Source organism: Rhinolophus ferrumequinum, chromosome 12 (assembly GCF_004115265.2).
Source record: "Rhinolophus ferrumequinum isolate MPI-CBG mRhiFer1 chromosome 12, mRhiFer1_v1.p, whole genome shotgun sequence".
Lineage (NCBI taxonomy): Eukaryota > Metazoa > Chordata > Mammalia > Chiroptera > Rhinolophidae > Rhinolophus > Rhinolophus ferrumequinum.
The window spans coordinates 30,942,288-31,161,802 of NC_046295.1; the positions used below are offsets into that span (position 1 = coordinate 30,942,288).

General features: G+C 38.2%; 2 protein-coding genes and 1 non-coding gene across 5 annotated transcripts; 1 reads left to right on the forward strand and 2 right to left on the reverse strand.

Annotated features, from left to right (window-relative positions):
* Nucleotides 1-37,415: 37,415 nt before the first annotated feature.
* ERMP1 (endoplasmic reticulum metallopeptidase 1) lies at nt 37,416-82,605 on the forward strand. Its single transcript, XM_033123701.1, has 15 exons — nt 37,416-37,833; nt 39,232-39,533; nt 43,776-43,903; nt 44,551-44,656; nt 54,854-55,000; nt 55,607-55,699; nt 57,925-58,137; nt 58,980-59,200; nt 62,733-62,907; nt 63,266-63,456; nt 66,561-66,713; nt 69,300-69,502; nt 70,001-70,116; nt 78,583-78,746; nt 78,873-82,605. Exons 1-15 carry the CDS (start codon nt 37,493-37,495, stop codon nt 79,035-79,037), a joined length of 2,718 nt encoding a protein of 905 aa, XP_032979592.1. The 5' UTR covers nt 37,416-37,492; the 3' UTR covers nt 79,038-82,605.
* Nucleotides 82,606-84,698: 2,093 nt separating this feature from the next.
* Nucleotides 84,699-180,750, reverse strand: RIC1 (RIC1 homolog, RAB6A GEF complex partner 1). 3 transcript variants are annotated; one of them, XM_033122619.1, is made up of 26 exons: nt 180,371-180,750; nt 160,371-160,478; nt 141,196-141,275; nt 132,780-132,887; nt 129,560-129,702; nt 129,107-129,243; nt 124,860-124,951; nt 120,707-120,795; nt 116,825-116,969; nt 115,863-115,911; nt 114,496-114,648; nt 112,594-112,797; nt 104,826-104,864; nt 104,381-104,491; nt 103,605-103,694; nt 102,827-102,987; nt 101,707-101,845; nt 97,264-97,380; nt 96,088-96,816; nt 94,402-94,560; nt 94,178-94,314; nt 92,349-92,635; nt 91,335-91,469; nt 88,863-89,040; nt 88,510-88,698; nt 84,699-87,666 (listed from the first exon to the last, which is right to left on the reverse strand). In XM_033122619.1, the coding sequence occupies exons 1-26, from the start codon at nt 180,512-180,514 to the stop codon at nt 87,378-87,380; spliced, it is 4,212 nt and encodes a 1,403-aa protein (XP_032978510.1). In that variant the 5' UTR covers nt 180,515-180,750; the 3' UTR covers nt 84,699-87,377. The 3 variants fall into 3 exon arrangements, with proteins under 3 accessions (XP_032978510.1, XP_032978509.1, XP_032978511.1); XM_033122618.1 differs by having other exon boundaries at nt 84,700-87,666; nt 91,335-91,526; nt 180,371-180,749; XM_033122620.1 differs by lacking the exons at nt 141,196-141,275; nt 180,371-180,750 and having other exon boundaries at nt 84,700-87,666; nt 91,335-91,526.
* Nucleotides 180,751-213,626: 32,876 nt separating this feature from the next.
* LOC117032586 (U6 spliceosomal RNA) lies at nt 213,627-213,734 on the reverse strand. The gene has a single exon (XR_004424768.1). It is a non-coding gene; the product is annotated as a U6 spliceosomal RNA (small nuclear RNA).
* Nucleotides 213,735-219,515: the final 5,781 nt, after the last annotated feature.

Here is a 219,515-nt window from a genome sequence, read left to right on the forward strand (position 1 = left end):
GAAGGAGTCAACCATCTGAAGATAGAGGAACAGCATGTCAGAAAGAAGAACCAGTGCAAAGGTCCTGAAGCAGAGTAATAGAACATAAGTTAGTCTGGGTTCCCAGAACTGAGGCTGATTCAGGACTTTTTTTTTCAAAAATCAGGGACAATACAAGCCTTTGGTGTCCATGGATTTGGGGAGAACAACTTCAAGCTGAACCTTGAGGTTATGTCTGGTAACTCCCAGAAAGGCCCCATGGAGGTCTAAAAGAAGGATGAAGTTCTGAGCCAAGAAGCCAAAGGTTTGCACTAAGGGGGACTCTACAATTAAATGGGTCCCTGGATGACTGGCAGCAAGATCAGAGAGGAGGAAAGTACTGACCTGGATCTCAGGGAAAGGGGAAGCTCCCAGATGTAGCTAAAGTCTTCCGGGGATGGGTGCTAATTCAGGGGCCTTGTGGGTGCCTGGGCATTGTTCCAGGATGGAGATCACAAGGCAGATGGCATCATCCCCTCCCCCAGAGGGGGGCTACAGGACTAGATCCAGCACCCTGGGGACACTAAGACCTGTCTGGGGAAATACTCTCTAGCTCTTCTGCTTTTTGGAGCTCAGCAAGGGAGTACTGATCAGATCTTACAAGGGCATCTCTTTGGGTCTTTGAGTACTTTGCAGCTTCAGAGGTGCCCAGTCCTGTCAGGGTAAAGTACCCAGGATGGGCTGGGGTGGTTTCTTCAAATAAGTGTTCCCAGGGAACCTCAACCTGAAAATTCAACCACTTCCTGTTTCCTGGAAGTGTCCCCAGAAGTTCTCTTTCACTACCTCCTAGTCACCGTTCTTAGACTGGCCTAGGCTTCAGGCTTTAACCCAGAGCCAGCCCAGGCCCTACCTGCCCTCACCCTCTATGCTTCTGAGTGACTTCTGACAGTGTAACCCCCACTCCCACCCCCAGGCTAACAGCGGGAGCTGTAGAGTCCAAACTGCCTGCACTTCAATCTGTGTGACTTCGTGCAAGTCATAAACCTCTTGGAGCCTCACTGCCTGCATCTAAGAAAGTAGGGCTAATAAATTTATCTACTTCCTAAATTACAGTGAGAGTTACAAGGGACTGCTTACCATGTGCTTGACATAGTACCTGGCACAGAATAAGTTTAGCAACATAGTGTAAGCTGTTACTGCCAAGCTGCCTGACCCATTAGCCTTTGGCCCTGCTCAAATATGCCTCGCGTTTGGATGTGGCGCTGCCACTTCCCCTGTCCCAGCCCCAGGGTTAGAGCTTGAACCAAGCCACTCCTTCCGGGCTACTGACTAGTTCTCTGCTGCCACCTGGTGGACCTGGCCTTGCATCACAGGCCCACCGGACGAAGCAGTGCGGGACTGATTGCAGAGATGCTTCTTGATCTTTACAGAACTCTCCCACTCATCGTGCTCAGAGGCCGGAATCCTTTTCACTCATCCTCCTTGGGGCTTAGAACCTTCTTCAGCGCAAGTCACTGTTCTTGGACTGGCATAGCCTCTGACTCTGCCCCAGAGCAGCTCAGGCCAGGCCCTGCCTGCCCTGGTTCTCCATACTTCCTAGCGACTTCCTTTCTTCTCTGGGAGTGCAGTGCCCCACCCCATTCCCTCACCCCCTATGTCATCACGTCCCCCTCCCCCAGGTTAACAGCAAGGGCTCTAGAGTCCAAACCGCCTGCACTCTATCTTTTCAATCTGCGTGACTTTGGACTGTGAGTTTTGCTCTTTCACACACACAACAACAGAAAATGCTAGAATGTTATAAAGACATTGCTTTAAATGAGATGGATGCTGCTGCCCTTTTGTAGGAGAAGCTAGTAAAAGAGAACTGGCTTTTCAGAAGGCATAGAAGACAAGTAGGCACATCTGCAGTGTTTGAGGCAGGCTGCAGACAATAATTCCTCCCAATGGGATCCTGGACTCAGACAGAAGGGCCTTCAATCCCAGCTCCTATTATACCTGTGTGACCTTGGACAAGTTACTTAATGTCTCTGAGCTTCAACAGTCTCATCTACAAAATGAGAATAAATAATCATTATAAAATTTCTGTGAGAATTAAATGAGAATTATGTAAAATCATCTAGTGTAGTGCCTGGCAAGTTGCTGAAACCTGAGGAAAGCTAGTACCTCTGGAATCTCCTGTAAATGTGCAAATAGCCTTGAGAAGAAAGGATAATTGGAAAAGCCTATGAACTCGGGGTCAGCTGTGACCTGATAGCTGCTAAGTGCTAATCAGCTAACAAGTTATTGCCTGTGGCATAAAAGGACATGGGATGGATGGAGAAGTTCTGAAGATGCAGAGGCAGTGGTGAGGTACAGAAGGAACAGAATGAAAGTGTGTCTACGTGGGGACCTAACGGGGAAGCCCTGGCAGCCTGGGGGCAACTGGAGGACAGCAGAAGAACAAGAGTCTGGACTCCAGAGAAGGAGGCGGCAGGACTCTGTCAGCTCCCGTTCCAGTAGGAAAGTTGTTCCAGGAGAAATAGTGTCAGCTCCCACGTGTGCACAGAAGTTGACTTAACAATGGCCCAGGTCCCAAGACTGTTCCAGTGGGCAGAGAAGAGCCCCAATCAGTCAGAAATGGGATTTAATAATCCCATAGTCACTGCTGACCAGTCACTACCAAAAAGGACAGGATTGCAGGACTGGGTTCTAATGAGTTTGGGGGTGGACAATATTGAGGGATCAACTTCCATGTCCTCTCTGGTGTCAGATAATGCCAGAGCTATCTCCAGATTCCAGCCCAACGTACAGCGGGGTATTGGTTCTTCTTGGAGGCAGCAGGAACAAGAGAGGTTTCCCAGAGGAAGAAGAGCTCCGTTTGAGTCTGGAAAGGTAAGCAGGGGTTCACCAGGCACAAGATGGGATGGGGGACATTCCACGTGGAGGATAAGTAGAGTTCACTAGTCACGACATGGGTGAGAGTGAGAAGGTGACAGTCAGGTGGAGGGTGGGCTCAGAGGTGGGGAGCAGCCTAGCAGGTTTGGGGCATGGCACATCGTTCTAGCGGCCGGAACTCGAAGTACCAAGAAGAAAGTGCAGACTGAGGCCGGTGGCCTGCATCTCAAAGCACCTGGAACACCGTGCAGAGGCTTTTGGACTTACTTTGCAGGCTGCATTGAGTCATAGAAAGGTCTTAAACGGGGGGGAAAATCAGGGCTGATCAGACTTGGGGTCACCGTACTTTCCAGTGTCATGGAAATATCTTCCTCCCAGGTGGCTGTGAGGATTACGTGCATTACTGGGTGAAAACATTTTGTAAACCGTAGATCATATTGGCATGAGATTCAGAAGCAGCAGCTAGTCTTTAACTGACAGGGCGTTAGATTTGGTGACGTGGAGGGATGAATAGGAGAAAGCCTGGGCTTGAGATTCTGATTCAAATGCTGGCTCCAGCATAGGCTGGTTGGGTGTCCTAAGATACACAAGACTCTCGGGTTCAGTATCTTCATCTGCAGAATGGGAACACAGTATCTGTCTCTTGGGGAGGCTATTAGGTGAGGGTTCATGTGCCTGGTGTGGAATGAACTCTTGTATCAGAGTTCTTTGGTTGCTAGCAACAGAAACTCAACCTTGGCTACTTAACAGTATAAGGAAATTAATGGGAGGTCATGAAGATATTCTACTGTGTGAACAGAGTCCCAGAGAGCAGTTTCCAAGCTCTCAGCCTCACGTGGAAAGGTGCCAGCTCGGGTAGCAGATGGCCATCCGCTGTGGCTGGATGACCATCAGCTATTACTGGTTAGCCACTGGCCAACTGCCGTGGTTACACTGGCAAGGTGGGTTGGTTGGCAGAGAAGTGGATGGCAGATTGCGGATCGTGTAGCTCCTGCTTCCTGTGTCTCCAACCCGGCCGCCAGCGAGACTATAGTGGTATGACTCCCCTATCTATGGCTCCATTGTTGTTCCTTTTTGGCCTCACCATATCCTGCATTCTTGTGTGGGGAGCGGGAGCTGAGTCCCTGCATGACACCCACAGAACTAAAAAGAAAAAAATGTCTGAGCAAAGTAGGCCTTAAGAAGGAATAGAACTGAACAGTTCTGTGGATAGAGGTAGAAGGAATTTTAGTATATGTGCTGCCGAAGCGAGCACAAGGTAGAAGGAATTAATGGATGATCTTTCAGGTTGTTGCCGTCAGAAAGCAATCAGCTCTAACCACGTCCATCCATGTTTTCATACAAGAAATAGGTTCCTTAGAGAATCTTGTCTGGGTGGCTTGCGTCTCGTGCCTGCTACAACATTTGGCAAATGGTGGCCAGTGCAGTTATGTAGGGCTCGTTAAGCTAGGATTTATCCCTGAGAAGTCTCCCTAGCCTCTGCTGTTTCCTAATGCGCCCTGTGAGAGGAAATCCTGCAAGTGACTATGGAAGGCTGCCAGGCACTTCCTGTTTGTACTCCCCCCCCTACCACTTACTGGGTGATGTTCACTATGTACTTGCTCATCTCTGACGTATCCGTGGGTTCTGAGCTCCCAGGAGAGAGGGTTTACATAGCTCTGTGTCTCCATGGCCTGGCACAGAGCCTGGCACATGGTAGAAACTCAGAGAACTGAACCTTTGCTCAGATCTCATTTCCAATGAGGTTTTTAAGAAGTAGCACCATCAAAGAAAATGACATTTCAACACTAAGGACAACAATTGTCTGTGTCCGTATACTTTTGTCTTTTTAAGTTTGAAAGAAATCCTCCTTTCCGTAGCCAACTACCATCACCCAAAGCCAGGTACCCTTTTTGATCAGTATTGCTCGGAAGAATTGGCAGAGGTTTAATGATGGGACAGGACTTAGTCACTGTTCATAGCTCTAATGGTCCCTGCCCGGCACAGCGTTCAGAGAGAGAACGGCCCCAGAGGGCAGCCCTGAGGATTCCCTGGGTCCCGGCACCCCTGGGGAGACAGCAGTGCTCTCCAAGCTTCCCACTTTGCCTTTAGTATCAAAATGTTAAAGGTGTTCGGGAAGTTTTTGTAAGTGGTAAACATTTTAAGTATTGGGCTGCCATCTTCCGCTCTGGAAGCACTTTTTCCCAACCTTCCTTCCGTGGCCACCAAATTTACAGTCTCGTGAAAAATTCTGGCTTCTAAGGGCTGACATTTTCAAGTTCCCATTATTTTTGTAGTTTGGGTGAGCGACTGAGGCTTTTGAGTCTGTTGCAGAAAGAGAGATGATATAGTGTCTACCAGGGTGACACATGAAATAAAATTGGTTTCCTGTGGTTAAGTGGTTCGCAAAGTGTAGTCTCAACAAGCCGCAGCTCCAGCCCCTGGGACTGCTTACAGAAGCATTTCAGGGCCCCTCCACACCTGCTGAATCAGAAACTCTGCGGGTGGGGCCAGCCATCTGTTTTAACAAGTCTTCCTGGTGATTCTAACACAAGCTCACGTTTAAGAACTGTTGGCTTTATTCAGTTCCCTGGCATGGGCAGAAGTGCAGGCTGATGAAGAAAAGCCCTGGAAAACCCCATCCCAAGGAGTGAGTCCACCCACAGCTTCCCAGGAAAGCTGTCTGAACAGCCCCCGGCCTGGGCATCCTGTTCCTTAGAGGCCAAGGGTGTCCTGTAAGCCGTCCCTTGCTGGCCTCACACCCATCCCTCCCAGCAAGTTAACACCCTCAGTGTTGGGCCAGATGTCTGCTAAGACTAGGCCTTTGTGGGAACATTCTCGACCTCACGATCTGAGCATAGTAGCTGTAAGGACAAGGGTACCCTGCCCTTCCACCAGACACCCAGACTAGCGCCGCCTTCTGTCTTTCACAGAAAGAACGGGCTGGTCTCAATGAATTGAAGGCGATGAACGTCTCTTCCTCTGGCAGAGGCAGAGACACAGAGAAGTGAGATGACCTGCTCAGGTCACACAAAGTCAATGGCACAGCCAGGCCTAGAAGCCAGTGCCCCTGGCACCTACCAAGACTTACGTCCATTAGCATTGCAAGTCCCATCCCTGGTAATACCTTGGTGGTCCTGTGACATAATGAGGCAAATACCTAAACCAGCATATTGGTTCTGAACGAAGCAGTCTCATCATCTTTGACAGAAGATGACTGAACAGAGGGAGACAGTCCCCGGCAGGAGGGACTCAGCCTGTCTTTGTTTCTGCCAGCACGTTCAGCTCTGAGGGCAGGACGGTCTCCGAGAGGTGAACCCAGCAGGGCTTTCCTGGCTCCATTTCCCAACTTTCCCCTCTTCCTTCCAACTGGTGTCCTGTGCCCTTTGGTTCCATTTCAGCTTTGAAGTTCAAATCTCCAGCCTGGGAATTTCCCTGTCTGTAGCTAACAAGGCACAAAAAACAGGGAGGAAAGCTATGAATCAAAAAAATGTATACAAGTGGACACTTTGGTCAATGTTGCTCAAGCAGTAGTTTGCTGTAATCACAAGTGTCTAGACGCTGACGGTAACCACTTGGAGCACCTCTTGTAATCGCAGATGTCAAACGTGACTTGTATTCATCTTTTGTTATCAGTATATACTATTATAATTTTAATAGTTTTTTCCACTCTTAAAATGTGTGTACATTTTTTGGCACCCCTCCAGCCAATGTATTTTCCCCTCCGGCCACTTCAAGCTACAGGGACAGGAAAGGACAACATGGTGGCAAGCTCAGGTGGATTTCTGGGTCCACAGCACCCATCCCATTGCTCTGAAGCAGAGCCACGTCTGGGGTGTCTGAGACTTTCACCACCCCCAGCCCTCACGTGGCCACTGGGTAGTGCCTTGGAGTTGCTGCTTCCAATGGCCAGAGGCCTCCCTCACATGGCCTCTCTTGCTTTTTTCTTTCCTCCAGCCTCCCTGAGAGCTAAACATCCAGCTTCTGGTGGGACAAGATCTTTTGATGGGCAGGTTTAAACCTTCCTCTTGAGCTCTCCCCACCCAGGGGAGTGCCAGGCCCCCAGCCCAGGCAGAAGCAAGTACCCCTCATGCAAGCCTGAGCCAAGTCACAGTTCCAGGCTCTTAGCTCTGGAAAATTCCCTCCTTCCATTTTCCTGGAGGAAGTCTTCCCCCAAAGACTGCTAGTCATTGAGTCATGTTTCCTTCCCCTCTCCAGCCATAATACTCACAAATCACATGACATGGGGAATGTGCGTGCGTGCGTGTGTGTGTGTGTGTGTGTGTGTGTGTGTGTGTTTTACCTCAGGAATGTGAAATTTTACCTTCATTTATTCCTTTTCTAACATCTTCCTTTCTTTAGATCTAAATTTCTTACCCATATCATTTTCCTTGTCTCTGAAGAATTTAACGTTTCTTGCAAGGTGGGTCTAACAGCAACAAATTCAACTTGTCTTTGTCTGAGAAAACCTTTATTTCTCCTTCACCCTTTGAAGGATAATTTCACAGGATACAGAATTCTAAGTTGGTGGCCTTTTGATCTCAACACTTTAAATATGTCACTCCACTCTCTTCTTGCTTGCATGATTTCCAAGACGTTGGATGTAATTCTTAGTTTTGCTCCTTTATAGGTAAGGTGTTTTTCCCCTCTGGCTTCTCTCTGGATTTTTTCTTTATATTTTATTTTCTGCAATTTGAATATGATATGCCTACGTGTAATTTTTTTATGTTGTTTTTATTTGGTTTGGGTTTTTTGTTTGTTTGTTTGTTTTGCATTCATCCTGCTGTGCTTCAGGATGAGAACCATTCATCCTGGTTCTCTGAGCTTCCTGTGGTTTAGGATCTGTGGTTTAGTGTCTGACATTAATTTGGTGAAATTCTCAGTCATTATTTCTTCAAATATCTCTTCTGTCCTTTCTCTTTCTTCTCCTTCTGCTGATATCTTAAAAAATTAAAAACGTTAAAATTTTGCACTGATAGATGTGCTTACTGTGTGTCCACCATAGGAATGAGCTTATAAGCATCATTCCACCCCCATCTGCCCACACACAGATCACAGGACCCTTGGCCTTTGCAGTGCAGACATCAGGTGGAATCCCCACTGCCCCCGGGAGACATGGTTGAACTTATCTCCAAATCCAATTCCTGGCCTTGTGGGAAACCAGCCCCTGCCCAGATTTCAGTGCCCTCACTGGCATTACTTCTTCATGCTTCTGCCTGTGCTCTTATGTCTGTATCTGCTGCCTTGGTTCTTCCTTGTATCAGTTCAGAAGCAAAGACAAACACCTTCTGTGGTTCTCACCACAACATCGACTCAAACCGCTCCAACAAAGATGTGCGCACTAAAGGGTTTAGGGGCGAAGGATGCTGATGTCTGCACCTTAGAAATGCATCAAAGATCAGCTGGATTGTTGGATGAATGGGAAGGACGCATACATAAATGACTACTGTGTTTCCCCAAAAATAAGACCTAGATGGACAATCAGCTCGAATGCGTCTTTTGGAGCAAAAATTAATATAAGACCCAGTCTTATTTTACAATATAATATAATATATAATATAATATAAATATATAAGATTTACTATCTAATCTAATCTAATAATATGGTATAATACGGAGTCTTATATTAATTTTTGCTCCAAAAGACGCATTAGAGCTGATTGTCAGGCTAGGTCTTATTTTGGGGGAAACCCGGTAGTTATGGAACAAATATAGTAAGATGTTAATTGGGAAATCTAAGTCGTGGATATATGAGTTTAATGATGGGAAAGGACTTTAATTGTATGTGGTCACATCCACAGGTTCCAGGGATTAGGAAAAAATTAATTGAAAAAATGAATTTTTTCAATTTCTCCGTATATTTGAAAATTTTCATAGTCAAATCCAGGGGGTGGAATCCATTACACAAAGCATTTCATGATTTTTGTGACAAAAACGAAGATGGAAGTGGTTGAAAGAGGCATCACAGGCAATCAGCCTTCTGGCAACTAGCTCATTCTGTTCCCTTTCTTCTCTCTGCCCCTCAGTCACAGCAAAACCAACAGAAAGTTTGCCCCTCTTCTAGCAGGACAGTTCCACCCACCCCATAAGGCCCTTTGGAGACTCACTTTCTTCCTTTTGTAGCGTCACCAAAGAAACACAGTGCTTTGCCTGAGAGGCATATGAGAGCAGTCTTCTCCATCTCCTGTGAAGAACTGTGTCAAGCCCCAGGAAAGCCACCTCAATTTTGAACTTGACCCTCCTGCCCTCAGCGCTGAACCATATTTCTCCTAAATCTTGCCTCTGTTTCTCTCTAGCAAACTGGCTAGCGTAGGAGCATGGGGATTTACATTTTTCTCATTTTCAGGGAACTGTTGGACTTTGGGGAAGTCAAAGACATCACTGGACCTCTAATTCAAACAATCTCTTATATTTCAATGGGCTCTATTTCAGTTTCCGAGGGCTGCTGTAACAAATTACCAAAAGTCCGAAGTTAGTTTCACTGGGTTGAAATGGAGGTGTGGCAGGGCTGCCCTCCGTCTGGAGGCTCCAGAGGAGAATCTCCCCCATCACGTCCTCCAGCCTCTGGTGGCTGCCAGCGTCCCTTGGTTTGTGGCTTCATCCCTGCCTCTGTGATCACACTGCCTTCTATCTTCTGTGTATAGTCAAATTTCCCTCTGCCTTCCTCTTATACAAACATTTCTGATTGTATTTAGGGCCTCGCTAGATAATCCAGGATAATCTACCCATCTCAAAATCCTTCCTTGAATCAGATCTATAAATACGCTTTTCCCATATATGGTAACATCCACAGGTTCCAGGGATTAGCACCAGGATATTTTGGGGGCATTACTTAGCCTACCACTAGGCTGTATACATTCATTATTTTTTAACCTACGAGGCAAGGATTATTTTCCCCACTTTAAACATGAGAAAACTAAGTCTCAGAGAGGTCATTATCTAAGGGCCCATAGTTAAAGAAATAGAGCTTGATGTCTGGAGAAGTAGAGTTTGAGGTCACTTAGTCTTGTGACCTCAAACTAGCATCCTTGATTTATACAGGATGAATCTGAGCCCATCGCAACTAACAATGGATAAATCATTAACAAATACTATAAGCAGAGATGTCTTTACGCACTTGTACGGTTACCACTGGTCTGTAGTGAAACCTCCTGCAAGCTGCATTTCTCCCCACTAAGACTTGGCATCCTGGAATTGCAAAGTATTTGCACACAGGGGCTATATGGGCCCTGACTTACTGACCATTCTTCGTGTGTGTTAAAATCTTGGTACATAAGCAACACAACTTAAATTCTTATCTAAATACATATTTAACTTTTGACAGAGCTCTGGTCTGGGGGTAAAGAGACCCAGACCTTATTTTTGCCTGATTGTTTTGTATGTATAATCATGGACAAGCCATTTCCACTCCCTCTTTCAGTTCCTTCATCTGTAAGGTGCATAGATTCTGGTGGAGAGGGTTGGACTAGGTGGTGTCCAAGTGTCCTTCCAGCTCTGCCACTCTCTGATTCCATCATGCAACTACAGACAGGGCTGGATGTACCACTACCAGTCTGTGGTTACTGGCATGGACCCCTCACATGCTCGCAAAGCCCACTGCCAGTGCCATCATGTTTGCTTAGGAAAGTCATGGCAGGCAGCTCTTGCAATGAGGCGTCCATCCACATTTGCCCAGTCTTCAGAAAATGGATCTCAACCCCTGAAAAAGCAGAAAGGCCACACCCCAAGTGCTAATGCCTGGGCTCATGATAGAAACCTTCCGTGGGAGAAAAAAGCACAGCAAAACAAAGTTCCCAAAGAAACCCTTCTGAATGCTACACTATCTGAAGATACACAAGCCCCCTAACAATTTCTTATTAAAAAAAAAAACACTAAGAAAAAGGAACCAGCACAATATTTTGTCAGGTGACGTTGTATGGTTGTGATCATCATATTTGACGGATTGATTCTGAGGAAAACGCCCAACCGTGTAGAACACGGATGTGCTATTTGTAGCCAGTTGAGATGGTGCTGAGTCCAGGACTGGCAAGAGGAGCCTGGGTTGGACTCTCTCGTTGGCTACCAGACAGGGTGTAAAATTGGTGCAATTCTTGGTGATATCTCAAAAGCTTTAAAATGTGCTTCCCTTTTTGATAGCCATGAAGACACAGGCTCCTAGTCCTCCTCAGCATTCTGCCATCCCAGGTGCAGGAGGGAGATATGCACGAGGGGTGGGGGGGCATTTGCTATTGACTAGTTTTTGAGCCCAACCCCCTGTGTGTGGAACCCCCACCCCCAGGAGTGCTGGGCTGGCTGAAGCTCATGAGAACCAGAAGCACTAATTTTATACCTTTGAGTTAAGGCGTAGCCCCTCTACTGACTGTCTTGCCCTCTGTCCCAAGGCCCATGCCCTAATCTTGGTTCTAGAGGACTCGCCACCTGACAGCAGGAAGAAACAGGGAAAGACAACCCCAATGAAAAGAGAATGTTCCTCCCTGAGGCCTCGAGCAAAACTAGACTCAACACTCCCAGCACTCCCAGATGTCCCAGGCCTGGCCCAGGTTCACCGTGCCACCTCAACTTCTTGGAAAAAGAGACCCCACAAGCCATTACCCTTCCCTTTCTCCATACAACAGCATGCCCCTATTCTGAGAACACCCCTATCCCAACGCCACGAGGCATATGCGGGAGTTTTCATGTTCTCATAGAACCTGTCCTCCTGGCTTGGTTGGTTTGTCCAGGATCGAGATGTGCTGACATCACTCAGCTCCTTGGTACCTATTTCCCTGGAGGCCTGGCTGTGTCTGTGCCTTCCCATGGTTTGGCTACACACCCTACTTTTGATTGCATAAGATACTCTAGTATTCTTCCAATTAATTCCCCTTTAGCTTGAGGTAATTTGACGGGGGTGTCTGATGTAACAAGCTAGGAGCCTAGAGAACAGAATCCCAAAGTGAGACCCTCAACAAAGAAGCCCTCGTGTGGACATGTGGGTTTCAACCTGTCATCACTGAGACCCTCGCCTTTTAGCACTGTGTCCTGAAATGATTTTGCGTGGATCTGTGTCAGCTGTCCACCTCCTTTTCCTCATTCTCAAGGTGCCCTGGAAGGGGAAGTTTGTTTGCTCCCTCTCTACTGGCAAGAGAACGGAGGACCTTGGCGAGTCGTGTCTAGAATTTCAACCCCAGGATATAATGGGAGATATGCACATGTATTTAAACAGAAGGTTTAGGGCTACGTTGCTCACAGCTGTGTAAAAAAAAAAAAAGAACTATCCTAAATGTCTAATAATGGTTAAAAGAATTATAGTCCAGCCATGCAATAGGATGCTTTGCAGCTATTAAAACTATTTTGAAGAATATACTTAATGGTGCGGAAAAGTAATTGATATGTGAAAATAAGGATATAAAATTTAATGTACTTTATAATGTTAATCGTGTCCAATTATATAATATTATGTATACATAATCATACGGCCAAAAAGAACCACACAAAAATAATTTTATTTTCTTCATTACACATTCTAAATTGTTTAAGATGAGTGCGTTTTACTTTTTAATTCTGGTATTCTGTTTTAGCATATTATTTTGTATTAAATTAGAACAATTTTTCCTATAGAAAAATCCGATTTTCTTTCTCTGCTGCTTGCTCTTGGCCTTTACCAAACAGTGAGTGACATGCCCAGCAAGAAACGTGAGGCCCCATCTTCTCCATGGGATCCCCTCCAGAGCGCCTGTTACCAGGTGGCCTGGGTCCCTGTACCCAGCCTTCCACATGAGCCTATTTGCACTCCCAAAACTGCCCGAGGTAACTCAGCTGACCCATAGTCCCAACACTAATGCAAACTGATGTAAAAGGAAGGGTTCACCCACAATCAACCCCCTAACTGGAGGGCTTTCCTTTCCCTGAGTTTACTTTGAATCTTTTACAAGGGTAATGACTATGCATAATAGCATGACTAAGTTTTTGAAACCTGCTTTTTTTCATTTATATTCTACCATATACACCATCACATAGTGATAAAAATGTTTATAGTTTCTTTGATAAAGAAACATTATTATTCTAAAAGTAATACGTACTTATTGCCAAAAATTGGAAAGTGCAAAAAGAGTAAGGAAGAAAATTTAAATCAATATTAATTTCAGAACCCAGACGTAACCTCTGATATCTTTGTTTTATTACCTTCTAGACTCATTTGCATTTAGATTATAAAGTATAATTGGTCATCATACTATATATACTGTTTTGCATATATAATTTTTTCATTTTCCTTTATATAAAGGAGTATTTTCCCATGTCCTGATGATGATTTTTAATGGTTACATAAATTTACCCAGCTTTATTGAGATACTACTGACATATAACATGTAAATTTAAGGAATACAGTGTCATGGTTAGATACATGTATATATTATTGCAAAATGATTACTATAATAAGGTTAGTTGACATCTCTATCCCTTCACATAATTATGATTTGTATGTGTGTGTGGTGATAATGTTTAAGATCTAGTCTTTTAAAAACTTTCAAGTATATAAAACAATATTGATAATTATAGTCACCTTGCTGTGCTTTAGATCCCCTGATCCTATTTATCTTGTAAGTGGGAATTTGTACCCTTTGACCAACATCTCCTCATTTCCCAACCCTTGGCAACCACCAATTCTGCTCTCTATTTCTGAGTTTGGCTTTTTTTAGGGTCTGCTTATCAGCAAGAACATAGCAGTATTTGTCTTTCTCTGTCTGACTTATTTCATATAGCATAATGTCCTCGAGGTCCATCTATATTGTCATAAAAGGCAGATTTCCTCCTCTTTTATGACTGAATAATATTCATGCGTGGGTGTGTGTGTGTGTGTGTGTGTGTGTGTGTGTGTGAGAGAGAGAGAGAGAGAGAGAGAGAGAGATCACAGTGGTTGCATAACTTTTAATCCAGCAGTTTTACACCATAATTTACTATCCCATTTCTGAGTGGTTGGCCAGTTGTGTTGCAATAAACATCTTCATGAATACGGGGTTTTTTTTCCCTCCATAGTAATGTTTCCCTTGAAACAACTCCCAGGAGAAATATTATTGGGTCAAAGGTTAGATCCCCTCTTCTATCTGAAGCAGCCTGACATCTTTTAGCTTATTCATTTTCACATCACGTCACTGCACTGGAACTCAGCATCAACACATACACTTTAGGCACCAATAGTCCCAAGGAACTCTGCAGGGCACCTGCTACCGAAGTTCAGACCTCAGTGTCTGGGGGTCCAGGTGTTAATATTGAAACACAAACCTTCTGTCCAGTGATCACCCTCTTCTAGCAGACCAGCCCACCTCCTTGTAAGGAGGGTGCTAAAATTCTCATAGATCTGGAAAGGCTGGTTTCTTCCCCCACAAATGTCTCTACCATCTGGTGGTGAAGGCCTATCATTTTGACAGCTTTGATCATTTAGCTTAAAGTTTTTAGATATATTAAATGTAAATAGCCCTGGGCAGGGTAGCTCAGCAAAACTGCTATCAATCTCTTCTACTCTATTATCAATGAGCTTTCTTTTTTTTTTTTTTTTTTTTTTTTTTGACAGTGGGTTTTGATGGGTGAGGGAGGGGGCGATGGAATCTGATGTGGGAGAATGTTTTGTCTTGTAGAGAGTTTTGTCTGCTTTACAAAGTTTCTCCAGTTAGTCCCCTTTCTTGGCCTGAGTAAACATTGATACTGAGTGTTAGCAGAGGCTAGAAGAACATAACAATTCTCACTCGGAGATACTGTTTCCTTTTTAAAATGGCCTCAGATAACAAATCTATGAGGAAACTTCAATCTCATTGGCCAAAGAAATAAATATTAAATCAACAATAGGGCAATAATTTCTAATAATTGGCCAATATCCTTTATTGCTAGTAAAAATGTACAGTACTAGAAGTATATATTCTGGCAGTCAATTTGACAATATCTATCATAAGTTTGTTTTTTTAAATGGGCATAGACAACAGAAATGTATTTTACAATGCTATACACTGCTGTGTTATTTATAAAAGTGAAAAATTGGAATGATCGAAATACCTGATAAAAGATTTCAAGTATAATAGATCTATATCACTGGACTATTAGTCACAAAAATGATGTAGATAAATATTTGTTGATACAAGAAAAATGCCCATACTGTATTGTTAGGTAAAAGGTAAAGTTATAGAATTAGAATGACCCCATTTTTGTAATTAAAAAAAAAGGCACATATATGTCTGGAAAGATATAACTAATGTGCTCATTTTAATGATGAGTAAGTATGACTTCTGTGATATGAAAATTATATTTTCAAATTGTTTTTTGAAGGCTGTGAGAGTCTCTGCTTGGCTTCCAAAGGCCAGGTATGCCCTTGAACTTCCCCTGGTCCTTCCAGACTGTGTCAGCAATGAGACTTGGTATGCTGCTGTGCCCAGCCGGGGACGGGCACATGTGCCAGACCCGAAGCAGGTCATCAGGGCACTCTGCCCTCTCTACAGCTCAACATAGCTTCATATTTTCACCACTGGGTGGAGTAGGCTCTGCCCCACAGTTCTTATCACTTTCATTGTCTTAGCTCAGTAAAAACTTATCTTGAAGGTGAAAATGGGCAATTGGCTTTTCTGTAGTTTGGTCATAAATATGTGGTGGTGATGGAAAGGCAATCCTTGAAATTTGCTGGACCCAAGATTATGGCACATGTATTTTTTTTTTCTTCTCATATTCTTTGGGGATTATATCTTTTTTTTTTTTTAATTTATTGGGGTGACAATTGTTAGTAAAATTACATAGATTTCAGTTGTACAATTCTGTATTACATCATTTATAAATCCCATTGTGTGTTCACCATCCAGAGTCAGTTCTCCTTCCATCACCATATATTTGATCCCCCTTACCCTCGTCTCCCACCCCCGACCCCGGCATATGCATTTTTAAGTCATTGGATAGCAACATTTGCAGTGACTCCTACCTTTACACTCCAATGCAGCTGCAGTACAAATGCGCCTCAGAAATGCGACATTTCTAACACTGTATGTCTAATGGGGTGTTTCAACTGACATTAGTCTAAGACAAGCAGGATCTTCGTCCTCTCCCTAAGGGCACTGAATATCTCCCTCCCATAATTATGGGATACTAGTGGAATTTCCATTGCCCCAGGTGATATTTCCAAACTCACAGCAGAAACTGTCTCAAAAGAATCTTTCTCTGAGTCCCTGTGCTGCCAGAAATAGATGTTTCGGTCTCTTTCTCTTGTTTCAGTCTCTTCCTCTTATTTCAGTCTGTCCTCTTGTACACAAACATTTGCTCCATTAACTGCCACATTTAAGGGAGACATACACATTCTGGCTTTCCTATTGTATTTCACTGGATTGTCACACATTGTCTTGGTTGAGATCCCTGGGACGAGTCCCTTTATAGGGCCTGAGATCCATCCCATAGTCCCAAAAGTAAATACCCATTTGTAATGAGAACTTGCTTTGGTGATTGGCCTGTGTCCTGAAAAAGTGAAAGCTGTTGGCCTTAAAGATTAAGCCGGCTGATGACCCTTGACTTTAATACAAGAGTTTGGCTTAGGTGCCAATGCTGTATGTAAAATGAAAAGGGTGATTGTCTTTTAGCTCCACTTTTTTTTGGTGGTCGGCTTGTGTTGTCACACAGCAGCATACCTGTCCCCTCATACCTACCCCTAAAAAGAAAGAAGAGTCTGTGAGACTCTTCCTTTCAGGGACATTGCTTCACCTTTAAGCCATCTCCTTGTTTGGCCCCAAAGAATGGCTGGCTAGCCAATGACGGGTAAGATTCCTCAAGAAAGGAACGACCTAAGACAGGCACAGTAGTGTGGGGACCACCAGACTGATTTTTTACTTGAGAATTCACGGGGTTGATAGAGGTGGGCGCAGCCCCCCTCTTCCACTGTCTAAGGAGAGCTTCTGCCTCTGTGGCTGTATTCCTTCCCACAACCTGCTTGGGAAGTGATTCTAGATGTGATAACATCAGTTCTCCATCTCAGTAAGTTTTCAACATAAAGGTTTTGTCCCCGGGGGAGGTACAAACAATAATTATTTATACATCATGGGACTTTCGACAGGCAAGGGTGAGTGGTTTGAACCAGTTTTCTGGTATGGTGCATGAGACTCACAGACCGTAGAAAAAACAATGCTACTTCCCTGTATGTGCATCAATAAAAGCCACATGGTGGCCGGATTCGGGGTTCTCAGTCCTTTGAGGCTGTGAGACCCTTGGCCCCTGTTTCAAAACTTTCTTGATTTCTGTTTCTTTCTTAACCCTTCGCCACCCCTTCTTGTTCTCTCACTGCCCATGTTGCGCTGGATGCGACCGGCTTGTGTCTGTGTGGGTAGCCCTTCTGTGGGTAACAGGAAGGGCTACACCCAATTGGCTCCGTGAGCCATCTTCCCAGGGTGGCCTGGGCAAATGGAAGGAGCAGTGTCCCACCTGACGCTGCTGTTGCATCTACTCAGATCCTTGGACCTTGGAGCTTTGTCCCTTCTCCAGGATTAATACTCATGAGCTCTGTCTACACTGGGGGGATAGTGTCCCCTTGCCCCTCCACCCCCACTGGTTTGGGACCTTCCATCTCCTTTTCTTGCCAGGTCTCCAGAGGCCCAACCTTGTGCCTCTGAGTTCCTGCCTCTTAGAGGGAAATGAAACTGCTTTTAGTACCATCTCTGGAATTAGACATATAGGTCTTGAGTCAAGACTGATTCACATGGCTCCTGCTTCCTCCTTAAATGCCTCAAAAAAAGAAGTAAAAAATCAGCAAGTACAATTGTGAAAACTCAGTCGTGTACCCTGAGTAAAACGAGGCTAGAATATGTTTTCCTAAATGTCCCTTTTTTACTCAAATTCAGCACAGCCTAAGGCCAGTAATGACATCCTGGGATAAAACTTTGAGTTCTTTTCTGATTTTTCTCTTGGATTTTACACACACCACCACCACCCCCACAACCACCTCCACCCCCAGGCTATTGTGTGTTCATTGTCTCTCAACATCCCAACAGAGAACATAGCTTCTTACCCCCATCTTCACCCAGACTAGAATAGATTTTCTGACCTAAAATGGGGGCAAAACCACAGCAGTGAAAGGACAGAGTTGGTGGGTTCCAGGCAGGGCCCTGGCCTCTGCCTCCCTGGCAAGACCTCAGAGAAAGGACCACTGCAGAGGTAGCTCAGGGTCTTCCATGACTTTCTAGCCACACAGGAAAACCAAATGACTCCCGTGTCCCCCAGCTGGCAGACTGGGAGCAGAAATATCCCCCAGTTGAAGGTGCCAGGAAGGCGAGAACCCAAATGTCTCAGCAGGGATTGGCAAAGACTAATCACAGTGGGCCCCCGATGGAGCCCCTGTGTAATGAGATTTATTTCCAGTACTGTTGGGAATTGGGCACTTGACAAAGGAATTAAGAAACTGAAAAATAAAGCAAATGCCATTCCTTGCTTTCCGAATCTGGTCTGGGCCTGACACGCCCTCCAGCACGCCATCTCTTCTCCCATGTGACCAGGGTGTCCCAGGGTCACAGGCAGTCCCGCAGACGCTGAGGGAAGAGTGGTGTTGGAATGAAGAGCAAGTTCCAGTTGCTCAGGCTTCCCATGAACATGATTTGGGATGTTCCTCTAATGTAAATGATGTTGGATCTGTTGATAGTTTCTGGGTGTGGGCCGGATTTGTGTCTCATGAAGCCGAAGAATGGACCCACGGACCACGGAGAGGCAAAAAGTTGTAAAGGAAGATAGTTTATTAGAGGGGTAGGAAATGCTGGGTAGTTCCCAGAATTCACAAAAACAGCACCTTCGCTGTTGACAAGCTCCATTACGGCCTGTTTAGAACAGAGAAGATACTGTTTTCAAACGACATCCTTCTTACTAGTAAGGGAAAGAAAGAGAGAAGAGGAAACGAGATGAAAAGGAAACAAGGAAAGAGAGAGAGCAGAACTTGGAGGCAGAGGCTTAGATTCAAGTGCCAGACCTGCCTCTTGTCAGGGGTGGAGTTGGAATTGGTTAGTAAGTTTCTCCGGGCCTCATAGTCCTTACCCCTTAAGGGGAGGAAACAATGTCCACCCCTCAGGGTGATTGGACGTATGAAATCAGTTCATGTCTGTGAGAGAGCTTAACACACAGTAGGGACTCAGTGAACTCCCAGCCTTGGTGACTAGAAGGAACCACAGCTTGGAGCCAGCCCTGTCCCATACAGTGTAAAGAACGTAGGTTTTGCTATGTTCCCTCCCTTCCTCCCTCCCTTCCTTCCACGTTTTACTGAGTGTGCCCCTTGATGTGGAGCAGGGAGAATCTGTGCACCGTTGTTGAATATTTCTGATCTCAAGGCCACCATGAGGACACAGACGGCCATTCTGCGTGATGTGATTTGAGCAGTTCCCCGGTATCCCCATTGCCCCCAAATGTTACCCCTTTTAAGCTTTTGAGGGTCTCTTTGGGGGACTTTGCTTACAACTGTGACTCTAGAGCTCAAGACCTGGAGGTGGGCCTCCCTGGGGGATTCAAGGCAGCTGTGGGCTAGAAGAAGGAGTGCCCCTGAGTGGTGATACATCCGCAGGCATGGTGTGGAGCAAGCACAGGGGATAGGGAGTGATGAGGGAGTCCCAGTCTCTCAGGTATTCCAGGACACCTGAAAGATCCTGTCTGGTTCTTCTCTACGCACCTGAGTCCTTTCCATCCTTTTAGGGCCAGTTCACTGTGGTCCTCCTGGGAGCTCCTGTAGCGCTTTATCTGTTTCTCTCACTGGCACGTCTCAGCATTTGCATGTGCAATGCATTTACATTTGCAATGCATTTACATTTGTGCACAAATGTGGCTTCATCTCTTGCCATTTTTACTTCCCCTTTTCTGGGTGTCAGGCATTTATTCGGAGTCCTTCAAACCACACTCTTTCCTGCCTCTAGAAAGCTCTCCCTGACCACCCATGGTCACCGTCCCTGCCCTAATCAGATCCGCGACCCCCTCATTGATCCCCTAAGGAGTTCCACTTACTGTCCTAGGGCAAGGTTCTTCACTCACTTGTCTTTCCTCCTGCTCCGGTCCATGAGTTCTGTCAGGGCAGAGACTTGTCTTGGGCCCTGCTGTTTCTTGGACACCCAAACCAGAGCCTGGCATGTAGGAGGTACTCAAATATCTCAAGGGGACTATATCTTCTAACTTTTTAACCCTCTACTACACAGATCATAATTCATAACCTAGTGTTATGTGCGCAATAAATGCTTGGTGAATGAATGAATGAGGGAATGAATGAATTAATGGCTTGTAAAATGGGTAGGGATCTCAATCAAGGCTACAAATAACAAGGGATAATGTGCTGAATATTTCCTAGATCCTCTCCAGATTTCCCCATCCTTCTTGATGCCCTAGGAAGTGGACCCTTATAAGACTGTATCAGCAGGTTTCTTTGCCCTCTGGTTGGGTTCAGTCAATGGGAAGCACCAGTAGATTGGAGGCAGGGAGAGGAGTAATGAGAATAAATTGTATTTCTCCCCCAGGCAGGCTCTGTCCTGCTGGGTTGACATGAAGTTGACTCCATCCATCTGCCAGAAGACATAGCTCCCAGGAGGAAGCTTCTTTGGAGCTACAGCTCTTGCCTCAGCTACATGGTAGTGGCTCCCTTTCCTTGTCCCTTTAGGTGACTGGGGTGGTAACAGGTCCCACTGACGCTAGCCTGGAAGTGCTTCACCATCTCTTGCTGTTTCCCTGCATCCTGCCATGCCTTTGCAGATAGTCCTTTATTAAACTCTCTTCTTCCCCCATTTAAGTGTGCCATCTGTTTCCTGCCAGAATCCTGCCGAATCCTGACAGTTTATGGAAAACCCCAGCTGTTTTCTTTCTAGCACCTAGATGCCAACATGAGCTCCTCTCCTCCCTCCAAGCCTGAGTGGCTCTTCACCCATAGCAGCTACTTCTCAGCCCGACTGGAGGGTGGATAGTCCTATCTCTAGGGCAGTGCAACTCAGTGTGGTCCCCTGACTAGCAGCAGGGGAGCTTGTCACAAATGCAAATTGCTAGGCATCCTAGATCTACTGAATTGAAACTCTGGGGCAGAGCCCCGGAAGCTGTGTTTTAATAAGCCTTCCAGGTAATTCTTATGCACACGAAGTTTGAGAATCACTTCCTGGAGAACTGGGGGGTTGGGGTTTGGGTGGTAGACGGCAGACCCTCTTTGCCAGGGCCTCTAACTCCCATCTGCCTGACTTTCCATGGCTTTCTGGCCCTTGTTTCTCAGGCTGAAAAGTACCTTTCGGAACACATACAAGCTGGAGAGCAGAATCCCTTGAACCCCATATAGGTGACTGTTTCTTAACTAGCAGAGTGTGATTCCTTACAGAATGAATAGAACTTTCCTGGGAGTTCAGCACAGAAACCCCAGGCATCCCTGGGCATGGCCACAAAGCAAGAGGGAAGACAAATGAAGTGGTGAGGGGCATCAGGAGCTGCTACCCCACATTTTGGCACACAGATTATTTTGAGCTGAAAGCCATTGAGAAACAGCAGATGTAAAGAGCGTGCTCTGCCCTTCCTCTTTCTTAAAGCAGGGCATAAATTTCCCCTGGTGAAGGTGGCATGAATCCCCCCCGCCCCAGTACCAGGATGGGGAGAGTGCTCCTTACACCACAGATGGAAAGCAGGCTCCAGGATGAACCTGCATAAACAGCCCTTACTAACATAACCCTGATCTTCTGTTTCCCATTAGATCCCCCCTATGTTTATTTCCTATTTACTCTCACACAATTTATTGCCCCTAAGAGCCCAAATCCCCTTTCCTTTGTTTATTCCCTTCTCCACTGTCACCCTTTGTTAAAATGATACATCAGCTCCCAAGTCTAACTGCTTCTTTGGGTATTCACTCCTTTTTTTGTGCAGCCTCTGTGCATGCAAAAATATTAACATCAATAAAATCTGCATGCCTTTTCTCCGTCACTCTTTCTTTTGTCAGTGTAATTCATAGGTCCCAGTGACTAAATCTAAGAGATTAGAGGAAAAGTATCCTGTTTCCCTCCTACAATGACAGGTGGGATGGCCCTGTGGCTTTGAAAGAGGAAAAGATTTCCATTCCACTTATAAAAGAAAACTTGTCTTAATGTGGCGAATAGAATCTCTTCTGTTGTTGCTATTGATTTTTCTATAATGTTCCTGATTTCAAAATGCAGATTTAAGGCAGCTCATTAAGATACAGATACTACAAGGTTAAAAAATAAACAGATATTCTTTGGTTTGGAATGTGTTCATTTAAGCATTCTTAAAATGGTTGGCTTCTTTGCTGATACAGTAGCAACCGAAGATCCCAGGGGCTGAGACTGTAAGACTGCTGCTTACCCGTGCTAGAAATAACAACATCTAAAGTGAAGACAAGAAAAACTCAGTGACCACTACGTTATGCTTAGATCCCACATTCTCTATAATGTGCTTGGTTATTAAAAAAAAAAAAAAAACACACACACACAAACAAACAAACAAAACCCAATATTTATTCCAGAAATTTAGTTAACATCTTAAAACTGAATATGTGTTGTTTAGAGAAATGTCATTGCTGGAAATGTCTATGTGATCTGGAATTTCCTTTTTATTTTGAAATGGGAATGTTTTTGGTTAAAAGATCATAAAAATCTAAAATGTGTTTCTGTAAGGAAATGAGATTTAAAAAACAAAAACAAGAAACAAAAATGCCTCCCTGACTCACTGTGAAATCAAAATCTCCCAAATTTGTAAATAGACTACTTCAAGCCTTTTGTTAAGCCATATTCCTTTTCAAATCATTTTAGATGTAGTGTTAATAACTTTTCCTCAATTTTTTTTTGTGAAATAAATTTTGTAGTGTGTGCGTGTGTGTGAGTGAGTATGTGTGAGTGAGTGTGTGTGAAGAGGAAAGGAATTCTTTCATTTTCTTTTTTTAATGACTAGTAGTCAGAATACCTAATACCCTAGTGCCCAGCCTTGATATTTTAACTCCTGCTGCCCCTGACTTAAAACTGGCACTGATTCTGAATAAGAATAAAAGTGTTAAAGGCTTTGACTACAAAAGGCAGCTTTTAAAAATCCTCTTTTGTTTGGAAAACATTCCACTGTGTAAGGTTCACTGACCTTGACCCTCTCTCACCCTGCTCCCTTCTGCAGGTTTTCTGTGTACGTACACTTCTCTCAATCTTAGTTGCATGCCCTTTTCTTTCTCTCTCTCTGACCCATGAGAAAGAAAAATGTATTGACAATAACTATTTAAATAGTGTAATTTATTCATTTCTAGCATGCCAGAAAAAATTAAGAGAACATTTGTCTGGAAAAAAAAAATTGATAAGCACAGAAACAAGGGAAGGAAAAACTATGGAAGGAAAATGAGATGTGGCCCCGGGCTAAGATCATACAAAATGCATGCCATAGGTGCTGCATGATTGCTAAAGGGGAGCCTCCAATTTGGTGCTTACTTAATCCAAAGATTTTTTTTTTCCCCTCCAGGTTTCAACACAGTTTTATTGGGAGGTTTTGTTTTCTGTGAAATACACTTGAGCGGAGCCCGTTGGGGCCCTTCAGGAGACATCTCAGCGTGCTGGTACCAAGCAAAGCCAGAAGGATAGGGTTGATTTACTGAGGCTGTTACCTGGACTCTGGGTGTATGCAGTATTTGTTATCACTATTCGCACGACTGTGGGCTTCCAAATCAGCACATTCGAATCATTTGAGCAACTTTCCAACATGATATAATTGCCTGGGCACGACCCAGATTAACTGAATGTAGACCTCTGGGATCAGGCTCAGAACTGGTATATTTTTTTAAATGTTCCTGCTAATTCTTACAGCTGAGTAGAGACCCACTGACAACTGGATCTATTTTGAGTCTTACCAACCCAAGTGTCACCTGAAGAGCCTGTGAACCGTTCAGAATACCCAGACACACACTTCCTCCTAACCCCCAACTTCCTCAGATGGCCAGGAGATTCCATATTTTAAACAAGAACCCCCCAAAATTCTGACACAGCCCATCCACGGATTCAACTAGTGCACAAAGCTTAAAAGGGGAAAGGGCTGGGGCGTAGTCTCCTCAGACAACAGCAGGCTGTGTGACCTTGGGCCTATTACTTAAGCACTCTGGTTTTGCTTCCTTGTTGGTAAAATTCCCAACCAACTCACAAATAGCATGGGAGCTCCACCAAGCCAGGAACTGGGTCTTATTAATTTTTGTATTCCCAGTACCTAGGTCAATGCCCGGGACCTTGTACAAACTCAACTCAATTGAAAATGAGCTCATATCTGGGAAAGTAGATTAGAAAGGATTAAGTATATCTTTTTTTTTGGGGGGGTGGCATTTTTATTTGGTGCGTGTGTGTATGAGAGAGAGAGAGAGAGAAAGAGAGAGAGGGTGCCTTGAAATCCACATCAGGTGTGTCTGGGTTCATTCATTTTAAGCGTCTGTGTGTTTGTGGCACGGATGGAGGAGTGACCTTTGGCCTGGTTTCATCTATTTTATGTCAAAATGTGGGTGGATTGATATATGTTCCAACAGGCAAATGATTATGTTTGCCACTGTCAACATAGGTACTTCTGTAAGAACTTAACATGCCAAAGATGTACTACGACAGAATATTTATTTTTATAACAGATGTTGCTCTAAACAAACTTACGACGGCATGGATTTTCTTTGCCAAGTATGATAGGACAACTTCTCTGAAGTGTGGACATTTCTTGGTGCTCGGAGAGAGTGTCTACAAATATCAGCCTCAGTGATCAAACCAGGACCTTGTTTATGTAGAACGCCTAATTAGTGTACACAAAATGCACCAAGTGCCAAGACGACGGGCATCAGGGTTTGGGTCTGGGCTCTGGTTCTCGCCCAGGATTCACTGGGTGCTTTGGGCAGGGCAGTGCTCCCTGGGACCGAGTTCCTCATTTATACAATGAAGGGGCTGAATGATTATCTTGAGGGTCCCTTCTGTCCCCCACAGGCGGTGACTATCTGATTGTCAGATTAAAGCTCAGAAGGGCTTCTCCATTCATTTTCCCTGCTAGGTCAGAATAACCCATCTGAGCATGGTAAGCCGTGTGGGTCCCTCCTTCTCTTTCCGGCATCTACCTGCACTCACACTGACACCCCTGTAAACCAGTCCACACTATTGCACTTTTAGACAGGTGATATTCAAGTAGTTTCACCAATAATTTCCAATACAAGTAAATTTTATAGGCTTTATGTAGCAATCCCTATCAAATCAGAATTCTAGCCACAAACAACAACCTTCAAACAACAAGGGCCTTTTTGGGGGTGGACCCAAGGAGAGGCCATTCGGCTCAGTGGTTAAGAGTTCAGGCACTGAGCATTAAAAAAATAATTACAATTTCCTAAATCTACATGGAATACCAGAAATCTCTACCAGCAAAATATTTATGACTCATAGACAAAACCAGATTCTTTTCTTTCCACTACTCATATCAGTAGGCATATTAGTTTCCTATGCCGCTGTAAGAAATTAACCACAAATTTACTGGCCTAAAACTCTAATTTATTACCTACAGTTTTGGAGGTCAGAATTCCAAAATGGCTCAGCTGAGCTGTGTTCCTTCTGGAGGTCCTAGGAGAGAATCCATTTCCTTGACTTTTCCAGCTCCGAGAGGCCCTGTATCACTCTGACCTGTGCTTCTCTCATTACTTTTCTAATTCTCTTGCCTTCCATGTTTTCTTATAAGGACCCTTGTATTTATATTGGGCACATCCAGACAATCCACGATAAACTTCCTATCTCAAGGTTTTTAATTTACGCATATCTGCCAAGTCCCTCTTGACAAGTAAGGCAACATATTTACAGGTTAGGGTGTGGACATGGTTGGGGGCTATTATTCTACCTACCATACATACTTATCTTTAAATCCCACCTCAGCCTCTTAATGTGTATATGACCTTTGGTAAATTACATCCCTTCTCTGAGCTTCAGTTTCTTCTTCAATAAAAGTGGGTTAATAACTAATCTACTTGATAGGTTTTTCTGTTTTGATTTTTTTTTTTTTGAGGATTAAATAAGGCAATGCTTGTTAAGCATGTGGCATACTGTCTGCCTGCTATGTGTTATTCATAAGAGGAGATAAATTTGGGTTTTAGTTAAAAAAGAAAATCAATCTGGAGTCTGTCTACAGTCATCTATATCTTAGCCTCACTGTGTAATCATGTAATGATGACGAAGATGTTACAAATCCTAAGCTTCAAAAAACTAATTGTCAGGATAGTCTCCTAATTAAGATGATAAATTAGAAGTGATGTTTTAGAGAGATTTTTAATTGTAAGAATGTGGGGGGACGTATTTTCTAGATATAACAGCGAGTTAAACAGAAAATTCCATTTGCTGGCGTCCCCTCCTCCTCTCCCCTAAGCATTCTGGGTAATGGAGCCCTGGGGTGCCTGTGTGTTGGTGCTGAGGGGACGCAGTAGCAAATATACTGAGTCTGGTGGGATGGGTGCCATCATAGTCTGCCAAAGTTGAAGAAAGCTTCTGCAACCCATCTTTGTAGCTTACCCACTGGAGTTTCCTAAAGAAAAGGCCTCTAAGTTCCATGTCAAACAGGAAAATCAACTATTCTGCCCAGGAGTGTAGGTGAAATGTGAGATAGCCCAAAAATAGAAGAGGAGTTTCCATCAACGCAAATAGGTTCTTCATTCTTTCAGAGAGGAATGATCATCCCAAAAAAAAAACAAGTGAAATGATTGATGTTGAACCAGAGAGAGAGCAGAGGCCTGGGGCAGGGACCAGTGCACGGTGTTGGTTGCAAAGCCTTTGAAGGATGATGAAACCAATATGAGCTCCTCCTCTACACACTCATGAAACTCTCACCCAGTCCTCTGAGAAATGTAGTTAGAGATGGTTATTACTCATATGTGGGTGAAACTTTGCGATGCTACGACATAATCATAGATTACATTTGCAACGTACTTGGCATCTATGAAAAGCTTTCTCTTACTTATTTCATTTAATCCTTAGAATAATCCTGTGAAGTGGCCGAGGGAGGTTTTATGATCCTTGTTTTTACAAGATGAGGAAACTAAGGCTCGGAGTTCCCTAAAGTCACACAGTAAATTATTGGCAGCGTCAGAATTTGAACCCAGATCTACCCTCCACTGGGGATCTTGTTCTACGCTTGGCTGCCTTCCTGTAAGACTGTCCATCCATGGCTTAATGGTGAGTGGATGCAGACTGCTTTGTCTGCTCTCTCCCACCCATCACCTCACCTTTATGTTGTCTCTAGTTCCCCAAATGCTCTACCATTTTGCTTCACAAAGCAGGGTTAACTAGGGTGGTAAGGTAGCAGAACCCGCATTATCAGGGAACCTGCTACAAATGTAGACTCTCTCCTACCCTAGGTCTTCAGACTCAGATCCCAGGTAGTTCCTATGCAGTCAAGTTCAGGAAACCCTGCGCTGCCACATCTGCCCACCCAGACCTGCCTGACAACCCAAAGTGGCTTCTTCTCTTCCCTTCTTCCTGTCCCAAACAATGGAGTTTCACTAATTGCCTCTCTCCCTTGGAACATCCCCCACATACAGACATTGGCTTTATGGCCTCAAAAGAACTCCTCAGGCCCTCTCATTCTCCCACCTTGGAGTCCTGGTTCACTCTAGCAAGTTCACTCAAGATGTGCTATCCTGAGAGGAGGGGGCTGACCCCATTGTTTGTTCTAAGAAGGGCCCCGTAGGAATTGGACCCCACTATCCCCTCTGGTATAATCAAAGATAACTAATTTGAGTTTTTCATTCCCTCCCCTATGGGAGAAATAACAAAGACACTTGTCAGCAAAGGGAGGAGAAAAAGATAAGGAGGGAGGAGTGATTAACCCACAGGCAGGAAGAGTCCAAATGATCAATAAATTGGGAGTTAGTTTTGTGAGAAGGAAAAAAGAAGATAAATATCTTGAACATGTTTTTCTCTCACTTTGTGATCTCTCTCTCTCTCCTCCTCACTTCCCCAAACTTTAAGAAAATTCTGTTTTAAGAGCACATATAGTTGTTAAATCCTCTCAGGGTCACAGGTAGAGGCATTACAAGTTTAAAAATAAACAATATATATATTTTAAAAGCCAACATAGAGAAGAACACTGAAGATTGCCTGATGAAAACAGAAACAAGGAAAACACCATGACACAGGTTTTAGGCTCAGCAAGTGTGAGTTTTAAGTTTCAAAGGCCCAGCACTCTTCCCAGGGAGGGGCCAGACAACCTGGAGGGGGCATTTCCCCCCTGTTCTTGTTGGCAGGAAACCCAGCGAAACCACCAGTGAGGCCAGGGTACGTCTTGCACTCTGGAGAGAACCAGAAGGCTGACGTGCTCAAACCACCCATAATTTATTGTAGACCAATAAAGAATGTGTAAAGAATGTGGTATTTGTTGATTTTTATCTCTATAGCCAGGCCAGCATTTCTGGAAGGAAGAACTGAGGTGGAAACAACCAGAAAGCATGAGTGTCAACTAGAAATCTATTTATGGTTTCCTGCAAGGCTGAAAAAATCAGCCCACATATAAACAAAATGGTTGTGGGAAAGGATGCAGGTAGGATAGCATGCCTCGGTTTCTTCTAAAGGATCTCCTTTTAGTCTGAACCAAGAGGCTCCTTGTCAGGTCTCAACAGGGTGGGCTGTAGAGGTTTCTTTTTAGTTTCCCAAGAATTAAATTTAATCTCCTATGCTGGGTGACTGTGGCTACTTGGCCACTTATGTCTGAGCCTGGGCGGAAAGAGCTAGAAGACTATAGGAAGAAAGTCTCAGGATTTAGGATACCAGTGTTTTCCAAGACAGGGTATCTAATTTTAAGAAATAAGTGTTTTCCTTTATATCAGAACCAATTTGTAGGTTTGATTGAGTCTCAACTGCTAGAAATGCTGTTACAGTTTACGGAACATTACATTTCAAATTAAGAATCTGTGCTGCTAGGGTTGGCCACTTTGTGGAGGAATGCTTTTTATTTTCCATAGCTGTGGGCTTCATTCTGGGCCCACTCACTCTCTGCTCTTCCCTTCCTTCCTCCCCACAGGGCACACAGGAAAAGTAAATACAGCTGCATAGCCCCATGGTTGGTCCAAAATCCAGAAGGGGGGACAGGCCTGTAAATACTCGTATGCATTTCAGTTTCACACTTCAGTGTGTCAAAACTGTACCGTGTGACTGGGTGGGGGTGGGAGGGAAGAATCCAGTTCAGGACCTTCGGCTCTGTATCAGCAAGAATTTCAGAAAGGGTTATCCTACTTTTTCCTTGTTTAATGCAAAATAAACAAAGCAGTGGTTAGAAATGAGGAGAGGGGAAGCATTTGACAAGACTCACCTTTTATCAGAGAGAGAGAGAGAGAGAGAGAGAGAGAGAGAGGGAGAGAGAGAGAGAGACGAAAAGGGCTTGGTTACCTATATCTGATCCACTCTAGCATTGTACACTTTCCCCTAAATCAAAGCAGAAGAATTCCATGCATAACCCGATTTTCAGGGAAATATTTTATCTTTAGCAAGTGTTTCCTTGAGGGCTTGAAGGTGAGGGCTCAGAGGTTCCTAACTGACAGCTGCGGGGAGGGATCCAGTTTGCAGATCGGCTCTGTTTGACCCATGCAATGGTCTTCTTTTTTTAAATTTAGTGTCCAGCATTAATAGAGCAGAAAATTTCACATAAATAACTGAATTTCTGCTATTTCTTGAAAATTAGAAGATCTAGCTATGTTGAGCCCCAAATTCCGCAGAGCAATAGTCACAGTTATGATTTACGTAAGGCTCGGGGCTGCAATTCACTCCAGTCCCTACAACCCTAAATCTGATCTGTTTTATTCTTACCTTCATATCAGGAAATAGTGATGTAAATGCTCTGATCCTCACCCCAAATATGTCACAGCACCTTGCTGACACAATAGCACATGCGGATACCCAAAGTCTGTGGTCACTTGGGTTTTAATCCCTGAATCTCTCAATTTGGGCTCTAGCCTTGCAAGAGACCTTTCAAGTTAGCTTTACCTCTGGCTAGCATGTTTGGGTAGCTCTTTGTGTTAAGAGAAATTAGAACCTTGGAGGAATCAGGAGGAAATGGTTTTAAAAACTTGAACCTATGAATGAAACTCCTTCCTTTGCCTTCTCTAAAGAAACGGTGTCTCTACCACAGTATTGATTTTCTTGAAACGAAACAAAACAAATAAACTGAGTGCAGAAATCCTAATTTGAGTTGCTTAGAAGAGGCTATTGAAACCCAAGGTCTTTATTATTATCATCACAATTTATAACAATAGCAATGGAACAGCAAATCCCTTTAACTCTGAACTCGGGCAGGCGTCTGTCTCTGGAGTTAAGAATTCTTTTTAAATTCTACTTACTATTGTCAGCTGTGAATAATTTATATTCAATAAAATTTTAAATTATTGTTATTGAGGTGAAATTCACATAAAAATTAACCATTTTAAAAGTGAACAATTTAGGACGTTCACAATTTTATGCAAGCTGGCATTTCTATCTAGTTCCAAAATATTTTCATCTCTCCAAAAGGATAACATCACCCTGTACCCATTAAGCAATTGATCCTGTTCTCCCCTCCTTCCTGTCCCTGGTAACCGCCAATCTCCGTTTGTGTGTATGGATTTACCTATTCTGGATATTTTATATGAACAGAATCAGACAATACGTAACCTTTTGTGTCCGGCTTCTTTCACTTAGCATAGTATTTTCAAGGTTCATCCATATTGTAGCACATATCAGTACTCCATTCCTTTTTAATGTCCGAATAATATTGTGAATGAGTTTTTATTTTAAAAACTAGAGTACCTAGTCTTGGTACTTCTGGTTTTTGCTCATTGATTGTTTATGTACCAAGGGCGATTTGAGATGAGAGAGGAAAACAGGTTTTTTATAAGCCCTTGCAGCAAGAAGGTAGGAATAAAGAGATATGCACCTATAGGGGTGTGGATGTGAGTATTTCGAGGGGTGGGCAGAGCAGAGCGGTACCAAACACTTAACTAAATAGTTGCCCTTTAAGTAAAGTTAGAAATCAAGTTTCCCTCAGACTTATGTAACAAATTGCCTTTCACACTTTAGGTTGCTATAATACGAACACGTTTGGCCACGAATTCTCTAATTTGCTTTCACCCACATAGCCAACAGAGGAGTGATTGGAGAATTTGGAAACTGAATCAGAGACTGAGATGTCATCTTTCTATTTTCTGAATGTCGTGCACATAAGGCCGAAACTACATAATAGGAGATACAGCTAATACATCTTGAACTCTTACCAGGTCTCTTGATCTAGGGTCTCAAAACAGCCCTATTAGCCCTACTTCTCAGATGGGGAGACTGAGGCACAACAAGGTTAAGGTAGTCACTGGAGATCTACCACACAGCAGGTTGGTGGTAGAATGGCACTTCCAAAGTGATGTGAGTGCAGAGCCCATGCTCTTAACCACTGCACTGTTCTGCCTCTGGTGTCCCTGTTTTCTGATGTGGTGTAGCAAGGTGCTACAGAATTCTGGCCATTGTGGGTGGGACGTGGGCATAGCAGGGAGGGCGAAGGTGGTGATGCTGACGTGATCTTCATAAAGGTGAAGGCGGGTGACCTGGCCCGGGCCCCACTCACAGGAGTCCTACGTGCCGTCTTGGACATGTGGACCAGGCACTGAAGACCCTCTGCGCCATAATGACCATTTCGGCCTAAGTAGGAGTCACAGATTCCAGGGCCCTATCTTCAGAGTCAGATGCGGTAGGTGAGTAGGGAACAGGAAGATGATTTTAGTAGGTGCCCAGGTGGTTCTCATGCTACCAGACCACACTTTGAGAAACATTTGTCATTCTCATCCAAGATCCATTGTTGTCCCTATTCTCCTTTGAGTATCTCGAAAAGCATTTGTGACAGAGGCTATTATTGGACAGTAAAGACCAAATGGAGGTCACTGGCTCATAGACCACGTGAAACACGTCCAGGACAGAGCCTGTAAGAGTTCTGTCAGAGGCTGCAGGAGGAGATTACCTAGAGGGGGGCTTGGGCAGACATGGAGTCTCTGGGTGTGCACTTCTAAATGCACTGAGACCTGGCAGAGCACAGGCTCATTAGATTTTTTTTTTTTTTTTTTTTTTTTTTTTAATAGCCTGAAATGACCTGACTTCAGCGTGGAGTTATCTTCCCCAGCCCCCAAACTGCTGAGTCACCCTCTCCTGTCCTGGCTCACCTGCCTTGCAGCCCAGGGAGAAATGCAAAGCCCTGGGTATGTGACTCTCAGATAAATCCCTAGAGACTTTTGGCTTCCTCTAATACAAGGGATGTGCTATAAAGGAGGGAAAAGAAAATTCAGAATCCAAAGCCATGTAAAAGTATATGCATCCAATCTTCTGTGTCCCCGGCTGAACTGAAGGAATAATTATGTGAAAATTCTCTCAAAAATTGTTTAATGCTTCAGCAATTGATTTATTGCTGAATCTTTACCCTGAACTTTTAGTCTAGAAATGTGCTTGAAGAGCACGGGCCAGAGATGAGCATTTTGACATTGTGTTCCCTTGTTGGATCACATCCCTGTTGGAATCAATTTATAAATTCCTAAGGATCAAAATGCAGTAGATTTTAAATGTCTTCCTGGGCACAGGGCTGAGGAGCCTGACCTATGCCTGAGACTCTTAAAGGGAACACTGAGCTCATGGTAGAAAAAGTGGCAAATAGAAAAATGAATAAGGAAGAAAAAAAGAAATCACCCACAGATAACCACTGTCATTGCTGCCATCATGCTGTATATTCTTTATTCAATTCTGTATCTTTATTTTTTCTTTTTATTAATATTTATAACATGAACATCTCCTCCACATTATTGAATAGACTTTGGTAATGTTGATTTACTACTACATGACATTCCATACTCTAGATATAATTTATTTTACTTTTAGTTTTATATGCTAAAGGAGTTTCCACATATTTGCTTTTTATAGATGAGCGTTCTTTTGCATTTTCCTTTTTTTTCTTATCACATCTTCAGTAGGTTCCTATATATGAAAATACTACATGAAAAACTGTGAATTCTCTTCAGGCTCCTGGTACATCTTGTCAAATTGCTTTCCAGAAAGGTCCTTTCAATACATAACTCACCTGCATCATATAAAAGTGCTTATCAATTAAATGTGTCAGCAGAGCTTATTATAATTTAAAACAAAACACAAAAACGTTTTTAATGTGATAAGTTAAAGTGGCCCATATTTTCACATGCTCCTTTGACATAGAGGGTAATTGGTTTCCATATTTTTCTATTGAGACATTGGTATTTTTCTTACCGATTTTTAATATATATTAAATGTATCTATTAAGTTATATAATATAAAATAATATATAAATATACAAATTAAATCTATATTTAGAGACAGATAAAGAGAGAAACAGAGAGAGAGTATAAATATATTATTCCACTTTTTAAATTTGTTGAAAATAATGTTCCAAGTTTGTCCAATTGACTTTTCATTTTTTTGGTGATTGTTTCTGACCTATAGAAGTTTTCAGTTTTGTGTAGTCAACATGTGATCTTTCCCTTTACAATTTCTTCTACTTCTTTTTTGATTAGAGCTCTTGTCCATTTCGAGTCTTACATAATTATTATAATTATTTAGTTATGTTTACCTTATTTCTTATCAGTTAAAAAAAGTTGTTTAATTCTGAATTCTACTTGAGGTTCCAATTCAATTTTCCTTCTCCAAAAGAGCCAATTTTCTCAACCCCATTTGTTTCCAAGAGCTTTTTTTTTTTTTCCCTAGATACAAGTTCTTTCAAAAATCAGAGCATCTTCTTTCTAAGTAGCCATGTGAAGGAGTAGTCTGACATGAGGCTTTCAGCTAGTAGTGCAGCTGGACTGGTTGTCTTAACTCCTGTGTGGCCACCAGCTACAGGGAATGAGGCAACAGGACGGACCAACCTGAAGACTGAAGGGTAGTTAACAGTGGGGCACCATCTCTCTCTCATGTTGTGGGGGTAGAAAAGCTCTGAAGAAAGGGCATTTACAGATCTGGCCTATATACCTTTTTAAATGCCCTTGTCTGCCAGCACTGCAGTTTCTAGGCTACCCGGCTCGTTGGGGATGCTCCCTGTAGTTGACCATTGTCACCAGCTCTTGAATGTTCCATTGCAGAGCTTTGTATTTAGGAAGCCCCAGCTTCAGCCTGAAGGAATCTAAACCGACCAACCAAACAAACCAAAACCTGGTGGCCCTATCCTGGACATGAGCATTCATTACTGACCCTTGAAACAAAGCTGGCCCATCCTTATACCACCTCGGCAAGCACAGTAAGACCAAACGAAGGTCTCAGAGTGGTAGGCAAACCTGTCTACAGTGTTTACCCAAGATTTCTTTTGCCTTTGGAATCTTTGTTCTTGATTTCTCAATCTTGAGCTAGTTCTGTCTATCAGCTTTGGACATCTATTTCTGTCTTTGGCAACTAGTTTGGATTCCCTTCTTATCTCTCGGTGCGGCACCTCCTTTGACTATAATGTCACTGTAACATCAGGTAAAGTCATCCTGCCAGCCTCAGTCCCAGACGACTTTCACCAAACGCCATAGTAGCCCCTCTTCCAAGGAAAGATGCAGATAGGCTATGAGACGACCTCTGTGGAAGACAGAGACTGGCAATTCACCTGAATCCTATCTGCTTAAATGCCCTTCTACTCACCTTAGCCAGGTTACTAGGAAATACGGGAGAGATGGCAAAACAGAAGGGACTTGGGACATCTCTGTGCCTGTTGGTAGGTCTAGCTTTCCTAAATGGGCAAATAAGAAAGACATAATTATCTGCCAAGTCAGATGAATTGAGTCAACCCCAGTTATCAATAGCTCACAAAACGGGGCGGCCGAAGCCTTTCACATTTCACTCCATCCTCATCAGCAGTATGATATCTGGGAACTAGAATGTTTCAATTCACTGTGATCTACTTATTTTATAGTAGTTTTATTTAAAATCTATATAGTTTTATTTAAAATAAAACCATACCTCAACATCCTCAAATACTTCAAAGGCCTGATATTAGCAAAGACTTTTATTAGCCTCTATAATCTAGGCGCGGTCCTTGTGCTGCTCTTCCAGGCACTGAGACTCCGAGCAATGTCATAAAACATAACTTAGAGTATGACCTTTCACTGCTCAAAACCACCCCAGAGTCCAGGAGGCCTTGTTTGCACTGGGCCTTGCCTACTTCTCTGACCTTGTCTCTGTCCCTGCCTGTCCTGCTCAGTCTGCTTTAGCCACATGCCCTACTTAGTGTTGTTTCTGAACATCCCAGTTCATTTTTGTCTGCCTGGAACATTCTCTCCTCAGGCTTTTATGGCGCCCTTCCTCATTTCATTCATGTCATCTCTAATGTCCTCTCTTCAGAGGACCTTGATCACCCCACCTAAAACAGCAGCCTCACTCACTCTCCATTCCCTGCTTCATTTTTCTTTATACAGTAGCACTTTATCTGATGTTTTATTTACCTACAAATACACACACACACACACACACACACACACACACACACACACGTTTATTGTCTTCCCACTAGAATGTAAGCTCCATGAAGGCAGAAACATTGACTTGTTCTTCTCTGTGTTTCCATGCCTTGATCACTATCTGACACAAAGTAGATATCTAACAACTGGTAGCTTGAAAATATTCAAGTGTGAATACTATCGTTTACACATGCCTAGAGAAAAACTGCTGGAATTCCAAGACCCAAACTATAACAAGGCGATTTCTACCACCTAGGGCTCTATGATTATTACAATAGGAAAATGGCTTTTAATCCGATTTGCAAAGGATTGTATAAGGAGAAAATTCTGGAAAATAGTATTTAATGAGACTTGTATGTGAGGTTCTTTTACATGTATTAGCTGATTAACCGTCACTGAAGCCCTTTAAGGCAGGCATTATGTCCATTATCACAGATAAGGACACTGAGACTAACTTGCATAATGCCATGTGTATTGAAGGTTCCTGATGCAGGAACTCAGATCTGACTACAACAGCCAGGCTTTTCTTCTACTATGGTACACTGTCTCCCATGGAATATTGTCAGAAATGCTTAACTTATTCATTCAGAAAAAGAGCACTCAAATGATTTAACTAGTAACACAGCTCCTAGTAGGTGCACCTTATCCTAGGTTTTCTGACACCCACCCAGTCCAGCAAATGACAGCATAAAATAGGTAAGGCTTAAAAGACCATGAGACATTTGTGCCCTTGGTCTCCGAACCAGAGACCTCCACATTTTGTGATGCCACAGTGGACAGAGTCGTTTCTGAGGTGTTATCTTCCAAAGATGGTGGAGGCACTAGAGTTTTGGGGAAGACAATAACGGGACAGTTGGTTCTTATTAAAGACAATACATATTCATTTTCTCATTCAATAAATATGGGGTAGGTACAGAGCTAAGCACTGGGGTCATAGTGATGAATAAATAACATAATCATTGTCTTTGGTCTCATGGACCTTATGGACTAAAAAGGATCTTATCAAGCTAAACTTATGCTGATGTCATAAAATTATGTGTTCATTTATTCACTCAATCAACAAATATTTATAGACTACATATTATATGTCATGCTTTGTGTTAAGAGGAGGGAATAAAATGGTGAGCAAAACCAGCCATAATTCCTGCCTTCATGGAGCTTACAGTCTAATGGGGAAGACATTAAATAATTATGTGCATACATGGTGCTATGAGATCCTACAAATAGGGGAAACTGGCTTCATTAGATTAGGAGATTTTTGCTTAAGGACGTACCACTTGAACTGACATTTGAAGGTTAAACAGGAGTTAACTAGGCAATGAGGGGAGGGAAGAACGTTCCAGGCAACACAAACAACATATGAGAAGATCCTGTTGGAGAAAGAAAGATGGTGAGCAGGAAGGACTTTGAAAGAGGCCAGCTGAAGAGCTGCGAATAAGGAGCATCCTGGTGTCTGGTGGACCTGAGTGGTAGGCTGGAGCAGAATGGGAGGCGAGCGCACCTTCTCCATTGGTCTCTGGGTTAATGGTCATGGCACTGCAGTAAATCCATGCTGGAGACACAGAGCTTTGACGCAGGGAAGGTCACGGCATCATCAGGCAGGAAGACTAGATTAAAGCTTTTCAGAGTGCCATATTCCGTAGTGGACCAGAATGCTGTTTTGGTAGCCCACCAATTTAGATTTAAGTTCTTCAACTGTTACCTGTAAGCTACTCAGCTTATTAAGTGGGAATAAAAATATTTCCCTTTCAGGGTTCTCATGAGAATCAAATGAGATGACGTATTAAAGCACTTAGCGCAGTGTTTGGCCCATGACAGGCATTCAATAAATAAGACCTATTACTTATCTTTATCTGTTAAATGGAGACACTAATAGTATCGTTAGGAAGATCTGTGCTTAGATTACATATGTGGAAGCATGAGGCAGCCTGGTGCATCATGTGCATTCTTTTAAAAGCGACCTCACTTTTCGTATGTTTCTAGGTTTATGGGTATCTTTCCATTTGGAAATCTCTGTCCCACACCAGGCAGGGAAGCCCCGCAGAAGAAGGCACACCCACTATGGCCAGCCTGGGCTCGCCCTGCCGCGGTGCCCACCGCTGATCTGCCCGAAGAGGCTGGGTCTGTGCTCGGAAGGACCGGCCAATCAGAAGAAGTTTGGCCCTCTGCAGTTTCCGTCCTCTCACTAGGAGGCGCTGCGGCGGCCACGGCTACTCTTGGGGTTGTCTCGGGCTGTGGCTGTTGGGCCGGCATCTAAGGCTCGTGATCATGGAATGGGGTTCGGAGTCGGCGGCCGTGAGGCGGCACCGTGTTGGAGTGGAGCGCCGGGACGGCCGAGCGGCCACCCCGCTATGGGAGAGGGAGGCCGCGGCGGCGCAGGAGCCCTGGGTGGACGCATGCGGCGGGGGCGCGAGGACGCGGAAGCGCAGCGCGGCGGGCAGTGGCGGCGCGAGTCGGGCTGCAGGGACCGGACTGTCTGAGGCGCGCGCTGCGCTGGGGCTAGCACTCTACCTGCTAGTGCTGCGGACGGTCGTGCAGCTTTCGCTGCAGCAGCTGGTGCTGCGTGGGGCCGGTGGGCACCACGGGGAGTTTGACGCACGCCAAGCAAGGTACTGGCTGCTCCCGCCCGGCCCGCGCATCCCCGTGGGTCACCTGCCAGAGCCGGGGCAGCGCACCTGTGTGTCCCCGCCTCTGCGAGACCGCTCAGGCTCGCTGGCTCCGCTCCACGTGGAGTGGGGTGGCCGCGTTTGTCTCCAATTTACAGGACGCGGGGCTCGCGTCCCATGGCCCCCAACATGGGTAACATGGCCCCCAATTAGGCTGGTGGTACAGATGAGGGTGGCCGGGCAATTGCTTCTGCTTTTCCACCTCCTTTCTGCCACGCCTGCACAGGGTTTGGTTGTTAGTCTTTCCTTATCTCCTGGAGCAACTTCCACTTTTTACTAGCCTTTCTGTTTTCCAAGTGAAATGAAGGAGAGTGAAATTTGTGTACCTAGCCAGCTTTATAAATTCGGTTCCTGGGGAGATGTCGGAAGGGGATAATGAAGTCTAACTAACTTTTTGAGGTCAGGTCAAACCTGAAAGTTAGGGAAGCTCAACCTGAAAGTTAGGGAAGCTCAACCTGAAAGTTAGGGAAGCTCAACCTGAAAGTTAGGGAAGCTCAACCTGGAAGGGTGCACTTCAAAATTTTACAGTTTCAGAAGTTTTCAGATTCCTGGAGCATGCCGTTGAGCCCCTGGTGTGTAAGGTTTAACTTTTTTTTTTTAATTAAAAAAAATAACCACTATTAAGTGTGCTAAAAATGGTGATTGGATCAAAGGTATTGCAACCTGTGTCAAAGCTCATAAAATCATAAGCCAGCAGAGTTTTCAACAGCCTCTGTGTTTTAAAAACTTTCTTTTGAATACAAAAGGAGTTTGTGGAACACATCTCCCCACTCCGTTCTCCCCACTTGGAATGCAGTGAAAAGACAAAATATTTTTTTGTTTGTTTTAGGGGTAGGGTTGGTTTGGACCTGAATTGAAGTTATTAGGCCTTGTGTGCACACTAGGAGGGCTGAGTCCATTCTTCACAATCAAAAGTTTGTTTTTGTTTGTTTATTTAACCTCTTGACTTAATTGTCTTTGCTCACTGGTTTCATTAGCCCAGCATCAGTAACCCTCCAGAGTGCGGCGCAGTGAAGTTGCATGCTGTCCTGCCTCGTTTTTAGAAGTTTGAATAGAATATCTAGTCTTTACATTGATTTCATATGAGGATTGGGAGAATTTGGAAGTGGGGTGGGTAGAGATAACTCTGAAGGGATGAACTCATGGGAGATGAAATGATGGAACTTTACAAGTGATTTTTTTCCACGGGGTACCTGAAATAATAACAGGCAGCCTTTTGATGTGAAAGGTCAAAGAACTTGTTTTGGTGGGTGAAGGGAAGTTTAGAGGAAAAGTTCTGAGGTACGCGTTAGTCTTAAGCCGAGCACACCCTGTCATCATCATTCTTTTGGTCACTTCCAGGGATTATCTTGAACACATAACATCTGTTGGTCCCAGGACTACAGGAAGTCCAGAAAATGAAATTCTGACAGTGCATTACCTTTTGGAACAGATTAAACTGATTGAAGTCCAAAGCAACAGCCTTCACAAGATTACAGTAGATGTACAACGGCCTACAGGTTCCTTTAGCATTGACTTCTTGGGAGGTTTTACGAGCTACTATGACAACATCACCAACGTGGTGGTGAAGCTGGAACCCAGAGATGGAGCCCAGCATGCGGTCCTGGCTAACTGTCATTTTGACTCAGTGGCCAACTCACCAGGTATGTGCCTGTTCTTTAGTCCTTTTGGAGTTGTCACATCCCAGAGCTTGTTAACGCCAAGCTCTTGGGCAAAGGTGGGACACCATTTTCATGGACAAACCTTATTTGTGATAGCAGACTGGATAATGAGAAGAGTGTGTAGTTTAGGATCTACCCCTCACTATTCACTCCAGTGCTTTCTTTATTTGTTTATTTATTTGTTAAACATTAGTGCCAGCAGCCCAGTGACGGGACAGGAATGTTGTTGCTGGTAGACTGAGGCAGCTTCATCAGTGTTACCAGTATGCGCCCTGAGTCCTGGAATTAGGTTCTGCCACTTGCACTGTTTACTCAGCCAGGTGTTGTAGTCGGCTTTTGGAATACGGAATAAAGAAACAGTCCTTGCCTTCACGGAAAACAGGGTTTGGAGGACATCTCTCCTAGCAGTTTTGGTTGACCAGTAAAGTGGGAATTTTACTGGGGATGCCATACTGTTATAGTACCTCTTTCATCCATAAAGCTTCTTCTGAAAATACTCTGTCAAAATAGAATACTTGATGTTAGGACAGCGCCTGACATAATAAATATTTTGAATGAATGAGAATCCTTTAAATTGAACTTCCATTAAGAAAAAATAAGATTCATTAGACAAAGGCTTTCAGTAATTAAATAAATTATAAGTAGGGAAGAGTAGAAAGTAGTAGCAATTTGAGGTAGCCAAGACCTGAGATGGCATCTGGTTCGATCCCCCTCATTTGACACAGAAATAAACTTAGCTGATCACCACTGATCATAGACAGAGGTGGGACCAGATGCTGTATTTCCTGGCCAGTCAGTTCTTTTCAGCTACATTTGAAAGGAAGGAGAGTTAATACTCCCTTTAGCTAACTACTTAACCTCTTCCTTCCTCAGTTTCTCATCTGTAAAGTGGACATAATAATAGTACTTTACTGTTTGCATTGCTTAGAGGATTAAATACAAGTAAAACACTAGAATAGTGCCTGACATGAAAAATGCTTTTTTTTTTTGCTATTACTTGTTATTTAATATTAATATTTCCGAATTGCTTGAACTTATAGCAGGCCCAATATGATACTCTAGATGTTATACAAAATATAAAATAAAATTTGCTGGATAAAATGATTCATCCCAAGATATCTTTAATCGGAAAGCTTGCCAATTGCATTTAGAATGTAACATGCTTTTAAAAAAAAACCAGCATACACATATTTCCAAGAAGATTATATGATAAACATGACTAGGTTTGAAAAAAAAGAACTTTGAGTTTTCAACAATACAGTGGATTGAGCACATGGAGTGCAGAATGATTTGGTGAAAAAGGTGAGTTATTGCTTGTCAATAGAGAGGTCAGCAGGACCAATGTGAATTGTTTAGGGTAGGAGAGATTCATATGCATTTGTAGCATGAGAAGAAAATGAGACTGTCCCTTACTTCAGTATTGCACAATATCCCAATGACAAGTTTATTATGAAATAGTCTTACTGCTATTAAATATTTTTTGAAGATATTAAAAAATATCAGTATACGCTTTTTTTTTTTTTTTTTTTTAATAAAGTCAGAAATACCTTTGTGTGTGCCAGGGACCCAGGGATCGGCAGAATGCTGTGGAGTGATCTGCAGCTTTTTTGCCTATTTCAAAGCAGTGATAAAATAAGTGTCACCCTATGCCTGATTCTAAATTCTAGGAAGGGACAAATTATTACCATGGTTATTTAAGAGCATTATATAAGAAAGATGTCTATAAAAATATCAGAAACATTGTGCCAAATCATATATATAAATCATATATAAGTATAGAATCCAGTAATGAAAGGATGGCATTTTTGTGGGTCGTTGGAACTCAGTTTAAAATAAAATTTTCTAATATCTATACCAACAATCTCAGTGACATTTCTATCGATAATAAATTGTTAAAAAGTTAAAAAACACAATCATGAAATAGACTATTACCTGAATTCTTTCAGTGGATGAACTCATTGAAACATGGGTATTTTTTTTTTAAAGTTCTTAACAGTCCTGGACCTTAGGAACTGATACCAATTAGGGGTAATGTTACCCAGAGAAAAGCTTTAAATATCTTCTTGGGTTTGCTGCATGGTTCCAGGTTGTTGGTAGAAGAGACACTGAGTTATTTTCGGGGTGGCTTCAATTTCAGGGTTAATTCTAAATGGAAAGAGATGTTGGTTAACCACCCAGTCCTTATAGATCCTGTCCTCTAACTTTCCTTCACTTTCTTCAAGATATTTGACCCTCGCTAGTTCTGTTCTTAGACAACAGAACCATTAAAATGAAGGAAGATAAATGGACAGTTTAACTTTTTAATCTGCCCTATATAGTATGTCTCTTTCAATTTCCCTTGGAATAAAAAATTTTGTGGTTTGCTTTTTTATTTTAAAGTAACTCATAGTCTCAAAGTTAAAAACCATTAATTTCATTTGGTTCTTGGAAGGTGGCACTTTTTACTGGCAGCTAGATGTACTTCTGGCTTGATAGTAATTAGATGGTTATTACTTTGTTTCACTTTGATTACAATACAATCCAATAACACCATCAAGACAAGTAATAGGTAATAAGTAGTTTTTCTTGACTAGGAATGCAGCTTGGAATTTAACAGTACCGAAACAAGCGTTTTAGCTAGCTGCAAAGCCTTAAGTTTACAAAGAGAAGAAGGAAAAACTAATACTGAATGCAGACCACGTTATCTTGTAATCCCCACAACACACCTGTGAGGTAGATATCATGAGCCTGCTCTCTGTACCAGGAAATGGTAGGGTAAATGCCAGCTAGAATTTGCTTCTAAGTCTTTCTTACCTGAAAGCTCGTGATAATAACCCTGTAGCACCCTGCCTCCCAAAGTACAAATCCAGAAATGCTATTTCCTGCGTTATTACTCTGCCTATTTACTTAGATCACTCTTTAAACTTTTTATTATGGAAAATTTCAAATGTGTACAAAAACAGAATCGTTTAATGAACGTGAGTGTACCTATTGTGTTTCCCCGAAAATAAGACTTAGCCAGACAATCAGCTCTAATGCGTCTTTTGGAGCAAAAATTAATATAAGACCCGGTCTTATATAAGACTTCGTCTAATATTATAGTAAAATAAGACCGGGTCTTATATTAATTTTTGCCCCAAAAGACGCATTAGAGCTGATTGTCCGGTTAGGTCTTATTTTCGAGGAAACACAGTATATTAAGTTTTTCTCCAAAAGACGAATTAAGGCTTATGTTCGGGGGATGTCCTCCTGAAAAATCATGCTAGGGCTTATTTTCCGGTTAGGTCTTATTTTTGGGGAAACATGGTATTACCCAGCTTGGACATTCTGATCTTGTTTCTTTATCTGACCCCTACAACCCTTAATCATGTTGAAGCAGATCTCAGCTGTATCCGTTCTGCTGTATTTCTGTCTATATCACTGAAAGATAAGTAATCTTTTTTGACATGCTTATAACACCATGAATTATCTCACTTAAAAAGTAATAATTCTTTAATATCATCAAATATCCAATCAGTTCCTTTAACTACCTCTTACAGTACTTTTAAAAAAATCAAGGCACTAAAATCATCTGTATAATCATCTTTAATTAATATATGAAGTTTCTGAATCAAGAAGTTACGTGATTTGATGAGTATTGGTACATATACCAATACTCTGCTTCATCAGTATTGGTACAAAGGATAACACTTAGGTTATCAGTCTCCTTTCCTGTGTCTAAGGTTCCTTAGAGAAACCTTCAAAAATGCTGCACCATCCAAACTGACTCCTCTGTAAATGCGGAGTGATCTGCAGCTTTTATGATTTTGGCAGGAAAACAAGCAGGAAAGGAGTGGGTGGCAGAGGGAGATGATCTAGGAAGCTGTAAACACCAGAAGTGAGAATATTATAGAGGATGTGGAATAAAGATAAAGAAGGGAACAAATTGCTTTGGGTTGATGAGAATACCAGTTTTCAGTGTTAATTTGGTCCCATCTGGTTGATGATTCAACAAATACTAATTGAGTGACTCCTCTTGGCTAAGCATGGTTCTAGACATTGAAAGCGAACAAGTGAAGAGCCCTGTCCTCATGGAGTTTACTGCTGGTGGGTGTAATTGTCACCTAATGGTGACAGACATTATGCTTCTCATCTTGCAGCTCCGTGATGCTTCCTCAATGAGAACACCCCATTCCTAGACCTAATGGTTCATACTGTAAAGGTTTTACAAAGTCTGAGCAGCAAATCTGTTTTTCTGATTTGAAGGTGCCAGTGATGACGCGGTTAGCTGTTCAGTGATGCTGGAAGTCCTTCGCGTCTTGTCAATGTCTTCAGAAGCCTTACATCATGCTGTCATATTTCTCTTCAATGGTGCTGAGGAAAATGTCTTGCAGGTGCGATTTTACTGTTTTAGATACTAGGCTTGAATAATAATGATAATAATAGTAGCTAACCCTTGTCCATTTTGATAATTTATTTGAGTAGTATCATAAGATCATATGCAAAGAAATACTGTACCTGGCAGTACTTTAAAAATTCTACAGTCACTTATGTACACATGTTCAACATTTGAAAACTCAGCTTACAACAGATCATCTTGTCAGTGTTTGATTCATAAAATTAGGGGCTCTGTGATGGCACAATTATTCAGCTCAGGTTTGCTTTGACACTGGAGTTTTAGAGATGTTTTGAGGCAGACACACAGCATGAATACCCAACCATGAGGGTTGTCCCTTCTCTTCTCCTATTTGTTGCCCTTTTTTTTTGTGTGCAGCCTCACACTTACCAAGGATGTTGTTTGGCATCACTGATGGAAATCAGGCTGCCGTCTGGGATGGTGACTTTCCACTCAGCAAACTATACACAGCAGTTATGCAGAGAGAGAAACAGATAGAGGTCTTTAAATAGTGTCTGAAAAAAATGATTATTTTCCTATTCTTCCTTTTATCCACATAGATGTTCTGTCTTTACAATAAGTGAAATAGAAACATGGATAATTTCAGATTGTTTAACCTATATTTGTTTTTTCCTTCTCATTCAGGCCAGTCATGGTTTCATTACTCAGCACCCCTGGGCCAGCTCGATTCGTGCATTTATTAACCTGGAGGCAGCAGGTGTAGGAGGGAAAGAACTTGTATTCCAAACAGGTATGCGAGGCTATATTTTGTATTTTAAGTCACTTGCATTGTGTACTTTACTTCTTGTTTTTATAAAACTGGAAAGTTTTTGAACATAAGTAATTACTCTAATGAAATGAACATTCTTTTAATAGCATCTAAAACTTGTATGGTGCTTATTATATAACAAATGTTCAAAGCATTTTATATATGTATATGTCACTAATCTTCAAAACAACATGAGGGATAAGTACTGTCATTGCCCTCATTTTATAGATGAGGAAACTGAGTCAAGAGAGATTATAAGTTGCCTAAAGTTTCACTGTTTGTAAATGGCACAGTGGGATTGGAACCTAGGCAGTCCAGCTTCTGAGCTCTTGTTCTTAACTACTAACGAGATTATCACATAGGTGGTGAACTTTCTTTTATCCATTATGGGTGATTATGATATAAATAATATTACATGACAATCATTTCATGAATTAAAATGAGAAAATTTATCTGTAGTTAAAGAACTTTGTTATTGAATTCATTTGAGTGTCATAAAAATTCAGTACTGTGTAATCAGCTAGAGAAATATTTTTAGTTTTATGGTTAAACTTTTCTAAGGATAACAAAATTATAAGTTATAAAGATAACTTGTCAATTAAGTTGTTAGGTATTAATTGTCATCTTTCTTAACAGAATTCCAAGCTGATATTTTGCAACCAGGGCATACTAAAACCTGATGTTAGAAGTTCCATGCCATTTCCCACTCTGTTACCGTGGGAATAAGACCGGTCTTATATTAAGGTTTGCTCCAAAAGATGCATTAGGGCTTATGTTCAGGGGATGTCATCCTGAAAAACCATGCTAGGGCTTATTTTCCGGTTAGGTCTTATTTTCGGGGAAAGATGGTAGTAATTTGGATAATGCATTGTAGCCAGAGATGTAGCATTTGCTGGAAATTTTATAATGAGGAGTGTTTTGGGGCATGAGATGGGCTAGGAGTGGGGAGGAAGGTGATGTAGGACCTTGTTTTTTAGCACCCTTTACAGGTGTGGTATTGTTTATGTTACAAAGATCTGCTAAGTATGTCTTTATAACCTAAACAAAAAAAATTACCATATTTTAATATTCTCCATCCAACTTAATTTAAACTTTTATCCTTCAAAACGGATGTATATGTTACTTCAGCTAAACCTTTGAGAATCTCAAGGTCATGAAGGGAGAAGCAAGGTTCTGCTTTCTTTTTCAACTCTCAGAGCTTTCTGCTCACTCTTACTCTTCATCTGACTAAGGAGAAGAGGCTGGTGTCTGACGTCCATAGGAGTAAATAGCTGCTGCACTGTTATCCATTCCCTCTAATTCTTGGATTCAGTCAGGACAGGTGAAACACTTGATACAACCACCACCAGATCAAAAAGCAGCAAGAGAAAATTCCGTAAGAAGAGACGACATGGAGTCTTTCTTTCCTCAGGTGAAAATGTCAGGGCTTCACATGGGCAGGAGTGTGTCTTTGTGGATTTCCCCTCCTGGAAGTGTACTGCATGTAAAATGCCTACAGATGTATGCTTTTAATGTATCATCGCAGTGACCCAAAGAAAAGCCAGTCCTAAGGTTTAGTCTGTACCTGTCCTGAATTTTTTCTGTGCATATATATCAATGCATATATATCCTATGCATATAAATATTTGGGTTAGTGAGGTCTAGACCCAAGTCAATTCCTTTATGTACGTTTATTAAGTACTCACTTTTGCTAGGCCTGACTAGCTTATAGTCTGCACTCTTTTTTACTAAGTGTAGCTAGTGTTGCATAAAAAGCCTATAATTGTATACATTTTAGGTATAATTGCATTGTGTGGAAGGATATAAACGAACTGTCTTAACAGTCACTGCTGGGTGGTGGAGCTGTGGTGGGTGTGGCTGGAGTGGGGGGTGAAGCAAAATGTCAATCAACAGTTTGCAGTCGCCATTGCTTCATGAATTTATACCCGGAACTGTCTTAACTGCTTTACTTAGACTCTATAGTTTTATGTAGTCTTTAAATTTTTGCATTGCATTATGATTAATAATAAGGCAATAACAGACTTGTTACTAGCTAGCAACATATATACAATTTAAATGTTTTACTCATTCTAAAATAAAATCCTCCCATTTCAAAATTAATATTTTTCTGGAGGGGCATCTTACAGAAGATTTGGAGAGAATGTTCCCCCCTTTCTCTGAGTTTTTATACATTGTTTTCCCTCTAGGTTGCAGTAGCTTATTCTTAAACGCCATCCCCAGAAGCTTTCCGGGTGCTTTCTGACATTCCAGTACCTCTCCCCGTACTTCTCTCACTTCCGGCAGCCACTGCCTACGAAAGACGAGCTTTCCTGTGGGAATGGCTTTCAGAGAGCTAGTTATTGTTGCTTCCACGTTTGACTAAAAGAGGATAAAGGCCTCCTGGATTTGGAGTTCTGCTTGAGAATGTATGCTAGATTGCTCTGTCCTCAGATTCTTGAACAGGCCCTTTTCTTTCCTGTGCAATAGCACTAATCCTTGTCCTGTAAACTTTTCGGTTAAAACAGTTTGTACTGTCTAGTGCTCCATTGTCACTTCAGAGAGAGACATTCATTTGGGGAGATTTTAGTGACTAGAATAATCATTACTACCTAATTTTTCAAAAGGGCCAGAATGCATTAAAGAATGACTTGACTTAATCAGGCTAGTGATTTATATCATGAGTCTAAAAGTCTTGATTTAATAATTTTGAAGGTATTGTAAAATCCATTATTTTAAAATTGAAACAGATTAAACCAGTAATACATGTTCCTTATAAAAAATTCAAATAATACCAACCCTGAGTAGAAAAGAGCCCATAAGCAAAGGAGTCATGGATTCCTTTTTTCCTCCTGTGAAGAAATATCCATGCCCCTGTAATCCTACCACCCAGGGCAAAATGGTGTTATAGTTTAGTCTCTACCTTTCTGCAATTTTTTCTATATGTACACATTAATATATTTTATATATTACCTATTTTGTATATAGATCTCTCTCAAAAAAACTGGGATAATACTCTTATCTGCTATTTTATAACCTGCTTGAGATTGTTTTCTTTTAAGAAAAATTACAGCTTTATTGATATATAATCCACATATTATACAGTTCATCCATTTAAAGTATAAAATTTGGTGGGTTTTAGATATTCACAGAGTTGTGCTGTCATCACCACAATCGATTTTAGAATCTTTTTATCACCCCCCATTAGCAGCCTGGCTTCTTTCACTTTGTATAGCATTTTTTGAGATCCATCCATATTGTAGCATGTATCAGGACTTTATTCTTTTTTATGGCTGAATTATAGATTCCATAGAATGTATATACCTCATTTCATTGATCATCAGTTGATTTGGTTGTTTTCTACTTTTAGGCTATTTTGAATGATGCTGCTATGAACATTTGTGTGTCTTTGTGTGGACATATATTTTCATTTCTTTTGGCTGGATACCTATGAATGAAATTCATAGGGTTATATGGTAAATTTATGTTTAACTTTTTAAGCTGCCGCCAAACTAGACAATTAAGTCTTATTTTAGAAGAAATGTACATTCAAACAACAGTAAGAATTTTTTATATTAGATTTGCAAAAAGTAGGTAGAATGATAATGCCCTGTGTTGCCGAATATAGAGGGCAGGCATTTTCATACACTTTGGTGGGAACGTAGACGGATGCAGTTTGGGGGCAGTTTGGCAATATGTGCCACTTTATAAAATGTGCAGATCCTTCTGGCCAGTAGGTCCACTTATAGGAATTTATCCTATAGAAATAGTTGTACATAGACATGTAGAACTAAGTACTGCATAGTCTTCTTGGCTTTTTTATGAGTAAAAAATTGAAAACACCTTCCAGGTCCATGCATAGAGACTGGTTATGTTAATGGTGACTTAAACGTTCTTTCCTCTCTTCAATCATTACTTTTTCCCTCCCTGTGAGATCATTTCCATCAGCACACGAACATGCTTTTTCTCTCTTCTTAAAGAGAGTGGAATTCCTTTGCAACTGTTTTTGAACTAATTGTACTTAGCTTTAAATCTGCTCTTGTAAAAGTCACATTGCTCAATTCAGTGGTCAGTTCTCAAGCCTCATCATACTTGGCTTCTGTAACAGCATTCGTTGCTGTCAGTCTCCTTTATTAATTCTTTTTTTTCTTTGTTTCTTCGTGTTGATGCCACCAAGTAAAGTTAGAAAGTAGAGGAAGTAGATATCATGCTGTTTGATTAAGTTGGGTCTGCTTTTTCTGGACTTTCAGGGAACTTTGGTTTTTCATTCTTTTTTTTTTAATTTTTTTTTTCAAAGGAGGAATGACTATTTATTTATTTATTTTTTAATTGGGGAAGGGGAACAGGACTTTACTGGGGAACAGTGTGTACTTCCAGGACTTTTTTCCAAGTCAAGTTGTTGTCCTTTCAATCTTAGTTGTAGATGGGCACTGCCGTTCAGCTTCAAGTTGTTGTCCTTTCAGTCTTAGTTGTGGAGGGTGCAGCTCAGCTCTAGGTCCAGTTGCCTTTGCTAGTTGCAGGGGGCGCAGCCTACCATCCCTTGCCGTGGTCGAAGCCCGCAACCTTGTGGTTGAGAGGATGCGCTCCAACCAACTGAGCCATCCGGGAGGCAGCTCAGCTCAAGGTGCCGTGTTCAACCTTAGTCGCAGGGGGCGCTGCCCACTATCCCTTGCGGGACTGGAGGAATTGAACAGGCAACCTTGTGGTTGAGAGCCCACTGGGCCATGTGGGAATCGAACCGGCAGCCTTTGGAGTTAGGAGCATGGAGCTCCAACCGCCTGAGCCACCGGGCCAGCCCTGACTTTTCATTCTTGATAGGAGATATACCTCCTCTAAACAACCCACACGCCCCTACCCTTTGCATTAAGAAAGACGGGCCTCATTGTTTAAGAAGAAATCGATGCACAAGAAACTGGATGCATCGTAGGATTTAGATCATGGCAGGAGAAAGAATGTAAAGTGAAAATATTTCTGTATCTGCCTTCCACCTTTCTCTAGGAGATAATTAAGGTAAGAGCTTTCTGGGGAATTCAAGATAGGGTAAGAAGAGCACAGGCTCTGAAGTCAGATGACCCAAGTTCAAATCTCAGCTGTAGCACACGCAAGGCGTGCAACCTTGGACAAGTCACATAACTGCTCCATGCTTTGGTTCCTCATCTGAAAAATTGGAATGGGATTAATACCTCCCTCTTAAGACTGATGACCACTGAGTTAAATCCTCAAATCTAATTTCTCGTCTGAGGGCTCCCTTTGCCTTGTTTATATCATGGAGAGTATCTTATGCAGGAGCGGATCTACCTTCCCCAGCTCAGTCTCCCCAGCCTGCCTTTTTACACCAAAATTTGACTGTAGGCCCTGCGGGGCAGTGGGTGAGAGGCTGGCATAGGGCTGGGCACTGGCAGGCAGCAGTGGGTCTGTACTGGCTTAAAGGCCAGGTAGCCGATATTCAAAACTGGAAAGCCCTTTCCTGCTGATGGGTCTTATGTTTTTCTCAAGTAATTTTTATAGTACAATGCATAAAACGAACTTAAACTTTTATGTTTAGGTGCCCTCATTTCATCTTTTATTGTAATGAAAGAAAACCGCACAGCTCTTGAGTGTTGAGCTTAATGAATTTTTACAAACTGAATATAACCATGTGACCAGAACCCAGATCAGGATTAAGAGTACCACGGGCACTCCAGAAGCCTCCCTCGTGTCTCTTCCTTGTCACTCCTCCCTGAAAAGATTGCCACTATTCTGACTCGCATCTTGATATATTTAATTTTGCCTGTATATGAACTTTCTATAAATTGACTTGTATGCTATGGGGTTTTTTTTGTAGATAGCTTTTTTCTTTTTAAATTTATATTGGGGAACAGTGTGTTTTTCCAGGACCCATCAGCTCCAGGTGAAGTCATTTTCAATCTAATCGTGGGGAGGGGGGTGCAGCTCACTGGTCCATGTGGGAATCGAGCCGGCGACCGTGGTGTTACGAGCACTGTGCTCTAACCACTGAGAAAACCGGCCGCCCTAGATAGCTTTTTTTTTTTTTACTCACCATTATGTAAGATTCATCTACGTTGTGTTTGCAGTAGTTTATTCTCTTTCATTGATGAATAGTATCACACTGACAAGAATATCCATTCTACTGATGTTAGAGTGTTTCTAAATCTTGGCTCTTATGAATGGTGCTATTACGAACATTCTCGTGAATGTCTTTTGGTACACGTGTATGTGCATGCACATTTCTGAGTGGAATTACTGAGGCATAAGGTATACATATTCAACTTTGGTAGATACTTTTGATAGATAAGAGCCATACTTAGATGCAAAAATCCTAAGTAAAATATTAGCAAACTGAATCCAGCAATGTATGTATATGTGTATATATATACATACAAAAAGGATAATGCTTACCAACCAAGTTGAGCTTATTTCAGGGATAAAATATATATGTTTTTAAGTTTCAGGTATTACAATGATTCAATATTTGTATATATTGCAAAATGATCACCATAATAAGTCTAGTTAACATCCATCACTGCACAGTTAACAATTTTATTTTCTTTTGATGAGAACTTTCAAGATCTATTCTCTTAGCAACTTCAAATATACATTACAGTACTGTTAACTATGGTCACTATACTGTACATTACATCCCCAGGACTTAGTTTGTACCTTTTGACCACCTTCACCCATTTCAGCCACCCCCATCTCTGGCAGCCACCAATCTGTTCTCTGTATCTATGAGTTTGGGCTTTTTTTAAAAAAAAGATTTTATACATAAGTGAGATCATACAGTATTTGTCTTTCTCTGTCTGACTTACTTCATTTACCATAATACCCTCACGTTGCGTCCATGTTGCAGATGACAAGATTTCTTCTATTTTATGGCTAAATATAGCCCATTGTATATACATACTGTATTTTCTTTATTCATCTATCAGTGGACACTTAGGTTGTTTCTGTATCTTGGCTATTGTAAATATGAAGTGAATATAGGGGTGCATATATCTTTTCAAGTTAGTATTTTTGTTTCCTTTGTATAGGTACCCAGAAGTAGAATTGCTGGGTCATATGGTTGTTCCATTTTCAAGTTTTTGAGCAAGCTCCATATTGTTTTCCATAGTGTCTGCACCAATTTACGTTACCAATTTATGTTCCCATCAACAGTGCACAGGGAACAGTGGAACCTTTTCTCCACATCCTACCAACGTTTGTTATCTCTAATCTTTTTTTTGTTTGTTATCTCTAATCTTTTTGATGATAGCCATTCCGACAGGTGGGAGGTGATACCTCATTGTGGTTCTTCTTTTTTTTATTTTTTTATTGGGGAATATTGGGGAACAGTGTGTTTTTCCAGGGCCCGTCAGCTCCAAGTCGTTGTCCTTCATTCTAGTTGTGGAGAGCGCAGCTCAGTTCCAAGTCCAGTTGCCATTTTCAATCTTTAGTTGCAGGGGGTGCAGCCCACCATCCCATGCAGGAATTGAACCGGCAACCTTGTTGAGAGCTCGTGCTCTAACCAACTGAGCCATCCGGCCATCCCTCTGGAAGCTCAGCAGCAGCTTGTTGTCTGCAATCTAGTTGTGGAGGGCGCAGCTCATTGACCCATGTGGGAATCGAACCGGCAACCTTGTTGTTCAGAGCTCGCACTCTAACCAATTGAGCCATCCAGCCGCCTCCTCATTGTGGTTGTTATTTGCATTTTCCTGATGATTAGTGATGTGGAACACCTTTTCATGTACCTGTTGGCCATCTGTATGTCTTCGTTAAAAAAAAAGTGTTTATTCAGATCCTCTTCCCATATTTCAATCGGATTGTTTTTTGGTTGTTATTTTTTTTGCTATTGAATTATATGAATTTTTAAAATATATTTTGGATGTTAACCTCTTATCAGATATATAATTTGTAAATAGTTTTTCCCATTTAGTGGCCTGTCTTTTCACTTTGTTGATGGTGTCCTTTGCTGTGGAGAAGCTTTTTAGTTTAATATATTCCCACTTACTTATTTTGCTTTTGTTGCTTTTGCCTGTTGTGTCATATCCAAAAAGTCATCACCAATAAATGGATAAAGAAGTTGTGATATATATACACAATGGAATACTATTCAGTAATAAGAAAAGATGAAATAGGACCATTTGTGACATCATGGAGGGATCTTGAGATTATAATGATAAACGAAATAAGTCAGACAGAAAAAGTGGAGAACCATATGATTTCACTGATATGTGGTATATAAACCAAAAACAACAGAACAAGACAAACAAATGAGAAACAAAAACTCATAGACACAGATAATAATTTAGAGGTTACCAAAAGGTAAGGGGGAGGGGGTGGTAGATGAGGGTGAAGGGGATCAAATATATGGTGATGGAAGGAGAACTGACTGGGTGGTGAACACACAATGTGATTTATCGATGGTGTAATACAGAATTGTACACCTGAAATCTATGTAACTTTACTAATAATTGTCACCCCAATAAACTTTAATTGAAAAAAAAAAGCATAAATATTGAAACAAAACAAAACAAAACAAAAAGTCATCACCAAGAACTATGTCAAGGAGCCTTTCGGCTATGTTTTCTTCTAGGAGTTTTATGGTTTCAGGTCTTATATTCAAATCTTTAATCAACTTTGAGTTAATTTTTGTGTATGGTATAAGATAGTGGTCCAGTTTCATTCTTTTGGTTATGGCTGTGCAGTTTTCCCAACACTATTTATTGAAGAGGCTGTCTTTTTTCCATTGTACATTCTTGGCTCCTTTGTCATAAATTTATTGACCATATATACTTGGGTTTATTTCTGGGCTCTCTGTTCCAGTGATCTTTGTATCTGTTTTTATGCCAATACCATACTGTTTTGATTACTATAGCTTTGTAATACAGTTTGAAATCAGCAAATGTGATGCCTCCAGGTTTGTTCTTCTTTCTCAAGATTGTTTTGGCTATTCGGGGTCTTTTGGTCCATACAAATTTTAGGATTGTTTGTTCTATATCTTTGAAAAATACCATTGGAATTTTGATAGGGATTGTATTGCATCTATAGATTGCTTTAGGTAGTTATGGCCATTTAAACATTATTAATTCTTTCAATTCATGAGTATGAAGTCTTTTCATTTATTTGTGTCTTTTTTAGGATTCCTCTCATCAGTGTCTTATAGTTTTTAGTGTACAGATCTTTCAACTTCTTTATTCTTAGTTGTTTTTTTTTTATTCTTTTTGATGCAGTTATAAATGGGATTGTTTTCTTAATTTCTCTATCTGACAGTTCATTATTAGTGTATAAAATGCAACTGAGTTTTATATATTGATTTTACAACTATATCCTGCAATTTTACTGAATGGTGAATGAAGATGGTTTACCATTTGAAAAATCAATCTATGTAATTCACCACTATTAGAATAAAGGAGGAAAACCATCTTAAGAGATAATCTCAATGTAATTACTCAGAAGATAAAAGGATATGTTCCTTCATAACAGTACATTTATCACACTCAAAAATATGACATTAATATAAAACTATTATCTAATGAACAGTGCATATTCAAATTTCTCCAGTTGTTTTGTTTTTTAATGTGAGCGCCAATTTAGGAGCAAACATAGCATTTAATTGCCATGTTTTATTAGATATATTATAATCATTATATGAAACACATGAAAATATGAAAGTGTAAACTTAATTATTGTAAGGTGAGTATCCCCTAACCTCCAGTCATGAAAGAGAATAGACTTTTGCTCTCCCCTCCCAGAAGTTTTCACTTGCCTTTTTTCAAATATAACTCCCTACCTCTCATCTAAGAGTAACCATTATCCTGATTTTTATGACACTTTTCTTTATAGTTTAGCTCTGTTTTATATGGCTTTAATATTTTAACAGCAATATTTTAATAGTATTTTAACATGATATGGTTTGATAACCAGTTTCCCCATCATCATTTTTCTTTCTCTGTTTTATGTTTGTATTCTTCTCAGTGCATCACACTGGGAGGCCTGTAATGTCTGATTACTGATGATGTTTAACTTTCTGAAAGGTTATTTTTCATTCTAAAAGTCATACACATTGATACAAGAAATGTTGGAAAGTAAAGAAAAAAATGATTGAAAAAACCCCAAACACTGGATCTTTCTCTCCAAACCACCACAGTAACTGTTTTAAGCTTATTAAAAATTTGGTATGTTTAAAAAAAAACCAGAAACTTATATTGTCATGTTCCATTTCAGGTCCTGAAAATCCCTGGTTGGTCCAAGCTTATGTTTCAGCAGCTAAACACCCTTTCGCTTCTGTGGTCGCTCAGGAGGTTTTCCAGAGTGGAATTATTCCTTCAGATACTGACTTTCGCATCTACAGGGATTTTGGGAATATTCCAGGTATTTTGTAAGTTGTTATGGGCTGTAGTGTGACTGCTTAATCAAAGGCAAATTTATTTTACTTTTTGGAAGTTTGTGAGTAAACAGCATTTTCTCAGAGCAAATTATCTTAGAGCTGTGTATTCTGACTCCCTGAAACTAAGTCCCTGATATTTTGCTTTTCATTTAAACTCCAGTATAGTTTAAATGCTTGCCTTTTCTAGAACATATCATCTTGCCCCACAGTGTGACAGAAGAACTGAGAACTGTTTAGCAGGTCATTCCCAAAAGGTGGTAATAGATCCTTGAGGGGTCTTTGACTTGCATTGTTATTTTGCTTTGTCAACACCCTTGGTGGCTTCTTCAGCTTATTTGAAGTTAAAATTTGGCTCTGGCCTGGCACGTATGTAGATGGCAGATGTATTAAGTTAGGTACCGTAGCTGTAGATTCTGTAAGAACTAGGAAAAGAATTTACATTATTCAGCCATAAATGTGACAAAGCCACATGCCACTGCTTTGATATTTTGTCTTCTAAGAATTAAATACATTAAGTAAATAAGCCTAAAGCAAAGTTGATTTTTAGAGCAAAATGACCTTTTTTCTTTTTTTTTCCCTGTATGTCTTAGGAATAGACTTAGCTTTTATTGAGAACGGATACATTTATCACACCAAGTATGACACAGCGGACAGAATTCTAACAGATTCCATTCAGAGAGCAGGTCAGTATTCTACTTTAGACTTTTCATATATGGTGAGATGGAATATTAGGGATGATCTATAAACCTATAAATATTCTGTGCCTTCTGTTTAGGGAGCCAATGTATGGTGTGAATCAGCTGGGGCTCTGGAGTTAGAGACGTGAGGGCATGAATTGTAGCCTTGAAGTCTAGTTTAGCAATTAAGAACATAAGGCTTCATTATGAGGAATTGGAAAGGGAGTTGACCCAGGGTTATGGTAGGATTGCTGAGCGATGAGAGTGTAGTCAAAATGGAAGCTATACATTGGAGGTGGCACCAACACATTTGGGCAGCTTGCCCAGGTATAGAAAAGTTACATCGACCCAAGGTTTGTTCCTGAGGGTGGTTGAGAGGGTTATAGGACAGGTGTCAGGACTACATAGGAGCAGGTGCTTTCCAGAGAGATCTGGAGTAATCAGGGGAGGTGAGTCTGATGCTAAGCCTTAAAGAGTGGGTAGGATTTGGCCCAGTGGACAGGACATTCCAAGTAAGAGCACACCTTGAGTAGGGTGTGTGTGTGTGTGGTTGTTGGTGAATAGATTGTCAGCCTACGATCTACGTTGGAAGTCATATTTTCAGAAATAGAAGGAAATGAGATAGAAGTGTATGGGGAAGAGAAAATTGTAGAAGACTTTAAAAATCAGCAAGAAGATGCTGTAGAAATAAGGAATCATTGAAGAACTGAGTACATGAGCGAATGAGGGTATAAAATGCTGTTAGCCTGGTGTTGTGAGGAGTGGGTGGTAGGGCTGGGAGAGAGCCCGGAGCTGGTCATTGAAGCCAGGAGACAGCAATGTAAGTGTGGAATAATGAGGACCTGGGCTGCGGTGCTGAGAAAAGCTAGAAAGGAAAGGGGAGGGATAACAAATTAGGTACATTTGGATGTAAATTGAACAAGACTTGACAGGTTAAATAGAAGGGATGCGTCAGATGGATGGCGGCAAAGATGACTGCGAAGTATAAAGCCTAGCTAGAAAGGAAAAGGTGATGGCACTGCTCAGACAGGGGGGCGGGAGGGTGACTCTCACCCAGAGCAGTAATGGAGAGGGGAAGGAGACTGAGAACTCCATCAGACATACAACATGGATGGGGTCTGTGAACCCATCAGGGGAAAACACAGATACAGTGTAGAGCTCTTGGCAGAACTTGGTATATGGGTTTGGGAATTAAAGCCATAGAGAATACCACAAAAGTATAGAGAATGGAAATGCTTTTTGGAAGAGTGAAGCAAAGGTAGAGGACTAAACCTGAGCTTTGGGGAAAACGCGTTTTAAGGCAGACAGAGAAGCCCATGAAAGAAATCCCATGGTAAGACCGTGTGGTGTCTTCAGTGAAAAGAAGAGAAGGTCAAGGATGGGATGAGCAGCAGGAAGAAATGGCAATCATTCAAGTCTTCTTACTGCCCCTACGGTAAAGGTCAAACTCATCCACTCATTGATTGATTGAACAAATATCCATTATAAACCTCTGATGTGCCAGGTTCTTCCTGATAATGACTCTCCCTGATCTCCAGTTTCTTTGCTGAATCACTCTGTCCTCATTCATGACTTTTATTTCTGTATTTGGAACTTTCCCTCAGGGCCTTCATCTGCACAGTTCTCTCCGGCTGGACAATCTCCCCCTTTGTAGCTAGCTTCTATTCATCCTTCAGCTAAAAATATCGCTTCCTCACGGTCGCTTCCCTGACTTCTCAAACTCATTAGTCTCCTATGACACGTTCCCAGGGGACTTTAATACCTCTCTTTATTCTTTTTTTTTATTGAGATATAATTGGCATTCCTTATTAATTCTAAACACACATGTCATAACTTGTTTAATGTCTGTGAGCTTCATGAGAGGCCTTTTTGTCTGTTGGGTCAGCACAGAATTTCTGGTGTCTAGAGCAGGGTCTGCTACATTAAATAGATAGTAAATGAACAGGGACTAAGAAACAGCCATTGGATTTTTCAACAGCGAGCGAGGATGCAGTTGATCACAGAATGGTTCAAATAGAAGGGAAAGGAGGAAGGCCAGTTGGCTGAACCTCTAAGTGGAAAGGAAACAAGAATAGGGCCATGGACTTAATTTGAGAAATTTGGTAAGAAACGTCAGGGAGAGCAGCAGGATGGTGGAAAGCTATTTCTGTTCACATTCTTTCTAGGTATTTCTTTACTCAAATAGTGGATGGTTCATTCAACTTTGTTATCCTTCTTTTCTTTACTGCTAGGTGACAACATTTTAGCAGTTCTTAAGTATCTAGCCACATCTGATACGTTGGTTTCTTCCTCTGAGTATCGACATGGGAACATGGTCTTCTTTGATGTACTCGGCCTGTTTGTTGTTGCCTACCCATCTCGTGTTGGCTCGATAATTAACTGCATGGTGGTAATGGTGGTGGTTCTGTACCTGGGCAAAAAATTGTTGCAGCCCAAACGTAAGAGTAAGTATTTTCCCCTAAAACAGCAATACTGGCATAAATAAAGGATTTGCCTGAAGATTTTTAGTTAGTTTGCTTATATCTTTCCAAGAAGTTGAAAGTCTGAAGAAAAATAATATATGATATATGAGTAATTTCTAAAAGTATCAGATTAATATGCTCATTATGCTTTTGGTTGTGGTGAAGCAGGCAATTTTTATGTACTTAGTGCACTACATAGAAGTACCCCATAGGAGCTACTGAAAAATGGTTTGTACAGATTGACTTTTAGTGAAAAACCCCATTAAAACATCTTGTCCACACTGCAGACCAATAACACACGGTTTTGAAGTATGAGTGAATTGCTTCTGGTTAAATTGGTCTTCTAGTTGAAATGTTTTACAGCCTAAATTGGTGCATGCTATACCAGATAAAATATTTAGTAGCAATTTAAATAATCCTTTATCCAGTTATTTTCCTGTGCACCTCTTTTCGCGTGTTAGCTTCTTTTAGCAAGATTTTATGTGGAACTTTGCCTTCCATTCTTGCTGATATTTCAGTACACAAAGCATCCCAAAGGTGATGAAGATTACGACTACCCACTTGCCTAGTCAGGAATATGTCTGAACTATGCCTGGAAGACTTGTCTCTTTGAGTCACAGACTCTCAGTAAATGTTAACTTGAATAGTATTCATTGATACCTTCCTTGTTCTAGTATTTAACAAACCTAACCCCTAAGACATTTTGATATGTTTTAACTGTGGTGAATTTTCTGTTTTAACATTTGCCCCTTTAACTCTACTTACTGGTTATGAAATTGTTTGATAAAGATGGTGGTCTCCACGTTGTGTTTTCTCTTCATTAGTGGCTAACTACACGAAGGACTTCTTCTGTGGAGTGGGCATCACTCTGATAAGCTGGTTCACTAGCTTGGTGACCGTTCTCATTATAGCAGTGTTCATCTCTCTGATTGGACAGTCTCTCTCATGGTATAACCACTTCTATGTCTCCGTTTGTCTTTATGGAACTGCAGCGGTAGCCAAAATAATACTCATACATACCCTCGCAAAAAGATTTTATTTTGTGGTAAGTGTTAGGCATATTTATTGATTTCTCTTTGCTGCCTTCAAGGATTAAAGACAAACTCAAGTGGGATTCATCGTACAGTCACGCATCACTTAGCTGTGGTTATCCGTTCTGAGAAATGTGTCAGTAGGCAACGTTGTCATTGTGCGAATGTCACAGAGGGCACTTACACAAACCCAGCGGGGAGATCCTTCCCCTGTAACTGCACGTGCTGCACTTTTATATACTGGCCATGCAGGGTGTTTGTTTACACCAGCATCACCACAAGCATGAGTCATGCATTGTGACTTTGTGATGGCTACAGTGTCACTAGGCAACAGGAATTTTCCAGCTTCATTATAATGTTATGGGACCACTGTCATATATGTGGTCTGTCCTTGACTAAAATGTCATTATGTGGTATATGCCTGTATTGGCCTGGCCTATCAAAAACTGTTGGGCGTGGTTATAGGAAATGGGCTCCCAGAACTGTGGTCAATTTCTGAAAGGCTTCTTATTCTGAGGGCTTTCTGGAAGATTTCAGATGAGGTTATAAAGCTGTCAACGGTATTTGGGGTGATGGTGACAGCAAGGCTTGTTAGCACAGCCTTCTGGCGTCTGCCGAATCAGCCTAAGTTTTTGTAACCATGCTCTTGAATCTACCAGCCCTCCCTGGGCTCCCCCAGTTATTTAAGTCTGAATAACTCTGTCCTCCCCTGGACTGTAAACTCCATGAGGGCAGGGATTGTTTTGTTCATTATCCCTGTGTCTGACACACAGCACTAACACACAGCAAGTATTTGCTGTCTGAAAGACTGTTACACTTAAAGCTACACTTAAAGTTTTCTCTTCAGTTCCCTTTACTTTTTTTTTTAACCTATGCTGATGTAAATTTGGACAGCATGCATATGGGAAGAGAGATAGGGTCCCAGGATGATTTATGCTGATTTAGATAACGTCATATTGTTATGGTTCCAACTCTATACAGTTATTTGATAAAGATAAAATTAGGAATTAGGGTTGAGATAATAGGACTAAAAATAAATGACAGTGAGAGAGTGAGCCATGGTTTTTGACAGATTCTAAGTGAGTTAAAGGGAAAAATATTTTTTAGCTCCATTATTTTGAGAAAGGCAATGTCCACCTGTTTTGTTTCAGTTTGTCCTTGGAGGGATCGGAAGGGACACATGGAAGCCTGAAATCCAGCATCCTTCAGCTTATTGTTAATGTTGGGATATGGTCTGAGGAGCTGTTCTTGTTAGCAGCCCTCATTGAAGAAAGATTCTTTGAGGTTAGCCATCCATGGATGGTTAAGCTAATACTTGTATCTTAGTGGCTTCAGTTTCCAAAAGAATTACACCATGGGGATCAATTTCACATGCTTATTCTTAGTGCAATGGTATGGAACCAGAGTGTGGCTATTGTTGATACAGCACGTAGGTGGGAGGGATCAGGGGAGCGGGTGGCCACAGGAATGCTTAGTAAAATTCCATTGACTTTGACCAACTTCAGTTGTCCAATCATAAAACTTCAGGCTGAAAGCTCAATGGAAAGAGTAATGTGTTTCATTTTCATTTTACAAATATTCTTTGAGCACCATACTAAGGCCTGGTGAAACAGAGATGCATAAGGATGTGATCTCTTTCTTTGAGGAGCTCACAGTTTCCTTTGGGAAGATGGGAAAACCACAGTGATTACAGTCCATTGGGAGGAAATGAAATAGAGTGACACATGGATAGGAATACAGGGCCAGGAGAGATGAATTTTGTTTATAGAAGTCAAGAAGGCTTCGTGCAAAGGGTGGTAACATTTGAACTGGGTTTTTGAAGCATGAGTAGAAGTGTGCCAGATAGAGAACAGGTTGATGGACAGTCAAAGGTGGTAATATACAAGATGTATTTGGGTCATAGTCCATAAATAGTTCAGTGTGGTGAAGACAAGGTGATAGCACAGAAACTGGAAAAGCAGGCCAGGGTGAAGTTGCACCCTAAAAATCATTGGGGCCACCATTAAAATTTCCTAAGCAGGATAGTGAGTGAGACAATTTGTGATTTAGTACAAAAACTCTGATAACAGTGTGTAGAATGGATTGGAACAGGCAGAGCAGGGAGGGATCAACAGAGATGGGGAGAAGGGAACTAGATTTGAGGGATGTTTGATCTTTGGGTATAATCTGGGAACTTAATGTAAAACATTTTCAGTTATTACAGTCTTCATTACTGAAATCTTTTGTTTTTAAATATCTGAGTGGTATTTAAATTGAATCCCAAGGATTATTTTCCTCTTTTTTAAAGACCATGCCTCTTGATGAACACTATGTTGAACATCTAAGTATTTAACAACAATAGCCAAGGGAGTTTGTCAAATGAACTTTGATTTATTTTGAAAACGTGATTGAAACGCATGAGCCCTGGAAGTAGGAGGGTCTTTTAAAACAAACTTGCCCGGGACTGTACACAGAAGTAAGAAGGCAGAAAAGAGGACAACTTAAGGATATCTGTTCCATGTTGGTATTTCAGCACTGAAATGATAACTTTCATGTTTACATTACTAGAACCACTAGTACAGATGTTAAAATGGAGTAAGTTCGTATGGCAGCTTTCTTCTAAAGAACTCAAGGTGTTGCACAGGAATGCTCAGACTTCAAAGCCCAAAAGTATTGATCAAATTTTATAGTGTGGAAGTACCAGGAAACCAGTACAGGGGCAAAAAGCTTCACTACAAGACCTGTTGGAGATAGGAAAGACTCAGGAATCAAGCCAAAACTCCCAGATGGCGTTATGCTCTAAAGGCCCTGCAGTTTTCCAGGTGTACTGTTGGTGGCGCTGCAGCAGCCTATACGGTCGTTCCTCGGTGTCCTTGGACACTCCTCTGGTGTTTACCGTAAGTCCCTTATATACGATGGCATAGTATTTGCACATGACCCACTTCCATCCTCCCATATACTTAAATCATCTCTAGATTACTTAGACCTAATGCAATATAAATGGTATGTAAATAGTGGTTATACTGTATTGTTTAGGGAATAATGACAAGAAAAAAGTCTGCACTTGCAGTACAGAGACAACCTTTGTAGGCTTAACTATATGTAGTATACGTCATCAACAGTGTAACATTAAAAAAGAACGATGTTCCGTTCCGCAGATATGGAGGGTCAATTGTACTGTTATTCCAGGCCCTTTCTCTAGTGTGCCTGAAATTCTTTGGAAGTTTCATAAAAAGAATAGCTTACAGAGGTGAATGTTTTTAGGAGACTGCTTCTATTTTGGAACATTTCCAAAGGTTACTTAGAGCCCCGTGGAGGAAAAGCACAGATTATATACAAGTAATGATATTTTTACCCCCTCTTGTTAAATTCTTCTTTCCTGTGCAGCAGTTTGAATTTATTGCTTCATGATAGGAGGTAGCTTTGTCAGTGTTGACTTTAAAGTTTAAAGGATAGACCCTGCTTAAAACAAAATGTCACCCTTCTGAGCAGTGGAACTTAGATTATAATTGAATATTTATGAATGGCCCATAAATGAGACTACTTGTGTGTTTTCCTTTCTTTCAGAATGCCAGTGACCAGTATCTGGGAGAAGTCTTTTTTGACATCTCGCTGTTTGTGCACTGTGGTTCCCTTATAGCTCTCACTTACGGAGGATTTTGCTCGGCATTTCTTAGTACTGTCTGGGTGGCGTTTCCGTTGCTCACAAAGCTTTGTGTGTACAAGGACTTGAAGCAGCATGGTAGGATATTTTTGGTTTCGATACAAATGGGAAAATACCTTAAAATACGTACGATAAAGCTTCCAGGAACTATTGTATTTTTTTTTAATTTTCAGACCACTGATTTTTATCTCATACTTTATACCCTATTCCATTCTCACGTTTATGAACATATGCTAATATAGTCTTTATGGATTTTGTTTAGTTCTTATTTGTACTTTAGCTTCTCTGAGTAAAAGTGTTTTATCTTACTAGATAACATGTACCAAAAGGGCAACAGTCACCTTTAACCTAATTTCTGTTAGGTGCCACAGTACACCAGTACCATAAAAATCTCACTGTAGAATTTCAGTGGTGTTTTCTTTCTCTTTTTCTCTAGGTGCCCAAGGAAAATTTATTGCCTTTTACCTTCTGGGGATGTTTATTCCTTATCTTTATGCATTGTACCTCATCTGGGCTGTATTTGAGATGTTTACCCCCATCCTTGGGAGGAGTGGTTCGGAAATTCCACCTGATGTTGTGCTGGCTTCCATTTTGGCTGGTTGTACGATGATTCTCTCTTCCTATTTTGTAAGGAAAAAAATGTTTAATTTTCTTCTTTCTTCAGTTTTTTATATAAATATGTGATGAGTGTAGCCATACTATTCTGTTACATAGTGTTCCTTATTTATTATTGAGCCATTCTTAAACAAAAGAAATGGTGCATGACAGTGCATATTGTGGGTTTGGTATGGTAAGAAAATGTAGAATGGGGTTTTTGTTGTTATTTTTGCCTCCTCATCCTCCCCAATCCTCTGATGATTATACATAACTTTTCAAATTACTTGAATGTGAATTTGTAGAATGCATACCAAGTGAGAATTGGTAGAGAGGGCTTGGTGGTGAATTTTTAGAATGAATCCTAATAGTGTGTTTTGAACCTACTAATTAGAGGCCAATGTTAATACCTACATAGTAGTTCTATTACAGCTGTTAAAGCTGGTGAAGGAAGACTAATTCCGATGAGGCTTTTCCATTATCACTCTACTACCTTGCTGCTAGCACAGCAAAGTCCATTAATTGAGTGTGTGTCTTTGAGTGATATACACTTAATGACACCCCAAATGCTTTTATTTAGCAAATGAAAGAGGGTCACAGGGTTGTCATTGTTCTTTATCAGTGTTCTGCCCTCAGAGGGAGAGTCCCACCTTTGCAACCCCTGCCTCTCTTCCCTGGGACTCTCTAGAGGGAGGGAAGGACATGCTGCAGGGTTGACAACCAGAACCCCTTTGTTCGAGGAAGCTCCAGGCAGAGGTCTGCCCTTGGCAGTGTGTCCACATTCCCCAGGACTCAGGGCTCTGGCTCCCTAGGGGAGGCTGGTGTCTGTTGTGTGGCTCTTTTCACTGGACTTCCTAAGAGTAAGAAGTACTTCCTGAATACCTACAGGTACGCGCGGAGGTTTGAAGTTAGGCACGTACCTGTAGGTATAGAAAAAGCAGTTACGACTTTATTGTAGTTTCCTCTAGGGAGAAAGTGAGCTTTTCCATATTGATCCAGTAAAGGGCATCTTGTGTGGAGATTTGGATCTAGAGACAGCAGGTTAAGAATACTACATGCATGGTCAGCATTAGCCAATAAATAACTATATATATGCACCTGCGTATATAGCCCTAGAGAGTGATTCTTACACACACTATTGTTTGAGGTCAGCTGGACTAGTCCTAAAAGATACCTGAGCATTCCAGCCAGTTTACCTTTAACATAATGATTAAGTCCTTATTGGTATTTGCAGGGATGGATGGAGAATTCTAAAATGTTTTTTGTTGCTTTTAGGGTTCACTTACTTTGGTTTTAATACTAAGCCTTTAAATCCCCTGTACATGTTAGGATAGGTTTGCTGTCGTGAGAATTAGAGATGGTGGAGTTTCGTCATATGTAGATCAGGCCCTCATCTGGAGTCAGCTGACTTATGCACGGGACACCCCCAGTGTATTTAAATCGGTCAGTGAATGAAAGTTATTGAAGCTCATAAAAGATGAGATCAAAATGTGGGGCATTTCATGCTGTTCCATATGGAAGAATTAAAATGAACTCTGAAAAACTCACTGTGGAAGTTGAAAATGACCCCAAAGCATGGATATCTTGGAAACCATAAAAAAGAGGATTAAAGTATATTTCCCTCTAAATTATTTGCTAAATTCAGTAGGAGAGCTTTTGGAGAGTGCCTCTTGAAATACTTAAAAACCTCATTTAGTTTTCATTCTGGGAAACAGCTCTGCTGCTCTTTGATGGTGTGGGTTATCCTTCTCCTTATTTCCTCGTGTGTCGCGGTGTTAAGGAGAGTGTGGCTTGTTCACCCTGAGCCCATACTCCTCGGGTGATGGGGAACTGGACCACTGCGCAGTTCAGACAGCTTTTCTTGCAGTCCTAGGGGATTTTTAAAATATATTTGCTAGACAGCAATTAGATTCCTGTCAAGTGATCAGTTAACAGGTTTCCTGGGGTTATCCCATGCTGGGGCTCTCATGGTTATGTTGATTAAATGAAGGTAGCAAATTCTGTTTTGCTAACTCATGGTCTTGGGTCCTTGGGAACTTTGTCTTATTTCTGTGCTCCCACTATAAAAACCTCACATCTTTCACATCAGACCAGGACTGTTTTGCTGGCAATTACACTGGATGGGATACTGTTACACTGTGGATCTAAAATTCTTTAATTTATATAATAGAGTCGATGGTAAGTTATGACTACTGGCTTAATTCTTTATTTTCATTGCAGTAAAAATTTTCATATTCATGTTCTTTTTTACTTACCCTAGAGGGTGTGTGATAAGGGGGATGAGGCAAAAGGGGGAGCAGGCAAAAGGGGGAGCTGGGACTATATCATTGTTTCTCCAAGTGACTCCTTCAGAACCCACTAAGGGATCGGAGTCATGTATGTTCCCTACAGCTTTTAATTCAGTGATTTCATCACAAGTAAAAGGCTAACGTAAGCATATTGAGGATTTTCTGGATGCTTGTCCTCCTTGAGACTGAGTCACTTGCTTTGTCTGCCCAAGTTCAGATTTGTTGGTTTGATTGTATTGACTTCGGTTAACTTGGCATTGAAAGGGACAGTATTACTTTGTTTTGCAGTTTTTCCTGATATGCAGGTCCACGGGCAAAGGTACATCTAAATGCTAGTTCAGGTGAATCCAGTACCTGGCACATTACAGAAGCATTGAGTGAAAATTTGAATTTTACTGAACCAGGCCTTCTTCCGCTTAAAAGCTTACCTGTTTCTTTAATAAAAGCCTGATGTCATGATGTTTTGGTTAAATAGTCTGTCATGCACCGTTAACAGGGCATTGATAGAATAGGAAGTAAAATAAGGTCGTGGTTTGACTGGTGGTGGATTTACATCCTCTAGTTTCTGCGCCAACCGAGTAAACACTGTCTCACTTTCCCTTTTCCTCTCGCTGCCTGGCTGCCTGTCAGAAAGCCACCATCATGGCAGATGAGGCATCTCTCACTTACCTGGGCTCTGATTTGTGATATGGGGAAATCCCATATAACTAGTGCTTTTTTACTGGTGGAGTATGTTGGCACATGCTGATAAATTGTCTTCATTATCTGTTGGGTAACACCTGTTATAAAATAGTTAAAAGCACCTTGCTGCCAGTGGTAACTTCTTTATTTTTGTGTTTTGTGTTTTAGATTAACTTCATCTACCTTGCCAAAAGCACAAAAAAAACCATGCTGACTTTAACTTTGGTATGTACAGTTACATTCCTCCTCGTTTGCAGTGGAACTTTTTTCCCGTATAGCTCCAATCCTGCCAGTCCGAAGCCAAAGAGAGTGTTTCTTCAGGTAAGAGCAATTTTGCGTGAGCTATTTGAGATTCTGGAGAGGAAAGCCTTTTGTGTTTTTGAGCTTCACTAGTCAACAGGAAAACCAACTGACTTTTCTACTGTTGACCTATTTAGTTTTACTCAACTATTTTATGTAAAGCAGTGAGGAAAAGACTGACCAGCAAGAGGCATTCTTATCAGCTAAACACACTTTTCTCCCAAAAGACCAAATCGGAAATATCTGCTTGTTGTTTTTATTACTGTTCAAATTGTAAAAATGCAGCTACTTGGAAAAACAAGAATAAACATATATCTTGGAATAATGAGTTTTTAGAAGTGGATATTATAAAAATGTCTGCAGGATGAGTAAAAATCCAAACTCCTGTCAACTGGCAAAATAAAATAGATGTTTTAAAATGCTAGTAAAACTGATCTTAGGTAACACTCAAAGTAATATGTGACAATGAAAATAAAATAGAAAGTAATAAAATGAGTTTTAGAACTTTCTTAGGTTTCAAGTTTTTCTTCACACTTTTTAGAGCTTGTACTATAAAGAAGGGAAAAGGACTGAGTTGCCTCATTGCCAGTCATCTCTGTCAGAAGTTGTGGAGTGACCAGACAGAAAAGCCAAGAGTCATAACCTAGATAATTATTCAAAGGTTTGAATAAGTAATCATATCTGAACTTAAATGTCAGAGGGGAAATTTTGAAAAAGGGCCAGCTTCTCTTTGTTTATTGTTCTGAAGGACACAGTGACACATTTTATGTGACAAATCTTACTATTTGTGAAACCTTTAGAGAAGAAAAGCTAGTTTTTTAGGAAATTTAATGTTTTTCAGTGACTTACTACTTTTCTAAAACTTTATTTTTTTATTATTTTTTAAAATAAGTTTTTTTTTTTTTCACTTTTATTGGGGAATATCGGGAAACAGTGTGTTTCTCCAGGACCTATCAGCTCCAAGTCGTTGTCCTTCAATCTAGTTGTGAGGGCGCAGCTCAGCTCCAAATTGCGCTCTAACCAACTGAGCCATCGGCCGCCCCCCTGGCAGCTCAGCAGAAGCTCGTTGTCCTTCAGTCTAGTTGTGGAGGGCACAGCTCACTGGCCCATGTGGGAATCGAACCGGCAACCCTGACGTTCAGAGCTCATGCTCTAACCAACTGAGCCATCCGGCCTCTGCTTAAAACTTAATTTTAAATTGCAGTTGATGTACAGTATTCTGATGTACAGGTGTACAACATAGTGTCTTGCTAATTTTTATAATTACATCAGAGGTATTTAGGAAGAGTTAGACTTTTATTTTTAAAAACTGTGCTGATTTGATTTTGGAGTTCACGTCTTCCTCGGTGCCAGAAGTTGGTGAATTTTTTCTGTAAAGGGCCAGATAATAAATATTTTAAGATCTGTCAGCCATATGGTCTCTGTCACACCTGTTTTTACAGAGTGAAAGCAGCCATAAGGCAAGACCTAAACAAATGAGTGTGGCCATGTTCCATAAAGCTTTATTTATAAAAATGGTAGTGGGCCATTTGGCTTGCGGGCTGTAGTTTGCTGACCCCCTGCCCTATGTAGTCCTTTTTCTTTTCCTGTTTGATATTCTTTAGGCTGCTTTCTGCTGTTAATAAAACTATTCCAGATGGAAAATGGTGCCCTTTCATAGAATTCTGTTAAGCACACGTCTGTCATCTAGTGGTGAGCTGTGATTCCTGTTTTTCTCTGCACGAGAATTAGCTTCATGTAACACAATGAAAGGGACATGCGTGTGTATGTATATTTATCTTAGGATGTATGTGTTTTAAGTCCTTATTTAAAAGGAATTCTAGTGTTCATGTGTTTTAAATCTGAAATTAGGTTTTCAAAATTTTTATATGAAATTTAAATATGTAAATATATTCCTAAGAAATAATAAAGCCATCATCTGGACATCCATCAGCAAGTTTAAAAGAAAGAGCATTAGCAGTACCTAAGACAAACCCAAGTGTCCTTTCCTGATCCCAGCTCTTTCCCCTTCTCCATCTCCCTGGCCTCCAAAGAAGTGCTCACCCACTGCCTTGACGTTGGGAGTTACTCATTACCTTATTTTACTACATATGTATATATCCCTAAACAACATATAGTTTAGCCTGTTTTTGAACTTACAGGTAAAGCCATACCATAAATATTCTTTTGCCCAAAAGTCTGTGAGAATCTTCCCTGTTGATTTGTGTCACTGCAGTGCGTTAGTTTTCGTTGCTGAATGGACTTCTGTGGTAGGATGATGCTCCAGTTTGTTTGCCCATTCTACTGTTAATGAACATTCGGGTGTCCAGTTTTTTGCTAATATGGACAATGTTGAATCAACACTCAGGTACCTCGCAAGAGTTTCTCTAAGGTATATATTCAGGAGTGGAATTGCTGGCTTGAAGGGTATGTACATCTTCACTCTATGAGGTAACGCTAGACAGGTTCCTAGCGTGGTCGTGCCAGCCTACACTCCTGCCTCACTGTTGCCCTATAGCCACAGCATTTCTGGGTATCGTCAGACTTACCCATTTTTATTAATCTGGGGTGGGGATGTAGCTGACGGAGTTCAAACAGTAGTTTTCTCATTAGCCTTGTTCTTTCCAGCATATGACTAGAACATTTCATGACTTGGATGGAAACATAGTTAAGCGGGACTCTGGAATATGGATCAATGGGTTTGATTACACCGGAATGTCTCACGTAACCCCTCACGTTCCGGAGATCAACGACACCATCCGGGCTCACTGCGAGGAGAGTGCGCCCCTGTGTGGTTTCCCGTGGTACCTTCCAGTGCACTTTCTGATCAGGTTGGTTCCCTACTGTTCTGCTGTCGCTGGAGGTTAGTTTGTTCTCCAGTCCTGTCACTGTATCAGGACTTCCTTATTTAAACTGGTTCACCCCAAAGGCAAGTGCTATTTATACTGTTTTTTTCTATCACTGCAAAAGTTCTGTTTGTTTCTTTGCTGTTTGCAAATTCAAGAAGTATTTCCTGTAGAAATCTGAGTCGCTAGAAAGGGTGGCCCCCTTCACTGATCTGGGAAGTTTTTATGGTTTGGCAGTGAAGGATTAGATGAGAAGAAATAGGATGAGTAGCGGAATCAAGGTCACCTAGGACCCTTTATTCTCGACTTTGAGGTTTGATTATGCAGTAACCTGGGCTTCAGAGGATTTGGCATTGTTTATTATGCCCATCAGAGTTTATTTTCATACCCCAAAATGTGTTTCATATATTCTGAACACTTCCATGAGTTATAGATAGCTAGCATCCTAAATATTATTGAAATATTGAATTCCATCCCAAATAGGAAAAACTGGTATCTTCCTGCCCCAGAGGTTTCCCCGAGAGATCCTGTTCATTTCAGACTCGTCTCCAAAGAACAGACACCCTGGGATTCTATAAAGCTGACCTTTGAAGCAACAGGTAAGTCATGAGTTTTTTCTTGCTGCCTTTAGTTCTTCAAATGTTTAATAAGAATGTATTTTTTTTCCTCAAATTTTTAATAGTGGCCAGCAACTTAGTGTTTCTAAAAACAATTGAAGCTGGTTATGATTTTTTAAAGACAATTTAACAGCCTTTGTATTTTATTTATTTTATTGGGGGACAGTTGTGTTTCTCCAGGGCCCATCAGCTCCAAGTCGTCGTCCTTCAATCTAGTTGTGGAGGGCGCAGCTCAGCTCCAAGTCCAGTTGCCATTTTCAACCTTTAGTTGCAGGGGTCGCAGCCCACCATCCCATGCAGGAATTGAACCGGCAACCTTGTTGTTGAGAGCCTGTACTCTAACCAACTGAGCCATCTGGCCGCCCCAGCCTTTGTATTTTCGAGCAGTTTTAGATTTTCACAAAAATTGAGCAAAAGTACAGAGTTTCCATATGACCCCATCCTCCAGCTTCCTCTGTTAACATCTTGCATTAGTATGGTACATTTCTTATAATGATTAGCCAGTATTGATACATTATTATTATTATTAGGTTGGTGCAAAAGTAACTGTGGTTTAAAAGGTTAAAAATAATTGCAAAAACTGCAATTACTTTTGCACCAACCTAATAGCTAATGTCCTTAGTTTAGACTGAGGTTCAGTTCACTCTGTGTTGTGTAATACTGGGAGGCTTGACAAATGTATCGTACAGTGTCATGCAGAATAGACTCAGTGCCCTGAAAACCACTGCGTTCCACTTATTCTCATCCTTCTCTCCTCTTCACTCCCCCGTAACCACTGATCTTTTTGTCTCTCTGTTTTGCCTTTTTCAGAATACCGTATAGCCAGGATCAAACCGATTGTAGCCTTCTTAGATTGGCTTCTTTCATTTAGCAACATGCATGTAAGGTGCCTTCATGTCTTTTAGTGGCTTGATAGCTCATTTCTTTTTATTGCTGAATAACACTATGAATGCACGACAGTTTGTTTATCCATTCACCTACTGAAAAACTCGGTTGCCTCCAGTTTTGGGCAATTACGAATAAAGCTGCTATAAACGTGTGTGTAGGTTTTTGTGTGGACATAAGTTTTCAGCTCATTTGGATAAATACCAAGGAGCACAACTGCTGGCTTGTATGGTAAGCTTATATTTACCTTTGTAAGAAACTGCCAAACTGTCTTCCAAAGGGGCTACACTGTTTTGCTTTCCTCAGCAGTGAATGCGAGTTCCTGTTGCTCTGAGTCCTCATCAGCTTTTGGTGCTGTAGCGTTTTGGGTTTTAGCCTTTCTGGTAGATACGCAGTGGTCGTTTTAATTTGCAGTTCCCTAATGGTACATGTTTAGCATCTTTTCATTATGCTTATTTGCCATTTGTGTATCTTCTCTGGTGAGGTGTCTATTTAGATCTATTGTCTATTAATTGGGTTGTTAGCTTATTGTTGAGATTTATGAGTTCTATGTATATATGGATATAAATCCTTTGTTAGGTAAGTGCTTTGCAAATATTTTCTCTCAGTCTGGCTTGTCCTTTCATTCTTTTGATAGTGTTTTTTTTTTTTTTTTTTTTTTTTTTTTTTTTTACAGAGCATAAATTTTTAAATTTAATGAAGTCCAGCTTAATTAAATGTTGTTTTGTGGATCTTGCTTTTGGTATTGGATCTAAAAATCATTGCCACACCCAAGGGCTCTAGCTTTTCTCCAATGTTATCTCCTAGAAGTTTTTAATTTTGTGTTTTATATTTAGGTCTACATTTTAAGTTAATTGTTACGAAAGATGTAAGGTCTGTGTCTAGATTCATTTCTTTTGCAGGTGGATTTCCACTTGTTCCAGTACCGTTTGTTGAAGACCATCCTGTTTTCACTGACTTGCCTATTTCTTTGTCAAACATCAGTTGATTATATTTGCATGGGTCTATTTCTGGGCTCTCTGTTCTGTTCTGCTTATCTAGCTAGTGCTCTGTTGTTTTGCCATTACTGTATTGTTTTGACCACTGCAGCTATACAGTGAGTCTTGAAGTTGGGTAGTGATACTCCTCCAACTTTATTCTTGAGTATATTGCTTGTCTTTTGTCTTTCCACATGTCAGTTAGTTAATATCCACAAAATAACTTTCTGGCATTTTGAGTGGAATTGCATTGAATCTATAGATCAAGTTGGGGGCAAATGATACCTTAACAATATTTACTCTTCCTAAATGACATGGAATACCTATATCTTGCTTAATTTTTTAAAATTTATTGGGGTGACAATTGTTAGTAAAATTACATAGATTTCAGGTGTACAATTCTGTAATACATCATCTATAAATCCCATTGTGTGTTCACCACCCGGTGTCAGTTCTCCTTCCATCACCATATATTTGATCCCCCTTTTGTTTAATTTCTTTCATTAGAGTTTTGTAGTTTTCCTGACAATAGATTTGTGCATCTCTTCTTAGATTTATACCTAAGTATTTCATTGGGGGTGTGTGTGCTAATGTAACTAGTACTGTTCATTGATGGTATATAGGAAAGCAATTGACTTTTGTATATTAATCTTGTATCCTGTAGCCTTGCTATATTGTATATTAGAGTTTTTTTGTTGTTGCTTCTTTTGAATTTCCTACATATGAGTACATGATCATGTCATCTGCAAACAAAGAAAAAAATTTCTTTCTTCCCAATCATTATACCTTTTATTTCCTTTTCTCTTACTGCATTAGCTAGGACTTCCTAGTATGATTTTGAAAAGGAGTGGTAAGAGTGGATGTCCTTGCTTTGTTCCGCATTTTAGTGGGAAAGTTTCTAGTTTCTTAACCAACTGGATGTGATGTTACTGTAGATTTTCCGTAGATGTTCTTTATCAGGAAGTTCCCCTCTATTTGAAGTGTGCTGAGAGTGTTTACTGCAAATGGAGGTTGGGTTTTGTCAAATGCTTTTCTATTAATATGATCATATGATTTCTATTTGGCCTGTTGATGTGATAGATTACATTAATTGATTTTCAAATATTGAACTACTTACTAATCTAGCATAATTGTAATAAAGCCCACTTAGTCATAGTATATGATTCTTTTTTTACAAAATATATTGCTGGATTTGATTTGCTCATATTATGTTGAGAATTTTTACATCTATGTTCATAAGAGATACTAGTCTGTAAGTTTTCTTATAATGTCTTTGTGTGGTCTTGGTATTAGGGTGATGCTGGCCTCATAGAATTAGCTAGGAAGTGTTTTCTCTGCTTCTATCTTAAGAGGTTGCAGAGAACTGGTATAATTTTTCCTTAAATATTTGGTAGAATTCACCAGTGAACCCAGCTGGGCCTGGTTTTTTGTTTTGGAAGGTCATTAATTATTGATTCAATTTCTTTAATAAATATAGGACTATTCAGATTGTGTATTTCTTCTTGGGTGGCTTTTGGTAGATTATGCCTTTGAAGGAATTGGTCCTTTTTATCTGGGTTATTCAATTTGTGAGCACAGAGTTGTTCATAATATTCTTTTATGATCCTTTTACTGTCCATTGGATCTGTAATAATGTCCTCTCTTTCATTTCTGAGATTAGTAATTTATGTTTTTTTTCTCTCTCTCTCCTTTTTCTCTTAGTTTGCCTGGGTAGAGGCTTATCAATTTTTTTGATCTTTTCAGAGAACCAGTTTTCTATTTCATTGATTTTTCTCTGTTGATTTGCTGCTTTAATTTCATTGATTTCTGCTCTAAATCCTCACTAACATTGTCTATAGGTTCTTGGAAACTGTGACTTTAAACAAAAAGACGTGTAACAAAACCAGTTTTACCATAGGGTAACGAGTTAAGTTCTTGTGGCATGTTTCTGGTCACAAAAACATCACCAAACGTCTAAATAAAGACCCAAAACACTTAGGATTCAAATATTGAAATACATGTGAGCTATACACACACTTAAGAAAGATTGATAAAAACAAGTAAGATAATTATTTTCCAAACAGCTCATTCCAGTTCAGGGTCGGGTCATGGGGGGCCCGTCTCTCCTGGCAGCTCAGGGAGCCAGGCTCCCAGGAACCCACCCTGGACAGGATGCCCTTCCATCACAGGGCGCACTCACACACACACACCCAATACTCACTCAGACTGGGACAATTTAGACAAATCAAGTTAGTTTAGCTAATGTGCACGTCTTTGGGATGTAGGAGGACACCAGAGGACCCAGAGAAATCTGACGCAGACATGGGGGAGAACATGCAAACTCCATATAGACAATGGCCCCCAGCCAGGAATCCATTTTTTATTTTCTCATCAGTGTTATAATGAAACACTGAACAATATGTTATTTGAGGACCTGCTGTATTTCTTTTTCTTTTTCTTTTTTCAATTGGGGAATATTGGGAAACTGTGTGTTTCTCCAGGGCCCATCAGCTCCAAGTCAATCTAGCTGTGGAGGGTGCAGCTCAGCTGTGAGTCCAGTCACCGTTTTCAATCTTAGTTGCAGGGGGCGCAGCCCACCATCCCATGGGGAAATTGAACCCGCAACCTTGTTGTTGAGAGCTCGCGCTCTAACCAACTGAGCCATCTGGCCGCCCCTTGAATTAACTTTTGTGTATAGCGTGAGGTAGACATCAAGGTTCTTTTTGGTAGTTAACCAATAGAATGAAGAATTATGGGAATTAAATGCCTTAGCTGACACTATTGAAGCTGAATACTTTTGTTCTCTAGGCTTTTTAAATTTAATAAGAAACAAATTTATTTTGCACCTGGTTTTCCTCTTCATGCCAGTAAGTTTTCTAATTTTATTTAATCACCAGCCTGTAAAAAGGAAGCACAGACCTTTCTCTATCCTTTATGCACAATTTGGAGAATTCCACCAAAATTCAGGTTCCTGCCAGGCAAGTTGCACGTCTACCACACCTGGTTTGTGATTACAAATGTCAAGAAATCAGGAAAAAAAATTTTTTAACTGTGTGTGTGTGTGTGTAGGTGTGTTTGTGCACCAGTTACCGCACTTTCAATTGTAGAAGCTTTCTAGTTTGGTGGTTGGGAGTATTACGATCCTTTGCAGCTTTTTTCAGTATTTATCTTGATATTTTTGCGTATTTGTTTTCCCATGTGAACTTTAGTATTAACTCTAATATTAAGCTTATTGCTATTTTGAGGTCTATAATAATAAATTTATAAATTAGGGAGAAGTTGACATTATAATGTTGAGTCAGCCTATTCATGACCTGGGAATGTCTTTCATGCATTAAAATCTATTTTTGTGTCTTTCAGGAGTGTTATAAAATTTTCCTCATCTAGGTTTTGTTGCTATTATAATTGGGGTTTTCTCTACCAGTATGTCTTCTAACTGGTTTTATTTTGTATTTATGAAGGCAATTGACTTCTGTATGTCAATTTTATATCTTGCTACCTCAACCTTTTATTTTTTGAATTAATCATGATACTCCAGGGTTCTCCAGGTACATATACCAGGAATTGCCAAACTTTAAAGAGCCAGATAGTAAATATTTTGGGCTTTGCTATATGAGTATGTCTCTGTTGTAGATTTTTTAAACCACACTACACTTTCAAAACATACAAGCTATTGTTAGCCTGAAAGCCATACCAAAACAGACCTCAGGTATAGCTTGGTAATTACTGCATATCATCTGCAAATAGTTTCATTTCTTCTTTACCAATTCTTTTTTTTTTTCTCTTTACCAATTCTTATGCCTCTAATTGATTTGTCTAAATGGCTAATGTTTCTAGCCTAGTGTAGAACAGTTCAGATAATAGCATTCTTGCCTCGTCTTGCCTCGTTCTTGGTATCAGTACAAAGGTCTCTAGTGTTTTCCCATTATGTAAGATACTAGCTTCAGGACTAAGGTATAATATTTTTTGTCATGTTAAGCAAGCATTCATCAGTTGTGATTTCATGAATTTTTTGGTTTTTTAAAAAGGAATGAAAAAAAGGAATGGTTTTTAATTTTGTGAAAGGCTCTTTTTAGTTTTCTATAATCAGAGGATTTTTCTTCCTTGGATATTTTAATATGGTATATTCCATCAGTCATGGCTTATTATTAATGTGCTGTTGGATGTTTGCTAATATTTTATTTAGAAGTTTTGTATCAATACTCAGTGAATAATATTGGACCATGTGTGTTTTTCTTGTTTATTTTTTTGGGTACTGTATCAGATTTGTTATACATTATATATATAAAAACATCATAAATGTTATACACATCATGAAAATGGGTAAGTTTTCCTTAATTTTCAATGCTTTGGAACAGTTTATGGAGCACTGGAACTATTTGGTTGAAAAGTTGGCTTGAATTCCTCTCTGAAGCCACCTGGGACTGGTGCTTTATTGGTTGGGTAGTTTAACTTTTTCTAGGGAAATTGCTCTGCTTAAGTCTTATAGCTGTTTTCAGTTTTGGTCACCTGTATTTTCCTAGAAAAGCATCCATTTCATCCGGGTTTTCAAATTTGTGAGTGTAGAGGTCTGCAAAGTAGCTGTGTGTGATTTACACATTTCTTCTGTTTATTTTTATTTCTTTTTGCATACTTGTGTTTGCTCCACTCCCCTTCCCTCCCTGCCTTTTTCTTAACCAAGTTAGCTAGTGGGGTCTTGTTCATTTAAAAAAAAAGACTCGATTGTTTAAGGTAGGTCTGTTTTGTTCTATTGTTTCATTGGTTTCAGCTTCTATCTGTATTTCCTAACTTGTGCTTTCTTTTTGTTTACTTTGTTGTTCATTTTAATTTGTTATTTTGTTTTTACTGAAACAAATGTTTATTGCTGTGGATTTGCCTCTTATCACTGCTTTACATGTGTCTCATAGTTTGATATGTAGTATTTGCTGTTTAAAAAATTTCCATAATTTTTGTTTTTATTTCGTCATTCATCCATGAGTCGTAAATAGAAGACCTTTTATGCCCAGGTAGAATGCTGTTTTGTTGTTGATTTCAAGTTTTATTGAATTATGATCAGTGTTATTTGTAATATTTCAATTTTATAGGATTTTCTTATGTTTCCTTTGTGACCTAGTATTTTATTTTTATGAATGTTTCATGCCCACTTGAGAAGATATATCCTGTATTATCAGCATGTAAAGTTTGATAGGGGTCTACTTCACTGATCATTTTTAGATCCTTTTTTTCATTGTTTTTTGTTCAATTTACATGCCTTGTACTAAGAGTGGAATTTTAGTCTCTTATTTGTGGGTGTGCTTCTTACATCTCCTGTAGTTTTGCTTCATAAGTGGTTGCTATTTTATTTGGTGCACAGAATTCTAATTATTATTGTGAATTAGAGCTTTTAGTATTAAAGTGTCTTCTTACTTTTGAAGTCTGTTTTTCTTGAATTCTATTTTTTTCTGATATCAGAGGTTTTTTTTAAAATTGTGTCTATTTGCCTGAAATACCTTTGTTCATACCTTTATTTTTACCCTTTCTGAATCTGTTTAAATATGTTTCTTGAATCTAGTATATCATTAGGTCTGGCTTTGTGAACCAAGTTGAAGACTTTTTTTATTTCAGTTGCTGAGTTAGGTCTGTTCACATTTATTTTTTCAATTCATTTGTTTATATTTAGGAACTTGTTTTTTGGTATTATAAGGGAATTTTAGCATTTATTTATTTTATTTTTACTGGGGAAGATTAGGGAACAGTGTTTTTTTCCAGGACCCATCAGCTCCAAGTCAAGTCGTTGTTTTCAGTCTAGTTGTGGTGCGCGCAGCTCACTGGCCCATGTGGGAATCGAACCAGCGATCTTGGTGTTATCACTGCGCTCTAACCGCCTGAGCCAACTGTCTGCCCTGTTCACATTTATTTTTATGACTGATGCATTTGGTCTAAACTTTGTCAGGGTGTTTTATAATTGTGTTTTATTTGTTCTGCTCCTTTTTCTGTGAAGTGTCTTCTTTGTTCTTTAATTAAAAAGTATTTTCTGGTACTTAAGGTTTCTACTTTTGCTTGGATCACCTGTTTTTAACCTCTTACTATCCGTGTGGCAGGTTTTAACGGCATTCTTTAACTGTTAGCCTATACAACAGTTTGCTAATACTTTCCTCTTTCCCTCTCTCAGTGTTAATTACATGCAACATTTGCACATTAGTGTTACACCCTCACCTCAATATGTGTCTTAGTAGTATTCGTATTTGGATATTTTAAAATCCCCACTATCTTCTTTTGCTGTAGTTTCTGCAGTTCTCTCTTGGTTAGATGAAGCTTATTCTCTAGATTTCTGAAGAAAGGCTCTCGTGAGTGCCAGGTTCTTCTGTGTTTAAATGACAGGGTCAAGGCATAAACCCAGGTTTTCTCACTGTAGACTCTGTGCCTTTCAGCTGCACCTCAGTACTTACTTGTTTACAACCCACTGAAAGTCCAAACTGGCCAACTCCCATGAGGTTTGCGGTGAGCGTCTTTAAAGTGATAAAAGGCATGAACTTCATAGTCTGGTTGGGTTGTAGGTTGATTGCTTTTCTATTGATGCTTTTCTAAAAAATTGTTTTAAATGATTGTCTTTCCTCTTACGTTACAGGACCAAGCCATATGTCATTCTATGTTCGAACTCACAAAGGGTCAACACTTTCTCAGTGGTCTCTTGGCAATGGCACCCCAGTCACAAGTAAAGGAGGAGACTACTTTGTATTTTACTCCCATGGACTCCATGCCTCTGCCTGGCAGTTCTGGATAGAAGTCCAGGTGGGCATTTCCCAGCATTGCTGTATCATTGATCAGGTTCCCAGGTGTTATTTGGCAAGAATCAAATACGTGGACTCAGTATTCTGCCGTCTTAGCACTACAGCACTAACTTATTTTCTCTCCCAGGTCTCGGAAGAACAGCCCGAGGGAATAGTCACCGTGGCCCTCGCTGCTCACTATCTTTCCGGGGAAGACAAGAGATCCTCCCAGCTGGATACTCTGAAGGACAAGTTCCCAGACTGGACGTTTCCCTCGGCCTGGGTGTGCACCTACGATCTCTTTGTGTTTTAATCTTGTGGATGAGCTCTGAGTACATGTCTGGGGGAGACTTCCTGTGCCACGGTTTCTCCCTCTGCTACATGGACGTTTGTCACTTAAGTCGGTGGATTTTAATGAGCAGACTGTCAAGAGAGAGCTTTGTGGGCCACCACCACTCTCCAGGCCGAGCACCGTCACGGTTACACGGGGGGCAGTGAGGCATGGCCTTTTTGACACTTGAAAATGCCAGTTTTCTGGCACATAAGCACATGTGGGTACTGCCACTACACTAACATGTCACTTTATAAGCCCTTAAGGACAAAAGCCAAGAAACCACTTCAATAGTTGTCCCCTTAGGATCACAAAAGATGCTGAAGATAATGTAAGACCACTGTTAATGAGACAAATGACATTTCCAGTTAAAGCCCAAGACCATTTATTGTGTCAGTGGATGGTGGGGAGAAACCACATCCACTCGAGTGATAGTCTCTAGAAAGCTCTTCATCAGCAAGCTATTACCATAAGCACCGGGGAAGATCCACTGGGCTTTCGAGGGCCCAGCCTGTGCTGGGAGCTGTGCTTCTTCAGGCTGCATCTCTGGTGGAGCCCAGGACCCCTCATGGGCAAAACTGTGCTGATTGGTGACGCCTGGCCTTGTGATAGCTGGTCACCAAGATGCATCATGGTGATGTCTTGCTCAGGTTTGCAAAGCCCATTTCCCTCTGAAACCTGTCTGTCCCCCCTCTCTACCAGTTTGAGGAGAGGAGCATTTGTCCAGCTATATTCTCCTGTGGGTTTTCACAGGTTCTTTTGGTTCAGATTGTACAAGTATACAACCTTCCTTCCAGCACTGAGGTCCCATGGTGGCTATTCTGGGGCAGGGGGCTTGGGAGTGGCTGAGCATTTTATATTTATACTGTTTGTTTTGCAGGAGTTTTCTGTTATCCACGGTTAATCTTTTAGGGCATAATTTTATTGATGCATAGGGTCCTTGTTTTTTAGCCACTTGAACAGATTGGTTTCTCAGTAACTTAGCTCTAGTAGGGCTGGCTTTTCTGAGACTTGAGGTGTGGCTTGTAGTGGAATGAGATCCCTGTACGTACAGCTGGTGGGATTCAGATCCTGCATAATGGCAGTCCTGGGACTTAAAGGTGCTTTTCATTTTGAAGAAGATGGCTGTTTAGCTTGTGAGGCCTATCACAGCAGTGGAAGGGTTTGGTGAGATTAGTGGTAAATTTTCCTTTTTTTTCCCATTAAGAAATGTAAAAAAACACAAAATTTTAAAAAATTTTTTGGACAAACTTTGAGTTTAGTAAACATAGACCAAAAAGAACATTTTAAAGAAAAGCCATAGTAAAAATTAAAAAATTGGCACTTGGATCCATCTTAGGAAGAACAAAGTAAGCACACCACAGGAGGAAATTCTTGAAGCTGCTTGTGTGACACGTACAATGATTTCTTAGTCATGCTCCTCATTGCCTGCCTGATTTGTGACTCTCTAAAAGACTGACTGGGCCCCCACACACAGCAGGGCTACCACCAGAGCTGAATGGTAATGAGCTGGCTGTGACACGCATGGACACTGGAACCATTCCTTTTTTCTTGACTTTGTAGAAACCATGTATTACTCATCTCAAGTAATTCAGGTTTCTGGCTCCTACCATTTATCTGTGAGGCCAGAGGATTTCTGAATGTGTCAGGTGGTATATAAAGTTTGCAGTGTTTATAGCTTGTATAGAATCCTAATTGTGGTGGTGAAACAGTAATATCTCAGTGAATTTCAAAATGTAGTCAGTTCTCCTTATCTCCAGGTTCGTATCCACAGATTCAACTAACCACGGATAGAAAATACTTGGAAAAAATGTTACATTGTTGCTGACATGTACTATGTAGGTGGCTATAATGGTTGCATCTGTACTAAACATGTACAAACTTTTCTCCTAGTCATTCCCTAAGCAATACAGTATTAACAACTATTTACATAGCATTTACATTGAATTATGTATTATAACTAATCTAGAGATGATTTAAAGTAATACAGGAAGATGGACATAGGTTATATGCAAATACTACTACACCATTTTATATAAGGGATCTGAACAGCCAGGATTTGGGTATTCCAGGGAGGTCCTGGAACCAACCCCCTGTGGATTTTGAGGGATGACTGTACAGGCATAGTTCTGTCCCTGTGGTTAATCTGAAATTGATTACTAGAAATTTTTTAAGAAGCAAAATCCAAGTGTTGAGGAAGAGACTTTGTATGAAACACAAATAGTTCTGTGACTTTTTTTTTTTTTTTTTACTATGGGACGGATGTTGTTATTCCTTTCCAGTAATAATCATGTTTTTCTTTCTACCTTTGGGTTATATCTTTATACATAAACAATTCTCTTTTGTCTTTGGGTTTCTTTAGCATTATAAAGCTTTGATGTTATGCAGGGTAACAAGATGCTCACTAGTCTCTAGGCGTGGATAAGATCCTGGGAGATTGTTTTAATGCTGGAAATGGTTAAGGAATTACAATATTCAAAGCTTTGTTACTAAGTAGTCACTGAGGTTAAAGAACTTACAGGTTTTTGTTTTTTTCTTTCAGTATCTGATCATTTGAATAACATTTCTAAAAAGGTTATTTCCTACAGAATTTAAATGTAAGTAGCAGAGTACTGCACATTCAGGGAAAGTGTAAAGAATTGTGATTTTGAATAAGTTCTTTCTTAAAATTTAGTGTCAGACCTATGAATGATTGTTGCATGAAGCATTTGTTTCCACAGTTTAGCAGATATTAATAATAATCATGATAGGATTCCTAAAATGTTGTCACTGAGGGGGGCCATAAACCAGTCTCTCCTGACTCACGAAGCTTTGGGAAGAATGATTATGTCTGTCCATTTCTTTTCACTGGTTTGCTGACGATTAATTGTTGCCTTACAATGTTACTGAAATAAACTTTTTAATGTCTTAGTATCTTTAACAGAAAAACAGATCTTTATTAATTGTCCTGTAGCTTTATATTTGAAGGGTTATTTCAAGTCTACAGAGCCTTTTAAAGCCTTCTTTTAAAAGAATTGCTGTTAAAAGACCTAGCAGGCTCATGTGAGTAAAGAACTCATCATGGAAATGTTATTTTACTTCAACTGGAATCCTTTTTGCTGTGTAATGAGATTGTGCATGTGAATTACACAGAAATTAATGACCTTTTATTGGGTAAATGTTGAGCTTCAGCATATATAAGAGTTTTAAATCACTGAAGCACTAACAAAGATGGATGTTCTTTTGTTGGTAGCTAAGGGTAGGAGGGAGGGAAGAAGAAATTATCTTTCAGCTGGAGAGTGACCACCGCTCACTCTAATCTCCACCAGCAACCCCATAAAGAGCACCCACATCCCTGTGCAAATTATTTCACTTTCTGAGTGAATTCTCTCAAAACAGTTCAGAACAAGGTGAAACAGCTGAAAACAACTACTTCTAATACACCTCGCCACCTTTTAGGGCCAATAAAGCCAAAATGCACTTATGCCTCTTTGTCTGTTTTTATTTAAAAAGTATCCTAGCCAATTTTGAAGTACATCAGTATATTTTTTTTGACACTACTACTGCCTTATTTGATTTGTAAAAATATATATAACATGTTGCTAATTTCTTTTCTCCAAGTTTGGTTCTACACTATGATCAAGTGAGATTTACGCCAGGAATGCAACGTTGGTCTAACACCTGACAAATCAATGAATGCAATACACCATATTAACAAAATAAAGGACAACCATCATCTACGATCATCTCGATAAATGCATAAAAAGTTTTTTGACAAAGCCTAACACCTTTTCATGATAAACACACTAATAGATAGGAACTTCCTCAACCTGATAAAGGTCATCTATGAAAAAACTCACAGCTAACATAATTCCTACCATCAGGAAGAATACAAGGATGTCCACGGGCACCTTCTATGGAGCACTGTACTGGAGGCTCCAGCCAGGGCAATGTGGCAAGAGGTAGCCAGATTAGAAAGGACGAGTTAAAACTCTAGTTGCAAACGACATGATTGTCCATACGGAAAATCCTAAGGAAACTACAAAAAACTATCACAGTTAATGAATTCGGCAGTGTTGTAGGATCCAATATCAATATACAGAAATCAATTGTATTTCTATATACTAACGAAGAACAATCCAAAAATAAAACAGTTCTATTTGCAATAGCATCAAGAAGAATAAAATTCTTAGGAATAAGCTTAACAAAAGAACAAAAGAATACTGCGAACTATAAAACTTGCTGAAAAAAATGGACAGCCCATGGTTCATGAATTGGAAAGCTTAATATTAAGATGGTAACATTCTCCAAATTGGTCTACAGATTGGAAACACTCCCTATCAAAATCCCATCTGCCTTTTGTGTGCATACACACAGAAACCGACAAGTTGATCCTAAAATTCGTATGAAATTACAAGGGACCCAGAATAGCCAAAACAGCTTTCAAAAAACTCACAGTTCACACTTTCAAAACTTCCTACAAAGTACAAATAGACTTATAGATCAATGTAGTACAAATTAACAGTCCAGAAATAAACCCATACATTTATAGTCAAATGATTTTTGACAATTTAGTGGGAACAATTTTTCATAAATAGTCTGGGACACTGAATATCCACATATAAAAGAACAAAGACTTCCTCACTTCATACCATATACTAAAAATAAAATAGATCAAAGGCATAAATGTAGGAACTAAAACTATTAAAACTCTTACAATTAGAAGAAAACATACCCATTTAGTACCTGTTTTTGCTAACTAAAAGAAATCCTAAGAGGATTTCAATTTTTATGAAAAGAGTTGTACTAATGTAGGTCTTTCAAAAAAGCCAAGTGGTAGAACGCAAACTTCAGAAAGTGGTGGATACTATGCTTTATGCCACTTCAGCTTATGAAAGGTTTCATAGGAACACTCTACTTTCAGTGGGGGAAACCTATATCTGATAAAAGTACTAACATATATAGACCTAGTACTAACATATATAAAATATCCTGCAACTCAACAAACAGATAAATGACCCAATTATGAAATGGGCAAAGGATGTGAACAATTTTTTTATACAAAGATACACAAATAGCTAATAATCATATGAAAAGACATTAGTCACCAGGGAAATGCAAAAATCTCAAAATCTATGATACCACTTCGTACATTAACTCATTGGCTATAACCAGAGACTACAATAACAAGTCTTGATGGTAGAAACTGGAACCCTCCTCCACTGCTAGTGGGAATGTAAAGTAAAGTAGCACAGACACTTTGGAATACGATTAGGCATTTCCTCAAAAAATTAACCAGTTATCAGCATTTCCACTTCTAGAGAGAACTGAAAACATGTCCACACAGAAACCCGTACGTGAACGTTCGCAGTAGCATTATGGATAATAGTCAAAAAGTGGAAACCACCCAAATGTCCCTTAACTGAGTGGATAAACAGAAGTAGTATATCTATAAAATGGAATATTATTCAGACTTAAAAAGGAATGAAGTACTGATATACAAAGATGAACCTTCAAAACATGCTAAGCGAAAAGAAGCCAGACAGAAAAAGCCACATACTATATGATCCAATTTATATTAAATGTCCAGAATAGGCAAATCCAGAGACAGAAAGCAGATTCAGGAATACAGGAAAATAAGAAAAAGTCAAAATCATTTTTAATTCCATCTATTAGAGATTCCTAGTCTCCTCTGCACTTACATAAAAAATTGGTAGAAATCATATGATATGCATGATTTTATATCATTTTTCATTATATTTTGAACATTTTGTATGTTATTAACATGGACTACCTGCTTCAATCTCGTGTTGTCAGGCACCTAGGATACTGCCAGTTCTCAATGCTCCTATTTATTCTCAATAACTCTGCAAACAAATAAATGTTAAATCTGTCAGGATTTCTAAGTTTTTTCATACGAAAAATTCTATATAATTCTTTGGAATTATATAACCAAAATAATATTTTGGTGGCTTTTAATACATGTACTTTTTGCTGTTAAACTGAGATGGTGAATAAACAAAAGTTCGTGGGTGTAATGGTTTTATTGCCCTGTACCAAGTAAAAAAAAAAAAATACACATTACAGCAGTAGCAGCAACTTTAATTATAAGCAAAGATTGTCTCTACCCCCAGATGACTTCTTGTTTTGGTATTAGCAAATAATTTCAACTTCAAATAGTTATACTGAATATTTAAATTCACAGGTTAAAATTATGGCTTAAACAGTTGATATGTGAATCAAACAAGGTAAAATAAAAATATGAATTTTAAGAAATTAAAGTATATCTAAGAAATTACCAAAGAGAAATTTTCCATAAACTTGCCTTTTTTCCCCTTTGTCTTGGGGCCACCCATTCCTATTAGCTGAAAAACAAGTATTTTACGGAAGAAAAGATTCATTTATTGCGTTAACCACAGGAATACAGTTAACTTATTTGGGGCCCTGCTTTGAAAGGTGCAAGATGAACTCAGCAGCACATTAGGATATTTGAAAAGATCACAGCTGTTTACAATGGTAAATCATTTTTATTGACTGAATATTCACACCAAACAAAAGTTATGCTAGTTCTTCTCCTAATAGACTAGAACAGGAGAAGAAATTTCAATTTAGTTTCTCACTGGCCTGCATGTACTCACATGGAAACATTTTCTAAAGATTTAGGGAAAGGTGGTTTAAAACAAAGCCTTAAATAAAAGTAGCACCAGAAGGACCAGGTACCCATAATCACATATTCCACCCATTCAGGAGTTTCAGTATGTGAAATTATTGCACTTGTAATATAAAAAGTGATAGTAAATTACCAAACGCAATAATTTAAAACAGTTTGTGATGAATTTTGAACTAAGCAATTTCAAAATGGTTTTGCGTTTCCCTTCAAGGAAACCTGGCTAGAACTAAATTTAGCCATTTACTTTAAAAAACAATGATAGAGGACCAAGTTTTACTTTTAAATTGTAATTGCACTATGCGAAGAGAGGCTGTTTTACATAGTGGTATGGATTTGGTCCGCATCAAATACATTGTTATAAAAATAAACAAGTTTGTTTTTGTAAAAAATAACATTGCATTCCTTTGTTCAAATTGCACAGTACAAACAAGCTATCTAAATTAATACTGTTATAAGATAATTAGAAGTACATACAGTGGATATGTGTTCAGTCTGAAGCAATTAAAGAGTATGTAGTTATGTTTCCATAATGTATGAAAACAAAAATTTAAGTCATATCTAGAAATACATAAAATATTTTAAAAGTTACAATGAAGAATGCATTCTTTACATACTAATTTTTAATTAGCAGGGATAATACAGGGTTCAGCAATCTATTTACATAAAACTCCATTTTTATTCAATTTACAAAAGCAATAAATAAGAAACTACATTAATTTGCACAAAACCTGTTTCATTTCATGATCAGTGTGGCCATTTCTGTTACTTTATGACCAAGCCAATAAAGCTGTCTCCTTCCTCTATGAAGACCGCTCGTATCTGGAAAGAAGAGCGAGCGCTCTCTTTATTCCAAGAGTGAGGAAAGCCATGCAGAATCCAGCATAGAACCTTATAAATTATAATACAAGGCCTAAAAATATGAACAGTGCCTTTGAGTATATTTACACAAGAGTATTCACAAAAAGATAAAGTTCTTTGATACAAAATAGTTCAGTGGTATCTAAGAGCATTATTGATCCGAACCCCTCACACCACTGGCCATAATGATAGAACAGGAGTCAAGCTCGCACACCGACTCACAACAAAATAGCTCCCATCAACTCAGGGCTGGGACTTCACAGGCTGGGAAGCCACGCGCGTCCCATCACACTGGCACGTGCTCGCCAGGGCAGGCATCTGCTCGGGAGGCCCAGTTACAGAGGCCAGCGCTCCCAATCCCAGGGGGCATTACAGGTAGCTCAGATACCTGATGGGCAACAGCAATCACCTTGGCATTTATTTTTGAAAAACAGTCAACATACGCTGAGTCAGAAAACATCTAAGAAGCTATACGTCGTGAAAAAGCTCATCTGGGGCAAAACAATCCCTATGGTTTAAGAGCTACCACTCTTTAGGAATAAAACCAAAATATTCTCGTGTACAACTGTATAATCTATATTTCCACTGCAACTTAAAATTTTGTTTTTATTAAAGATGATTTATTCCGATACCACATTTTTCTGGAGTCAAAGAGATTTCTTAAAGGAGAAGGAGTTAGTTAAAATTTAGTAATACCTTACCAGAGTCTCTGAGCTGAGTTCTCTCCCTGGTTAAATTATCCAACTAGTTACAGTGTCCTCGGTTGCACACTGCTGATTAGTTAATACTGCCCGTGGTGATGCACCCCACTGTTGTTAGGACACAGAACAGTCGTAAGTCCCATCCTGAAAAGGCTCCTCCTCCTCTGCTCGGGCTGTGTCCTCCTCTTTCCGGCTGACCAGACTGCCACCGCCGACCTCGCCCTGGGGTACGCTTCCATGGCCCGAGGAGCCCCTGCTCTCCTCTGCCCGGGGGCTAGTCTGTTCAGGAGTCTTACCCACAGTCACTGGCTGGAAGGCTTCAGGTTGGACCTTCTCTTCTGTTATCTCACTGAGCTTCTGTAGTTGTGGCTTGATGATGTTTAAAAATGGCTTATATCCAGGACTAAGGAGAGGAAAAAGGAAATTAGTTCTCATCTGCAATATTCAAAAGGCTCCATAGTTTTATGGGTAAATTCCTACTGTACACTGAGACAGTATGATCAGTGACAGATTTTGGGGGGAGAGGAGGCGGCACAGGGAGGCAGGGAGGAAAGGCTTCTGAGGTGCCCTGGCCAGCATAGAGGGGGCTGCAAACAGCAGTAGTATGAATCTTAAATTTCTGAGCACTAGAAGCAAAGACTGACATTCTTTATCTAGTATTAAAATTAAAAATCATATTCTACAGTGTAAGGACCAACAGGATTTTAGACTTGAAAAAGAACCTAAATGAATCTGCCAACTAAGGAAAGCTAGATCTAAGCAAAGGAAGCCCCAAATCCACACATAATTAGTGACTAAAGGCTAGAACCCAAGGCTCTTTCTTAACTTCCATCCACTACTTTTAATTTGGGCTTGCTAATAAACTGCTATGGAATGTTAAATTCACATAGACCTTAAATTTTTATCTTTTCAAGTAGACAGGTTATTATCTTCAGTTCTAGAGAACTATAAATCTGAAGTTCCAGTGTTCATTATGAGATCATTTGTACTGCATCAATCTTAAGTCAGTGACATGCATTCCCACTATAAACTGACCAACACTGTCTCATTGGATATTACTCATGTAAGTGGCTGGTACTGAATGGTAACTAAAGAAAACAGCCTTAAAAATGAACATATGAAAGCATTTTTATTTCGACCAATCTAAAACTCTTTAAATAAATGAACCAGAGCTAAGCCTTAATGTGAAAGGAAAGGATTCACCAAAGGACAGCCAAGAAACAAGCCTGAGGACACCTGCACTTACCAGTCTGTGGAGGCCCATTTGTCCACTGCATGTAGCCCTGTCTTTATGTTCTGTAACATCTCTCCATCTACCTCTGAAGACTGGATAATAACCAAAATCTGGTTGATTGTTGAGGATTCTCTAAGAATCAGGCCTATGACAATGCACCAGTCCAGACATCCTGCCTCCATGAAGATGTGTAGCAAATACCTGCATATAAACAGAAACAAAATAATTGAGAAGGAAATCTGGAGTTCAGTAGACTGGACAGATGTTCAGAAGGGCAATCAGTATCAGGAAAGTAGCCCCTGTTCCTTCTTTGCCCATATATCCTGAGTAGGCATTCTGTGCTTTCAGAACGCTGAGAAACTCACCGAAGCTGGACCTGGGATTTGTGAGGCCCTTTACTTGCCAACTCCATGGAGATGTGCTCTAGCTCTGACTGCGTTAAACTGAGTGTGGAGAAATTTTCATCCACCATTGTCCAGTCCCCATCCACCACGGAGCTACTTTCAGTCAAGTCTGTGGCTGAGCCAATACTGCATTCATCACCTGATGAAGAAGTGCCAAAAGTTATAAACTAGCTTCATGTAGAAAATGTTTTCCTTTGATTTTAAATATTGGCTATTTCTCAGATGTTGATTTCGCAATACTTTGAAACTAAAAATGTTAAATCCACTGCTAAAATTCCCATGTTATATAAACAGTAGATTTTTTTTTTTTAAATCATTAGAGAGATAACCAGGCATTATGTGTCTTCAGATGGAAAAACATGCTATTACCTGGCCTGTCTCCAAAAAAAAAAAAATCTGGCTATAATTTGATCAAGTCTTTAGAGTCGATTACCAATTTACACGAAATACAGAGGAAACTGTTATACTAAACCATGAAGATGCAATCACGAAAATCTACATTATGAGAAAATCCACAGAAGCAAGTTTCTTCAGTGAATAAATTGCAAGGAAAAAACAAAAAGGAGATGGAGAAGGGAACAATCACTAAAAAGAGAATTAAAAACATAACAATCACAATGTAGGAACCTTGTTTAGATCTTCAGTCAAGCCATAAAAAACAATTATGACATTATGAAACAACTGGAATTTGAATACTTATTGGATATCTGATGGTATTAAGGAATTGTTAAATTTTTAGAGGAATGATAATGGTATTATGGGTTGTTTTTTTTAAAAGTCCTTTTAGAGATAGATACATACTGAAATATTCACAGATAAAGTATAGCACGTTTTGGATTTGGTTCAAGAACAGGAGGGGGAGGTGGCAGAAACAAATTTGATCATGACTTGGTGATAATGGAAGCTGGGTGATGGATACATGGCGGGGTGGGGGCAGCAAAGGATCCATTATACCATTATTTCAACTTTTTAAATGTTTGAAATGATCTCTTTAAAAAAGCAATGGTACCACCTCATGTCCATTAGGATGGCTAATATTTAAAAAAAAAAAAAACACAGCAAATAAGTGTTGGTGAGGATATGGAGAAATTGGAACCCCTGTCAGGGCTTGTGGGAATGCAAAATGGTGCAGCTGCTACGGAAAAAAAAAGTGAAGAGAAAATTACCATACGATCTGGCAATCCCAGTTCTGGGTATGTACCTCAAAGAATTGAAAGCAATCTCAAAACGATGTCTGTACTCCCATGTTCACTGTAGCATTATTCAGTAACCAAAAACTGGAAGCAACCTAAGTGTACATCGATGGATGGATGGATAAACAAAATGTGTATACACCATGGAATATCACTCTACCTTAAAAAGGAAGGACATTCCCATGTATGCTACAACAGGGATGAACTCTGAAAGCATTATGCGAAGTGAAATATGCCAGTTACAAAAAGCCAAATACTGCATGATGCCACACACACACACACAGAGTATCTACAGTAGGGGAATTCACAGAGACAGAAAACAGAATGGTAGCTGCCAGTAGTTGGGGGAGGGACGAATCGGGAGTTGTTATTAAATGGGTATAGGGTTTTAGTTCTGCAAGGTGAAAAGAGTTCTGGAGGTTGGTTGCACAACAATGTGAATGTAAACACTACTGAACTGTACACTTAAGTGTACACTTGGTTAAGATAGTAAATTTTATGTGTATTCTACCACAATTAAAAAAAAAATTAAGGGCAGCTCTAAGCCTCCCCATATAGGAGAAACTCAGGTAACAGTGATGACAGACTGACAATCAAACTTCAGGTGAATACCTGGCCATGCAGAAAATGAGACCAATTGCTACTTAAGCTCCTATAATTATATAAACCTAAGCAACATAAATCACTTTAAAACTTCTTAAATCTGTAACGTACCCATTACTATAAGAGCAGAGGTTGGCACACATTTTTTTGGTAAAGGGCCAGATAGTAAATATTTCAGATTTTGAAGGCTAAGAGGTAAAATTAAGGATACTAAGTAGGAACTTAGAGGAGAAAAAGAAAATTTACACAAATTTTTATCAATGAAATAAAAAAAAGAAGGTAACTGAGTAAAATTTTCATGATACAGAATGGAATTTTTATGTGGATAACATTTTGCTTACTTGAGGTTCAAAGTTAGTGTTTCTGTATCATTAAAATCGACTGCAAAATTTCATCTATTAATGCTGACCTGTAAGAAGATTTTACCTATTTCATTTTACGTCAAACGAGATACAATCAAGGCCAATTTGGTCTTGTTCTAGTAACTCTCCACCTCTCCAGCAGATACTAATGGATAATCCTCAAGAACATATCTTGAAAGAAAAGAGTGAATGAAGCTCTATCTCTGAAGTGCTATAGCACATAAGCGTTCTTCCAGAGGAACTGAAGAAGAGCTAGGGTTTAAAATGACATTTACCTTTATTAGCTAGCGGTGACAGAAAGGCATCTTGCATTTGAGGTCCATGGGATGAGGCTGTGTCTATCTCATGATGGGTGGGACCAATGTTGCTGAGCCAGCTCTGACTTCGTTGGACATTAGAGACACCAGCATCTATCTCAAGGTTTAAAAAAGGATCAGCTGACTGAGACTTTAATAGTTGCTCTCCCACTGCAAGATATGTCCAAAAACAAAGACATAAAATGGGAATTCAGGATGCACACACTGCCATTTCCAATTCAGTTCTTTAAGCTTCTCTCCCCACTCCCCCAATACTAAGAGTTCAAAGCCAATTACTCTCCTACACTGTATCACCCACCCATAGCCCAGGGATGTGGGATTGTAACAAAATGGACTATATAATACATAATGCCATCTAGCACTCATCATCATGTATCTGATTAGAACGGAAAAATTTTACTCTGCTCATCTTTTCAGTGACTTTCCTCGGGTCTTAAGATGACATGAAATTTCCAAATGCTATAATGAAAGGCTTTTGTTTGAATTTTCTTAAATAATAATAATTAGAACAATCTTCTTTAAAAGACCTGAACTGAAAAATTTTATCTTTTGATTTTTCTTTCATCAAATTCAGTTTCACTTTGTCCTCCCCTAGTTTAGATGGGCTCTCAAAGATGCATTTCTCTGGAATGAATCCTGTCAGGTAAGTCACAAGTTAGCTTATTTTGAGTCCATGACTAACCAATTCCCAAACTCCTACCCACAATAAGATAAGTGTGGTAGTTTCTATATCCAGCCAATTCTCAAATTGCTGCTAATCTAAGACAACAAATGGTTAGATTTATTCATTAGACTTCAAGGTCGTAAGTCTTCAAGACGTAGGTTCTACTTTATTTACACCGTTGGTCAAATGGTGGATGATCCAACTGATGGACAAAAACTTCTTTGAATATCAATTGATAGCAAAATGTCTAAATACTTGGAGTAAACTATAATTTCCTCCTTGTACAAGTGACACAAAGTCTGCATTACCTGTTCGGAATTTTCCATTCTTGAAAGGAGAACTAATGGAAGAGGCTGGGATGATGGGAAGTGGCCACAGGAAATCTTTGTGGAGTCTCTTTAGGGCTATCACGAAGTTGTCCACCCGGGCAGCTCGGGTACGTTCCTTGCAGAGCCAACTGATTAGTTCAAAGCCCAGCTGGGCTGCAAAGCAGCCGAGGTCCTTTAGCCGAACTTCTTCTAAGAGCCGCCGAGCATGTCTCCAGAGCATCATGTCGATATACATGTTCTCTGCACTGTCGCTGTCTTTACTCCATCTGTTATACAAGCGGAGACACAGGAAAGCTACGGAAACATCTTCACTGGAAGACTTCACATACTTTTTGTGCAGTAACACTGCTAATGCTGACAGGACTTAAAAGACCCAAGATCTAATTCTGACTGAAGAGGAAGATAAAGCATCCGGTCTCCTCCTCCACATGATACAATGACCATCTGAACACTACCTGGAACACAATAAGCTCTTAAAACGTATTTGTAGACTCAACAAGTGGAATAAGGATAAACGAGACAAACAAAGCCAAACCAGGAAGAGGGTGGTAACGGCTTGAAGGAAAGAAAGCAAGCCAATAAATGCAATATTTGAAAAGGCCAATGAAAAGAGGGAAGCAGATCAGATCAAAGAAACCAAGGAGAGAGAAGAAAAATAAAATGAAGTCACTCGATGTGAGTTACGTAGGCACATAAAAATAAAACTGATTTTTTAAAAAATTAATGACTAAACAGTCTATGATCCCTTACTCGGTTGGAGGAGCCCATGTGGTATAACTGGTTTGGTAACTGGGTAATGTGGGACTTTCAGTGAGCAGGACTGCCTGGATTCAGATCCTGGCTCTGTCACTCATTAATTTATTTTCTGGGCCTCTGTTTCTTCACCTGTACAGTGTGGCCAACAACAGTACCTACCCTTAGAGTTGTAAGGGTTAAGGACCCGCACATGTAAATGTTTAGCACCGTACCGGCACACGGGGAACACGCAAGTCTGTATTAAATTCAGGGTATGGCCGAGAAGCCACTGTTTGCTTGGCAATTGTTTGTAGTCCTCCATGGTTGCATTTCACTTGTCTGTAGCCCATGATGTGTGTATGTTGTGAGTGAGCGTGACGTCAGTGGGTGGAGGACATGATAAGAAAAAGCGTCAAACATCACAATAAAAAATGTTCAGTAGCTCTATGTTCCAGGCACTATAGAAACAATACAGACTGAATATAAAAGGATTAGAGAAGAGAAAAAACAAGAGCCAAGAACATGCAACACAGGAAGGAATACAAGGACCTCACAAATGTGCAGTATGAGTTTGCACTTAGAAGACAAAACCCCATCTATGGGTGACACAGGTTTCGGTCTTCCGCTTTGCTGTCCCACTGTTTAATGACTTCTCCAATCGAGAGTCACAGGAGAGTGAAGTACATGAGGACTAAATCTGTATTTTTTTCAAGAGGTATAGTAGGAAAGAAGGATAAAACTGTTGACTGTAAGAAGGCTTTTGGATTACCTGGAGCTTTATTTACCTTCCTTTTTATTCTATTATCAAAAGTGATTTAAAGCTAACTGCATCCAGAACAGGGACATCAAGACCTACTCTAGTACAAGGAGCAGGAACTGGACAGAGTGAAGACGTGAACTTTGGAAGAAGAAAAAAAGGAAGCCTTTTGTGTGTTCTCTAAGCTTATGGGGACTGAAAAAGGAAGAGAAATGGATCAAGTAGTTGTTTTCCTAAGGCCTGGTTTTACAAATGCCCTGAAATGCAATGTGTTGGAGAATGTCCTAAAAGCAGTAACAGCTTTTTATTCTTTTACCTTTTTCCAGAAGGACCAGATGGCATACTTAGTGTTTTCTGTAAGCTGAATTTACTAGCAGGAACATTTTCAGCTGACTGGGATAAACTGATGCTTCGATTCCTGAAGAACTCAAATCCCCCACTTGAACTGGGTTCCTACGATGACACACAACGGGCAGTCAGTTAGAGAAAGTTGCCACATATGTGTATGGGCCAGAAAAACTGTGCGATTTTGCAACTGACCTGAGCTGTAGGTGTGGGTGGGGGTGTCTCTGATTCTCCAGAGCCGATAGCTTTAAGAAATCGAATCATGTGTCGACACAAGTCCCACTTGCCTTGCTCCAGGGCTGTGTTGAACAGAAGGGTGGCATGTTGCCTACTTACTGCCGGGACTTCCATATTCTACAAAAACAACCAAGGAAGACAAGCGTTCCTTTCATACAGCAAATGATTTGAAAAGATAAGAGCAATTCTTTATCTCCACAGTTCCCTAAACCCAGGGAAGAAATGCAGCTGCAACACTATAGGAGACAGTTAAAGGAACATTAAAAAGTACCATACATGAAAGAGTAAGGCAAATACTCTGCTGGGGTAAGGTAAATTATGATTTATTGAACTCCCACTACATACCGGATACCTTATGTGGACCTTACATATATTCCTCATTTCTTCTAGTGACTCTGCAAAATAGGTATATGATTCCTTTTTACAGATGAGGAAACCGAAGTAACTTGCTCACGATCAGCAGAAAAGCAAAAACATAAATCTAAGTCTACCTGACTCCAAGAAAGCTTGGGTCTATCTTCTGTGACAGAGTTTTCTGAGGATGTGATTAAAAAAATTTTTGCTTTGGGCAATAGTAGTGCTACACAATCACATCCTAAATAATTCTTTCACAAATATAACCTCACTGCCTGCCTCGACCTTCATGGCAGGCGCCAAATAGACAAGTTTAACTGTAATTATTATCTGACAATCCACAGCAACTTAGGAATTCTGATAGAGAAAAAGTTTCCAATTCCAATGCTTGGTAGATCACAAAGTCTAAGAAAGGAATGACCTAAACCAAAAACAGCTGCATTAATTTGTTTCTATTTTTGTGATTCTATGGCTTTGTAAGACTAACCAAGGAACCACAGAATTTCACAGCCACCCACCCTCTGCTGGAGCCTCTCCTCTGGTTTCAGTCAGTTGTCATGAAGCCAATAAGCGGGTAGGAAATGGGCTTTCGGCAGTGTCAATCCAGGTTTTCGGCTAGCTTCTTACATCAATGAAAACAACTTTGCAGTAATTTGAAAGAACCTTTAAGTGTTAACTATCAAATCCGTATCAGACGGATAGGAACAACAATTTATCAAATACATGAAGCAAATTTTCATGAGTCTCAACCCATAATTTTGAGAAAAACTGCTGTGAGGGTAACTACTGTGGCAGGCCTGAGTCGTCTTCCTCTCCATGGGGAGCCTAACATAAGGTGCTCCGTTATGACCCCTGTTCTAATCAGAGTCCCCTCACCAATTCCACACTATGAGGAAACAAATTTGCTACTTTGGGGGGCTCAGACAAACCTAGTAATATTCAAAATAATTATGTTTTTTATGTAATATTTCAATAATATTATGTAAATGTGCATGTTATAATACATTTTCTTCAGTATAATTCAAAATACTGTAAACTCATTAATCTGTTTCAGGACTTTCTATGGACAAGCAGGATAAATTAAAAAAAAATCCCTGCTATGTTACTCTATGATATTCAAAGAAATTTTCTGCCATCATTTGATAAGACTGAATTCTTCAAAAGAAAAGATAAACTGAACAGAAACTAGAATATATTAATTCCTTACACACAATCACAGGACATTCCTTCCCCCCCCCCCGAAGTTTAAGCCCATTAATTCTTGTACCTTTATAAGAAGACAGCTGTTACCTGCAAGATAATAAGGTAAGAGGCAGCTGTGTCCAAATCCTGAGCCATCAAACATTCCTCAAACAAGTCCTTGGGGTTTCCAACAGCTGCAAAAAGGTAATTCCACAGGGCATATTCAGTCTTCCTGGCACAATGCACAACTGTCTGCAGGAAGAGGGGGAACTCGGTGATAAATTTCGCCACAGTGGGAAGCAGAGGATCGGGAATGGGCTCCCGTGAGGTAGCTTCTTCTTCCAGCACTTCATGGAGCATGAGCTCCAGCACGTGAGGGAAGTAAGGTAACGTGGAACAGGACTGGGCTAAAAGCAGGGCTTGCTCCCCAAGGTTCCTGAGCAGCAGCTGGCGTAGGATGTGGTGGAGGTAGATCTGAGAGGTTCTCTCCACGACACAGAAAGGGAAGAGCACCCCCAGCTGTTCCCTAGCACTGTTCCGAGTGTACAAAGAATCGTAGAGCACAGTGTCATTGACAGCACCCAGGACTAATGCGTCTTCAAACAGAACAGCCAGGGGGTAAATGTTGATGTGGAAAGGCAGCATGATCCGTTGGGACAAGAAGGAATGGGGCTTGCGGTGATCCCTAGGGAAGAGAGGAAGCCAAACTTTCATCCCTGCACCGCCACAGCTCAGCCAGAGGGCCTCCAGAAGGTGACGCTTTTGTTTATTTGCTCGACACGTAGTCCAGACATTTTCAACAGACTGGGCTAGTACCACAGGAGGACAGAATGGCAGCTGGAAAAGGAGAGACAAGAATCAGTTTTTTCCTATTAAATTTGTAGGTTCTTAAGTTCCTAGGTCCTAGTGTTTTTAAACACTTTTTCAGAAAATTAGGGTAATCTATTTAGAATTAGTCAGTAGTAGTACCCTGGTGTTTCAGAGTATGTACATTTAAATCTAAAAACAAAACAAAACCCTAACAACATCACCAGTTTATCTTATTTTCCCATTAGAATTTGCAATTAATAATGCCTAAGCAATAACATCTGGAGCATGGAACATTTTATTATCATTTCAGGAGCTTATCCTTCACAAATAATCTTATACCCAAAGACTTAAGACTAATTTTTCATACTTTCTCAGTTTCCAAATCACAAGACAATACTCTCCTCTTAAATTCTTTTATCCCTTTACCCTGATCCCATAGGTTCTCAATGCTTTAAACGACTGCACTTCACTCACGAGTTTCCTTTGGTTCGGGCTACTGTCCTTCTCCCGGATCTGAGGGCCTGACCTGTCCCTCTGCATCATAATAAGCTGTCCTGCAAGATTTAGCATAATGCTCTCTGCATCGCGAGCCTGAAAAGACAAATGAACAATAAATACTAATTTATAGGTATGTTTTCAGCATGCTCTCCCTCCCCAATCCCTAAAGTTTACAGGTTAAATGACCAACAATATTTACTGAGTGTGTACTATGCACAGCTCTTATGTTAGGCTCTGTGTGAGTACAAGAAGCTTTCTGGCGAGGGTAGGAAAACCTTAACACAATACAATTAATGAACAATACAAATGAATATAAAATGAGGGCTGAGCTGAATTATCCTGGAAAAACTAAGAGAACTTTAGAAGTCCATAAAAATGAGAGTTCAGTGATGTAGATGGTAAAGTTAGTGAAGGCTTAAAGGATGAAAGGCTTTAAGGATGAGAAAGACATACATGAGTAGAAGGAAAAGGACTCATCCTCTAGTTGAAGAAAGCAATGTAAACGACATGAAGACAGGACAGAAAAATTCTGAGAAAGTGAGAACACTCGGTCTAGATTAGGTATATTATGAGAAAAATACTGGATAGTAACAGACCTTCAAGAAAAGCTTGGAAAGCAAGGTTGGAAAATAGGCCAAGCAGGAAATAAGCCACTACTTAGGGTTCTTGAGTAAGGGAGTTATTAAAAATTCTGCATTATCCAGGACAGGTTACTGGGAAGAGGCAGACATGAATATTGACTTCAAGAATGAAGGACATAGTCTGCCTTTTTATTACGGAAAATCTCAATCAAACCACTGAACCCTATTACCCAGCTTAAAGTTTGAGAAACACTGTTTTAAAGCCAATCTCAGATATCAAGTCATTTTCACTTGTAAAGAAGAAGAGCATTTTGATTAAAAAAGAAAACAAAAGCTTATTGATATCTTAGACAAAGGGTAGAAAAAGAGAACCGAATCAAAGATGACTTCAGGGTATCAAGTCTAGGTGAAGTGCTAGAGAAATTGAGGTTATCACTGATAGAACTTAGGAGGAGAAATTAGGGAAGGGAAAACTAAAGAGTTTCATTATGTTGCCCATTAAATTTGAAAGAATCTTAAGACTTTCAAGTAAAAATACTGTTGAGATGGCTGAATCAGAAATGAATATAAGAGTCATAACCATAAAGATGAGATGGGTAAATTGAAGAAACAGGTGAGTTTTCTAAGACAAAGCATACAGGGGTGAAACAGCACAGGGCCATCATCTAAGCTTTTAAAGGCAAGAAGAGTAGGAGCAGAGCACAATGTCATAAACCAAAGAAGGGAAGAATTTTAGGAAGGAAAGGATGATTATTCAGAAGATGTGGGATTGTGTTCCAGCTTTGACACTTGCTACCTGGATGAATTTAAGCTGCCAGTGTCACTTAGGGTTCAGTCAGGAAAACAGCAGCCACCATATGTACTCTACTCAGTTACACAAAATACTCTTTTGTACTGCTTTTAGATTGTATACAAAGAAATGGCAAAGGGTCCAGAGGATTCATGGACTCTGCCATTAATTTTTGCTTTAGACCACATCTAGGTAGGTAGTAAGTGTCATGCGAAGTGTTGTTAGTTTACAAAGAAGTAGAAATTAAAAAAACACAAACCATAAAATCTCCAAGCAACTGTCACAAAGCCCAAGAACTTCCCTTGGAAAGAAGTCTTTAGTCCCCCATTTAGCACATAATGACATGAAAACTAAAAATTTGATTATCTTCCGTAACATATGAGAAGTAACAAATAATTTGGAGGTAGAAGAAGGAAAAATGAAATTTAAGAAGTGTGTGCAACTGTCAGAGCTAGATGTGAGAGGCAAAAGAAAAACAAATATGCAAATACAAGAATCAAAACAGTACGGGGACTGAATAGGGACAAACTCCTCAAACACTTCAAGAGACCTAACGAGCATTTACTGCAATTCACTACAATATGACTAATGTTCAGACTGACCACTTTTAAGTTGTAAAATGGTAAATTTCACCGCTACGTTTCACAATACCTCATTCAAAACCAAAAATTCTTTTTTTTTCTTTAGCTGTATCTATGCATTCTACATTTTCTACCAACCAATAATATCATAAAATGTAAGAATAGGTGTCCACAACAGCGTTCTCAGGCAATTGAATGAACTTTTCAGAAACTTGCTATAACATAAATGCAGGGACTACTTGTATCCTCAAAATGCTAAATTTGAAGGAACCCAACACACCATCTCTTATCCTAAAAAGTCTTTGGCAGATGATTCTCATGGGGAGCTTCAGAGACAAGGCGCTCACTCTCATGAGGGAGACCATCTTACTGTTGGACAGTTCTCGTCCTTAGTTTTATTTTTTAAATCTTTAATATTAGGACTTGCTTTGCTGTAGCAATCTTGGTCTTTCCTCTGTACAAGGTATAATCCATCTTTTTCCTATCATATTTCAACTTCTTAATTTGCTCTTTACCAAGTTAGATGTCTCCTCTTAAAAAGGAGCACCCAGTACTACTGATGACACTGATTGCCTATTATACCTGCGATACAAGGAGTCCCTTTTTTTCCTAGTTATGAAAACTTCAAACATGATTAAAAGTATGGAGAATACTACAATGAACCCACCCCATGTTCCCATCATCCAGATTCACAATTACCAAGATTTTGCCACATTTGCTCCATTTATCCTTTTTTTCTTTATTTTGCCAAAGTATTTTAAAAGATAGCATGCCATTTTATCCCTACAAACTTAATTTGCATCTCCAAAATATATGAATATTTGTTTATATAATCACAATGCTAGTATTACAACTAATACGTCTCACAATTATTCCTTAGTGTTATCTCTGAGTCCATATTTAAGTATCTCGAATTGCTTAAATAGTGTCTTTTTATAGCCGGTTTGAATCAGGGCACAAATCAACGTATGCATTGCATTTGGTTGTTATGGCTCTAACGTGTTATTTAGAAGAGTCTCCTCTTCCTCCCCCAATCCTGTCACTGACGTGTAGCTGTCCTACATCATGTCCTACAGTCTGCTTCCTCGTGGTGTTAAACTAAATCTCTATCACTGTGTTTCCTGTGAATAGAAGCTTGATTCAATTCAGGCTCAATGTTTTTGGTAGTAATTCTTCATGTGAACTTCATGTTGCATCACTCCAGGAAGCACATGCCATCTGGTTCTCCCAGTTTTAGTGATGTTAAGATTTATTTATTTAGGCTTGGGTATGACCATTTGATCCCTTCACGGTAAAGTTTCCCACCAACCTTTCATCTGATGGTTTCATCTAATAATCATTGCCTGAGCCAGTTATTTCCTCAGGTGATTAATGCTTACATTCCTTCCACATCGTTTATACCTAGAATTCTTCTGGAAAATAGAGCTTTCTTGTATCAACTAGGACGATCTGGTTATCATGAAATATAGATTTAGAGGAAATAGGGCCTATATCCTAAAGGAGTTTAATGGAAGTGCCTTAAAAGGAAGTAAAAGACGGACTGAGCAGATAGGGATGACAAATCTACATAGAATATTCATTTGAAAATGCTTTCCACATTGACATGAAGTTTGGAAACCATTGGTACAATGGAAGGAGCCTTGGAATAGAAGTTCTGCAGCTTGGGTCCTGGTGGTACCATTACACTCTGTTATGTTAACCAGGAACTATGGCATTATCCTTTCTCTTCCCTCATAATTAACTATTCATGGAGTCTTCTATATGTCATATTTACTCCGCTTCTTTCCATCTTCTTTGTCACTGTTCAAGTTTGGGCCACTAACACAATTCACCTAAATCATTACAATGGCCTCCCAGCTACTCTCCCTACGTCCAGTTTTGTTTCCATTCTGGTTCATTTTCCTTGTTACAGTTAGAGTAAATGTTACAAAGTTTAAAACTAGTAATACCAAGCTTGAAACACTTAAGACTTACGGTAAAGTCTAAAGTCCGAATTATCAGTAGGACTCACATCCTCGCTGACATTCTAGTCTGTGTTCCAGTCACTCTGAAATTCTCCCAATTCTCTGTATGTGTCATGTTCTCTGTATCTATGGACCTTTGCACTACTGTTCCTTCTGCCCGAAACTTCCCATCTTTATATACATAATCACCAGTCATTCTTCAGGTTTCAATTTAAATGGTATAGAAAATTTCTGATTGTTCAGACTACTCCAGGTTTCTGTTATATACTCTTAAACCTGTAGTACTTTTTGATACACATATCGCAAATAATTATGTATGGAATTATTTCTTTATTGTTGAACAGAAACCATGGTTGTTTCGTTTGTCATTGTAACCCAGCATTTACATACAAGGCGCATTCTAGACATTTAGTATTTATTTACTGAATAAATAGTTCCTGATATCAACTTAAAACACTAAAAACTGAGATGAGCTCCAAAGAGCTTTGATAACAGAATAGTACCTGCTGTGGCATTTTCAAGGTGATTCCATTCTCTGTACTCACTGATGTCAGAGTGACAGATACTACCAGGAAAGGGTGAGGAATGTAGCGTGACATTGAGACTTCTTGAAGAACTTGAATACCAGCAGTAATATTTGGACTGGGGAAAGAAAAGGAAAAGAAAAGCCACACATCTCAACAACAACGCTAACGAGGTTTTTTTCTTTTCTCCTTTTCTGCTACTAATACTATTAGATTTCATGCTTATAGAGGACCCAAATGCCTTCTACCTACTGTTCCCTCCTCCCCAAGTATCCTTCAAGCACAGACTAACAAGGTTGAGGCATCCAAAGAACATGTATGGAGATGAGGGAGAAAGAAAGGGAATAAGATATAGAAGTGAAGGAAAAACTAAGGTAGAAGCTATAGAAATAGCTTGGTTAGTTGAGAAAGGACATGGGTTCTGTCTGAGGTTAATAAGACTTCTTAATTTTTATCTTTACATTACTGCTCAATCACTAAACTACTTCAACAAATATATACGTCATGCCTGTTTAAAAAAAGAAACAAACAAAAAACATGTGAGAGCAAAATACAACACCAGAAGCATGGTCTAAATGTTGTAAGCCAACCAGATGCCAAGAAGAAGAGAGGAATAGAGAACATAGCAACACGACTACCGGTTTCTCCTGACCCATACTACAGCCACCCTAGCTCACTGGAAAATGTGAATCTGCTGAGGACGTGCTTCCTAAGGCCTTAACGCTGTGGAGCTCCTTTAAAATGACCCAAGTGTCTGGAACACTGGGGTAGTTACTGGCCACTTGTTTTCAAGGTTGTGAAAAAATTAGTATCTAATGGTTTACCCCATTTCAAGTTAGATTTTTTTTCAAATGAATCCAGTAAGATAACCTGAAGAAATTAGTGCAGGCTTATTTACTTACTTATTTACTTAAAAAGTTAAGGAGCTAAACAATGACTACTATAGGAATATCACTAATTACAATTAATTCCTTTTTTAACTCTTAAAATAAAGAAAACTAAATATAAAATTAGAGTAACTGTTTTGAGAAAATAAAAACTACAGAGGAAACACGATACATAGGAGCAAAAAGTGATTTGTCATATGCTACACACTTACCCATCAGATTTTCTTTCAATACTGTAAAGGCATATTGAACAGTCTGCTCTAAATACTATTACCATGTCCCGGAAGACACTAAGCAGTAATGTTTCTGCTTGTGCTTTGGTGATGTGAGCGAAGGCATTGTCCAGGTTAGATGTTCGCAAGTAAACTCTGAGCTGAAGAAAACAGAAATATAGAAAATTATAAAAACAAGATGCCTACCGTAGGTGACTAAATCCACGTGTTCAGACATATTGTTTTTTCCTTATCTACTGACTACTTTTTCAAGTAAGAGGAGTTGAAGGACTAATCTGAGCATTAATAATAAATAATGTTTATATTTTGATAGGGAAGACTCGTTCTACAAATAAAAGATGAAGTGATCAAAACTGTGAAATGTACTATTATGAGATACTCCTTTCAGACCTGAATATTTAGACCTGATTTAAGGAGACGAGCAGTTTCTCAAAAAATAAACATACAAATCAATAAATTAATAAATCTCTAAGGACAGCCACCTTTATTAACTTTTATGTTTCTATTTTTTTCTCACTATTTAACAAATTTTATAGAGAATGTCTAACAGCTAAATATCATTAGAAAAAGTTATCTAGAAGTCCTGATTATCCCTTTAAAATTTTTTTAAATAGTTAACCACTAACTAAAAATGACAAATTCTTGATTAAAAACTAAAGTTTTGTTTATTTTACAATAACTTATTCTTACATAAAACCAAATAGTGTTTAATATCTTTAAAATATAATAATCTGTTATTTTTGAGAGAAAAACTTACCTCTTCTTGATGGTCACTTATGTTATAACATGCGAGGACAATAAAATCATTCCACCAGGCTAAGCCACCTGTCACAATCATATTTTGCTCCTTAAAAGAAAATTATAAAAAAATTTACCTTTATTTATGCGGCTAGAAATTACAGTAAGTAATACACTTATAAAATATTCCTAAGCAGACAATGAAAGCTCAAATTATTTCTGCTCTATTCTCTATCCCTCCAATTAAGCATTTCTCTTGGGCCTTTATTAATGATTCATGTCCTATTTTGAAAAAAAATAAACATTTCTGTAAGACAGGAAATACAGCATTCAAAAAAATTGGGTACCATGTAGAATCATTATTCCCACATTCAAAAGATCTTGGATTAAATTCTGGCTTTATCATTTATCAGCTGCTTGACTCTGAATCCTAGGTTATTATGAAAATCAGTGCAGTAACATATGAAAGCACCTTAACATGCCTGGTTCAGAGCAACCACCCATTAAATGTTAATTTCCTTCTCTTTTTCTGTTTGAGTCATGCAAAATCCAACTGCATATGTTTAGCTGCTACCCAAATATTTGTATCACAGACAAGCAGGGAAATGATCTCAAATTTTGTACAAAACCCATCATCAAGCATCAAGTACTTTATCAGAATTTACTTAAGACATAATCTAACATCACTTTAAATATTTTCTTTATTTTTAATAAGTAAACAGTGGCTTATAGTTATTTTATATTGTAGTTCTCCTATACTTTGAGAAAGCAGTTTTTAATTTAAAAAAGACTAACCTGGGTAATGTTTCCAAAAAGCTTCCATTTTTTGGTGAGTAAAGAGTAATGTGCAAAACCAAACTTGCCAACCACAGCAATATTCTGTCCAAGCTTATCAATAGCTGAAAACTGATTTTAAAAAAACAATTAAGAACTCTTCTTTGCAAACGTATACACTTTATTAGGTATAAAGAGCTTAGTATTGCATCAGGCAAATAGACTATTAATAAATGTTTGCTAATTGAATTAAATGTAAAACACTAAATTAAAAAAATCTGAATATTTATACACAAGTTACATTTGGCTACATTATAGATGTTATACACTAACAATTTACAAAGGATCAAGTATTACAATTTTACTTTTATCAATGCACCCACTGAAAGGCTCAATTCCCAGAATGCCTCTTGCAGCAAATGCTATCCAATGGAAGTTAACACCAATAAAATAACAAATAACTCACCCGTATAGGCCAATTGCTCTCTAGATAGGTGCTGGAAATCTATAGAAAATACCACATCAGTTTCGTAAGAATTCTGAAATGTATTTAAACTTAAAGCATTAACATCACAATATGAGATTCATTTTCCTAAACAATGGCTGAAGTGTTCCCAAATAATGGGTGTTACTAGCAGATAATACTTGGAATTTACCATTTATATACTAGCCAGTATTTCACATCTCCTGTCTTAATCATTTCACTATAAGTTTCTAGACATCAGATTTTTTTTTCCTGTACACTGTTTTTGTTTGTTTTAAATACTGAACACTGAATAAATTTAGACTGACAAAAGATTTTCAGAGAAGCAGCCGTTAGGGCAGCCAAGAATTGTGGATATAAATAGTTTGGGTTTGCTGATCTGAACCATCCCAAGACAATCTTATGTAATAAAATTAGAGCCTCGGCAAGAGTTCTGTTTTTGCTTTTTATTGGAAACATTTTTAGTTTTACATTTTTCTGATTAAAAAAGGAATTCATTCTTATAAAATTTAAACAATGTAAAAATGTACAGAGAGTACAAAATGAAATTCTCCTGTTACATCACTGCTCAGGGATTATTACCACTGGTTAGATTTTATCTCTAAGCATCCATATATATGTAAGATTGTGTTTGAGCTACTATTTTTTATTGGGGTGTTCAACTTATTCATCTAGAAAAATTTTACATATTACAGATATTAACTCTTTATCTGCAACATAAGTAGTAAAAATACCTTCTCGTGCTGTCTTACATCTTTGTACACGGGGTCCTTATATCACTCTAACAATTTTGAACTTAAGGAATCCTCTAAAAGCTATCAATGTAGATTAAATAAATTCCAGCTTTACTGAGACTGTGGCCTCTCTCTCTACTAGCTCATTAAGTAGTTTTCATCAAGACATGGTGAATGTGGGGTGAAAATTAACAGAACAATAGAACTAAGGAAAAATCTTCTGTTCCTTGAATAAGAGAACCTTCAATTTATTCAAATTTATTTTCATTTTACTCTAACAAAAAGAATTACATATTTTTTAAAAAGCCAAATTAAAAAGCCAAGTAAATGCAGTCAAACCTAGTAAGATTCTTTGTGTAATGTGAAGACAAAACAAATACCAAGTAAAAATAATATGCTGAAAACATCTGCATTAATCTTGATAAATTTATACAACTATTTGTTACACTTCAATTATTATCTAGTAAGCCAACCTAAATTCTAAGTAAATTAATAGCTTTTAGTACGTTAGGAAATTCTTAACTCCAGCGTTGGTTTGTGGAAGGTTACCCTAACAGAATTAAAGATAATAGTGTCACGATATATGCCTGAAGAATGTTTAACCTGTATCTTAACAGATATGCTGTACTATTCAGTCCAATTAATAAAATTCATTATGACAGGTGAAATTAGTTCACAATAATGGCAATCTGAAGTAATGATCAGGTGGTGAAATAAAAGTTGAAAGTAGTTTTGTAGGAGGCTGTAAGCGAAATTCTTTTTTTGGATGAAGAAAATAGTCACTTGGAAAAGGATGTACCTGGAGTACAAGTGAGCCAGTTACTCATGACACTAAAAAACCTGCCTCTTTCACCAAATCTTGGTGTGTCATAAGTATTTTCCATTTTTAAAATTAGTTTCAGGTGTACAAAGTAATGTAATAGACATTTAAACCCCTCATAAAGTGATAACCCATCCTCCAAGCTGCTACCCGTCTGACATCTTATATAGCTGTTACTGTACCATTGACTATATTCCCTATGTTGTACTCCACATCCTGTGACTATATATAACTATATATTTAGTTATAGTTGGCATTCAGTATTATTCTATTTCAGCTCTTCAGGTGTGTAGCGCATTGGTCAGGCATCGACACCGCTATGACGTGATCCCCCTGATATGTCCAGTACCCATCTGACACCTTACACGATCTTTACAACATTGTTGATTGTATTCCCCATACTAACTACCAATTTGTATTTCTTAATGCCTTCACCTTTTTCACCCTGTCCCGAACCCCATTTCCATCTATCACCCTGATAGATCTAGTACCTATCTGGCACCATACCTAGTTACTACAATATTATTGACTATATTCCTTATGCTATAGACTACATCCCCATGACTACTATATAACACCCAATTTGTACTTCTTAATCCGTTCCCCTTTCACCCATCCTTAACACCTTAACTTCTTAAAGAAGTTCCTCTAAGATTCCTTGTAATACTGGTTTAGTGGTGATGAACTGCTTCAACTTTTTCTTGTCTGGGAAACTCTTTAATCTGTCCTTCAATTCTAAATGATAGCCTTGCTGGGTAGAGCAATCTTGGTTGTATGTCGTTGCTTTTCTTCACTTGGAATATTTCCTGGCACTTCCTTCTTGCCTGCAAAGTTTGTTAAGAAATCAGCTGACAGTTGTATGGGGGCTCCCTTGTAGGTAACTAACTGCCTTTCTCTTGCTGCTTTTAAGATTTTTTGTATTTGACTGTTGGCATTTTAATTATGATGTGTCTCGATGTTGACTTCTTTGGGTTCATCTTGTTTGGGACTCGATGTGCTTCCTGGGCTTGAATGTCTACTTCCTTCACCAAGCTAGGGAAGTTTTCTGTCATTATTTCTTCAAATAGATTTTCAATTCCTTGCTCTTTCTCTTCTCCTTCTGGTACTCCTATAATGCGAATGTTGGTAAGCTTGGTATTGTCCCAGAATTTCCTTAAACTCTCAAGTTTTTGGATTTTTTCTTTCTGCTGTTTTGGTTGCGTGTTTTCTGCTACCTTATCTTCTACATCGCTGGTTGGATCCTCTGCTTCATCTAATCTGTTGATTCCCTGTAATGTTCTTCATTTCCATTACTGTATCCTTTATTTCTGACTCATTCTTTTTTATGGTTTTCATCTCCATTTTTATGCTTCCTATCTCTCTATTAAAGTTCTCCCTGAGATCATGGAGCATTCTTATAACCAGTGTTTGGAATTCTGCGTCTGATAGATTGTTTATCTCCATTTCACTTCGTTCTTTTTCTGGAGCTTTGTTCTGTTCTTTCATTTGGAACATATTTCTTTGGCTCCCCATTTTGGCTGCCTCCCTGTGTTTGTTTCTATGTATTAGGAAGAGCTGCTATGTCTTCTGGTCTTAGTAGAATGGTCTTATGTAGTAGGGTTTTGTGGAGCAGTCTTTCTGGTCACCTGAGCCACGTGCTTTAGGTGTGTCCTTTGTGTGGGTTGTGACCCTTCTCTTGTAGTTGAGCCTTGGTTAATAATTGCACATCAATGTGAGGGACTGACCTTTGGGCTCACTGGTTATGAGGACTGGCCTTGACTACAGTGGAAGAGTTGTTGTGCAGGGGCTGACCTTACAGCTCCAGCTCATTTTGAAGTTGTCCACTAGGGGTGCCAGCCCCAGACCACCTTGGGGAGGATCTACTGTAGGTCTACTTCAGCCACAGCCTGTGCCCCACCTGGGGCCACCCAGCGGGAGACAGAAAGAAACCCGCAGATGGCTGACACCTGTGCTGTGCTTGGAAGCGCTTTGAGAGTCCAAGCCACGAACCAAGGCTGGCTACTGCTACTGCCAGTTTAGGGTTGCTCCGCCAGAGGAACAGAACACTCTCAAGCCAGATGCAGCTTGTCTGGGTTCCGGGAACCTTTGAGAGTCTAGGAAAGTCTGCAGCTTGAGCAAAGGCAGGCGGTTTACATGAAAAAGCTGCTGGAAACAGTCTTTGTGTGCCTGAAAGTTGGGCAGGTGGGGGTCTCGAATCGCCAGGGCAAGGCGAACGAACTGCGGAGACTCAAAAATGGCAGCCACTTGTGTCCCCGTGCCGGGAAGGGAGAGGGCTCAACAAAGAAACAATGGCCTCCACCAGCTCCTGTCCAGGAGAAAACCACCTCTCCAGCCCGTCCCAAGCCAGACAACTCAATTCCCCACCATATGTCCCTGCCACCTTTCCAGCTGCTGCCCCAGCGCTGAAGCTCAGAGCGAGTGATTCCATTGGTGGGTAAGTCTGCACAGTTCCTTTAAGAGGAGCGCCTGTGAGTGCAGCTGCTCTCCGTCTCAGTCACAATCTCCACTGGTTTTCACACACAGAAATTATGGGGACTTCTCTCCTGGCACTGGAACCCTGGGCTAGAGTGGGGTTGGGGTCTCTTACCCTTCTAGGGGATGGTGAGGGACACTCACAGCCAAAATAGCCCTCCTGATCTTTAATGGTCACAGGTGGGTGTGGGACCAGCCCATTCCGTGTCTCTGACCTGCCTACCAGTCTGGAGGTGGCTTCTGCTACAAGTCCTTAATTGTAGGACTTATAGAAGTGGCTCCAGTTCAGCTTGATTTTAGGTGATTCTCAATAATGGTGGTTTTGTAGATTAGTTGTAATTTTGATGTGGTTGTGAGAGAAGGTAAATGCAGCATTCACCTACTGCGCCATCTTGGTTCTTACGGTGTGTCGTAAGTATTTATGAAACGTGTGGGTGGTTAAAGTGTGAGGTGGGATCTCACTGCCAAAGTGGATTCCAACATAAAGAGTTTCTAATAATGGGAACCTAGGTTAAAGCTTATCATATGATCATACTCTGATGAATATCCACAGGAAAAAACAATTTATTCTTTCATTCTCCAAAAGTGTATGAGGTGCCACATATGGCAAATGGTTTATTTTCAAAACTCAAAGTGTAAGTTTAAAATACTTTATTTCTCATGTAGTTTTGTCTCTGAAGATGTAATAAAATGAGAATAAATCTTTTATTTTCTTATGAAGTCACCTTTACTGATCGGTGTCACCTAAATTTTGAGCTCTCCCCCTAATGCCAAGAACCGGAAATGGCAGAAGTAAGGAAAGAGGCAGCTAACGAATAATGAAAACACTCAGCTCAGGACTGCATTCCTCAGGGCACCAGTCATACCACAGCACTAAGACACTGAGTGCTAAGGAACACAATCTGTACTCGCAACACCTTAGGATTCTTCAGTCTCTCAGAGAACCTAATCTTTCCCCTTAAAGTCATTCTGCTAAAACCCTGTCTCCTGCCTAGACTACTTTTGTCTGTAACTGGTGAGACAGAGTCCTCTTCCTAGCAGATTTGACCTATGTCAAATACCATACCTGCTACATTTGATACACATTGCAGGAATGAGAGCAAATCGTTTATAAATCAAATAGCCTTTTAAATTCTCTCTGTTAACTTCCCTAATGTAGTACCTGACACATTTTGTAGGTGTTTATCTCCCACATTTTGTGCAGATTATTCTTTCCAAATAGTTAGCCAGGTTAACTATAAAACCAGCATTTCAGAACACTGGATGATGATGATTCACACATCTTTCAGAATACGAGTATTGAGTATTAAAATAAATGGCAATCAAAGAAGGAACATATTCTAAAACCATAAGGATGTTGTCCTTTAAAAAATTTCTATTTGTTGTGCTCTGTCAACAAACTACTCCCTAAATTTTAAAAATCTGTAGTTAGGAAAACTAAATTAAAAAAACAACAACAAAAAGCACCATTTCTACCAGATGCTACTAAGCCTGTTTGTGACAAGTAGGTATTTATGTTGTTTTAGTTAAAGGAAAAAAACATACTTAACATAGAATCTTTTGATCAGGTAACTAATGAATGTAAGGTAGAAGGCTTAAACAAACAAACAAAAAATTCAGCAATCCAGATGAGGAAAAGACAGAGCAGAAGAATTAGTTGGAGCTCATGTGATGAACTCTTAAGTTGTACAAAAAGCATACAAAGTATGAATCACGCAAACAAAGCCACTTTGATGGAGTATGTGGGCACTTATCCTCGACAAGAGCATATGTTGAAGGGGGAACTAAACAGGTCCCTTGTTTCTTCAGTGAATCATTACTAATGGCTAAAACGCCTGAAAGGTAAAACATTAGCATATGGACACTGTAAACCACCCTACCAAAACACCACTATAACACTGCATTGACTCATGTAGCTGGAATGCCAGCAAACAAAGTATAGGACAAATGCAAGTAAAAAGTTCCAAATAGGCACAGTCTAGGTTTTAGCTCAAGGTCAGCAGCATATTATATGATTCAACATTTAGTACCTAGGTTTTAAAATAGGTTAGATTGTTACTTTTACTTTAATTTCTATTATGGTAAGGATGAGTCTGCCACTACTCTGCTGTGTGACCTTCGGCAAGTTGCTTAATTTCCCTGAGCCTCAGTTTCCTCATGTTTAAAATCCATTTGGACTACATGATCTCTAAGGTCCTTCCAGCTCTAAAAATTCTGTGAGTCTATAATAACTTAATTGTTTTGAGAGTACAACTCTGGCATTAATTTTATTAGTTTTCAGGACACTAAAAAAATGAGGTAAAACTAGAGTTAAATACATTGATCTTTATGAATATTTTAGATATCTGAAGAACAGAATGACAGAGGAATCTTGCTATACCTACTTTGTCTAAAGTTTTAAAATCAGTGTTACAAGGCTTGTAATATGGGATACTTCAGAGACGGCTAAGGATCACGGAATCACTGAATTTTTGAGCTGGAAGGAAATTCAATTTTTGTTATTGCCTGATGGATTTTTGAGTTCCAGACCTACCTTCTTTGATCCTCTGCTCTACTTGGCTCTCTGGCAACACAGACCTGGCTAGGCAGAACTGGCATTGATGCTAGGTCAGTGTAGAATGAATAGTTCAAAGTATGGGGAAATGAAAATAGCAGAGAAATGGCTATAGGAGAGAAGGGAGCAGTGGAAAATTTTAGTCAAGGAAGTAGCTGATGCAGTTTTATTTAAAAATTGTTACTAATTATAAAATGGTATGCACATTGTTTGATTTTCTGAATTTATTAATGTAAGTTAAATACATTTTATTTTAGTGTATACCACATGTCAATGTAGGAGATATTCCTCCTTCAATTTTTCACATGATTATTCTTCTGTCTCTCATTACCTCCACTCAGAGTCAACTGAAAGTAACACGGGAGCTGAAGTAAGCTAGTAAGGTGAAAGTATAGAATGTAGAAGTAAGACAAGGAATTGTGGAAACAGAAACTGACTAAAACAAACGGATGCCCCTAAGACACTTTGGTATCAAAAGGGGAAAGAAAGCACTCAGGACTTTGAAACTGTGTGTGAAAGTTTCTTTCAAGAAACTTCAATTTACTGATTTACTAAATTAATTTTATTTGGTATCAAAATTCAGAATCAATTTTGAAGCTAAATGCCAATTTGTCAGAATTACTAAAAGAAACTGCTAACTTAAAGTTACATCAGAATGAGTAAGTAATTTGGAACAAGATTAAGCAATAAAATTAACAATAAGATTCTAGACAGATTACAAGTCTGCAATTTAGGTTTAAATCCAGGCAACTAACCTCAATATGTCCCCATTAGGACGATAAGGTCAGCTGCTGCACAAGGTACTACTTCAATATTACTTTCCATGAAATCACTACATTTTTGCCTACGCAAATCCACAGAGCTAAATTTATACCAAAAGAAAGCTGGAAGTAAAATAAGCAGTTGTGCTCAATAAAAGAGCAAAACATAAACTTCCAGCTTTTGAAACTTCACTAGTAAGGGACTAAAGCAGGTAAGGATACACTCTACGTCAAATGGAAAGAGAGGAAGGAGACGGCAAGACAAGAACACAGAAAGGCAGGACACGTGACAGTCAAAAAGGTTAAAAAGCTTCTCAGTTTTCTAAACAACAGGAAATATTTAAAAATCTGCTCCAGGTGCTATCTTACCAAGGACTCAGTCAGTAGTCAATAGTTACTGAAGACTTACTTGTACCACATGCCAATGCCGATGTCCAAGTAAAGTGCTTAAACCCTGAGACTCTAAACCGCCGTCTGCAAACGAGCTCTTTTCCCGACTGGGCTTGTGCTTAGAGTGTGCTAAAGAACTCCTGGGATTCTGAGTTTGTGAGGCCTCTCCACAGTTCAAGTACAATCGATCCTCCCCCTGAAGCAACACTTGTTCTTGATTACTCTAGATGAGGGCAAAAGGAAGCAGAGGGGCAAAGAAGGAAAGCAAATAAAAACAATTCAATATTAGGTAGGGGACGGTAAGTAACAGATCGATTTCGTTTTATTATAGGAAATGTACCATATATCTCAAGGCTAATTTTCCTCACAGAGGACAAGACTACAAAATGATCTCATGCATTGTTATAGAGGGAATGGGCAACATTTTAATGATTATTTCACAGTGTAAATAAAATCTTTAAGTCACTTTATCATATAGATTCCACAACATGCCCAGCTTTATAACTGCTACAGCAGTATCTTTTATCACTACTCCAAAATTGCCAAGCTATGAGAGATTTTCCATCTGAAAACTGAACCTAACTACTCACTATCTATAGTTTACAAATTAGTTTCACATAAAATACCTCATGAGTGGCAGCAAGAACACATGTCTTGTCAAACAGTTTGAGATGTATGCTCACTCATGCACCCACATGGCAAGAACAAGGGCTGAATTAGGAGGAGGACAACTAGGTGCTGGAGGATCTTTTAAACCACAGGGAGAATTGTCCTGGATTAGAACAATTCAATCATCACTTGGTAATGCTTGGTTAGGGCCCAGGACTGTGCCAGGTGCTGAGGATATTTAGACAAATACGACAGTTACTACTCATAGTGATTATGTCCTGGTTTTCAACCAGAAGGCCAAGTGTTCTCAAACCTGGACAGATTCTTCACAGACTGCTCAAGTCAGACAGCTCAGCACCCCAGGCCCTCACCTTTCCATTGTAGTACAAATGTTGTCTTGACATAAAATTCAGGGGTGCTTTTAAATTATTTGGAATGGGAGAGGGAAGGAAGAAATACTCTATTCTTGTTTTTCTGGGGATCCTTATTCTTCAGCTACAGTAATGAGACCAGAGATCTAGGCTATTTCCACATTCTTTCTCAATGTGTTATAAATTTTAATTGTACCAAATATTTAAAAACCCAATATTTAAATTGGTGGCAGATATTAAGACATGTACCCTTAACATGTAACATATACTGTTATTACATATTAACAATATATAATATTAATATGTTATTTCAGATTGATAAAACATGAGGAATTTACATTATAATGTGGGGCAGTGTTTTCCAAAGCAGGTTTCTACACAGATGATCTTCAAGGTGTTCCTTAAACATTCATTGTTAAAGAAGCTTGGGATACACTGCTTTTTATACCCCAACTCCTGGATTGTCATAATGCACATATTAAAGACCCTGGAACCCTACGATAAAGAAATCTCTACAACTTTGTTTAACTCCTCTATGTCATACTTCATGACAAGAGAACTTTTTCTTATCCTGGGCAATTGCTATTGATATTTCTCATAAGTAGTGTTTGGTGGAACACACTTTGGGAAATGCTATTCAGATAAAGACTAAATTTTATTCAAATTATTCAAGTAAATCTGTAAACATTGCTTTCCCTCAAGTTGCTTGTGATCCTATTAAAAACAAAACAAAACACCAAAACCTGCTCAGAAATAAAATTTTGGTGTAAATTTAACAGAAATTAAAAAGAAACACAAGAATCACAGAAAATGTAAAAAAGAAGACAACATGCCAATTTTAGGAATATACTCAACACATCTGTGTCATAAGGAAGAGTCTGATACTCTAATAAGAAGGCTACTAAAAAAAACCCCAAACCATTTTAATTAAATAAACTTACCATACAAGGGTTTACGGTGAGTACACTCTTGATAAACTGAAATAGCAGAATGCCAGGCTGTTTAACTATACTGTTGGGGTCAGACTCAATTTCAGCATTTTGAGAACCAAATCCGCTGATAACCCATAGGTGATAGCCTTCTGCACCCCAGCTCTTGGAGAGAGAAGGAGGGGGAAAGAGAAGAAGGGGGAGGGAAATGAAAGCAATAAAAAGTTTATTATCCTTTTCTAGCTTCAAATATTCAAATTCTGAAACAACCATCAACAGCATTCATTATTAATAACTTCTGAAGGTTAGAGAAACTGAAAATGCAGACAAAAATCACACCTACACCTACGACATCTTTGCTATCTCCCGTGGAAAACACCATCACTGGCTGTTACATAGAACAGTGAAAACATTATATATCAATTTTAACTTCAAATCCTAAGAAATGCTTACTGCTCTTTGTAACTTCTCCATTAATTTAACTGACTCTCAAATACAAAGAAATTGCTTACAGAGGAAGACCTATGTCAAGCTGAAGCTTGACAAAGAAGCACCCAAAACCGATGGCGTTTTGGTCTGTGACTGACTGCTTCGATTTTTAGTCTGTGACTGAAACATCAGCTTGGTGAGGCTGGTGACACTGGTTGTTGCACGCCATTCAGAAGCACTGATCAGCAGTTACAGAAATGGTGTTTGTTTGAAACTTATTTTAAAATGGAGGTGGGAGAGACAATAAATAGGGTCACTGGTGGTAAAAGGCTGGGAACCACTATTCAAGGTCACCATGGTGGTTTTAATTCTTCAAGACTGGAGATCAGAAAATTCACTCCTCTGCAGAACATTCATAATCATTAATTTCACAAAGAAGGTACATAGAGGGTATAGTAAGAAAATGTTTTTATGTAAAGACAGGGGTTACAACTGTTTCCTACAGAAACTCATGAAAATAGGTAATAAAAATACTGTTATGACATTGACTATAATTCTCTTGATACACATCTATGAAAAGTTTTAAAAGTATGCTCAAGCAATGCACAAGTGCATGCCCTCCAGGAAAAAGCCAATGAGCATTTATTTCACTTTATGTGAAAAGAAAGGACGTCAAAAGAAGTGGGTGCTGGTGAGTCACACAAGAAATGGAGGTATGCTTTACCATGGCACTATGTTCACAAAGATGACAGGGGCTTGCAAAACCAAAATCAAATACTGAAAAACAAACAGCCTCCTGGTTTTTAAAAAAACTCTTAAAGCAAGAACTGCGTAAGACGATTCTACTGAGACTAAAATAGTTTTGTAATTTTGTCAGACCAACGTGAGAAAAAAAAGAAAAAAATTCCAAGTGTTCCACACTATACCAATATTTTATAGAAAGTACTTACCATAGAGTTGATCTTAAGGGGATCTTTTTTGGTACCATCTGACCTATAACTAAAACAGAATAGAAACCTAAGGAGTCTTCTAATTACAAACAATATTTAGCTTTAATTTTTTAAAAATCAAATTGATTTTGTTCCTTCAAAACAGAAATACATAATGCATGAAAAGTAAGACTGCTGGTTAATACACCTAGGTGTATTACTGAGACACAGTCTTCCAGGTCCTAAGCAAGTGTGAAAGGGTCATGCGGTTTGGGAACATGTGTTCATTTTGTCAGGACTGAGGTTCAGAGTAGTATGTGAGGTGGACAGAATATCGACCCATCCCTATCAACCCAGTAGGTTAACCTACATTAACCCAATAAGATAACCTAATTTTCCAATCCTACTAGCTACTTATATACATGGCTTACCACTCTTATTAGATAATAAGCTATGTGAAGATAGAACCATATCTTATTTAGCCTTGAATCTAACATGCTATCATATATACAACAGGGATTCAATAAGTAAATGCATTTTTATTAAATGAATAGTAAGTTTTTAAGAGAATGGATGCTTGGAGAATCAATACATCATGAACAAATTAATTCTGAACCTCACAAATTGCTTTGGGATAAGAGTCAAATAAGGCAAAAGGGTAGCTACTGTGTTTCCCCCAAAATAAGACCTACAATCAGCTCTAATGCATCTTTTGGAGCAAAAATTAATTATATTATAGTAATTATATTATAATTATATTATATATTAATTACATATATATATATATATATATTCAATTATATTATAATAAAAAAGACTGGGTCCTTACATTAATTTTTGCTCCAAAAGATGCATTACAGATGATTGCCTGGCTAGGTCTTATTTTCGGGGAAACATGGTATATGACACAAAGTTTCCGTGTATGTATATTGTCTGAGAGATAATGGAGTTATTTTATCTAAAATTTGTCTTTAGTGACTCACGCAAAATCTCCTCCAAGTGTACAAATCAGCTGGGCTCCAAATACACTCCATAAAGAAAGACCTCCATATTCCCAGGTCACTATTACAACACTATTGTCAGGAGACCATCTGACCAATTTAACAGCTCCTGTTTTGTTCCAAATGTCTGTTAAGAAATTGTGAGAAGAGTTAAAAATAAACGATTGCTTCAGAAATACTTTTTTTTCACAGTGTATATTTTCAAGTTGAAATAAGCAGACAGGCACATCTACTTTAAATAATGAGAGGAATCCTACTCATTTGGGGTTATTTAAAAACAGTAAGGACATTAGCTATGACCTGATCTAAGCAAAACAAACTCAGTGGCCAAGTGATTTATAAGAAGTGAAAGCTGTTTTTGGCCACTTGAATAACTACAACTGTGTAGTCTTAAAAGTTTTTAGCTTTGGGCAAATCAGTTTATGTAAAATGGGGGATAACACCTCACTCGAGTGATTCAATATTGAATGTTAAAGTACTTTACAAAGTATGAAGTGTTTTAAAATGTAAAATGATATTTTACCACTATCTTCATGCTTTACTGGCAATACCAGAGGGATTTAAGTTATAATAAACTGAAATTTAATCTTATCTTACGATTAAGTGAGCAAACTCCAGATTGAGTACTCCAGGTGCTCGTATCTTCTTCTAACTAATAATTATTCTTTCAACCCCACATACACTAATTACTAAATGAGAAAATTTCATTGTGTAGTAAAATCCAAGTTTCTTTACTATAGAGTTAAACGAAACATGCCAGCTTTTCCATCAGCAATTAAAAAAAGATCTATAGTATCACTTTCTTTAAAATTCTTTCCACGTGCAGTATTAAATTTTTGCTGTAAGTACATTTTGCAACAAAGAGGAGGTATACAGATTTCAGCCTACAGAAGATAGGCTTGATTAACAGGGTAAGAACTTTTCTCCTCTGCCTAGGTTTGAATCCTCACTTCAGCAATTTCCAACATAATTCATGTATATGAATAACTGTTATTTATGTAGGTGAAAAATAAATGGGAACATACATAAGAAACATATCTTGTCTGTATACTTTACACTTGTCCAGTAGAAATTTAAAACGAAACCAGGAAGAACCATATAAAATCAAACCAAAGTTTACAAAATGAAAGTAATTTCATATGTAAGGAAAAAAAAAGTGTAGATTTATATTTATTGTCATGAAAAGATGTTAATGTTCACTGAAAAAGGCAGGTTAAAATAAGTATTCTATTATTCCACATAAAAAAATATATATGCATATGTACATAATATGCTTATTTTCCAAGCATTGTACATGTATTAAAATCCAATTGTAGAGATATACAATAAAATGCTAATGGCGGTAACCTAGTCTTCAGGTAGCAGGATTATGGGAAATTTATTTAGATGGTAACCTATGATGAACATAGATTACGATAATCTGTAGGAGAAAAAAATTTTAGAGTAATCCAAAGACTTTCTGTTACAGAGCTGAACTTCCAAGATGAAAGGAAGATCTTCAGGAGCCAAAAGAAAAAAACTGAAAGCAAGACTGGTTAGTGCTTGAGCTAAGGCAGCCTGGAATGGGGGTGGAAAGTGGGGAAAAAGGTTGGAAATACAGGAATAGAAGATTGGGATGAGACCTAACAATGACTAGGGAGTTGGGGTTTCACATCCCAAACACAAAAACAAAAAAGGGGTCTCAGGCCAGCACAAGTCTGGAAATCAGAATGGAAGCTGCATCACGTAAGGACTCCTGAAACACTGCAATCTGTACAAATCAGCTAATAGAGCCAGAAAACAAAAACCAAAAAACAAGGAAGCTTGTTCTCTGTTTGAGACGTAGGAGGACAGTACAAGTCTCCAAGCAGGTTTACAGCCTAAAGTTATATGACTCAAGGAGGCGGAATTCTCCCACAGCAAAGACCCCAGTGAGAGGCAGTAGATAACCCAAGGGAGAACAGGCATTCCAAGAGCCTGAGTAAAGAGAACCATCTGAAAAACTCAATATAGTGCTGTGTAACAGAAGCAATCAATAGAACTTCCTGCAAAGATGTAAATGTTCTGTATTGGCTTGGACCAATAGCCACTGGCTACATGTGGCTATTAAACATTTAGATGTGACTATGCAACTGAGGAAATAAAGTTTTAATTTTCTTTAATTTCAATTAGTTTAATTAAAATAACCACATGTGGCTGGCAGCTACGATACTGGACAGCGCAACGTAAGTATGGATAAAAGAATAAGCAAATAAAAGGGCCAGAAACCATAATCAAAACACACATTACTCTGTTCATATAGGTTACAGCAAAAACTGTCCTTAGAGAAAAATACTATGTGCAGAAACTTTAAAGGCTATACAACAAGAATGATGAAAACTTAAGGAGCAATGCGTCACAGGAGGGAATAGCATTCTATCTAGTTCATAAAACAAACAAACAAAAAACGATTTCATTTGAACCGTAGCTTGAAAGATGAATATGCTCTCCATGCAGAAATACAGGACATTTCAGGTAGAGCACAGTAAGAGACAAAGACTGACTCTCAAGGACCTACAGGTAGTTTGGCAGTTAAGTAAAGTGTAAGACTGCAGTTCCCAGCCTGTGTGCAAAGGTATCCCACAGCACTGCAGAAAACTCACATGGGTGTCACTGAGATAATTTTCCAAAGAAATACAGTGATATAAACAGGAAATGTGGGTGATTGGACCCAATCTGATTCCAAGATTTGAGAAACTGTACAGTATCCTGTTAGTAAAAAATAGTGTTGAAGAATAAAATTAAAATGTTTTCTTTCCATTTGTGTGTATTATTTTTTGAAAATGCTACTAGGTTGCTAGGTTATAGATACCTATTAAGTTGTTTAGATCTAGCTACTTAATAAACAGAACTTTTCATATTTGTATTTCTTTTTACATTGGGGTATTGTGGTAAAATTACAGAGACATAGAATAAGGCCAGAGAGAGTGAACCAAGAAATAATGCCAGAGAGATGGGGCAAAAGACCTTACATGCCACATATGTGGTAGACACTGCTGGTTGGGTAATCCAACATCTATTCCCATCCTTATTCTCCCTCACCCACTTCTGTCATAAAGGCTTGTTTCTAAGGCAGCTGTGTGACAAAACTGTGGCCAATTAGATGTGAGTGGAAGATAGTTAGAGCAGGTAAGAGATGGGGATGCTTCTAAGAAAGATTTTGCTTTCTTAATCAAAAAACTTAAAAAAAACAAAACCTTGTTTCCTCCTTTCTTCTTGACTCAAATGCAGAAGTAACGCTTGGAGCTCAGGAGCTACCTTGTGACTTTGTGAAGAAAAGGCCAAATGAATGCCAGCAGCACCTTACCTCTGGATTTCTTGCTATTTGAGAAAAATAAATCCTATTTGTTTAAGCCACAGTTAGTTGGGTTTTCTGTTAGTTTCAATCAAAAGCATTTCCAGTGACACTTAATCCTGTGGACAGGATTCACTAAAGAGTCACTAAGGGGTTCAGAAAGATACTTTTATTTTGTTTACTGTTGTGTATCCAGCACTTAGAACAGTATCTGCTGTATAGCAGGCACTCAAACAAGTACTTGTTGAATGAATAAATTGAATTGGAAGATATAAAATAACAAAGCAATGAAATCAGGTTAAGAGACCCGAGCAAAGGAATATAGGGGCTAAAACTAAGTGTGGATAGATAGGACTAAAGGAAAGGATAAAAGAAGTATCCCAGGAGCCCCTCTAGCTACAGAGAAATCCTTGGGTCACACAGAATATTGTTATGTAATAATACATGTTTTAACATCTGATCTATAGCCTTCATTATTTAAAAATCAGCATTCACTACACATACCTATACATTAAAAATATTAAAATATGAAGGAAAAAAAGTGGACTCACCAGGATATTGTTTTGCTGTTAGCTCTAGTTTATGAGACAGCAGCATAGCTCCAGTGGTGTTATCTATTGTATAAACCTGTACAGAACCACTGTGAAAAACAAACAAACTTTAAGTAAAAAAACAACAAAATATATATAAGAAGCAATATTATGGGAACTATTATGTTTTGATGGTAGGAATGTAAACTAGAACAAAACCATTTTGTAAATAATTTGCAGTCATCTCATAAATTTGACCAAATGTGTATTATGTAATCCAGCAATTTCACCTCTAGATATAGCTCACAAATATCCTTATCATATATAATGTTCATTATAGTATTGTGTGTAAGTGCAAAAAAATGAAAACAACCTGAATGTTCAGCAATAAGGGAAAGGAAAAATAAACTATGGTATATTCATATAGTAATATACAGCACTGAAAATGAATGAACTTTCGTCACATGCATTACAATGAATACACACACACACACACACACACACACACACGAGATGTAGTATAATTCTGTCTCTATACAGTAAAAAACATTCAAACATAGTTAAATATATTTGTGGTAAAAACGCAACAAAGAGCAAAGAGCAAATGTATACAAATTGCAGATCAGTGATTTCAAGATTAACTTTTTCTTCCGCAATGTTTGATCTGGGTCTTCTTTACAACTTCCACGTTTCAGTTTAAGACTCAAAAGGGACCCTCTAGAGATCTCTGGAGTTCTCTTTGTGCCGTTCTCTCTTTGGCGTCTTTCCTGTGAGCCCTAGCTGCTTTGGTCTTCCCAGACTCTCATTTCCATGTACTCAACTCAGGGAATCTGCCAGGCTCTGTCTCCCCAACCTCATGCTATACCCTGGAAACTCTCTCAAAGTAATTAAAGCTGGGGCATTTGTAGAGTTTTCTTATTTTATTTCTCATCTTTCAGAGATCACTGTCCTTTGTTGCCCGATGTCCTGTCTTGAATTCAAAACACCTGTTTCACAGTTTTGTCCATTTTCTTGCTTTTATTTGTTTGTTTTTATGTGGGAGAGATAATCTTATCTGTTATTCTGTCTTAGTCAGAGCCCAAATGCCTTAGAACAGATATCTTTCCAGACTACCCGCTCAACTAAAACTCTTCCTGAGAGACAGTACTAAGTGGCTAGCAGGTTTTTGCTTTGCATCTGACAAACTGTCAAGTGCTAACTCTGGGTTGCTGAACTTGAACAAGTCAATATTGAGGAGTCCAAATATTTTTAATATGAGAAGTAGGTGCTAAGTCAATAATTACAAAGACTGACAACCCTTAAAGTATTCTATATTGCCTATATTCGTTAAATTATTTTTCTTTCCATTTCTTATCAGCCCATTGTTAGAGAAAAAATTTTCATTAAAAGACACTCAAAGCAAAGCAAAAATTATATGTCTATATGGCTATGACCACCGTAAGTGATCCAATTTAGCATCATCAGTACTGAGACAATGACGTTATTGCTACATAATGCCACAGGAAGTACACAACATCATGTATGACAAAAATGTTTAACCAGAATCTAAACAAACCTTTAAATATTATATAAAGTTTAAGAGTTAGATTGTAAGACTGATCCCCTGCCAATTGGCATCCTAAAGGAAAGGTGGCTTCTTACAGAACTCTGAGGACACCAGCTACAGCCCAGTGTTCAAGGCAATTAATCCGGGTAAGTCTGGCAGATCAGGGCTAGAAGCCACTCGTCCTGTTATGTCCCACAGCTACAATCACCAAACTTTCATCCTAATCCATGACCATGACAGGAGGGCTGGTACTCTCCCTACCAATGAAAACTGAGATGACTGAAGAAGGCTGCAGGCCAAGACTCTGCCCTCATCATCCTGGGGGCGGGTACCTGCCTGGATTCTCATGTGTGGCCTTGCTAGGCCCCTGGCGCTAGTCCTGAGTGTGGGCATCGTGAAACTGTCCACACGCCCCCTGCTCATGTTTCTGTGAGTTCCCCCTAAATCCTGATGGGAGAGTTTTCTGGTCATGGACTGGACAGGCTCAGCAAGAATTAGCTTCAAGGTTCCAGTCAGTAAAGGTGTTAGAAAAATAAATTAAATGCCACTATAAGGAAAGAAGAGAAATTTAGAATGTAGGACACTTTATAAACTGATTTGAACTCTTAAAAAAGTTGTCTTAAAAATAAGAAATAAGGTGTACGGATTGTTATAGGCCAAAGGTGACTAAAGAGAATAATAACCAAAAACAATTCCTTAATTTTGAACAAAGGAGCTGTAAAAGAAATTTTGGCTAATTTGAATATGAATTGAGAATTAGGTCTCAGCAGGGATTTATCATTAATTTTCTCATGTATGATAAAGATATACTGGATTTTTATAAGAGAATGTCTCTTTTTTTGGGAAACCAAGAAATAATGTAAATGTCCATTAACAGCAAATCAGATAAATTATGGTATATTCACTGGAACACTACTTATAAATCAATCAAAAAAGTGATTTCAGCTACTCGCAAACAACACTGATGAATTTCAAATGTTGACTGAAAGAAGCAAGATAATGTTAACAGAATATGGTTCTACTCATATAAAGTTCAAAATCAGGTAAAACTAAATCATGCTCTTTAGGAATGCATACATGGATGGCAAAACTACAAAGACAAGGCAATGACCTCACAAAAGACAGAAAATTGGTTACCTTTAAGTAAGTCAGGAAAGGGAAAGAAATTATGATTAGGAAGTAGTAGGGGTAAAATGTGCTATTTCTTGACCCACTTGTGAACATGTGGGTGTTTCTATTATACTTACTTATAAAACTGTGAATATTTAGATTATGCACTTTCCTGTATGCTTTCATTTTACAACATGAAAGTTAAAAAGGATATTATAAACTTTAGGCTAATAAATGACTGTATATGAAAAAAACCAATTCCTAGAAAAACATAACTTGCCACAATGACTTAGGAAGAGAGAAAAATCTGAATCTTCTTAAATCTATTTTTAAAACTAAATCGAATCAGTACTACAAAAAATTCCCACAAAGAAAATTCTACCTTCAGATGGCTACAATAACAAATTTGACCACCCATTCAAAGATGAAGAGAGAAAGGAACAAATCCTTCCTTAACTTGCTTTAATTGATAGAAGAGTTAGAAACGAGCAGCGTAAGAAAAATTATAGGTAAAATGTACTCATGAACATAGATTTAAATATTCTAAACAAAATGTGACCAAATCAAATCCATGAATATTTTAAAAATGCACGCTTTTTTTTGTCTTGCACTTAGTTAAATTTATTTATATTTCTACATTTACCTCCTCAGTGAGAAGCAGTGTGAGGTGGATACAGATTCCCCATTTTACAAAGAGATTATAGAGAGTGTAATGAAGGTGGTGATTTTTAACATGTATTATTTATGCTAAAAAATACTGTTACTTAACTTGTAGCTGGAGATTATACTAGATGTATGTTCTGTAGAACCACTAAGTCTCATGTTGAGGGTAAAATGGAATTTTATATTTAAGAGTTGTGGAGATTAAAAAGCACTATAAACACTGTTCAGGCACTACTGCTATAAATATCTGATATTATCTTTTTACTTGAGCTAAATATAAGATTGACAGTCAGGTATCTTTGCTGTTTCCTAATGTACCCCAAGTACTTATAATTGTGCCTGGCACATGGCAGACACAAAGGTATTTGTTGAATGAATAATTTGTATTCAATTTTAAATTAGTTCTAAAACCTACATTATTTGAATTAAAGCAAGAAACTGACTTTATGTATGAGCTTTAAATTTGCGCGTTAACTAAGGCACACCCACTAATTCAAATCAATGTCAACACTGATGTTTTAAAAAGGATTACTTAAAAAAAGAAACAGAAAATACCTTCCTGATCCTCTGTTAAACAATAAAGAACCTAAATTTTAACTAATTTAATTTTTTAAACTTGTAACTCAACTTCCTACCACTGAAGAAAAGCTCACTTTTACAAATTAAAATATTCAATCTCCAAAATTTGCCCTTTAGATTTGCTTCAATCTAATAAAATATTTTTAGATTTTATATTAAAACCGATTCATAAATTATGATAAGCATGACAAAGTTTACAAGTGTATTAAGAATAACCTAATGTTTAAAAAAACATTTTTGGCAATAACTTAAAATGCAAGAGTCTGTATCAATTACCTTGCACAACCAAACGCCATTAGTCGGTATTTGTTATTTACTGCTACACACGTTCCATCAACAACATCTTGTGGCCAAACTCCATGAAGGTGCTATAATAAAAACAGTTAAGATTTAAAAAGCTTTCTCCAAAATATAATAAAAATATAATGTAATCAATATAATTCTTCAATAAATACACAATTTTACAGGCTTTATTTGTTTTCATTTGGAGGGAAAAATATTCCATCAGGACTTCTATCTGAATTTTCACCCTTAAAACATCAATTTCATTAATTGGTTCAATAAATATTTCCCAAATGAGCTCAGTCAAGTACTAATTTATAAAATAATGGATATTCAATCTCCAAATTCAAATTAAATGAAGATGAATTTCCTGTTAGGATGTAAACCTCCTGATAGCACAACCTGCATGCATCTAACTTGCTCAGTATTATTCCCGTAGTCACCGAGCACATAGTGTTCAACTTCACAATCAGTGGAAAACAGCAAATTTTAGTTGGTGTATCCTTCAGAAGCATTAATGATTTGTCAATTGCTTACTATTCTCTATTATTCCTTTGCTTTATAGTATAATGGTTAAGCATGGTATCTGGCAGCCTGACATAACATCATCTCAGGTCTTGATGAAATGATTACTTAACCTTTCTAAGCTTCAGTTTCTTATCTGTAGATCACCTACCTCTTAGAGTGTTTTGAAGAGTAAATGAGAATGTACATATATGTAAACCACTTAAAACAGTGCCTAGTATTCAACAAGTTAAGCATTCAATAAGTGAATGACACTATTATTAAGCTTATATAATACTTAATTTTCAATATACAGAATACACTCAACTCCACAGTCTGGTTTTATTTGTCAAATCAAGGACATCTTAGATTATAAACTCTAAGGCAAAGGTCATCATGACAGTTTAGTGAACATAAAAATAGCACACTACAACATAGCACTTTCTTTTTAGATGACCCCAATAGTAAACATTAAAAGATCCAATGTAATTACAACTCTTTTTGAAATATAATACTTTAGATTTTATTTAATTACCAAATAAGCTATATAATCTACTATTTCAAACATGAAATATTTGCTTCCTTTTTTGTAGGAATTTTATTTGTTTTTCAATTTTAATGACTAGACATTATTTTAGATAACCAAAAATAGTAAAGATAGCATTGAGCATTATTTCTTTGGACCACCGCTTAAGTGAAATTCATTCCTATAACAAACACTATTCAGGCCCCCAATATTCACGAGGCGCTGTTCTAAGTGCTAAGGATATGACATACCCAAATGGCTACCTATATCTCTGCTTTAGATTTGTTAGAAAGCTGATAAGTTTAAAAAAATTACCCAGTATATTGGAGGTTGGTAAATGCTACAGAAAAAAATAATAAAGCAATTATGGAGAAGAGGGGGTATAGGGGACGGAAGTAATATTAAACAGTTTTCCCTATGAAGGTATGTTCTGAGGAAAGTACTGAAGGAGACATAGCAAGTGCAAAGGTCCTCTCACAGCATTTCTGACCCATTCAAAGAAGATAAAAGAGGCGTGTGCAAATGAGTGAAGTGGAGCGCAACGGGGGAAGGAGAAGTAGCAGATGAGGTAACAGATGTAATAGAAGGCCAGATTTATATGGCTTTGAAAGCTACTATAAGAACTTCAGCTTTTCCCCAATTAACATACTGAAAGTCACTGGAGTGCCTGTATTTTTTTCCAACCTTTTCTATTGTGAATTATAATACATTACAACAACCAAAATACAGACTTACATGGCAATCACTTCCTTCTTTTCCTTTGAACCAGTACCACTTAAACAGGCATCCATACAAACTCTAATCTAGAACTGCCTATGTTTTTATTTTTATTTTTAAATTAGAATCATATACGTATCCTTTTGGGTCTAGCTGCTTTCACTCAACACGTCTGTGAGACCCATCCATGGTGTTGCACACAGTCTTGTTTCTCCATGCTCAAACGCTGAGCTTAGCTCACTGGGCTTCTGGCCTCCTCTAGCTTGGTAATTCTTTACTGTCTTGTTAGCTCTTTAAAAACTTTAAGCACATTAAAAAAATTAATTTTCTTTCCAGCTTTTCTTGTTGTCCTTAGCAGGTTTTGTCCTAATTATCTAGTCCTACCTGAAGGGTTCCAAGCAGAAAAGTGGTATATTGTGACATATTTTCATTCATCTGTTGAATAAACAATGCCAAACAAAATTTTTATAAAGCACTTAAATAATGCCTAATATTAAGATGCCATTAATGTTTCCCAACTATGAGTAATACATATGTATTGTTTTCTTGTAACTTTATTTTTCTATTTGTAACATTTAATAATGTCAGTCTGCTTTTCATTTTTTTTTAACACTTAATTTACTGGAAAATTTTCTTTAATAAAATATTAATAAAAACTGATACTCAAAAAAGAGTCAATCACTTTTCAGCTCTAGTATTTTTATTTCCAGTAAAAACACTGACATCTCAAACATACATATGACACTGTAAAAAAATTAGGCTCTTCAAAAGACTATTTTTATTCTTATTTATATATTGACGTGTTATGTATTATTTAGTACCTTACTATTTGAATAAAGTTGGTAATGGAAAATAGTTATTGGGAACATTAAAGCTGATACCATGTAGAAAAAATATGCCCTTAAAAATTTAAAACCTTTCCAGTTAAAAAAAGCAGAATGAACATGCCATAGCTTCTCTGACTCTTAAAACCCCAACTTTTATAACAGAAAAGATTTTTTTCAAAAAGCATAAACTAATAAGAGCAAACAATGGGAGAGGAGGTAGTATCAGAAAATTTTGGAAGCTGGGAAGTGTATGGATGAGTAAAATCCCTTCCTGGAAGTGAAGAATGTTGAGAAACAGCTAAATTTACATTACGGGGCACACAAAAAGGCTTGGGAATTTAGATGTCTTCGAAAGGCTGAACTAAAAGGAGGTCTGGTTCAAAGCCTATCTAGGTAGCAGCCGGGTCTCCCCAGGGTACCTTCCCAGTCTGAGCTGCTAAGAACCAACCCATCTCCACTCTAACTGAAAACTGGAACTTTTTCTTTGGAGGAAAACAAAAACCAAAAAACCCCAGTGGTCGCTGGACTACACTGAAAACAGGGATAAATACAGGCTTACTTCCTGAATTTGAACCCTCTAACATTACTCTTCCATAACTCAAATCCCAGAATAGTGAGCCAGCCAGATAGATGTGCTCTGACAGGATTGCAGGACTCTCCTCCAATTAACTTTGGAAACAAAGAAGGGAGGAAAGGAAATAATCCAGTTAGCTCACCCTATGGTGAAGATCACAGTCAACCAAACCCATCACACCCACAGAGCTATCCATGAATCCAAATTTTTACTTTGGGTCCCTGTCACAGAAACCGAATTCATATATTAACTAAGTATATATGAGTTAACCATTAACTGTTAAATGATCGCATACAAATAAAGCGAGTAAAGGAAATCCTAAGAAAGATGATAGAGAGCCCCAAAATACAATTGTGTTAAAGGTATGTATTGTGAACAAGCAGTTCAGTTTGGCGCCGGCCAGAAGACTCCAAGAGAAATTTCTTCAAGAAGATGAAATGGATAGAACACCTATGAGTTTGAAAGAACTGAGAGGATATTTACACAACTAGCAGACAGTCTGAGGTTGAGTTAGTGGTAAGTACATAGAACTAAGCAGATATAGAGAACAAAATTATTAATTCTCAGTGGGAGAGAAAATCTGCAGGAAAGGAAAACTAATCACATTACATGAGGCAGCTACTAACAGGGTCGACAAAACAATAATATAAACAATGAATAGTAATCTACTCAAAATCACAACAGCTACATGGGGAAGTATGTGGTGGGTACAGGGAAGAAGAAAATCAATGGTCATTTTCCACAGAAGGAAGTATATAAACACAGCCTAAAAACTAAAAATTAAAGGAAACATTCAGAGTACTGAAGACAAGTAGCAAAATAACCAGTAAAGGAATAAAAAGTAGTTGCCTACAAAAATGGAAATCGGGTGTGAAGAGAGCAGGGAGGAGGGCAGGAACTATCACTTTCCTTCAATATGTCTAACAGACTTATCGGTCTACTTATACTATTTATATGTATAGTTTTGATTTTAAAAATTAATTAGCAACCCCTAAAATCATAAATGAAAAATGGGGGACAGATTTAATAACAAAGACTAAAATTAATAAATGCAAATAAAATAAACATCCAAATGACTTATTTACAGTCATACCTCTGCCGTAAATCTACTGGATACTGGTGTAATAAATCCAACTTTACCATCATTAAACACAACAGCAAACCCATCAAGTGTGGCACAGTATTCCATGTCTCTGATATGCACATCTGCAAAGCCCAGGAATGAACCTCCTGATGAAAAAATAAGTACATGAAATATGCAAATAAATATAGTAAATAATTCCCTCACATTTTTGCTTACAAACCCTATAATGACAGTCAAAAGAGCAAAAATAATGATCTAAAAACATTAAACAATTAAACTACTCCTTCCTACACATACACACACACAGACACACACACACACACACACACACACACACACTCCTCCCTTGCATAATTAATTCCAAAGTAGAAAGTCAATGTTCATCCATAGAAAATATCTAACTAGATTGTATCAAATGTTAAACATCTGGCTCTAACCCATGCAGAAAGTGTAACTAACTACCTCTAGATGACTGCAGATCTACTGAAAAGGGTACTGTGCAAAGATTAATAGCTTTCCTTCCATTTGTCATTCCTTCCCAGTGAATAAGATGAAGAAGTCCATCAGAAGTAGCAACCAGCAGATCTTCCAGCACAGACTGCAAACTGTAGGGAAGGAAGTGACTTATGATCAATTACCTTTTAAGAGAGCATACTACGAAAGTACACACAAAACCACATAAATACTCTCTAAGCCTCTCCAATCACTGACTTCCTGGACTTTATAACAGCTATTTAGTATTCCAGATAGCTTTAAAAATTGCATTTTTAAAAAATGTAATTCATAATTACCAATTCTCAAATATGTAAATATATTTAATACTAGTTCTAACTAATGTTAAATACTACATACCATATAGGGCTTTCCTAAGTGACTGGAATAGAGCAAGATATAGAATAAATTGTGGTATTTATTATGTAGTAGTAGTTAGAAATAGATTAAGAGTTTTAAGTTATATTAGTACTGTTTACCTTCTAAACATTCTCTATCCTCAATTATAACAAAGGTTGGATGCCTAACATTAATCCTATTCTTTTTTCAGTCAAAAGTAAAAGATGGCAGTACTCTTGCCATCTTATGCCTCTAAACAACAACATAACCATTATCCCTATCTTTCTATAACTTGTATTTTTGGTAGTGGGAGGGAAAATAGTTGGCTATAAAGTCCAAGTTTCATATCTTCTCATTCAATTCAAAATCATATAGGAAATCTCCAATATTCAGCAACTTATGTGTTACAGGTGCTAATAATAGCAATTATTTCACTGAAGTTTTGGGAGAAAGCTTAGAGATTTCTCATCACATACATTTGTAGATTAAAAATAGCACCTGACAAGTTAAACAAGATGGCAGGAATTCTTTGTTTAAAGGCTCGTTTTCTATCCCATCTCCGTGAACCACAGCTTTTACCACCAGGTGGAGGTAGAAAGCCATGCTTGTACAGTTCCCCCTAGCTTGGTACCCAACATTCAAAATTCCTGATGCAACAAGTTACATTCTTGAACAGAATCTCTAAGCTGAAATAAAATCTGAAGTAAAGAGTAACTTTATGATCAAGGTGATGAGTAACCTGAACTCAATCTTTTGTAACCCCGATCACATTTAAGCAAACAACAAAAAGCATTCTTTTTCTATGAAGAAAACTATATAAAAAGATAGATTTTAAAAAAGACAGAATATACAAAAAGATAGATTAAACAAGAAAATAGCCAGCCACTTGCATACAATTTTATTTAACATGTACCAGTATCTGTAGTGTATTCTAACAAAAAAATAATAATAGTGAAAGAAGTCCTTTATTAGAATTGTGAGTCAGAAGAATTTTAAAAACATAGGTATTACATTCATACAGTTCAACATATTCACACATTAATCCATATAGTTCAATATTTAGTAAGAGTACACAGTAAAAATACAGTCTTTTCCCCAAGCCTGTCCCTTAGCCACTCAGTTCTCATGCCCAGTTTCTTATGTATTCTTTGAGAACAATACACAGTCTACCACCACCACCAGCTCCCTTTAAAAAACAAACAGTAACATTATTATGTGAGTACATCTTTCTTTTTTTCACCCAACATTATTTGGGAAGTTTTCTTCAGTAAAGAGTATCCTCAATGTTTATACCAAGATATATTATTCACATTATATAGATGTAAGAAAATTTATTTAATGGCTTCCTACTGATGGACATTTAGGTGGTTTTCAATCTTTTACTACTGTAAACAATGTGAAAAACAGTGAAGAACCCTGCAAGCATTTCATTTCCAACATGTATTATTATATTTGCAGGATTAATTCTTAGAAGTAGACAGACATGCTGGACAAAGGCCATAAACATTTGTAACTTTGATAGATATTGCTTAATCAATTTCCATATATATGGTATCAATTTATACTCCTACCACCAATGTATAAAGTTCTCATTTCCCTATGGCCTCCCTAAGACAGCATGTTACCTAATTGTTCACATGTATAATAGTCATTTATTATATGTCCTAATGGAAATCTATTAAGTAGTGTACCAAATGAAAAACAGAAAATAAAAACAAATTCTTTACATTCTTTGTCCATTTGGTCTATTGCATCTTCTTCTTGTTATAGGAACTCTTTGTGTATTACTGAAATTGGCCTTTTATAAAATTCACTGTTAAGTATATTTGCTTGTTTTCATAGTTTGTGTTGTCTTTTGAGCTTACTTATGGTGTTTGTCTTTTTAACTTTTATATAGTCTAACTTATCAATGTTTTCTTTCATAAGAGTTTACTTGCAGACATTTTGACAGGAAGGTTTTAATGATTCCTAATTAAAATAAATTTTGAATTAGAATACTTCTTTTACAATTTTTTTTCATCATTTGCTTATAGCAAGTCTGGGCAACAGAGTTAAGAACTATTGGCCATTTTGATGCATAGAATATTGGAATATTACCATTATAATTTCATGATTGTACATGACTGGGCTCAATAACAGCAAAAAGTTCTTGGGGGTTCAACTTTAATTCTGGGTTCAGTTAAAAATAGCTCTTTGCTTAAAAATAATAAAAGAAACAAAAATAAATACTGTAGTAAAAACTTGAAGTTAAAAACACACTTTTGACAAGACCCACACATCAGAGACAACTAAACTGTCAAATGCGAAGCAGTTAAGGAAATAAAGCCAAATTATTGGTACAATCATTTACTTTTTTTACCAGTGGATATAAAAATAATTTTTGATATTTTGGTATCCTGGCCTTCATATCACAAAACTTTTATTCACTTTCGGATCTAAAAGCTCAATTTTCTTCCAAGTGTACATATATACTTCCTCCAAACTTACAAAAGCTATAGAAACAAAGGCGCTTTCTCTTTTTCCCAAATTGTGTGATTTTATCCGTATCTTTTTTAAGTAGCACGGACTATGTCATATCATTCAAATAATTCTAGATCTTACCAAAAAACTACAAATTTCTAAATAAAATTGCAGTTGGTATACCCAATTTATGGGCTTTATTATATAATTTAAGATAATAATGTACCATCTGTAAAATTTCACTTTTTAAGGGTTAATCAAACATTTCTAGGGCTAAAAAAAATTATCCTCAATGAAATGAAATCAACTTTTTTATTGGTCATATGATTAACCAAACACATTGCATAGTATCATCACAAAATGTTACATTTAACCAAAATACAGTAAGTACCTCATGATGGGTGCTTGCAAATCAAGTACTTTCCTCATCTCTAAATTTAACGCTGGAGTACACTGTTCTTCCTTAAAATGGGGTGTCCCCTTCATTTGTGGACTTCCTCTAAAAAAAATAGTAAATATGTAGGATTAGAGAGAAAGAAATTGAATTCACATTCACTCTGTGACTAATACACACACACACACACACACACACACACACACACACCCTCTATTTTCCGTTATATAAATATTCTCATTTATTAAAGTTAAAATAAAGTATTATAAGAATTTTAAAACAAATTTAAGTAAATCCTAACTTTCCAATGACTTCCACTATAAAAATCAGAGATAAATTTTACAGGTAAGATTCCATCCCTTCCTGCAAACATATTAGAATGCAGTAAACTGTTAAAAATTACAATAAAAAACCCTAACTTTCTGATAAAAAATATTATTACTTATAGTTCAATAATAATTTAAGAGTATAGCATCAGATTTTTGGAAGGGGGTCATGGAAGATGGGGCTAGAAGTATAAATTAAACCCAGATAATGAAGAGCAAAATAAAACTCTCAAACTGGCTTACTTACATTTTTCCTACTTTCTCATGATATTGGACTTGATATTACTATCTCAAATAAACATACAACAGTTTAGAGATGTGGAGAAAAGAATGGCATTTGAAATTAGAGATACCTGGGTCCCAATCCAGGTTCTACTTTTTATTGCCAATGACTTTGGAAAAGCTGCTTTCTGAGTCACTTTCTATGTTTTTGTGTATCTATAAAATTAGAAAATTAGTTAGTAGGTTCTTACTGTGTTTCCCTGAAAATAAGACCTAGCCGGACCATCAGCTCTAATGCGTCTTTTGGAGCAAAAATTAATATAAGACCTGGTCTTATTTTACTGTAAGACTGGGTATAATAATATAATATAATATATGATATGATATAATATAATAATACCGGGTTTTATATTTTTGCTCCAAAAGATTCATTAGAGCTGATGGTTCGGTTAGGTCTTATTTTCGGGGAAACAGGGTAGTAAGCTGCAGTTCTTACAGTTGTCAAGGTTGTCTTTTGAATGATTAAACATAACCTGCCTCCACTGGATGTTTAAGACAATTTAAGTGTTCAGAAAAGAAGGGAATTCAGGAAATTGTAGGTTCCGGGTGCTAGAGAAGGGGGAAAGTAGGTTCTAAATGCTAGGCTAGGGCTCTTGATTTTGTGGGGACTAGAGAGCAACCAAAGTTTATGAGATAAAGAATTAATATCCTGAATATTATAGAGAACTCCTAAAACACAACATCAAAAAAACAAAACCACCTGATTCAAAAATGGCAAAGGACTCAAACAGACATTTCTCCAAAGATGTACAAATGACCAATAAGCACATGAGAAGACACTCAACATCACCAATCACTGGGGAAATGCAAATCAAAACTAAGTAAGACACAACCACCTCACACCCACTAGGATGGCTACTACAAAAATCAACCAAACAAACAAAAACAAAAAAACCCCAGAAAATAACAAATGTTGGCAAGAACATGGAGAAATTAGAGCCCTGTGCAATGTTGCTGGGAATGTGAAATGGTACAACAGTTGAGGAAAACAATATGGCAGTTCCTCAAAAAATTAAAAATAGAATTACCATATGATACAGCAATTCCACTTTGGGTATAAACCAAAAGGAACTGAAATCAGGGTCTCAAAGAGACATCTGAATACCTATGTTCATAGCAACATTGTTTACAATAGATAAAATGTGGAAGCAACACAAGTGCCCATCAACAGAGGAATGGAGAAAGCAAAACATAGTACGTACAATGAAATATTATTCAACCTTAAAAAAGGAAGGAAATTTTAACATATGCTACAAAATAGGTGAACCTTGAGGGTATTATGCTAAGTGACATAAGCCAGTCACAAAAAGATGAACACTGTATGATTCCCCTTAAATGAAGTATAACTGTACACCTCAAAAATGGTTATAATGATAACCATTTTATAAAAGTTATGTTATTTTACCACTTAAAAAATGGAAATAAAAAAGTTTACTGTTGGGATCTTTCTAAAATAATATCATTCCAGAAAGTACTGATGTGTAACGTTAGTGTTCTTGTATATATTTAGAGTTCAGGTGTTGAAATGATTTAGAATAAAACTAACTGAAATTTTAAGGTTTCTGAGACAAGAATCACATCATCAAATCTGTTTTGAAAAACAAATCTGCTATCAATGCATAGGATAGATTTCAGTATATAGGGGAGACTAGAGGAAAAGTTAGTAATTAACCTTTTTAAGGGCCAAGGAGAGGCCATGAGAGCTCCCCAATAAAATAAGTGAGAATAAAATAGAGATAGACAACTTCTAGAGACATTGCAGAGTTGTAATCAATCCATACAACTTGAATACCATACAAATATGAGAAGTGAAGAAACAAATTATAAAGTTTTCGACCTCATACAACTGTATCAACTGTATAGCAGATCACAGTAACTACAATAAATTTTAGAAAAGCAATAGCATGTTTGGGTTGGTAGAGAAGAAATGAGTTAGGTTTAGACATGATGAATCTGAGGCTGCCTACAGGAACTTCTAAATGAATTAATCCTGGAAAGGTGGGCCTGAAGCTCAAGAAAAGTGGTATGACATTAAGGAAACAGATCTGGACCTCAGCCACATATACCGAATAATTAAAACAAAGACGAGAAGAGAACTCAGAACAAAACTCTAGGGAACATGAAAGCATTATTTTAGGTACTATATAGTAATTTCAGATGTTGATTTAAACCTAATGACATTTTTTATGAAGTAGATGGCATTAACTCCATTTTTCAGATGAGTAAAATAAAACACAAAAAAAGAAAGCAACATGATTAATCCTGAAAGCTAAGGAAAGCCACTGAAAAGTTTTATGTAGGGAAATAGCATGCAAACTTTGTTAGAAAATTCATTTAGGTGAAAACTGTAAAACATGGTTTAAGAAGATATCACAACAATCTAGGAGAAAAGTGAGTGACAAAACCCAAACTAGTGTTGCTAGGAATTAGGTAGAGGGCAAAGGCATGAGGGACACATACAAGGCACATAACACAGAATATATAAAAAGTAGAATATAGTGGAATTGAAAGACTGACTGTTGGAGTTATTAAGCAGGAAGAGAAAATAAACTCAAAGTAAATGGTATTATTTACAGAAAAAGGGAACTAGCCATAGTTGTTTCCAGGATTAAATTACTTAAAAATAAGTATGTAATTTTTCACCTTTACACTTAATAAAAAAAGCTTTTTGTTTACATTATCACACATCCAGACAGCCTGCAGTATAAGAACAATGTGTAGAATTCTCTGGATTGGTCAGATCTTTTAATACTTCTATCATTCTTTGCATTCATGTGTCAGTCTTAAAGTGTGGTCAGTCAACAGGGGAGTAGTTTCACTGCCCAGAATTTATATAATTACATCCCTAACAATCTTATTCATGAGTGCTCATGCAATTATGATGTAAGACAATGGATACATAAAATATGCAAAATTCAATAGCTCAAGGTTACACATGTACTTTTATAGAATACATACATATTGAAATCATAAGACCAAGGAAATAAAAAATGTTAGGATAATACTTTGTTCTAAGTTCATAAACTGAACTTAGAACAAAGCATAATTTTAGAAATAACTTTCTAAACCCATAAGGGAAAAGGAAAAACAGTTCAAGTTTATTCTCCAGAAAACTAACACTCAAAACTTACTAGCAAAAAAAAACAAGTTGAGGGAAACTTTCACATCTGTAACTAATTTTAACTTCTTTTCTCCTCTAAATTTGATGTACTTTAGTAAATGTGTCTGAAGTTGTGAAAGGGTAAGTTGTGTTGAGATTAGACACTGCAAACCTTGATTATTCTTTTGTTTCCCACCAAGCACTAATTCATTTACAATCTTCGAAAGTCTCACAATCTAATGAAATATGTTGGGAGTGGGGGGCATGAGGAGTGGGAGTTTTGAGTTTTGATAGTTGTTATGGAGTCATTTTTTCCAGTGGAAATAATATTTGTATCTTTAATATTTGATAATCAAATGTACTAAATTTTAATACAGTAACTATTTTTTTTTAAAGAATTTTGGCATCAATAGGTTGGTCTCTGACCAAAAAGAGGTTAATAGCAGGAGTGGAAAGATAGACAGAATGGATGGGGGGGGCGGGTAAGGAACTTTGCTTTCCACCAAGTATACATTATGATGACATATTTGTTGAAATTATTTTCATCATGGTAAAATAAATATGAGTTGCAGTTTCAAGATCTACTAAACTCATATTTAAACATAAACACATGAACACATTCTAAAGTTAAACACAAATTATTTCTGATTTACCCCGACAGCTTCCTTCATTAACTTCACTGCAAGTTCCAAGACATAAAATAAAAAGCCAAGAAGACCTTCAGTGGACAAGTCTGTCCATTGGTCTGTGTAACTAATACGAAGGGGTAGTTTACTATAGAATGGAATTTATGATGACACAAAAGATAAAAGTGAAACATTTATTAATCAAAGGATAAATGAACTTTGAGGCATAAAACGTGATTTAATAAGACTGCCATCATTACTGAAAGCTGACTCGCAACACCAATAGGCAGGATGCTGGAAACACTATGTGGAAACTATGGAAGATCAAGGGGCATCTGACCTGTTCTCAGGTGGAGACTCATGGAAAACGATATGCAGTCTGAGCTTAAGATGCTGTCACATAATACAGGGAAGTTGAGATACTCTAGAAAAGCTCATGCGATGAACTCATAAGATTTAGAGTATAGAAACAAGAGACAACAGAGTTTCTATAATTGAGAAGAGGACTACTAATGGCCTCAATTATGGTGCCTCCATTCGTCAGGACTATTATAAGCCAATCCAGATCACTTTTTGTTGTTTTTTTGTTTGGTTCCCGATTTCCCAAATAAATCCCAAAGTAGTACATGGCTAGATGGGCATAAACACAGTTGAGGCAATACAGTATTGGTGGTTAAGAGCACAAACTTTGAAGCTACAACGCTAAAGTCTGACTCCTGGCTATGCCACTGACTATGAATGAGTTACTTGGCCTGGCCTCTCTATGTTGCAGATGGTATAATAATTGTACCTAACTACCTCATAGGGTTGCTACAGGGATTGGATGAGTTTGAAAAAGTGCTTCTGGAGACACTAGCATTAAAGCACTATTTTTGATTTTGAAAAAAAAAAAAAAGCTTAGCACAGCATCTTGAATTGCATACATGTTTACAATGACACAGAACTAAACATTTTTTAAAACTCTCCTCAAACCCATGTAGAAGCCACTATTTTCCATGTTTTAAAAATTTGAACTCATATAATTCTCCAAATAATTGAAAAAGAAAATATTGTTATTCCAATTTTATAGAAAAACTAAGAAACTTATTGGACTACTAACCCAACTAGAAAGTATTCCAGGCACACAAATACACAACAGGCTGACTCTAATTTACTCTGCAAGACTGTTTCCCTATAAGAAATTTTTTTTTTTTAAAAATGTAGCAGTCACTAGAAGTTGAACTCTGGTAAAAAAGGACATTATTATCAAGTCAAATATAAAAAAGCTAAAAATCACTTAATACGTAATGTATACATAACTTATGTAATATGTAAAATCACTTTACATATATAAAACCACTTACTAGAAATGAAGTAAAAATTTGGTGAAGGAAAAAATATATTAATGATAACAGCAGCTGTCCTTTATTAATTTTCCCATGAGACAGGCACTTAGCTAAACATTTAATATGCATGATCTCATTAAATCCTATGACATAATTAGTACTGTTATCTTATTCTATAGAAGAGGAAACAGGTTTTGGAGGTATTAAATAACTTAATAGAAGTCATACCGCTGAAAAGAGGCAGAGCTGATATTCAATTCCAGGCTTATCTGATGCAAAACCCTATTCCTTTAACCACTGATATTCAATGCTGCTCTAAAGTTATTACATTTTATTGAGCTCATGTATTAAAACCCAAATCTTCAATAAAATATATGGAAGAACACTCAAATTAAAAATAACAATGTTCTTTATGAGTTCTTTAGCCTAATGCACACATTCAAAAACAGCAAAATTCATCAACTCAAATTAAGTTGCATCCCCTGGAGTCTTAGAATCAGAAGGCAAGAAACTCTTTTTTAAAACTTTTCTGGAATACAAAAAGTGATTCTCAAAATACTAATCCAAAACACTGTAAACATGTAAATCATGTTAGCTGAGTTGAAATACAGAAAATGGTATTTTTCACTGTTTCAAGACATGTTATTTCCCTACCCAGCCTCCCTATAGTAGTATAAATTAATCCAGTGAGGTTCAGATGATGCTGATTATTGCTTCTTACTTACAGAAGCATGTCTATCTAAACTGCGCAATATAATGGGTTTATATGTAGTTCAAAATGCACAAGTAAATCATATTTTAGACACTGATTACAACAGTTCTTCAAAAGGCTCACAATATTATCACACAGAATGAAAAAAAATAGTAAGTTTTATATTACCCATAAAATTGAATTTAAAATTTCTAAATACATCAATTACCTATCACAATGTCCATACCATTTTAACAGTACAATTTATATGCCAAAAGGGTTTTTGCATTAAAGATTTTTGTTGAAAAAAAGTCAAATTAAATTCCATTACCAAAAGAATTTCTGTACTTTACAAAAGATTTCCAAAACTCAGGATTAACACCTCAATTAACACTATATTTATTATTAAAAAACGTGACTACATCATCAAGAAAATCTAGTATTTCCTTAAAATCTATGATAAAGGAATATGAGCTATATCCTACATGGCGAACGTTAGCCTTTCCCAAAGTGTATTCTCAAGAATATTAACAAGTGTTATTTAAAGAATCTTTCATAACGCCATTTTTAAATAAAATTGTGACTTTTTTAGATTTTTCAAATAAGTGACTTTTTTTTAACCACAATATAATGTATGCATATCAAAAATTTTGGAAAACTCAAATCAAAAGATGAAAAACACTACAGTTCTACCATTTGGGAGCAATTGCTATAAATATCTCTATATAAATATATTTATATATATATTTCTTGCTTTTTTTCTTTAGATGACTTTTGTTTGTTTTTTTTGTTTTGTTTTACAAAGTTGTGGTCCTATTACATATATAATTTTGTGTGACTTGTTTCTTCACTTTGCATTATAATATGATCAGATTCTCAAGTTTATAACATTTTGAGACATTATATTTAACGACTGCTTATTATTTGAGAAGAATATACCAAGTTGACTTACAAACCAATTCTCTATTATTATACCTTTGTGTAAATCTACTAGCAGAAGTATATAAGAACATATTGTACTATTCCAGAAAGTACGGCTAATTAGAAAAAAAAAACTATTTTATATACTGAAATGTGTAGGTTTTTTGAAAAATAATTGTTGTATTTAATGTTTTGAGTTACTGTTTAGTTTGAGTCACTAATTAACAAGTTTCTCTTGTGTTTGTTAGTTGTTATATTTCCTCTTATGAGGTTTCTTTTCCCTATTTATCTTTTGAAATCTTTGTATTTCTTAGCAATTTATGTTTGACTCCTTTATAAAAAATAGTAAGCCTTGTTTCTAGATGCTACAAAATTTTTCCTCAGTTTGTTCCTTGCCCTTTTAATTTTGTTCTTTCTTTTCCTGTTAATTCTCAGAAATTTAAATTTTCACATAATGAATTCTATTTTCCCTTTAATTTCTTAAATACCTAATAAACTTTGGCCATCTTCCCCCATGTAGAAATGTAATATTCATTTATATTTTCATACAACTTTAATGGCTCGATCTTTTTTAAAAAAGATGTTATGCTCTAAAATTATATGTTCTCTTATTTCAAAAGTTCTTTCAATAAAATGTGACTTTATTTCAAAAGAAAGGCTAAAAAAAAGTAAGGGGGAAAAAACCTATGAAAAATATACAGAAAAACATTGTTTAAAGACCGAAAGTCCAAGTTCCCTCAAATTCTAACCACTGTTTGGAGTACATATTTTTTCTATCCATATACAAAAGAATATACAAGAAAAAGTGCCTTTTCAGTTTCCTGACATTTCACCTCTTCCCTTCATGATCTCGTAGGTCCTCCCTGACAAGGACTTACAAATGCTAGATCTGTAGTATATTAACAATAATTCCGAATGTCCAAGAAGGAATATAGTACATTCATGCAAGATTCTCACACTTATTTAGTTACAGAATTCTTTATTCAAGTAATGACAGTTCAAAGACCTGGTAATTTCTGAAACACTGTTTTGGAAATGCTGGCTTAGCTTATTTTAATCACTTCAGACAACCCAGAACTGTAATGTTTTGGTGAATATAAAGTATGCAAACCAAATATTAAAAGAATGAAAGACAAACTTACTTGGGATACACTGGTTCATAAAGGTACTTGTCCCCTCTTGTAGATGTAATATGAAAAAACAAGATGTAGCCATTTGCTGTCTGAAAGATAAATTTTATTTACCATAAATTAAAGGGTAAGTCTATGACTGCAACCCTAAATTTTAATTATACATAGTCTTACTTTGAAAACACTTCACTTTTAATTTTAAGAACCCTACTTTGAAGAGCTATAGTCTAATTATACAAATAAAAAAATGACTTCATTTTAATATAACTCATCTTGTTTAAGAATCCAGAGGATGTTTTATATTTTGAAAATATTTCAGACATGTCATTGAAATCAATAGTTCATACTATATTATAGAACTTAATATTCTAAAATTGTATTATTCAATAATAGATGATTATTTTGCAAAATATACAGAACTTCTGGCAAATAAATATGGCAAATAATTTTCCAAGTTTTTAAAGCAACAATGTTGCCAAATAGTACATAACAGTATGACAAAATTCTTGACTCTACTCAAATAAAGTTTGTATAACTTCAGAATGACACAGTTATATATTTCAAAATCAATGAACTGGCCTCTGACTTACTACAAAATATACCCTGAGACACAGCAGGAAAACAGAGCAAACCTTCAATTTCCAAAATTTGAACATCAGCTAATTTGTTTAAGTTAACAAAATTTTTGAAAATTATTAATTGTGTTAAAACAAATAGTGCCATTATATGATCATGGCATATATCCATGACTCTGACGCTCAAACAACCATTTTACATTCATATAAATATAGAAAATATTTACCTATTTCTAACCAAAGATTTTCACACATAACAGAGTGAAGTGACAAATATTTTGCCCAAACTACTTTATACTAATGCTGAATTCTTGTCATTTTAGAAGCAGGTGGGCTTTTGCCCAAAGTAGAACCAAAGAAAACTGAAAAAAAAAGCTATTCAAGGTTTCAAATTTATTCCTAGTATTGGCTTTCTGTTTTTTACTTAAAGGAATGCCAGAGAAAACACTCACTTAATTTCTTTAGCAAAGCCAGTTTTTTATTTTTTAACTGTAAACTTTACTATTTCACAATACATCCCAAACCTCTAGTTCAACATATTGACATACAAAAGAAAAAAGGCTAAGATTCCTTCAAGTAAGATGATCATTCTAATTCTTCATGTGCAATTTTATATTCTTCTAATGTGGAGAATATGGGATCAAAAGGAAAATGAATTTACATCAAACCATAAAAAGTTTCACAGACATCATGACCCCTATGCAGGTTAGTGACTATTTAAAATTTGTAAACTCTACTGTTATATTATATAGGCTAGAAAAGTAAAATAATATGTTCTAGTACTTAGGCAAATAACATACACCACACACACCACACACACACACACACACACACACACACACACACACACACACACACACACACACACACACACACACACACACACACACACACACACACACACACACACACACACACACACACACACACACACACACACACACACACACACACACACACACACACACACCCCCCCCCCCGAACTATTTTTTCTAAGGAAACAAAACAAAGAGTTCTCTTTCCTGTTATCATCCCGTATCTTTATTTTTTTCTGTCTCCAAGGCACACTACTAGAATTTGTGGCTTTAATCACAGAGGCCCAACAATTTCTGTACGCAACTTAAAAAGTCTTCATGTCCCTTTCTTTTGTATATCCATGAATTAGGGTCATAAATACATAATGATAAAGCCTATAAAAAGGATAAAAGAAAAAAATCACTAACTACTTAAATAGAGGATGGAACAGATAGACTTGTCTCTAATAATGCGACTTAGAAGAAAAAGAACTATAAACAATATTTTAAAAAGACATTAATAATTCATAAAAATTCAGTCAGAGAGGTGTGAATATTGAAGTTTAACACTTTTATGAATTGCAAATCTAGCAATGAAGATTTGAAAAACGATGCAAACAACCTCAGCTAATTCCACATTTTAAAAAGAAGAGTTTGAAATCTGGGGTGGTTATTAATGATATTATTATTAACTGCTTGTTTGCATTTTGCTTTGGTGATCATTGGGGAGTTCTCCCTTCCTACCCAAAATTAAACATATTTTAAATATTATTTTATGATTGCAGCTTTACATATATACTATAAAGAGTAATTTTCTGCAAACAGGAAGACTTTAAATCCCACTGTGTCATGAGACAAATCAACAACTGTTAAATATAACTAACGCTTAACCTGTACACAACAATCCTAATACCTTCCACTACCATCATCCAATGGTTGTATGTACATGAATTCACCAGATACTTCAGAATTTCAACTCATAATGCATTTCTCTTTTCAGATATACCATTTGTATTATAAAGAATAGAACAGATTTACGCATCTAGCTCCAACGACCTAAATGATGCATCACAAAGATTTCTATAATAATTTAAAGATAAGGACTTGATTTAGAGAAGTATCTTCTATCCTAACATACTGTCATGTCAGGTTTCAAATAAGGCTGAAATAACATACTAGTACTTTTTAGTTCTTTACACTGCTTTGTAAATGGTGGTTTCTGTTTTCAGCTTTATTTCTTTATTATTCATGTTCAAATACATAAATTTAACCACCCCAATTCATACAAGATAATGATCTAACATTAGTCTATGATCTTTCAGACTTTGTATATTCACATATGAATGTATTTAAACGGAAAATTATAAAATCAGTTGTAAATCACATACACTCTCAAAAATAGGTGATGACTACCTTTTGGCATTACTCATCAAAATTATTATCCCTAATATTATCACACTCTTTTATACCAGAGGACTAATTTAAAAAAAAAAAAACTTGATAGTAGTGGGGAATAATTAGCTCTCGATTGAGTACTATTCAACCCTGCAATACAAAGCACAAAACAAGACATGAACATATCAAACTGTCTCAAGTAAGATCATTACAGCCCAGAACAAAGCTCAAGACTTACAGGATCACAAAAATATTCAGCACACAACAAAGTAAAATCACAATGTCTGACATCCAATCAAAGATTACCACACATGCAGATAGGCAAAAAAACTCAAGACCCATTAAGGAGAAAAATGGACCAATCAAAAATGATCCAGAGAACAGACATAACCAAGATGGCACAGTAGGTAAACACTGTGCTTACCTTCTCTCACAACATCAACATTACAACTAGTCATTATCGAGATTTGCCTAAAATCAAGCTGAACTGAAGCCTTTCAACTAAGGACTTGCAGAAAAAGTCACCTCCAGACTGGTAGGAAGGTCAAACATGCGGAATGGGCTGGTCCCACACCCACATGTGACCATTAAAGATCAGGAGGGCTATTTCGGCTGTGGGGATCCCCCCTTATCCCTTAAGGAGCGAGAGATCCCAGCCCAACCCCAGCCCAGCGTTCCCGTGCCAGGAAGAGAAGTCCCATAATTTTTAGCTGTGAAAAACAGCAGAGATTGTGACTGAGTGATACTGAACGCAGCTGCACTCACAGGCGCTCCTTTAGAGGGACCGCGCGCAGACTTACCCACCAACAGAATCACTGGCTCTGAGCTCCAGGGCTGGGGCAGCAACTGGAAAAGTGGCAGGGATGTATGGTGGGGAATTGTCTGGCTTAAGACGGGGGCTGGAGAGGCAGCTTTCTCCTGGATGGGGAAGCTGGGTGAGGCCAGGTTTCTTTGTTGAGCCCCCACTTCCTGGTGTGCGACACAGGCGGCTGCCATTTCTGAGCCTTCTCCGTTACTGTCCCCGCCCAACTTTCGGTTATATCCAGGCTGCTTTCAGTGGCTTTTTCATGTAGACCGCCTGCCTTCACTCAAGCTGCAGACTTACCTATTCTATTGTCTCTCAAAGGTTCGCGGAATGCAGACAATCAGCATCTGGCTTGAGAGTGTCCTGTGCCTCTGGCTGAGCTGTCCTAAGCTTGCACTAGCGGCAGCCAGCCTTGGTTTGTGGCTTGGCCTTTCAAGGCGCTTCCAAGCACAGTACAGGGGGCAGCCATCTGTGGATTTCTTTCTGGCTCCCGCTAGGTGGCCCCGGGTGGGGCAGAGGCTGTGGCTGAATTTGACCTATAGCAGATCCCCTCCAAGATGGTCCTGGGGCTGGCACCCCCAGTGGCCATCTTCAAAATGAGCTGGAGCATCACCTAGTCATCTACAAGTATGACACACCCAGGAGGAGGATTGGGCAGGTACCAGAGTCCTGCTGAGGCAGATCATGCTCCATAGGATCAGCCTCTGCACAATAACCCTCCCATTGTAGTCAAGACCAGTCCTCACAACCAGTGAGCCCAACCCAAGGGTCAGTCCCTCACACTGATGTGCAATTATCAACCAGGGCTCACCTACAAGAGGAGGGCACACACAACCCACACAAGGGATTTACCAGGAGCACATGGCTCAGGTGACCAGAAAGACTGTGCCACTGAACCCCACAGCAGACTTACTACAAAAGGCCACTCTACTAAGACGGAAAGACATAGCAGCCCTACCTAATACATAAAAACAAACACAGGGAGGCAGCCAAAATGTGGAGAAAAAGAAACATGTCTCAAATAAAAGAACAGAACAAAGCTCCAGAAAAAGAACTAAGCGAAACGGAGATAAGCAATCTAACAGACACAGAGTTCAAAACTCTGGTTATAAGAATGCTCAATGATCTCAGGGAGAACTTTAACAGCGAGATAGGAAGCATAAAAATGGAGATGAAAACAGAAAAAAGAATCAATCAGAAATAAAGGATACAATAATGGAAATAAGAATACATTACAGGGAATCAACAGTAGATTACATGAACCAGCGATGTAGAAGATAAGGTAGCAGAAAACCCCCAACCAGAACAGCAAAAAGAAAAAAGAATCCAAAACATTGAGGGGAATATAAGGGGCCTCCGGGACAATATCAAACATCCCAACATTCGCATTATAGGGGTACCAGAAGGAGAAGAGACAGAAGAAGAAAGTGAAAACCTATTTGAAAAAATAATGACAGAACACTTCCCTAAGCTGATGAAGGAAACGGACATACCAGCCTATGAAGCACAGAGTCCCAAACAAGATGAACCCAAAGAGGCCAACCAAGACACCTCATAGTTAAAATGCCAAAAGTTAAAGACAAAGAGAATCTTAAAAGCAGCAAGAGAAAAGCAGTTAGTTACCTACAAGGGAGCCCCCATAAGACTGGCAGCTGATTTCACAACGGAAACTGCAGGCATGAAGGAAATGGCAGGAAATATTGGCAAGTGATGAAAAGCAACGACAATGCAAGTGATGAAAAACAACAACATACAACCAAGATTGCTCTACCCAGCAAGACTGTCGTTTAGAATTAAAGGACAGATAAGGAGCTTCCCAGACAAGAAAAGCTGAAGGAGTTCATCACCACCAAACCAGTATTACAAGAACTCTGAGAGGGACTTCTTTAAGATGGGAGGGGGGTTAAAGATGAGTGAAAGGGGACGGGATTAAGAAGTACAAACTGGGGCCTCCCTGGTGGCTCAGGTGGTTGGAGCGCCATTAAGGCCGAGGTTGCTGGTTCGATTCCCACATGCGCCAGTGAGCTGTACCCTCTATAGCTAAGACTGTAAACAACGTCTCTCCCTAGAGCTGGGCTGCCGTGAGCAGTCGGAGGTTGGTGTGGGCTGCTGTGTACTGTTGCGGGCTGCTGTGTACTGTTGCGGGCTGCTGTGTGCTGCCAGGAGGGGCTGGTGACCAGCGTGTGCGGCCAGCAGCCAGCGTGAGCCAGCGAGAGCTGCCATGAGCCGCTGACCTACGACCCACTGCCTCAGCTGGGGGGAGCACAAGGCTCATATACCAGCAGCATGGGCTAGCGAGCTGTGTCCTACACAACCAGACTGAGAAACAACGGCTTGAACCGGAGTGGGGGTGAGGGGAAGCGGAAGAAGGGGGGGAAAAAGAAGTACAAATTGGTTGTTAAACAGTAGTCATGGGGATATAGGGTATAGCATAAGAAATATAGTCAATAATGTTGAAATAGCTAGGTATGGCGCCAGATAGATACTAGATCTATCAGGGTGATAGATGGGAATGGGGTTGGAGGCAGGGTGAAAAGGGTGAAGGTATTAAGAAATACAAATTGATAGTTAATACAGTATGGGGAATATAATCAACAATGTTGTAAAGATCGTGTAAGGTGTCAGATGGGTACTGGACATATCAGGGGGATCACGTCATAGCGGTGACCCCCTGACCAATGCGCTACACACCTGAAGAGCTGAAATATAATAATATTGAACGTCAACTATAACTAAATATATAGATATATATAGTCTTTGGATGTGGAGTACATAGGGAAGATACTCGATGGTAATGTAATAACTATGTAAGATGTCAGAGAGGTAGTAGGTTGGGGGGTGGTTATCACTTTACAAGAGGTTTAAATGTCTAACTATTACATTGTTTTGTACACCTGAAAGTAATAAAAATAAATTAAAAGAAAAAAAACAAAAAAAGAATAATGCCTAGCAATTAACGGGTAATCGATAAATATTAGTGGAATGAATTAATCAAAGAAAAAAGAAAAGATCCAGAATTCAATCAGATGTTAGAAACAGCACAAAAAGACATTGGAATAGTTATAACTGCGTTTCATGTGGTCAAAAAGTTAGGGAATAGAGTAAACCCAAACCAAACTCTAGAAATAAAAACTAAAATATCTAAGATAAAAAATACAGTGGGTGGGGTTAATAGCAGATTAGACATTACAAAAGAAAAGCTTACTGGTCATGAAAGCATACCAATAAAGATTATTCATAATGAAATACAAAAAAAGAATGAAATAAAGCTGACAAAATATCAGTGAACTTTGGACAACTTCAAGTGGTCTCATTCTCTCTCTTTCTAAAGGACGGGGTAGAAGTCAGAAAAAATAGTCGCATTAAATTTAATCCAAATTTAATTTCTTTAAAAGATAATTGACTTTTAAAACTGGAATAATAGCAATGTATGCTCAGGTTTTACCAAACATAAAAATAAAATGTCTACAATCTATGTTCCTTGACCCCAGTAGAATTAAATTAGAAATAGATAACAAGATTTCTGGAAAACCCTCAAATATTTTGAAACTAAGGAATATGCTTTTACATAACCCATGGATCAAAGAAGAAATCAAAAGGGAAGTTTAAAAAAATAAGTCAGAGTAAAATTTGTGGGATGTTACTAGAACAGGTCTGAAAAGGAGCTTTATAGCTTTAAATACCTGTAAAGCTTTAAATAGCTTTAAATTGGAAGAAAAGAAAAGTCCCAAATCAAATCAAATGACCTTGGCTTCCATCTTAAACTACAAAGAGATGAGCAAATGAAACCCAAAGTAAGCAAATTTTTTTTTTTAAAAAAAAAGAAAGAAAAAATAGAGGAAATAATAGAGAGCAGACGGAAATCAATGAAATAGAAAACAAAAATCAATGAAATTAAAAGCTAGGCTTTCTAGAAAAAGATCATTAAAATTGATACATCTCTAGTCATACTGACCAGAAAATAAAGACGATAACCACTATAAGAAATAAGAGGTGACATCATTACAGATTCTACTGATATTAAAAAGAATAAAGAAGGGCTGGCCCGGTGGCTCAGGTGGTTAGAGCTCCTAAGGCTGCCGGTTCGATTCCCACATGGGCCAGAGGGCTCTCAACCACAAGGTTGCCAGTTCAATTCCTCGAGTCCCACAAGGGATGGTGGGCTCTGCCCCCTGCAACTATAATTGAACACAGCACTTTGAGCTGAGCTGCCTGCTTCCCAGATGGCTCAGTTGGTTGGAGTGCGGGCTCTCAACCACAAGGTTACCAGTTCGATTCCTCGAGTCCCGCAAGGGATGGTGGGCAGCATCCCCTGCAACTAAGATTGAACATGGCACCTTGAGCTGAGCTGCTGCTGAGCTCCCAGATGGCTCAGTTGGTTGGAGCACATCCTCTCAACCACAAGGCTGCCAGTTCGACTCCCTCAAGGGATGGTGGGCTGCACCCTCTGCAACTAGCAACAGCAAATGGACCTGGCACTGAGCTGCGCCCTCCACAACTAAGACTGAAAGGACAACAACTTGACTTGGGAAAAAAAAAAAAAAAGTCCTGGAAGTACACACTGTTCCCCAATAAAGTCCTATTCCCCTTCCTGAATAAAATCTTTAAAAAAAAAAAAAAAAAACAACCAAAAAACAAAAAAGTTAAGAGAATGAAAGGATTAGTCACACATATTAGGAAAAATTCTTTGTAAAGCATGTATGTAATAAAGGAATTGTATTCAAAATATATTATCATGTTTCCCCAAAAATAAGACCTAGCCATACAATCAGCTCTAATGCATCTTTTGGAGCAAAAATTAAAATAAGACCCGGTCTTAAATAATATTATAATATATAATACATATGTAATATATATTATATATATAATTTATAAGACCGGGTCTTATAGTAAAATTAAGACCCGGTATTATATTATATTCATCATATCATATCATATCATATCATATCATATCATATCATAAAGACCGGGTCTTATAGTAAAATAAGACCAGGTCTTATATTAGTTTTTCCTCCAAAAGACGCAATAGAGCTGATTGTCCAGCTAGGTCTTACTTTCAGGGAAACATGGTAAGAACTCTAGTAACCCAGCAATAAGAAAGCAAAGGACCCAATAAATAAACTGGGCAAATAATTTGAACACTTTATCAAAGACACATGGCAAATAAACAAATGAAAGATGTTCAATATCCAATATTGCTAGTCATTAGAGAAATGCAAATTAAAACTATAATGAGGTACCACTATGTATCTGTTAGAATGACTAACATTCAAAAGGCGTAACATACCATATGTTGACAAAGAGGAATCAGAACTCTCGTACACTGCCTGTGGGAATGTACAATGGTATAAATACTTTGAAAAAAGTTTGTCATTTTCTTAAAAAGTTAAACATGTACCTAACCTTATGATTTAGCTGTTCCACTCTTGGGTATTTACCCAAGAGAAAAGAAAATATATGTCTATATAAAGATTTGTACATAAATGTTCACACCAGTTTTGGGATAGCCAAAAACAAGAAACAACTCAAATGTCCTCGACAAATGATTAGATAAATCACTTGTAAGATGGAATACTACTCAGAATGACTAGTGATTCACGACAATATGCATAAAACTCAAAATAATTATGCCGAGTGAAGAAACCAGAAATAAGAGTTCATACTGTATGACTCCATTCATATAAAACTCTAGAAAGTGAAACCTAACCTGTAGTACAGAAAGCAAATCAGTGGTTGGTTTTGGAGGGAGAAGATGGATCACAGCAGGAGGGAGGAATTAAAAAAGAGCACAAGGAAACTTGTGGGGATGATGCATCTGTTCACCATCTTGATTGCAGCAATGGTTTCAAAGCATATCAGATGGTATACTTCAAATATTTGCAGTTTATTATATATCAAAACATGGCTGGACTTATAGAAGAAACTTTTGCTCTCTTGAAAAGCTTATACCATCGTACAAAAATGCCTCATCCAGCTGATGGAGAATAAGAGGTCACAAAGAAAACCAAAGTGGACAGGTCCAGCTATGTGACCGAGGGCATCTTGGACTGCCCAGCACCAGTGGAGCCATCAGATGACAGCGGCAACATCAGTGATTGCAAGTGAGAACAGAAGAAAAACTGCTTGACCAAACCCATGGCAAATCACAGAGAGTACACAAATATTGTGTGTTTTGTTTTTTTAAGCCACTAAGATTTGAAGATAATGATTGAATAAATAATAAATGTGAAAAACAGCAATCCTAACAAAAAGGAAAGGTTTAAGGATGCAAAGTTATGGATACATGAGCAAAATTCAGAGATCCAGAAGAATCACAAAATAAACACTTCTAAAACAGGGTTTGGACACACCAAGATGAACTGAAACAATGGGACAAGTGGGTGCAATGTGTAGTACTGCATTCCTCTGTAACTTGCTATCTTGCACTGTATTAGAATACTCTGCTTTTGGCTGTCGTATGGCGATTCAATACATTAACATCTGGGAGGGAAAAAATCACAATCAAACAACAGGAATTCTAAGTCAAACTGACACTTTTCCCTTATTCCCAAATAAATTACGTCCTAATTCCAGTTACAGTAACTCTAAGGTTGTGGCAGGACAGACTGTATTTCCATTTTGCTGGGTGTGAAAGGATTACAAGGTAAGCAGTGGAAAATAGAGTTGGAACAGCAGGGTGGCGCCAGATCCCAGGAGGCCCTGGATACTAGGCTGAGCAGCTTGGAACACATTTTATATGCAATAGGAAGCCAATGAAAGGTTTGGAAATAAAAATAACATAAGAGCTATGTCTTAGCTATGCATAATTGAGATGCATTTTAAGTGAGAAAAAATATAGCTAAAAGTTTTGTGTTCTAGGCTATCTAGACAAAATATATAAAGGCCTGTACTAAGGGAATGGCAATGAGAATAAAAGGAAAAGGACAGCAATAAACTAGAGCCAGGACTTTGCAACATATTGGTGACGAGATGGGAATGCAGAATCAAAGGACTCCAGAGTTCTTTTTCCTATTATAAGCAATATTACAATAAAAATACTTAAACATATACCTAAATACAATGATATAGTCCTAGAAATGAGACAGTAGTTAAAATTCATGTTAATGCTCCTTGTGCCTGGATATCTTATTCATTGTCTAAAATTTAGAAAAACTTCAGGGATAATTATGGCCTGGTATCTTAGCTACAAAAATGATATTCTACTTCTGATATGCAAAGAAAACATTCTCCCAAACACTATGAACCAATTCTTAAAATGGTAAAGGATTTTTTCCCCCACACCCCATTAAAAAAAAAGTGTCAGTGAGGTTTCTTTTTAAGGTACAAGTTGATAAGGAGGTGACTGTGATTCTGTTAGTGACACAGAAATACAATTTTGGTTATAACTGACCTGTCAGAGCCCACAATGAGGACACCTGTGTGTGTGTGGGGGGGGTCACACAGTAAGAAATTACACGGGGATAGCTGCTTTGCTTTTGACTTAATTTGCGGAAAGAGTTACGCTGTATTTCTACAGGTCATACAATCGTATATCCTTGCCTACACATTTCTTCTATCAATGATTTTTTATAAAAGCAAGTTTCGAAGCATCTCTTAGATTCAGCTTTATTCCATAACAGTGAGTAGGATTAAACAAACATGCTAACAGTGAAAAGCAGAATTATTAAGAACTTAAAACTCTGGAACCAGGCTTCATGGATTAGAATTCTATTATCAACAATGTGATCTTAGGTACATAGTATCTATGTAATGCTGGGCAGGTTACTTAACCTCTCTCTACCTCTGCTCAACTGTATGACTGGAATAATAAAATCACTTACATTTAGAGGACAGTTATGAAGAATAAATTAATTTTAATACACATAAAGCACTTACAATAGTGCCTAGCACAAGGTAGACACCCCCAACATTTACTGTCGTGACTCTGAATCCTCAAGTAAATAGTTAATTCATAATCAATATATTTCATGTAAAAGGCTAAGAAAATGTACAATACATTTGAGGAAAAGGACCATCAAAATTAGTAAAGCTTCACAATCCAAAGCTTTGGTTACCAAGAAAGTTCACTAATCCAGTATCCATTCCATAATACACAATTCCTTACTGTTATTTTAAAATGCACCTTTTGGTATAAATGGTTATTTATTTGAAAGGAGTGACTGCCTTACTGAACAGGTAATACAAAAACTGTCAGTGACCCTTCCAAATTATTTCCATATATATTAGTCTACATTATAATGTAAGAAATGAAAACAAAAAACAACCTCCTCTGAAGGCAGAGGCAAGTAAAAAGTTGAACAGGTAGAAATGGCTTACTTTAAGTTAGCTTCTGGATTCTGGTGAGATGGAAAGACTGAGCCCACATTCCAAACCTTCTCCTTCTCAGAATACAATTACCAAAAAATAAAAATAAAAACATGTGCTGCATGAGTCTGGGGGATGCTGTCAGTCATCAAGATCTCCCGAGTTCTCTTGGAGGAGAACAGGTGCTGAGAGACCGAGCAGAGGGGAAGTTTTGCTTCGCCACTCCTTGAGGCTCTGGGCCAAGACCTGGGACGTCATAGTTCCCTAAGTAAGTTTACAAAGCAGAAGCCCAAGGGCTCCCCTCAGAAAAGGGCTGAATGCGACTGCTTCCAGAAGTGGACACTGACAGAGCTGCCCACGTGACAGTGATGAGTTCAGCAAGTTTAGAGTGGAGGTTGTGCTGGTGAATTGAATTGCTCCCAGACCTCACGGTCTGGAAAAGCCTTCAGCTTAAGGTCCTTCCACTTGGAGAAAACACCTGAGAGAGGAGACTCACCCTAAGCTTAAACAGAGGACAAGAGTTTGTGAGCTGTCTGCCTCGGCAAATTGCTATTTTAGCTAACATCTGCTGATTTGCACTGCCAGAGACCCACATGAAAGCCTGACCTCTAAGGGTAGCTAACAGAACACAACGAAGAAAAATACCACTTACATGGAAGCTCTATAATTTTATAATGAGAGACCAAACTAAACAGCTAAAATATATGGATCCTACTAGTGAGCCCCAGAGATGAAAGAAGAGTGCAAGTACATTAAGGAAAAAATATTTAGGACTTTCAGGAGATAAATAAAAGAGATTTGGAGGACAAATTCAGGAGGTTTGCAAATAATGAGTGAAACAACAAAAAAGAATACAGGCCAAGTCTTGTTCTATTCTTCTATTATTTAGAAAGTAACAGGAAAAAAACTCCCTAGCTGCAGAAAAACTTTAGTCTTCGTATTGAAAGAGCTGAGATTTGGGTTTAAATAGTGGTGGGGGGTATACAGAGGCAGCGGGAGACTATTTAATGAAAATATACATATCTAGAGATAATAAGCAGAAATGACTAAATTCCAATCATAAAAAGAAAAATCAGAGGAAAAGAAGAGGTTGCCAGTGAAGGAATCAGATTAGCGCTAGACTTCTCATCATTAACACTAGAAACCAAAGGGCATTAGAACAGTATCTCAAGGCCAGGGAAAAAAAAAGAATCTCGGTCTAAGAATCCTATACCTAGACAGGAGATCCTTTACCATAACGAATGATATGTTCATAGGTTACTTATTTCATTTAATATGTGAATATCTACCATGTGCAGAAAATGCTCTTTGCATTGGAGCTACAGTGAAGAAAAATGACATGGAACTTGGTTGGAAAAATGGACAAACACAGCAACTTGCAGAAGAACTGCAAAGGGCCGATAAACATTAAGATGCCAAACCTCCCTAGCAATGACACAAACACAAATTAAAATGACAAGACCATTTTTCATCAATCTAATGCAGGCATAAATGCAGGCAAATAAGAATCTTGAGATTACTCTGGAAATGATATGATTTTACTGAAAAATAATTTGCCAATATTTATTAAGAAGAATACACATAAACACTTTGAGACAGCAATCCTACATAAGGTAAAGTGCCCTAAAGAAATAAATGCACCGATACAAAGGACAGATGTATAATAATGTACACTGTAACACTGTTTGTAGTTGCCAAAGGTCCATCAAGGGAAAAAAAAAAGTAAATAAGAAACTTCTATACTATGGGATATTATACAAAGACTAAATTTAGTAAGTTAGAAATATATATTAATCTGGAAGTACAGTCATAATATATACTACATGAAAAACAAAATTGCAGAGTAATGTGTAAATTCCGAATCTTGTGTGAAAATGATGAAAATTCCTGTATCTAGTTATCAATTTAAAAATACACTCATCTGTAAGAATCTCATGCAGATATTCAAAACCAGAATGACAGAAGAATGCTGAAGTGAGACAATGTCCACGATATAATGTGTCAAAAAAGCAGATTATGAAACTTTATAGCTGCTTTCTATAAAGACAAAAGACTATGTTTCAGATAATCCTCTACTTATGAAACTCAGAGATTTATCAAATCTGCTCCCCATCAACAAGCGACATTAGCAGTTAAAGTAATTATCACTTTGGATTTAAAAACAAATAGACTTCAATAGCCTTTCAAAATCCATATGCTATTAAGTGTATCTACAAATATCCATGAAAAATATATAAGAACATAAATAAAAATTAATGATTATCTGTGAATGGTGGAATTACTAGTAATTTTTTGTTTCTGTGTTTCTCAGGTTTTCTTCATCAAACATATATCACCCTTATAACTTAAAAATTAAAACTTTTTAAAAAATTCAATTCTCATAACTTTAAAATTCCCAGAAGATAACATAACAGAAAATCTAGATGACCTTCGGTTTAGCGATGACTTTCAGAAATAACACCAAAGGCATGATCCATGAAAGAAAGAACTGATAAGCTGGATTTCATTAAAATAAAAACTTTTGCTCTGTGAAAAAATCTGTTCAAACCACAGACTGGGAAAAAATATTTGCAAAAGACGTATCTGATAAAGGACTGCTTTTCAAAATAAACAAAGAATCTTAAAATTCAACAACAAGAAAACAAGCAAGCCAACTAAAAAATGGTCCAAAGACTCTAACAGATACTTCATCAAAGACATATGAATGGCAAATAAGCCATATGAAAAGCATATGAAAAGCAATATACGTCATCAGGAAAATGCAAATTAAAACAAGATACCACCATACACCTATTAGAATGGCCAAAATCCCAACACCGACAACACCAAATGCTGACGCGTATGTGGAACAACATGAATTCATTGCTGCTAGGAATACAAAATGGTACAGCCACTTTGGAAGAGTGGCAGTTTCTTTGAAAACTAAACATAATCCTACCATAAGATCAAGCAATCGTGCTTATTGTTATTTGTCCAAAGGAGTTGAAACCTTATGTCCACACACAAAAACCTGCATACGGATGTTTATAGCTTTATTCATAATTGCCAAAGCTTGGAAGCAACCAAGACGTTCCTCAGTAGATGAATGGATCAAGAAACGAGCCAGCAAGTCATGAAAAGACATGGAGGAATCTTAAATGCTATTACTAAGTGAAAGAAGCCAATCTGAAAAGCCTACATATTGTATTAATTCCAATTATATGACATTCTGGAAAAGGCAAAACTATGAAGACAATAAAAAAGATCCCTGTTGTCAGGGGTTACGGAGAGGAAGAAATAAATAGGCAGAGCACCGTGAAAGTACTCTGTATATACCATAATGGTGGATCCATGTCATAAATTTGTCCAAACCCACAGAATGTACAACATCGAGAGTGATCTAACAACAGCGTAATGTAAATTGTGGACTCTGGGTGACAAAGGTGTGTGGATGTAGGTTCACCAATGTTAACAAATGTTACCACTCTGGTGGGTTGTGCTGATAATGGGGGAGGCTACGCATGTGTTGGGGATGGGAGTGGAAGGGAAATCTCTATAACGTCCCCTCAATTTTGCTGAGAACATAAAACTGTTCTTAAAAAATGTCAGTTTTTCATAAAATTCACTTATGAGCCTATATGAATATTAAAATTCACATCAGCTAAAACATTTCACATTTTAAATTATACAAACAGAGATGAATTAACTCATTTGAATCCAGTCAGCATTTAATCAGTGTATTTAATATGAGCCAGGCAACAATAGCTAAAATTATATTCATCATGACATCTACACAAAGTTCTAGAAAAAGACTATACGCAATAACTAGGTGAAAAAAATATCAGATTTTCAATAGTCAAAACAGTAAACTGGTTTTGTTACCTTCTCTTATACGGAGGGTGCCAAAAAAATGTATACACGTTTTAAGAAAAGGCTGTATTAAAATTGTAATACTCAATATATACTGATAACAAAAGATGAACAGAAGTCACGTTTGACTTCTGCAATTACAAGAGGTGCTCAAAGTGGTTACCATCAGCGTACTTTTATTAGTTTTTTCCTTTCTTAAAATGTGTATACATTTTTCGGGGACCCTCTGTATATGCATTTTATCTCCCCAACTTAAGGACAGGAATAATTTCTTCTAACTTCTTTGTTTTCTCAATATTTAGTAGAGTGCATAAAAGTTAATAAATTAATGTGAAATTATTTCTGATCTTAAAAAAAAAGCTAATAAACTGGTTCCCCATTACTGGGGTGTAGAGGCTGTCTCTAGTTATCTGGTACCTCGCCCTGGAGATGATTAGAGCAGAGGAATAGTGGCCCAGAGTGTAAGAGCTCCATGAAAGAAGTGGCTGGGGGTTTAGGTTATGGATTGGTTTCCGTATGAAAGGTACACTAGCAGGTTGAGTCCTTTACTATCCCTAGGAACTGATTAGCAATAGGACGGGCAGTTTCTCTAGGCTCAGCAAGGCCCCAAGAAGTCAAAACGTCAAAAATACAGAAAAATTAAAAGGAATAATAGAGAGAAAACCAATTTTCATAAATTTCATCGTTACAAAATTCTAAACATAATAATAATGGAGTACAATTTTTCTATGTACTATCCATCCACTAGAGAGAATGAAATTCTTTTTAAGGGGTAACATTTTTACTTTATTGGGGTTTAAAGTTGGTGTTCCCTATCATCAAAGTCGATTGCAAAGTTTCCTCTATTAATACTGGTCCATAATGAGATTTTACATACCTCGTATTTGAAAACGCCTTTTCACACAAGTACTGCCAAATACTGATACTAATCCATGAGCATATAATTTTAATTGACTATGTGTAGCATTTGGTAGGCAATTATAAAAGTCTACTAGATTCTTCTCCTGATATTTGCCTTTTAATATGGCCTTACATTATAGATTCGTCACTTATAAGTGAAGATTGGGTGGAACACTCCTCATTTGCACAATTAAATGGGTTTTGAAATACAGAAACTTTCTTTGCAATTGCATCAAGGTCTGAAAAATGGTATGGTTTGAGCTCAGAAAATATATGTACCGCTAATTTTGTTGGAAATAGAGATCGTGTATCATTTGTCTTAACTTTTTACAGCAGTGCAAATATAAAAAGCATCCTGGCATCACTTGTGATTTAAACGTTAGTTGTCATCAAAATGACTTTACCATACATAAATTTCACATATAAGCACTGTTTTGCTTTGTAGTTTTAGAATGAATTCATTAGGCAACAATACCAAGTACGCAGCAAAAGCTATCTTCCAAAGTCATTCAGTGGCTGAAGGTGGTTATTCAAGTTCAAAAATTTTCTGTCTCAGCTCTGAGCTAAAAAAAATCACAATAAACCTTTACCACTGACTGCTAGGCCATCAGATAGCTGTGGGTTTGGGCAAGTCAGGATATTCAGCTTCTATTTCTGAAAAAAACTTAAAGTAACCATGGACTTTAAACGCTTACATGTGCACAAGCTTTGTAAATTTGTCCAACTAAATAATAAATAAGCCTTTTCCTGTTCCACATGTTTTTACCATCATCAGTTAAAACACACCTTAGTGGATTCTACTTCGGGTTATACCAAATTAGTGTTTTCTCACCTTCTTTGAAAATTTTTACACCTGAAGTTGTTCCACACATTCCATAACATTCATACAAAGTAATTCTCAGTCATTTCACACACTGCATTGATTATTCAAATAAAAAACTGAGTAACACTGTACGTGACATTTGCCAATTCATCAAGAACCAAGCAAACTTACTTTGGTTATACCTTCATTTTCATTATTATTTTTGTGAAGCAATTCTAGTATGATGACGTGTTCCCTTTAAATTTTCTAATTTTTTCAACTACTAATTTCAGTGAGTTCGGAACAGTGATGAGTACTTAACTAAGTACTAAGTTGAACAACATCAACTTATATCGTATTCTTTTGGTTTTGCTATAGTGTCATTGCATAATAAACACAATATTTTGCCATCAATAATAAAATAACCCACACTCCAATGTGCATGATATGCAAAGTCTATGATTCTCTTCTTTTGTTCTTTTGACATAAGAGGTATGCACTAGTAATAATAATAATATAAAATGTCATGGTATGGAGATATGGCACTTAAAACACTGAATTTATAAATATTATTCTAATTTATATTGTACTGAGCAGGAGAACAAAGACTGGAAGTGCCACATATGGTCACTGGCAGGACTACTCAAGTCAGCTGTTGCAGCTCTAAAGTAGCCACAGACAATATGTACATAAATTAGCATTTTCATGCTCCAAAAACAGTTATTTGTAGACAATGAAATCTAAAGTTCGTACAATTTTCAAGCGTCAAAAAGGTTTCTCTTTGACTTTTTTTCAATCACTTAAATATGTAAGACTATTCTTAGTTCATGGTCCATACACAAACAGGCAGCAGAGTAGATCTGGTATATAGTTGGTAGTCTGCAAGACTCCTGCTGTGGGAAGTAAGAAACTACTCAATATTTTTGACCATGTGGAGCATTTTCAGATGATTAACCAGTCAGCATTATATAGGATGGACTAGAAAAGGACAGAAAACAGAGAAATAAGTTAATATAGTAGTTAAGAGTACAGTAAGTGGAATCTAAGTAACCAAGTTTAAATCCTTTCTCTTTAATATGAACTATCTGTGTGACTTTGGATAAAACTTAATTTCTCAGAGCCTCAATATACTCATCTACTATGAAGGATAATTGTATCTACTTCAAAGTGCTGCTTTAAAGATTAAATGAAATGATCCACGTAAACTGGTTATAAAAGTATTTAGGTAGGAGGTGCTCAATAAATGCTAACCATGTATGTTATTGCTAATTCAAATTAGGTGATGACAGTTCAAGAAATGACAGTGACAAAACATAAATTGAAAAGGTAAAATTAACCTGGTCTAAGGGACACAAAAGAAATGCAGAAACAGATCCAAATGCAGATGAGAAGTCAGTATGACATAAACATATAAAGTGTACCACTTTTGTGAGACATCCTTAGGAATGGAGGAAAAGACTTAAAATATAAATTTGGGAGGACAGTGTGAATACAGAGGAAAGGTTTAAAAAATCTAGATGAATCTTAGAATGAATTCAAAGACAAAACAGGAAAATGAGAAGAATAAACAGGAAAGGATATAGGCACTACATTTAGAAACGGGAGGAAGAATCAAGAAAGATATGGTAGGAATAACCTGAATAGAAGATTTAGTACAGCAATTTCTATCACCAAAGATAAATGCTAATGGGTGTGAAAGACTGAAAGGAAGTCATCTAAGAGAACCAAGTTTAAATGCAATTTAAGTTGAAATATCTACTTACTGACACAGCTATCATTGTACTATCTGGCCTCCATTCAGCTTGCTTGTAGGATCCAAACTGAGATGATGATTTTGGAGGTTCCTTGTAGGTTACGATTAACACACTAGGCTGGAAGGAAACAGTTGTTTTATTAGTATCTCATAAGAATATATACAAATTTAAGGTAACTTATCTTGGAGTACTCAGAAAGTATTTCAATAATTCTAAAAGTGTAATAAAAAATAACAATCTAATATTACATTATCAGGTTTAATTGGTCCAAGTAAATCAACTAAAAAGAACCAAAAAGAAAGATAGCCTGAATAGGCCTATATCTATTAAAGAAATTGAATCAATAATTAATATCCATCAAAAAACAGAAAGAATTCACTGGTGAATTCTACCAAACAAATAAGGAAGAAATTATACAAATTCTCTACAGTATCTTCCAGAAGATAGAAGCAGAGAGAATACTCCATAACTCTTTCTATGAAGCCAGCATCACCCGAATACTAAAACCAGACAAAGATATTACAATAAAGCAGTCCAATCTCTCATGAACATAGGCGCAAAAATTCTCAAAAAAATTAGTAAATTAATCGAATAATGTATTAAAAAAATTATACAATACAACCAAGTGGGATTTATTCTAGGCATGCAATGCTGGATTAACATTCAAATTAATGTAATCCATCACATCAACACGCTAAATAAAAAAAAAAAATCACATCATCCTATCAATAGATGCAAAAAATTATTTGACAAAATCCAATACCTATTCATAATAACTCTCAGTAAATAACACTCTCAGCAAACTAGGAATAGAGGGGAACTTTCTCAACCTGAGAAAAACATCTACAAAAAATCTACAGCTAATATCATACTCACTGGTAAGAAAATAGCCTTCCTCCTAAGATCAGAACAAGTTAAGGTCATTCTCTCTCACCACTATTTTTAAAAATCATACTAAAAATCCCAGCTAATGCAATAAGACAAGAAAAGGAAATAAAAGATATACACATTGGGAAGAAAGAAATACAACTATCTTTGTTCATAGATGACATGACTGCCGACATAGAAAATATGAAAGAACTAACTAAAAAAACTTATGGAAATTAGTGATTATAACAAGGCTGCAGCATACAATGTTAATATATGAAAATCAATTGCTTTCCTATATACTAGCAATGAACAAGTGGAAGACGAAATTAAAAACACAATACCATATGCATCAGCAACAAAAAAAAATTTAGGTATAAATCTAACAAAATACGTAGAATATCTATATGAAGAAAACTTGTAAATTTTGATGAAAATAAAAAAAGAACTAAATAAATAGAAAGATATTCCAATTTCATAAATGGGAATACTCAACACTGTCAAGATGTCAGTTCTTCCCAACTTGTTCTACAGATTCAACACAATCCCAACCAAAATCACAGCAAATTATTTTAGAAATATCAGCAGATTGATTCTAAAGTTTATATACAGAGGCAAAATATCCAGAATGGCCAACTCAGAATTGAAGAACTCAGTCAGAGGACTGACATTACCCAATTTCAAGACTTACTATAAAGACACAATAATGAAGATAGAGTGGTATTGGCAAAAGAATAGAAAACAGATCAATGGAATAGTAGAGAGCTCAGAAATACACCCACATAAATATAATCAACTGACCTTTAAGAAACAAACAAAAGCAACACAATGAAAAAATAGATGGTCTTTTCAATAAATAGTGCTAGAATACTGGACATCCACTTTCTGGCACTACAAGGTCCACGGGATCATCTTGTAGTACTTTCTCTCCCCTTGCCCTAGAATCAGCTATTTTTCCAGGGACTCCTATTTTTTATTACAGAATCTAGTATTAGAAAATCTAGTATTTAGAAAAACAAGATCTGGAAACAAGATGCTAGAGGGGTGTCATTGCTTGTAGGTCCTCTGAGCAAACACAGTGGAAAATATATGTACCAATACTAAACCCTATATACACACCTATCTCTATGTATTTCTTTTCAATTCATTCAAATATGAATTCTAGCTAGTTCACTCTAGTTAACAGCCTTCTCCATTACTTGTTAACTTTTTTCTGACAGTGAGAAACCTGGCTATCATTTCATACAATTAATTCAGTTCTTTGTTCAACCCTACTATATACATAGAAGAGTTTGGAACTGCTAACTATATCCCTATATAAAACTAATTACCAGCTAGAATACAGTTTTTATGGATAGCTTCTTTTACTTCAGCCTTAGAGTAACCACTTAAAGCACTGTTTTCCAAAATTTACATAGGCCATCCCCTTACAAACTTTCTTTAGTCTCTAAAAGTGAAATACAAACGTTTCTAAGGAGCTAAAAATGCTCCAAACTGCTAAATATGAGGTGTTCATACTTCATGTATCAATTAAAAGTTAAAAACAAGTACCTTGGAAGTAGTGACATCAGCAAGATGGCAGAATAGGAAGACCTGTTACCCACCCCCCGCCCCACCCCTGAACACATACATTCAGCAACAATTCATGGAAGAAAAAAAAATCTTGTTTGGGAGTAATCCAGAAACTAATTCAAAGGCACCTGAATGATGGATGAACATGAAATTAGATTCATCAAAGATGGCAGGAAAATTGAGGACATCCTCTCGTCAGAATTCTTACCACCAACATAGAGCCATAAAATCAGGATAAAATCCTCCAGCACCCAGCTAATCCTTGAGGAGGAAAAGAGGTGGTCTGCGTGTCCAATGCCTCAACCTTTCCACAGAGGTTCCCCAGGGTATGGGCTTCTTTCTTGCCAGTCTTGGAAGACTGACAGAACCAGCATAATCTCACCATGTGGTGAGAATAGAGATAGTTCCTTGGACTGGTAGTTGCTATATTTCCTCCCCACAGCTCAGCACAGAGCGAACAGGGGAAAAATTCCAGCTCACAGCTTTTTCCTGGGAAAAGAAAGAGTTGGTCCATGTGTCTAATGCACCAACTTCTATGGGGGCTACCCAAAGGAATGGCTTCTGTCTTGCCAGTCTCAGAGTGCTGGGGGTCTAGAAAATCTAGCTGACTAGGGGCTAGAGAATAGAAACAGAGATTTAGGCAGGCAGTTGCCAAAGCCCCTCCCCCTGGCTTAGCGCACACAGAGAAAGTGGACAATCAATCCCAGCTCCCAACTTACCTGTGGGGCGGGAAGAAGTCAGTCCATACCTCTAACACCCAAACTTTTCCCAGGACTGCCCAAAGGGGGCATTCTGTCTTGCTTTTTATGGGACATTGATGGAACCTCACATAATCTAGCCACCAGGGAGCTAGTGAAAACAGAGAGAGAGGTTTGGGTTGGCAGTTGCTATAGCCCCATCCCTGGCTCAGCACAGAGAAAGTGGACGAAAACACCAAGTTTCCAGCTTATCCCTAGGGAGGGAAAGAGCTGGGTCCAACTTTATAAGGGGCTGCCTGATGAACTACTTCAATCTCACTTGTTGAAGTGCACTGAGGGAATCCGGCCTACCTTAGACACCCAGGGGCTGCAAAAAAAAACAAGGAAAACGTTGGACTAGCATGAAGTTTGAGAGACCACCAGATATATCTGGCTGGACTGACTGGTGGGGGTCATCTAATATCTGAGGCCAGTCCATCCAGACTGGAAGTGGTGGTTGCTTTCTCTAATGCACAGTTACCAACACAAAGAGTTAATTAAAATGAAGAAACAAGCAAATATTCCCAAACAAAGGAAACAAGATAAATCTCCAGAAACAGACCGTAATAAAACAGGTATGATTTATCAGAGAGATAACTAAAAATAACCATCAGAAAGATGCTCACACCATTGATCAGGAGAAACAATGGATAAACGTTGAGACTTTCAACAAAACTATAAAAAATATTTTAAAAGTACCAAACAGAAATCATGGAGCTAAAGAATAACTGAAAAAAAAAATCACTAGAGGGGTTCAACAAGAGATTAGATCAAGCAGAAGAAAGAATCAGCAAACTCTAAGGAGGTCACTAAAAATCATGCAAGAGGGAAAAAACAAAAACAAAAAAAAAGCATTAAGAAATATTAAGGGACTATGAGACAACAATAAGCAGACCAATATACACACAGAAGAGAAGAGAGAAATGACCAGAAAGCTCATTCAAAGAAATAATGGCTGAAAACTCCCCAAATCTGAAGAACGAAATGGACATCTAGATCCAAGAAGCCTAAAGACCTCAAAGAAAAGAAACTCAAAGAATCCACACTGAAAGAAATTATAATCAAACTGTCAAAAGGAAAAGCAAAGAGAATATTCTGAAAGTGGAAGAAAAAAGCAACTCAGGTACGAGGGAACCACCATAAGACTATTAAGTGGATTTCTCAGCAGAAATCTGTAAGCCCAGAAAGGAGTGTGGTGATATATTTAAACTGCTGAAAGAAAACGGCTGCCAACCAAGAATATTGTATCTGGCAAAACTGTCCTTCAAAAAGGAAAGATAAAGCCTTTCCCAAACAAACAAAAGCTGAGGAAGTTCATCACCACTAAACCTACTTAACAGAAATTCTAAAGGGAACTCTTTACATTGAAATGAAAGGTCACTACACAGCAACACAATAGTATAAAAACGTATAAAATTGGTTAGTATAGGTAAATACACAAATATAGAATACTGTAATACATGTAAAGGTGGTACGTAATTTCCTTTTAATTCTAGCATAAAAGCTAAACGACAAAAGTATTAAAATAACTACACCTAAAAATATTCATAGGTGCACAATTTATATGTGTGTAAATTGTGACAATAATGAAGTGTGGGGAAGGGAAGTAAGAGTGTTGAGTGTATGCTGTTTAACTGAAGTTGTTTTCAGGTTAAAATAGAGTTACAAACTAAATTTTATGTAAGCCCCATGGTGACCACAAAGAAAACAGACCGTGGAACTACATCAAACTGAAAACTGCATAGCAAAAGAAATATCAACAGATTGAAAAGGCAAAACTACAGGATGGTAGAAAATATGCAAACCATGTATTTGATAAGGGAGATTAATTTCTAAAGTATATAAGAAACTCATATAACTCAATAGCAATAAAACTAATAATTGATTACAAAATAGGCTAAAGACTTAAACAGACATTTCTCCAAAGACATACAAATGGCTGACAGGTATACAAAAAAAATGCTCAATGTCACTAATCAACAGAAATGGAAATCAAAACCACAATGAGGGCGGCCGGATGGCTCAGCTTGGTTACAGCGCGAGATCTCAACAATAGGATCGCTGGTTCGATTCCCACATGGGCCAGTGAACTGCGCCCTCCACAACTAGACTGAAGACAACGAGCTGCCGATGGAGCGGCTGGATGGCTCAGCTGGTTAGAGCGTGAGCTCTTAACAACAAGGTTGCTGATTCAATTCCCACATGGGATGGTGGGCTGTGCCCCCTGCAACCAAGATTGAAAACAGCGACTGGACTTGGAGCTGAGCTGCACCCTCCACAACTAGACTGAAGGACAACGACTTGACTTGGAGCTGATGGGCCCTGGAGAAACACACTGTTCCCCAATAATTAATAAATAAATAAATAAATAATAAAGTTGCCTAAAACCATTTAAAAAACAAACAAAAAAACCCCACAATGAGATGTCACCTCACACCTATGAGGATGGTCATTATCAAAAAACCAAAAGACAACAACTGTTGGTGAGGCTGTGGAGAATTTGGAACCCTTGCACACTGTTGCTGGAAATGTAACATGGTGCAGCCAATATGGAAAACAAGAGGTTCCTCAAAATATAAAAAATAGAACTACCATATAACCCAGCAATCCTACTTCTGAGTATTCATCCAAAGAATTGAAATAAGGATCTGGAAGAGATATTAGCACTTTCATATTAATTACAGGACTATTCACAATGACCAAGATATGGCAACAACCCAAATGTCCATGGTCAGTGAACAGGTAAAGAAAACGTGATACATTCATACAACAGAATACTTACTATTCATCTTTAAAAAAGAAGTTAATATTGCACTCTGAGACCACATGGATGAACCTTCAGGATGTTTACTAAGTGAAATAAGCCATTTATACAAGGACAAATAATACACGATTCCACTTATATGAGGTATTTGAAACAGTCAAATTCACAGTATCGAAGAGTGAAATGGTGGTTGCCAGGAACTGAGGGGAGAGGTAAATGGGGAGTTGCTAATCGATGGGCATAAAGTTTCAGTTAAGCAAGATGAATAAATTCTACAGATCTGCTGTATGATACTGTACCTATAGTTAACAGTAGTAGTGTATTATACACTTAAAATTTTAAGGAAGACAAATTCATGTTAAGTGTTTGTATCACAGTAAAATTTATAAAAAACCTTTTGCATGTTAACCTAAATAACATGTTTAAATAATTATATTTCTAAAACAAGAAGAGAAAAATAGTGAGGCAGTAGAATTATTCTACAAATCTCTTTAAAGTCTAGTATAATAGACTATAGCTGGATTCTTAGGTCTACTTCTACATTAAGTCTATTGTGACATGCTGTTTTAATCAAAGCATATGAAGGAAATCCAGTCTTACACAGATTTACAGTTGGACTTTTAAAATAATGATAAATATTCTTTGGTATTACACCAAAACTTGATCAGGGGTAGTTTCTTTAAAGATTAGTTGTAGTATTATCAATAAAGGTTTTGCACTTTTTTTTTTAAAGTACCTTGGACAGTATTTGCAATTGATAAAGAAAAGAAAAATATAACTAGGGACACCATTAGGAATTTATTTTAACAATCTAGAAAAGAAACCTGAGTCTGAAGAGAAATTAGAATAGCAAAACAACTTTTTTTAAAAGAACACATTGGAAGACTTACAATACCTGACTTTAAGAATTATTATAAAGTTAGTAAAGTTACAGTTATCAAGACAGTGTGGTATTGGTATCAAGGCAAACAGAATAGAGTGTGGAAATACAGAAGTCAAATGGAAGGGACAAAGCCAACTCAATGGAGAGAGGGTCACTTTTCAACAAAAGGTGCTGAAACAATATGAAGAAAAATAACTTTGATCCATACTTTGTGCCATATAAAAATATTACTTCACAAGGTATTATAGGCCTGTATGTAAAACCTGATGCATAAAAATTCAGGAATATAGGAGAGAATCTTTTGTGTCCTTAGGTTAGACAAAGGTTTCTTAGACAGAAAAAAAAAAATCATGATTCCCAAAGGAAAAATAATTAAAACTGACATATTAGTCCTCATAAAATTAAGTATTTGTCTTCAAAAGACACTGCTAAAAATGAATAGAAAGATGTGCGACAGATTGGAAAAAAATATTTGCAAATCTTTTGTATCTGCATCAATGATGTGTATCTAGAACATACAAGGAATTCTTAAAACTTAGAAAATAAACCACCAAATTTTAAAAGTAGGTAAAAAATTCTAAAAAAGTAACAACAGTATTGGATTTTAACATATAAGTAGCTATAAAGCCATACTGACATAAGTAGCTGGAAAGATGAAAGTGAAAGGATAGCTCTTCATTACATTAAATTTCAACTAATAAATGTAGAAGAAAAAAGGGACATAGAGAATCATTAGATGAACACCACATATTAATAATAATATGGCTGCAGACAAGACAGAGTGTTGGATGCTAAAATCAGTGAGTAAAAGTTTCAGGAGAAACAGGTTATGCACAGTATCTGCCCCAATTTACTTTTTAACTACAAAAGACAGTAACTTCACAGTGGAGAAACTTGCCAGACACCAACTAACCAAGTAACCAAGGTAAACATCACCAATAATAATATATATGAACATCATGAAGTCTTTGATATGATACACTTGAGGACACAACATTTTTGTGGTATTTTTGTCAAAAATATATAAGCGCATTCCATTCACAAGATAATCAAATAAACCCAAGCTGATAGATTCTACAAAATAACTGATCAGTACTCTTCAACAGGATCAAGGCCATAAAAGACAAGAAAAAACGGAGGAACTATTACAGAATGGGAGAGACTAAAATAACTAGAAGATAAAAAGAATATCATTACAAAAATTTGAGAAATTTTCTGTACTTTAGTTAATATTGTACCAATGTTAATTTCCTATTTATAACTATGCTAAGTGAAAGATGCACAACAAAAAACAAATACTATACAATTCTATTTATGCAAAATTCTATAAAATGCAAACCAACCTACAGCGAGAGGAAACAAGCAGATGAGTGCCTAGAGATACAAGGGCACTGGGAAGCCCTACAACGAGGCAAGAAAGAACACATGGGGGGACAGGTATGTTCATTATCACTATTATGGTGGTTTGATGGGTGTATACATGTCAAACCTAATCAAATTTATACTGTGAACATGTACTATATATGTCAGTTATATCTCAAAAAATCTGTTTGAAAAGTATAAAAAATGTTATTTTGAATGGTCTTTTGAAGAACTCATTAAAGGAAGAAAAACATACTTAGGGAGACTTATTTAGAATCGGTGGTGAAGCCTCTGAGAAACCTGAACTATGACAGAAGGCAGGAAGAAGAGAAAGAAGACAAAAACAGTTGTAATTTGCTTAGCAACTAAAATACATACACGTAAGATACACGTTAGAGTAAACTGTTTCTTTACATTTATTTTTGATGATTTTGATATCTTTGACCTGTTTATTTGACTTGTTTGAAAGATTATTTTTTAATGTTGGTAACATGAAACAATAACTAATTCAATCAGAAAAGGGGCTTTTAAAAAAGATTTCTATTGCCATAGTCAACAGTAATAACCTGTCTATTGAATTAATAAAGGTAAAAGTTGAACAAAGTGACAATATTTAATCACTAAAATTGTAATGTTTTAGTATTTACTAATTTTTCATTTCTAAATATCCCAATATTTATATATCTATAAGCTTTTCATTTCTAAAAATGAGTAACTTCTCTAATTTGGGAGTCAGAAAGCATACCAAAGCTGAGGTTTTTACTCTGCTTGCACCCACACAGAAACAAAAGAATAACATACAATAATGTGGGCTTATGAAATTGCTAAATTTTTATGTAAAGCAGACAACCAGGAGTCTTCAGTCTCACCTCTAATGACTTAGTTTGCACAGATCTTAATAAATGCTACTCTGTAAATAGCAGAAATCAACACGTTTAAAGACCCCCAATTAATAATTTACTCTGAAAAAAATATTTTCAAGAAGGCAATTTTACTCATGATAGCACTGCTTCTGTTTTTAAATACATGTATATCTAAAGAAGTCTATGAGCTATTTCCTTATAATGTATGGCAACACAGAAAATAGGGATTTGGTGTGTTAATTTTGTGTCCTGGAATTCTGAATTTATCTATTTTTGCTAACTACAAAAAACTACCAGAATAAACAAGTTTTCGTAATGTTGCAGGACAGCAATATACAAAAATCAATTTTACATCTATAATGTATACCAGTAACAGTCTGAAAATGAAACTAACAATCATACTCAAACTGCATCTTAAAAGATAAGTATTTAGCAATAAATTTAACAAAAGTGAAAAACCTGTACATTAAAAACTACAAAACACTACTAAGATAAATTTTTACAATCTAAATAAATAGAGAGATATTGCATTGGCACCTTTCACCACCTAATTTTTAAACTTGCTATAAAATTACAATGTAATGCTTGCATAATGACAGGCATATTGATAAACAGAACAGAATAGGAAATACAAAAATAAATCATTATATTTATGGCCAATCAATTTTTTACAAAGATGCCGATGTAAATAGTGAAGAGTCTTTCCAAGAAATGGTGCTAAAACAACTGGATCTGTACGTAAAAAATAAAACTAAACTTAGACCTTTACCTCACACCATACATAAAAATCAACTCAAAATGAATGACAGATCTATGTATAAGAGCTTAAACTATAAAACTTATAAAAGAAAACCAGAAAAATGCTTGTGACCTTGGACTGGCCAAAAGTTCTTAGATAAGACACAAAAAGCATGATTCATTAAAAAAAAAATAAGTCACACTTCATCAAAATTAAACTTTTGCTCTCCAAAAGGCACCATTAAGAAACTGAAAAGACAAATTACAGACTGTGATAAAATATATGCAAATCATATTTGATAAAAACTTGTATCCAGAGTATATAAAGAACTCTTATAACTCAATAAGACACTAATTTTTTTAAAAATGGGCAAAGGACATGAATAGATATTTCACTAAATAAGGTATATAAATGGCTAATAAAAAAATGAAATGATGCTACACATTGTTACTAGGAAAACACAAATTAAGGCCACAATGAAATACCACTACAAGTTCACTAAAATGGCTATAATAAATAAAAACTGACAATAACAAGTGTTGAAAAGAATGCAGCGAAATAGAGACCTTCATACATTGTTGGTGGGAATGTAAAAATTTGGCAGTTTCCTAAAAAGCTAAACATAAACTTACTACATGACCTAGCAGTTCCATTCCTAGGTATCTCCCTACAAGTAATGACACTATATATCCACACAAAGACACACAGACAATATGTTTATATAGTAGTATTATTCATTATGGCTCCAAGTTAGAAATAATCCAAATACCCATCCACTGGTGAATAGATTTTAAAAACTGTCGTATATTCATACAATGGAATAATATTCAGCAATAAAAAGGAGTACCACAAAAAACAATATGCTAAATAAAAGCAAGACACAAAAGACCATGTGGCATATAACATTTATATGAAATTTCCAGAAAAGCCAATCCAAAGGGAGAAAAAGCAGGCCCATGGTTTCCTGGGGCTGGAGTAAAAGCAAAGGTTGAATCCAAACAGGAATAATACTTTTGGGGTTGCCAAAAATGTTCTAAAACTAGACGGTGATCACGGTTGCATACCTCTATAAATTTACTAAAAATCACTGTATACTTACTATGTATATTTATACACCTCTATAAAACTATTAGAAAATTAAACCGCAGCAAATTCTACTGTATATCCACAATATCCAAAATTTCATATGTAAACTTATCATTTATAATTGAAATAAGGCAAATCACGTGGGGAGACAGGTTTGTGATAGCAATTCAAATTAAGCAATTATAATGAAATTGAAAGAAAGGTAATATACCTTGATTCCAAACAATTGATTCTTGCTGGTTAATAAAAAAAATTAAGTAACTGTCTCACTTTGTAGCAAGTCTGAATTCTAGGGTATTTTTAAATAGTAAATTTTTCCTAATTTCATAAGTTAGATTAATAACTGCTTTACTTAGCAGTAAATGGATTGTTTTAATGCAGTATTTCCTATGCCACCATTGTAGGTGACATATAAACACTGTATTAAATATTTAATCAGTGAGAAAATCTTTTCAATTTTTCTTTACTCTTTTCATTTAGATAAGAAATCTGTTTGAGGTGCTAGTTTACTTCTAAACACGTCTCACGTATCTACTAACTGCTGTTTTGAAGGCAATGGAAATGATTTTTATAACATTGTTTTCATTGTATTCCTTCATACAGTAACCCTCTCTTCCTACAAGTGGTGCTAGCTTTCCAATTATAGTAAAGATATAAATTATTCTGAAAGATAATTTCAAGTTTAAGAGTTAGATTGGATACACAGTATGAGGACAGGGCAAAAATCATTAATGAGGAATGTCAAAGGCCTAAATTCAGGAAACTTTGTTTTCCATGATGTAATGCTCCTAGTCCACAGTAAACTCTGAATGTTTACCTGTAATACAGATCATGTCAACAATTCACAAGCACCTAAAGATGGGTGAAATGTCTTTATTTAAATGTGTTTATACTGCTTTTCTGTGTGACTTTCCATACATCACGTCAATATAAACACACACTGGGAACCAATAGTTCCCACTGGTTATATGACTGCACAATAGTTTAAGTTTTGGGAAACTACAGATGACCTAGTAATTAAAGTAGGACCCTTTATCAGGTACCACTTTTATTTCCAGCTTTATTGAGATGTAACTGACATATAACATTGTGTAAGTTTAAAACGTATGTGTTGATTTGATACGCTTACATCTTACAAAATGACTACCACTAGTGTTAGCTAATACCCCCATGTCACATAATTATCATTTCTTTTTTGTGGTAAGACCATTTAAGATCTACCACTCTTAGCAACTTTAAAGTATATAATATTAACTATAATCACAATGCTGTATATTAGATCCCCAGAACTTACTCATCTTATAGCTGGAAGTTAGCACCAACATCTTCCCTTCTCACCAACTCCCCCAGCCTCTGGTAACCACCATTCTAGTCTTTGTTTCTATGAATTCAGCTTTTTTGGATTCCACATATAAGTGATATCATACAGTATTTGTCTTTGTCTGACTTATTTCACTTAGCATAATACCCTCAAGGTCCATCCATTTGTTGCCAATGGCAAAATGTCCTTCTTTCTCAAGGCTGGATAATATTCCATCATTGACATCTTCTTTACCCGTTCATCATCCATTAACAGACATAGGTTATTTCCATATCTTGGCTACTGTGAAGGACATGTACTATTTTTTCATTTGTTTTATTTTGTTCTTTAGGTTTCACATATAAGTGAAATCACATTGCATCTGTCTTTCACTGTCTGACATACTCCACTCAGCACAACACCCTCAGGTCCATCCATGCCAACACAGATGGCAAGAACCCATTCCCATCCATGGCTGAGGAATATGCCATTGTATATATGTACAACCTCCTCTTTATCCATTCATCCATCAGTGAACACCCAGGCTGCCTCCATATCCTGGCTATTGTAAGTAATGCTGCAATGAACAAATGGATGCACATGTCCCCTTAAGGTAGAGTTTTGGGTTTCTTTGGATAAATACCCAGAAGTGGAATTACTGGGTCATCCTTTGTCTCTTGTTACATAGCCTTTGTTTTAGTCTATTTTGTCTGGTATAAGTATTTCTACCCCAGCTTCTTGTTTGTTTCCATTTTCATGAAATATTTTTTTCCCATCCCTTTAAGTCTGTGTCTTGCTATCTGAAGTCTCTTGTAGGTAGTATATGTAAGGGTCTTGTTTTCTTATCCATTCAGCCATCCTATGTCTTTTGATTGAAGCATTTAACCCATTTACATTGAAAGTAATTGTTGACAGATATATAGTTATTGCCATTTTATTATTCATATTTTTAATCTTTTCTATTTTTCCATTTTAAAGAAGTCCCTGTAAGATTCCTTGTAATACTCGTTTGGCGGTGAGGAACTCCTTTAGTTTTTTCTTGTCTGGGAAGCTATGTATCTGTCCTTCGATTCTAAATGATAGCTTTGCTAGATAATCTTGATTGTAGGTCCTTACTTTTCATCACTTTGAATATTTTGTGCCAATCCCTTATGGACTGCAAAGTTTCTGTTGAGAATTCAGCTAACAGTCTTATGGGAGCTCTCTTGTACATAATGAACTGCTTTTACCTTGCTGTTTTTCAGGTTCTTTCTTTGTCTTTAACCTCTGGCATTTTAATTATGTGTCTTGGTGTGGGCCTCTTTGGGTTTATCTTATTTGCAACTCTGTGATTCTTGGGCTTGTATATCTGTCCAAGTTAGGGAAGTTTTCTGTCATTATTTCTCCAAATCAGTTTTCAATTCCTTGCTTTCTCTCTTCTCCTTCTGGTACCCCTATGATGCAAATGTTGGTATGCTTGATGTTGTCCCAGAGGCCCCTTAAATCAGCCTCATTTTTTTAAAAAATTCTTTTTTCATTTTGCTGTTCTGAATGGGTGTTTTCTGCTATCCTGTCTTCTAAATTGCTGATTTGATCCTCTGCTTCAGTTAATCTACTGTTAATTCCCTCTAACGTATTCTTCATTTCAGTTATGGTATACTTTATTTCTCACTGTTTTTTTTAAATGGTTTCTAGCTCCATTTTCATGTTTCATATCTCATTGTTGAAGTTCTCCCTGACATCACTGAGCATCCTTAAAACCAGTGTTTTGAAAAGTGCGTCTCGTAAATTGTCTCCATTTTGTTTTGTTCTTTTCTGGAGCTCTGTTCTGTTCTTTCATTTGGGACACATTTCTTTGTCTCCCCATTTTGGCTGCCTCCCTGTGTTTGTTTCTATGTCATTAGGAAGAGCTGCTATGCTTCCTGGTTTTAGTGCAGTGGCCTTATTTAGTAGGGGTCTTGTGGGGCCCAGTAGCAGTCTCCCTGGTCACCAGAGCTGGGTGCTCCAGGTGTGTCTCCCCTTGTGTGGGTTGTGGGTGCCCTCTTGCAGTTGAGCCTTGTGTGGGTTGTGGGTGCCCTCTTGCAGTTGAGCCTTGGTTGCCATTTGCACATTAATGGGAGGGAGTTACCCTCAGGCTGATTGGTTGTGAGAAATGGCCGTGAATACAGTAGAGAAGCTGTGGTGCAAAGGCTAACCCTACAGGGCACATTTCGCTTTAGCAGGGCTCTGATGGCTGCCCAGACTGCCCTTTGGAAGTGTCATCCTTGGATGTGGCCAGGTGATGCTCCAGGCCTAAGCTGGACACTGGGTGTGCCAGCCCTGCCTGGGGCCTCCTGCCAGCCCTGCCTGGGGCCTCAGGTCAAGTTCAGCTGCAGCCTATGCCCTGCCTGGGGTCACGTAGCATGAGCCACAAAGCACTCCACAGATGGCTGCCACCTGCACTGGACTTGGAGGTGCCTCAAGAGGCCAAGCCGTGAACCAAGGCCATGTGCCACCAGTGCTGGGCTTAGGGACTGCTCAGCCATCGGTACAGGACATGCGAAAGCCTGATGCCATTTGTTTGGGTTTGTGAACCTTTCAGAGATTTTAGGAAAGTCTGCAGCATGAGCCAAGACAGGCCATTTACATGGAAAAGCCACTAGAAGTGGCTTGGCTGTGCCCAAAAGTGGGTAGGGTGGGGTTTCAAGAAATCACCAGGGCAGGGCAAACGAAAGGTTTTAGCCAGGTTGATGGAGACTCAGATATAGTGGCTGCCTGCGTCTGCCAGTTGGGAGGGAGGAGGGCTCAACAAAGAAACAATGGCTTGCGTCAGTTCCTCTGCCCAGGAGAAAGCTGCCCCCCGCCAGCCCTCGTCCTGCAGCCAGACAATTCAGTTTGTCCCTGTACGTCCCTGGTACCTTTCAAGCTGCTGCCTCAGCACTGGAGCTCAGTGTGAGGCCGTCAGTGAGTAAGTCTGTGTGCGGTCCCTTTAAGAGGAGCGCCTGAGAGTTCAGCTTCCCTTCGTCTCACTCAATCACAATCTTTGCTGGTTTTCACAACCAGAAATTATGGAGACCTGTCTCCCCGGCACTGGAACCTTGGCTAGGGAGTCTGGTATGGGGTTGGGACCCCTCGCTTTTCTGGAGGGGACCTCTGCAGCGAGATATCCTCCCAATTTTTAATGGTCACTCACGGGTGTGGGACCAGCCTGTCCCACGTCTCTGTCCTTCCTCCCAGTCTCAAGTCCCTTCCTTCTTCTATAGTCCTTAGTTGTAGGGCTTTGGTTCAGCTAGACTTCAGGCAATTCTCAATGATGGTTTTTCTGTACTTTAGTTGAAATTCTGATGTGCTCATGAGAGGAAGTAAGCACAGCGTTTACCTACTTCACCTTCTTGACTGGAAAACCTATACCACTTTTCGAAATAATGTGTACTGTGTGTAAGAAAAGAAATTCACCAGCACTTATGTAACTCTCTCTACTATAAGCTTTTCTGAATTTAAGTTGTAATTTAGTACTATCATATTTTTTTATTTTATTTTATTTTTTAAGGAGGGCACAGCTCACAGTGGCCCATGCGGGATTATACTGGTAACCTTGGTGTTAATAGCACCATGCTCTAACCAACTGAGCTAACCAGCCACCCCACCATATTTTTTAAATGACATGTCAACACTTAAAATCTTCCAATTATTAAACCTTAAAAACACCGTACTATGCATAGGACAGATATCCTATATTCATTATTTAAAAAAATACTTATCAAGCATATGTTTTTACGAGGTACTATAAACAACACAAAATAAGATCATTTCTGCCCTCCAGTAACTTATAATCTACTTGGAGAAATAAAACGTGGCAAACTTAAAATACGAATGTAGTTCATCAAAAAAATGAACACTTCTAATTGTGGTAAACAATGATTCATATAGAAAGTAGACTTTCAACAGAAGCAAAAGGATGGATAATATTCTGATAAGCAGAGATGGGGCAATAGAACATTCCAAGGGGAGTGTCTCTGATATCAAACTAAGGAGTTTGAACTTCATTCTTTAACCAACCCTAAGAGACTTCCAAGCAGTGGTTTATAAGGAAGGCTCTCTGAAGGCAGCAACCGAGTAGAATTGAAAGAATGAGAAATGGAATAGGAGTTGGGAAAATGTAGGTACAAATTAAATGACCTTCCTGAGGTCACACAATTAACCATATACCCGATCCTCCAACTTGCTTTTCTTAACACCTATCTCATTGTTTTCCATTATTAACATACACCAACAAGAGCGTAAGTTTCTATTCAGTTACTCAAAGATACACAATTTATTTCATAAGCCTAGTAGTTATTTGCCTATTTAAGCTTTTTACTAGTAAACTTTACAGTGATAACTTAAAATTTTTTCATTTACTGTATTAACACACTAACATCTTTGGATAAAATGTTTTGTTACATAGAGCACGCCCCTTCATCCCTTTCATATCTGCTTATTTATGCTATCTTTCACAGGAGGTGTTCAAAAATACAGCTGAGGATAAGTTATATGTTTGAAATAACCAATGACCTAAAAATTGAGATAAGACTAATTTAGAATTACATACAGCATTCTAAGGCATCATTTTGTGTAAACTTTCATATTCACAGTTAAGCAGTATATTACAGGAATAATTCTAGGCTCTCTGATACACTACAAAACTCAATTCATTTCACAAAGCATCCATGTCAATCATAAATTATAATGTGCTTTAAACAGCAGCTTCATTCTCAAAGCTGATACTAGTCCTTGCACAATACCCTTGGTAGAAATACCTCACCAGTTGCTCCATCAATTAAGTTGCACCTCTACTATCCCAATTTAACACATACACATCAAACCTTTTTTGAGCACCCTTTTTGGGTTCCAAAATACATAAATGATCCCTGTTGTAAACTCTTAAGTAGTTTTTAGAACTGCTAAGTAGAATCACAAAGTAGAGAAAGCAAATTTACATCAAGTTACACTGAAACAAGTTACACCCTCACATGAAAAAGGAAATCAAAAAACAAAGTGACTATCTACAGAAACTCTTTTGTTCATAAACATATGTCAACATCACACTACACTGTTATTTTTTCAAATTTGGAGTCTGGAAAAAATTTTGAAGAGATACAACTCTATTAACACTGAGATTCCAAATAGCTACTTAGGGTATATAATAATAGCTATAAAAGGTACATAAACGTCCATTAGAAGAATCATAAAATATACAAAAGTTATTCTTAGATATTTTATTTTAATGTTTCCATAGTCTCATGACTAATCAACATTTTTCACATGGCAATTCTTCTGGACAGTAAAAAAACCCAGCTTAGACCAATAAATGCACGTTCCTTCCATAAGGCTAGGTTTTCTTTTTTTAAAAATATATCCCTCCTAAGTTGAGTTTAACTTACTGAGAGACCTAACAAAATTTCAAGTAAGCAAATAGTGTTATATCCTCTCATCTCTTTGATGTCTCTCCCAGTCTCCAAAAGCCCTTAAGCAGCTTTTAAGACCTCAACTCCGTAAAATCCTTTAGATCTTCAAAATTCACTTTATTCTGTAAAATTACTTGCATATACAACCTCTCCAAAATCAAAGCTTTCATGTTCTTATGCAAACATTTTAGACCAATTCACTCTAAGTTATGCAGGAATAGCTAATGGCTCGTCAATTCAGCTAGAGGTGTTTTCATATTTAAAAGAAGTTTGTTAACCTAATTTAACTTACACAGTTTCAGTAAGTTTAAAAATTGAAAAATAAAAACTTTCAGATTTAGTGGGGAAAAAAATGCATATCCCAGGAAAAGGGGACTGGAAGCTGGAGTCTGGAACTTGTTCCCCATTCACCCAGTTACATAATCAATCTAGTCCAATACTTGATTTTTAAAGTGAAAAAGCCCATGCCAGAGATCAAGATTAACCACTCATAAACCTACAGTAGTTTGCAGTTTCCCCTAAGGTATTCTCGTATTTCATTTCACCCATACTTCTAAATCCACAGATTCCCTACAACCTAACATTTTGCACACTGGATCTTAATGGTAGTGGCCCCAGGACTTCTGTAAAAAGTAGCTAGCTATCTATGTATAGGGTGGGAGTTTGAATGAAAGGAGTATGGAGTAGTTTTAAATTCCAGTATTGCCTTAGATTTACTATTATCTAACTTCAAAAGCAAAAACACAGATATTCTTAATATTCATAATATCCCTAAGAAAGTTGAGGCTCATTTGTTTTGTCTTTTACAGAGGCATAAAGTAACCTACAGGCTTCTGGTCTATTCATCCCTCAAATTAAGTTTAATTCTACCTAAAAATAATGTGGGTCTGACTTTTTAGAGAGAAGGAAAGTTAAATTTTAGTCTTTACAATTTGTTACATCAGAGTGAAGTTACGCATTAAACTCAGAAGACAATTTAAAGTTCAAGCTATAATTATTTTTTTCTGCATATGCTTTAAAGGTAATAGTTATACACACCCAAACTAAAAAAATTATTCAATTGGCACACACACACTTTAAATGAATTAGTACCTTATTTAAGAACCAAATGATACACAATATACATATTCAAAAATGTAATCAAGCACCAGACAGAACAGTCACACTGCTGGTCTTATGATAGCCTATTTTGTTTTGATATATATTTAAAAGTTAAATCAGCCAGAACTTAATGGCAAATAATCTGATTTACAGTCTATGATAGTCATTCACGTAAAGGAGACCAGAAATGTCTAAATCTCATCATCATTTTTACAGGGTTGTGTGTGAGGATAGTCAAGGAAGGGCCTTGTAGGCATTCCAATGGTCAAATACAGAGCGCTGAGGGTTTAAACTAATTTTAACTAGTCAGTATTTCACATAGGTGTAATAAAACCAAGGTCACAACCTATTTCCATATGGTCAAGTTATCTTCGAAAAGAGAAAAATTTCACTCTGACATCGATTAGTACTGCCTTCGTTGGAGAAAAAAAAGCACACCAAAAAACCAGGAACATTTTTATAACCTATTTTGTAGCTTTTATAGACAACCCCATAGCAGCGTTCTTCGAAAAGAGAGAATATACCATCCACCACCTATTTTTTTAAGTTTTTCCTCTTATGTACTCGGTAATTAGAAACAAGACAAACAAAAACAAGATTCACAGAAAGCAAGAACAAAACTCAGTTTCATGCTCTTCCCAAATCTTATTATTTCCAGGTGCTGATACCCTGGAGTAGCCGGCCAGATTTGAGTTCTACTTCCGCTCCGACTAACCCCCCTCTCCCTCCAACACACACACACACACACACACACACACAGAGTAACATGTTAGGGTGAGGCGAGGCGCTGAATAACCAGACCTTTAGGAAAAAATAAAGAACTCTGGCAGTAGTAGTTGCTAGAAATAAGTTATCACAGGCCTGTAAAGTCTGGCATAGGGTAAAGCCCAACAGGCTTCCTCTAAGTCTCAAACAACGGCCTTTAAAGCAAGGGAGGGCTGGAAACACAACAGTGACCAGATTTCTAACTGTGGAAAGTTCAAACAAAATTGTTCCTCGGGGAATTGGGGAAGGAAGAGGAGGGCAAGTTCGGCTCGGCCGAGGGAGCGCGCGAGGACTGCACAGTGCGCGGTGGTCGATCCAACAACACCGGGAGACGCAGGAATTTTCGGCAGCAGCGACTGCATCCACCCCGGACCTCCATCCGGAGGACATGCCCGGACCCGGGGATACGTGCGGCCAAGTAGGTGGAACAAGCATGCGGAAAGCCAAGACAAGTAGGTCTTGCGCGAAGGGACAGGGGTTCAGGGCTCTGGGTGGTAATTGAGGGCGGGACGGTGCCGGGACCCCGGGTAGGGAGCGGCGAGAGGTTGCGGGAGGCTCTACTTACTCGGCTGTACCAGATGCTGAGGCGAGCCGGGGCCAGCACGGCGAAGAAAGTCCTCTGGGGGTCGGACTGAATGTGGAAAGGCGCCTCGGCCGGGCTCCCCAGAGGGTAGAGCAGCCTCTTGGGCCAGCCACTCAGGAAATACATGGTCCGCGCGGAGCCGCCGATGCCGCCGAGCCCGGCGGCCCCCGGCCCCGTCCGTCACACTTATCGGCCCGGGGCCTGACGCCCGCCTCCCACACCGCCACCGACGGAGTCGGCGGCGGCAGCCGCAGCTCGGGGCATCTGCCCGCTGGCCGGGCCGAGCCGGGCCGACGCGATGCTAAGCGACGAAGCCACCTCAGAACTGACGGGGCCCAGTGTGGGGGAGGGAGAGGGAGGGAGAGTCGGGACTAAGAGGGGGCGGGAGGAGCGCGGAGGCCCGCCCCGGCCCCGCCCCTTCCTCGGGCCGCATGGCGTCACCACTCTGCGCCGCGTGGGAAGGCTGTCGCGCCGGAGCCTTCTCCCTTCCCCCTCGCTCAGTTTTCTGAAGCTCCGCCCTAATCTTCACATGCGGCCGCCGCGCATCGTCAATAGGCATGCGCTTTTCTCCTTCTCTGCACCTCCCACTCGTAATCTGGGCGCGAATGTGCAGGACCGGGCGGGCGGGACAATCGCCTGAGACTCGGAGGCAAGTGGGCAGAGCCAGGCGGGACGCGGCTGCGAGGCGACTCGGCCTGCGGAACGTGCCCCTCCCCTAGCCTAGCCAAATTGACTTCCCTGGTGGATTGGTGAGACCCCCTAATGAGGGCACCCCAGCGAGGCAACGCGGAGGTGGCGGAAAGGGGAGAATGAGGGGGAGCGCGAATGATGTGACGTTTCCTGCTTGGGTTCCCACCGTGGGCTCTTGTCCGAGACCTCTGTGCTGAGCTTTGGGGTCCTTGGCCCAGTGAGTCCCTTTTGCATGCCAAGGTCTGCAGTGAAAGGTGGTGGCGAAGTTCCTGCCCTCATGGAGTTTACATCTGGGTAGAGGGCCTTTTTTCAATCCTTAAATAAACAACCTACCGCGAAAGGGCCTGAGTCCTGTCCTCTGTCCTTTAGGAGTCCTAAATCTAGTATATATTTTTGAATTCAGTTTGCATTCAAATGTCCTTTTGCCAGTCATAATGTTAGACCAGGTTAGGCTGGCTGTTTTGCACCCTCTGTAGGGTATGTGCCAGAAAAGACCTGGACTTAATTTTAGAGCTGGGACGGACTGGAGAGATTTTGTAGTTCAGTGGTTAACTTTTGGACCCCAGGGATTATTTTAACAACAGTTTCTTTTTAAATATTGACCCAATGATTACCTCTGAATAGGAGGACAACTTAGTGGGAATAGAGTGTGAAGGGAGAGGGTTCTGGAATAAAAGATCTGCTTTCCATTTTGCTACCTTTTTTGTACAATTTGAATGTTTCCATATGTCTATATTTTTCAATTATAAAATAAATGAGTTAGCCCAGGTTAAAAAAACAGTGTTAACTCACATTTAAAAAGTAGCAACATAAACAGCAAAAAAGGAAACAACACATACCAGATGTAGAATTGTAGTTGGTATTCATAAAATATGTAACTTTGCGTAATTTTTCTAAACATTCACTGCATTCTCCAAAAGGTGATCAAAGAACCCAGGATTCCTCAAATCAAAGTTGAAACTGCCTCACCACTCACTAGCCTCTTGTGGTCAGTGTCTCCTGGTGTTTCCTCCCGCCATCCAGCACAGCAGCCTGGGACATAGTAAGAATAGTAAACTCTGAAAATATTTGTCAAATGTAACATTGGATAAAACCCTGATCTAGCCCAACTATACCATTAGACAAAGAGGCCCAGAGATGTTTCTTGACTTGCCAATATAAAATTGTAGAAGAATAACAGTTGCATCATATTTTCTTCTAACCTACTCAGATTCAATTAGGCACTTGGCAGAAAGAGAGAGGAAATGAAAATAAGTTACATTACAGCAATTCCACTGGCAGTTTTACTGAGGGTGTATTTGTCCCAGGTATTCATCAGAGGGTCTTTGTTCTTAACCTTCTAAGTGTGAGCATCTTTCTGCACTCATGCACAGTTCAAGGAACTTCTAAGTAATTTTTATTGCACTCAGTTTTAACTTGCTAACTTTAGAATTGAATTCCCCTTCCACACTCCTTTGTAGCAGTTATGGTGTGGGGACAGAGTCCCAGAGAGCAGTTTCCAGGCTCTCGGCCTCACGTGGGGAGGTGCTGGCTCCAGTAGTGAATGACCATTAGCTGTGATTGCTTGGCCATCAGCTGTAACTGGTTAGCCAATTGGCTACTGATGTAACTGCGGGGCTGTGTTTGTTGGTTGGTTGGCAGGCAGAGAAGTGCATGGCAGACTGCGGATCGTGTGGCTACTACTGCGTGTGTCTCACCCGGCCGCCGGAGAGAATATAGTGGTATGACTCCCCTATCTATGGCTCTGTGGGTGTTCTTTTTTGGCCTCGCCATATCTTGCGTTCTTATGTGGGGAGTCCCGCAGGTTGCCCTGCACGACGTATGGTTTACAAAATATTTTCAAATGTATGACTTAATTACACAGTAAATCTTCAAAGTAGGTGTGATGTTGTTCTCATTTTCTTAATCAGGAAACAGCCAGAGTGGTGAAGAAGCCTAAAGTCACGTGGCTTAAAAAGAACTTGTCCTTCTTCTGTAAACCCAGTGATCTTTAGACTGGATTGAACTGAGTCATCTAGTTGCTTGCTTCAATGAGAGGGAGAAGAGGAGATCCTCTGGGCCTTTTGGGGGAAAAAAGTGAAATATCTGACTCTTCACAATCCCTTACTATGAGTTCCCTATTGTGATAGAAACATTATGGACTAGATTTTTTAACTTTGAAGTATCATATTCCAACTTTATTTTGTGAAATACATTAGCAATTCCCATGTCCTGGATCTTGCTTCTCTTCCTTCCCCTACCCCACCGCCATCTCTCTCTCTAGTCACACTTATTGAAGTCTGTTCTGAGCTAAGACTAAGCTGATAAAACAAACTTAATAGGTGCATGTTTTCATCTGTCAAACTAAAAGACTTTTTATTATAAGAAATAATATGGGTAAGGCTGTACAGACTCAGGTACATTTATAAACTGTTGGTGGGGGTATAATTTGCTGCAAATTTTCTAAAGGGTAGTTGGCATATTTTAAAAAAAGATCTTAAAAATAATCGTATCTTTGGCCCCAACTATTTCTTTCCTATGATTATTTTCTAAGGAAATAAACACTGATATGTACAGAGTTTTGGCTTTATGCACCCCACAATGGTATAGCTAAAAGGAAATAACCTAAATGGCCCCCAAAAGACATTAATTATAGCCCTTCCTTACAATGGAATATTTTGCAAAAATAAATTGTGTTGGGACAGAATATTTAATCAAATAGAAGTATGTTCACTATATACTGTGAAGTAATGAAAACAGATTAAAGACAGTATGTAAAATATCCTATGTTCATGAAAAAAGTGTATATGAATGAAAATACTGGTTTTTACCCGATTATAGGTGCTTTTTATGTTCTTTTTTGGGCTTTTCTTGAATTTTCCAAATTGTCTCTAATGAGCTCATGTGACTTTTGAAATGAGGGAAAAAGTTATGTAAAACCGAGTTACATTTCTAATGATTGATAATGCCCTACTTGTCCTGCTTTAAGTGGGCCTGCAGGGCTGGCAAATCAAAGGGAGTCATGTAGTAATGAGGAGTTTCAGGCACAGTCCCAAGACTAATGAGAGGATTAGGAGGAAAGGCACCCTGAGTCACCAGACTAAAAGTAGGCCCTTTGTACTTCACACGTTCACAGACTTCTGATGATGGCACATAACCAGGACCAGAATTTGGTTCCAAGCACACCACTCCCAGTATTTGGGGACCTCTGTAAGAGCCTATGATAATACTGAAGATGATACTGCTTTAGTTTATGACTCTTTAATACACTTTTAACATTCAACCTTCTTGCCCTTTTATTATGTACAACTGATATATTTGTTACTGGGCTAGACTGTATATGTGTGTGTGCGTGTGTGGCTACCACACTACCATACATGTTAAGCCACACTGAAAAAGTCCTTATTCTTCATACACAGACATACATATATACACATATATTTATATATATACACACATATATATACATATATTTAAATCAATGTATTTAAAAACAAAACCCATTCTTAATGTAACTTGCTAGACTCGATTATCATTTATCCCCTCTGAAGATTGGTAATGAATATTTCAGCTTAAATGATATGTCTGGGTTTTGCTTCAGAATAATCTGGGAGTAAATGGAGAAGGTGGAAATATAAATGACACAAGACTGGCCATGAGTTGATAATTTTTTAAGCTAAGTGATGGGTAGTGATGGGTACTTGGGAATTCATTGTGTTATTTGCCCTCCTTTTCTATATGGTTGAAATTTTCAGTAATAAAAAGTGTAAACATTGAAATGAAAATGAACATCTCAGTAACTCTGGTCATACGTATGTGACCAACCAGTCTACCTTCTCCACAATCCTTCTAACAGTAGACAGTGCTAAATATTACTTAGAAACAACCATGAAGGCAGAATGGCTTATTATTAATAAGCCTTAATGGATGCAAATGAGACTCTCTGGGCTGCAGTGTGTACACAAACTAGAAAACAAAGTGAGGAAGCCTATTGCTCCTAATCAAGCAAAACGGGAAAAGACTCACTATTCTTTCACTTTTGTCTTTTTTAGAAATTAAAAAAAAGAATCATTGAAAAGATACCCGATTGCACTTAAATTAGCCAACAATGACATTTGTTCTGTTTGATCATGTCTGAACCAATTTTCCAGAATAAAAAATGTCATATCTGAATTTTGTGTGTGTATTCTTTATTAAAATAGCAAAAGGAGTTGGAAAGAGAAATTGTTAAACCCCGTTATGTGAGACAGTAAAGAGTTCATCATAATTCTAATCAGGTATCTGTCTCCTCCACCTCCACCTCCACTTCCCCTCCTTGTCCTCCTTCTCCCTCTTTATTCAGACAGATACACATATGACAATTAAGTTCGCGATCTCATCCTAGAAAAAGTGCTACATACCTCATTGCTGAATATCACTATGGTCACCTTTGTAGTACTCCCCTTGGGAAGCAATGTACAAATACTCGTTCCTAGTCCACCCTTCAAAGCAATTTTGGAACTCTTTTTCTGGAATGGCCGTCAGAGCTGTCATCGTATTACCCCTGATGTCCTAATGTCATCAAAATGTCTTCATTTCAATATTTCCTTTATCTTTGGGTGAACAAATAAATGATTGGGGGCCAGATCAGGTGAGTAGGGAGGGTGTTCCAATACAGTTATTTGTCTACTGGTTAAAAACATAGTGCTGTGTGATCTGGTGCATCGTCTTGATTCAAGAGTCATGAATTGTTGGCAAAAAGTTCAGGTCGTCTAACTGTTTCACACAGCCTTTTCAGCACTTGCAAATAGTTAACTAAGTTAACTGTTTGTCTGGTTGGTACAAATTCATAATAATCCCTCTGATACCGAAAAACGTTAGCAACATCACTGCAACAAGTTCGTGAACTTAATTGTCACACATCGTACCTTCATTAATTTGGACAAAAATTCATACTCATTGCACTATCCCTTTATCTCCTATTTTTACTGGTGAGTTTAGAGTCAAATTTAGTGCTAGTTGTAACAGATTATTCTGGTATATAATAGTTTTGGCTTCTGTCCTAATTCTCAAATGTTACTCTTATGTTTTCTACTAGGTTTATAAACCCCAAGTACAGTTCTAGAAATTAACAGGTTCCATGAAAATTTTTATGAAACCAAACCTTAATATTAACTGTTATGTTTTGTATCAGTCCAAAATATTATAAAAGAGCAACACTATTCTTTTTATTATTACCTTTTTATGGTTTATATTCTTCTATTGTGGTAAACACAAAACATAAAATATACCATCTTAACCATTTTTAAGTGTGCAGTTTCAGTAGCATAAGTATATCCACATTGTTATGAAAGAAATCAACAGAACTTTTCCATCTTGCAAAACCGAAACTCTATCCATTAAACAATAACTTCTCTTTTCCCTCTCTCCCAGTCTCTGACAACAACCGTTCTATCCTTGGTCTTATTTGATGTCTGTAGAAGAGTTGTTACATCCCTCAGATAGCTCTTCCATCAGGAAATCAAGAGAATCAGATTTGCTGAAGGAGGGTCATGCCCACACTTCCTAGGAATCCAGTGCACTTTCTGACTTTTTAATATACGCCATTTCCTTTTCTGTGAATTTGACTACTTTAGTTACCTCATATAAATGGAACCATACAGTATTTGTCTTTTGTGACTAGCTATCTCAGTATAATGACCTCAGGGTTGTAGTATGTGATGGGATTTCCTTCCTTTTTAAGGCTGAATAATATGTATACCACATTTTGTTTATCCATTCATTCATTGATGGACACTTGGGTTGCTTCCATCTTTTGGCTATTGTGAATAAAGCTGCTATGGACATTGGTATACAAATAACTGTTCAAGTTCCTGCTATCAGTTCTTTTGGATATATACCCAGAAGTGGGATTGCTGGATTATATGACAGTTCTATTTTCAATTTTTTGAGGAACCTCCCTACTGTTTTCCATAGAGGTTACACAATTTTATAATCTTACCAATAGTGCACAAAGGTTCCAATTTCTCTCTGTCTTCACCAACAGTTCTGTTCTGGTTTTTTTTTATACTAGCTATCTTCATGGATATGAGATGATATCTCATTGTGGTTTAGATTTGCATATCTCTGATTATTAGTGATGTTGAACATCTTTTCACATACTTAGCCTTTTGTATGTCACTTCTGAAGAAATGTTATATTACCTTTGGTACAATGTCATGTCAGAAGATATGCACCAAAAGATAAAGCTCAAAAGCAAAACTTTGAGTTTAAGTTTTAGATGATGTAATTTTATATTCTCCATCAAGTTTGAGCGTAGTTAATCCTTATCCTCAAAGAATTGCAAGAAGCTTACAAGTATGACCTCCTAGTCAGAATGGGCATCAAATATTATCTAGTCCAATCTCTTATTCCAACAAAAATATAAGTGGATTTCATAGAGTAAATTTACATACGTTTCAAACATAGACATCATTTATAAAAACCATTTCAGCATTAATATAAAAGGAACATATCTATGTAACTGAATATTCAATATACTTGATTATAAGTACCTGAAAAGAGGTATGGAAAAGTGGCTGCATGTTTTTAAAAAAAGGATTAGAGGGACAACCATCAAAATATTTGCAATTGTCGTCTCAAACAGTATAATTATGAATGGTTTTTATTTTCTTTTTTATTCTTAGCATTTTCTAATTTTTTCTTTTATAATCAGAAAAATAATAAGTGCTATTTTTAAAAATTATGTTAATTTGTTATTGAGGAGATTAGTTTTCCCAAAATGTGGTCCACCCCACCTGCATCAGAATTACCTGGCAATACATTTAAAATTCAGATTCCTTGGCCTAGTTCCAGGATTCCTGAATCAGAATTCCTTGATAGTGTGGCCCAAGAATTAGCATTTTAAACACATACCTGATGATTTTCAAGCATATTAATAAGGTTGATAAAGAGTTGATTAGGAGTAAATAAGCTAAAAGTACTCTCTGTTTGTACTCTCTTTATATGTGGGCTAGGCTCTCCCTACTAAATCTCCCAATTCTATCAGCATATAAACAAGTCAGAAAGTGCACTGGATTCCTAGGAAGTGTGGACATGATTCGTCCTTCAGCAAATCGGGATTTTCTTGATTTCCTAATCAAAGAGCTCTCTGAGGGTTGTAACAACTCTTCTACAGAGATCAGATAAGACCTTGAAGTGACCTTAGGTCATTCAATAGCCACCTCCTGAGTGAATAGAGCTTATGCTGATGCCCTGCATGGCCCATGCTTATGACCATGTTGCCCTGCTAGCCCTCTAAGCTCCCCTTAACTCTTCCTCATCTATAGAGTGGAAATGATGATAACACCTATCTTATCAGACTTCTCTTTTAATTTTTTAATGCTGGAATCTAAGAGCTCAGAGTAATCCAGGCCCTTGGCATATTTTGGATTAGCCACATGTTGCTTCCCATCAGAGGGAAATCTTCTTCTGCAGGACCCTGAGGAAGGGAGCATATTATCCCAACTTCTTTCCTCAACCACACTTCCCCAACCCAAGCAAGCACTTTGTTCTCAGAGGCTGTCTTAGGATTCCTCTATAGTAAGAGCAAGGAAACTGACAAGGATGGCAAGAGCTTCCTCCATGTTTTTACCTTGACCAGGTTGGGGGAAACACGTGGGTTTAAATCAGCCAGGTGTGTGGATTAGAAAGGGAAACTGGCCATTGCCTGTATATACTGTGTTGTTAAGTCCATGTCCTTCAATGATCAAGCAGATAAAAACCAGTTCACCTGTTAACCTGTGGTAAAAAGCAGAGAGGGATTATTCAGCTCTGTAACTCAGTTCTGTGGTGAAAATACTGTTTGGCTAAAGTGAGACAAGCCCACTGGGATGCTTCAAGACTCAAGGAATGTGGAATGGATGCTGAGATCCTCTAAAGATTATCTCGAAATATCCTTCTGTTGTTCATACAGTTCCCTCTTGTGGCTAGAGGAAATAGCTACTTAAGGTTTTTAATCATCTCTTAATCTACAGATTTTATAAAAATAATGGGCATTTCTAAGTTTGTTCATCTGGAAAGCACTAATACCCCCCAAGCGAAAGTTTCAAAACAAACTTATTCAGACTATATAATCACCAGATAGTAAATTTTAAAGATATGTAGTCTCAGGCAAAACTCAGTTAATGCAGACATCAAGTTGAGTATATGAAATCAAAGACAATCAAGGAATTAAAATGTGTGAACACAATAGTTAACCCTTTACAATGCCATTAACCTTAACAAAGCAAGAGTTTCCCAAAGCCCAAAGCCCTGAAAATATACTAGGCACCACTGGAAGTCCAGTTAATCAAAACAGGCCATAGAGTCACAAGTTAAGAAACTATCCTTTGAGTGTAGTAAAGTTGGTGAAAGATCCTAATTCAGTTTTAGTTAGTATGAAACATGGTACATAGCATTATTGTATTCAGGCCATGTGGGTAAGTTATAAATCTTCCAAAATTAGATAGATACAGTTTGTCTTTCATTTACTTATGATCACTTCCTTAATGTTCTATTGAGAACATGTTGGCATTTCAATCCTGTTTCATTATTTCACTTATTAATGGTTGCATTTCCTGGGTTCTCTTCTTATTAAATATAAATTGGACAAATATAAGTTGGACAAATATAAATTGAAAAAAAGAATGGAGCAAAGAGAACTTCTAAAAGAAGCTCCACCCAACCAAGCAGTCAAAGAACTATCCAGCGTGTCAAAATTCAGTAATACTCCAAAACCTTTCTCTCCTGTCTCACAGAGAACCTTCAAGAACAGGAAACTATGAGAAGCCACATCCTACAGATTGAACCCTGTGTTCTCCCTTCCAGCAATGCAGCACCTCCTCCGCCCGTGTTCTCTTTCATAGACCCACCTTTCTTTTACTCTTTGTCTTCATTTGAGTTTTTCCAAAAGCCGACCTTGAGACAAAAAAATGCACATACAGTTTATTTTGGTGGTGATCTCAGGAAGTGCCATGAGGGGATGTAAGAGAAGAAAAGGAAGACAGCTAATAAAGGGAGTGTTTTCAAGCATGTTGGCCCTATGGGGATGGACCCCTCTGGAGAATTCTGGGAATCAGTGCAGAACACGTGCCTCTTAGTTATTCTGCCTGAGAAGTGAGCGAACTGGAGGTTTATACACCAACTCTAATCAATCATTAGTTAGGGGCTGCTCCTGAGAGGCATTAAGTCTCCACACACCCTGCCTCCATGCTCACATTTGGACCCCTAGCCACCAGAGAAAGACATTGCAAGGTGGTGCAGCTCTGGTAGTGGTAAAGCCACAGAAGACATGGGCAGGGCACCAATAGCATCTGCTACGCTGATGTCTGAGACCGTTATTATCAAAAGTCCTGGCTCACAACACGGAAGAAGATCAAAGGTTTTGGAGACAAACTTGAGTGTTTTCAAAATCTGTGTTCTTAACTTCTCTAAGCTTCAAGTTCCATAAAGGATCGTAATGGGAGTTGAATAATGTAATTCATGTAAAAGTACGAAGTATTGTGACTAGCACATAGTACACATTCCCAAAAATGCTAGTTATTAATATTATTACTAATACCTGATCCCCTCACAGAGGACATAAAACTGAATAGAACCTAAAAATGTTCTGCTTGACTAGGTTGCCCAGCAGGAACCCAGAAGTTTCAGTCTTGCTACTGGTGCAGTATTTAAACTGGCATCAGTGAGCGGAACTGATGAAACCTCTGGGTCTCCATCCAACTAGTCTAGAAGACGAGGCCAGATGGAGCCCTGAATTATCATCAGCGGGGGAGAGGATTGTTTCAAGCTGAGTGGCACAGGATAGGTCCCAGAAGAGTAGATAAATCTCCAATGGAAGGAGTGGATTCTATGGCAGGCCCACCTTGTGGTTCAACTTACCCTCTCCATACTATTTTCTTACCCAACCACTCAGACAGTCTTTAATTTTTATTTTTATGTTTATGAGAAAAAGGAAGGGAAGAAAAAACTAGTACTTATCCTTCTCCATAACAAGTTCCGACACAAAAACATAACTGCCCTTTCAATAAGGAAGTATTTTTGGAATTCCTTAGTGCAAATGAAATTACATGGTTCACATGCTCAAAGCATTTTTTTCCAACTGTTTTTCTCCCTGGTTGTGGAGACCAGACTTTTGGAAAAACTCAAACTTTCATTAAAGTTCAGCCATGCAGGATATAAAAGCTGGGTGGGTCCTGCTTAGATATTTCTTTGTTGCTAAACATTTCTATGTAGCTAATAGCAAGAACAGATTTTTGGGAAGGGATGCAGAGTGCATGGGGAGCCCTGTGAAGCCACATAAAGACAACAAATGGAAACTTTGAGAAGAAAATTTATCATATTTTCCAAAAAGCAGAAAACAATAATTTTTCAATTCTTAAGAGTGTCTGAAATAGTGTTTTTATTTCAATAAAAGCTGTATTTTTCTAAATTGTTCACTAATAATAAAGATTATAATTGAAATTGAAATTCCAAAATTTTAAAAACATTCAGCCACAAACATTCACTGACACTCGATTAAAAAAAAAAAAGTGGCCTTAATTAAAATAGACACATTCTCCAAAACGGGCACTGGATGGAGAATCACCATATAGAGAGAAATAGCTGGATCGTACATCCCTTTTGATTCATCTTCTCCTTGGCCTGGGGTGGAAGGCACTGTTCTCTCCTTTAATATTGGCCTAAGTGAGGAAAGTAGACTGGTTTGATCCCAAGAGTATTTCCTTATAAACTTCCTCTTCCCTATTCTCTGCCTCAGAGTCTGCTTCCCTGAGAACACAATTTGTGGCAGGTACCACAGCGCAGTGCACATATCTAGACACCTTAACTCCTCAAGTCTAAACCCAAAAGAGTAAAGGAAGAGAAAAAAAGCAGACTATTATTGTCTGTTTGTGGAACTGTCTCGTGCTTAATTGATTGGTGGTTTTAATGATCCACCCCCTTGCAGGAGGAAGTCTGCCTATCTCTCATTTGAGGTCTCTGAATAATAACCATATCAAAATATAACCCAATAAGTACAATGTATAAAAATATGGGTGGTGGGGGCATTTTGTTGTGAACTATCTTAGAAATAGAGTCAAAGTAGCAAAAAAGAATAGAGAGAGTGACTTAAATAGAAATGAAAGAAGTACTGATACATCTCACTTCTTTAAAAGTCACATTCCTGAAAAAGTGGACTATGAATCATAGTTTGGTGAATTAAGTTATATTTTAAAGTCAGTAGTGGAAATCACCATTTAAAGATGTTTATGACAAATAGTTTTGCAAAGAAAAAGTTGTAAATTTAAATCACTGCCTTCTAATTTGTTATTTGATAAAACTAGATTTTTCACCCACTGAAATGATTTAAACTAAAGTATTTGTTACTCAGAATCTAAAACCACAGCAAAACATCTAATAAAAAATTTCAATAAACTCCAGTTAATTACCCTTGGCCCAATGTTTTTAGATACATAGGCAGAAAAAGTGTAAGCTTCATGTTGCTATAATGTTCTTGATAGCCAAACTCCCAGTATTGGAAATTTGTTGTATTATTATTGCTCAAAATAAATGCATTGACAAAGACTTATCATTCTCTCCCTTAAATAATTTTAATTCTAGTGCTGTTTTTGGTAATGGATTTAAATTTCATTCTGGATGAGTAGCCAAAAATAGAGAAATGAAGGTTAGAAACTTACTTATCTTCTGCCCAAGAATGTATTTTTCACCCCCCAGATTAGTAGGCACAGAGTAACTATGGATAATTTTATACTAGATTTGGATAGAGAATTGAGAACTTAGCCTTAGCTCAAAGCCAGCAATACACATTAAAATAAAATGAACATTTGGATACAGTGCTCAAATTTAGATAAGATTATATTATAAAGATTTAGGAGGAAATCAGTCCTAACATGATATCTATTTGCACTGGCATGAGGAACTTCCTTTGGAGAATAACCATGGAAGTTGATTTATTATTGCAAAGCTACCTAAGCCAACTAATGTGATATCATCAGAGGCAACAGTCACAATACCTGGGTCAGGAAGGTATTCCTCCTCTTGGAGAGGAGGAATAGCATGCACGCAGATCCAAAACACTGACATGGACTCTCTTGAGAAGAGTTTCAGATGCGTACAGATCTTTCTTAAAAATAGGCTCCCGGATTACAAATCACTTCACTTCTCTGTGCCTCTTAGGCTTTCTCATGTGAAAAGATGAGAGATGGGGGCGGCTTGATGGCTCAGTTAGTTAGAGCGCAAGCTCTCAACAACAAGGTTGCCGGTTCAATTCCCCCATGGGATGGTGGGCTTCTCCCCTGCAACTAAAGACTGAAAACGGCAAGTGGACTTGGAGCTGAGCTGCACCCTCCACAATTAGATTGAAGAACAACGACTTGGATCTGATGGGCCCTGGAGAAACACACTGTTCCCTAATATTCCCCAATAAAAAAAATTTAAAAAAAAAGACAAGAGACATTTTATACCCAATACAGAAGACAGAAGTGAAGGGGTGGCCATATTTCCTTACATTGAGGAGGTCTGGGCAGACCCAGAGCTCCTCCAGCTCCTTTCCGATATTCTGCTTCAGCTTCTCCAGCTCTTGGGTTGGGTGTGTTTTTGATTCCATGCCCAGCACTGGAGGGTTAGAAGTGCTGCGAGATTAATGCAGATTCTAGTCCATCCTTATGGGTTCCCGTTGGTCATTGCTTCCTCCACTTCATATCCTGACTACCTGTCTTGTGAACTTTAGCTCCAGCACTAGACACAGGAACAACAGCCTCACAGACAGTATAACCAGCCTCAGTATTGCATACAGCCAAATCCCCGTAATAAATCCTTTATTGTGTTTATTTTTTTTAGTGGTTCTGCTTCTCTAAACAAACCCTGACTGCTACTCTTAGATTGGATTTTTTGTTTTGTTTTGTTTTTGGCTTTTACTATTACAAAAAAAATACCACTATGAATGTTCATGTTTATATTTTCTGGTGCACTTGTGCAAGAATTCCTCTACAATATATACCTAAGAGTACAGATGGCTGGACTGTAGAGTATTCAAATGTTCAACTTTATAAGATAATACCAAATTCTATTCCACAGTGGTTGTGCCAATTTATACTCACACCAGTATTAAACTTCCTAAAAGAGTTCCCCTTGAGCCAAGTCTTTGCAATTACTTAGTATAGTGATATTCCTTAATTTTAGCCCAATCTGGAGAGTATAATATCGTTCTTATAATATTAATTAACCTTTATATGATTACTAGTGAAGATGGAGAATTTTTTTATATTTCTATTCTTGTATATTTCCTCTTCTGAAAAATGACTGTTCATGCCCTTTACCCATTTTTCTACGACATTATTTGCTGTTTAATTATCGATATACAGGAGTCCTTTATACATTCTAGAAACAAATCCTCTAACTCTGTTTAGCGATGTCATGTTGATAGCTTGAATTAGGCCCTGGTGGAAGTATTTCCTCCATGGAAATGATCAAACCCTACAAATAATGGCGTTCCCCCCCAAAAAAAACTAGCTTTTAAACATTTACCAGCACACCACTAGTTATACATGTTGCAAATATATACCATTGGTTCGTGGCTTGTCTGCACATTCTTTTGTGGGGTCTTTTGAAGAACATAAATTGTTAATTTTAATATGGTCAAATTTGTCAATCTTTTTAGGTATGGATAAGCTTTTCTGCATGTGTTTTGTTTAAGAAATTCTTTTCTACCCCAAAGACATAAAGATATTATCCTAATTATCTGCTATTTTTTTTAGATGTTTAAAAATATCAGCTTTCACATCAGTCTTTAACATGTCTAGAATTGACTTACGTATTGTACAAGGTAGGAATCCAATTTCATTTTTCTCCCTATATTGTCCCAGCACCACTTATTAACTAATCCTTCCTTTCCATAGTCTATACAAGACCACTTCTGTTATATATTATATCCATATATGTGTGGGTCTATTTCCAGAATCTCTGCTATTATATCTATCCAATTGTCTTGTATCTTGCAGCATCAGTACCAAACTCTGTTCATTGTAATTTTATAATTAAAATCTTCAAATCGGATAGGGTAAGTCTTCCTACTTTATTCTTCTCCAAGAGTCTTTGTTATATTTTGACCTTTGTTTATCTATCTATACAAGTTTTACAATCAGTTTATCAGTTTTTTGGGAAAAAATCCATTAGGATTTGGAATTACACTGACTTTACAGACCAATGGGGAGAACTGGCAACAAACTTTACAATAGAGTCTTCCTATTGAACATCCTTTATCAATTATTTCTGTAATGAGTATTGTTTAATGTTCATCAATAAAGTTTTAGAATATATTCCGCATAGGTCTTATATAACTTTCATTAACTGTAGCTTTTTTATTGTTCTGGTAAACTGCACTTTTTTTTTCAAAATCATATTTTCTGTTTGTTACCAAAGCTTAGAAATTTATTTGATTGTGTGTGTATCGGTCTTCTCTTCAGCTATGTTGCTGAGCTATGTTAGTATTACTAATCATTTGCCTGTAGATTTCTTGGTACTTTCCATGTAGACAATCATATCTTTAGGAATGGACTATTCCAGTACATCTATCTTTTACCGCTTTTCCCCATCTTTGTTTTTTGTTACTTCCTTTTCTTGTCTTATGGCACTTGTTAGGAAATCCAGTATAATATTGAATAGGAGTAAAATGGGTTGCTTATCTTGTTCCTGAGTTTTTAGGATCTGCTTCTCATTTTTTCAACACTAGGAATATTGTTTGCTGCTTTTTATGAGATGATCGTTTTTTTCCCATTTTAATCTGTTGCTGTAGTGAATTATATTATTATTTTCTAATATTTAACTACTCTTGCATTTCTGGATAATATGATATATTATCTTTTTTAAATAGAGTTTATTCGCATTTTATTTGAATTTTGTGCTGTTTTTGATTGAAATTGGACCATAATGTTTCTTTAATGTACTGTCCTTGCTTGGTTTTGATATCCAGGTTCGATATCAAGGTTATGTTAATCTCATAGAATGAATTGCATCATAGTCCCTTTTTTCTGTTTTCTGAGACAGTTTTCAGGATTGGAATGATCTCTTCTTTACAAGCCTGGTATAAGTGAGAGTAATATTTCCTTTGTGGGAAGACTTTCAAATATTGATTATGTTTTCTTTAGTAGCTATAAGACAAGTCAGGTTCTCTGTTTTTGAATAAGTTTTGATAAGTTATATTTTTTAAGGAATTTGTCCATTTCTCTTAAGTTTTTAAACGACTGACCTAAATTGACCCATTTAAAAAATCTTTGCCTTATCTCTGATTATGTCCCTATCACTGCTAATATTGCTTATTTGTTAGGCAAGTTCCTGCAGCTGGCCGATTAGCTCAGTTGGTTAGAGCGTGGTGCTAATAATATTGCTTATTTGTTCTTTCTCCCCTTTTTTTTCTTGCTCAATCTCAGCAGAAATTTCTCTATTTATAAAACAGAATTTTTAATTTTATGGAGTCTCTCTTTTGTATCTTTACTTACCTTTTCTTGAGCTGTGTTTATCTTTTTCTATTTCTTTCCACTTGTTTTGTTTTCTAATGTTCTTTTCTTCATTTCTTAAATTGAACACATAGCTTACTAATTTTCAACCTTTCTACTTGTCTAAAACAAGTATTTAAATTAATAAATTTCCCTTAAAGAACCATTTTAAATGTATCCTACAGGACATTGTAGGTAGTATTTTTATTATCATTCAGTTTATAGAATTTAAAATTTTTACTATCATTTTTTCTTTGACATGTGAATTATCTATAAGTATGTTTCAATATTTTCAAATATATGGGGAATTTTACAAATTTATCTTTTGTTATTTTGCCACCCCAGACCCATCACTTGTAGTTTGCTTTCCAAGAGTCAGTCATTATTAACAGTTGTTTGTGTATCGTTCTAAAGATATTCAATGCATTTGCAAGCATAAATTAATATATATTTATTCTTTTGTAAAAAAATACATCAGAGCATTCTATAACATTGCATTAGATCTTCTTTCCTACTTAATAGTATATCTTAATTGTTCTATCTGCATCTATAGATATACCTCATTTTTTGGAGTTGTCAGCATTCCACTGTATAGATGTACCATAACTTATTTAACCAGTCCTCTAATAATGAGGCATTTTAGTTATTTCCCATGTTTTGCTATTATGAACAACGCTGCAATGAATATTCCTTTCACAGGCGTTTTTGCCCACATGTGTAACTATGTGCGTAGGATAAATTCCTAGGAGTAGAACTGCTGGATCAAACAATGAATTTTAATACATATTGCCATATTGTTCTTAAAGCCGTTACAACAATTTACATTCTCATCATACAGGGAGTGCTCATTTTTTTCACAGAAATGTCAGACTTTTTGATTGTTGTCAATTTGATAAGTACAAAGGATACTCTATCATTGCATTAACTTTCGATTAGGAAAAGATCATAAGAGTTATTTTTAAAAATCTTCAGGGGTTTCACAGAGGAAGAGACATATGTTTGGGAATGAGGGACGGGGGTGGGGGGAATTCTCAGAGGAAGTAATCCTCCAGCAGGGTCTAGAGTAACAGGTAGAACTATGGCAGCCGAGGTGGAGTGAGGGGGCAAAGCCTTGAAGGCATGAGCAGTGTAGAGAGTGTAGCCTGAGCAAGGCACAGAGGATGGGAAATTGATAAGTAACTTGGTTTGTCTAAAGTGGAGGGAGCACATCCTGAGTAGTGAGGGAAATAGACCTAGTAGGCAGCAAGGAATCATGAAAGCAGGGGCTCCCAGCCCTGACTGCCTCTTACAAACACTGGGGGGGGGGTGGGGGGCTTAAAAAAAATCGATGCCTGAGTCTCATCTCAGACCAGTTAAGTTAGAATCTCCTGTCACAGCTTCCTAAAACTCCCCAGGGGATATTATTTTGTAGCCAGGGTTGAGAGTCACTATATTAAGGACATATGAACAGGAGAGTGACAAGCCCAACTGTGGGCTTATGAAAGATTTACAGTTTTAGATCACATGCTGTTTACCTCTAAGTTTATTTAACTGTTTTAAATATGGAAAGAAGTCATAACTACTTAGTTCAAAAATTGAATTTAAGTAAATTTCCACCATCAGGTTGGGACAAAGAGCTTGAAAGTCCCAGGATTCCCCTAGAATGAAACTGTGCTCAGAACTCAGCGAGGCATCGCTTTGACACTAGGTGGAGCTATGGATTGTGATTTAGGTGGAAAAACGCATGCTTCAAAAAAAGAAGTAAAATTTGCAGCAGGGGACAGACTTAGAACCCGTCTGCTCTGATCCCTCATTTTATGTTTTAGTTTTAAATTTCTTTTATTGTGTGTGCAAAATTGACTACTTTTTAAGGAACTTATCTATTCATATCGTTCTAAACTTACAAGGTTAAAAAGGGTATAAAGTTTCTTCAGTAGATATTCTCCGTCTGCCCGCCAGATCCACTACCCACCCACACTACCATGGGCCCCAAGATGCTCAACTCTAAGGCTGCATTGACAGTGCCCTTGAACTAGGATTTCTGGTAGGATTTGTCCATGGGGCAGCCCTGGCAACAAACCTGAAGGCAAGAGGAGAGTGGGGTCAGAGTATTTATTTCCCCAGCTCCTTCCCTGCTGTGCTGTGGGTCCATCTAGGGAAGGGTACAGCTTCGGTCTAGGGGCTGCTTCTATACCTACGGTTCTTTCTCAGGGTTCAGGTAACCATTCACTGCTCCCCTTATCCTTTGGGGTCTAGGCATGGGAATTATTCCCCTCTCTAACTATCCCAAGGGTGGGCACATCACCATTCTTTGTTGGGTACTTTAGCCCCGTCCACACCTTTGTAAATCATTCTTTCATTAAACTCCTTCCCATTACACCTGTTGTGTGTGCCATGTATTTCCTGCTGGGATCCTAACTGGTGCAGGCCCCCTCCTCATTTCTGTTCCCCATCTACCCTATTCTCCTCAAGTAACCAATTCTATAGGTTTTCCTGTATGTATGCCCATACAAGCATACAGGAATATATATATATATATATTATATTCCCATCACATTTATTTACTCAAATTGTAGCACACTATATACCCAGGTTGGCACTGTAACAGTATATCCTAGAAATCACTCTATAGCAGTAAATAGAGATTTACCTTACTTCTCTGGATGGCTGCATTATATTCTACTTTATGGATGTATAATCATTTTTTTAGACGGTCTCCTGTCACTAGATATTTAGGTTGTTTCCAGTCATTTGCTATTACAAAATGTTGTTACATGGAACAATCTTGTTCAGGGTCTTTTCCCCTTTATGTATAAGTAAAATGAAACTGAAAGAGATTAAGTGGTCTGATTAAGTCAATTCTTGGCAAAGCCCACGTCATCATCGTCATCAGTTAGTAGAATGTGGCTACAGTGGCCTGCACAATGTGATCTGAATCTCACTGAGGTTCCCCCCATAAATTTTATTGCACATTTCCATTCTTCTTAAATTTCCACTCTCATACTTTCATTCCCAGGGTAGTGGTTACAAGAATGGACTCTAAAGCCAGGGTACGTTTCCTGCTTCATTATTAACTGGCTATGTGACCTTAGACAAGTCACTTAGCTTTGCAATGCCTCAGTTTTCTCACCTATATAACAGCACCTGGCATATATTAAGAGCCCTATAAGCACTGGCTCTTTTTAGTGGTATTATTATCATTCCTTTGGTTGGAGGCTGTGCTCTTATATTAGCATTCAACAGGAGAGAGCTAACTCATTGTGTCTCATCAACAGTTTATCTTTTAATCAGATTATCTGAGATTGTCAGCTCATTTCTTAAGAGTAGATGTGGATGAAGAAATTTCGGTAAACAATTAGGGAACTAGGAACCTAAAAAATGGGTGCTAAAACAGAAGGAGTTTCTAAAGATAACTTGGCCACTTCACAATTTCATTTTGCTTAAAACAGTGAGACCCACAAATCTGTCTGCTGGACATCCTCCCCAGACATCTTGCAGTTTCTGAAGTAGACTTACTGTTCGCAAGACTTCCACCGTCCACCATCCTTTACCAACACAATCAAACCCAGTCTTCCTCTCATAGTCCCACATCACGTTTAGGTTAGTCAATTTAAAAATCTCAGAATCACCCTTGACTGCTGTCTTTCACATCCTTCATGGAAAATTTGTTATCGAGGTCTGTAAATTATTTTCTCTTAATCATTTTCAACTTCATTCCCAGCTCTTTCTATCTTCTCTGAGACTCCCTTAAACCAGACTCTTGTTATTTCAATGGGCCACTGGAGTTAGTCTTTGCTCTCTCTCCTTCCTTTCTTTTCTCACTCTCTTCCCTGCTCTCTCTCTTTCTTCCCTCTGAAAATATGTATTAAATGGCTCTTATTTACCAGGACTTGTACTGGCACAGGGGATGCAAAATAATGAATAAGACAGAAGGATCCTAAATCTAATTTTAACCATAACTTAATCCTAATCTTTAATTCATGAAATTTATAATCTGGAGAGAGAGTCAGATAGATATTAAACATACAATTACACAATAATTGGTTCTGGATATCAGAGATCTTGTTTTCTGCTCTGTGCTTCCCCTGAAAGAGAGTATAAACCCAGCTTTGTGTCCTGGAGGTCAGGGTTTCCCAGTCTCGGGGAGGCATTATAACCTTTGCTTTAGAAAGTCTCTGGGATGGTACAAACTGGAGTTTTGGATGGGAAGAGAAAAGGAAGTGGCCTGACCCTAAAGAGAAGGGCGAATGCACAAGACTGCCATGGATGGGGAATTGAGAGAAACAAATTTGCAGAGGGTTTTGTGGGATCTGAGGTGGGATCTGATTGCACTTTTGCACATTAGTCCAAAGAAGATGAGATCTCTGATGGGTGAGGCATCGGTGGATGCCTATGGTGGCCTGTCCTGAGCATATGGGCAAGAGCAGTAGCAAAATCCCTTGTGACAGACCTGTCATCAAGAGAGAGGACCTTTGTGGGAGCATCTGTGCAGGCTACCAAGGGCAATAAAGCCCATCAGATGCTAAAGGACCAGCTGGGGATGGACAGCAAGTGGCACAGCATCTAAGAGACCAAAGACCAGGCACTCCTCCCTTTTCATGCCAATATGTAAGTCCTAAGCTCTAGAATGCCCCATTTTTGAGGTTGGGGTTGGTAATTGCAGTTTCCCTTATGTAAGGCAATAAAATGCTGACTTGAGGTCATGACCCTTATTCATGAGCCATTTCCAGAGGGCAGACAGGCTAATTTCTATACTTTTCTTTTTTTAAAAGAAAATAAGCAGGAAAGAAAATATATACTAGTATTTTTAAAGTAACAAATTAGTTGTGTATCATAGCATGTCATGAGTCCCCTTGGGTCTCAGTTCTTTATCTGTAAAGTGTGGGGGATGATGTCTCAGCTCTACTATCCCACGCTTTTATGTTGTCTCATCCAAAGAATAGAATTCGTAGTACAATAACTTTAGGGTTTTTTTTCCTTTGTTTTAATCATGTTGGTTACACTCCCAGCTGAAACAATGAAAGCCAATGAGGTATATCTATGTCACCAAGTAGCAACATTTTTATAATTCCTCCTTATTTCCTTAAATTCCTCCTGTAGATGAAACATGCAGTTAGCAGTAAAGCTGATGGACAAAGTTGCTTCATAAATAATGTTCTGGGATTTCTCTAACGTTCCTCAATGGAATTTTTTGTTGTTTTTTGTTGTTGTTGTTGTTTTTGGAGCCAACCAGTATTTAAGAGGGTACTTTTCGCTTTCCTCCAAGATGCAGAAACAGCAAGCGTGTCAAAACCTTTCCAAACTGTTTGAAAAAAAAGTCATGTGACAGATCATCCATTGAAGGTAATGATCAATATTCACATATTTTCCCAATTTTTGAAATTGGTATTTAAGATTTCCAGATTATTTTACTTCCACAATACCACTGATCCTCAGAGTGTAAGAGGATAGCCTGCATTTGGTTCATTTAATGACTATATGTTTCCATGTGTTGATTTTCTCTATGCACTGGATCTACAGGAAAATATTAGTAAGGTTATGCTAGTTAGTGACATTAGAGGGATCCTTCTTTTCTGAACTTTTATGCTTTCTAAATTGAGCTTACATTTTAAAAGCCTTTTAAAAGCCTTTTAAAATTAATATTTGCTATTTGGCCTATTTTCTTTGGGGGGAAAAAATGAAGTTTCCTCTCTTCCTTCTAGAAATGACCTAGGAAATAAGTACATGAAGTCAGCATTTTTTATTGCCTTAAAAAAAGGAAACTTTGCAATTACCCCATTCTTGATTCTAGGCTAACTGTCCTGGGCGATGTTAAGTCTGATGATGGTGAGGTGTCAGAAAGACCTTATCTCTATTTCTTTAAATAATGATTCATCACCATGATCACAAAGCGGGTCCTAGATAACTAGACTAGAAATTTCCTTAGATGAAAAGATCACGCCCAAAGCACCCCTAAACTCTTTTTAATAGTTTATAGCAGTGGCTCTGACAGGATGGAGATCTGGGATTAAATTTCAGTAAAAGATAAATGGAAATTTGGAGATCTTACCCTACTTTTCCCTCTCTCTCCCCTCCCTCTCTCTCTCTAATTTAGGTTTTATTTTGAAGACCGTTTTATCCTGAAGTCATATGATAGCATACAGTAATCAAGATTCTCAGTTCCCCTTACTACAGAACCAGAGTCATAGCTTTAGAAACTGGCTTTAATGAGAACAACATGATGTAAGAAGGCAAAGCACAGGTTGGGTTTTTGCAAGGTATCATTACGTTTCTCAGAGCAATCTCTGTCACTGTCCCAAAGTGAAATTCTGGCTATTTGGGCTAAGGATCACTACCACTTTGCACTTCCTTGTTTTTATTATCAATGACAGCTGTAAACTCCCTGCAAATCCAGTACTTCATTTCACAGAGCATCACACAGTTCCCAGGAAGATAAAAGGTGTCTAAGTCTTGGTCCAAACTTCTGGGAGCTTATAGTTTTGTCAGAGAGACCCTCATGTGGAAACAACTGAAGAACTCTTGCAAAGTAGATCAAATAAACCCCACTTGAGAGATTGGATATAAAACAGAAAGCAACAAACAAACAAATAAAACTCAGAGACACAGGCTACAGAAGGGTGATTGCGAGAGGAGAAAGAGGGGTCGGGGGAGAAGAAGAGGGTAAAGTGGAGTCAAATAAATGGTGACAGAGGGAGACTAGACTTTGGGTGGTGAGCACCCAGTGCAACTTACAGATGATGTATTATAGAATTGTACACTTGAAACTTATATAATGTTATTAACTAATGTCACCCCAATAAATTCAATTTAAAAAGATTATTATTAAGATGCTTCTTTATTTGGGCTATGCCTTTCTCAGCCAAGGTCCTTAGCAGTGGTGGGAACCCCACTTTCACTATCTAACACATTGTCTGTTCCTTTCTGACTTCCGCCCCCTAGGTGAATTCATGGTTTTGTCTTCACCTTTTTTTCTTGTTCTCAGGAAGTTTTTGCTGTGTTAACGCTGCCTTCAGTAGCCTGTAAATCTTATGACCAAGAACTATTCTAAGAGTCTCCCTCCCCTTCCCCTACATCTGAAAAGACATGCCAATTTGGTGTTGATTCTGGGCAGCTTATTTTTTTGCTGGTTCCAATGAGTCTTCTAAAAGTGCTGACTATAGCATTTACATCTCTTTTCACTAATACCTAAGATCCTTTTAGTAAAATGGGGCTTTGAGGACCTTGTTTTTTCAGCAACACATTAGCAAATCCCAGACCTCTTGCTTACAATTCAGTTGATTTACCTTTAGAACTGAATGAATTTTTTATCTGTGCATCCCTCTCAGTAGCTCTTAATTTTTTCTCTCTCATCATTTATTCATTCAAACATTTCATTGAACACTGAATTGTGACAAGCACTGGGCTAGGAGTTGGAATCATAAAGAAGGATGAGACTTTATTTCTTCCTCAAGGAACCCCACATCTGGTAGAAAAGACAGACAATCAGTCCATATGGCACCGGTGTGTGAATTAGAAAAAGTCACCCCTTCCTCCTGGTGGAGGCAGCTCTGCAGCAGAGCTCTAACGTGGCAAGAGGAGAACAGGATGGATTTCAGCTACTTCTTGCCTCCTTGGCTAGGGAACATTGTGTAGGGCAGGACCTGAGCAACCCTATGCTATGGCCCTGGGCATGAACACAGCATAATATAGTACAGTGTACCGAGCATAGAGGAGAAAAGGGCCTGCCTGCCTGCTAGGATGAGGAGCCAGGGGAGCGTTCATGGATGAGGTAACATGTGAGCTGACATGTGAAGGAGCTCATGCAGTGAAGAGGGGGAAAGGGTGGAGGGAAGATGTACAAAGCCACACAGGTTTGAAGAGCATGGCATGTTTGAGACACTGCCATTGATGATGGTAGATTGCCAAATGTGTGTGTGTGTGGGGGGGGGAGATGAGGGTGGGAGGACCTTGGCAAAAATTAAAGCTGGAAGACACTAAAGCATTAGTCTAGGACCTAGACAGTAGGTCCTTGCTACTGAAAGTAAAGTCCTATGCAGGGCAACTTGGCACCACCAGGCTACCTGTTAGAAGTGAGGAATCTTAGGCCCCACCTAAGACCTGCTGAATCTGAATGTGCATTTTAATTAGCTCTCTGGTGGTTCGTGGGCACATTGAAGTCGGAATAGCACTGGTTTAGAGAGCTGATGACAACTAAGGCTTTACCCTGAAGGCATATTCTCTAGATATTACCAAATGTGGCATTTTCCTTAAGCTTTCACAAATATGCCATCAGTAGATTTGCCTTCAGGGTGTCTCAGTGATAATACCAATAATTCATAATTACGGAAAACAGAGGCATGAAGACGTTAACTTGCTTATAACCACCAGCAAATTCAAATAGGAGGAAGAGAATGTAGACTCCTCTGCTTGCCCTTTCCTTTTCTCTCTGTCTTTTTTCTTACTCTCCGGGCTTGTTTATCTTGACCCTCCCCCTGGGAGGTGTAGCACTCCAAGGCTAGCAATCACTAAAGTTGGAAAGGTGAAATGATGGAGAAGCCATCAGTTTGGAGGTATCTGAGAATCATCTTGGGGCTCATGGAAAAAACAAACTTCCCTGATTCTTTTTCTCCAGAGGGAGGGGGGGATCCAGGTTGCGGTGGGGCTTCAGCACCAGTGGAAGATCATTGTTGAACTTGACTGAGTGAGGGACTGGCTCTGGTGAGCCACTGACGTCACAGCTGGGATGTCTGCTTATGAACCCTTGACTGAAGAGTAAGTTTGAGGTGCACAGAAGGGACATTTGGGGGAGAGGAAGTAAAAGAGAAATAACATTTTCCCCCAAAACTGTTTCTGGGAACTCAGCATAGAATACCTTTAAGGTCGTAATGGTATTATTACTCTGTGATAGAAAATCATGTTATCACAAAACAGGGGTGACAAAGGGAAGGCAGAGAAGGTAGTGTGGTGGTATCTGGTTTGGTCTTTAAATCAAATTCTACAGTAAGACTCCAAAGAGGTCAATTTAGATGCTTATCACGAGTTGGTAGCTCCTCTTACGTGTTCTCTCTACCTCTTTCCCCCTAGTATCTGGTTCCTCTAAAAATGTGGGTGCAGGATCAGGGAAGGGGAAAGGCAGGGGAAGAAACATGCAAATATGGAGGTTCTACCCTAGTGCTGTCAGAGGAAACTTTAATCATTGAGATGATAAAAGAGAACAGTTTTAGAGTTATACAGCCATCATTGGAAAGAACATGTAATCTAGACCTCATAATCTCTCTTATTTCCTTCAGAAAGTGTGCAGTATTTAAAGCCTGCTTTAAGCAGGCCTGCAGGTTGCTTGAATTTAAAAAGAAAAAGACAAAAAGAGAAAGAGGAAAGAAATAATTTGCAATTAACTGATAGGTAGAGACCACACTGAGGGTCAAATAGTTCGATTTACCTTACAAGTAACCCATGGTGAGGCTGTTGTGATGAGAAGTGAAGCAATATCATGGCTCTCAAAGTGTGATCTGTGAATTTGTGCCAATCCACAAACTGTTATTTGTCTGCAAGGGCCCATGTGGTCAGTCGTTCATAAGAGAACTGTGAACGACCCAACTGGACCACAGATATGCCTTTGTATTTATACATGATTTTGCATGAGTGGGTGTCATGCAGGGTGTCATGCGGGGTCTCAGCTCCCGCTCCCCACATAAGAACGCAGGACATGGTGAGGCCAAAAAGGAACACCCATGGAGCCATACATAGGGGCGTCATACCACTATAGTCTCACTGGTGGCTGGGTTGGAGACACAGGAAACAGGAGCCACATAATTCGCAACCCTCACTCCGCCACTTGCTGGCTTAGCCACCATCTCCTTGCTAGCCCCCATCTTCTGCTAGCGTAGCCACAGCAGTTATATTAGTGGCCAATGGCTCACTGGTTACAGCTGACGGCCAACTAGCCACAGCTGACGGCCATCCAATCACGTTTGATGGCCATTTACTATCTGAGCCAGCACCTTTCCACGTGAGGCCGAGAGCCTGGAAACTGCACTCCTGGCTCTGTCCCCACAGTGGGCTTTTTTTTTTTTTTTAAAGCATAACCTGTGGGTCAGATGTCTAAAACAACTTGTGTTTGAAACAACACATTTACATTAACCTTCTAGGCAACTGTTTGATTCCTTAGGACAGATCGATATGGTCTCTTTACTCCTATCACCTGACAAAATGGAATTGATTTTCCCATGATCTGCCCGAAGCTGCCCTTTACCACTTTTTTTTTCATTTATATGGTTTTTCTAGGGGGAGAGGAAGTGTCTGAATATGAGCCCTGGGAGCTCGGGTTTCAGTTATAATTGGAGGTCAGTGTCCACTGATAAGCAATTACTAATGTTTGCTTGGAAACGGTAAGCATTTCTCCCCATGTATTTTTCTGCTTAATTATGTTTTGTTTAGACAAATCCTAAAACACGTTTTTCTTTGTGATTGGTGTAAAGAGCTTTGGAGTTAGATAAACATGTGTTAGGACCCAGGACTTGACTTACTTACTGGCTGTGTTACTCTGGACATTGGACTCTCAGCTTCCATTTCTCATTAGGAAAACGGGAATAATCTTATCTATTTTACCAAGCTGTTGTCAAAAGTTAAATGAAATAATTTATGCAGAACAACCCACACAATGTTTAGCATTGGAACTTCCAGATGTGTTAATATCTTCTATGTTTTCACTGGGGCAACAGGGACCAAGAGAGCGCTTGAGAGAAGCATGGATGGTAGGTAAGGAAGGAAAATACAGGAATCAAAGGAAATAGCCTTGGACTAGCAATCTGTAGTCCATGCAGATACACACACACACACACATACACATACACACAGCCACATACACATACACACGCGCACGCACAGTGGAATACTACTCAGCCATAAAAAAGATGAAATATTGCTATTTGGAACAACATGGATGGACCTTGAGGATATTATGCTAAGCGAAATAAGTCAGATGGGAAAATGACAAAAACCGTATGATATCACTCCTATGTAAAATATAAAACAATTGAGAAACAAATGAACAAACAAAACAAAACAAAAACAAACTCATAGATACAGACAATAGGATGGTAGTTACCAGAAGGGAAGAAGGGTGGGGTGAGGGAAAAATGGTAAAGAAGGTCAAGTGTATGGTGATTGATAGAAACTAGACTTTTGGTGGTGAGCACACTATAGTGATATGGATATCTAATTACAATGTTGGACATCTGAAAATTATATAATGTTATTAACCAATGTTATTTCACTAACAAATAAATACACATATAAATACATACATAAAATGTTTTTAAATATAATTTTCCTTCTAAAAAAAAATCTTGTGGCTTGGAAGTCTCCTCCTATTTCTGCACCCCAAATTCCTATTTCTAGCAATTAAGATTTCATGACATATTTCCCCCTAGTCTAAACTGGTATGCCTCATTACATGGACATTTATTATTAAAAGCAAACTTCCTGCAAATCCTAGGATTTTCAATGCTGCATGAAGGCTGGCTGAGCAGACTCTACTATTCTACGATATAGTTTTTAAGACAATTTCTATACTAGAAGCTAATCGAAACTCTGGCTGTGAAACTATATACTAACTGTGATAGGTACTTTAGTATATTATTTTTAATATACTGGGTAAGACTCATTATTTTATATATGATTTATTGTTTTTATACGGCTCAAGGAGAGTGACCTACCTATGGTTATGTAGCTGGTTAGTGACTTCAACTCAGGCCTGCACCTATAATCTTCAAGGTAGGGTGGAAGGAGTTATATAGACTCAACTAGGAAACCTTTTGAAATTACTCTCCATGTCCCGCTTCCCCACATTATTCTGCTATGCATTCGGAATAGTTGTGAATATCTGCAGAAGTTAGCTGTCGTTACTAATGTGGAGTGTTAAATTATCCTTTGATGTTTGGGGGTAAAAAGTCTGAGAACTACCACAACAGGCTACTTCTCCCTTCTGCCTTCCTCTGTCTGAGGCTCCAAAAAAAAGCTCTGCATAATTCTAGCTTTGGCCCTTACCAGTATTGCCTGAAGTGACTCCTACTTAATTCTGTAAATGACTGTCAGAAAACATAGAACCTTACAGCAAAAATTCATGGCCCCGACACTTGGCTAAGAGGTTCCGTTGGACTTCCCTCTAGTCCTTACAAGATCGCTTTTTCCCTCCCTTGGTTTGGTGCCCCCACTTACCAAACCAGTGTGTTCTGGCCACGTTCCTTCGTCACTAAATGAGTTGGCATCACCACCAGGGTAAAGGCCCTGCCATGGGCTGCCCCGCACCCACATACCCCAGCTGCTTTCCCCATTTTAGTCATCTTGTGACTTCTCTTTTTACATAGGATATCACCTATGGAAAAGGTTAGATAGAGAGCGGGCTGCTGTGAGCTGCACGTCACTGGAGGCCAGGGATGATGTTTTACTATCTCTGTATCCCTTGTGCCTAGTATAGAGCTTAGCACTAAATCAGTGGTAAAAATAAATGGAAAAGGGTAACAGTTTGCTTTTTCCCATGACTGTACCTTCCAAAGATATCCCTGGTCCCTACCTCCTTAAAAATGGTTCTTTCTCTGAAGTCTTCGTGTATTGCTTTGGTTGAGCTAATAAGCAAATAGCTCCTAAAGAGCTTCTTAAAGTCTAAAAGGGCTTGGAGGCCTAAATGAAGTTATCTCTAAAGGTGAGTGTTCAGGCAGAAGGATGGAGAAATGGGGGAGGTGTTTGTAGGGAGAAGGGTAGGGATTTCCCAGCATCCCTCTTACCATGCCCAGATACAAGCACTTAGTGGTCCTGTCTGGAGGTGATTTTTTTGAGGCAATATGACGCCTAGTTACTGCCTTAAAACCAAGTTGAGAATTTCACATGAGCCTTTTTCTAATCCCGACATCATCCATCACTTTAAAGGCAACCCTTTACATGTTTCTCGTCCTGTGTCATTAGCCTCACTCTGTTCTTAAATACAAAGAGTGTGGAAACAGACTGTTTGAGTTTAAAAACAGAGTTTAGGGAATAAAATAATAATATTGAGAAAGGAATATACTAAATTGACAGTTCTCAAGGAAACATACCAATGAGGTTTGGAAGCTTGGCTCATTTGAAGATATATTGACTAGAAGATTTTAAGAATTTGTTTCAGGTGGCAGAGAAAAGTTCATTTGAGGATAAGAGCTCGAGAGTCAAGTCAAAGATGAAAGATTCCTGTCTCTGGTATCGCTGTGAAATGTGTGTGAGGCTACACTTTAGAACCGGGCACTTCAGAGAAGGGTACAGCTGCAAGGGAATTCAAGAGCCCTTTCATTCCACTCCCCTGCCTTCCTGGAAAGAAGTGAAGTGACTAGTTTGAAAACTCATGGGATCTTAAGATAAGAAGGAGACCTTTTAAGTTTACCTCCTAAGGGAATAATGCTTTCTAAAGCATCTTGAAAAATGGCAGTTCCAGGTTGTATGAATATTTCCAGGAACCAAATTAACCTTTGATGAATAGCTTTTGCTGTTAGTGAGTTCTTTCCAGTTCCTGGACAAAACTCTACTTCAGTGTAGTACTATGTACCCATTGAACGTGGCTTTCATTTCCTCCCTTCATAATTCTTCTCTAGGAGAAATACACCCAGCTCTTTCAGGTATTCCTAGTCCATGGTAGTTTCCAGCCCCATCACCATCTTGGGTGCCTCCCTCCAGATCTATTCCCATTTGTCAATGTCCCAATTAGCAAGTACGGCCCAGAATAGAAGAAAACACTCTACATGCAGGCTAGTCTAGACATAGTAGATACAGCAAGACTATTTATTCCCAGTTCTGAACAATATCCTATTATCAGTGGTGCAAAAGTTCTCCTCAGCTTTTAGCACTTGGGTTTCAATTCAACCTGTATTTGTAGTTGTGGCACATTTGTAGTTTATGTGTATGATGTCACTCATAGTACTATATATTAAGCCCTCAGAACTTTTTCCTATTAACTCCTAACAAACCAAGCTTCTTCCATTTTAGGTATGTGGATCTAAAGCAAGACTTTGTATTCTACCTCCTTTGTCTTGACCTAGAGACTCAGGTTTTAAATTAGAAAACTTTCATCTATCTAACTGACTATCCTCCCAGCTTTATTAATCTTCAGATATTGTCAGCTCATCTTTTGTGTCTTCAGCCAAGTTGCCAGGAAGAAAGAAATAAACAGAAACAAGACAATTTTTTAGTAGTTGCTTTATCAGCCTGTCCTCTTCTCCCAACCATATTAACTTATTCACACGCATATAAATGCAACCCTTTGTTATGTGCTGTGATAAAAATCAATATATTCTGTGCTTATGGCATCTCCCTAAGCTACCAAACTGGCAATGCTACTTAAAGAGAGATGGGATAAGTCAAGTTACTCAACTGCTCTAAACCCATTTCCTCATCTATATTACAATGATACCAGCTGTTAGTAAGGCTCCCCTCGTATAAGAAGATATTTAAAAATGGTTTGCAAATTTTAACTTGCCACAGAAATCTAAATTATGATGATGATTATGATGATTTGTTACTAATGTTGAGTGTAAATGATTTAGGCTTGATTTGCTTCCTTCTTACTCCTGTTTGCAATGTCTGTCAGCCCATCCGTTCCTGACTCAACCCTGAGACTGGGTTTCTGATCTGCGCTTGCCTCCATGTTGCACCTACCTCCTCTGATACCTAACATAGATCCATACTCAGATTGTTTCCTTCTGCTGTCATTTTCAATTTTGGACCTAGATTTACATCAGAGCTTATTGCATGACACCGAGTTCCCATGTGACAATTCCAGTCCTGGGCAGGCTCCTCAATTCAGTGCCCAGGGACACTGAGTTTGTTAGAGGAATGACTGGATGAAAGATGAAGGAAGTCCACCTGCATTCTCACTTCTGTACCTTTGCTATATTTTTATTCTCTTGTGAACAAACAGATAGCAAAACAGACGGACAAATACACACACACAGATTGAGATTGATAGATGGCCAGTTAGACGGATGGGTAGGTAGACAGATACACTGACAGGTAGATCAAATGAAATACCATATACAAAAGCAAGTTTTCAATGTTCTTGTTACACTGTTTGCCCTCACTAAGGGCTAATTTTCGGCAGATCCTCACTGGTATGGCTGCGTCATTATGGTGGATAGAACTGGATAGAAAATAACCACTGCCCCAAGCACCCTGAATGCCCCACTAGCCCAGCTATCTCCTGAGACTTTTCCCTCCTCCAGGACAACCTGACATTCCCACAATCTAACAACCGAAGAGTAACTCCAGGCTCAGCGAGGAGCTTCCAGGATGCTTCCCCAGCATTTGGACCAGCGTCCATTCTGATCAGCCAGTGCCACTGCTAGACAGGTTGGTAATATTTATGAATATCAGCTCTGCTCCCTTTACTTATCTACTCCCTACCCATCACTGAAAATCTTCCAGGCCTGAGCATTTCTCATTTCCTCCCTGCTCTCTTGTGCTTCTCCTTCCCAGACAGAGCTCCCACCCACTCTGAATTCCTTTGAGTCTTATTCTGACTTGTCAGGCACTTAATTGCATGTGGCCTTGTTTTTCATACAACTTTTCTTGTGTGTGAGGTTATTTCTCCAGCTCCCTATAAATTCCTCCAGGTAGAACATATCACATATCTGATACAGATTTTGTATCTCACAACTTCTCACACAGCAGTGAATGGGGGTTCAAAGTCCCAAGACAGAATCTGATAGATCCTGGGGACCGTTCCCCACAACAGCCTTGAAAGGGAGGAGGTACTGTAGGAGAGTTCAATGAATCCCCCGTCTCAATGATAAACACTCAGAAAGCACAGCTTCAGTCAATCTGTACCTGAACTTTCTGTTTTGCTTCTTGGGGACTATAGCTGGACTCTGTCAGACTGGCATTTTCCCTAACAGCTTTCAAATATCACATTCCAGCATCTAGCACTTACTGTTCTTTCCTTCTCTTCATTTTAGCACACTCAGAAAAGTTTCTGAGTTTTAGAAAGACCCCTCTCACTTCCTACCCTTGAATTTTCTGCCTTCAGGAGGATGATTCTTGAGGAAAACTCCTCAGAGCACAACTGGGAAAAGACTCAAGCAGCTCATCTTATCACATGTGTGTCATATGCTCTGTCGCAACCCAGTCATGCGTTGTATGCAGAGGCTGAGGTGACATTTGATTAAGCAGGCCGGATGTTGGCAACTGGTGCTTTTTCAAACTTTCACTTAGTAAACTCATCTTTTAGTTTTGGTTTAGATTCCCTTAAAAACACAGGTAAAACTTTGCACGGGACATAAGGGGGAAAACATGGTTGTGCGTATAAAAATTTTGCCAAAAATACCATCATATTTGTTATTTGTGTGACTTGGTTTTGAGCCAACAGAACAATAAAATTCTAAAACTTCAAAATATATTTTAAAAAATATTTTTAACTTAAATTATTTACTTTCAAACATTAAGTTTAAATATTATTTTTCAGATCAAAAATGTTAAATGTGTTTTTTAAAACCTTTCAAATATAAAAAGACTATAAAGAAAATAAAAATTGCTCATAATCTCATCACGTCAACAAACAAGTTACTATTCTACATTCTAATTTTATAGTTGAGAAAACAAAGCAGAGGGAGGAAAAAAGGAAGGAATATGAGCTTTTAGATGTTCTTTCCAAACATGTGGAAAAAAAGGACTCTGTGGACGTAATTCCCAAAATTTTTAAAACAAATGACAGATGATCATATTCCTAATAACCTTATATTGCCAGGAGTACCTTTGCTATTTCAGATTATCACAGTGTTTCATCAATCAATAAGCTTTACTGAGCTCTGGTTTCCATATCACAGAGGACAAATATTTATAAAAAAATACACACATATACACACACACGTACACACGGGGGGGCAATAAAATGTACACACTTTAAGAGATGTTATCTATGTATTACTTTTTGAAGTTGAATTAGAGTAGCAATGTACAGTATGACGTTCGTTCAAAAGATGGCATTAATCAAAGGAATGCTAGCATCATTTATTGTATTACCATTTTAATACAGTTCTTTCCTTTCTTAAAATCTGTATACATTTTTTTGGCATCATGTGTGTACTGCGCATGTGTGTGTACATATGTATATTTTTTTAAATATGGAATTTGTGTATCATCCTTGTGCAGGGGCCATGCTAACCTTCTCTGTATCATTCCAATTTTAGTAGATATGCTGCCAAAACCAGCACTTAAAATAATATTTTACAAAAGTACTACACATTACAAAAAAATCTTGTGAAATAGAGAAAAGGGGGCAATTACATAGAACCCCACCACTTTAACAAAACCCTACTAATATTTTAGTGTACTTTCTTCCAGCCATTGTCCCATTCGCATGTTCTTCTTATTATTTATTTGGACTTAACATTGTAACTGAAAGCAATTATTATAAGACTACCCACATCACTGCCCCACTCTGATTCTCTCTTTCTCCCTCTCTCTCTATTTACTTTTGCTTATTATCCCTCAGGGGTCTAAGTCTTTTATAGCATATTGAATACAGAGAAATGGCTTTGAGATCAGTTAGCTGAGGTTTGAATCCTAGCTCTACTGTGTGGACTTGGGAAAATTACTTAGCAAGTTTGCCTTAATTTTCTCACCTGTACAATGAGGATAGCATCCTCCCTATCCATCGGGTTCTGTGAGCATGAAAAGAGATAATATACATAAAATGAATGACACGGTGATGAGCTCAGAGTAAATACTCAATATCTATAAACTATTTTTTCACTTAAAATTATATCATGGCAATTATTTCATATTTCTATATAATCTTCATAACTGTCATTTTTATGACTAGATAGTAGTCTGCAATGCAAATACAAATCACTAAGAGTAACTAACTTCCATTTTGTTTGACAGGTTATTTTCAGTTTGGAGCCATCTAGATAATACTGTAATTAATGTATTTTTTCATATAATATACTTTAGAAAAAACCCTGCAACGGTCTTTTTGGGCACAAGTATGAAACTTGACATGGTTCTTGCTACATGTCCAAGCATATTATTTTTTAGTTCATTTTTTAAACTTAAAACTAACCTAAGCAAGTATAGAGTTTTGTACCTTATTTTTTTCATTCAATTTGTTATGGCAAAGCTTCTAAAAAATCATATATTTATATTTGCAATGGACCTCTCCATATTGTTAGCTTTTTCTGTAGTTTTGGATTACTTCCTTAAAGTTGATTTGCATGTATATAATTACTTAAACAAATGGTATGACAAATCATACAGCCTCTTATCTATCACCCTCCAAAAAAATTGTGCATACCGATGACCATGAACAATTTATGGTTCTACCAATTTAACAACATATTCTGGAGCATTATGTGTTATAATTTTAAAAGATTTTGCGATTGTAATAATTGAAAAGAACTGCTTAAATTTTGTTTTGATTTAAATTTTAAATTACCTATAAGTTGAGCAATTCATTTTTTTGAATTTTAAAGCAGGGGAACTGAGACATTGGGAAACTGCCTGATTCGACCAGCAGGCTGATTATATTCTTCATTGATTTGTAACAACTAAAACTTTCAGGCTTTAGTTGCTTCCTCTCTACTTTTTGCAGCTGTTCTAACATGAAAGTCTATTTTAATAGAACAAACAGAACTAAGCAGAAAACATGCTACTCTCTTTGAGTTTACTTCTCTTCAGAGGAACCTGCTAACACACAGTCTAACATTCTGTCTGTACAAGACGTTATAGGAGGAAGCTGATGACCATCATAAACACGCTTACAGGAAAACCGTTTCCTCTTGGCATTACCAAGGTCTTATCTTAGACGTTTAGAAAATCTACTCTACATACTTAAAATTAGACAACAAAACTGGATTGTGCTAACCAAACTCTTAAAAGACTTTTTCTACCGAAACAAAAAATAAAGAAATAATGCCTTTAACATGAAGATCAGAAGTTGCTTCAGAACATTCTATCCCCGCAGAAAAGTTGGTATGAGAAGCCAAATTATAATCCAGTTCTCAGTAACCATGGAATCAGGATGAGGCGGGGAGGAGGATGGTGAATAGAAAGATTTTAATTGCTGATCAAGCTATGTGAATCTGATGCATTCATTGCTGCTGGCAGGGATACCTGACAGGTGGTGGGAATGCATAGAATGTAGGCACTGGGACCCCTCTCCACTGGACATGCTGGGGATTCACTAAAACATTTTTCCACATTGACCTCTTTACCCTAGACTCTACGCACATTGCCTTCAATTCAGTTCCCCAGTATCAAACGTCTTCTATATGCCATTCCTTGTACTGGATTCTGGGACTATAAATAAATAAAAACCCAATCCTTGCTCCCAGGTTTTTTTCCCCTTGCTTTTGGGAAAAATAAACACATATATAACTTTAAAATGTCATAAGATGAGAGGTTGACTGTGTTACAGTCTAGGATCTCTGGTTTCTTGTCACGTGGTTGGCTTGCAGAATCTTAAGACTAGCTCTGCTCTGTCACGTGAGCAATGTATCTAATTTCACTGGGCCTTAATTTGCTTATGTGTAAAATGTAGACAATAATAGTCTCTATTTTGTTGAATTGTGATGTTTGAATGAGATGATATATGAAAAGCAATTAGAACGATGTCTGGCATCTGGTATGAAAGTTAGCTAAAATGATACATTTAATTATGGCTACTGGCAATATGACATGGGCAATCTAATATTTCAAGCTCAACACAAAGGAGAAAGTATAGTCTAAATCCTTACTGGCACTTTAACACATCTATATGCATGATAGTGACAAGCATATTATCAGGAAAGATGAGATAATCAACTTCTGAAAATGTGACATTTTATCTCAAATTCGGAAATATTTTCCCTCGGGGGTCTCATATGGTAGTGATATTTTTTTTTTATAATAGGTTCCTAACATCTTGTGGGAAAGTCCACAGATACATTTGGGCACTTCCAATACCCCAGCACAAATGATATCACTTTGATGCTCATGAATCTGTCCCAACATCCAGCAGACACCAGGTTACCTTCATTTTTGGTTTCCAGGCTCGTGATGAACTCCTTGGAGATAAACCACGATTCAGCCTCTTGAATTCCTAGCCTCTAACCTAGAGCCTTGTGGATATAAGAGCTCATCAATTGTTGACCGATTGAATAAATGGCTTTGGTAATCGACATTGGTGTCTTCCTTTCCAGGCAGGACCCATTCCTACTTTGGGGACCCATCAGGCATCCTACTTTCAGTTCAAATGTTCTGAGTAGAGCTCTAGACTTAAGTCATTACTAACATATTTTCTTTTTGTTCCAGTGATTGGTTTAGGAGAGGGCACATGACGTAAGCTTATCCAGAGTTCATCTCTGGGTTTTAGGGGATAATGCTAGGAAACAATACTCTGGCTTTTTTTTTTTTTTTTCCCCTTGTGGAGTTGAACATGGAAGGTTTAGTAACTTCACAAAAAGGAAGCAGAGTGAAGAGATGGTTGAGAGACCCTGGATCCTGAAGACATTGTTAGATGCCTGTGCTCGTCTGCACCTTTGACTGTTCAGTTACATAAGCCAATACATTCTTAAAATTTAAGCCAGTTTATATCAGGTTTTCTTTCACTTGCAGTCAAACGATACAACTGATACAACTTCTACAAGATGCATTTAAAAATAAATTAATTTTGTCCTATGCTCATGGCCAAAGCTGTTGCCCAATTGCTATTTTTTTATTTAGTTAATCAACAAGCATAACTTAGGCCCTTGTTACCTGGTCAGATGCCGCAAAGTTAAGAAAATCCTTGTGCTACAGTTTAATTGGAATTCATAGTCTCTGTATTTTTCTCTCTCAAGGAATACATCTCCATTTACCTTGATAAGTTTTGATTCAGGAATGAGCTGGTTATTTACATCCTGTTCTCAGTTCCAAGTCTTCCTTCCTCTGTTGTGCGAGGGCTGGAATTTGCAAACCTCATTTACCATCCTTCTCTTGACAGCTGGTTTTCTATTAAGTTCAATAAATGGGAAACCCTAGGCGACTGGAATGTGGGATTCCTTCCTGTTTCCAGTTTTGAATGTGTCACTTCCATAGCAACAGACAGCAGAAAGTAGCTGCTGTCTGCAGTTCTAATATTTGGGTTTTCTTGGTACCTACTTTTTACTCTGCTTTCTAATATATTCATAACAAGTTACTAATATTAAATCCTCTCTACTTTCTTGACTGGACCTTGGCTGATACAGTACTTGATACTAGGAGTGGTCCTAGAAAACAGACTCCCAAAAATGGGATTCTGGGATTGATTTTCTTTGGACTCAGAGCTGAACTCTTTGCCAGCGGAAAATGGGAACTAGCAATCTACGGCATGAAATAGCATTATGATTTCAGCTTAAATCATCTTCAGAGTGTCAAAGATTTTGAAGGCTTCCCTAAAAGTATCTCTGTCCTTCTAGTTACAGGACAGACATGTCTAAAAAATCAGACCCAAATCAAGTATTCACATATTGGCCTAGTCTCACTTGTGAAAGTTGAGGCAATAATTTGGAAGGAATAGGAGTCTGAGAGTAGGAACGGGAACTTTTGGGTGGGCTTGGATGAAGCTGAAAATCTTGAATCCGCCAAGTATCCCTGAGTTTATTTTGATAGTGGAAGAAGCCTCACATTTCCGATTGGGTAATGCTAGCCTTCCTTTGCTTAAAAACCTGAAATAACATCATATGATGCAGTTGCCTTGCATGGGGATCCCTATTCTTTTAAAACCCTACTGCTCCCAACTCTCAAGGTCTTCAGGCTTTTATCTAGGGTCAGATCCCAGCGTATTCAGGAGGACAAGGGCAGAGTCTGGCTGAAGAGGAAAAGGCTTATACTCCAAAAGAATTACAAGGGTTTGTTAAATTTATATTAGAATAAACCTAGTATATATATGGGGATGGATTCTAAGGATATTAGATCAAGGAGAACAAAATATAACATTGGGTTGGGTCCAAATTTAGGTAGCCTAGATATAATACACTTTCCATAGATTTTTTTGGCTTAATGCTATAGTGGATTGTTACAGTAATAGCCCCAAGGGAATCATGCCACTTTGTATATCATGCCCTCATGTAATCCCCTTTCACATCAATTTTTTGCATGGCTCTCTGACTTTATTTGGCCAATGAGACATTAGGAAATGTGATGCAAACAGAAAGCTGAAAAGTACTTGCCCTCTTTCGTGCTATTTTTGGACCAGCTTCCATCTTAAAGAAGCATGGACTAACCTGCTTGAGACACATGGCCCTACCAACAGCCAGCACCAACTCTGACATATGACTGAACCCATCTAATATAAGACCAGCATCCACTAGCCAATATATCAACTGTTTGCAAATGCATAAGTGAGCTCAGCTGACACCACGTAAAGCAAAAATGAGTTGCCCCAGCTGAACACAGACCAAACTGTTAACCTATAAAATCATAAAAACAGGGCCAGCCCAGTGGCTCAGGTGGTTGGAGCTCCATGCTTCTAATGCCGAACAAGGTTGCCGGTTCAATTTGTCAACTCCTGCGGGGGATGGTCAGCTGAGCCCCTAGCAACTAACAACGGGCGACTGTACATGGAGCTGAACTGCGTCCTCCACAGCTAAGATTGAAAGGACAACAACTTGACTTGGAAAAAGCCCTGGAAGTACACACTGTTCCCCAATAAAGTCCTGTTCCCCTTCCCCAATGAAATCTTTAAAAAAGAAATCTTAAAAACATAAATGATAAACATAAGCCACTAAGTTTTGTTGTACAACAAGAGCTAGGTGAAACACATGTATTAGCTTGAGCAGCTGGGAGGTGCACTATTGGCTTACTTGGTTGGCTGAAACGTGCTCAACAGTAGGCTACATTCAATGATGTTCAGATGACAGAATTTTTCTGAAATAATGCACAGGAGGAATTCTAAATGCTTGGAGAGAGAGCAATAATGGAGTAATTTATCATGTGTAACCTGTACATTTTTCTTCACCCTGTTGGTCCCTGAAAGGGTCCAAGGAATATTCCCT

Coding starts and splice junctions, on each gene's coding strand:
- ERMP1 (XM_033123701.1), top strand. CDS start 37,493: ATGGAATGGGGTTCGGAGTCGGCGGCCGTGAGGCGGCACCGTGTTGGA. Junction 37,834..39,231: donor TTTGACGCACGCCAAGCAAG/GTACTGGCTGCT, acceptor GGTCACTTCCAG/GGATTATCTTGAACACATAA. Junction 70,117..78,582: donor GCTGACCTTTGAAGCAACAG/GTAAGTCATGAG, acceptor CTTACGTTACAG/GACCAAGCCATATGTCATTC.
- RIC1 (XM_033122618.1), bottom strand. CDS start 180,514: ATGTATTTCCTGAGTGGCTGGCCCAAGAGGCTGCTCTACCCTCTGGGG. Junction 112,798..114,495: donor TCACCGTAAACCCTTGTATG/GTAAGTTTATTT, acceptor GCCCTCATCTAG/AGTAATCAAGAACAAGTGTT. Junction 104,865..112,593: donor GGCATTGGCATGTGGTACAA/GTAAGTCTTCAG, acceptor TATTTTCTATAG/ATTTCCAGCACCTATCTAGA.